At 42.6% G+C, this 288,358-nt stretch overlaps 1 protein-coding gene and 3 long non-coding RNA genes across 5 annotated transcripts; 1 reads left to right on the forward strand and 3 right to left on the reverse strand.

Annotated features, from left to right (window-relative positions):
* Positions 1 to 16,011: 16,011 nt before the first annotated feature.
* Positions 16,012 to 32,269, reverse strand: LOC137620363 (uncharacterized). Its single transcript, XR_011040058.1, has 3 exons — positions 32,235 to 32,269; positions 23,245 to 23,501; positions 16,012 to 19,670 (listed from the first exon to the last, which is right to left on the reverse strand). It is a non-coding gene; the product is annotated as an uncharacterized lncRNA (long non-coding RNA).
* A 10,323-nt stretch (positions 32,270 to 42,592) lies between these two features.
* Positions 42,593 to 194,919, reverse strand: LOC137619757 (zinc finger protein 91-like). 2 transcript variants are annotated; one of them, XR_011039976.1, is made up of 4 exons: positions 194,515 to 194,797; positions 92,489 to 92,619; positions 88,027 to 88,188; positions 42,593 to 43,141 (listed from the first exon to the last, which is right to left on the reverse strand). XR_011039976.1 is itself a non-coding variant. In XM_068350063.1 (4 exons), exon 4 carries the CDS (start codon positions 79,066 to 79,068, stop codon positions 75,901 to 75,903), a length of 3,168 nt encoding a protein of 1,055 aa, XP_068206164.1. In that variant the 5' UTR covers positions 79,069 to 79,280; positions 88,027 to 88,188; positions 92,489 to 92,619; positions 194,515 to 194,919; the 3' UTR covers positions 74,586 to 75,900. The 2 variants fall into 2 exon arrangements, 1 of the variants encoding a protein (XP_068206164.1); XM_068350063.1 differs by lacking the exon at positions 42,593 to 43,141 and adding an exon at positions 74,586 to 79,280 and having other exon boundaries at positions 194,515 to 194,919.
* On the reverse strand, positions 118,353 to 136,401 carry LOC137619755 (uncharacterized). The gene is made up of 3 exons (XR_011039975.1): positions 136,364 to 136,401; positions 126,824 to 127,080; positions 118,353 to 123,527 (listed from the first exon to the last, which is right to left on the reverse strand). It is a non-coding gene; the product is annotated as an uncharacterized lncRNA (long non-coding RNA).
* Positions 194,920 to 232,909: 37,990 nt separating the features above from the next.
* Positions 232,910 to 256,084, forward strand: LOC137619758 (uncharacterized). The gene is made up of 4 exons (XR_011039977.1): positions 232,910 to 233,039; positions 237,500 to 237,773; positions 245,410 to 245,545; positions 254,471 to 256,084. It is a non-coding gene; the product is annotated as an uncharacterized lncRNA (long non-coding RNA).
* Positions 256,085 to 288,358: the final 32,274 nt, after the last annotated feature.

Below are 288,358 nucleotides of genomic sequence, written 5' to 3' on the forward strand. Positions count from 1 at the left end.
AGTCTGGACGGGAGCTTCCTCGGCTGGGGGCTCTACCACGAAAGGGCGGTATGAACCTAGTGGCCGGGGTATCAGCCACTGGAGAGCGATAAGTCTTGGGGACAGAGGTGGTAACCTTAGACTTACGAGCCGATGAGGCTACAAGATCGTGCGTGTCCTTCTGTATCAGGGCAGCCGACAAGTCCTTAACTAGCTCCTCGGGAAAGAGGAACTTTGAGAGTGGAGCAAAAAGGAGCTGTGACCGCTGGCACGGTGTAATGCTGGATGAGAGGAAGGTACACAGTTGTTCCCTTTTCTTCAACACCCCTGATACAAATAACGACGCTAGCTCACCCGATCCATCCCTGATAGCCTTATCCATGCAGGACATAATTAACATGGCAGAGTCTTTGTCCGCAGGAGATGTTTTCTTGCTGAGGGCTCCCAGGCACCAGTCGAGAAAGTTGAACATTTCGAAAGCTCTGAACAACCCTTTCAGAAGATGATCCAGGTCTGAGAAGGTCCAACAAACCTTCGAGCGTCTCATCGCAGTCCTCCTAGGCGAGTCCACCAGACTTGAGAAGTCAGCCTGGGCAGAGGCAGGAACTCCCAAGCCTGGTGCTTCCCCTGTGGCATACCAAACGCAACCTTTCGATGCGAGCTTCGTTGGAGGGAACATGAAGGAAGTCTTGCCCAGGTGTTGTTTAGACTGAAGCCACTCCCCTAAGGTCCTTAAGGCCCTCTTGGAGGATCTAGCTAGGACAAGCTTAGTATAGCTCGACTTAGCTTGTTGCACGCCTAGCGAAAACTCAGATGGAGGAGAGCGGGGAACAGCAGAGACGAAGTGGTCAGGGTAAAGCTCCCTGAGTAGAGCCAAGACCTTTCTAAAATCAACAGACAATGGAGAAAGCTTAGACTCCTCCACGTCTGATGAGGGATCAAGATGTGCCTCCTCATCATCCGACACTTCATCAGCAGAAGGTAGCGAAGCAAAAGGACCAGAATGCTGAACCGCAGAGTCAGAACGGGTAGGAACAACAACAGAGGTTTCCTCAACTTGAGGGAAAACCTGAGGTTCAGACTGCATAGGCTGAACAACAGTCGGAGCAGAAGGCAGGTGCAAGGGTGAAGGGGGTTGACTCCTAGCAAGAGTTGCACCCAAGGATTGCACCAGCTGAGCGGAGGACGGAGGCGGAGTAGTCCGTTCCTGTTCCTGAGAGATGAGTGGAGCATGAGAAGGTTGAGGCTGCGCAGAACAAGGTAAAGTTCTAGCAAGCTGAGGCTCCTGAGGCGCAAGTGCATGGTGTAGATGAGCTTGCCTAGATGAGGGTTGAACTCGGTGCAGCGCTGGTTGAGCAGACAGACTCACGGAGGGGAGAGGTTGTTGTACCCCAACCGAGAGTTGCACCACTGGTGGAGCAGCAAGGGGAGGAGGAGGAAGAGTGTAACTCTCCTGATCCCAAAGCAAGGGTTGCCTTAAAGAAGGCTGAGGCTGAACAACACTGTGAACAGCAAACTCCGAAAGTGGTTCAACATCGTACGCCTGGCAGATGGTGCTGCGACCAGGCGGAGCAGGTGCAGGCTGGGCGAGCACAGGCGGAGCAGGTGCAGGCTGGGCGAGCACAGGTGCAGCGAGAACAGGTGGAGGGAGTGCAGGAGGTGCAACACTCTCAGCCCGACACTCACGCATCAAGTCCGAAAGCTGAACTTGCATGGACTGAAGCAGGGTCCACTTGGGGTCGGCAGAAACGATAACAGACTGAGGTAAAGTCACAGTCGGGGTCTGTATAGGCAGAACCTTACTCCTCTTGGGCGGAGTACAGTCGACCGATGACAGAGGCGAGTCGGAGCTGAGCCAATGACTGCAACCTGGCTGAGCACTCGCTGACTGAACTCTACGTTTAAGCGGTCTCGAGACCTGAGACCAACGTTTCTTCCCTGCATGAAGATCAGCGGACGAGAAGACGGGCTCAATCGTCTGCAGGTGGGAGTGACGGTCTAAGGAAGACACGCCCGCAACCACCGAGGATAATTCTGTGCGCCTAACAAGGCCTGTCGAACCCTTAAGCCCTTCGACATTGCTTCTCCCCTGGGCATGGGAGCTTGCAAGAGGTCCCGGACTGGGAGGACGACTGGCTCGCACAGAAAAATCCTCACGCACCACACTGGCACCACTAGCACTTGGCACTGCACAGACACTAGCACTCGTCACAGCACTGGCACTATTTCCACCCACTGCACTCTTGACCTTCAGTTCTTTAACCTCGGCCATCAGAGACTTATGGTCACTTACCACTGATTCTACTTTATCTCCTAAAGCCTGAATAGCACGCAAAACAGTTGACATATCAGGCGGAGGGCACACAGTAGGTTCGGGGGTAGCCACTACAGGGGTAGGAAAAGGTAGGGGATCATGAGGTGAGGAAAACATAGAAGAGTGAGAAGAACTTCTCCTAGCTCTAGTTCTCTCTAACTTGGATGAATATTTTAAAAGACGTACAAAATCCAATTCCGAAAGTCCGGCGCACTCCTCACACCGATTTTCTAATAGACAGGGCCTGTCCCTACAGTCAGAACAAGCGGTGTGAGGATCTACCGAGACCTTCGGAATACGCCTATTGCAAGACCTACATCGTCTATGGGAGGGAGCTTGCGAAACGTCAGACATCTTGTTTCAAAGAGTAAGTCAAAGGGTGATCCAAAAACAAGCAAAAATTCATTAACCGTTAATCAGAGTTTATATAAAAGCTAACTAGCTAATATAAAAAGGATTCCAGTATGCGACAGCCGTTAATCTAAGAGAATACTTCACCAAATATCCATGAATAAACTCGAAGACCATGAGCGTATCCCAGAACGTCTAGCCGGAAGCACGACAGAGGAATAATTGAGGAGGTGTCAACAACAAATGATTGAGTACCTGGCCACAGGTGGCGCTGGTAAGTACACCCCCTTCTAGTATTGTGATAGCTGGCGTATCCCTCCATAGAATTCTGTCGGGCAACGGAGTTGACAGCTACATGATTATCGGCTACATGATTATCGGGTAAGTTTAATATTGAAAAATTTGTCCTTCAGTTCCAAGCCAGTTTAATTTCATATCAACTTATACCCACATCAATAATGGAACCACATGCAAAAGAACAAAGTGCTAGACTAGTTTTAAATTAAAAGTTATGCAAGCAGCCAAGAAATCGAGCAATTTGTCCTGGTGCTAGAAGGTTTGACGTGACAGAGAAGATGGAGCGAGACTGGAGTGACGATAATTTGATTCATGATGGATTTCTAATGAAAAATTAATATTACGTTAATCTAAATGTTATTATCACCATCATAAACATTACCATTAAAATGATCAAACTGTTACCGAAAGAGAAAAATAAAGGTTGCTGAGAACGAAACTACGAATAACTCGATGTTTACACTTTCTCAGCTGAACTCGCACAGATAAAAGATGACTTCATTATTATGGAATTTTTCCTCAAATACGTTATCTATTATGAACTTATGCCAATAATATGTAAGGTGTATATGGTTTGGCTACACTTATTACCACTTACTGTGCCGAGGCCTACGATACCCTACCGATAAACATGACCTGGAATTCAAGGTGTGATTTTCCTATCGGTTGTATAAGACGACCCCCAATTTTAAGGGATGAATTTTATGAAATATATGGTACCTTAATTCATACATTATTTTCCATACACGGACAATAGCCACTGGGAAAACTGCCCATCTAGGAATATTGCCACAGGAAAAATTAAATTACTCAGATTCCAGACTTTAGTTTTTTTAATACCTCTTGAAAACTGTTGATAGTTTTTCAAACCACTGATATTAATAAAATTGCTGATTACCTGATTCCATCTTTTATCATTTATTTAGTGCTCAAGATTTTCTCATGTTAATAACTGATATGATAATTTTAAAAAATAAAAAATGTTATTTTTATTAATAAAATAAATTTTTGAATATACTTACCCGATAATCATGTAGCTGTCAACTCCGTTGCCCGACAGAATTCTATGGAGGGATACGCCAGCTATCACAATACTAGAAGGGGGTGTACTTACCAGCGCCACCTGTGGCCAGGTACTCAAGTACTTCTTGTTGACACCTCCTCAATTATTCCTCGGTCCACTGGTTCTCTCTGGGGAGGAAGGGAGGGTCGATTAAATCATGATTATCGGGTAAGTATATTCAAAAATTTATTTTATTAATAAAAATAAAATTTTTCAATATTAAACTTACCCGATAATCATGTAGCTGATTCACACCCAGGGAGGTGGGTGAAAACCAGTGTACAAGATTAAAGGATAGCTAAGTATCCCATATTTCATATAACAGTTATCTCAAATAACAATGAAATAATAAGTACCTGGTAAGGAAGTCGAATAGAACCGTTACTCTGCCTCTTTATTTAAAGTTCGTCTTCCTTACTGAGCGCAGCGTTCCTCTTGGAGGCTGAATCAACCCAAAGGTGCCAAAGTACACGGGGTTGCAACCCCTACTAAAGGACCTCTACCAAACCTTTAACCCAGGCGCTTCTCAAGAATGAATAGACCACCCGCCAAATCAAAGGATGCGGAAGGCTTCTTAGCCTACCGTAACAACCATAAAAACAACAATAAAAGTATTCAAGAGAAAGGTTAAAAAAGGTTATGGGATTAAGGGAATGTAGTGGCTGAGCCCTCACCTACTACTGCACTCGCTGCTACGAATGGTCCCAGGGTGTAGCAGTTCTCGTAAAGAGACTGGACATCTTTCAGATAAAATGATGCAAACACTGACTTGCTCCTCCAATAGGTTGCATCCATTATGCTCTGCAGAGAACGGTTTTTATTAAAGGCCATCGAAGTAGCTACAGCTCTTACTTCGTGGGTCCTTACCTTCAGCAATGCAAGGTCTTCCTCCATTAAGTGAGAATGTGCTTCTCTGATCAGAAGCCTTATATAATACGAAAGCCCATTCTTGGACATGGGTCTCGAGGGTTTCTTGATGGCACACCATAAGGCTTCTGACTGTCCTCGAATAGGTTTAGACCTCTTAAGATAATATTTGAGAGCTCTGACAGGGCAAAGAACTCTCTCTAGTTCGTTACCTACCATGTTGGAGAGGCTAGGTATTTCGAACGATCTAGGCCAAGGACGTGAAGGAAGCTCGTTCTTTGCTAGGAATCCAAGCTGAAAAGAACATGTTGCAGATTCGGTTGTGAAACCAATGTTCTTGCTGAAGGCATGAACCTCACTGACTCTCTTAGCTGTTGCAAGGCAAACGAGAAAAGGAGTCTTGAGGGTAAGGTCCTTGAAGGAAGCTGACTGGAGAGGTTCGAACCTAGATGTCATAAGGAACCTTAAGACTACGTCTAGATTCCAGCCTGGAGTGGAAAGACGACGTTCTTTAGACGTCTCAAAAGACTTGAGAATGTCTTGAAGGTCCTTGTTGGAAGACAGGTCCAAACCTCTGTGGCGGAGAACTGAAGCCAACATGCTCCTATATCCTTTAATCGTAGGTGCTGAAAGGGATCTCTCATTCCTAAGATGTAGAAGGAAGTCAGCTATTTGGATCACAGAGGTATTGGTAGAGGATATTGAATTGGCTCTACACCAGCTTCGGAAGACCTCCCACTTAGACTGGTAGACTCTACGAGTGGAAACTCTTCTAGCTCTGGCAATCGCACTGGCTGCCTCCTTCGAAAAGCCTCTAGCTCTAGCGAATCTTTCGACAGTCTGAAGGCAGTCAGCCGAAGAGCGTGGAGGTTTGGGTGCAACCTGTCTACGTGAGGTTGACGTAGAAGGTCCACTCTTAGAGGTAGAGTCCTGGGGAAGTCGACTAGCCATTGAAGTACCTCTGTGAACCATTCTCTTGCAGGCCAAAGGGGAGCAACCAGCGTCAGCCGTGTCCCTTCGTGCGAGACGAATTTCTGCAGAACTTTGTTTATTATCTTGAACGGAGGGAATGCGTACAGGTCGAGATGGGACCAGTTCAGAAGAAAAGCATCCACATGAACTGCTGCAGGGTCTGGAACAGGGGAACAATACAGCGGAAGTCTCTTGGTTATGGAGGTGGCAAACAGATCTATGGTAGGTTGACCCCACAAGGTCCAAAGTCTGTTGCACACACTCTTGTGGAGGGTCCATTCCGTGGGAATGACCTGATTCCTTCTGCTTAGGCGATCCGCTGAAACATTCATATCGCCCTGGATGAACCTCGTGACCAGAGTGAGGTTTAGACCTCTTGACCAAATGAGGAGGTCCCTTGCGATCTCGTAAAGGCTCCTCGAATGGGTCCCTCCTTGCTTGGAGATGTAAGCCAAGGCTGTGGTGTTGTCTGAGTTCACCTCCACCACTTTGCCTAGCAGGAGGGACTTGAAGTTCAACAGGGCTAGATGAACTGCTAGCAGTTCCTTGCAGTTGATGTGGAGTAATCCTTGTTCCTCGTTCCACACTCCCGAGCATTCCCGTCCGTCCAAGGTTGCACCCCAGCCCGAGTCCGATGCATCTGAGAAGAGATGAAGATTGGGGGTCTGAATGGCCAATGATAGACCCTCCTTGAGAAGGAGATTGTGCTTCCACCACAGGAGAGTGGTCTTCATCTCTTGGTTGATAGGGATAGAGACTGCTTCTAGAGTCGAGCCCTTGTCCCAATGAGCTGCAAGATGGAATTGAAGAGGGCGGAGGTGGAGTCTTCCTAGCTCGACAAACAGGGCCAGTGATGAGAGGGTCCCTGTGAGACTCATCCACTGTCTCACTGAGCAATTGCTCCTCTTCAGCATGCTCATGATGCACTCTAGGGCTTGGCTTATCCTGGGGGCCGATGGAAAAGCCCGAAAATCCTGACTCCGAATCTCCATTCCCAGGTACACAATGGATTGGGAGGGAATGAGTTGAGATTTCTCTATATTGACTAATAGACCTAGGTCTCTGATTAAGTCTAAAGTCCAATTGAGGTTCTCCAGACAACGACGACTCGTGGAGGCTCTCAACAGCCAGTCGTCTAGGTAGAGGGAGGCTCTGATGTTCGACAAGTGTAGGAATTTTGCTACATTCCTCATCAGATGAGTAAAGACCATAGGAGCTGTGCTTAGGCCAAAACACAGGGCTTGGAACTGATAGACAACCTTTCCGAAAACGAATCTCAGGAAAGGTTGGGAGTCTGGATGAATGGGAACGTGAAAGTATGCATCTTTCAAGTCCAACGAGACCATCCAGTCCTCCTGTCTGACCGCTGCTAAGACCGACTTGGTCGTCTCCATCGTGAACGTCTGCTTGGTGACATACTCGTTGAGAGAGCTGACGTCCAGCACCGGTCTCCAACCTCCTGTCTTCTTGGCCACAAGAAAGAGACGGTTGTAGAAGCCCGGGGATTGATGGTCCCGGACTATAACCACTGCCTTCTTCTGCACAAGTAGCGACACCTCCTGTTGCAATGCTAGCCTCTTGTCCTCTTCTTTGTAGTTGGGAGAGAGGTTGATGGGCGATGTGGTCAGAGGTGGTTTGAGGCAGAATGGAATCCTGTAACCGTTCCTCAGCCAACTGACAGACTGTGCGTCTGCACCTCTCTTCTCCCAGGCTCGCCAGAAGATCTTGAGTCTGGCTCCTACTGTTGTCTGGAGAAACGGAGAGTCAGTTCTTTCCCTTAGATGTCCTGGATCCTTTCCTAGACTTGCTCCTGTGAGAGTCTGGACGGGAGCTTCCTCGGCTGGGGGCTCTACCACGAAAGGGCGGTATGAACCTCGTAGCAGGGGTATCAGCCACTGGGGAGCGATAAGTCTTGGGGACTGAGGTGGCAACCTTAGACTTACGAGCCGATGAGGCTACAAGATCGTGCGTATCCTTTTGTATCAGGGCAGCAGACAAGTCCTTAACTAGCTCTTCGGGAAAGAGGAACTTCGAGAGCGGAGCAAAAAGGAGTTGTGACCGTTGGCAAGGTGTAATGCTGGCGGAAAGGAAGGTACACAGTTGTTCCCTTTTCTTCAACACCCCTGATACAAACAACGACGCTAGCTCGCCCGATCCATCTCTGATGGCCTTATCCATGCAGGACATAATTAGCATGGCAGAGTCTTTGTCCGCAGGAGATGTTTTCTTGCTGAGGGCTCCCAGGCACCAGTCGAGAAAGTTGAACATTTCAAATGCTCTGAACATCCCTTTCAGTAAGTGATCCAGGTCTGAGAAGGTCCAACAAACCTTCGAGCGTCTCATAGCAGTTCTCCGAGGCGAGTCCACCAGACTTGAGAAGTCAGCCTGGGCAGAGGCAGGTACTCCCAAGCCTGGTGCTTCCCCTGTGGCATACCAAACGCTCGCTTTCGAAGTGAGCTTCGTTGGAGGGAACATGAAGGAAGTCTTGCCAAGGTGTTGTTTAGACTGCAGCCACTCCCCTAAGATCCTTAAAGCCCTCTTAGAGGATCTAGCTAGGACAAGCTTAGTATAGGAGGACTTAGCTTGTTGTACGCCCAGCGAAAACTCAGATGGCGGAGAGCGGGGAATAGCAGAGACAAAGTGGTCTGGGTAAATCTCCCTGAGTAGAGCCAAGACCTTACGAAAATCAATAGACTGTGGAGAAAGCTTGGATTCGTCCACGTCTGATGAGGGATCAAGGTGTGCCTCCTCATCATCCGACACCTCATCACCAGAGTGTAGCGAAGAGATCGGACAAGAATGCTGAACCGCAGAGTCAGAACGGGTAGAAACAATAACAGTGGTTTCCTCTTCCAGTAACTGTTGAGGGAAAACCTGAGGCTCAGACTGCAAAGGCTGAACAACAGACGAAGCAGAAGGAAGGCGCATGGGTGAAGGAGGTTGACTCCTAGCAAGAGAGGTTGAACCCAAGGATTGCGCTTGCTGAGCGGAGGACGGAGGCAGAGTAGCACGTTCCTGTTCCTGTGAGATGAGCGGAGCATGATGAGGTTGAGGCTGCGCAGAACAAGGTAAAGTTCTCGCAAGCTGAGGCTCCTGAGGCGCAAGTCCAGGGTGTAGAGGAGCTTGCCTTGAGGAGGGTTGAGCTCGCTGCAGCGCTGGCTGAGCAGACTGACTCATGGACGGGAGAGGTTGTTGTACCCCAACCGAGAGTTGCACCACTGGTGGAGCAGCAAGGGGAGGCGGAGGAAGAGTGGAATAATCCTCCTGATCCCAAAGTAAAGGTTGCCTTAAAGAAGGCTGAGGCTGAACACCACTGGGAACAGCGAACTCAGAAAGTGGCTCAACATCGTACGCCTGGCAGATGGTGCTGCGACCAGGCGGAGCGAGCGCAGGCGGGGCGAGCGCAGGCGGAGCGAGAACAGGCGGAGGGAGTGTAGGCGGAGGCGGAGGTGCAACACTCTCAGCCCGACACTCACGCATCAAGTCCGAAAGCTGTGCTTGCATGGACTGAAGCAGAGTCCACTTGGGATCGGCAGAAACGATAGTAGACTGAGGTAAAGCCTTAACAGTCGAGCTCTGTTGTGGCAGAACCTTACTCCTCTTGGGCGGAGTACAGTCGACAGATGACTGAGGCGAGTCAGAGCTGAGCCAATGACTGCAACCTGGCTGAGCACTCGCGGACTGGACTCTACGTTTAAGCGGTCTCGAGACCTGAGACCAACGTTTCTTCCCTGACAGTTGATCAGCGGACGAGAATAAGACGGGCTCAATCGTCTGCAGGTGGGAGTGACGGTCTTTGGAAGACACGCCCGCAACCACCGAGGATAGTTCTGTGCGCCTAACAAGGCCTGCCGAACCCTTATGCCCTTCGACATTGCTTCTCCCCTGGGCATGGGAGCTTGCAAGAGGTCCCGGACTGGGAGGACGACTGGCTCGCACAGAAAAATCCTCACGCACCACACTGGCACTAACACTAGCACTTGGCACTGCACCGACACTAGCACTCGTCACAGCACTGGCACTAACTCCACCCACTGCACTCTTGACCTTCAGTTCTTTAACTTCGGCCATCAGAGACTTATGGTCACTTACCACTGACTCTACTTTATCGCCTAAAGCCTGAATAGCACGCAAAACAACTGACATATCAGGCGGAGGGCACACAGTAGGTTCGGGGGTAGCCACTACAGGGGTAGGAAAAGGTAGGGGATCATGAGGTGAGGAAAACATTGAAGAGTGAGAAGAACTCCTCCTAACTCTACCTCTCTCTAACTTAGTTGAATATTTTAAAAGACGGACAAATTCCAATTCCGAAAGTCCGGCGCATTCCTCACATCGATTTTCTAACTGACAGGGCCTGTCCCTACAGTCAGAACAAGCGGTGTGAGGATCTACCGAGGCCTTCGGAATACGCCTATTGCAAGACCTACATCGTCTATGGGAGGGGGCTTGCGAAATGTCAGACATCTTGTAATCCAAAGAGTTAGCCAAAGGGGGATCCAAAAACAAGCAAAAATCGTTAACCGTTATATCAGTACTATATAAAAGCTATCTAGCTAATATAAGAAGGTTTCCAGTAAAGCGACAGCCGTTAATCTGAGAGAATACTTCACCAAATATCCGTGAATAAACTCGAAGACCATAAGCGTATCCCAGAACGTCTTGCCGGAAGCACGACAGAGGAATAATTGAGGAGGTGTCAACAAGAAGTACTTGAGTACCTGGCCACAGGTGGCGCTGGTAAGTACACCCCCTTCTAGTATTGTGATAGCTGGCGTATCCCTCCATAGAATTCTGTCGGGCAACGGAGTTGACAGCTACATGATTATCGGGTAAGTTTAATATTGAAAAATGTTAGTAATTCTGCTAACTTCAGCCCATAATGGTATTCATCAATAACAGTGAACATGAACACATGCTCGTTTATAAGCAACAGTTTATGCATCATAAATACGGGACAGATAATGACAGTACAGTCATACACTAGATGTGTAGCCAACAAAAAGAAAAACTGCAAGGTGAGGCAACATACAAAAATATCAAATAATGACTTTGAACTTTCGAAACATATAAACGAGGAGAAAAAGTCCCCTTTCATAGGTTAGCTACTCCCAAAAATTGGGGAAGTGACTTGGTATATAGAATAGTTTAATCAAGCAAGTCGCGTTCTGGCACCTCAATTTACTATGTTGTAGTGAACGTTGGAATGTGGTCGGCATTCAGACAATAGGCAGTCTGCGTGACACCAATATGTAGTGCTTTGTGGACCACACTCCAACGTCCACTACAGTGTCTCTCAATGAAGCAGCCATCTCTCAAATGTCCCGTCCAAGTAACATGAGGATGTGGAGACTAATCCTTTCAAATTTTCCTTCTGTTCTATGTGGAGGAACAGGATACGAAATACCACCAAAATATGCAATCTTTTCTGGCCTTCAAGATTTGATTCGTTTTAAGAACAGGGCAACTGATGGTACACCTAAAGTTGCTCCAGAATTTCATTATCAACTTTTACCCATTCATGTGCAGAGATAAAGTGACCATCCCACATGTCTTTGCTCTTTTACCAAACAAGACTGAATTAACATATAGAAAACTTTATGGAAAAATCAGTGAAATGGAGTTTTTATGATAAAACAAAGTTTTATGAATACTTACCTGGCAATTATATATATATATATAGCTATAGTCTCTGACGTCCAGCAGAATTTTTCAAAAACTCGCGGCAACCGCCGTGTGGTGGTTGTGCGGTTAGGTGGTTAACAACCCTTACACGGTGGTACTTGGAATTATTCCCGTTTTCTGTTCCTCAGATCATCTTTGCCCGACCTGTCTCCTGAGGGGAGGTGGGTGGGACTTAAAATATATATATAACTGCCAGGTAAGTATTCATAAAACTTTGTTTTATCATAAAAACTCAATTTTTATGAATAGAACTTACCTGGCAGTTATATATATATAGCTGATTCACACATTTGGAGGAGGGTGACAGACAGCTAATATCGTTGGGAAAACAACAATAAGTTGTAGGAGAAAGGTTCCTGCCTCTTGAATCGCTTTCCCTTGGGAGTGTCAGCCAGGAGTGGACCTGCCATGCTGAAAGAACTCAATCGAGTCTGTCAAACAGGGTGAGACCAACAACTTGACTAGACTTCAGCACTACCTATGCCCCCTTTTTTTAAAAACTACAACCTTACTCAAACTAACCACCTAACCTTGCAGAATAGATATAAACTATCTAGATAAACTGAGGGTACTGTACCACAAGTCTCAGACCTCAGACAACCATAAAAACCGAACCCCAACCACAGGCATACAAAAGTTAAGGTTGAGGAAAGGTAGTAACTCCTTTGGCTAATACAGAAGCCGTAGCTACCTACAGGCCCAAGGTGTAACACCTTTCATAATCCACTCTTACCTCTCTGAGAGGCGAACACAGAGTTGCTTCTCCAGAACGTTGCATCCATAATCTGTCTAACTGACATATTCTTACGATATGCCAGCGAAGTAGCGATAGCTCTCACCTCGTGAGCCCTTACTTTCAAAAGACCGAAGTTCTCCTCACACAAGAGGTGAGCTTCTCTTATAGTCTCCCTCAGGAAAAAAGACAAGGCGTTCTTTGAAAGCGGTTTTAGTGGATCTTTCACTGAGCACCATAAGGAGTTAGATGCGCCTCTCACATTCTTAGTTGAATTGAATATAAGATTTAGGCATTAAGCCAAGAACTGGGGCATCTTAGTGTGAGATAAATAAGCTTTAAGGGCTCTAACTGGACAGAGGAGCCTCTCCTGCTCTTGACCCACTAGATTAGTGAGGTTAGGGTCCTCAAAAGTTCTCGGCCAGGGTTTTGATGGATTCTCGTTCTTGGCGAGGAAGTCAATCCTTAAAGCACAAACCACTCCATTCTGATTGAAGCCCACTTGTTTTTCAATAGCATGAACCTCGCTGACCCTTTTAGCTGTGGCTAGAGCCATCAGGAAGAGGGTTTTCTTCGTCGCATCTCTAAGAGAAGCTTGCGAGATGTGTTCGAACTTCTTGGTGCGAAGAAACTTCAGAATCACATCCGGGTTCCAAGATGGGAGCCTTAACTGAACCTGCTTAGTTGTCTCAAAAGACTTCACGAGGTCTTGCAAGTCTTTATTTTGAGACAAATCTAAGCCTCTATGCCTACAGACAGCTGAGAGCATACTTCTATACCCCTTAATCGTGGATACTGCCAGTTTAGCATCCTGTCTGAGGGATAACAAAAAATCCGCAATTTGACTCACAGAGGTAGTGGTTGAGGAAACTTTGTGCTACCTACACCAAGCTCTAAATGTCTCCCACTTAGATTGGTAGACCCTTTGTGAAGAGACCCTCCTCGCTCTGCCGATAGCTTTTGCAGCTTGCGCTGAAAATCCTCTCGCTCTGACAAGCTTCTCAATAGTCTGAAGGCAGTCAGTTTGAGAGCAAGGGGGTTTTGATGATACCTCTCGAAGTAGGGTTGTTTGAGAAGCTTTGGACTTGCAGGAAGGGTTCTTGGGAAGTCCACCAACATGTCCACCACTTCCGTGAACCATTCTCTTGTTGGCCAGAATGGAGCTACTAGGATCATTCGTCCCGATTCGAGGAGAGCGAATTTCCTGACAACCAGATTGATGATCTTGAACGGGGGAAACGCATATGTGTCCATCCCTGTCCAATCCATCAAAAAGGCATCTACCGCTATTGCCTCCTTGTCCGGGACCAGGGAGCAGTAGTTGGGGATCCTCTTGTTTTGGTTGAAGGCGATAAGGTCTATTAAAAGTCTCCCCCATAACTTCCAGAGACTCTGACAGACCTGCTGGTTGAGAGTACATTCTGTGGGAAGAACTTGCCCTTTCCTGCTGAGCATGTCTGCTCTTACATTCCTCTGTCCCTGTTAACAGTTCTATCTTGTTTTCCTTCGACCATAGAAAGAGCACCCTTGCTGTTTCGAACAGAGACAGAGAGTGAGTCCCCCCTTGCTTCTTGATGTAAGCTAGAGCCGTGGCGTTGTCCGAGTTGACCTCCACTATCTTCCCTGACACTGAGTCTTTGAAGGCTTTTAGCCCTAACAGAATGGCCATCAACTCTTTCCTGTTGATGTGCCACCCGATCTGACTCTTTTCCCAAGAGCCTGAGACCTCCTTGCTTCCTAGTGTTGCTCCACATCCTGACTCCAACACGTCTGAGAACAACACTAGGTCTGGGTTCTTCTTGTACAGGGAGATCCCTTCTCCTAACAAAGCTGGATCCAGTCACCACATTAGATGATCCTTGACTTATGCTGGAATGGGGAAGGAAAAGGAGTCTTCTTGTGTCTTCTTGTTCCACACCTTTGATAAGAAGTGTTGAATAGGTCTGAGGTGTAGCCTCCCCAAATAGACAAACTGTTCATGTGGAGATAGTTCCCAGCAAACTCATCCACTCCCTCGCTGAGCACTTCTGTTTCTTCAAGAATTCTCGGACCTTCTCGAGGCACTTGGTCTGCCTCTCCCGGGAGGGAGAAGCCCGAAAAAGAACTGAATTCAGAACTATCCCCAAATAGAGGATAGTCTGATTCGGCTCGGTCTGAGATTTCTCTCTGTTGATGACGAGACCCAGTTCCTGAGCCATCATGAACGTCTTGTAGGTCCTCCAGACATTTCTCTTTCGACCGTGATCGTATCAACCAGTCGTCCAGATAAAAGGATACCCTTATCCCCTCTTAATGCAGCCAGCCTGCCACATTCGCCATTACCCTGGTGAAGACTTGAGGAGCAGTGCTGAGACTGAAGCAAAGTGCCTTGAACTGGAAGCACTTGCCCTGGATCATAAATCTCAGGTATTTTTTTGAAGTCGTATGGATGGGGACGTGAAAATAAGCGCCCTGTAAATCGAGAGACACCATCCAGTCCCCCGGACGTACTGCTGCCAGCACAGACTGAGTCGTCTCCATTGTAAATTTTGTCTTTTCGACGAATACGTTAAGCGAGCTGACATCCAGGACGGGTCTCCATCCACCCGAGTTCTTGGGTACCAGAAACAGGCAATTGTAGAAGCCTGGGGAGGAGAGATCCAGAACTGGTTCTATCGCTCCTTTGTTCAGCATCTGGTCGACCACATTCAGAAGGGCCTTTTGTTTCACCGCATCTGCGTACTGAGCCACTAAGGCTAGAGGAGTATTTGAAAGAGGAGCCTTCTTCAAAAGGGGAATCTTGTATCCTTCCTTGATGACCGAGAGGGACCAGGTGTCCACCCCTTTTCTTCCAAGCCTGCCAGAAAAGTGACAGTCTTGCTCCTACCGCTGTCTGGAGGACTTGAACTTCACTTCTTGGAGCGGGATCTGAACGAACCTCTATTCGTTCTACCGACCGTCTCCTGCCTTCTTCCCCTGAAGTCTGTTCTCGAGGGAGCTCTACCTCGAAAGGGCTGCTGAAATTTCCTCCCCTCTCTTTTCAGAGACGAAGGAATCGCTGGTAAAGGCTTTCTTGCAGAGCGTGACAGGAGGTCTTGTGTGGCCTTTGGCGCAAGCGAAAGGGTAATGTTTCTGACAAGGGACTCAGGAAAAAGATGCTTCGAGAGAGAGGCGTAAAGCTCAGCCTTCTGCGCGCCCATCACTGCTCTGGAAGCGAAAGAACATAACAGGGCCCTCTTCTTCAAAACTCCAGCCAAAAATAGGGAAGCCAACTCATTTGACCCGTCCCTAAGAGCCTTGTCTATGCATGCCATAATACTAGTAAGGTCTTCTGTTTCCCCCAGTCGTTCGGTTTTCCTGGCCAGCGTACCTAGAGACCAGTCCAAAAAACTGAAGACTTCGAAGGCTTGGAAAATCCCCTTAACGAAGTGGTCAAGCTCAGACATGGACCGCATTACTTCGCCGAGTTAAGGGCATGCCTCCTAGCAGAGTCAACAATACCAGAGAAGTCCCCCTGGGAGGAGGCAGGCACTCCCAGGCTCAGAGGTTCTCTAGTCTCGTACCACATGCCCGCCTTAGATGCAAGTCGAGCAGGTGGAAAAGAGAAGGTGGTCTTTACCGCTTGCCTCCGCTCCTTCAGCCAGTCATCAACTCTAGCGAGAGCCTTCCTAGCAGAGATGGACAGCTTCATTTTGATGAAAGCCGACTGGTTTTTGGCCTTCTTCCTGCTAAACTGCGATTGAGGAGAACGAGAGGCAGCAGGTTGAAACTCATCCCCACAAAGCTCAAGGAGGGAGCGAGAGAACCTTATAATCCCCAGCCGCATTAGCAGGTTTATCTTCATCCTCTGAAACATCATAAAAATCTTGTCATACTTCCACTTCAGTGACTCTTTGGGCTGAAGGTTCACCTGCATCCAAGAGAAGCAAATCGTAGGATGCGTCCTGTTGGCGAAGGCTGGATGCGTCCTCACACCAAGAAACACGTACGTCCCGGTACCGCGTGCTGGAAACGCCCTGGCGCTGAGCGCTAGAAGTGTCCTCGAGGCGGTAGGAGGATGCGTCCTGGCGCCAAGAGCTGGAAGCATCCTTGCGCCGAGAGCTGCGTTCGTCCTGGCGTTGTGAAGCGGAAGCGTCCTGGAGAGGCAGGCTGGAATCGTCCTGGTGTTGCAAGCGAGAGACGGAAGCGTCCTGATGTCGAGAATCGCAAGCGTTTTGGAGGCGTGCCGATGAAGAAGAAGCGCGGTACCGCGCCTTAGACGAATCTCGCCGCGGTTCCCTGAGAGAGGAACTCCGTTCCCTCTTAGAGGCCAATTTCTTAATAGGTAAAGAGGCGTCCTTACGTCTGTCCGACTGGGAAGAAGGGCGGCTAAAAGCTTGTACCTTCTGCATAACAGTCATAAAAGACTTCGCGACTGCTGCTGGATCCTGCGGTTCCGAAGGCGATGGCTGCCGAGTAGCGCTTGTTGTAAGAGAAGGGTATCTGGACGGTCTCTCTTCACTTCCATCTCTAGGCTTTGGCCTTTTCACTGGAATGGCGTCCAAGTCATCCTCAGAAGGAAAAGGTTCAGGGCTACTTGATAAGGGAGAGCGAGAATGGGTCTGGTCACTAAGGTTCCACCTCCTCTTGGTCAGTCTCGAAGCCTCATACTGCCATCTGCGTCTAGGAGAGGGGCTCGGGGAGGACCCCATCACTACCGACACGCCTTTTCCGTGGCGGTCAAGAGCAGCCTGGGAAGATGCAACAGGACTGTCTGAGGCGACGGCTGACCGAGGATACGTACCTTTCACTCCCTTGCGGCTGTCGACGTACCTTCTCCCTTGGTCCCGGGAGCTTGGTAAAGGTCTAGACCTTGGGTAGTGACAGGTTCAATCAGTCGCCACCTCCACTGCACTTTCACTAGCACTAATCACACTCTCACTCTTACCTTTCAAGGCTGAAAGTTGGTCTTTAATAGCCTTCAACTCAGACGCTATCCTGGCGTACCAAGGGTCATCCGTCGATACCGTTCCTGTAGAAGGGGCAGGAACTACTACCTCAGGAGAATGTTTTACTTCTACAGAGGAATTAATTAATAGATCAATAGAAATATCTAAACTAACTTCACTAGCAGATTTAGATTTAGATCTCGAAGCCCTCCTGGCTTTATCTAACTCTTAACTTGCACACATAGCGCTTCATATCTAACCATTCTTTCTCGCTTAAAACCTCACATTCCCATTCCTTGCACCTTTTATCAAGCGCACAATCAAAACCCCTGCAACCCAAACAAACAGTGCGAGGGTCTACCGAAACTTTCGGTAACCTCACCTTGCATTCCTCATTTACACAAACACGAAAATGAAGTTTATCAGTCATATTAAACAAACAAGTAGTAACAGAATAAATACAAAATCAATTGCCAAAACCCCAAGTCAATGTACTTCACCAAAAAATAAGTCCGGTACAGCGACACATGGAAAGCGAACGAAAAACTCCAATGGCGGACCAACGATGTTGTCAGTCCAACCGGCAGAGATGATCTGAGGAACAGAAAATGGGAATGATTCCAAGTACCACCCTGTAAGGGTTGTTAACCACCTAACCGCACAACCACCACACGGCGGTTGCCGCGAGTTTTTGAAAAATTCTGCCGGACGTCAGAGACTATAGCTATATATATATATAACTGCCAGGTAAGTTCTATTCATAAAACTTATGAGTATTGTAGAAATCGAGAATATAAAGACTGATTTTGAGAAGACTTCTTTTAACGGAATAAGGCTGTTTTCCTTGATGTTTCCCTTAATGGGAGTTTCTTCCATTTTTCACAATTGCTCTATAGAAAAATGGTTCACCTACATTTCAAACAAGAATACCACAAAAAATTTTCCTTGAAAATGAGACATTTTACTGCTTGCCTTTGTGCCAAGCCAAGATGTTATTGAGGTTTTTGAAGAACTTTCAGATGATGATGCGAGATCACAGGAATTTCTCGCTTATTCTAAAACAACGTACACGGGAATTGAGAGAGCAACGTAGAATAACAGACAAAGAGCTACAGCTATGTTTCCAATCTGTAAGTTCTTTACCACGGACAAATAACAATATGGGGGCCTTTCATAATGTGCCTAATAATTCAGTAAGTAACACCGATGCCTTAGATGACCGCGGAGGTAGCAGCAGTAGGGGATTCAGCATTATGAAGCTTCATCTGTGGTGGATAATGTGGGAGGTTGGGCTGTGGCACCCTAGCAGTACCAGCTTAACTCGGTTGAGTCCCTTGTTAGGCTGGGAGGAACGTAGAGAGTAGAGGTCCCCTTTTTGTTTTTGTTTCTTTGTTGATGTCGGCTACCCCCCAAAATTGGGGGAAGTGCCTTGGTATATGTATGTATGTAACACCCACCACAATATCTGGAGACTAATTGACATATGAGGAACACCTATAGTTGATTCTTTTTAGTGATGCAGATTTGCACCAACTCGCAGGGGTGCCCTTTTAGCTCGGAAACGTTTCCTAATCGCTAATTGGTTGGACAAGATAAGATTCCTGATCGCTAATTGGTTGGACAAGATAACTCTAACCAATCACATAGCAGGAAACTTTTCCGAGCTAAAAGGGCACCGCTGCGAGTCGGTGCAAATGCACCTCATTAAAAAAAATTGATTATAGCAACGGTTAAGAGAATTTATTTTGAACGAGGGGATTCCCGTCGCGGTAAGAAAAAGTACCAAGATATAAATGCCAGAATAGAAAACATAGTCCAAAACTACAGTACTGTATTTAAGTTCCATTTCTTAATACAGTAACATGCATATCTTGTAGTAAACAAGTTAGGTTCCCTTTGTTTTCTCCTGTGCTCTATATGATGTAATTTTTAAAATGTTTATCGTGTAATAACTAGTACTTTTATTTGGTTTTATTTCTCCTATAAATTTGTTTTAAAAACGAAATACAGATGGCAATGTTCCCAGTAGCAATATTTTTAGGTAGGTAATTTTCCTAGTGGCATTCTTTGCTGTTTTTCAGCAGATAATACATTATCTTTTTGAAATAACTATGATATATATGCAAGTATTGTACTGTACAGGGTATAACTAAAAAAAAAAAAGGTTTACTCTCCCTTTGACACCTGTTCCTCTTACAATACCTTCAAAATAATACCTAACGTTTCTCATCCAGAGAATGAAATATAAACCCTTACGACCTCTCATGTATTTCATGTATTACGTGACTCTTTTTAACTTGTTTTCTTTTATCGTTTCGATCATACGAAACATGCAACATCACCCATCAAGTGGGTTTTCTTTCCAGGGCAGAACATCCAATTTCTTGATGGTGGGAATCTCCTTGCCCAGTATAAATCAAGGGGTGGTTGCCCAGTGCTCCGTTTTCTTGACCTGCTACCTAGATTTTTGGGTATTCCACCGTTGTATACCAGGTCCAGCATCTGTAAAAGAAAATATGATTTCAAAATCTATTTTTATTAACTGTTTTAAAGTGCTAAAAATAATATAATTTCATAGAATTCCTAAATAATACTGTACTCCTTGAATTTTTATAATATACTTGAGTAGTTTAAGGCATGAAGACAGTGAAAAATATCGCACACAGATAGCCCCTCATTTCAAAACGCTTATAAAAACTATGCGTTAATAAATTACTCAGCAATGTGAAAAACAGAATTAAAGACTGAAATAATAAACAGGGATATGTAAACTGCTAAACTGTTACTGTTCACTTGCTTTTTATTCAGTCATGAGTTAAAAAACTTTTTTTTTATAATTCTAATAAAACAATTAGAATAGCGCCAACGTTATCCCTGCGTGTCGTAAGAGGCGACTAAAAGGGACGGGACGAGGGGGCTGGGAACCCCCTCTCCTGTAAAAGTATCCTGTGAGACAGCAACAAAGAGTGTGGGAGGTTGGGCTGTGGCACCCTAGCAGTACCAGCTGAACTCGGCCGAGTCCCTGGTTAGGCTGGAGGAACGTAGAGAGTAGAGGTCCCCTTTTTGTTTTGTTTCTTGTTGTTGTCGGCTACCCCCCAAAATTGGGGGAAGTGCCTTTGGTATATGTATGTGTATGTATAATTCTTTCACCACAAACCAAATACTTTCCCTCAGCCTAATTTTGGGTAGCGTAAATCTCCAGACACTAGTTCAGTTTTTTACAATCTAAGTATGCATTTGGTTCCTTGAGCACTGCTGGTGTGAAACTGATCCTTCTTCATCGTTAGAAATGAAACGGCAAATGATATTACCCAAATCTATTACTGTACAGCACTACTATAATACAACAGAGATGTGAGTTGTTGTTATTACTGTATTTTTGGGCTCAAGCCATGTCGTCCTGATGGAAGTTCCTTAAAGGCAGCTTCCTAGGGTATATTACAACTACGGCGATATTCCCAGAGAATTTACCTTAAGGTACCCAGAATTCTAACTCCTGGAGCGAGTATCCCTAAAAAAGACCTTAGGGATATCGTAAATATCAGTGGACGTATTCTTGACACGCCACATAGCAATCTATACCCCGAATAGAGTTAACACTTCGTAGGGGTCAAATGGCAAGGTAAATTCTCTGGGAATATTGCCGTAGTTGTAATATACCCTAGGAAGCTGCCTTTAAGGAACTTCCATCAGGACGACATGGCCATCTTACCCAAAAATAGATTTTTCGCTTCGCTCAAAATCCGTTTATTATCCTTATGAATAGCTAGGCTACAACCGTAATTTGAAAAGTAGGATGTTATAAATCCAAGGTCTCCAACAGGGAAAATTAGCCTAGTGAGGAAAGGAAATAACGACATAAAAAACTATATGAAAATGAACTAATAAAGAATATAAAATATCTTAAGATCAGTAACGTTGCTAAAATAAATATTGTATGTTATATATAAGTTATGAAAAGACTCATGTTAGCCTGTTCGGCATAAACACATTTGCTGCATTTTTTAGCCTCTAAAGTTACACCGATTCAACTGCCCGATCAGGAAGATCATTCCCATGGCTGTTTTGGAGAAGCAGGAGGCCTATCCTCTTTGGAAGGGTAACAGATCAGATTTTACTTGGAATAACTATACTCAGCTTAGAGCTTTTGCTCACAGAGTTTATGCTTCAACTGAAAAGGAATACAATTTAACCATAAAAGAAACCCTTTCTGGTACAACCCAGGCATATAAGTGGTGGGCTACCCTTAAATGTGCACTCTTTGGTGTAAATGCAACAGTTCCTCCTTTACTTAAACCAGATGGCTCCCTCACTCAAAGTCCAAAGGAAAAGGCATCCCTTTTGGCTGATGCATCTGATAGTAAGCAGAGTACTGAGAAACATGATATTCCTCATTCCTGTTTTCCCGAGGCTAAACTAACTAGTTCAGCTTTTTGATGTGAAATTAAAGCTCTTGATTGACCTTGATGCTTAAGGAGGTGTAGACCAAAATGGTATTTTTTGTTTTTCATAAAGACTGCAGATTTCTTAGCTTCAAAGTCATCTGTTATTTTGGGCTGGTTAGCATCCTGCTTCTGGTTGCAGGATGAACAGAGATTATGTGATTTTTTCATAAAGCCAGAAAGAAATGGTGTTCTTGGTTATCTTCTTTAATCTTCTGGTGTTAAAAAGTCTACGTTGCTTCAGTCTGAAGTTTTGAGCCCTCTTCATGTAGCATTATAGTACTTTCAAAGGACAGAGAAGCAAGTCATCCTGATCTTGCCAGGTCGCTCCCTTAAGGGAAGAGACAAAGAAGGACTCGAACTTGAAGTCATGAATGCCTGGGTTCTGGGTCATAGCTACAAAATCTGTGACAAAGGTAAAGAAGACCTTTTATCTGGTGTGACTTGTGACTCATCAAAAGACATATGCAGTTTGCCTACAAAACTCCCCAAGGCTAAAGCTAGATGCAAGGAAGTAAGCACGTCTCAAGGGTTCATACGGGATTAGCTTGAGAGACCTGAGAACACGAGTGACCTCACGCCGGTGGTTTGAGTTCCCTGGGAGGACAAGATTGTTTGAAGCACCTAATGAGCATAGACAGCTCAAAGATTGATTGACAAATTAATTGAGAGTTTTCTGGCATCCTGATATCTAAGGTCATTGATGCTGATATAATGTCATAAATAAAGAATAAAAGGAAATTAAATTTAAAACAATAAAGTAAAGATGTCCTCATAAAACTAAATGATGTTACTGATCATAAAATATTTTATATATTTTTATTCATTAATTATACTGTATATAGTGTACTTATTTTCTTTCCTTTCCTAACTCAGTTACTTACCCTGATGGAGCCCTTAGGCTTGTAGATTCTGCTTTTCTAACGAGGGTCATAGCTTGGGCAAGTGATAGTAATAATAATAATAATAATGCCTTAGATGACCGCGGAGGTAGCAGCAGTAGGGGACTCAGCAGTATGAAGCTTCATCTGTGGTGGAAATGTGGGAGGTTGGGCTGTGGCACCCTAGCAGTACCAGCTGAACTCGGCTGAGTCCCTGGTTAGGCTGGAGGAACGTAGAGAGTAGAGGTCCCCTTTTTGTTTTGTTTCTTGTTGTTGTCGGCTACCCCCCAAAATTGGGGGAAGTGCCTTTGGTATATGTATGTATGTACAACTGAAATTGATGTGAATGATCTGAGGACTGCCACTGATATCTTAGCCGTATTTAAGAATAAATACTCGAATAGGTGATTCTTTACTTAACATAGCTTTATATTACTTAATGGCATGAACATTATGAACAGAACAAATCCAACCACAAATTAGCTGTTTGATGAACTAATGCAACTACACCTATAACATTCTAAATACAGTTGGCCCTCAGTTTAACGGATATGCTGGCCGGGATCTAACACGTTTGTAAAAGCAGGACGTGATTTAAACATTTCCTACATTAGCTAACCTATACTAACCTTCAAAATACCGAAAAACACAATTATTACCGATCACTTTCGAGAAACTCAACTCCCTATACTGTATATCCTTTACATAAAGAATTATGATTATAGTTTTCATTGGTATTTAAATACTTCTTACCCTTATCAGAGAGATGTTGTGGTATCTTGACATTCATTCAATGTTGTGACTGAACAACATCCATGGCGAGACTACATGCCGTGCATCCAGCTGATTTCTCAACGGCATTATCTTCTATGGTAACTATGGCATCCGTAAGATTACCATCTGCCCCTTTGTCATCTCCTTTTACATCTTGATTTTAAAGCGATGGCCTTTGAACTTTGACGGGAATTTTCGCCATACATCTCCTGCAACGCTTTCATCTTCGTCGAGACCTGAAATAAGATGAAAAATAGTTTAATATCAGAACTACTCATATTGTTGAGGAGTTATCATTAAACGTATCTTGCATGCATACTAAGCATTGCTCTGAGGCAAATATCCAATGCTTATCAAAGATTAGTATTCTGTGAGCAATAATGCACTATGGCTACAATCATAGTCTTTTTCTCAATATTGAATTAATATTAATTAATCATTGTTGCGTTTCTAACCTCGGGTACAAAATACTTAAAAACCAATATCAAAAATTTTCAAAGTAAGTTGTATTATTCCTAACTATACAAATTTGAGTCCTTTGATAGGAGCACGAACTTGGCGGTCAAGATTTATAAAAAAAAGCAGTAGTTACTGCCAGGAAATAATCACGCCTCCTGCCTCCCCACCCGTTCTGGCAACTAATAGACACCCCTACATGTGCATTCAGAAATCAGTTCTTGGCTGACCAGGCACGCCGCAAGATGTTCCAGCAGATGCTGCTAAGACGGGGGTCATTTCCAAATTGAGATGCCGAGCCAAAGTTGACAACAGACCGGCTACATCAGTAATACCGACTGTGACACAGGAGTCGAGCAGTGAAGAAGATTATGGGAATAATACCTCTGGCGACACTTACAGATCCTGCTCCAGTGTCAACTCAGCTGACAGTGTTTCTACTGAGGACGCCAAGATCCTCCAGTCAGAAGGCCATTTATATGACTTGATCAGGGCCCTTAATTCTAGGAAGAGCTCCAAGCTCTTCCAGATCGGTCATATACAATTACTCGAGCAACTGCGACGTGCAATCATTTATTTACGTCATGCCTAACCTATAGTACATCTAGTATAGCTCTAATGGGAGAAGGAACTAAAGAAACAGACCTACTGAACAGCGATCAATTACTAAATAAATCAGTAGAAAAAAGCTAAGTTCCATTCCATAAATGTTTGCAATGTCTATTTGCAAGGATAAGTTCCAAAGCTGCTCATATTGCGGTGTTGATCCAACATTTGCTCGAGATAAGTAACATAGAAATACCGTATAGCCATGATGATCTTAGTCATGGACTGTTGTGGGGAAAACACAATAGCGCTCAAACAATTTTTGTTTTCTTCATCCTTGGCTAACTCTCTCCCTCTCAATGGAAGAAAAAAGACAGTAGGAATACCTATTAGATACTCTTTCCGACTGGTCTTTAAAGACTACACTACTTGTTTCAACGAGAAAACAGTCCTGTTTCTTTCTTTTGATCGTCATCAGCTGACAGACTCCTTTACTGCGGTGGATAAAATTCAAATCTATGATTAACTGCACGTACATGAAGCCTCTATGCATAAAACTTTAAAAAAACTGAATGCAAGTATAAACCATTCAAAACTCATGGTCTGCTGCCATGTGTATGCTTGGCAAACTTGTTACCACTGTACCAAGAAGGAATTACGTCTACATGCGTTTCTTTACTCTAGGAAGTTGACTGCTTTGCACAAGCATCCTTAATTTCTGGTTGTTCTTCTATTGGCAGGGTAAAATTCCCGATCGTAATCATGCAATTATGAAAAGGAGAAATATTAAAAATCTAAAGTAATTTGTAATTCCCCTAACTACTAACTGATTTACACTGGCTGTCAATTAAAGCGAGAATTAAGTTTAAAATATGTACAATAACCAGACGTCCAAAATATCTAAGAGAATTGCTACATATTGTGCAGCCAACAAATCGTGCTGACACGAGAATAGTTACAGATGGTTAAAAACTATTGGAACCTAGATATATGTCTACTGTAGGTTCTACAGCCTTTAAATATGCAGCCCCGAGACTATACAATAAGCTTCCACGAGACATCAGAATGATTAAAGATATTATGGCTTTCAAGAGGAAACTGAAGACTCTTATTCTGCGAGTGCTCCAATAGTGAATATTTAACAGTAAACCAGCAATATACAATGTGAAATGTTGAAAGCTTTCAAACGAACATGATAAAATGACTGTGGAGTCCTATATAAAGCGAACATGATAAAATGACTGTGGAGGTCCTGTAGAGAGTAGGCTTCCCCTGCTATATAGGACTGGAAAAACAGCCCTTAAAGTAAAGTAAAAACTACTTAATTCAGACTCCCCGAGTAAAGTCGTCCCAAAAAACTTAAGAATCCTTTAGAAGCATATCTGAGAATTCTAGGTGTAATCTTACGGGAGAGAGAGAGAGAGAGAGAGAGAGAGAGAGAGAGAGAGAGAGAGAGATTAGTACGGAAATGGCATATATTTCGATAACTCTTTCTCTTGCCTTGAAGAGAAACTTGGAATCTGGAAGGAATTTGTTTCCATAAACAAAGAGGACACTTCCCTAATATGTTAATATCAGATAGAGTATGAATAGATGCATGCAATACATATCTATCGCAGGCACCAAGGTCTCTCGATAAGAAGACATTCCCATCTTGGTTTTAGAGAGATGTCTGTGCCTAAGCAGATGGAAAAAACCCCTTATTATAAATCTCTAACTGCCTCATCCACGTTCAGAGTCTAGAAAGGTCATTCACCAGCTCAAGAGATTTCAGGTGAGGCAAGCGATTGCCTTAAGCGCACGCTGTTGAACGCCGGGAAAAGCTCTGCAATTACCTTGAGTCTACGCTGAGTGCATTGAGAGAACAATTGCTTTATGCATATCTTTCAGGTCGACATGGGTGCGAATCCCAGAGGAGCGTGAATCTGGTTCAGGCTCTTCCTCCCTGTTAGGTGAAGCAGGCTCATTGATTGTGGGCAAGCGAGAGATGTGGGGCATTGGGAGTGCAGCCACAGGTAAGCGAGCCTGGCTCGTGCATTTTACAACCGGTAGAGCAAGCTTAGTTGTGCAACGGCACGCATGAGCCCTGGGGATTGACCCGAGTGCTAGCTTATGATGCTGTGCTCTCAAGCCATGTTAGCTGATCGGCACAGATAATTTGAGTGCTGAGTACTAGCTGTTGCCAAGATCTCTGTGGAGCTCCAAGGAGCTATAGCGTTTTGGTGTCAGAACGAATAGGTCTTTTTGAGCTACCTGATCAGGACAACAGCTAGCACTTGCGACAGCATCTGCCAAACAACCCCGGAGGGTTCGTGGGTTTACAGGAAGATCCCGTATAAAGCATATCTCTCAAGTGAAATGCTAGCTTCCCCTTGAGTTTGTGCTGGGGCTGCTGAGAGGTAGCTAGTTAAGCAAACCTCTTAAATTGGTAAATTGATTTAATCACCATAATAAATTGCTAAAAGCAAGTTGATCACCAGATTCAGAACACGAAGCAATTGGCTTCCAACAAGCGAGACTGAAAAGCGTTGAATCAACAGCACGCACTAGGATGCGACCTACTCACATGTGTCCTTCGGCAAACCACGAAGGGTTGGCAAATAGACACACAAGGAAAGAAGTCTGATCCTAAGACTTCATAGAAGTCTAACTTCACCCTTGGCCAGCTTAAAGTATTAAAGGAACATGATAACATTAATCAAGTTCTTGACTCAAAGACCATATCTTGGGTAGTGCCATAGCCCCATGTACCATGGTCTTCCACAGTCTTGGGGGAGAGTTCTCTTGCGTGAGGGTACACTCCGACACACTATTCTATCTTATTTCCCTTTCTCTTGTTTTTTTTTCAAGCATATCCAGTTTATATATGAAACAATTATTTCAATGTTGTTACTGTTATTAAAATATTTTAATAGTTCATTACTTTTCTTACAGTTTATTTCCATTCTCCACTGGGCTATTTTCCCTTGTTGGAGCCCTTAGGCTTATAGCATCCTGCTTTTCCAACGAGGGTAGTAGCTTAACAAGTAATAATAATAATAAACCCCGAGACAATACTGTACATCATCATAAAGGCACAGAGACCAAGAGCAAAGTTGGAATTGATTCCAGTTTCAAGCCAGTGGGGACAAGTTTGTTTCCACCTACTGCTGGAATCAAAGAGTCATAATGAATGAGCAGGAGCGAGATGCTTCCCAGCTATTGACGGGCAAGCCACCAGCTGCCCGTTGAGATACTACTGCTAGAGAGTTATTGGGTCCTTTGACTGGCAAAACAGTACCACATTGGATTCAACTCTGGTTACAGTTTTTCTTTTGCCTACACATACACCGAATAGTCTGGCCTATTCTTTACACATTCTCCTCTTTCCTCATACACCTGAAAACACTAAGATACCCAAAAATTATTCTTCACTCACGAGGTTAACTAATGCAATGTAATTGTTCAGTGGCTACTTTCTCAAATGTTAAGGGTAGAAGACACACTTTAGCTATGGAAGGCAGCTCTTCTAAGAGGACACTCCAAAATCAAACAATTGTTCTATAGTCTTGGGTAGAGCCATAGCCTTTGTACCATAGTCTTCCACTGTCATGGCTTACAGTTTTCTTCCTTAAGAATACGCTAAGGCAAACTATTCTGTTTTCTTATTTACTTGCCTCACTAGCCTATTTTCCCTGTAGGAGCCCTTGGGCTTAATAGGGTTGTAGCTTAGCTCGTAATAAAAAAAACATTGACAATGTGGTTGTTGTTACTTTGTAAGAAGCTTTTACAGCAGTGTTACTGCTCTGCTAAAGTAATACTCCTATGTAAAGAACGAGGGGTTGTATTTGCGTCGGAAGAAATGTGTTTGATATACTGTACTGTATTTAGTCTGATAGTGAGAAATGGAAACCCAGTCTTACATTCGAACAACGCCAAAATATTTGCTAACACGAGTAGCGTAACATGTACTGCTTGCCAGAATAGAGGAGCATATAGATGGTGTCAAATTGCAAGCGAAGTGAGCCACAGTCAAGCACAGAAGTAAGGAACTAAGTGATTAATTACACAATTAAAATAACGGCAAAATGGACAGCCTGGCTGAACCAAGGAAGATGGAGATAATGTTAAATTGTGAGATGCAACCAACACCAGAGCGAAGACCAATAAGTGATTAAATAGTGTTCATTCCACAGACCAACATACCTATATACAGTACTGTATATACATAACCCTTTTACCCCCAAAGGACGTACTGGTACGTTTCACAAAAGCCATCCCTTTACCCCCATGGACGTACCCGTACGTCCTTGCAAAAAAATGCTATAAAAATTTGTTTTTCATATTTTTTGATAATTTTCTTAGAAAATTCAGGCATTTTCCAAGAGAATGAGACCAACCTGACCTCTCTATGATAAAAATTAAGGCTGTTAGAGCAATTTGAAAAAAATATACTGCAAAATGTGCTGGGAAAAAAATAACCCCCAGGGGGTTAAGGGTTGGAAATTTCCAAATACCCCGGGGGTAAAAGGGTTAAGTAAGAAGGGTTGGTAGAATGACGGCTATACTCATATATGGTGTTTTTAAAGGTGTTTCAATTTTTTTGTTATGGTAGTCGACCCACCATAAATCAACAAATTTGGATTTCCGCCAGTTAACTTTTCCAGAAACTTTCAAAACACCAAAAATACATATGAACCAATCTCATTTTCTCATGAGTAAACATCGAACACTTCTGTTCCCCCTTGACCTAACCTACTGTATGTCACTTAGTTCTTACTTATCTGGGGATTTCAGCCAACCTGGAAACCACCCATTTGCCTAAGGATCCCATATTCCAATACATATCATACCCACGCGTCTACGACTGCCGTATTGTACAGTTACACCAAGGCAGTTTTACTTTATTGTACTTTACTGCAGTGTAATTGTTCAGTGGCTACTTTCCTCTTGGTAAGGGTAGAAGAAACTCTTTAGCTATGGTAGACAGCTCTTCTAGGAGGACACTCCAAAATCAAACCATTGTTCTCTAGTCTTGGGTAGTGCCATAGCCTCTGTACCATGGTCTTCCTTTGTTAGAATTCTCTTGCTTGAGGATACACTCGGGCACATTATTCTATCTAATTTCTCTTCCTCTCGTTAAGTTTAAGTTTTTATAGTTTATATGGGAAATATTTATCTTAATGTTATTAATATTCTTAAAATATCTTATTTGTCCTTGTTTCTTTTCTTCACCAGGCTATTTTCCCTGTTGGAGACCCTGGGCTTATAGCATCCTGCTTTTCCAACTACGGTTGTAGCTTAACAAGTAATAATAATAATAATAATAATAATAATAATAGTATATCTTAATGATAATCATTGGAAATATGCATTTTATCAAATATTTTAGATGGGTTAAACTAGGAAATACATCTGAAAAATCTTGTTTCAGGAGTGCAGCCATTTAGGAAACATAAAAAAAGGCAGCGACTAAGTCTTATGGTAAGGTAAAGATACGGCAGGAAGGATCGGTGGATAAATAGGTAAGGATGCGACGGAGCCTCTGTAGTTTATAGGGACAGGCCTTGGACCGGCTGAAAATCGAGTAAAAAATGTCCGAAATCGGCTCTTTTTTTCAAGGGAATTATCGCAGAATGAAATATTAAATTCACTAGTTTTGTAAATGCTTGTCCAAACAAACTACATACTAGGACAGGGTTACGATCGCCAGAAAATACAGTAGAGTAAAGATCATCACCTATCGAGTTTTTCACGGGAAGTTTAACAGAATGAAATAATGAATGAACTAAATTTGTAAATGCTTGTCTCAACAATCTACATACTAGGACCACTCAGCACATGAATGTCGGAAACGAGCGAGAAAAATGGACAACAGCTAACCCAAACTCCCCCCCCTTAACCTGACCTACAAGCCATGTCCTTACCTTCCTAATGACCTAACGGGGGGCTAACGATCCCCCAAACAATGTCACTATCATACAAACCCCACAAACCCAACCTAACCGAACCTAGTAGTTCCCAGGTCACAACCCCTAGCCGGGGGCAAGAACCCGAACCCCCTTCGTAAGTCTCTCTCCTACACAAAAAAAGCTATGGTAGCACTCTAAATTATATCTTAACCACATTGTAATAATAAAAAAGTTACTCAGGATTACCTTATTATTCGTAGTCGCTGAAGTCTAAATCCTCGGGTTCTTGCACTTTCACAGGGACCCCTAAAATCTTCTAAGAGCGCTTTTCAAAATAAAAAATGAAAAAAATTACGGGGTAACTCGAGTAAAGTCCCATAGGTCTAAAAACCTTATTGTCTTCAAAGCATCAAGCTGATCTATATGAGTACTGTAATAAACTCAACACCATCGCTCAAAGAGAAACTATACGGAACATGTCTGTTCATTACGGCGTTTAACGTTGGAAAGGGCTGACCTCGTGTGTAGGTCAATCTCGGGTCAAGGGTGGGGGGATTTAAAATTTTAAAATCACGCGGCCAGCAAAATAGGCCTAAAAGCGCACGTAAACAAAGAATTAGTCCGGGTGGTTTGTTTGACACTGGTTTTATCTACCGAAACATCTTAACTAGATGTTGACTAACCTAACCTTTGGTTGTATATATAACAAATTAGTATTCGGCATAATTTTCAGGACGTGTCCCAACGAACTAACAATCTTAACAAGAGGTTAAAAATGAAGATTACAGTATTAGGATTAGCAAAAACATAAGTCCGAACATCAATAGCTGTTCAAGCATGCCACCAGCTGATAGGCGAACAGAGCGCCGCCCAACGGGTGTTATTATAGTCAGGCAGGAAACAATGCTTGAGGGAAATTTTACGATCGAGTGTTGGCCGTGGCTTCAGCGGACGACGCATTGTAACGACCTTTTCCTAACCTAACAATTCATGATAATTATCATAGCAGTATCAAATATCACTATAAATGACATGTCCCAACTAATTACAAACTTAACGAAGGGGTAAAAATGTATATTGATGGGACAGTATTAAATTGTAAAAACGAACGATTCTTCGACTGGGATGACACAGGCTCTATCTATCGGGAAAGTTGGAAACTAAGCAGGAGCTACCCGTGACTTGCGTTCGGACGGTGCTGAACTTAGAAAATATTGCCGTGGTAAAGGTAAATTATGATATTATTCAAAATTATAAAATAACATCATATTATGGTATATTGGATTATAGTAAAGAACATCTTCCCCATAATGAAAAACGATTTGGCGAGTATTAAGAAAGTTATCGCCCTGTCCCTAAAAACTACATTCACCCCAGTGGACAATAAAGCCCTGCCCACAAAAGTCAGGCGAGAACAGGCTTTCTTTGAACCATTTGACTAACGTGTTCGACAACCAAATACACCTTTCACACGTTCAAACATCACTCCAAACACTTGACGACAAACCATTCGACCCTGTAAAGCCCCCTTTACGACTAGAAAACGTGAAGAAAATTCTCCCATTTTCTATGCATGAGGGAGGAAATGGCCGCTGATATACAAAGGCTCCTAAATCTTTACCCATGGACTGTTTAAGGTACTTCAAGGTATCAGGAGTTGGAATACATTAAACTAGAGAAGTTTAGGTTAACAGGAGTGTTAGGTTAGGTAGGCAACCCTCCTTGTGCATAGATCCTTCGTAATAAATTCCTTTAAGAGGTCCATGGTTAAGCCTACTACCAATATCACTTATTGCATAGGATCTATGGGCTATCTCAGTTAAGGAATGACGTAAAATGTCTATAATAAATGTCTAAATCTCTAAAAAATCTTACGTAATGAGGTAAAGGTTATCTCCCAAAGGCTTTCACACGCCAGTCTAGCCTCAGAAATGAAGCGATTATTAGGTCTAATGAATTCATTGGTTATAATATCCCTTACAATTCCTATTTACAATATATCCTACGTTATTATGCATGTAATTTTATCAATAAAAACGATAGGTTAACCATAAAATAACGCTAAATAACGCTTACCGAGTTACCGTAACTTTTTCACTTTTCAATTTTCATATTTAAAACGTGACTTTGTTTACATTATTAAAGAAGCTTTGCACTTGTGCGGTTCTTCTTCTTCTTGAGTGGCCGCAAACTTATTTTGCGGAGTGAGCAGTTATTCTTTACTTTTAATATATATCTTCCTTAGATAAGATATTTCACATTATTTTCTTATTTTCCTCTTCATATGGCTGTTAAAATTCTTTTATCTTTCTTTAGAAATGACGAAGTTAAGGTTTATGAATGGTAATGTTAGAGAGATACGTGAGCTTAACACTTTTAGGAAGAAGTCATAGTTATAAAGACAAAGTTACATATGATAAAACTAAAAGAAAATTATAGAAATAGGAAAGAAAATGATAGAAATGGGAAAGAAAATGATAGAAATGGGAAAGAAAATGATAGAAATGGGAAAGAAAATGATAGAAATGGGAAAGAAAATGATAGAAATGGGAAAGAAAATGATAGAAATGGGAAAGAAAATGATAGAAATGGGAAAGAAAATGATAGAAATGGGAAAGAAAATGATAGAAATGGGAAAGAAAATGATAGAAATGGGAAAGAAAATGATAGAAATGAGAAAGAAAATGATAGAAATGGGAAAGAAAATTATACAAATGGGAAAGAAAATTATAGAAATAGGAAAAAAATTATATGCTTTTTGGGTTGTGCAGTGAAGCATATGATACGACAGAGCATTTATTTATCTGTAGAGAGCTAAGAAAATTTAGATGCAATAGCACAGAATTCAGAAAATTTTGAAGCAGTAGCATAGAATTAAAGAATTTGGCATTAAAACAGATATATTGCCTAATATCTTATTATCATTAACATTATTACTTGCCAAGCTACAACCCTATTTAAAAAAGCAGAATGCTATAAGCCCGAGGGCTCCAATAGGGAAAATATCCCAGTGAGGAGAGAAAATAAGGAAACTACACAAAAATTGAAAATTAAAATGAAATAGTTTAAGAACAGTAAGAGCATGAGAATGAATATTTCATATATAAACCAGAAAAAAACTAAAACTTTAGAAAAAACTAGAGGAGGAGAAATAAGATAAAATAGTGTGACTGAGTGTACCCTCAAGCAAGAGAACTCTACCCCCAAAACAGTGAAAGACCATGGTACAGAGGCTAAGGTACTGTTCAAGACAAAGAACAATGGTTTGATTTTATGGAATGTTCTTCTCCTAGAAAAGCTGCTATGGAAGTACACAAGTTGTACTCTCTTCGTAAGGGGTAACCAATGACAGTGAACTTTCTGCAGAGTAAAGCTCTTTGCACCTACACATCTAATACCCTGGTCAAAGTCATGGTTCCTCTAAACTTATATTCAGTAATCCAATTGAGATATTTTCCCGTAAAGTAAGCAAATCTTAGTAAAGATCTTTAGTTTTAAGCTTATCCTAATGTACCTTGAAATCAGCTGGGATATATTTTGTCAGTTTTGGCCATAATTATGGTACTTTAAATTCTTCTTCCAGATTCATGGCCCAGCTTATGCATTCTACCTAACATCTATTAGGACTTTGAAACATATCTACGCTTATATTGTATCCTGTTCCTTTAACTTTACTCATTTTGGGATGCAAATAAATGTTCTTCATTATTTATTTTGTCTTTGCATAGGTCACAAACATCATCTATGTATTTTTTCCCATGATTTATTTTAATTTGAGCATTTTAACTTTGTTTTCCCAATTCTTTATTATCAGGATTGCCTTATCCATATCGATTTCTCTAATATATGGATGAGGGCCATTCCTTTGTATGAATCTCAGTTTTTCTAAATTATGCATTTTCCAAAATCAAGGCCACGTCCCAGAGCATTTCAATTCCCGTTTACTCTAAGAACAAGGAATTTCCAAACACCTGCTATAGATGTTGCCCGGTATATTAGACAGGCCCTTGAAATTAGAAGTAAAAGTATGTAAGCTGTGCAGCCTGTGTAGGAGTTAACTAATGATAATGAATTTTACTTACTACACTTCTAGTAGTGTGCCCACAATCATAGTGTTGTGGAGAGAGCAACGAGGAACATGGCATCTACGCTATATTGGACGTCTCAACGTCGAAGTTTATCTCAATTTTATAACTTTTTTGTGTAAAATATCAAAACAGAAATTTTTACTTAATAAAGTATCACATATGAATACAAAATTGTTATATTTTAAAAGATACAACACATTAATTTGTATGATATCTAAATCCAAAGTAATTTACAATAGTTTATGATTAAATGATAAAGAAAACGAATAATATTGAGCAAGAGAAAACTTTTCACTGGGGGACTAAATTATATTTGCTACATATTGGAGTTTCTCCATTACATTATATGGGTCTCCTAACTACTTTTAGAAGTCAATGACTGTGAAAATATTATGATTTTTAGATTTTTTATCGTTAAATAATAATTTGAACAACACTGCAAATACTCAAACCAAAGCAGTCACAGTAGATTTTACCTTACCTAACGTAGGTGACAGGTCGGTAATATTGTAGTGTATTACACGGCAATGTAACCTTGGAAAAGCACGATGCTATAAGCCAAAGGGCTCCAACAGGGAAATATAGCCCAGTGAGGAAAGGAAACAAGGAAATTAATACATTACAAGAGAAGAATACAGTCAAAATAAACTATCTTGAGAACAATAACAGCATTAAATTAGACCTTTCATATATAAAAACTTAATAACAAAAACAAAAGGAAGATAAATATGATAGAAAGGCGTGCCCCAGTGTACCTTAGAGTAAGAGAACTCTAATCCCAGACGGTGTTAGGTCATGGTACAGAGGCTATGGCAATATCCAAAGACAAGAGAACACTGGTTTGATTTTGGAAATTTGTTGTGTCCTTCTCTTAGAAGAACTGCTTACCATAGCTAAAGAATATCTTCTGGCCTTCATCTGGTCCTGTCTCTAGCTCTATGTATAAATTTCCAGCTATTACATTACTCTTTACAACCTCCCTTTAGATGTCCGGGATGTTTTTTCTTTGCCAGACTCTTGCTCTTTTCCTTTCTATCTTTCCATTAAGGCACAAACGTTTGATCTTTTCTCTTTTTATATGTCCCAATAATTCAATTTGCCTCCGTATAACTTTTAAATTGTCCTTTTCTTGAGTCACTCTCCTCAATACCTACTCATCTGCCACTTTCTCAGTTCATCTGACCTTCGACAATCTTGTGTAAATCACAACTCAGCCGTATTTATTTAATTTTTCAAGTTCTTGTTTCAAGTTCACATCTCCCACCTATAAATGTGGACCATACATAGATTATCAGTGCTCTAACTCTTGTCCAAATGCCTAAACTGTTGTTTGTCAATAAGGTCTTCATACTGTTAAGAGCAACTTTTGCTATTAAGTATTCTTTTCTTTATTATTATTATTACATCTTGCATCGTGTTATTATTTACTGTACCTAAATATACAAATATATATTTGGTTTATTGTTCCTGGGTCCATGATGATGATACAATTTGGAGGTTCCAGGTTTTTTAATTCTAATACCACCAGTTTTTTATGTGTTTTTTTTATTCGCAAGTTCTCACTGTCGCGTTTTACAGTAGACCAAATTATTAAAAAAAAAGAAATAGAAAGTTTGGCACTGAGGAGGAACTATTGGAAATAAAGAGATGGGGATGGTGAGAAGGATTGCTGAAATATCACTAGTAGAAATGAAGGCACAGTGTAGACGTCGGACATCGGATGCCGTCCGGGAGAATAGAAAATCGCTTGTATCACCGGGAGAGACGCGAAAATACACCGCTTTTTTGTGACTGGTAATGTTCACTGATACTTTCTGTTATTTTCTGAATAAATGTTCGAAAAATATTGGTTTATTTTCATGTTATTAAGAATAATCTCAATCGGACGTCAATATTACATTATTCAACTGCCCGCTATTTTACCCTGTTAGGATAAAAGCCGGACGTCGCCAATCAGCAGTCACAGATAAGAATTCAGAAGAACATTTATTCAGGAAATAACAGAAAGTATCAGTGAAAACTACCAGTGTCAAAAAAGTGGTATGTTATGGCACCTTTACCGGTGATACAAGTGATTTTCTATTCTCCCAAACGGCATCCGACCTCCGACGTCCGACGTCTGGATTTTACACTGAGCAAGAAATGAGGGATATACATGATATAAGAAGAATGTGAGGTATAACTTCATTAGTTCAAACTTCTAGCAAATGTTTTTAAGTTGAACAGGTTGTCATAAGTCTTTTTATAGTTTTTACATGAAATATCTTTTAATGTTGTTACTGTTCTTGAAATATATTTTAATTGTTCATTACTTCTCATACAGTTTACTTATTTCCTTTCCTCACTGGGCTATTTTTCCCCGTTGGAACCCTTGGGGAAGCACCCTGCTTTACCAACTAGGGTTTTAGCTTAGCTAGTAATAATAATCTTTATTTCCTCCTACGGTTATTGATGCAAAGAGACTCAAGAATAAAAATTATGATGATAATGTAATGTAGAATGGAATGGAAGCCTGTCTGAGTTACGGAAATGATCAAAAGTACTAAGAACATGCCAGTGTTGGGGAGGAGGAGTGTGGGGCGTCAGCAGATCAGATGGGTGGATATGGTGAGGTAGGATTAGGGAGATACAAGGAACAAAAGTAGTTAGATGGATAAAGTCGACACAAGCGCCCTCACAAGGGTAGCCGTGACAGTAATTTACTGTAGATACATAACTCTTTAGACCAATTAGTCTTTAGATATCATATTAGAAATATAAAATCATTATGTAACAAATTTTAAAAAAGATTTTAAGCATTATCTGGGAGGTACCATAGATTTATCTATGAAATTTGGGCTACATACATAGCTTGTTCCAGGGATCCGGGAGGCCCTTCAGTGCCCAAGTTAAACTGAAATAGAACTCGTCAGTTGAACTATGAAGGAAAAGTTAAGAAGTTGAATAGCAGAGCAGATATAAGGAAGAGGAACCCAGAGGTCAAAACATGGATCCATTTAGAAGATAAACGGATGCTGCATTCACTCGTTTGAGATTGCCTGGAACTTGTCTCTATGGCTGTGGCTGTTAAGACTATAAGTTATAGCCCACAAGAGTAGTTTGGTTCTCGTCTGCAAGAGGTACTCTTGTCTGATGTGGTCATTGCTTTGCAGGAGGTACTCAGCCCAAGACTACATTATTATTTGGCGTCTATTTAGGAAGTCCTTGGCAAGCTAATGCCAGTTAAAAAAAAAAAAGCGTACTTGACCCCAGGTACTATTCGTCTTTTTTTAAATAGCATGTTTTTATATTACATGCCCTAAGCAGTAACCCCTATACACTGTAGGAGGTATACTAACCGCAATAGTCCCTTACAGCACCTTCCACAATGATTCGTTTTCCCTTGATGGCAGTAGACTCTGATGAAGATATTGCATCACTAAATTCTTATAACAAGAAACTTACCTTAAATGTCTCCTTCCTATTATGACCAAGAACCAAAATAACCTATGTAACAAAATCTTTGAAACTTTCAATAAACCAAGAATATCGACAACCCATGCTTTTCCCTTGGACTACGATTTTGGATATCACTGCATGACCCCAGCTACCCACTTCTATGTGGGGTCGATGTTTCTGGTCAGCTTTCTCCATCTACCTCTGTCCCACACCTCATCACCGGTTAATCCCTTTGATCAAAGGTCATCCTTGATACAGTCCACCCACCTTCGCTTTGGTCTCCCTCTCCTTCTCGTTCCCTTGCATTAGCAGCCCATATATCTGATTCAAAGGGAAGGGACAAACTTGGCAGCAAGGTTTCACATTTATCTCCAAATACCTGTCATTTGGAAACTTCAATTTTGGTTACATAAAAGACGAACCAAGCTTATATATCTTAAAAAAGTACAAATACTCTAAAAACCATAATTTCTATATCTAGGTAGAATTCTTAGTATCATTTCTGAGAACACACGTTTTTCTGCATCACGGAGTTACAGGAGTGGCGTTTCTTTAGTTTTTGGTACAGATGACAAGACTTTCCAAGTTGAATTGAACTGGATGGTTGAAGAACAAAATTACTGCAGGTCATGAATGGGTACCGATGACGGAATGGAGCTGTCGGAAATATTCATTCTATGCAAATGGAATGTAATTTAGTGTAGTGTTATAAGAAGTATTTCAAGTCTTGTAATTCTTGACAGTAGAACCTTTATTTTGCATTCTTTTCTGGTCAGCAGTTGCCATTGTACTTCCATTAATGACATATATTTTACTTTTTGAATTCAATATCAATACAAAGGATTGCAAGCATTGATATTGCTGAGTATAGCAGTGGAAAAGGAGTAAGAAAAGCAATACAGTTATTAAATTCTGAATACTTCTTTCACCTACACAATAAGTGGAAGTAAAGGGGAGCAAATGGTCAAGTGTTTTCTCTAAATTTACATCAATAATAAAAGTTCCGTAAGAGGAATTCAGGTTCAAGACAAAGCTGCTAAGTTTTATCTATAAAGATAGCAGCAGTACTTGTCTATATTTACATCAACAGTCACAGTCTGCTAAGAAAAATTTAGGTCCAAGAGATAAAGCTGCAAAGACTTACCTACAATGATAGCAGCCATGTACCTCTATGTACCGGGTCACTGGTAGGAGTGAAAATACATTAATCCAGTCCAGTATTGGATGGATTATTGCATACCATGGTCTGCTGTAAGCGCAGGAGGATCATTAAATTTTGACATCGATTAAAAAGGGACAACTTAATAAGTAGGCACATAATTAGAGGATTTTGATCACAAAGATTACCTTGAGCTGTTCAGCTTTAGCTGAGAAATATCTGACTTGAATGCAAAACAATAATTAGATTTCTTACCAGATATACTTTTCCCGAGAGAGGAAATAATTTATCATTACCATCATCATTAGCTAAGCTACAACCCTAGTTGGAACAGCAGGATGATATAAGCCCAAGGGGACCAACAATGTAAAATAGCCAAGTGAGGAAAGAAAATAAGGAAATAAGATTTGTCATATATTAACTATGAAGAGAGATAAAATCATTCACTGCAAGTGTGAACTTTTGAAGTTCCACCGATTCAAATGCCTGAATAGGAAGATCATTCCGCAATCTGGTCACAGCTGGAATAAAACTTCTAGATTATTGTATATTGTTGAATCTTATGATGGAGGCACGACTGTTAGAATTAACTGCGTACCCACCCACTACTACATACAGGAAGGTACAGTCTGGGAAGATTTCAATGCAAAGGATGATCACTATTATGGAAAATCTTAGGAGTTATTGGGTCCTTTGACTGGCCAAACAGTACTACATTGGATACCTCTCTCTCTCTCGTTACAGCTCATTTGGTCTTTGCCTACACATACACCGAATAGTCTGGCCTATTCTTTCTATATTCTCCTCCGACATCATACACCTGACAACACTAAAATTACCAAACAATTCTTCTTCACTCCAGGAGTTAACTTCTGTATTGTAATTATTCAGTGATGACTTTACTCTTGGTAAGGGTAGAAGACTCTTTAGCTATGGTAAGCAACTCTTCTAGGACACTCCAAAATCAAACCATAGTTCTCTGGTCTTGGACAGTGCCATGGCTTTTGTACCATGGTCTTTCACTGTCTTGGGGTAGTGTTCTCTTGCTTGAGGGCACACTATTCTATCTTATTTCTCTTCCTCTTGTTTTTTAAAGTTTTTAGTTTATATACGAACTATTTATTCTAATGCTGTTACTGATCTTAAAATATTTTATTTAGTTGTTGATTACTTTAATTAGAGCTCTTTTATTTCCTTTCCTCACTGGGCTATTTTCCCTGTTGGAGCCCTTGGGCTTATAACACTGCTTTTCCAACTAGGGTTGTAACTTAGCAAGTAATAATAATATGATTCCTTTGAACGGGAAGGAATCTCCTTGTGATGTGGAAAACTATGATAAGGGATCTTCTACCCTTGCATTATGAGCAGCATTTTGAGTCAAATTTGATTAAAACAAATTGTTCAGGTTTTTACACCTGAAGTTTCCGTCATGGCCTTAAGTGGCCCACAAGACGAAGAGATTTTTCAACTTGAGTTACTATAATTTGTTATAATTGAAGAAAATGTAACTAATCTGTTAAGATGAACCCAAAAAATTTATTTTTGGTAAACCAGTATGACTAGTAATATAAGTTAACCCTTTTACCCCCAAAAGGACGTACTGGTAGGTTTCACAAAAGCCATCCCTTTACCCCCATGGACGTACCGGTATGTCCTCGCCAAAAAATGCTATAAAATTTTTTGTTTTCATATTTTTGATAATTTTTTGAGAAAATTCAGGCATTTTCCAAGAGAATGAGACCAACCTGACCTCTCTATGACAAAAATTAAGGCTGTTAGAGCAATTTAAAAAAAATATACTGCAAAATGTGCTGGGAAAAAAATAACCCCCTGGGGGTTAAGGGTTGGAAATTTCCAAATAGCCGGGGGGGGGGGGGGGGGGGGGGGGGGGGGGTAAAAGGGTTAAAAGCTTCAGTCTTGCCAAAAAGTACATAACCAATATTTTATGTCCCTTGAGACCAGAACTAAGTGCATAATTGGTCCTCGAAAAGGTTAGAGTTTGACACCTCTAGTTGAGCCCTATCGATTATTATTATCAATATTACTAAGCATTATGAAGCTTCATCTGTGGTGGAAATGTGGGAGGTTGGGCTGTGGCACCCTAGCAGTACCAGCTGAACTCGGCTGAGTCCCTGGTTAGGCTGGAGGAACGTAGAGAGTAGAGGTCCCCTTTTTGTTTTTGTTTCTTTGTTGATGTCGGCTACCCCTCAAAATTGGGGGAAGTGCCTTTGGTATATGTATGTATGTACTAAGCTACAACCTTGGTTGGAAAAGCAGGATGCTATAAGCACACGGGCTTAGAAGAAAATAATAGCCCAGTGAGGAGAGGAAATACATAAACTACAAAAGTAGTAATGAACAATTTGGAACTTTCCAACTCTTAACCCCCCGGCCTTTTTTTTTTAAGCACATTTTGCAATATATATATTTTTAAATTGCTCTAACAACCTTAATTTTCATCATAAAGAGGTCAGGTTGGTCTCATTCTTTTGGAAAACGCCTGAAGTTTCTCAAAGTTATCAAAAATATGCAAAATAAAAATGTAAATAGCAGTTTTTCGCAAAGACGTACCAGTACGTCCATGGGGGTAAAGAGATGAGTTTTGTGAAACGTACCAGTATGTCCATTGGGGGTAAAAGGGGTTAAAATAAAATACTTCAAGAAAAGTTACCAATTTAAAACAGATCTTTCTTATATAAACTAAAAAGAGATATGTCAACCTGTTCAACATGACATTCGCTGCAAGTTTGAACTTTTAACCCTTTTACCCCCAGGCTCTTTGGAAATTTCCAACCCTTAACCCCCAAGGGGCTATTTTTTCCCCAGCACATTTTGCAGTATATTTTTTTTAAATTGCTCTAACAGCCTTAATTTTTGTCATAGAGAGGTCAGGTTGGTCTCATTCTCTTGGAAAATGCCTGAATTTTCTCAAAAAATCATAAAAAATATGAAGAAAAAAAAATTTTATAGCATTTTTTTGCAAGGACATACCGGTACGTCCATGGGGGTAAAGGGATGAGTTTTGTGAAACGTACCAGTACATCCTTTGGGGGTAAAAGGGTTAAAAGTTCCATCGATTCAACTACCCGATTAGGATGATCCTTCCACAACTTACAGTCTGTGTTTGGCATTTTTAAAATATATCCAGTTCAAACCTCCTACTTACAAATTATTGAAGTTGAGCAATGCTCATTTTTACAGTGACAATAAGACTTACCAATAGGACATTGACCAAGCAGATCATGGTCTGTTAAACAGACAAGCACAAGTAATATAAACTTCAAAGTACTCAATTTGGAAGAAATTTTAAGCTTAACTCTATGCCGATACACAAGATTTCATTATACAGAACACAAAGACTGAAATACTGTATATACATGTAAAATGCAGACAAAATATTTCCATTTACTCCACCCGCAATTTTATAAACCTTACAACCAAGTGATTTGCTTTGGCTGAAATCAACAGGAGAGTCCATAACAAACCTAATATTGCTTGGAGAACGTACGGAGGGATCTTGATTATGATGGATCCACAATAATTTGAAAAAAAAGAAAAAAAAAATCACATCCTCTGCAAAGAACACATTTTAAGAGTCAACTTTCCAAAAGATAAACTCAAGAATAAAGAAAAGTTTGAATGCAATCTCATGAAAGACCTTTAGAACTCAGATACTTATTGTATATTTTATCATTTTTCTTAAGTGATTATTAATTACAGTATATTGATTTATAATTTTGTAAAAAAAAACTAAGTTCACATCTGTATTTTGGTAATGGAATAATTACGAAAAGAATGTAAATCAATAAATAGTACTTTTATGATAAGAAAAAAATTACAACAAATGCTCCAACTTTGACCTGGTATGTTTCATAAATAGATGGCTGGTCCTACTTTATGAAAACCGCTGAAATTTCCCCATAAACGATCAGCAACTGAACATCAAATGCTATGGAAAATATATTGCAGTTAAGACGTAATGATCGCCCAAGTAGTTTACTGATGACGGTTCTCGTCCCGAGTGATGTTAGAGGACTTTGAAAGTACACTATACAAACTCTAAATTCTTTATTCTTTTAACAGAAGATATATTTTGTAAATTACCTTTAGACTGTACCTATATGTCGTTAGTTTAATATAAAGGCCCGGAAATATTAATCTGTAGTGTGGCTTAGACCTGCAACTGGGCCCCCTTCATCATCGGATTCCATCTTTTCGGGGACATCCGAAAAGAAATCGCAGCGGTTCCGCCGTTTGGAGGATTCAAGGTTGAATCCCTTGTCGTGCTTCTTGTGGCCCTGAAAAATGTTATTTTTATTAATAAAATAAATTTTTGAATATACTTACCCGATAATCATGTAGCTGTCAACTCCGTTGCCCGACAGAATTCTATGGAGGGATACGCCAGCTATCACAATACTAGAAGGGGGTGTATTTACCAGCGCCACCTGTGGCCAGGTACTCAAGTACTTCTTGTTGACACCTCCTCAATTATTCCTCGGTCCACTGGTTCTCTATGGGGAGGAAGGGAGGGTCGATTAAATCATGATTATCGGGTAAGTATATTCAAAAATTTATTTTATTAATAAAAATAACATTTTTCAATATTAAACTTACCCGATAATCATGTAGCTGATTCACACCCAGGGGGGTGGGTGAAAACCAGTGTACAAGATTAAAGGATAGCTAAGTATCCCATATTTCATATAATCAGTTATCCACAATAACAATGAAATAATAAGTACCTGGTAAGGAAGTCGACTTGAACCGTTACTCTGCCTTTAATAAGATCGTCTTCCTTACTGAGCGCAGCGTTCCTCTTGGGAGGCTGAATCAACTCAAAGGTGCTAAAGTATACAGGGCTGCAACCCATACTAAAGGACCTCATCACAACCTTTAACCTTGGCGCTTCTCAAGAAAGAATTGACCACCCGCCAAATCAACAAGGATGTGGAAGGCTTCTTAGCCGACCGTACAACCCATAAAAAGTATTCAAGAGAAAGGTTAAAAAGTTATGGGATTATGGGAATGTAGTGGCTGAGCCCTCGCCTACTACTGCATTCGTTGCTACGAATAGACCCAGGGTGTAGCAGTACTCGTAAAGAGACTGGACATCTTTGAGATAGAATGATGCGAACACTGACTTGTTTCTCCAATAGGTTGCATCCATAACACTCTGCAGAGAACGGTTCTGTTTGAAGGCCACTGAAGTAGCCACAGCTCTCACTTCATGTGTCCTTACCTTCAGCAAAGCAAGGTCTTCTTCCTTCAGATGAGAATTTGCTTCTCTAATCAGAAGCCTGATGTAGTAAGAAACTGAGTTCTTAGACATTGGTAGAGAAGGCTTCTTGATAGCACACCATAAGGCTTCTGATTGTCCTCGTAATGGTTTTGACCTTTAGATAGTACTTAAGAGCTTTAACTGGGCAAAGTACTCTCTCCAGTTCGTTCCCCACCATGTTGGACAGGCTTGGGAACTCGAACGACTTAGGCCAAGGACGGGAAGGAAGCTCGTTTTTAGCCAAAAAACCGAGCTGTAAGGAACATGTAGCCGTTTCAGATGTGAAACCTATGTTCCTGCTGAAGGCGTGGATCTCACTTACTCTTTTACCTGTTGCTAAGCACACGAGGAAAAGAGTTTTTTAATGTGAGGTCCTTAAAAGAGGCTGATTGGAGCGGTTCAAATCCTGATGACATTAGGAACCTTAGGACCACGTCTAGATTCCAGCCTGGAGTGGACAACCGACGTTCCTTTGAGGTCTCAAAAGACCTAAGGAGGTCCTGTAGATCTTTGTTGGAGGAAAGATCCAAGCCTCTGTGGCGGAAAACCGCTGCCAACAAACTTCTGTAACCCTTGATCGTAGGAGCTGATAGGGAGCTTACGTTCCTTAGATGTAACAGGAAGTCAGCAATCTGGGTTACATTGGTACTGGTTGAGGAAAACTGCATTGGCCTTGCACCAGCTTCGGAAGACTTCCCATAAAGACTGATAGACTCTGAGAGTGGATGTCGTCCTTGCTCTGGCAATCGCTCTGGCTGCCTCCTTCGAAAAGCCTCTAGCTCTTGAGAGTCTTTCGATAGTCTGAAGGCAGTCAGACAAAGAGCGTGGAGGTTGGGAGTACCTTCTTTACGTGAGGTTGACGCAGAAGGTCCACTCTAGGAGGAAGAGTCCTGGGAACGTCGACCAGCCATTGCAGTACCTCAGTGAAACATTCTCTCGCGGGCCAGAGGGGAGCAACCAACGTCAGCCGTGTCCCTTTGTGAGAGGCGAACTTCTGAAGTACCCTGTTGACAATCTTGAACGGCGGGAATGCATACAGGTTGAGATGGGACCAATCCAGCAGAAAGGCATCCACGCGAACTGCTGCTGGGTCTGGAATCGGAGAACAATACAAGAGGAGCCTCTTGGTCATCGAGGTAGCGAATAGATCTAAGGTTGGCTGATCCCACAGGGCCCAAAGTCTGCTGCAAACATTCTTGTGAAGGGTCCACTCTGTGGGGAAGACCTGACCCTTCCGGCTGAGGCGATCTGCCATGACATTCATATCGCCCTGAATGAGCCTCGTTACCAGCGTGAGCTTTCGATCTTTTGACCAAATGAGGAGGTCCCTTGCGATCTCGAACAACTTCCTCGAATGAGTCCCTCCCTGCTTGGAGATGTAAGCCAAGGCTGTGGTGTAGTCGGAGTTCACCTCCACCACCTTGTTAAGCTGGAGGGACTTGAAGTTTATCAAGGCCAAATGAACTGCCAACAACTCCTTGCAATAGATGTGAAGTGTCCTTTGCTCCTGATTCCATGTTCCCGAGCATTCCTGTCCGTCCAGTGTCGCACCCCAGCCCGTGTCCGATGCGTCCGAGAAGAGACGGTGGTGGAGGACTGAACAGCCAATGGTAGACCTTCCTTGAGAAGAATGCTGTTCTTCCACCACGTTAGAGTAGACCTCATCTCTTCGGAAACAGGAACTGAGCCCGTCTCTAGCGTCATGTCCTTTATCCAGTGAGCAGCTAGATGATACTGAAGGGGGCGGAGGTGGAGTCTCCCTAACTCGATGAACAGGGCCAGCGATGAAAGTGTCCCTGTTAGACTCATCCACTGCCTGACTAAGCATCGGTTCCTTCTCAGCATGCTCTGGATGCATTTTAGGGCTTGGAAGATCCTTGGGGCCGACGGACAAGTCCGAAAAGCTCGACTCTGAAGATCCATACCCAAGGAGACAATGGTCTGGGATGGAACGAGCTGAGACTCCTCAAAATTGACCAGGAGGCCCAGTTCCTTGGTCAGATCCATAGTCCATTTGAAAATCTCCAGACAGCGACGACTTGAGGGAGCTCTTAAAAGCCAGTCGTCTGACGGAGCCGGACACAAGATCATGATACTGCTGCACAGTCTGTAAACTGTCAATCATGGGCAAGCGAGGAAGTACAGTGACAACCCGAATCTGTCTAGACTGTCTGGGTCGTACAGACAACTCCTTAACGGGTTGCTGAGGTTGCCCACTGCGTCACAACAAGTCCCTTCTGTTGGTTGTTGAACGTCTTCCCCGTGACACATTGACTCCGTAAACAAAAAATCCTCTAACAAGGACTAAGCTTGGACTGCATGTCATGCAACACAGCTCAAGGTCTATGGGAGCAGGTGTGGTAACAGACGGGATTAGCGGCTGAAGTGTAACCATTACCTTCCCTGTAAGCATGTTATGCTTAAATAAAAATCCATAAGAGGTTATGCAGCTAAAGGCTCCCTCCAAATGACAGAGTCCTCAAGGGAATATCAGAAGGAGGGAGAAAAGAACTTTCTCATCTACAGGGACCTTATCCTAGAAAAGCTAAGTTCTCTGAGTGAGGGTTCACTGGTGCAAAGCAGCAGACTAGAAGGCAACGTTATGAAACTGCTTGACAGTCTAGTGAGTTGGCAACAACCCAAGATGTGTTGAGAAGCATGCGGTAAGGTATGCAGAGCATGAAGGAAAGCAGAGCGTGTGCATGGCGTTTAACATTTCTCAGAAATTCCATGACCAGTGCTAGAGTGCTTAATGCATGCTTGCATGGGGTTTAAACCATGGTATGCTGAACAGCAGAGTCAGAACGAGCTGGAACAACAACAGAGGTTTCCTCAACTTGAGGGAAAACCTGAGGTTCAGACTGCATAGGCTGAACAACAGACGGAGCAGAAGGCAGGTGCAAGGGTGAAGGAGGTTGACTCCTAGCAAGAGTTGCACCCAAGGATTGTACCAGCTGAGCGGAGGACGGAGGCGGAGTAGTCCGTTCCTGTTCCTGAGAGATGAGTGGAGCATGAGAAGGTTGAGGCTGCGCAGAACAAGGTAAAGTTCTAGCAAGCTGAGGCTCCTGAGGCGCAAGTGCATGGTGTAGAAGAGCTTGCCTAGATGAGGGTTGAACTCGGTGCAGCGCTGGTTGAGCAGACAGACTCACGGAGGGGAGAGGTTGTTGTACCCCAACCGAGAGTTGCACCACTGGAGGAGCAGCAAGGGGAGGAGGAGGAAGAGTGTAACTCTCCTGATCCCAAAGCAAGGGTTGCCTTAAAGAAGGCTGAGGCTGAACAACACTGTGAACAGCAAACTCCGAAAGTGGTTCAACATCGTACGCCTGGCAGATGGAGCTGCGACTGGGTGCAGCGAGTGCAGGCGGGTGCAGCACAGGCTGAACGGGTGCAGGAGGTTGGTGCACCACCGGTGCAGGCGGGTGCAGCATAGGCTGAACGGGTGCAGGAGGTTGGTGCACCACCGGTGCAGGCGGGTGCAGCACAGGCTGAACGGGTGCAGGAGGTTGGTGCACCACCGGTTCAGGCGGGTGCAGCACAGGCTGAACGGGTGCAGGAGGTTGGTGCACCACAGGTGCAGGAGGTGCAACACTCTCAGCACGACACTCACGCATCAAGTCCGAAAGCTGTGCTTGCATGGACTGTAGTAGAGTCCACAACATCATACGCCTGGCAGATGGTACTGTGATCAGGCGGAGCGAGTGTAGGAGGAGGGAGTGTAGGCGGAGGCGGTGGAGCAACACTCTCAGCCCGACACTCACTCATCAAGTCCGAAAACTGTGCTTGCATGGACTGTAGTAGAGTTCACAACATCGTACGCCTGGCAGATGGTGCTGCGACCAGGCGGAGCAGGTGCAGGCTGGGCGAGCACAGGTGCAGCGAGAACAGGTGGAGGGAGTGCAGGCGGTGCAACACTCTCAGCCCGACACTCACGCATCAAGACCGAAAGTTGTGACTGTATGGACTGCAGTAGAGTTAACTTGGGGTCGGTAGACACTAAGTTCTGCTGAGGTAAAGCCTTAACAGCAGAGATCTGTTGTGGCAGAACCTTACTCCTCTAAGTCGGAGTGTAATCAACTGATGACTTAGGAGAGTCAGAGCTAACCCAACGACTGCATTCGGGTTGTGAACTTTAACTTCGTACGTCTGGCATAGGTCTGGACTAAACGTTTAAGAAGTCTTGAGACCTGAGACCAGCGTTACTCTGCCTTTATTTTCTCCCCTAATCTCTTCTGCAGACGAGCAAAATAAGGGCTCAATCGTCTGCGGGTGGGAGTGACGGTCTCGGTAAGACACGCCCACAACCACCGAGAATACTTCTGTGCGCCGATCAAGGCCTGCTGAACCCTTATGCCCTTCGACATTGCTTCTCCCCTGGGCTTGGGAGCTTGCAAGAGGTCCCGGACTGGGAGGACAACTGGCGCGCACAAAAGTACCCTCAAGCACTAATCACTTATCACTTTGATTTCTGTTTGCACTTATTTCACTGAACTCGAAACTTTAAGTGGTTTGTACCTGAAATATGCAATTCTATCCTTTCTCAAAGTTAGTAATTGCGAAAACAGAATTACAATGTAACAGAAAAATCTAATGAAAGATAAATCAGTGGTTGGAAAGAGACTAAACACTAGATCACTCTAGAAACGTTTAGTTTCTTCCCCTAAAGAGACTAGGGAGAAGAGCAAAAATCGATAATGACGTTACTCGTACGCCTGGCAGGCTTGAATGAAACGTTTATCCTCTTTCTCCCTCCGTCTCTATCTCTCTCTCTCTCTCTCTCTTGACTTAGGACCTGAGAGAAGAGCCCAATCATATATATCGTTAAAACATATTATTGTAAAGGAAAAAAAAAAAATGAAAAGTTCCTTTATTAGGATCAAAACCATTAAGTTAAGAAAGAATGAACAAAACGCTAGACACGGTTACTCTTACTGCAACGTGAAACCGTGAACATTCTTTCTCTATCGTAACGATAGAGTGCAAGTTGAACGTTCTGAACGTCAACAACTGCAGAGACAAAACAAAACGTTAGTTCAGCTTTGAAAACAGTACGAGACTGTCAAAGAAAATCTTTCAAACTCTGTGGCGGAAATAGCATAATATGTTAACAGGTAAAACCGAAATGACGGGCTCAAAGTTTATTAACTTCGGTAAAAGACCGCCTATTATTAGGAAGGTCGAATATAAACAAATATAAAAAATTAATTTTAATGAGTTTATAATAAAAGGAAGTTAATCGAAGAGGCCTATAAGAGGCGGAGAGATATAAAATAAATCTATAACTTTGTTAAGCAAAATTAAGAAAGAGAGTCTATACTCTCTTAGACACCAACACTTCCGTCTAAGGGAAGGGTCGGCCATTGAAAGGTGAACGAGAGTTCATACTCTCTCGTCACCAATATTAATCAAATTAATTCCAAAAGCTAACTAAGCTAATATAGAAGTTTTCCAGTAAAGCGACAGCCGAAATCAAAGAGAAATACTTCACCAAAGTCGTGAAAATACTCCAAGAACATAAGCGTATCCCAGAACGTCTTGCCGGAAGCACGACAGAGGAATAATTGAGGAGGTGTCAACAAGAAGTACTTGAGTACCTGGCCACAGGTGGCGCTGGTAAATACACCCCCTTCTAGTATTGTGATAGCTGGCGTATCCCTCCATAGAATTCTGTCGGGCAACGGAGTTGACAGCTACATGATTATCGGGTAAGTTTAATATTGAAAAAAAACAATGGCATGAAATGCTTACAAATTCAACTCAACACGTAACGGCTAATGATTCCCTAATGTCAAGTTTCGAACGTAGTGCTGTGAAATATAAAATTACCAAAACAACAATACTATTTATAGCATGGAAGGAATTATCAAAATTTTGAAACAAGTCTTAATAAAATATTAACTCATGGCTGCCAATCCAAAAAACACTGTATTACAAACCCATCATAATTCTATAAATCAAGCTCTTTATATTCCCAAATGTTAAACTATTAAAACTTCAAAAGTTCAAAGTTGGAGCAAATGTTTTTATGTTGACCAGACTGACATGAGTCTTTTTATAGTTTATATATGACATATCTATTATGACGTTGTTACAGTTTTTTGAATGATTTACTGTTAATTTTTTCTCATCATCTATTTATTTCCTTATTTCCTTTCCTCACTGGGCTATTTCTCCATTGGAGCCCTTGGGCTTATAGCCTCTTGCTTTTCCAATTAGGGTTGTAGCTTGGCTAGTAATAATAATAATAATAATCATGTAAAAAAGCATCCAGCATTGCAAGCATATTCCAATCCTAAGGCTATAATCCTCCAATAATTTTCATATGACATATTGTATATTGTACAGTACTAGAGAATTAATGAAGAACACTTCCTAAAAATAACTGGTGAAAAGTATGGCGAGAAGATTTACTACAGTAAAAATATAAGGGGACATTCATATTACTAAAACGTAAGACTGGCATTCAGACTTTATAATACACAGTTGGTAAAAGAATCAATGAAGAACACTTCCTAAAAATAACAGGAGAACAAGAGAACCTACTTTTAAGGTTGGTTATAACATTTACTAATAAAACAAGGTTTGAAAAAGGATGAATTGAATTTTTAATTAAATCACGTCGCCCAGAGGGCTACCACTTACAAGCAGCGCACACTGCATGATAAACCTTCCAAGAATTAGATTGTATTTATGAATTTAGGGAAAGTGCTGGAGTTTGTCAGACCCTTCAGTACCCAAATGCAACTGGGGAAAAAACCCTTCAGTTATTATTATCATTTCTAGCAAAGCTACAACCACAGTTGGAAAAGCAGAATGCTGCTGCAAGCCCAAGGGCTTCAACAGGGAAAATAACAAGAAAGAAAGGAAATAAGGAAATAAACTATGTATGAGAAGTAATGAATAAGAAATATTTTCTTAAAATCAGTAGCAACATTAAAATATATCTGTCATTTATAAACTCTGAAGAAAAACTTGTTAATCTCTTCATCATAAAAATCTTCGCTGTAAGTTTGAACTTCTGAAGTTCACAGAATCAACTGCCAGATCAGAAAGTTCATTCCACAATCTGGTAATACCTGGAATGAAATTTCTAGAATACCTACTGTATAGGGTTAACCCTTTTGATGAACAATTAGAATTACTATGAGATACAAGTTTGAAGAGTTGGAAGACCCAGGCCTACTTGGCTGAGGGTTATGAAACGTGAAATAGGAGATGATGAAAGGAGAAGTAATGATTAAAAGCTCAAGATAGAGACGACTGGCAAAATCCAACCGAGGCCCTTTGCATTAACCCTTTTACCCCCAGGCTCTTTGGAAATTTCCAACCCTTAACCCCCAGGGGGTTATTTTTTTCCCAGCACATTTTGCTGTATATTTTTTTTAAATGGCTCTATCAGCCTTAATTTTTGTCATAGAAAGGTCAGGTTGGTCTCATTCTCTTGGAAAATGCCTGATTTTTTTTTCAAAAAAATATCAAAAATATGAAAAAAAAAAATTTTAAAGCATTTTTTTGCAAGGACGTACCGGTACGTCCATGGGGGTAAAGGGATGGCTTTTGTGAAACGTACCAGTACGTCCTTTGGGGGTAAAAGGGTTAACAAAACAACCTGTATTTCCATACATTCATAGACATAAAATAAAGAGGTTTCATGATACCAATTTTTTTTCCTATAAGATAAGCTACTACATCTTAAAGTTGCAAGATGAGTTATGAGTGCTCTTAACCATCTGCTTAAAGTCTAAACATGATATTTTCATAATAAAATAAATTTTTGAATATACTTACCCGCTGGTTATATAAGAATGGCTAGCGTCCCTGACGCCCCGGTAGGAAATTCAAAACTCCCGCGTGGCTATCGCAGATATGCCAGGTGTACACTAGTGCCCTCTCGGTACAACAGGTAGAACTATACCCACTTCTTCAGATTTTCCATGCCCCATGGTCTCTAGAGGGGAGGAGGGTGGGTTTTTAACTTATATAACCAGCGGTTAAGTATATTCAAAAATTTATTTTATTATGAAAATATCATTTTTAAATATAAAACTTACCCGCTGGTTATATAAGAATGGCTGATTGACACCCTTGGTGGTGGGTCAGAGACAGCTACATAATTGGAAATTCACTTAAGCGTTACACAAACTACTTAAGAGGTTCTCACCTGATAAGGAAGCCGACAGTAATGCTCTGCCTCATTTTGTCTGCTATCCTTACAAGATCCAGCGGTCCACCCAGGGGGCTGATGATCTCTAGGAGCTGTCAAACGGTTCAATAACCCATAACATGACAGGACCTCAACCAATACCCTTGTTCCGGGCACTCTCTAGGAACAAAATGACCACCTGACCAGGTCAAAGATTGCGGAGGATTGTCGACCAATCTTCACGTACAATCATAAAAACCTATATAACAGTTCCAAGAGAAGGACAGGGGTACTAGGAATATAGGGAAAAGTAGTGGTGAATGTCTCACCCACTACTTCACTCGTTATTACGAGTGAACCCAAAACGTAGACGTCCTCATAAAGAGACTGAATACGATCTAAGAAAAGTAAGGCGAATACAGGAATACCCCTTCACAAGGCTGTATACGCGATGCTTTGCAGAGAATAGATTAGTTTAAAAGTTACAGAAGCTCTTATAGCTCTAACTTCATGAGTCTTTACCCTTTCGACATGTTACGATCTGCTACCCAACAGTCTGAAAGAACTCTTGTCATTAAAGTCTATAAAAGACGATAGAGCGTTTTAGACTTAGATAGCGCAGGCTTCTTGACCGCGCACCAAAGAGTCATGAATAGGCTCTTAACCTCTTTGGTCCTGACCCGATAAAACTCCATCGTTTTAACCGGGTAAAATATTCTTCATAGCCCTTCACAAACAAAATCTGAGAGGATAAAGATCCCGAAAGATTTAGCCCATGGATGAGAAGGACGTTTGTTCATGATCAAGAATCCAGGATGCAAGGAGCCTGTGGCTTAACCATTGTGAAGTCTATGTTCTTGCTAAAAGATTGAACTTCACTGGCTCTCAACTATAGTAGACTTATTTAGAAAGTCTCCAAAGTTAGGCTTTAAAATGAAACCAAGTGTAAAGGCTCGGATCTGTCGCTACCGCGAAATTCCAGAAACGAATTCTAAATTTTGACTGGAGCATCTTGCTGACCCTTCTAAATTATCTTAATGATCTGAGAAGATCTATAAGGTCTTTATTTGATAGATGCAATCTTCTGCGTCTGCAGACAACTGTCCGCATACTCCCTTGATGGTCGAGGAGGAAAAAATGTGTTTTCCCTCCAAGGTCTGAGGAGAAACAGGGCACTTGTCTCAGAGTTACCAAATGAAGAGCCCTTTAGCTCTACACTACTCCATAAAACACCCTAATTGGGTTGTAAAACCTTGAGGCAACGGTCCTTGTACCAGAGATAGTCTCAGCTGTCTCTTTCGAACAGCCTCTTGATCATAGGGGTCTTCGAAAATATTGGAGGCAGCTATACCTAAAGCTTGATGGTTTAAAAAATAAAGCGTTCGTGATCCTGACACAGGAAAAAACGGAGTGATGACATGCTTCCAGTAAACACCCAGCATGAGCCCAGTCTGGGACCAGTATGGTTCCAGCCTGCAGTATATGCTCATCAAGTCGTGAGAGAGAGAGAGAGACAAGATTTAGACCTCCTCCCAACATGCATCCATATCAGTCGCAAGACACCAATACTGAAGCTAGGCCTGCTGAAAAGGAGCATCAACCACATAAACCTCATGCTGTGAAGTTAAGACCTGATCATGTGCACCAACAAATGTTCAACACACGAAGTCAAAGTTTGACGCAAGAAAGCGTTAGCTGTGAGGTGAGAGCAACGCGAAGACAAGACGACAGTCTGTCCATACTGCTGTGAGCCAACGACTAGACTGTATATGTCTAATATGCGACTAAAATGTCGCCTGTGCTTGCATCCCCGCAGGGTGCTAGCGTGCTATATGCGATCGCCTTGTCGAGTGGATACAGCGCTCTGTGTACGACTCGCCTGCTGTAAATCTACAGCATGCCGCCCGGGGACAACAGTATCGTGTCCGGTCAGTGGCACACCAGAGCAACTGTTAGTCTAACATGATGCGGAAAAACCCGACTGACCTTATCCAGTATACGCCCAAGCTGGAATATGCGTCTAGGTTGCTTAGAATCTCAGGTTGCCCTGTTTGTCGAGAGATGCTCGCGTGTAGTATGCGTCCGCATGAGTGGAGACGCGTATCCCGCCGACCGCGAGGATGGGACAACTAATTGAAAGGATCAACTTTGACTGTCAGGGTCTAAGCATGCATGCGCGTCTGAGCCGCTACAAGCATCTGCTCTACCGCCTCCCGACACAAGAGCCTATCTTTGCGAGGAGACGCTGCTGAGCATCGGAGAACTATGCTATATGATCCTAAAGGAAAACCATACCTTTGATCTAGTGGTAGTCCTCACTCTTTAAGGAGAAAACATTTTTCCCCCCAGAAATCGTAAACGCTAAAAAGAGAGGAAATTGACCTCCTTTAGCTCAGACCAACCCTACACTCGCGGGGCAGCTTGTGTGCCACCTCAAGCGTGAGCGAAGGTTAGAAGGGATCATCAACCGCAGCCCCGAGAGCGACCTGGGAGAGTCCCTATGACATTCCCAGTGCGCCTAGTGCGTGACCTGAACGTATCCCATGCTATGAGATATCGTTAAGAGTAGTCACCCGACCCCAGAAGAAAGTACTAAACAATTCCTCAAACTGGGGGCAGAGAGGAAGTGTAAACAGAAGCAAACTGAGCACCTCTTCTCTCGAAGAATTATACGTCTTGCGCGCTTTTGCCGCTAACACGTCGCCTTTTTTCAACAGAAAAACTTTCAGTAAACATCAGTAACTGAGAGAAAAATTACTAGAAAACATGTGACTCCTGAAAGGTCTCGGACGTATTGATTGTTGATGACCAAGTCTAGGTTCTGCGACCTTCTAAGAGGACCAACTCTGTCTTCCCTGACTGTGCTTCAGATTCCAGAGGAAGAGCCAGGATTAAATATAACTCTTCTGACTTCCGCTCCTCTCGTGGAAGAAAAGACACACTCGATTGCTTCCCATTTAAGAATCGCAACACACCTGCTGGCAGAGCAAGTTCTGTTCGCGTGCCTACCTGGCGATTAACTTCCTAGTCTAGTAGACAGGAAGAACATCAAACGTCAGTCGATTGAAGCTGCGCTCTGATTAAATAGACGACGTACGGACCAAGGGTCCGCTCTGTTCTTCTACCAGGGCTGCCAGAAGTTGTTTCACCTGGCTCCCACTGCTGCTTGAAGGGGAGAGCAGTCAAACCCTGCCTCGACTGGGCTTGACTCCTCTTTACCTTTGCTTCCTTGCCTCTGGTTTGAAAGTACTTCTGCCTATTGGTTTACCTCGAAAAGGTTGGGCAGAATGAGAATATGATGTCCCCTCCTTAGTTCTAAGAGAAGAGAAGGGCGTAGGTAAAACCTTACTGACTGTTTTAGTAACCAAAGTTTGAGTAGTCTTCTGAGCCCAATTTGCAGGCACTCCCTTAACTAAATCCTGCGGAAAAGGAGCCGAAGATATGGGCGCAAAAGCAACTCCGATCTCTAACATGGAGTGATACCCTCAGAAAAGAAGAAACACAAAGTAGCTCTTTTCTTTATAACTCCTGCAGTAAGTAAAGCAGCCAGCTCTTTAGAACCATCCCTGACTGCCTCCTCCATACAAGACATAAGTTGGATAAGACTACTTGTGTCTGTGTCCTTTATCTCAGTTACTCTTCTGCTTAAGACTCCCAGTGACCACTCAAGTAAATTAAATAGTCCCACTCTCTGAACTATCCTTTCAAGAGCTGGTCAAACTTCGACATTGACCACTACAGTCTATTCCTTCTCATGGCCAGGAGACGGGAAGAATCTACCAGGTTTGAGAAGTCTCCCTGCGCAGGCGCCGGCACTCCCAAACCCAAGACCTCCCGCGTCTCATACCAAACGTTCGACTTAGAATTTAACTAGTCTGGTGGGAAAGCGAAGCATGTCCTGCCCAGAGCTTTCCTTAAATCCATACATGCTCTTATTAACTTCAATACTCTCTTAGAGCAGGAAATCACCTTTTATGTATAGAAGGAAGTCTCCACTGCCTTACTTAAGGTAAACTCATAAGGGGAAGATAGTGGAGTAACTGGTGTAAAACAGTCTGGAAAAAAAAATTCCGAGAAGCCTAGATTTATTCAAGTCCACCGAATTGATCCTTGTGAGAGAGAACCTCATCTGGGTCTACCTCTAACAAATCAGAGATTGGAGCTAAGTAGGCGCATCAGTGGTAACATGGACGCACTTGCGCTGTTCCATATCCACATCCAATTGACAGCCACTTGCCTTGGTTATCTGTCACGATTGATTTATAACAGAATAAATCCAGCTGGCGCTGGCGCTTCGCCTCGTCCTGGTGTGCCGCGCACACGTGATATTAGCGCTACCGCCGCTGGTCGCGCTGGCGCTCTGCCCACTCATGACTCGACTGGCATGGATCATCACGCTGGCGCTTGGCGCTTGTCTGGCGCAGGCGCTACACTCACCGCCTTCATTAGTTAACTTCTGAGCCTCGTCTCGCTTCCGCTCAGGCTCCGCTTGCGCCTCGCGCCTGCCATTTGGCGAAAGTCATCAAGCTTAAACTAACGATCGGCTGTCTGCTTATTTTAATAGTTGTTGTGAAACAGAGCTGTGCCGAGACAAATCTACATTGACCTGCCGCTGAACAGTGAAACTGGGAGACCGCCTGTGCGATATCACGTCGGTCCCAGAGATAGCAGGCCGCCTGTGTGACAACGGGTCTATCACTGAAGGCTAACACCCAGGATCACCGTCAACAGCTGGACGATAAGACTTCATCATCAACGAGAGCTGTTGTTTGAAACGTAAATACGCAGAAGGAATCTAATATTGTTTTCAGCTCAGCGCCTGAAAAGCGCCTATAATATTTGACAACTAATACCTCGCTTTATCTATAACGAGGGTGAGCGCTCTGCGCTCAAGAGTACTTCTATTCGGGTCTAAAAAGACTGTAGCCCCTGGCTACTCTCTCGATTCCTTTCGTCGTTCGACTTAACTTCTCCCCTCCCGGGAGCTTGACAGAGGTCTAAGACTAGGATAACGACAGATCCGAACCGAAGCACTCTCCACTGAATAAAATTCACTGCGTAATTTAACACCAAAAGTTTTCATTCCATTGTTTATTAAAATGTTATTTTTATTAGTAAAATAAATTTTTGAATATACTTACCCGATAATCATGTAGCTGTCAACTCCGTTGCCCGACAGAATTCTATGGAGGGATACGCCAGCTATCACAATACTAGAAGGGGGTGTAATTACCAGCGCCACCTGTGGCCAGGTACTCAAGTACTTCTTGTTGACACCTCCTCAATTATTCCTCGGTCCACTGGTTCTCTATGGGGAGGAAGGGAGGGTCGATTAAATCATGATTATCGGGTAAGTATATTCAAAAATTTATTTTACTAATAAAAATAACATTTTTCAATATTAAACTTACCCGATAATCATGTAGCTGATTCACACCCAGGGGGGTGGGTGAAAAACCAGTGTACAAGACTAAAGGATAGCTAAGTATCCCGTATTTCATATAATCAGTTATCCACAATAACAATGAAATAATAAGTACCTGGTAAGGAAGTCGACTTGAACCGTTACTCTGCCTTTAATAAGATCGTCTTCCTTACTGAGCGCAGCGTTCCTCTTGGGAGGCTGAATCAACTCAAAGGTGCTAAAGTATACAGGGCTGCAACCCATACTAAAGGACCTCATCACAACCTTTAACCTCGGCGCTTCTCAAGAAAGAATTGACCACCCGCCAAATCAACAAGGATGTGGAAGGCTTCTTAGCCGACCGTACAACCCATAAAAAGTATTCAAGAGAAAGGTTAAAAGGTTATGGGATTATGGGAATGTAGTGGCTGAGCCCTCGCCTACTACTGCATTTGTTGCTACGAATGGTCCCAGGGTGTAGCAGTACTCGTAAAGAGACTGGACATCTTTGAGATAGAATGATGCGAACACTGACTTGCTTCTCCAATAGGTTGCATCCATAACACTCTGCAGAGAATGGTTCTGTTTGAAGGCCACTGAAGTAGCCACAGCTCCCACTTCATGTGTCCTTACCTTCAGCAAAGCAAGGTCTTCTTCCTTCAGATGAGAATGTTTTTCTCTAATCAGAAGCCTGAATAGTAAGAAACTGAGTTCTTAGAACTTGGAAAAGAAGGTTTCTTGATAGCACACTATAAGGCTTCTGATTGTCCTTGTAAAGGTTAAGACCTTTTTAGATAGTACCTAAGAGCTCTAACTGGGCAAAGTACTCTCTTCAGATCATTCCCCACCAAGTTGGACAGGCTTGGGATCTCGAACGACTTAGGCCAAGGACGTGAAGGAAGCTCGTTTAGCAAAAACCGAGCTGCAAGGAACATGTAGCCGTTTCAGATGTGAAAACAATGATCCTGCTGAAGGCGTGGATCTCACTTACTCTTTTAGCTGTTGTCAAGCACACGAGGAAAAGAGTTTTTAATGTGAGGTCCTAAAAAGAGGCTGATTGGAGAGGTTCAAATCTTGATGACATAAGGAACCTTAGGACCACGTCTAGATTCCAGCCTGGAGTGGACAACCGACGTTCCTTTGAGGTCTCAAAAGACCTAGGGAGGTCCTGTAGATCTTTGTTGGTGGAAAGATCCAAGCCTCTGTGGCGGAAAACCGCTGCCAACATACTTCTGTAACCCTTGATCGTAGGAGCTGAAAGGGATCTTACTTTCCTTAGATATAACAGGAAGTCAGCAATCTGGGTTACAGTGGTACTGGTTGAGGAAACTGCATTGGTCTTGTACCAGCTACGGAAGACTTCCCCTTGAGACTGATAGATTCTGAGAGTGGATGTTCTCCTTGCTTTGGCAATCGCTCTGTCTGCCTCCTTCGAAAAGCCCCTAGCTCTTGAGAGTCTTTCGAAAGTCTGAAGGCAGTCAGACGAAGAGCGTGGAGGATTGGGTGTACCTTCTTTACGTGAGGTAGACTTAGAAGGTTCACTCCTAGAGGAAGAGTCCTGGGAATGTCGACCAGCCATTGCAGTACCTCTAAGAACCATTCTCTCGCGGACCAGAGCGGAGCCAACCAACGTCAGCCGTGTCCCTTTGTGAGAGGAGAACTTCTGAAGTACCCTGTTGACAATCTAGAACGGCGGGAATGCATACAGGTCGAGATGGAACCAATCCAGCAGAAAAGCATCCACGTGAACTGCTGCTGGGTCTGGAATCGGAGAACAATACAACAGGAGTCTCTAGGTTATCGAGGTAGTGAACAGATAATGGTTGGCTGACCCCACAGGGCCCAAAGTCTGTTGCAAACATTCTTGAGAAGGGTCCACTCTGTGGGGATGACCTGACCCTTCCGTCTGAGGTGATCTGCCATGACATTCATACCGCCCTGAATGAACCTCGTTACCAGTTAGCTTTCGATCTTTAGACCAGATGAGTAGGTCCCTTGCGATCTAGAACAACTTCCACGAAAGAGTCCCTCCCTGCTTGAAGATGTAAGCCAGGGCTGTGGTGTTGTCAGAGTCCACCTCCACCACTCTGTTAAGCTGGAGGGACTTGAAGTTTATCAAGGCCAGAATAACCGCCAACAACTCCTTGCAATAGATGTGAAGTGTCCTTAGCTCCTGATTCCATGTTCCCGAGCATTCTTGTCCGTCCAAAGTCGCACCCCAGCCCGTGTCTGATGCGTCCGAGAGGAGACGGCGGTCGTGTTTCTGAACAGCCAAGGGTAGACTTCCTTGAGAAGAAAGCTGTTCTTACACCACGCGAGAGAAGACCTCCTCTCTTCGGAAACAGGAACTGAGACCGTCTCTAGCGTCATGTCCTTTATCCAGTGAGCAGCTAGATGATACTGAAGGGGGGGGAGGTGGAGTCTCCCTAACACGATGAACAGGGCCAGCGATGAAAGTGTCCCTGTTAGACTCATCCACTACCTGACTGAGCATCGGTTCCTTCTCAGCATGCTCTGGATGCATTCTAGGGCTTGGAAGATCCTTGGGGCCGACGGAAAAGTCCGAAAAGCTCGACTCTGAAGATCCATACCCAAGGAGACAATGGTCTGGGATGGAACGAGCTGAGACTCCTCAAAATTGACCAGGAGGCCCAGTTCCTTGGTCAGATCCATAGTCCATTTGAAAATCTCCAGACAGCGACGACTTGTGGGAGCTCTTAAAAGCCAGTCGTCTGACGGAGCCGGACACAAGATCATGGTACTGCTGCACAGTCTGTGAACTGTCAATCATGGGCAAGCGAGGAAGTACAGCGACAACCCGAATCTGTCTAGACTGTCTGGGTCGTACAGACAACTCCTTATCGGGTTGCTGAGGTTGCCGCACTGCGTCACAACAAGTCACCTCTGTTGGTTGTTGAACGTCTTCCCCGTGACACATTGACTCCGTAAACAAAAAATCCTCTAACAAGGATTAAGCTTGGACTGCATGTCTTGCAACACAGCTCAAGGTCTATGGGAGCAGGTGTGGTAACAGACGGGATTAGCGACTGAAGTGGAACCATTACCTTCCCTGGAAGCATGTTATGCTTAAATAAAAGACCATAAGAGGCTATGCAGCTAAAGGCTCCCTCCAAATGACAGAGTCCTCAAGGGAATATCAGAAGGAGGGAGAAAAGAACTTTCTCATCTACAGGGACCATATCCTAGAAAAGCTAAGTTCTCTCAGTGAGGGTTCACTGGTGCAAAAGCAGCAGACTAGAAGGCAACGTTATGAAACTGCTTGACAGTCTAGTGAGTTGGCAACAACCAAAGATGTGAGACTGAGAAGCATGCGGTAAGGTATGCAGAGCATGTTGTATGCAGAGTATGCTGTATGCAGAGCATGCTGTATGTAGAGCATGTTGTATGCAGAGCATGCTGAATGCAGAGCATGCTGTATGCAGAGCATGTTGTATGCAGAGCATGCTGAAAGCAGAGCATGCTGTATGCAGAGCATGTTGTATGCAGAGCATGCTGTATGCAGAGCATGCTGTATGTAGAGCATGTTGTATGCAGAGCATGCTGAATGCAGAGCATGCTGTATGCAGAGCATGTAGTATGCAGAGCATGCTGTAAGCAGAGCATGCTGTATGTAGAGCATGCTGTAAGGTAAGCAGAGCGTGTGCATGGCGTTTAACATTTCTCAGAAATTCCATGACCAGTGCTAGAGTGCTTTAAGCATGCTTGCATGGGGTTTAAATATCAACATAATATTTACCTTACATTCATAACTCATGATTCATATTTTTGCCATATTCTGCGATATTGTTAAAAATATATTGCAAGGAATACAAATATATTTTTATAAGTAATACAAATAACCTCCATTATCATAAGGTTTGAAAATGGAGGTAAGATATGTTGAACAGCAGAGTCAGAACGAGCTGGAACAACAATAGTTGTGGTTTCCTCTTCAAGACTCTGTTGAGGGAACACCTGAGGCTCAGTCTGCAAAGGCTGATCAAAGGAAGTAGCAGAAGGTAGGCGCATGGGTGGAGGAGGCTGACTCCTGGCATGAGTGGCTGAACCCAAGGGTTGCGCTTGCTGAGCGGTTGGCGGAAGCGGAGTAGCAAGTTCCTGTTCCTGTGGTGTGAGCGGAGCGCGATGAGGTAGAGGCTGCGCAGAACAAGGTAAATGTCTCGCAAGCTGAGGCTCCTGAGGCGCAAGGCTAAGGTGTAGTGGTGCTTGCCTTGTGGAGAGTTGAGCTCGCTGCAGCGAGAGCTGAGGAGACTGACTCAAGGACGGGAGAGGTTGTTGTACCTCAACCGAGTGTTGCATCACTGGTGGAGCAGCAAGTGGAGGCGGAGGAAGAGAGGTATAATCCTCCTGATCCCATTGTAAAGGTTGCCTTAAAGAAGGCGGAGGCTGAACACCACTGGGAACAGCAAACTCAGAACGTGGCTCAACATCGTACGCCTGGCAGGTGGTACTGCGATCAGGCGGAGCGAGCGCAGGCGGCGGAGGGAGTGTAGGCGGAGGCGGAGCGCAACACTCTCAGCCCGACACTCACGCATCAAGACCGAAAGTTGTGACTGCATGGACTGCAGTAAAGTCAACTTGGGGTCGGCAGACACTAAGGTCTGCTGAGGTAAAGCCTTAACAGCAGTGATCTGTTGCGGCAGAACCTTACTCCTCATAGGCGGAGTGCATTCAACTGATGACTGAGGAGAGTCAGAGCTAACCCAATGACTGCATCCGGGTTGTTGAACTCTAACTTCGTACGTCTGGCATAGGTCTGGACTTTACGTTTAAGAGGTCTTGAGACCTGAGACCAGCGTTTTCTCCCCTAAATTTCTTCTGCAGACGAGCAAAATAAGGGCTCAATCGTCTGCGGGTGGGAGTGACGGTCTCGGTAAGACACGCCCACAACCACCGAGGATACTTCTGTGCGCCGATCAAGGCCTGCTGAACCCTTATGCCCTTCGACATTGCTTCTCCCCTGGGCTTGGGAGCTTGCAAGAGGTCCCGGACTGGGAGGACGACTGGCGCGCACAGAAGTACCCTCACGCACAACACTGACACACTTTGCGCTAATCACTTATCACTTTGATTTTCTGTTTGCACTTATTTCACTGAACTCGAAACTTTAAGTGGTTTGTACCTGAAACACGCAATTCTATCCTTTCTCAAAAGTTAGTAATTGCGAAAACAGAATTACAATGTAACAGAAAAATCTAATGAAAGATAATAATTCAGTGGCTGGAAAGAGACTAAACACTAGATCACTCTAGAAACGTTTACTTTCTTCCCCTAAAGAGACTAGGGAGAAGAGCAAAGACGATAACAACGTTACTCGTACGCCTGGCAGGCTTGAATGAAACGTTTATCCTCCTCTTTTTCCCTCCGTCTCTATCTCTCTCTCTCTCTCTCTCTCTTGACTTAGAACCTGAGAGAAGAGCCCAATCATATATATCGTTAAAACATATTATTGTTAAAGGAAAAAACTGAAATATTTCCCAAAATGAAAAGTTCCTTTATTAGGAACAAAACCATTAAGTTAAGAAAGAATGAACAAAACGCTAGACACGGTTACTCTTACTGCAACGTGAAACCGTGAAAAGTCTATCTCTATCGTAACGATAGAGTGCAAGTTGAACGTTCTGAACGTCAACAACTGCAGAGACAACAAAACGTTAGTTCAACTTTGAAAACAGTACTAGACTATCAAAGAAATTCTTTCAAAGACATTAAAATAGCATAATATGTTAACAGGTAAAACCGAAATGACGGGCTCAATGTTAATTAACTTCGGTACCAAGAAAAGACCGCCTACTATTAGGAAGGTCGAATATAAACAAATATAAAAATTAATTTCAATAAGTTTATAATAAAAGGAAGTTAATCGAAGAGGCCTATAAGAGGCGGAGAGATATAAAATAAATCTATAACTTTTGTTAAGCAAAATTAAGAAAGAGAGTCTATACTCTCTTAGACACCAACACTTCCGTCTAAGGGAAGGGTCGGCCATGAAAGGTGAAAGAGAGTTCATACTCTCTTCGTCACCATAATTAATCAAATTAATTCCAAAAGCTAACTAAGCTAATATAGAAGTTTCCAGTAAAGCGACAGCCGAAATCAAAGAGAAATACTTCACCAAAGTCGTGAAAATACTCCAAGAACATAAGCGTATCCCAGAACGTCTTGCCGGAAGCACGACAGAGGAATAATTGAGGAGGTGTCAACAAGAAGTACTTGAGTACCTGGCCACAGGTGGCGCTGGTAATTACACCCCCTTCTAGTATTGTGATAGCTGGCGTATCCCTCCATAGAATTCTGTCGGGCAACGGAGTTGACAGCTACATGATTATCGGGTAAGTTTAATATTGAAAAAGGAAAGCTTCACAATCATTTTAAAATCATAGTATACGTTCTCTCAAAAGAAATGAACTCATTTAAAGAGAGACTTACCATTCTCTCAATCGTTCGAATGGGAATGAAAAATACTGAATCCAATATAAATGCAGCGAAAAATTAAATAAGAAATAAATATTACCTTAATAGGTACGTATATTTCTAACATAAAATAAACCCTTAAATTAAGGAATTCCAATAAGAGACGAATCATCACTCGTATTTATTGGAACATTTACACTTAATATAAAAATAATTTTAGTATTCCACTAAGGAGACAACGATACATAGAATCGTGTTCATCGATTCGTATAAACATTAAGTGAAATTTAACTTCCTTTAATTTCTGACAAAGGAAAAGTACTGACAGGATCAATTACTTTCAAAACAAAATGTTCCTTTTATATAGTACAACTAAAAAACTTGAGAAGTAGAAAGAATGTACTATTCATAAAAATATCTACGAAATATTGTAGTATTGTAACAATACTGATAACTGCGTAACAACTGAGCGCTAGTAAATCTTTGCAAACAGATTGAAGATCACCTCAAGAAAAACTATTAAAAGGATAAAATTATCTTAGATTAATAATCCTTTAATTAAATTTATAACTTAATATTTCAAAAGAAAGTATTCACTTATAATTATTTGTAAAAGCAAGTCGACTTATAGCCTACGACATAAGGCTGTGACGTCATCAATGGACGAAATGTTTACCTTTCGTCCTATGCTTTAGTGAGGTTTAAAAAAGGTCGATAAATCTTTTAATCTTACCTTTTAAGTTATAAATACGTGAACACAGTTCAAATACAAGAAAAAGGCGAAAGCCCAAACTCAAAAAACGTTAATACATCACCAAATAACGTCCAAACAGAGTAAACTGCGAGAGCGAATTTCCAATAGAACCGACAGCCAAGCCGGCAGGGAAAATCTGAAGAAGTGAGTATAGTTCTACCTGCTGTACCAGGAGGGCACTAGTGTACACCTGGCATATCTGCGATAGCCACGCGGGAGTTTTGAATTTCCTACCGGGGCGTCAGGGACGCTAGCCATTCTTATATAACCAGCGGGTAAGTTTTATATTTAAAATACCAAAGTGCATTTTGGCCCTCAAGTTAATGGACAATGCTGGGCTAAAGGGGAAAGACAGAGACAGATAGTGTTGACAGCAGTGTCTTTCAGTGAGCCGGATAAGATGTTTGACCCGATGCAACAAGAATTTTTTGGGGAGTCAGGAAGTGTCGTCTTTGGGAGGAGCGTCGGGAAATAATGCCAGTGTGACTCCTGCTGTAGTAGTGTAGTCTGAACCAGTGTTTAGCACAGAGGGGGTAAATGTTACGCAGTCAAAAGATTGTAGAGGATTCAGGGGAGGCAAAGGAAAATGAAATGTGGCAAATAGTGAGGAAAATTGACAGAGAATCTATGTTGATAGATTTGGCAATGTAAGAAAATGATTTATATGTGAATCACTATACCACCTGTTTCCTGCATGTACAAAGAGAGTGTATGTTAACTAATCTCTCTTGGGGAGTTCGAAGAGCATGCCCAAACCATCTCCATCTACCACTTACCATGATCTCATCCACGTGTGGCACTCGAGTAATCTCTTACAGTTTTATTTCTAATCCTGTCCTGCCATTCAACACCCAATATTTTTCTGAGGGGTCATGAACTTGAAAAAGCAAAACACGAAGAACTGAAAAGTTAGAAGACTTTTCGGGTATAATTCAGAAAGCACCGCCAGTTAGGTGGGTGGTAACAGAGAAGAAAAAACGGATTTTGAGCGAAGCGAAAAATCTATTTTTGGGTGAGATAGCCATGTCGTCCTGATGGAAGTTCCTAAAAGGTAGATTCCTTGGGTATATATAACTACGGCGATATTCCCAGAGAATTTACCTTAAGGTACCCAGAATTCTAACTCCTGGAGCGAATATCCCTAATAAAAGAACCAGGGATATCGCGAAATATCAGAGGACGAATTCTTGACACGCCACATAGCAATCTGCACCCCGAACAGAGTTAACACTTTGAAGGGGTCAATTGGCAAGAAAACGAAAACGAGAAAGAAAGGAGAGCCGCTCGCAAGGTATCTCTCCTCTCCCGTTTCGTAAGCGTGCATTGCGCAGCTCACGGCGCCATCTGTATTCCTCGTAGCGATACACGAGATGCTACAGATACTGTATGTAGGGAGGGGACCTACAGCCCTTTAAAAGAAAGGGAAGGGCGGGTCCATCAGGACGACATGGCCATCTCACCCAAAAATAGATTTTTCGCTTCGCTCAAAATCCGTTTTTTGGGCTCAAGCCATGTCGTCCTGATGGAAGTATACCAGAGCATTACTGTATCTGTGGATTCTCAAAACATGCCGTACTCCCCGAAGGTATTTCCCGGCCAACTAGACCTAGAGACCTAAGATGTTACCGTCATACATCTTTTCAACTAACCATAGACCATGTTAGTGCTTCCTGCCCCCTACAGGGAAGAGTCCTACTAGACTCTGGAAAAGTCTCGAAGAGTACATATACCTATGTATGAATAACAGACAAGCCAATATAGTGGTCTCACCCTATATCATATAAAGCATAGTTTGTAAAGAACCACTGAGTCAATATGAAATATCGACCAGCTCTCCGTTCAATACTGGATTGGACAAAGGTTTATATCCGAGTAGGCGGAAAACCTGCATATCCGCCACCGTCCCCTCAGGGCATGGAGTCCTCCCGCCAAGGGAAAGCATAAACCAATGCAAAGAATGCTTGCATAAAGGAACAATCTATTAGAATTATCCCAGATAAATATACATAGAACGTAATGCAAAATTATATCAAATAAATTGACACAGGTGAAGGAGACGCAAGGTTCACAAGAACTAGTTTATTGACAAACAATAAATAAAACAGGTTAAACAACCATTATATATATATATATATATATATATATATATATATATATATATATATATATATATATATAGAGGAGGATAACCAACAAAAAAGCATAAGCATGATAGTAAACAGAAACTTGTTTATCTGAAAGAAAAACATTAGCGCCACTTTTAACATACCAAGGTATCAAAATTATAAAAGTCTGTATTACTAATCAGTAACATTAGCGTTGGAAACGCTCAGCACACATGTCTGCACTTATGCTAGGTTCACCTTTGAAAGTGGAACAGTCAATGTGGGCAACCCAGTGCCGTCACACTTAGTTTGTAGAACAGTTTGTAACTACACACTCACCCCGGAATTAATCGTCCCAATTAAATCCACTGTTCCTCGCAGAGTTAAATAGCAGGGTTAACGACACAACCCACTGCTACCACAGACCTCTTTAGTTGCTCCACTTGCTTCGCATAGTGACGAAAGAACACTCTGGAAGACTTCCAGCCAGTGTATGAACAAAGATGTTCAAAATCCAAACAATTAAAGAAATTTAAGGATGAGGCAACTTTCCTCGGATCGTGACCTGCGGGTGTACTGTCTGGATCCGCTCTGCGAATAAAATAGGTGATTTTCGCCCTAAGTTGTTTCAGTGAAAAATTTGAGCCTGATGTTTCTCCCCAGAATAGTTGACCACCCCTGAAGTCTGAAGTTCTACGAAGATAGACCTTTAGGCATTCCACTGGACATAGAGATGCATCTTCTTTCAGAGGGCAGATTCTCCAGGGACCCCACCTGTTGGTGGGTAACTCGTTCTTGGCGAGAAACGTAGGATCCGGAAACAGGTTCAGTTCTCCCCCATCCAAGAACTGAACACGACCCTCCTCTCTCGAGAGGGCTACAATTTCACTAACCCTGGCCCCCGACGCGAGTGCAAATAGGAAAATAACTTTTTGGGTCAAATCCTTTAAAGCACACTCCTCATTGTTCAACAGCGAAATGAAATGAAGAACTTTATCTAAAGACCATGAAATGGGCTTTGGAGGTGCTGATGATCTGACCCTAGCACAGGCTTTCGGAATTTTATTAAAAATATCGTGAGCGAGGTCGACCTGGAAGGCATATAAAATGGGTCTTGTCAAAGCAGATTTACACGTTGATATTGTGTTGGCTGCTAACCCTTGACCATGGAGGTGAATGAAGAAAGACAAGTAGAAGTCCGTCGAGATCTTTTGCGGATTCTTCGCCTTGACAAAGGCCACCCATTTCCTCCATGATGACTCATATTGCCTTCTAGTAGATTTGCACTTATATTCCTCTAGGAAGTCTATACTGTCTTTCGAAATCCCGAAATGTTTTCTCACCGCTAGGGAGAGAAAATCATGAGCTGCGGGTTCCGGGTTTTCTGTGATGAAGCGCAGACAGTCGACTTCTGAACTCGCTGGGTCAGAACTGGATCTGGTAACGGCAGACACTTCAGCCGTAGTTCCAATGCCAGAGGGAACCACACGCTGTTCGGCTACTTGTGAGCCACTATTGCCGCTACTCCCTTGAAAGATCTCAGTTTGTTGAGGACCCTCAATAGAAGGTTGTGAGGAGGGAACAGGTAAATCCTGGACCATATGTTCCAGTCGAGGGACATCGCGTCCACTGCTTCCGCCAAGGGATCCTCGTACAGGGACACGTAAAGGGGTAACTTCTTGTCTTTCGTCGCAAAGAGGTCTATCTGCAGTTCTGGGACTTGACTCGAGATGAAGAAGAATGATCCTGCGTCTAGGGACCATTCCGACTCTATCGGTGTGAACCTGGATAGAGCGTCCGCTGTCACATTGCGAACTCCTTGAAGGTGAACTGCCGACAGGTACCACTTCTTCTTTTCCGCCAGTCGAAAGATGGCCAACATCACCTGGTTGAGTGGTGGTGACCTCGATCCTTGACGATTCAAGCATCTCACAATCACCTCGCTGTCCAGCACCCTTATGTGGATCGAGCGACGAGGGGAGACTTTCTTTAAGGTAAGGAGTACTACCATAGCTTCCAGAAAGTTTATGTGAAATGTCTTGAATAGATTGGACCAAGTTCCTTGGGCCTTCTTCCGATGAGAATGACCCCTCCACCCCTCCTTCGAGGCGTCTGTGTGAATAGTCAACGAGGGGGGAGGTGGCTGAAGAAGTACCGACTTCTTTAGTTGCCTGACTTGGGACCAAGGCCTGAGAAGCGTACGTAGACGAAGCGGAACTGGTCTTATCAGATCTCTTCGCGCGTTTGATGCATTACTTCTCCAAACTCCGGTTGCATCCTTTAGCTGTGCTCTTAGCACCGGGTCTGTTACTGAAGCAAACTGGAGAGAACCCAGCACTCTCTCCTGTTCACGTCTTGATATCCTTTCGGAATCCAGAAGTCTCTTGACAGAACCAGCTATCTCCTTCCTCTTCTTCGCTGGGATGGAGAGTTGGTGTGACACTAGGTCCCAGTGGATTCCCAACCACTGGAACTTTTGAGATGGAGAAAGTCAAGACTTTTTTCTGTTGATCTTGAAGCCTAGATACTCTAGGAACTGGATCACCTGTAGGGAAGCTTGCAAACATTCTGTCTTGGATGCTGCCCACACCAGCCAGTCGTCCAGGTAGGCTACCACCTGGATTCCCTTTAGGCGTAATTGTTTGAGAACTACGCTCGCAAGCTTCGTGAAGATCCTTGGGGCTATGTTTAGCCCGAATGCCATGGCTCTGAAGGCGTAGAGTCTTCGATGTAGCTTGAACCCTAGGTAGGGGGAGAGTTGGCGATTGATTGGAACGTGCCAATAGGCGTCTGACAAATCTATGAAGACGGTAAATGCCCTCTTGGGCAGTAAGGTCCTTATGTGTTGCAGTGTTAGCATCTTGAACTTGCAGTTCACAATGAACTTGTTGAGTGGCGACAAGTCCAGAATGACTCTGAGTTTTTCTGAGTCCTTCTTGGGAACACAAAACAGCCTCCCTTGGAATTTGATGGACTTTACCCTTCGGATTACCCTTTTCTCCAACAGTTCTTGAATGTACTCCTCCAGAACGGGGGTGGAGTGTTGGAAAAATCGAGGGCACGGGGGTAGAGTGCTGTACCAGCTCCAACCCAGTCCATTCTTGAGTAGGCTGTGGGCCCAGGGATCGAAGGTCCACCGATCCCGAAAATTCTGAAGTCGCCCTCCTACCGGTATCATCTCACTTTGACTGCTGTTGCCCTGAAGCCTTGCCTCCCTGACCGCGACCACCCCTGAATCCCCTCCCCCTTGAGGGGCGTCTAGACGAACCTCTGGCTGCTCCTCTAGGCTTCGCTCGAAAGGTAGTTGACTGCCCTTCGAACGCTGGGTTAAATGCCGGAGACTTCGTCGACACGGCTTGGGGTACCCACTGGTACGTGGTCGGGGTTTGTGCCACCATCTGGGGCACTGTAGGCATAGGAAATTGCTGTTGCTGCTGCTGTCTGAATGGCTTGGCTGGCCGAGAGGGTAGCCTAGTCTTCTTAGTCTTCCTCTTTGGTTGGGGACCCTCATCCGGGGAAGACTTTCTCTTGAGGGATAGGCCCCACTTCTGGAGAAGGTTTCTATTATCCGTGGCGGCCTTATCTACAACCTCCTTGACCGCTTCACTAGGGAAGAGGTCTTTGCCCCAAATGTTGGAGGAGATTAGCTTCCTTGGCTCGTGCCTCACCGCAGCCGAGGCGAACACGAACTCCCTACAAGCCCTCCTAGCTTTGACAAAGCTATAAAGGTCCTTCGTCACTGTGACTAGGTGTGTCTTAGCCACTACCATGAACATCTCAAGGACCTTGGGGTCACTTGCCATTGTCTCCAGAGTCGTTTGATGAGACATTGAGGCAGCAAGTCTTTCTTTTGTCTCAAGCTCCCTTCACAAAAGAAAATCAGACAGCTTGGGGAGGTTCTCACCGAACTGACGTCCGGCAATATCAGCCTCCAACTTCCCGACTGAGAAGGTAAGATGGACGTCCTTCCAGTCCTTGTGGTCTATGGGTAGGGCCAAAGACAGAGGTTTACACTCCTCCAAGGAGGGGCATGGCTTACCTGCCTCGACTGCTTTCAGCACAGCCGTAAACCCTTTCTGCATAAAGGGGAAGGCTCTAGAAGGAGAGGACACAAAGGAAGGGTGCTCCTTACTCAAAGCAGGTACCTTCGAGTTTGAGAAGCCCCTCTCTTTCATCGAGCTTGACAATAAAGCTTGAGCCTTAGCGTGGTCCAAAACTATGACCTCCTTCGGCTCTGTTTCTTGCTTTGAGGCTGGTTCCTTCCTCAAGGGGGACTGAGCCCAACTTCTCCGAAATGACCATTTTTCCCGTCGTCATAAGCATGTGCTCAGCATACTTCCAAGGGATAACATCTCAGCACAAGGGAAGGTCTTTCACGCTGAGCTTCTTCTGGGGCCCACGTAATGCTGCAAGTCTCCGCATCTCCAGCTCCATTGCAGCCGCCTTCTCATTATTCTCCCTCTGCATCTCTTGGATCATTCCAACGATGGAGGAAAGGGTCTTTCCCAGCTCATCTGGGAGAGAGGACGATGTTGAGGGAATAGGTTCAGGGGCCTGAACCGGAGTAGCCGACACCTCGTCGACCTCTTCCTCTTCATTGTCTGGAGCCTGCTCTTCATCCTGGTCTTCTGCCAGAAGGTCATCTTCCAGACGCTCGGACACCTCCGACATCCTATCGTCCAATTGGATGTCCTGCAGGGCGTCCGCGACTTCAGAATCCACAGGGATCTGAACCACTGGTATCTCCACTTGAGGTTGGGGAATCACTGCATCAGCTGACGCCCTGGGGAAAAGGTAAGCCCTCATCTTCTCACTTGGAAGATAGGGCCCAGAAGTGTTCTTCTGAAAGCCCCTTACCCAGGTACGAAGCTTCTCCCTTGCTGCGTCCCTTGACTCCGCCGTCTTAGGGGAATCAAAAGCCTCAGTAATCAGGTTTGTGCACACGGTACATACCTGCGGGTCCCAATACCGGAGATCACCTTTGGAGACTGCGCATGCTGCGTGCCTCCTACACAAATCATGTCCGCAGAAGTTCTTGCTGCGGACGTTGCAGAAAACGCTTCCACACTTCGGATGGTCCTCCTGTAAAGAGAAGAAAATTCCATGAGTATCAAGTGAACTACGTATCACTGGATATACATAGCTTAGAGTAACTAATCTAGAAAGGAAAGACACACACTTGTATTTCCCGCACAGTCAATTGCTGCAACCTTCCAGATAATAAAATCGTATGGTTAATCTATTCTAGAGCAACCAATGAATAATTTCCAGAGGAAACAGGTGTAGCTCACACCCAAAAAATTATTTTAAAATGCTGGATAGTAGACAAGAAAGAACTCCCTTTCTTTATCTGTAAGGTTACACCAAAGGGTTGTGCGAGACAACACAAAAGTGTTAGAAAAACTTAGTGTTGTAACAAATACTATACTATAGTTTTCTCCCTACAGTATATACTATACTGAAAAATACTGGCTACAGTATAGAAGGTAATGTGCCGGCCGGCACACACCTTAACTAGTTCCAAAGTATACTACTTAAGAACTATAAGGTGGAAGAACGCTGGTTCAAATGCATGTGCCGGCCGGCAACTACACAAGATAGCACCCGGCTGCCGGCCACTAATCGTAGCGGCCAGCAGACAATGGCGTGACATATAGCCGGCCGGCAAAGGTATACAACCAATGCCGGCCGGCAGCAAAAGAACCAGAGAACTCCGACTGCCCGGCTGCCGGCCACTCAGGCCGGCAGCCGGGCTAGGGTACAACACTAGAAGAAAAACAGAATGGATGCCGGGATAAGAGACTGTACTACCTCATAACCCGGCAACCCGAAAGAGTGCACATAAGGAAGGGGAGAATATAACTTCAGGCTTCCTGACCAATGCCATCTGGCTCTACAGACAAACATGGATGAGAGACCAAGGGAGGTCCGGGCAGCACTCAAAGTAGAAGACCCTTGCCGGCCGGCACGCACTGCCGGCCAGCAAGGGACTGAGTCAACCCCACATCCTAACCTATGCTAGGTACAGATGTAGAATGACGGACAGGAATGCAATGGCTAGGCCATCACAAAGGAAAGAGGGGGAAAGGGAGAAGAGGGTCCTGTCAACCTTGCTCTAATAATGAATCACCCGCAGCCAAGAAAACTCATCTTAGCCTAGGGGAAATCCGAGGAGGGAGGCCAGCAATACTTGCCAACTCCCTCGGAACCAAAGCAAGGAAGGCGTTGTTATTCACAGAAAAGAGGATCTCATCCTCCACACCGAGAACAACAACACAGGACTAGTCTGCTAGATCACAAAGAGAAGGAATCATCTTGTACAGTAACCTTCGAAAGTGAACTAAGGAGGCTAAGCCTCCTATGTCTGTTGTCAGTCTAGCAAGGGAATCTCAACCACAAGCTAGACAGAAACAGACTCAGACTAAGAACTCTGATGTCCTGCCCCCTTTCTGAAGCCAGACTTACTGGAAACAGGAAGGAACAGAAACACCCTAATATAGTTGTATCTAAATTCAATTCAGATAAACCATTAGGGTTAAGCCCAAGGCTTAAACAGAGGGAAAGGGATTGCACACCTTCTCCGCAGAGAAGAGAGCAACCGGGGAGTGTGAGAAGGTATACTAAGGCCCCATAGACAACTAGCCTAGGCGCAAAGAGAATCGATTACCTAAATCACCGAAACTCACTCGTATAATATCTTGGAAGAAAATCAACATAATCTTAAATGTATAAAACTGCCTAAAGCTTCAATAAAATTTTAAAAACACTCGGAAATCTGAATATCATGCAGGAAAGTACTAGGGCCAAACGACTAGGCTACAAGGTCTAGCGTAGGCCAGAATCGGCAAATCCTTCGCCAAAACAAAAATACTAAGAGCATCATATAAAGAAATCCTATGTAACGCTAAACAGCTAAAATTATTAAAGCGAAACAGCCGGGAACGTCGCTCTGGCTAACTAAATAACTCATACCTAGCGAGCGACAGCGTCCAGGACGCCTCCGGTAGGCAACAGCTCTTGTAACAACGATATCACTATCAAATCACTTTTAAAATTACCAAGAGCTTACATTTATACATAAAAGAAATAATACTCAACTTATCAGAAGCAGAAGAAGTTGGAGAAAGCATTATAAGTTGAAATAATCCAAGAATTGCGAGAAACACAGGGGAAAAACACCGAGTTGTTGAGCTACTCAAAAAGGAATACAGATGGCGCCATGAGTGGCGCAATGCACGCTTACGAAACGGGAGAGGAGAGATACCTTGCGAGCGGCTCTCCTTTCTTTCTCGTTTTCATTTTCTTGCCAATTGACCCCTTCGAAGTGTTAACTCTGTTCGGGGTGCTGATTGCTATGTGGCGTGTCAAGAATACGTCCTCTGATATTTCGCGATATCCCTGGTTCTTTTATCAGGGATATTCGCTCCAGGAGTTAGAATTCTGGGTACCTTAAGGTAAATTCTCTGAGAATATTGCTGTAGTTATATACAGTATACCCAAGGAAGCTACCCTTTAGGAACTTCCATCAGGACGACATGGCTTGAGCCCAAAAAAGAGATTACATCAAGAAAATCACAAAATTCTTAAAAAATAATGATAATTTTCTACCTTATTACTATACTTATATTCAACAAACAAAAAAAGCTATCTCCGTACAAAATTACTTCTAAATAATTGCATGGCTTCACATTCCAATACAAGTAGACTGGATTTTGATTCTTCCTTCCTGCTAACATTCATAACTTCACTACAGTACAAGAAGCAGGTAGAATCATCCAGTATTACTTTCAAAAAGAGACAAAGTCACCAGCATTGTTTCAAAAGGCTTAATGCTGTATATTATTCTCTAAGCTTTATTTAGGCTGTGACCAAGCCAATCAACTACTGCCCCTGCAACTGAATCAGCAGATATTTACAGGTTCAAACTTAGTACAAATGTTTTTTCTGTTGACGATGTTTCATTTCCTGGTTTTTATAATGCTTATTTATTAAACATTGTTATCTATCTTAAAATAAACTCATTTTTCTTTTATATAGTTTATTCTTTACATTCCTATTTCTTCACTGCATCAGACTGTCAACTATTTGGTCCCTTGGGCTAGTGGCTATTTGCTTTTGCCCCTTAGCTTCTAATAGTAATAATTATGCTAATATGACAAATTTGCAAATAATTTATATTTTTCCAAACTATACAAACCTGGATCTCTTTACACTGGAGATGCATTTTGGCAACAGCTGGAACTAGCTGTAAAACTTTTAGCTACTTAGCGAAGGGAGAGCGAGAGTTGGACCAACCACTCTGCTCACACCAGCAGTTGCAACTGAACGTCTCTTTGCAATTGCGGCAGGACTTCCTGGGGGAAGGTGATGGCGGAACCAGTATGTGTTAAGAGCTCCAGGATTGTATACATAGGGAAAATGCAAATTTTTTCCAAATTTGTCATTTATTACTGCACTACATACAGACCCTAACGATATTTACAGTGGAGACTCACCGTTAGGTGGGTGCAAGTCCAAAAAACTAACTGGCTAGTGCCTGACCTGGGGGGCTACTCTGTGCTTCACATGAGCTCTTTGGAGGCACCATGTCACCTCGTCGACTCTGAGAGCTAACGGCCTGGGCAATCGTGCGAAGGGGTAAGAACTCTCACATCTATAATCTTTGCTGTTTTTTCTCCTTTATTCCAGATCCCAATTTCAGATTTTATAGCACCTCCTTCTATGATGATTCTTGAGGAAACCTTCAGAGCAAAAAGCTTTACCACAGTCCGTGTACATGAATGGTTTTTCTTCCATGTGGATTCTTAAACGTTTATCGAGTCTCTGTTTTAAATTATATGTTTTGCCACATTCATGACACTGGAATAGATCGCTCATGTGATTTCTTATGTTTAGCGAGATAGTTTTTCGAAGTAAAGAATTTTCTACAGACATTGCACTTTTATGGCCTCTCTCCCATGTGAATTCTTAAATGTTTAGCGAGATATGATTTTCTATTAAATGTTTTGCTACAGACATCGCACTTGTATGGCTTTTCTCCCGTGTGAACTCTTAAATGTTCAGTGAGACTTTGTTTCAGGGTAAATGTTTTGCGACAGACATCGCATTTGTATGGCTTTTCTCCCGTGTGAATTCTTAAATGTACAGTGAGACTGTATTTCGAAGAAAATGTTTTGCTACAGACATTACATTTGTATGGCTTCTCTCCTGTGTGAACTCTTGAATGTTCAGTGAGACTTTGTTTCAGGGTAAATGTTTTGTGACAGACATTACATTTGTATGGCTTCTCTCCCGTGTGAACTCTTAAATGTTCAGTGAGACTTTGTTTCAGGGTAAATGTTTTGCGACAGACATTACATTTGTATGGCTTTTCTCCCGTGTGAATTCTTAAATGTACAGTGAGACTGTATTTCGAAGAAAATGTTTTGCTACAGACATTACATTTGTATGGCTTCTCTCCTGTGTGAACTCTTGAATGTTCAGTGAGACTTTGTTTCAGGGTAAATGTTTTGTGACAGACATTACATTTGTATGGCTTCTCTCCCGTGTGAACTCTTAAATGTTCAGTGAGACTTTGTTTCAGGGTAAATGTTTTGCGACAGACATCGCATTTGTATGGCTTTTCTCCCGTGTGAATTCTTAAATGTACAGTGAGACTGTATTTCGAAGAAAATGTTTTGCTACAGACATTACATTTGTATGGCTTCTCTCCCGTGTGAACTCTTAAATGTTCAGTGAGACTTTGTTTCAGGGTAAATGTTTTGCGACAAACATCGCATTTGTATGGCTTTTCTCCCGTGTGAATTCTTAAATGTACAGTGAGACTGTATTTCGAAGAAAATGTTTTGCTACAGACATTACATTTGTATGGCTTCTCTCCTGTGTGAACTCTTGAATGTTCAGTGAGACTTTGTTTCAGGGTAAATGTTTTGTGACAGACATTACATTTGTATGGCTTCTCTCCCGTGTGAACTCTTAAATGTTCAGTGAGACTTTGTTTCAGGGTAAATGTTTTGCGACAGACATCGCATTTGTATGGCTTTTCTCCCGTGTGAATTCTTAAATGTACAGTGAGACTGTATTTCGAAGAAAATGTTTTGCTACAGACATTACATTTGTATGGCTTCTCTCCCGTGTGAACTCTTAAATGTTCAGTGAGACTTTGTTTCAGGGTAAATGTTTTGCGACAAACATCGCATTTGTATGGCTTTTCTCCCGTGTGAATTCTTAAATGTACAGTGAGACTGTATTTCGAAGAAAATGTTTTGCTACAGACATTACATTTGTATGGCTTCTCTCCTGTGTGAACTCTTGAATGTTCAGTGAGACTTTGTTTCAGGGTAAATGTTTTGTGACAGACATTACATTTGTATGGCTTCTCTCCCGTGTGAACTCTTAAATGTTCAGTGAGACTTTGTTTCAGGGTAAATGTTTTGCGACAGACATCGCATTTGTATGGCTTTTCTCCCGTGTGAATTCTTAAATGTACAGTGAGACTGTATTTCGAAGAAAATGTTTTGCTACAGACATTACATTTGTATGGCTTCTCTCCCGTGTGAACTCTTAAATGTTCAGTGAGACTTTGTTTCAGGGTAAATGTTTTGCGACAAACATCGCATTTGTATGGCTTTTCTCCCGTGTGAATTCTTAAATGTACAGTGAGACTGTATTTCGAAGAAAATGTTTTGCTACAGACATTACATTTGTATGGCTTCTCTCCTGTGTGAACTCTTGAATGTTCAGTGAGACTTTGTTTCAGGGTAAATGTTTTGTGACAGACATTACATTTGTATGGCTTCTCTCCCGTGTGAACTCTTAAATGTTCAGTGAGACTTTGTTTCAGGGTAAATGTTTTGCGACAGACATCGCATTTGTATGGCTTTTCTCCCGTGTGAATTCTTAAATGTACAGTGAGACTGTATTTCGAAGAAAATGTTTTGCTACAGACATTACATTTGTATGGCTTCTCTCCCGTGTGAACTCTTAAATGTTCAGTGAGACTTTGTTTCAGGGTAAATGTTTTGCGACAGACATTACATTTGTATGGCTTTTCTCCCGTGTGAATTCTTAAATGTACAGTGAGACTGTATTTCGAAGAAAATGTTTTGCTACAGACATTACATTTGTATGGCTTCTCTCCCGTGTGAACTCTTAAATGTTCAGTGAGACTTTGTTTCAGGGTAAATGTTTTGCGACAAACATCGCATTTGTATGGCTTTTCTCCCGTGTGAATTCTTAAATGTACAGTGAGATTGTATTTCGAAGAAAATGTTTTGCTACAGACATTACATTTGTATGGCTTCTCTCCCGTGTGAACTCTTAAATGGACAGTGAGACTTTGTTTCAGGGTAAATGTTTTGCGACAGACATTACATTTGTATGGCTTTTCTCCCGTGTGAACTCTTAAATGTACAGTGAGACTGTATTTCGAAGAAAATGTTTTGCTACAGACATTACATTTGTATGGCTTCTCTCCTGTGTGAGCTCTTGAATGTTCAGTGAGATTTTTTTTCAGGGTAAATGTTTTGCGACAGACATCACATTTGTATGGCTTTTCTCCCGTGTGAATTCTTAAATGCACTGTTAGATTAGATTTATTAGAAAACGTTTTCCCACATTCACTGCATATGCATCGCTTCCTAGCTAGAGCATTGGAGTTAACATTACCAAACATCCTTTTTTTTATCTGCTTCTCATTTATTTGATTCACCTCTTGATTCAAAACATCTTTCTGTAATAATTCTCTTCCACTGATTACACATGAAAGTCTTCCCTTTTCTTTTCCTTTATCCTCTTTCACAGCTGTCTCTAAGTAAGTGTCTACACTTTCCTCATCATCAACATCCCCTTTCCAATTTCCTGAACCATTTCCACTCACTGATGCATCGTACTCGTAGGAATTTTCCAAGTTGCTTTCGCTAGAATCAAATATTTCTGGCTCTACTTTGACTTCCAATTTTGGGTCCAAGAAAAGAGCGCCATCATTAAAGAGAGCAACACTGCCAGACGTATCATTATTTTCTGGATCGACAGCAGGTGAAAATAGATCTTCAATTTCACTGTTCATTGAAAATTCAAAAGGTGCTTCAGAATTCATCATCCTCTCCATATCAAAAGATGACAAACCCCTTAATATTATTTTCAATAGACTTCAAAGAGGAAATTAAGACTAAACTTCCTATTCTCAGACATCATACTGTACAACAAAAACTTCCGACATGACCCTTTCTTTTTCCGTCTTACGTCTCTGGCATAGACCTTCAGTAGCTTACAAGCTTTAGCGGCAAGAGGTCGATGATTCCTTCCTCTGGGATTAAAAGTCTGAAATAATAGAAAACTAAAATCAGTTGGAGAAGAGCAAAACTCAATAAAAATAATGGAGTTTTCTAAAAATAAAATAAATTCATAAGTTATGTAATTTGTATTTTTCCTAAACATACAAACCACAGTCTTTGATCTGTGTTCTATCTGTTCTTGTTACACATTTCAGGCATCTAAAAATCTCATATCCTCTGTAGATTCTATAATCCACAGTATCTCCTGTGACATTATTGGTTTTATTCTTTTAATAGTTTTCCCCTTGCTCTTCAAAAAGACAAAGACGTTTCATCCATTGTCTTATTTCCTTTACTGTACTTCCTCTCCAGTCACCATCAAAATTGCCTTGCTAATACTGCTATGCACCTCTGAGCCTTCCTCCAGAATTATGAACAGCAAAAGGCTTTATAGTAATCTTGCACAGACAGGAACATTTACCACAAACTCTTTCATATCTCTCCCTCTGCCTTTTGCTTTGGTTCTACTGTTATGGCAAAGTAACATTACTCACTTGGTAAGTTGTTTCTTTCTGGTTGCCTTTGTGCTGTCCAGTGCCTTCTTAAGACCTACAGATACCCTCCACCCCTGTGAAGATGGACCCGGAATTCTGCAATTTTAGGCTGAGAGGGTCTGGAAGAAGAATGACTTTTCATCCGACATCAGCGTAAAAAAAACTGCCTATTTAACTTGATAAACTCGTTGTATAGAACCGCTTTTCCAGGGGAAATAGTTTCGTCCCTTAAACCCCAAAATTGATCTGATGTTAAATGGACTATGCTTATGCTTGACCGTTTCCCAGGAGACTGATCGAGCAGGAGATATGGGAAGAGATCGGGGAGATTCGGGAAGAGATTGGACGGGAGGGGGGGGGGTGGAATTAAGAAGCCCGAAGTTTCTTCGACTTCGAGGAACACCCTCAAGACAAAGAATCTCTCTTAGACTTCTTGCACCTATGTCCAAAGCACTTCCACTGTGAGGCAGACCACCTCCAACACTCAGGGCAGGTGGTGCCCCGGTCACAACACGCCCTACGCAAGCTATATGTTGAGATATTTAGCAGTGTGACCATCCACGTAAAAGTTATTTTGTAGTAAAAACTGTTGTAACCAAGACTTTCCCAATACCACCTCACTAGGGTATGGGGACGCAACAGTATTACCTTTATACTAGGTACACAAGGGAGCATGGTTTACCTGCTGTGGTTTGAGGTCAGCTTATGCAGAAAACCAAGGATGCTGCTTTCCCCAAGAGAGAACACGATGAAGAAAAGAATTCATACTGACTAAAACAGGATACAGTGTCCTCAACCTTCTGATACTTGTCCAATAAGGAGCGTGCATTTTATACCAGCTATTGTGCAGCAAACACAGGGCCAATAGAAATGTATCGAGCCTCCTGTGGGTCATATCTTGCAGACAGTGGGCTGTGAAAGTGTTCTTAAATTTCCACACTCCAGCCTGAAGAACCTGTCACTGAGAAGTTCCTCTTGAATGCCAGGGATGTAGCTACGCCCCTGACATCATGAGCTCTGGGGCGACGTGAAGGATTCAGCGCATGGTCTATGACCTTGCAAATCCATGCTGAGAGGGTGTTCTTGGTGACCCTCCTCTTGGTCCTCCCTGTACTGACGAAGAGTGCAGGCACATGGGGACGGGCTGCGGCTGTTCTCTTAAGGTAAAGCCCAAAACTCCTCACTGGGCAGAGTTAGAGATGATCAGGGTCATCTGTTACAGAACGAAGACTCGAAATCCAGAAGGAGTCGAATCGAGGATTCGCTACTCCCGGGTTCTGAGTCTTAGCAACAAACACAGGGACGAAGATGAACGTTACCTCTCTCCCCTCCCCTTGAATGGGAGATGTTGTATGAGAGACCATGAAGTTCACTGACTCACTTGGCCGAAGCCAAAGCTATCAGGAACACCATCTTCCAGGTTAGGTGGTGATAATGATTTATACGAGGTCTCTTTAGAGACCTGACAACTCGAACCACGTTCCATGGGAGAGGTCTTACTTCAGACAGAGGACAGGTAAGTTTATAACTCTGTATGAGTAAGGAAAGTTCTAGCAATAAAGAAATGACCATTCCATTCAGTCTAAAGGCGAGGCTTAAGGCTGAGCGATAGCCTTTTACCGCCATGACTGACAGGCGCATTTCTTCACGTAAATACACGAAGAACTCTGCTACTGCTGGAATGGTGGCATCGAGAGGAGTATTACCCCTTCCACACACCAACCACAGAAGACTGTAGGGTAATCTTAGCCCTGGCACCCTTCAGCTCCTGAGACCAAAGCAAGGCGGCATTGGTCTTTGCCCTCTCGAGGGAGTATCTCTGGGTTGGTAAACAAATTGAGAACCTTCAAGAGAGTCTGAAACTGCCAGAATGCATGTTGCGACACTTTCTGCTCTCCCTCCGACATTGAACTGGCAGCAAAGCCTCCTTCTTCCACCCCCAAGAGCTCTTCTCGGAGTGGGTTGCGGACATCCCTTGAGTGACTGGCTGCATCTGTAGAGAGAGCTTGTGTGCAGAAGAGTGCTGGTGCGTGGGATAGCGCTGGGGCGCAGTAAGCCCTGCGCAGGATTATGCTGGTGTGCAGTTTCTAGTGAGTGTGCAGGAGAGCACTAGCACGCTGGGGAGCACTGGCACGCAGGAGAGCGCTCGCACGCAGGAGCGCGCTGGCGCGCAGGAGAGCGCTGGCGAGCAGGAGCGCGCTGGCACGCAGGAGAGCGCTGACGAGCAGGAGAGCGCTGGCACGCAGGAGAGCGCTATTGGTTTGGAAAGTACTTTCGTGCAGGAGAGCTGGGGACTGAGACTGCGCATGGGAGAACTGATGTCTTGTTGAGCGCTCTAGAGCTTGAGTTGGAGAGTGCAGTTGCACTGGCGAGTGTAGATTGGCTGGCGAGCGCTACTCTTTGGAGCGGAGGTGCTACGCTGAAAGCGCCGGAGATCGATAGATCGCTGGTGCGTTGGAAGGTGCTGAGGACGAGCAAGAAAAGGCTGGTGGCCAAGCGAACTTCACATTGGTGGAGAGCGAAGACGATCTGGAAAGCGTTGGAATACAGGCTGGCGCTGACATACTGTTGGAGAACACTGGTGCACTGCAGGGCCCTGGTGAGCTAGAGAGTGTTGGTGTGCAGCTGAACGCTTTGGAAGAACATCCGGATGATGTACAGGAGACAGGAAGGATGACGGCAGGTTGGCAGAAAGGTTGAACTGGACCAAGGATCTGCCCTTTGGAAGGGTGAACATCCACTAATAGGGATCGCAAACGATCCACAGAAGTCAACGGCCGAGGACTAGTGGCAGCTTCGTCAGGATAATCACCAGGAATGGGCGAAGGTTGAGGGCCAGAAGACCACTAAAGCGGAGGCTCCTCTTCGGGGGCGGCTGCTAAGACAAGGCTCAAGAGCTGAAGAGGCACCTTTTCACCTATGGTCAAGGACAACCTCTCAGGTGAAGCGGAGGGCGAGCGCTGAGACGTGGGATCAGTAAGGTCACCTAGATCAGCAGTTCTCCGAAGAGGAGTCTCTATGAGAGAACATACCGAGGGGAAGAACGAAACCTTGGAAAGAGAAATATCCCGCTTTGACTACTTCTTCCGCCGTCGCCCAAACCTTTCCCACTGGGAGCCAGCTCACTCCCGACACTCATTACCACAATCACACCGTTGACCTCTCCAGGTGGCACAAAGGGTGTGGAGGTCGGTGACCACGGCCGACATGAAGGAACCGCCAGCCTTCAAGTCCAGGGCAGGTGCACAAGGTGGTAAAGTCAACAAAAACACGTACTATTAAAGAGAGAGAACAAACAAAAACCATTAATGGCAGTCCAAAATATAACTTGGTGAGGATGAAGAACGACAACGAGCCAAAACCAAAGTGAGCTTAATCACCGGTGTGTGAGAGGGAGCAGTAGCAAGCAAACCGCCCCCCTACCCCCACTAACTAGCGTAATGAGAGTAGTTAGCCTAACCCTCGTTAAAAGTCTTATAGCTCATTTTCCAGCCTTGCCGAAAGTAATATCCCTATAAATAGCGAAGGTTTGTATAAAGTGATGGAAAAAACAAACATTTCTTAAAAGATACATGAAAAAATATTTAATTTAATCCTTCAGTCTTCCATTTTCCCTATGCTAACACCGACAACAAACTAGACCCGAAATTAAACCCAAATGATTGCACTTAGTACAGTTAACATTAGGGTGAGCTATGAGCCCAAACAAATTGAATGTCCAAAACCAAACCATGACAGCCTCTGGACATGATTATTGCTCTGTACCACAAATACAATTAATATACTGTAAACTTAATTAATAACATCAGATATTCAATTTGCTAAACTCACATTAATACTGAAACCTGTAGAATTTATTCTTAAATAAATTGGGTTATGGATTTTACCCAGAAGGCCCAGCCCTGGGACTTGGAATATTACTCAGCAAAATATCTTTAAATCTTAACTCATTCTTGTGAAACCTGAATACAGTACTGTACTAAGAATGCTGTAAAATCATTTAACGAGAAACTCTCTCTCCAGAAAAGCCAATGCAGACTGAAATGTTTCAGAAGAGCAATTGTGGAAATGAAAGAGAAACCAAATATTTAGATATTTTAATGAAGATTCTCCTCTCAAGGACAATCCAATGAAACTTATATAACCTAAACTAATCACTAAGATCATAAAAGAGATTACAGTACATCAAGAAAATCAAAAAATTCTTAAAAAATAATGATACTTTTCTACCTTATTACTATACTTATATTCAACAAACAAAAAAAGCTATCTCCGTACAAAATTACTTCTAAATAATTGCATGGCTTCACATTCCAATACAAGTAGACTGGATTTTGATTCTTCCTTCCTGCTAACATTCATAACTTCACTACAGTACAAGAAGCAGGTAGAATCATCCAGTATTACTTTCAAAAAGAGACAAAGTCACCAGCATTGTTTCAAAAGGCTTAATGCTGTATATTATTCTCTAAGCTTTATTTAGGCTGTGACCAAGCCAATCAACTACTGCCCCTGCAACTAAATCAGCAGATATTTACAGGTTCAAACTTAGTACAAATGTTTTTTCTGTTGACGATGTTTCATTTCCTGGTTTTTATAATGCTTATTTATTAAACATTGTTATCTATCTTAAAATAAACTCATTTTTCTTTTATATAGTTTATTCTTTACATTCCTATTTATTCACTGCACCAGACTGTCAACTATTTGGTCCCTTGGGCTAGTGGCTATTTGCTTTTGCCCCTTGGCTTCTAATAGTAATAATTATGCTAAAATGACAAATTTGCAAATAATTTGTATTTTTCCAAACTATACAATCCTGGATCTCTTTACACTGGAGATGCCTTTTGGCAACAGCTGGAACTAGCTGTAAAACTTTTAGCTACTTAGCGAAGGGAGAGCGAGAGTTGGACCAACCACCCTGCTCACACCAGCAGTTGTAACTGAACGTCTCTTTGCAATTGCGGCAGGACTTCCTGGGGGAAGGTGATGGCAGAAAAACTCCAGTTATGATCTTAAACATTAACGTCCATAAGAGTATAGGGTTCCCGTAGGGAGAGTAGGAATCATAAACTGTGTCAGTGTCATCAGATCTTGCAGTATTGTAAGCCCGGAGGCCCCGATGTCTGATGACGGGAGGGTACGGTGGGAGAGTGCTGGAGGAGCCAAGGGATCCACCAATCAACACTACCGGACGTACTGGGACGAAGGTAATGATTCGTGTAGAATACTATGATGTAGGATAATAATAAGTCCTATACGGACGATAATGGCAGGAGGTACCGTATGATGGGGACACTCCTAATATAGATAAGGTCTCATTCTAACAACCATAAGCTAAAAGCAAAAGCCGTACCAAGAAGGCATAGGTATACCGACTAATCACATGTGATATAGTTCCCGGCGGTCCCGGCTCTCCCCCTCCCCCGACTGATGGCCAATCGAGACGACGGGAGGGGGGAGACGAGAGCCGCCCGGGATGAATGAGACTATGTAGCACCCCGTGAGATACTCTCGGTCCTCAATATGTCGGAACGTTGAGGGAAGACTGAGGAACAAGCATACTTGGCCCGTATGTCATAACCAACAACCATCGAGAAGAGGAGAGGCGTACTCTGGGAGGGGTGGTGGGGGGGTATACAGGGGGATCACAAGGACAGCTGGTGGTAGACAGGGCTACCAACTGGAGATCCCCTCAACATAACATGAAAAACCCAAAAATATAATCATAACGGAGTGTAACAATAAAAACAATATGAATTGCATAATTACTTAACAGTAATAAATGAATAAAAGCATAATCACGTAAAAAAGGCTAGGCATACAAAGTTAATATGGCGAGAGAGGGACTCGAGCGAGTGGCAAGGGAGGGAGCATGACGCCATCTTGGAGATGGAAAACAGTGGTACCAACCTTGCTACTGAAGCGGGTAGATATCGAACAGTAACACAATAAAGCTACGCGAGAGTCCCACTCGAACCAAAACGTAAAACTATGTGGAGCGTAATAAAAACCGATAGACTTATAACATCAAGTGAAATGCTCCTAGAAAACCAGCGAAACAATTCTTTGGGAACGCTATCCACTAACATGCACGAAGGCAGGCATGCCAACATAACAGAACACCTTAATGATACGCTAACACCGATACCGTAGTAAAATAATAATGATACGCTAAGATGAAAGCATATAATCGGTGTAAAGGAAAAATCTCCTAAAAGTTCGAACGAATAGCATGATGAAAGAAATAACGAACGAACTAGCGAGAAAGGGCAGGGCCGTGAAACCATGAACGGTTAGAACGGGGACGCCGTTCACAATAAAACACTTCTCAATTAATAAAAACAAGGCTACACTGCCCATTCACGCTTAAAACTCATGGATAAAGTACTTAACTTCGTTGGAGTAACTTGAGATTCCGCCATCGATGCGTAGGAAAGGTAATAATCCAAAAGTACACCGAGAAAAACACAATCGACCGATTTGGAACTGGTGCTAAAAAGGAGTGATGGGCAAGCGTGGGTAGAGTTAGTAGTACTGGTCTGCGCGGCAGGGGAGGTTGAACCGCACCTCACTTTTGAGGGATTTCGAGGAGGAGATGTCTAAATGGTACGAGACCTCTGGTATATTTCGCCCCAGTTTATACCGACACCAATAGGTGAGCGAGCTAGTTCAACCTAGCATTCCTATACATTTTTTCTCTGGTAATATTTAGCAGTTATATTCCTTAGAAATTGTGCTATAGGAGCATTTCACTGGCCGGCACAGGTTGAGCCCAGAAAACAAATATAAAAATGGCCATCTGGTATCCTGCAGAGGGGTAATACCATCGCTACATCTCATTTAAACCTTCTACTGTAGTTCTAATCCTTGGAACTGTGGATGTAAAAAGTCCCAGTTTGGGCTGAAAGATACGTCAAATACTTTAGTGTCAAGATGGGTTTATTATTATCACTGTTACTTGCTAAGCTACAACCCTAGTTAGAAAAGCAGGATGCCATAAGCCCAAGGGCTCCAACAGGGAAAATAGCCCAGTGAGGAAAGAAAATAAGGAAAAAGTACAAGAGAAGTTTAAGAACAATGACATTAAAATAAATCTTTCACATATAAACTATAAAAACTTGAAAATAACAAGAGGATAGAAACTTCAAAATAACTACTAAACATTATCCACAGCTTTCTTTGAGGCGGATTGGAAGGCACCTTTGAATGCCGCCCACAGTTCTGGAAGTGGCGACCCGAACAAAAGCGTTTTCATGTTTAAAAGAGTGGCGAACAGGTCAGTCAACAGAGACGCCAATCGAACAAGAAACCTTTCCATCCCTGATGACTGAGCGTGTCTGCTAGAACATTCCTCTTATTATCATCATTATTATTACCATCTAAGCTAGAGGCCTAGTTGGCAAAGAGGCATGCTATAAGCCCAAGGGATCCAATAGGGAAAAATATCCTAGTGAGGAAAGGAAATAAGGAAATAAAAATCTACAAGAGAAGTAATGAATAATTAAAATAAAACATTTCAATAACAGTAATAATATTAAAAGAAATCTTTCCTATATAAACTATAAAAACTTCAAAAAACACGAGGAAGAGAGATTAGATAAATAGTGTGTACCCTCAAGCAAGAGAGCTCTAATCCAACAAAATTGAAGACCATGGTACAGAGGCTAAGGCATTACTCAAGACTAGAGAACAATGGTTTGATTTTGGAGTGTCCTTCTCCTAGAAGCGTTACTAACCATAGCAAAAGAGTCTTCTACCTTTACCGAGAGGAAAGTAGCCACTGAACAATTACAGTACAGTAGTTAATCTCTTGAGTAAAGAATAATTGTTTGGAAATCTCAGTGTTGTTAGGTGTATGAGGACAGAGGAGAATCTGAAAGGAATAGGCCAGACTATTTGGTGTCTGTGTAAGCAAAGGAAAAATAAGCCATAACCAGAGAGAGGGATCCAATGTAGTACTGTCTGGCCAGTCAAAAGACCCAATAACTCTCTAGCAGTAGTACCTCAATGGGTGGCTGGTGCCCTGGCCAACCTACAAGAAGAACTTAAGTCAGTTGAGGGCGTTGAAAACAAAGTGGTTACTCAGTATGATGGTGGCCAGTGACTACCGACTCCTCGTTGTAAGATCTTATTGACCAGTTTCCAGCCATGCAGAAAACATACTCTATGAAAGGACAAAGGTTCATATCTGTGTGGGAACAAAGAAAGTTTCTGTGCAAGTACTTCCATACATACCTGCAGGCAAATTCTTGAGAATAACTAAGCAGTATCCTTGCTTGAAGGATAAAGGTACTTGCTTGAATCTTGCGAGTTTCTAATCTTCTCGTCAGAGAGGCTGTCCAGACTAAAGATGAAGTCTACGCAATTTTCCATTCCTTGCCTGGTGGCTCTCCGAAACTGAAATAATAATTCATTAAGATTTCATTAATTGTTGTCACGAATCAAATTCGAAAAGATAAACCAATCTACCAAAAAAGAAAACAAAACAACAAAGACTCCTACTGTAATGAGACAGTGATCAAGATTAAACTACATAAATATAATGACATCACCACCTAGACTAGGCATGGGCAACTGTTGGTCAATTGGGGGCCACATTTTACTCTATCCAAGTGAGTGTGGGCACCTTGATAATAAACACACCCAAGAAATATTGCCCAATAGAACTTCAAAAGTTCAAAGTTGGAGCAAATGCTTTTTTGTTGACCAGGCGGACATAGTCTTTTTATAGTTTATTTATGACATATTTGTTTTTGATGTTGTTGATAGTTTATTATATGACATGTCTGTTTTGACGTTGTTTCTTATTTTAGAATGATTTATTGTTAATTTGTTCTCTTCATTTATTTATTTCCTTATTTCCTTTCCTCACTGGGCTATTTTTCCCTGTTGGAGCCCCTGGGCTTATAGCATCTTGCTTTTCCAACTAGGGTTATAGCTTGGATAGTAATAATAACAATAATATACCAATTTATTTTAGCAATTCCTCCTTGCTCTATTTGTCTTACACTGTGAGTTTATATAATTTTGGCATATCTTTCACTAGTTCCTAATGATAATAAAGATGATTACTGGTATAATTAGATATATTTCGGTAACCTAGAAAGCCTTGGGTGACTCACAACACGTCACGTGCCGCAAGTTTACCCCGGCTGACTAAAAGGACTACATTTGGCATCCACGTAACCACTAACGGCCATCATAATTACATGGAAGAACGATTGAATGCAAATCATTGCTTGCTTATTTTCTAGTTTACAATAAGGCAGAGTGTAAAGGTTGCTCATTCGCACCCTTAACTACTCGTTGGTTGTTGGTAGTGTTATTGTGTGAAAATTACCGTTTGTTCTTCATTGGCCTGTTTGTTTTCTAACAGTCAGAATCATTTTGGTCTGGCTGGTTCCTGGGCCTTGATGCAGACTGTTGGATGCATTTTGTTGTACACACACTGGTTGTTCAGTGTTGTACCAATGACAGTGTGTGTCACATGTATCGGAGTTTGTGCATTCACGTATTTTAATAGTTATTAATTGTGGGTGAACGGAAACTCAACACAGAGCATCAGATGGTTTTAGACTCTGAAAATTTTAATACTCTTAACCCTTTTACCCCCAGGCTATTTGGAAATTTCCAACCCTTAACCCCCAAGGGGTTATTTTCTTCCCAGCACATTTTGCAGTATATTTTTTTTAAATTGCTCTAACAGCCTTAATTTTTGTCATAGAGAGGTCAGGTTGGTCTCATTCTCTTGGAAAATGCCTGAATTTTTAAAAAAAAATTATCAAAAATATGAAAAAAAAAAATTTATAGCATTTTTTTGCAAGGACGTACCGGTACATCCATGGGGGTAAAGGGATGGCTTTTGTGAAACGTACCAGTACGTTCTTTGGGGGTAAAAGGGTTAATACTTCACAAATCTGTTTACTAATATTTTGAACAATCAAATTGAAAATCCCAATAAAATCCAGTTAACGAATGAAATGTTGAGATCTGATTATAAAGTTCCTCCCCTTCACATAAGCATTGAAAAATGTACTTCAGTAATTGGTGTGTTTGAAGAAAAAGATGAAAGTCCTTGCAATATGTCAAAGATGGCTATTATATCAAAGTCTATCATTTCCATACTCAACTGATGTTCACATTGCTTTGTCCTTGGAGCAGACCCAATATCGAATAACCCCAAACCCTCAGAATTTCCCCTTTTTTTCCCTCTTGCGAACCAAGGTGACATCTGATGGCTAGTGGTAACCCAATTTAGTCTCAAAGTCGAAACTAATAACCTATTCTCTCGACATCATTAGCCAGTGGGGAGGGAAGTGGGCACGTGTATATGAACATCAGGTAAATGCAAATATATTTGACCAAAATTCCATTAGGGTAGTTTGTAGCGCTACGGCCAAGCGTCCTAATTTGCTTATTATCGCTCCGACTGTTATCTTGTATAGAATAAAAACTTTTGGAAATGGTCTACGGATCTTAAATATGTTGTGTAAGCTCACGGCTTTTAGCATAGGTTAGGTGGGTTTTTTAACGTTAGCTTCTCCCGTCGTACTCGTAGGTAAGGAAACTGATGTGTAAAGGGGGGGGGGGGGGTCCTGGGGGGCGAAGCCCCCCTGGGTAAGGTCACGGCTTTTAGCATAGGTTAGGTGGGTTTTTTAACGTTAGCTTCTCCCGCCAAAATCGTTTTTAGAACGACGGCCACAGTTCAGAATATTCCCGTTTTCTACGGGATCTGGCCGTCACCCTACAAAGGCTCCTTCCATTAATTTCTACGAACCTTCCTTGATGTTTATATAGCTAACTCACACACTTCAATTGAAGTCCCATAGTTTAGTCTCCTTGGTACCAAACCATTACAAGTAAGGTTATAAAATTATGCTCCTGTTTGTGTTCCTAAATACCTCTAAAGATTAATTAAATTCATTCACTAAAAAGATAAAAGGCTTTTATAGAACCAAACCCCAGTTTTAGTGAGATCGGTGTTACTGTATGGACATGAGTCGTGGTATGACAATGAAACAATATACAACAGATTTTGTAGATTTAAGAACAAAACCCCCAGAAGAATATTCAGAGTTGAATGGCAGGGAAACGTCCATGACTGGTGATCGCAAGACAAGGGCTCCAGTTCCCCTCAAACTCGTTAGTTCCTTTGGTCACTGCAATTTACCATCCTTGTGAGCTAAGGAGAGGGGGTTGGGGGGTTGGGGGAGCCTACAGGTCTATCTGCTGAGTCATCAGCAGCCATTGCCTGGCCCTCCTTGGTCCTAGCTCGGGTGGAGAAAGGGCTTGGGCCCTGATCATATGTATATATAGTTAGTCTCTAGGGTATTGTCATGCTTGATAGGGCAATGTCATTGTCCCTTGCTTCTGCCATTCATGAGTGACCTTTAAACAGGATTAGAAATGAAACTACAAGAGATTACCCGAGTGCCGTATGTGGATGAGATCATTGTGAAGGGTAGATGGAGATGGTTTGGGCATGCTCTTTGCACCCCAAAGAGAGATTAGTTCAAACTTTCAACTGGGCTCCAAAGGGCACTGGAAGAGTTTGAAGACCCAGGCTTACATGGCTGAGCACTATGGAGCTTGAAGTAGGCGAAGATGAATGAATTTGAAAGCTCAAGATAGAGACGACTGGTAAAATTTAAGCGAAGCTCTTTTGCGTCAATGGGCGTAGGAGGAGATGATGATGATGATGATGATGATGATGAGGAGGAATACTGACTTGCTAAAACCATTTAAAAAAAAAACATTTGTACAAAAATTCAACAATGCTGCTGTACTTCAAATACCATGCACTCTAACATAAATACTTCCTCTGACTTAAATGCAACACCAACATCTTGTAAGCATGTGACAAATCTTTAGACCTGAAAAGAAAGTGTATTTGGACAGAACAATTTGACAACCATATCGCACAAACATAAATCACGAACATTAACATTAATGTCGGAAGTTCGGCCAAATAATACGTAACAGAGCCCACTGGACAAAGAAATCTGTTCTATGATGCAGTCGTAACTTCCATTTCCAAAGATGGAATTTGGAAAAACTAAGGCAAACCTTTCGTCTTACTCGAAAATCATTCTTTGTTCTCCAAAAAGATACCTCACAAGAAAAAGCATATACAAGTAGTTCATCAATACATTTAGCTTACCTAGATATTATAATTTTTATTAGCCAAGCTACAACCCTAGTTGAAAAAGCAGGAAGCTCTATGCCCAAGTGTTTTATACCTTATCGCCATAATATCATACGGACACGTAAACCACAGTCATGTCTATGTCTTAAATAACTAATGAAGAGACCATTTACCTTTGGTAAGCAGCTCTTCTAGGAGAAGGTCACTCTAAAATCAAACCACTGTTCTCTAGTCTTGGGTAGTGCCATAGCCTCTGTACCATGGTCTTTCACTGTCCTGGGTTAACGTTCTCTTGCTTGAGGGTACACTCGGCCACACTATTCTATTTTATTTCTCATACTCTTGTTTTGTTAAAGATTTTATTGTTTATATAGGAAATATTTATTTTAATGTTGTTACTGTTCTTAAAATATTTTACTTTTTCTTGTTGCCTTTCCTCACTAGGCTACTTTCCCTGTTGGGGCCCCTGAGCTTATAGCATCTTGCTTCTCCAAATAGGATTGTAGCTCAGCAAGTAATAATGATAATGATAACAATTATAAAGATAAATACCTTATTGCCGTAATATCACATGGACATGTAAATGAGTTATGTTTATGTCTTAAAATTCTTCGTCGTTCTCGAAACGCGTCTAACAAGTTCAGCGTATTTCCAACATCAAGCATCGATGACTCGTGCAAGTTCTGCAATTTAAGAAAGATGCTAGTCCATTTTTATACAACCCTCCAAGAAATATTTTGCAATTCTGTCAGTAGTATAAATACCGAAAGATTTAAAAACAGGAAAATTTAACAGAATTACATACTGTATGCTAAAGTTTCATAAAAGATCAGAGTAAGTTTATTCCAGTAAAAATAAAATACTTCAATTTTCTAAACTTTGTATTATAGAATTTACTACAAACTGAAATGTAAATAAGTCAGAAGATTATAATGCCATACACAGTATTGATAGAATTTGAGTTGATTTCACAGTACAGATCCAAACTTTCAAAACACAACTGGGAAAACATAAACAGAAATTGTCGCAGGACCAAAATCAAAGTAACGAGACTACATCTTTGACGTTATTTACGTCAGACAAGGTTAGAATACTCGTACTGAACAATTAGCCCTTTTACCCCAAAAGGACGTACTGGTACGTTTCACAAAACTTATCCTTTTATCCCCATGGACGTACCGGTACATCCTTGCAAAAAAATGCTATAAAAATTTTTTTTTTCATATTTCTGATAATTTTTTGAGAAAATTCTGGCATTTTCCAAGAGAATGAGACCAACCTGACCTCTCTATGACAAAAATTAAGGCTGTTGGAGCAATTCAAAAAAAATATACTGCAAAATGTGCTGGGGGAAAAATGTTATTTTCATTAGTAAAATAAATTTTTGAATATACTTACCCGATAATCATGTAGCTGTCAACTCCGTTGCCCGACAGAATTCTACGGAAGGGATACGCCAGCGATCACTATACTAGAAGGGGGTGTACTCACCAGCGCCACCTGTGGCCAGGTACTGCAGTACTTCTTGTTGACACCACCTCAATTTTTCCTCGGTCCACTGGTTCTCTATGGGGAGGAAGGGTGGGTCAATTAAATCATGATTATCGGGTAAGTATATTCAAAAATTTATTTTACTAATGAAAATAACATTTTTCAATATTAATCTTACCCGATAATCATGTAGCTGATTCACACCCAGGGAGGTGGGTGAAAACCAGTGTACATGTATATCAGTAAGCTAAGTATCCCGTATTTCATATTATCAGTTATTCAAAATAACAATGAAATTATAAGTACCTGGTAAGGAAGTCGACTTGAACCATTACTCTGCCTTTAATAAGTTCGTCTTCCTTACTGAGCGCAGCGTTCCTCTTAGGAGGCTGAACAACCCTAAGGTGCTGAAGTATAAAGGGCTGCAACCCATACTAAAGGACCTCTACACAACCTCAAACCTAGGCGCTTCTCAAGAACGAATTGACCACCCGCCAAATCAAACAGGATGCGGAAGGCTTCTTAGCCTACCGTAACAACCCAAAAAACAACAATAAAAGCATTCAAGAGAAAGGTTAAAAAGGTTATGGGATTAAGGGAATGTAGTGGCTGAGCCCTCACCTACTACTGCACTCGCTGCTACGAATGGTCCCAGGGTGTAGCAGTTCTCGTAAAGAGACTGGACATCTTTGAGATAAAAAGATGCAAACACTGACTTGCTCCTCCAATAAGTTGCATCCATAATACTCTGCAGAGAACGGTTCTGTTTAAAGGCCATCGAAGTGGCTACAGCTCTCACTTCGTGGGTCCTTACCTTCAGCAAAGCAAGGTCTTCATCCTTCATGTGAGAATGAGCTTCTCTAATCAGAAGCCTTATGTAATACGAAACTGCGTTTTTGGACATAGGCATCGAAGGTTTCTTGATGGCACACCATAAGGCCTCTGATTGTCCTCGTATAGGTTTTGACCTTTTAAGATAGTACTTTAGAGCTCTGACAGGGCAAAGAACTCTCTCTAGCTCGTTACCCACCATGTTGGAAAGGCTAGGAATTTCGAACGATCTAGGCCAAGGACGTGAAGGAAGTTCATTTTTTGCCAAAAACCCGAGCTGTAAGGAACATGTTGCTGTTTCGGATGTGAATCCTATGTTCCTGCTGAAGGCGTGAACCTCACTAACTCTTTTGGCTGTTGCAAGGCAGACGAGGAAAAGAGTTTTGAGAGTAAGGTCTTTGAAAGAGGCTGACTGGAGAGGTTCAAATCTAGGAGACATAAGGAACCTTAAGACTACGTCTAGATTCCAGCCTGGAGTGGACAAGCGACGTTCTTTAGAGGTCTCGAAAGACTTAAGGATGTCCTGTAGATCCTTGTTGGAGGAAAGATCCAAGCCTCTGTGGCGGAAAACTGATGCCAACATACTTCTGTACCCTTTGATCGTAGGAGCCGAAAGAGATCTAACATTCCTAAGATGTAACAGGAAGTCAGCAACTTGGGTTACAGAGGTATTGGTAGAGGAAACTGCATTGGCTCTGCACCAGCTTCGGAAGACTTCCCACTTGGATTGATAGACTCTACGAGTGGATATCCTCCTAGCTCTGGCAATCGCTCTGGCTGCCTCCTTCGAAAAGCCTCTAGCTCTAGAGAGTCTTTCGATAGTCTGAAGGCAGTCAGACGAAGAGCGTGGAGGCTTGGGTGTACCTTCTTTACGTGAGGTTGACGTAGAAGGTCCACTCTTAGAGGGAGAGTCCTGGGAACGTCGACCAGCCATTGCAGTACCTCTGTGAACCATTCTCTTGCAGGCCAAAGGGGAGCAACCAACGTCAGCCGTGTCCCTTCGTGAGAGACGAACTTCTGAATAACTCTGTTGATGATCTTGAACGGCGGGAATGCATATAGATCGAGATGGGACCAATCCAGCAGAAAAGCATCCACGTGAACTGCTGCCGGGTCTGGAATTGGGGAACAGTACAATGGGAGCCTCTTGGTCATGGAGGTGGCGAACAGATCTATCGTTGGCTGACCCCACAAGGTCCAAAGTCTGTTGCACACGTTCTTGTGAAGGGTCCATTCTGTGGGGATGACTTGACCCTTCCTGCTGAGGCGATCTGCCGAGACATTCATATTGCCCTGAATGAATCTCGTTACCAGCGTGAGGTTTAGACTTCTCGACCAAATGAGGAGGTCCCTTGCTATCTCGTACAGCTTCCTCGAATGAGTCCCTCCCTGCTTGGAGATGTATGCCAAGGCTGTGGTGTTGTCGGAGTTCACCTCCACCACCTTGTTTAGCAGGAGGGACTTGAAGTTCATTAAGGCCAGATGTACTGCCAACAACTCCTTGCAATTGATGTGAAGCGTTTCCTGTTCCTTGTTCCATGTTCCCGAGCATTCCTGTCCGTCCAAGGTCGCGCCCCAGCCCGAGTCTGATGCGTCCGAATAGAGATGAAGATTGGGGGTCTGAACAGCTAACGAGAGACCCTCCTTGAGAAGGATGTTGCTCTTCCACCACATGAGAGTAGTCTTCATCTCTTTGGTAACAGGAATAGAGACCGCTTCGAGCGTCATATTCTTGTCCCAGTGAGCTGCTAGATGGAATTGAAGGGGGCGGAGGTGGAGTCTCCCTAACTCGGTGAACAGGGCTAACGATGATAGGGTCCCTGTTAGACTCATCCACTGTCTCACCGAGCATCTGTTCCTCTTCAGCATGCTCAGTATGCACTCTAGGGCTTGGTTGATTCTTGGGGCCGACGGAAAAGCCCGAAAAGCTTGACTCCGAATCTCCATTCCCAGGTAAACGATGGTTTGGGAAGGAATAAGCTGGGACTTCTCTAAGTTGACCAAAAGACCCAGTTCCTTGGTCAAGTCCAAAGTCCAACTGAGACTCTCCAGACAGCGACGACTTGTGGGGGCTCTTAACAGCCAGTCGTCTAAATAAAGGGAGGCTCTGATGTCCGCCAAGTGGAGGAATTTCGCAATATTCCTCATCAGACGCGTAAACACCATAGGTGCCGTGCTTAGGCCAAAACACAGGGCTTGGAATTGGTACACAACCTTTCCAAAAACGAATCTCAGAAAAGGTTGGGAGTCTGGATGAATGGGGACGTGAAAGTAGGCGTCTTTCAGATCCAACGAGACCATCCAGTCCTCCTGCCTGACCGCTGCTAGGACCGACTTCGTCGTCTCCATAGTGAACGTCTGCTTGGTGACATAAGCATTGAGCGCACTGACGTCCAGCACCGGTCTCCAACCTCCTGTCTTCTTGGCCACCAGAAAGAGACGGTTGTAGAAGCCCGGGGATTGATGATCCCGGACTATCACCACTGCCTCCTTCTGTAACAGGAGCGACACCTCTTGATGTAACGCTAGCCTCTTGTCCTTTTCCTTGTAGTTGGGAGAGAGGTTGATGGGAGAAGTGGTCAGAGGGGGATTGCGGCAGAATGGTATCCTGTAACCCTCCCTTAGCCACTTGACAGACTGGGCGTCTGCACCTCTTCTTTCCCAAGCTTGCCAGAAGATCTTGAGTCTGGCTCCTACAGCTGTCTGGAGAGGAGGAGAGTCAATGTTTGCTTTTCGAAGACTTGGTACCTTTCTTGGACCTGCCCCTGTGACCGTCTGGGCGGGTACCTCCTCGGCTGGGGGCTCTGCCACGAAAGGGCGGAATAAATCTGGTAGCAGGAGTATCAGCCACTGGGGTGCGGTAAGTTCTAGGAACTGAAGGAGCAACCCTAGCCTTCCGTGCTGAAGAGGCCACAAGGTCATGCGTGTCCTTCTGAATAAGAGCCGCAGACAATTCCTTGATAAGATCCTCAGGAAACAGGAACTTAGAAAGAGGAGCAAAAAGTAACTGTGACCTTTGGCAAGAGGTGATACCAGTGGAAAGGAAGGAGCAAAGTTGTTCCCTTTTCTTGAGGACTCCCGATACAAACATAGAGGCAAGTTCGCCGGAACCATCGCGAATTGCTTTGTCCATACAGGACATGATCAACATGGCCGAGTCTTTGTCAGATGGGGCAGTCTTCTTGCTCAAGGCCCCCAGGCACAAGTCGAGAAAATTAAAAATTTCAAAGGCGCGAAAGACTCCCTTTAAGAAGTGGTCCAGGTCAGAAAAGGTCCAGCAGACCTTAGAGCGTCTCATAGCCGACCTTCGTGGAGAGTCAACCAAACTTGAGAAGTCAGCCTGGGCAGAGGCAGGGACCCCCAAGCCTGGTTCCTCTCCTGTGGCATACCAGACGCCCGCCTTAGACGTCAGCTTAGGAGGTGGAAACATAAAAGACGTCTTTCCCAGTTGCTGCTTGGACTGCAACCAATCCCCTAACATTCTCAAAGCTCTCTTAGAAGATCTAGCGAAGACGAGCTTAGTGTAGGCAGACTTAACAGGTTGCATGCCTAGAGAGAACTCGGATGGAGGAGAGCGAGGGGTAGCAGAAACAAAGTGATCCGGGTATAACTCTCTGAACAGAGCCAGGACCTTGCGAAAGTCAATGGAGGGTGGCAATGACTTGGGTTCCTCCACGTCAGATGAAGGATCATCCAGGTGAGCAGCTTCATCCTCAGAAACCTCATCACCTGAGGGTTGAGAAGCGAGAGGTAAAGCGGTATGCTGAATGGCTGAATCCTGAAGAGCGGGTGCATGCGCACTTGCGGATTCATCCTCAAGTCTCTGTTGAAGAGGATGAGGGCTGGTAATGACAAAGTCATGAGGCTGGGATGAAGGAGGTTCTGCGGAGGTCTGAGGAGCAAGCGTGGTGAGAGGCGACTGTAGTAAAGCATGAGGCTCATGCTGCATAGACTGCGGTTCAAGTTGAATGGGAAGAGGCTCAAGCTGAGGAGAAAGTGGCAGATGCATGCGTTGAGGTGGCTGACTCATAGCATGAGGTTCCTGCCTCAAGAGTTGCGCTTGCCTCAAGGGTTGAGGTGGCTGCGCAGAGAGAGGCTCTTGACTCACGAGTTGAGGTTCTTGAGGTGCTTGCCTCGAGAGTTGAGGTTCTCGCCTCGAGGAAAGTGGAGGTGGTTGCTGCGAGAGTTGAGGTGGCTGCCTCAAGGATGGTAGAGGTTGTCGTACCTCAAGAGGTTGCTGCCTCGAGGGTGGTTGTAATGCAAGATACTCCTGCCTCAAGGGTAGAGGAGGTTGTAAGGCATAAGGCTCCTGCCCCCATTGTTGAGGAGGTTGCTGCGTGGTAAGAGGCTCCTGCCTCAAGGAAAGTGGAGGTTGCTGCACAGCGCTGGTATCTGGCAACTCCCAACGCGGCAGCTCACGCATGGAGGTAGCTTGAGGAACCTCAACCTCATACGTCTGGCAGATTGTACTGCGCAGAGGAGGAGGAGCGTTCGCAGGAGGAGGTGTATTAACCTTCTCTGCCTGAAACTCCCGCATCAACACCGCAAGCTGCGACTGCATAGTCTGCAGCATAGCCATCTTAGGATCAACAGAAGTTGAGGTCTGTTGAGGCATAGCTTTAACAGAAGTTGAGGTCTGTTGAGGCAGCGCCTTACCTCTCTTAGGAGGCGTGCAGTCACCTGATGACTGCGGCGAGTCCGAGCTAGCCCAATGGCTACACCCTGGCTGTTGGACTCGCGCGGTCTGGACTTTACGCTTAAGAGGTCTTGAGGCCTGAGTCCAGCGTTTTCTCCCCGAAAAATCTTCTGCAGACGAGGATATAAAGGGCTCAATCGTCTGAGAGTGGAAGTGACGATCTCTATAAGATACGCCCGCAACCACTGAGGATACTACTGTGCGCCGATCAAGGCCTGCCGAACCCTTTTGCCCTTCGACATTGCTTCTCCCCTGGGCTTGGGAGCTTGCAAGAGGTCCCGGACTGGGAGGACGACTGGCACGCACAGAAGTATCCTCACGCGCAACACTGACACTGACACTAGCACTAGGCACAGCACTGGCACTACCACTTCCCACTGCACTTTTCACTTTAAGTTCCTTGACGTCTGCCAAAAGGAACTTGTGGTCACTCACTACCGACTCCACTTTATCACCTAAAGCCTGAATGGCACGTAAAACATCTGACATATCAGGCTGAGCACTAATAGTAGGTTCGGGGGTAGCCACTACAGGGGGAGGAAAAGGTTGAGGATCATGGGGGGAGGAATAAAGTAAAGAGCGAGCCGAACTCCTCCTAACTCTCTCTCTCTCTAACTTAGTGGTATATTTGAGGAATCGAATAAAATCAAGTTCCGAAAGTCCGGCACATTCCTCACATCGATCTTCCAACTGACAGGATTTTCCCCTACAGTCGGAACAAACGGTGTGAGGATCAACCGAGGCCTTCGGAAGCCGCCTAATACAAGTCCTACATCGTCTTTGGGGAGGAGCTTGAGAATGGTCGGACATCTTGAATCAGAGAACAGTCAAGGGGGATTCCAAATTAAAGCTAAAGATCGTTAAACCATAAATCAAAATTAATCCAAAAGCTATCTAAGCTAAGGGAAAAGCTTCCTGTATAGCGAAAGCTGAAATCTCAGAGCAATACTTCACCAAAACCGTGAACAAAGACTCCAAAATTATAAGCGTATCCATGTAGGTCTTGCCGGAAGCACGACAGAGGAAAAATTGAGGTGGTGTCAACAAGAAGTACTGCAGTACCTGGCCACAGGTGGCGCTGGTGAGTACACCCCCCTCTTGTATAGCGATCGCTGGCGTATCCCGTCCGTAGAATTCTGTCGGGCAACGGAGTTGACAGCTACATGATTATCGGGTAAGATTAATATTGAAAAATAATCTTTACAATCACCAAAAATATCTCCTATTGCAAATATACGGTCAAGAATTACGAACATGAAACACAACCGAAAGAAAGTACTTCAAATACTTCACCTAATGCTACGCAACAAAATCTTTAAATTCAAGATGATAAAATAAACTTATTCCATAAGCAACATCTTGAAGAGGTCTTCCTATTAAACAAGAAAATGATTACCAGACTTAAGTCAAAAAAAGTATGAATGCAAACATCAAAGTTCTCCAACAGTAATTCCATCACATTCAGTATAAAATTATACATCCTTTTCTACATAAATATAAACTAAGTTGTACTATACTGCAGGAGTGGCCAAGATCATTAATTTATGAAACTATTTTGTGACAAAAGGACCTAGTCTACAAATCATATTTACACTTTTAAGACTGTTATATCTACGTTGAATTCAAGTCCATGTGAACATTAACATGATAAAAAAAAGTTCTGGTAATAAATTGAAGAGTCTAAACATTTAAATACATATACAGTATGTCAGTATGTCAAATAACTTATTTGGGGAAAGTTCGAGTCAGAATACCAACTGAATACTTACGACAAAAGAGGCCTTTGTATTTTTTTGAAATCACAGGAGACTCCAGGACAAAACCTAAGTATAACTAAGAGTCTTCAACTGTGCAAAGGAAAGCATTTTCTTTTAAATAGCCATAGTGGATCAGTGACAGGATACTAAGTGGGGGACTAGTCATCTTGCAGAAAATTTGGAAGTCTTGAGAGGATACCAATCCTCTTTCAAGAATTATCCTTGAAGTTAATCCATCGATCTGAGATAGAAAACTAAAATGAAAGATGCTTTCAAGTGACTTACATAAAAGTTTTGTAGCTTCTCTCGGAAAACTTCTTTGGACGAGATTAAAATTCCACATTAGAAATTGAAATATAATGGATGTGCTCTCAGGTTTTAAAGTACAAATCCTTATCTCTCTGTGTATAAAACTATGTTACCTGATCGGAGAAAATAACAATCTGTTTCATAACAGTAGTAGAAAAACATGTCCGTTGTTCAACACAACACTTCAGAGGGGGGAAGATTGCATCTTTATCTCACACATCCAATGACAAAGGATTTCTTAGATTCTATATCTACCAGTAATTAAAGAGAGATACTGTAGATTCGTTTATAAGGATACAGTATAGAGATTACTCCCTGAGGAACGAACCTGTACTTGCTATTTGGGACAGTCGACAAGAATGCACTGCCATTCTGGAAATACATAATAGACTACAGGAATCTTTTGACTTGTAAAGGATTTTGTACATTATCTCCTTAAATGTTCCTAATGGTGAATGAATGAATGAATGATTTAAAGTGCCAACGTTGACGATATATCCAACATTATTGCAGTCTTTCTTCCTATGAATAAATTGTCAAAGGCCTACAAAGACTTCCTCATTATCAATTGTACTCTAGCACAAAATGTACTGCAAAGGTTTACTCAGAATTGTTATGACATTGGCAATTTGTGAGGTCAGATTAAAAACCAGAGAAAAAAACATTGTAACATCAATGTAAAAAAAAACTCTAGAAAACTGTACTCACAAATTGCCAATGTCACACAATACCTAAATTGTATTCCAAATTATTGCAGAATACTAATGCAATTACTTTAAATGTTAAACTGTTCACATTTCTGTGGAATGAATCTTCCTTGAAGACAATACATTCTACTGGAGTAAAAGACAATACTAAAAGAGTGAAAAGTTTCAAGCACGTGATTCTTCAATGATGGGCTTTCTAAAAGTTTAGTAAGTCCTCTTAAAAAACTTCTATAAAGGAGACTAAAGCCCCAATATGGATGATAAATTAAACAAGAAGGAAGCACTCTCAGGTTTCGAGATAACTGGAAAATATAGCACATCTGCAACACAAACATATTTGTTGTCAAACACACTACTTCAGATGTGGGAAACATGTACTGTACTTTAAAAATCCAAATATGAAGGACGTCTTAGATTCTACACATCCTTGCAATTATACATTAATAGAAACCAGTAGTAAAGAATCCTCTCCTTTCTGCTAAAAGGAAATAAGCAAGAATATTTTCATTCCAGGAAGACGTACGGAACCGAGAAAATCTGTCAGCCTGTAGAGGATTTCGGATTTTGTCAAACAGATCCTCCATTCATGATACTAGTAGCTATTCAACCAACATTGTTGCAAACCTTTCTCCATATGAAATACACCATAAGTGTTTCTCTGCAGGACTCTGAATTGTCCTGATATTTGCACTTTGTGATATCAGTAAGTTGTCTGATTTGTTCACATGAACACACATTATAATCTTACAAAAACAAATAACTAAAAACAGACATTTTCGATTGGAAATGAATCTTGCCACTTCTGCAGTATATGTACATTTCCAAACCCTACTTGAATTATTAACCCTTTTACCCCCAAAAGGACGTACTGGTACGTTTCACAAAAGCCATCCCTTTACCCCCATGGACGTACCGGTACGTCCTTGCAGAAAAATGCTATAAAAATTAGTTTTTCATATTTTTTTTATAATTTTTTGAGAAAATTCAGGCATTTTCCAAGAGAATGAGACCAACCTGACCTCTCTATGACAAAAATTAAGGCTGTTAGAGCAATTTAAAGAAAATATACTGCAAAATGTGCTTGGAAAAAAATAACCCCCTGGGGGTTAAGGGTTGGAAATTTCCAAATACCCCGGGGGTAAAAGGGTTAACAAGCAGAACACCTTTCATAGGATCTTAGCAAAATTGAGCTACAAGATGAAAAAATGGATACAAAAATAATTTATCTATGAATTCGAGACCAAAAACAGTTATCTAATTGCTACAAAACCTTTAAGCTGAGTGGAACCAAAAAATCGTATTGTTTATTTCATATATAACGGATTCATTCAAGGACAGTTGATTCCAAAAATCAAAACAGGAACATTAATAAATGCAAAATTTCAGAAAACCTAAATGTATTCTGCTTATTAATAATGTTATAAAAATTACACATTTGGTAGTATTATGTTATTTTCATTAGTAAAATAAATTTTTGAATATACTTACCCGATAATCATGTAGCTGTCAACTCCGTTGCCCGACAGAATTCTACGGAAGGGATACGCCAGCGATCACTATACAAGAAGGGGGTGTACTCACCAGCGCCACCTGTGGCCAGGTACTGCAGTACTTCTTGTTGACACCACCTCAATTTTTCCTCGGTCCACTGGTTCTCTATGGGGAGGAAGGGTGGGTCAATTAAATCATGATTATCGGGTAAGTATATTCAAAAATTTATTTTACTAATGAAAATAACATTTTTCAATATTAATCTTACCCGATAATCATGTAGCTGATTCACACCCAGGGAGGTGGGTGAAAACCAGTGTACATGTATGTCAAGAAGCTAAGTATCCCGTATTTCATATTATCAGTTATTCAAAATAACAATGAAATTATAAGTACCTGGTAAGGAAGTCGACTTGAACCATTACTCTGCCTTTAATAAGTTCGTCTTCCTTACTGAGCGCAGCGTTCCTCTTAGGAGGCTGAACAACCCTAAGGTGCTGAAGTATAAAGGGCTGCAACCCATACTAAAGGACCTCTACACAACCTCTAACCTAGGCGCTTCTCAAGAACGAATTGACCACCCGCCAAATCAACTAGGATGCGGAAGGCTTCTAGCCTACCGTAACAACCCAAAAAACAACAATAAAAGCATTCAAGAGAAAGGTTAAAAAAGGTTATGGGATTAAGGGAATGTAGTGGCTGAGCCCTCACCTACTACTGCACTCGCTGCTACGAATGGTCCCAGGGTGTAGCAGTTCTCGTAAAGAGACTGGACATCTTTGAGATAAAATGATGCAAACACTGACTTGCTCCTCCAAAAAGTTGCATCCATAATACTCTGCAGAGAACGGTTCTGTTTAAAGGCCATCGAAGTGGCTACAGCTCTCACTTCGTGGGTCCTTACCTTCAGCAAAGCAAGGTCTTCATCCTTCATGTGAGAATGAGCTTCTCTAATCAGAAGCCTTATATAATACGAAACTGCGTTTTTGGACATAGGCATCGAAGGTTTCTTGATGGCACACCATAAGGCCTCTGATTGTCCTCGTATAGGTTTTGACCTTTTAAGATAGTATTTTAGAGCTCTGACAGGGCAAAGAACTCTCTCTAGCTCGTTACCCACCATGTTGGAAAGGCTAGGAATTTCGAACGATCTAGGCCAAGGACGTGAAGGAAGTTCATTTTTTGCTAAAAATCCGAGCTGTAAGGAACATGTTGCTGATTCGGATGTGAATCCTATGTTCCTGCTGAAGGCGTGAACCTCACTAACTCTTTTGGCTGTTGCAAGGCAGACGAGGAAAAGAGTTTTGAGAGTAAGGTCTTTGAAAGAAGCTGACTGGAGAGGTTCAAACCTAGGAGACATAAGGAACCTTAAGACTACGTCTAGATTCCAGCCTGGAGTGGACAATCGACGTTCTTTAGAAGTCTCGAAAGATTTAAGGATGTCTTGTAGATCCTTGTTGGAGGAAAGATCCAAACCTCTGTGGCGGAGAACTGAAGCCAACATACTTCTGTACCCTTTGATCGTAGGAGCCGAAAGAGATCTAACATTCCTAAGATGTAACAGGAAGTCAGCAACTTGGGTTACAGAGGTATTGGTAGAGGAAACTGCATTGGCTCTGCACCAGCTTCGGAAGACTTCCCACTTGGATTGATAGACTCTACGAGTGGATATCCTCCTTGCTCTGGCAATCGCTCTGGCTGCCTCCTTCGAAAAGCCTCTAGCTCTAGCGAGTCTTTCGACAGTCTGAAGGCAGTCAGACGAAGAGCGTGGAGGTTTGGGTGTACCTTCTTTACGTGAGGTTGACGTAGAAGGTCCACTCTTAGAGGGAGAGTCCTGGGAACGTCGACCAGCCATTGTAGTACCTCTGTGAACCATTCTCTTGCAGGCCAAAGGGGAGCAACCAGCGTCAGCCGTGTCCCTTCGTGAGAGACGAACTTCTGAATGACTCTGTTGATGATCTTGAACGGCGGGAATGCATATAGCTCGAGATGGGACCAATCCAGCAGAAAAGCATCCACGTGAACTGCTGCTGGGTCTGGAACTGGGGAACAGTACAAAGGGAGCCTCTTGGTCATGGAGGTGGCGAACAGATCTATCGTTGGCTGACCCCACAAGGTCCAAAGTCTGTTGCACACGCTCTTGTGAAGGGTCCATTCCGTGGGGATGACTTGATCTTTCCTGCTGAGGCGATCTGCCGAGACGTTCATATTGCCCTGAATGAACCTCGTTACCAGTGAGAGGTTTAGACTTCTTGACCAAATGAGGAGGTCCCTTGCTATCTCGTACAGCTTCCTCGAATGGGTCCCTCCCTGCTTGGAGATGTATGCCAAGGCTGTGGTGTTGTCGGAGTTCACCTCCACCACCTTGTTTAGCAGGAGGGACTTGAAGTTCATTAAAGCCAGATGAACTGCCAGCAACTCCTTGCAGTTGATGTGAAGCGTTTCCTGTTCCTTGTTCCATGTTCCCGAGCATTCCTGTCCGTCCAAGGTCGCGCCCCAGCCCGAGTCTGATGCGTCAGAATAGAGATGAAGATTGGGGGTCTGAACCGCTAACGATAGACCCTCCTTGAGAAGGATGTTGGTCTTCCACCACATGAGAGTAGTCTTCATCTCTTTGGTAACAGGAATAGAGACAGCTTTCGAGCGTCATATTCTTGTCCCAGTGAGCTGCTAGATGGAAATTGAAGGGGGCGGAGGTTGAGTCTCCCTAACTCGGTGAACAGGGCTAACGATGACAGGGTCCCTGTTAGACTCATCCACTGTCTCACGAGCATCTGTTCCTCTTCAGCATGCTCAGAATGCACTCTAGGGCTTGGCTGATTCTTGGGGCCGACGGAAAAAGCCCGAAAAGCTTGACTCCGAATCTCCATTCCCAGGTAAACGAGGTTTGGGAAGGAATAAGCTGGGACTTTTTCTAAGTTGACCAAAAGACCCAGTTCCTTGATCAAGTCCAAAGTCCAGTTGAGACTCTCCAGACAGCGACGACTTGTGGGGGGCTCTTAACAGCCAGTCGTCTAAATAAAGGGAGGCTCTGATGTCCGCCAAGTGGAGGAATTTTGCAATATTCCTCATCAGTCGCGTAAACACCATAGGCGCCGTGCTTAGGCCAAAAACACAGGGCTTGGAATTGGTACACAACCTATTCCAAACACGAATCTCAGGAAAGGTTGGGAGTCTGGATGAATAGGAACGTGAAAGTAAGCGTCTTTCAGATCCAACGAGACCATCCAGTCCTCCTGCCTGACCGCTGCTAGGACCGACTTCGTCGTCTCCATAGTGAACGTCTGCTTGGTGACATAAGCATTGAGCGCACTGACGTCCAGCACCGGTCTCCAACCTCCTGTCTTCTTGGCCACCAGAAAGAGACGGTTGTAGAAGCCCGGGGATTGATGGTCCCGGACTATCACCACTGCCTCCTTCTGTAACAGGAGCGACACCTCTTGGTGTAACGCTAGCCTCTTGTCCTTTTCCTTGTAGTTGGGAGAGAGGTTGATGGGAGAAGTGGTCAGAGGGGGATTGCGGCAGAATGGTATCCTGTAACCCTCCCTTAGCCACTTGACAGACTGGGCGTCTGCACCTCTTCTTTCCCAAGCTTGCCAGAAGATCTTGAGTCTGGCTCCTACTGCTGTCTGGAGAGGAGGAGAGTCAATGTTTGCCTTTCGAAGGCTTGGGACCTTTCTTGGACCTGCCCCTGAAACCGTCTGGACGGGTACTTCCTCGGCTGGGGGCTCTGCCACGAAAGGGCGGAATAAATCTTGTAGCAGGAGTATCGGCCACTGGGGTGCGGTAAGTTCTAGGAACCGAAGGAGCAACCTTAGCCTTACGTGCTGAAGAGGCCACAAGGTCATGAGTGTCCTTCTGAATAAGAGCCGCAGACAATTCCTTGATAAGGTCATCAGGAAACAGGAACTTAGAAAGCGGAGCAAAAAGTAACTGAGACCTTTGACAAGAGGTGATACCAGTGGAAAGGAAGGTGCAAAGTTGTTCCCTTTTCTTGAGTACTCCCGAAACAAACATGGAGGCAAGTTCGCCGGAACCATCGCGAATTGCTTTATCCATACAGGACATTATAAGCATGGCCGAGTCCTTGTCAGATGGGGCAGTCTTCTTGCTCAAGGCCCCCAGGCACCAGTCGAGAAAATTAAAAATCTCAAAGGCGCGAAAGACTCCCTTTAAGAAGTGGTCTAAGTCAGAAAAGGTCCAGCAGACCTTAGAGCGCCTCATAGCCGACCTTCTTGGAGAGTCAACCAAACTTGAGAAGTCAGCCTGGGCAGAGGCAGGGATTCCCAAGCCTGGTTCCTCTCCTGTGGCATACCATACGCCCGCCTTAGAAGTCAGCTTAGTAGGTGGAAACATGAATGACGTCTTCCCTAGTTGCTGCTTGGACTGCAACCAATCCCCTAACATTCTCAAAGCTCTCTTAGAAGATCTAGCGAAGACGAGCTTAGTGTAGGCAGACTTAACAGGTTGCATGCCTAGAGAAAACTCTGATGGAGGAGAGCGAGGGGTAGCAGAAACAAAGTGATCCGGGTAAACTTCTCTGAAAAGAGCCAGGACCTTGCGAAAGTCAATGGAGGGTGGTAACGACTTGGGTTCCTCCACGTCAGAAGAGGGATCATCCAGGTGCGCAGCTTCCTCCTCAGAAACCTCATCACCTGAGGGTTGAGAAGCGAGAGGTAAAGTTACAGCGGTATGCTGAACGGCAGAATCCTGACAAGCGGGTGCATATACACTTGCGGATTCATCCTCAAGTCTCTGTTGAAGAGGATGAGGGCTGGTAATGACAAAGTCATGAGGCTGGGAAGAAGGAGGCTCTGCGGGAGTCTGGGGAGCAAGTGTGGTGAGAGGCGACTGTAGTAAAACCTGAGGTTCAGGCTGCAAAGACTGCTCAAGCTGAGGAGAAAGAGGTAGATGCATGCGTTGAGGTGGCTGACTCATTGCATGAGGTTCATGTCTCAAGAGTTGCGCTTGCTTCAAGGGTTGAGGTGGCTGCGCAGTAAGAGGTTCCTGTCTCACGAGTTGAGGTTCTTGAGGTGGGTGCTGCGAGAGTTGAGGTGGCGGCTGCGCAGAAAGAGGCTCCTGTCTCACGAGTTGAGGTTCTTGAGGTGCTTGCCTCGAGAGCTGAGGTTCTCGCCTCGAGGTAAGTGGAGGTATCAGCTGCGAGAGCTGAGGTGGCTGCCTCAAGGATGGCAGAGGTTGTCGTACCTCAAGAGGTTGCTGCCTCGAGGATGGTCTTACTGCAAGAAACTCTTGCCTCAAAGGTAGAGGAGGTTGTAAGGCATAAGACTCCTGTCCCCATTGTTGAGGAGGTTGCCGCGTGGTAAGAGGTTCCTGCCTCAAGGAAGGTGGAGGTTGCTGCACAACGCTGGTATCTGGCAACTCCCAACGCGGTAGCTCACGCATGGAGGTAGCTTGAGGAACCTCAACTTCGTACGTCTGGCAGACTGGACTGCGTAGAGGAGGAGGAGCGCTCGCAGGAGGAGGTGTAACCTTCTCTGCCTGAAACTCACGCATCAAAACCGCAAGCTGCGACTGCATAGACTGCAGCAAAGCCATCTTGGGATCAACAGACGTTGAGGTCTGTTGAGGCAGAGCCTTAACAGAAGTTGAGGTCTGTTGAGGCATCGCCTTACCTCTCTTAGGAGGCGTGCAGTCACCTGATGACTGCGGCGAGTCAGAGCTAGCCCAATGACTACATCCGGGCTGTAGAACTCGTGCGGTCTGGACTTTACGCTTAAGAGGTCTTGAGACCTGAGTCCAGCGTTTTCTCCCCGAAAATTCTTCTGCAGACGAGTTAAATAAGGGCTCAATCGTCTGAGAGTGGAAGTGACGATCTCTGTAAGATACGCCCGCAACCACCGAGGATACTGCTGTGCGCCGATCAAGGCCTGCCGAACCCTTTTGCCCTTCGACATTGCTTCTCCCCTGGGCTTGGGAGCTTGCAAGAGGTCCCGGACTGGGAGGACGACTGGCACGCACAGAAGTACCCTCACGCACAACACTGACACTGACACTAGCACTCGGCACAGCACTGGCACTACCACTTCCCACTGCACTTTTCACTTTAAGTTCCTTGACGTCTGCCAAGAGGAACTTGTGGTCACTCACTACCGACTCCACTTTATCACCTAAAGCCTGAATGGCACGTAAAACATCAGACATATCAGGCTGAGCACAAATAGTAGGATCGGGGGTAGCCACTACAGGGGGAGGAAAAGGTTGAGGATCATGGGGTGAGGAATAAAGCGAAGAGCGAGCCGAACTCCTCCTAACTCTCTCTCTCTCTAACTTAGTGGTATACTTGAGGAATCGAACAAAATCAAGTTCCGAAAGTTCGGCGCATTCCTCACATCGATCTTCCAACTGACAGGATTTTCCCCTACAGTCGGAACAAACGGTGTGAGGATCAACCGAGGCCTTCGGAATACGCCTAATACAAGTCCTACATCGTCTTTGGGGAGGAGCTTGAGAAAGGTCGGACATCTTGAATCAAAGAACAGTCAAGGGGGAATTCCAATTAAAGCAAAATATCGTTAACCATTAATCAAATTAATCTAAAAGCTATCTAAGCTAAGAGACAAGTTTCCTGTATAGCGAAAGCTGAAATCTTAGAGCAATACTTCACCAAAAACCGTGAACAAGACTCCAAAATTATAAGCGTATCCATGTAGGTCTTGCCGGAAGCACGACAGAGGAAAAATTGAGGTGGTGTCAACAAGAAGTACTGCAGTACCTGGCCACAGGTGGCGCCGTAGAATTCTGTCGGGCAACGGAGTTGACAGCTACATGATTATCGGGTAAGATTAATATTGAAAATTGTATTTTTCCTAACTATACAAACCTGAACTCTTTACTATGGGATATATGTATTAAGCGTAGCTGGAATCGAGCCATAAACTTGTACGCAAGGTGTCAATGACCCTTCGCTAGTTAGCAGGGGGTAGAATAGCTCTCACACTCACCCAGTTTGTAGTTAGGAAAAATACAAATGACTTCGCTCTTTACTAAGAAGACCCACTCTTAGGTGGGTGAAAGTCCAAATCTAAACTAGTTGGGAAACTTGACTCTGAGATCATTAGAGTGTGAGAGAAGTACCCTGACACCTCGTGAACTCTCAGTCTGATAAGCTGTACAGTTGACTGCATAGGCAACCATGGTGAATGAGTGGAAAACAAGCACTGTGACTTGAACAGGTAAGAATATAGTGTTGAACATGTTTTCATACTTGACCCTAGACATTACCTGTCTCCCACTCGAAGGGAGGGGGACATAAAGTATAGAACATATTCTAGACCATACATGGGAGAGGCTTCTTACCTGCAGTCAGAGGTAAGACAGCTTGCAGAGTCCTCCAAATGCTGTGACCCAAGAGGGGAAGATAAAGGAAAAAAAGGCCAGTCATTCTATCCACTCATCACAGACTATAACCGGGTAACGACTGCCCTCCACCGACTGCTACTTGTCCTGTAAGGGAGCTGAGGTACCTTAAACCATTTCTTGAGCGGCCTTTATGGGATACATTCTGCAGATAGCGGGAGGTGAAGGTTGTCTGCCTTTGCCAGATGCTCACTTGGAGTATCTGCACCACAGAGAAGTTTCTCTTAAACACTAGGAACGTACTTATGCCCTTAACGTCATGAGCTCGGGGTCTACATTCTTGTTGATTAGAGTTGCCATTAAGGGCATAGACAATGGCCTGTGGAATCCATACAGAGTTCGTGTCCTTTGCGATTCTCCTCTTGATCCTGCCCATGCTAACAAACAGTCGTATGACATGCGGGCGTGCTCCAGATGTGCGCTTGAAGAAGCACTGAAGTGCTCTCACAGGACACAGTAACAACTGATCAGGATCATCGGTTACATCATAAAGACTTGAAATCAGGACGGGCCCGAACCTAGAGACTGCCACAACTGGATTCCGAGTCTTAGCTACAAACTTAGGGACGACGCCGTGTGTTACCTGGCCCCAACACCTTGAATGGGCGTTCTAGGGAAGACCATACAACTCCCTGACCCTTTTAGCAGAGGCAAGGGCGAGAAGGAAAACGGTCTTCAGGGTCGGGCCATGATACGGAGGCAGCTGTGCACTCCTTCAAAACCTCCAAAAGCTGTTCCTTTGTGGGTGAACCTGGTAATCCCAAGTAAGGCCACAAATGACGCAAAGCATTGAGAGAGCTAGAATCCACACGGGCGGTAGGCGCTATGGCTTTGCTACGAGGTTTGTCCTGGAGTTAAATGGTCATCATTCTTGCTTGGCCATCCTCCAGAGAAAGTCGAACGAGCAGTCAGCAGGGCGAGTACAAGATGCCAGGAAAAGAAGTCAGGATTTCTTCAACCTCGGAGGAGAAGAATCACCTTTAGAGTACTTCGGCTGCTTACTGCCTACTGTACCGCTCCCACTGGGAGGATGACCACTCCCGACACTCGCCACAGGGAGAAGCCTGAATGCAGGAGTGTCGTCTACATGCAGGGCAAAATCAGTGAGGATCCGTCTCCTCAACAGACATAAACATGCTACAAGGGCAGCCCACTATTATCATTATTACTTGCTCAGCTACAACCCTGGTTGGAAAAGCAGGATGCTATAAGCCCAAGGGCTCCAAGTGAGGAAAGGAAAGAAGGAAAAACTACTAGAGAACTTTAAGAACAATAACAACATTAAAATAAATCTTTCATATATAAACTATAAAAACTTGAAAACAACAAGAGGAGGAGAAACAAGATAGAATAGTGTGCTCAAGTGTACCCTCAAGCAAGAGATCTCTAACCCAAGAAAGTGAAAGACATTGGTACAGAGGCTATAGCACTACCCAAGACTAGAGAACAATAGTTTGATTTTGGAGTATCCCTCTCCTAGAAGAGCTGCCAGGCAAACATAATCGCAATCCTTAACACCAAACACACCTGCAAAGACAAAAAAATCAGTCTTATGGCCAGGTAAATAAAGGATTGATGGGAGCGAAACAACACGTCTTCACTTTACCGAGCCAAAATCGTAAGTGATATATATCAGTGGGTTTGTGTGTGAACAGGGTGGCCGGTCTACCACCCCTAACTAGGGTCACTGATATCTCCTGCAAAAATCTATGGCTAGATTCCAGCTACGCTGAAAACATATATCCCGTAGTGAAGAGCGAAGGGTTTGTATATTGTGTAGGAATAAATACCTTGTAAGCCCTAAAAAATTGCATAAAATTTTCATACACCTGAGGAACAGAATGCCAGGAAGTTTACTCAGTATGAACTGTATAAATCATACGGTACTAGAGGTGTATCGTGTTGAATATACCTAATGAAACTAATTCTTCACCAGTAACTAAGATTAGCAAATCACGTGACTTGTGCAGATGAATTATTTTAAATCTAAAATACTTTTCTATTGATATTTCTTCCTGATAATTGATATGAACAATATTGAACACTATAATTCATAGACCCCGATGCCAACAAAACCTAAGCAGGTACTATAGAAACGATCTAAAATCTTCCTTCTAAAAATATTCTCATCCTCACTATTTCATCTATCTTCTCCTTTATCATGTTTCTTGTACTTAATGACACATATTCTTAAAAATACAAAATTAACTAAATAAAAGCAATTCTATACCATGATTTCCCTAAACATGTTACCTAAAACAGAAACCATAGTTTTCTTTATGTATCTGTGTATAAAGTAACTTTTGCAGCAACAGATATCTTTCCAAGTATTGATTATGTAATGATTTTGTTATTATTAATGTTGATTTACTTACTATTTCCTTAAACTTCAAAATAAATGAAATAAAGGAGCTTTAAATCAAGCATTTTCTTAACCCTTTTACCCCCAGGCTTTTTGGAAATTTCCAACCCTTAACCCCCAAGGGGTTACTTTTTTCCCAGCACATTTTGGTGTATATTTCTTTTAAATTGCTCTAACAGCCTTAATTTTTGTCATAGGGAGGTCAGGTTGGTCTCATTCTCTTGGAAAATGTCTGAATTTTCTCGAAAAATTATCAAAAATATGAAAAAAATAATTTTTATAACATTTTTTGCAAGGACGTACCGGTACGTCCATGGGGGTAAAGGGATGGCTTTTGTGAAACGTACCAGTACGTCCTTTGGGGGTAAAAGGGTTAACATTATGCCTAAACCAGATATCATTATTTTGTTTACGTTTCATCGCCGATCATAACGAACGCATTTACACATTCAAGTGATGACTAATGATATTAGGAGCTCTTAGTAAATATGTTTTTTTTTTTTTTTTACAAATATTTTACTTAACCACTTTCTTTTCGCTTAGGCAACAATAACAAACTACTGCTAATGACACTGATAATTTATGATAATTCTAAACTGTTACGGAAGATAATCGTACATTCCCTTTCCTAACTTCAGTTCTAAGTCAGTTCAATTTCATATCAACTTGTACTCACATCAATAATGGAACCACATGCAAAAGAAAAAAGTGCTAGACTAGTTTTAAATTAAAATTTATGCAAGTAGCCAAGAAATCGAGCAATTGTCCTGGTGCTAGAAGGTTTGATGTGACAGAGAAGATGGAGCGAGACTGGAGTGACGATAATTTGATTCATGATGGATTTCTAATGAAAAATTAATATAACGTTAATCTAAATGTTATTATCACCATCATAAACATTGCCATTAAAATGATCAAACTGTTACCGAAAGAGAAAAATAAAGGTTGCTGAGAACGAAACTACGAATAACTCGATGTTTACACTTTCTCAGCTGAACTCGCACAGATAAAAGATGACTTCATTATTATGGAATTTTTCCTCAAATACGTTATCTATTATGAACTTATGCCAATAATATGTAAGGTGTATATGGTTTGGTTACACTTATTACCACTTACTGTGCCGAGGCCTACGATACCCTACCGATAAACATGACCTGGAATTCAAGGTGTGATTTTCCTATCGGTTGTATAAGACGACCCCCAATTTTAAGGGATGAATTTTATGAAATATATGGTACCTTAATTCATACATTATTTTCCATACACGGACAATAGCCACTGGGAAAACTGCCCATCTAGGAATATTGCCACAGGAAAAATTAAATTACTCAGATTCCAGACTTTAGTTTTTTTAATACCTCTTGAAAACTGTTGATAGTTTTTCAAACCACTGATATTAATAAAATTGCTGATTACCTACAGACAATATAACTCACTTTCTATCTTTTATTATCTATTTAGTGCTCAAGATTTTCTCATCCTAATAACTGATATGATAATTTTAGTATTTCTGCTAACTTCAGCCCATAATGGTATTCATCAATAACAGTGAACATGAACACATGCTCGTTTATAAGCAACAGTTTATGCATCATAAATACGGGACAGATAATGACAGTAGAGTCATACACTAGATGTGTAGCCAACAAAATGAAAAACTGCAAGGTGAGGCAACATACAAAAACATCAAATAATGACTTTGAACTTTCGAAACATATAAACGAGGAGAAAAAGTCCCCTTTCATAGGTTAGCTACTCCCAAAAATTGGGGAAGTGACTTGGTATATAGAATAGTTTAATCAAGCAAGTCGCGTTCTGGCACCTCAATTTACTATGTTGTAGTGAACGTTGGAATGTGGTCGGCATTCAGACAATAGGCAGTCCGCGTGAGACACCAATATGTAGTGCTTTGTGGACTGTGGCCAGGTGTCGCACGCGGACTGCCTAGTGTCCGAATGCCGACCCCACTCCAACGTCCACTACTGTGTCTCTCAATGAAGCTGCCATCTCTCAAATGTCCCGTCCAAGTAACATGAGGATGTGGAGACAAATCCTTTCAAATTTTCATTCTGTTCTATGTGGAGGAACAGGATACGAAATACCACCAAAATATGCAATCTTTTCTGGCCTTCAAGATTTGATTCGTTTTAAGAACAGGGCAACTGATGGTACACCTAAAGTTGCTCCAGAATTTCATTATCAACTTTTACCCATTCATGTGCAGAGATAAAGTGACCATCCCACATGTCTTTGCTCTTTTACCAAACAAGACTGAATTAACATATAGAAAACTTTATGGAAAAATCAGTGAAATGGAGTTTTTATGATAAAACAAAGTTTTATGAATACTTACCTGGCAATTATATATATATAGCTATAGTCTCTGACGTCCGGCAGAATTTTTCAAAAACTCGCGGCAACCGCCGTGTGGTGGTTGTGCGGTTAGGTGGTTAACAACCCTTACACGGTGGTACTTGGAATTATTCCCGTTTTCTGTTCCTCAGATCATCTTTGCCCGACCTGTCTCCTGAGGGGAGGTGGGTGGGACTTAAAATATATATATAACTGCCAGGTAAGTATTCATAAAACTTTGTTTTATCATAAACTCAATTTTTATGAATAGAACTTACCTGGCAGTTATATATATATAGCTGATTCACACATTTGGAGGAGGGTGACAGACAGCTAATATCGTTGGGAAAACAACAATAAGTTGTAGGAGAAAAAACACCTTGATTCCTTACCTGCTAAGGTAGCCGACTTCAAAGGTTCCTGCCTCTTGAATCGCTTTCCCTTGGGAGTGTCAGCCAGGAGTGGACCTGCCATGCTGAAAGAACTCAATCGAGTCTGTCAAACAGGGTGAGACCAACAACTTGACTAGACTTCAGCACTACCTATGCCCCCTTTTTTTAAAAACTACAACCTTACTCAAACTAACCACCTAACCTTGCAGAATAGATATAAACTATCTAGCTAAACTGAGGGTACTGTACCACAAGTCTCAGACCTCAGACAACCATAAAAACCGAACCCCAACCACAGGCATACAAAAGTTAAGGTTGAGGAAAGGTAGTAACTCCTTTGGCTAATACAGAAGCCGTAGCTACCTACGGGCCCAAGGTGTAACACCTTTCATAATCCACTCTTACCTCTCTGAGAGGCGAACACAGAGTTGCTTCTCCAGAACGTTGCATCCATAATCTGTCTAACTGACATATTCTTACAATATGCCAGCGAAGTAGCGATAGCTCTCACCTCGTGAGCCCTTACTTTCAAAAGACCGAAGTTCTCCTCACACAAGAGGTGAGCTTCTCTTATAGTCTCCCTCAGGAAAAAAGACAAGGCGTTCTTTGAAAGCGGTTTTAGTGGATCTTTCACTGAGCACCATAAGGAGTTAGATGCGCCTCTCACATTCTTAGTTGAATTGAATATAAGATTTAGGCATTAAGCCAAGCACTGGGGCATCTTAGTGTGGGATAAATAAGCTTTAAGGGCTCTAACTGGACAGAGGAGCCTCTCCTGCTCTTGACCCACTAGATTAGTGAGGTTAGGGTCCTCAAAAGTTCTCGGCCAGGGTTTTGATGGATTCTCGTTCTTGGCGAGGAAGTCAATCCTTAAAGCACAAACCACTCCATTCTGATTGAAGCCCACTTGTTTTTCAATAGCATGAACCTCGCTGACCCTTTCAGCTGTGGCTAGAGCCATCAGGAAGAGGGCTTTCTTCGTCGCATCTCTAAGAGAAGCTTGCGAGATGGGTTCGAACTTCTTGGTGCAAAGAAACTTCAGAATCACATCCAGGTTCCAAGATGGGAGCCTTAACTGAACCTGCTTAGTTGTCTCAAAAGACTTCACGAGGTCTTGCAAGTCTTTATTTTGAGACAAATCTAAGCCTCTATGCCTACAGACAGCTGAGAGCATACTTCTATACCCCTTAATCGTGGATACTGCCAGTTTAGCATCCTGTCTGAGGGATAACAAAAAATCCGCAATTTGACTCACAGAGGTAGTGGTTGAGGAAACTTTGTGCTACCTACACCAAGCTCTAAAAGTCTCCCACTTAGATTGGTAGACCCTTTGTGAAGAGACCCTCCTCGCTCTGCCGATAGTTTTTGCAGCTTGCGCTGAAAATCCTCTCGCTCTGACAAGCTTCTCAATAGTCTGAAGGCAGTCAGTTTGAGAGCAAGGGGGTTTTGATGATACCTCTCGAAGTAGGGTTGTTTGAGAAGCTTTGGACTTGCAGGAAGGGTTCTTGGGAAGTCCACCAACATGTCCACCACTTCCGTGAACCATTCTCTTGTTGGCCAGAATGGAGCTACTAGGATCATTCGTCCCGATTCGAGGAGAGCGAATTTCATGACAACCAGATTGATGATCTTGAACGGGGGAAACGCATATGTGTCCATCCCTGTCCAATCCATCAAAAAGGCATCTACCGCTATTGCCTCCTTGTCCGGGACCAGGGAGCAGTAGTTGGGGATCCTCTTGTTTTGGTTGAAGGCGATAAGGTCTATTAAAAGTCTCCCCCATAACTTCCAGAGACTCTGACAGACCTGCTGGTTGAGAGTACATTCTGTGGGAAGAACTTGCCCTTTCCTGCTGAGCATGTCTGCTCTTACATTCCTCTGTCCCTGTTAACAGTTCTATCTTGTTTTCCTTCGACCATAGAAAGAGCACCCTTGCTGTTTCGAACAGAGACAGAGAGTGAGTCCCCCCTTGCTTCTTGATGTAAGCTAGAGCCGTGGCGTTGTCCGAGTTGACCTCCACTATCTTCCCTGACACTGAGTCTTTGAAGGCTTTTAGCCCTAAAAGAATGGCCATCAACTCTTTCCTGTTGATGTGCCACCCGATCTGACTCTTTTCCCAAGAGCCTGAGACCTCCTTGCTTCCTAGTGTTGCTCCACATCCTGACTCCAACACGTCTGAGAACAACACTAGGTCTGGGTTCTTCTTGTACAGGGAGATCCCTTCTCCTAACAAAGCTGGATCCAGTCACCACATTAGATGATCCTTGACTTATGCTGGAATGGGGAAGGAAAAGGAGTCTTCTTGTGTCTTGTTGTTCCACACCTTTGATAAGAAGTGTTGAATAGGTCTGAGGTGTAGCCTCCCCAAATAGACAAACTGTTCATGTGGAGATAGTTCCCAGCAAACTCATCCACTCCCTCGCTGAGCACTTCTGTTTCTTCAAGAATTCTCGGACCTTCTCGAGGCACTTGGTCTGCCTCTCCCGGGAGGGAGAAGCCCGAAAAAGAACTGAATTCAGAACTATCCCCAAATAGAGGATAGTCTGATTCGGCTCAGTCTGAGATTTCTCTCTGTTGATGACAAGACCCAGTTCCTGAGCCATCATGAACGTCTTGTAGGTCCTCCAGACATTTCTCTTTCGACCGGGATCTTATCAACCAGTCGTCCAGATAAAAGGATACCCTTATCCCCTCTTAATGCAGCCAGCCTGCCACATTCGCCATTACCCTGGTGAAGACTTGAGGAGCAGTGCTGAGACTGAAGCAAAGTGCCTTGAACTGGAAGCACTTGCCCTGGATCATAAATCTCAGGTATTTTTTTGAAGTCGTATGGATGGGGACGTGAAAATAAGCGCCCTGTAAATCGAGAGACACCATCCAGTCCCCCGGACGTACTGCTGCCAGCACAGACTGAGTCGTCTCCATTGTAAATTTTGTCTTTTCGACGAATACGTTAAGCGAGCTGACATCCAGGACGGGTCTCCATCCACCCGAGTTCTTGGGTACCAGAAACAGGCAATTGTAGAAGCCTGGGGAGGATAGATCCAGAACTGGTTCTATCGCTCCTTTGTTCAGCATCTGGTCGACCAGATTCAAAAGGGCCTTTTGTTTCACCGCATCTGCTTACTGAGCCACTAAGGCTAGAGGAGTATTTGAAAGAGGAGGCTTCTTCAAAAGGGGAATCTTGTATCCTTCCTTGATGACCGAGAGGGACCAGGTGTCCACCCCTCTTTTCTTCCAAGCCTGCCAGAAAAGTGACAGTCTTGCTCCTACCGCTGTCTGGAGGACTTGAACTTCACTTCTTGGAGCGGGATCTGAACGAACCTCTATTTGTTCTACTACCCGTCTCCTGCCTTCTTCCCCTGAAGTCTGTTCTCGAGGGAGCTCTACCTCGAAAGGGCTGCTGAAATTTCCTCTCCTCTCTTTTCAGAGACGAAGGAATCGCTGGTAAAGGCTTTCTTGCAGAGCGTGACAGGAGGTCTTGTGTGGCCTTTTGCGCAAGCGAAAGGGTAATGTTTCTGACAAGGGACTCAGGAAAAAGATGCTTCGAGAGAGAGGCGTAAAGCTCAGCCTTCTGCGCGCCCATCACTGCTCTGGAAGCGAAAGAACATAACAGGGCCCTCTTCTTCAAAACTCCAGCCAAAAATAGGGAAGCCAACTCATTTGACCCGTCCCTAAGAGCCTTGTCTATGCATGCCATAATACTAGTAAGGTCTTCTGTTTCCCCCAGTCGTTCGGTTTTCCTGGCCAGCGTACCGAGAGACCAGTCCAAAAAACTGAAGACTTCGAAGGCTCGGAAAATCCCCTTAACGAAGTGGTCAAGCTCAGACATGGACCGCATTACTTCGCCGAGTTAAGGGCATGCCTCCTAGCAGAGTCAACAATACCAGAGAAGTCCCCCTGGGAGGAGGCAGGCACTCCCAGGCTCAGAGGTTCTCCAGTCTCGTACCACATGCCCGCCTTAGATGCAAGTCGAGCAGGTGGAAAAGAGAAGGTGGTCTTTACCGCTTGCCTCCGCTCCTTCAGCCAGTCATCAACTCTAGCGAGAGCCTTCCTAGCAGAGATGGACAGCTTCATTTTGATGAAAGCCGACTGCTTTTTGGCCTTCTTCCTGCTAAACTGCGATTGAGGAGAACGAGGGGCAGCAGGTTGAAACTCATCCCCACAAAGCTCAAGGAGGGAGCGAAAGAGAACCTTATAATCCCCAGCCGCATTAGCGGGTTTATCTTCATCCTCTGAAACATCATCAAAATCTTGTCATACTTCCACTTCAGTGACTCTTTGGGCTGAAGGTTCACCTGCATCCAAGAGAAGCAAATCGTAGGATGCGTCCTGTTGGCGAAGGCTGGATGCGTCCTCACACCAAGAAACACGTACGTCCTGGTACCGCGCGCTGGAAACGCCCTGGCGCTGAGCGCTAGAAGTGTCCTCGAGGCGGTAGGAGGATGCGTCCTGGCGCCAAGAGCTGGAAGCATCCTTGCGCCGAGAGCTGCGTTCGTCCTGGCGTTGTGAAGCGGAAGCGTCCTGGAGAGGCAGGCTGGAATCGTCCTGGTGTTGCAAGCGAGAGACGGAAGCGTCCTGATGTCGAGAATCGCAAGCGTTTTGGAGGCGTGCCGATGAAGAAGCGCGGTACCGCGCCTTAGACGAATCTCGCCGCGGTTCCCTGAGAGAGGAACTCCGTTCCCTCTTAGAGGCCAATTTCTTAATAAGTAAAGAGGCGTCCTTACGTCTGTCCGACTGGGAGGAAGGGCGGCTAAAAGCTTGTACCTTCTGCATAACAGTCATAAAAGACTTCGCGACTGCTGCTGGATCCTGCGGTTCCGAAGGCGATGGCTGCCGAGTAGCTCTTGTTGTAAGAGAAGGGTATCTCGACGGTCTCTCTTCACTTCCATCTCTAGGCTTTGGCCTTTTCACTGGAATGGCGTCCAAGTCATCCTCAGAAGGAAAAGGTTCAGGGCTACTTGATAAGGGAGAGCGAGAATGGGTCTGGTCACTAAGGTTCCACCTCCTCTTGGTCAGTCTCGAAGCCTCATACTGCCATCTGCGTCTAGGAGAGGGGCTCGGGGAGGACCCCATCACTACCGACACGCCTTTTCCGTGGCGGTCAAGAGCAGCCTGGGAAGATGCAACAGGACTGTCTGAGGCGACGGCTGACCGAGGATACGTACCTTTCACTCCCTTGCGGCTGTCGACGTACCTTCTCCCTTGGTCCCGGGAGCTTGGTAGAGGTCTAGACCTTGGGTAGTGACAGGTTCAATCAGTCGCCACCTCCACTGCACTTTCACTAGCACTAATCACACTCTCACTCTTACCTTTCAAGGCTGAAAGTTGGTCTTTAATAGCCTTCAACTCAGCCGCTATCCTGGCGTACCAAGGGTCATCCGTCGATACCGTTCCTGTAGAGGGGGCAGGAACTACTACCTCAGGAGAATGTTTTACTTCTACAGAGGAATTAATTAATAGATCAATAGAAATATCTAAACTAACTTCACTAGCAGATTTAGATTTAGATCTCGAAGCCCTCCTGGCTTTATCTAACTCTTAACTTGCACACATAGCGCTTCATATCTAACCATTCTTTCTTGCTTAAAACCTCACATTCCCATTCCTTGCACCTTTTATCAAGCGCACAATCAAAACCCCTGCAACCCAAACAAACAGTGCGAGGGTCTACCGAAACTTTCGGTAACCTCACCTTGCATTCCTCATTTACACAAACACGAAAATGAAGTTTATCAGTCATATTAAACAAACAAGTAGTAACAGAATAAATACAAAAGCAATTGCCAAAACCCCAAGTCAATGTACTTCACCAAAAAATAAGTCCGGTACAGCGACACATGGAAAGCGAACGAAAAACTCCAATGGCGGACCAACGATGTTGTCAGTCCAACCGGCAGAGATGATCTGAGGAACAGAAAATGGGAATGATTCCAAGTACCACCCTGTAAGGGTTGTTAACCACCTAACCGCACAACCACCACACGGCGGTTGCCGCGAGTTTTTGAAAAATTCTGCCGGACGTCAGAGACTATAGCTATATATATATATAACTGCCAGGTAAGTTCTATTCATAAAACTTATGAGTATTGTAGAAATCGAGAATATAAAGACTGATTTTGAGAAGACTTCTTTTAACGGAATAAGGCTGTTTTCCTTGATGTTTCCCTTAATGGGAGTTTCTTCCATTTTTCACAATTGCTCTATAGAAAAATGGTTCACCTACATTTCAAACAAGAATACCACAAAAAATTTTCCTTGAAAATGAGACATTTTACTGCTTGCCTTTGTGCCAAGCCAAGATGTTATTGAGGTTTTTGAAGAACTTTCAGATGATGATGCGAGATCACAGGAATTTCTCGCTTATTCTAAAACAACGTACACGGGAATTGAGAGAGGAACGTAGAATAACAGACAAAGAGCTACAGCTATGTTTCCAATCTGTAAGTTCTTTACCACGGACAAATAACAATATGGAGGCCTTTCATAATGTGCCTAATAATTCAGTAAGTAACACCGATGCCTTAGATGACCGCGGAGGTAGCAGCAGTAGGGGATTCAGCATTATGAAGCTTCATCTGTGGTGGATAACGGGGGAGGTTGGGCTGTGGCACCCTAGCAGTACCAGCTGAACTCGGTTGAGTCCCTTGTTAGGCTGGGAGGAACGTAGAGTAGAGGTCCCCTTTTTGTTTTTGTTTCTTTGTTGATGTCAGCTACCCCCCAAAATTGGGGGAAGGGCCTTGGTATATGTATGTATGTAACACCCACCACAATATCTGGAGACTAATTGACATATGAGGAACACCTATAGTTGATTCTTTTTAGTGAGGCAGATTTGCACCAACTCGCAGGGGTGCCCTTTTAGCTCGGAAACGTTTCCTAATCGCTAATTGGTTGGACAAGATAAGATTCCTGATCGCTAATTGGTTGGACAAGATAAGATTCCTGATCGCTAATTGGTTGGACAAGATAAGATTCCTGATCGCTAATTGGTTGGACAAGATAACTCTAACCAATCATATAGCAGGAAACTTTTCCGAGCTAAAAGGGCACCGCTGCGAGTCGGTGCAAATGCACCTCATTAAAAAAAATTGATTATAGCAACGGTTAAGAGAATTTATTTTGAACGAGGGGATTCCCGTCGCGGTAAGAAAAAGTACCAAGATATAAATGCCAGAATAGAGAACATAGTCCAAAACTACAGTACTGTATTTAAGTTCCATTTCTTAATACAGTAACATGCATATCTTGTAGTAAACAAGTTAGGTTCCCTTTGTTTTCTCCTGTGCTCTATATGATGTAATTTTTAAAATGTTTATTGTGTAATAACTAGTACTTTTATTTGGTTTTATTTCTCCTATAAATTTGTTTTAAAAACTAAATACAGATGGCAGTGTTCCCAGTAGCAATATTTTTAGATAGGCAATTTTCCTAGTGGCATTACTCCTAGTGCCATTCTTTGCTATTTTTCAGCAGATAATATATTGCTTTATCTTTTTGAAATAACTACGATATATATACAAGTACTGTACTGTACAGGGTATAACTAAAAAAAAAAGGTTTACTCTTCCTTTGACACCTGTTCCTCTTCAATACCTTCAAAATAATACCTAAAGTTTCTCATCCAGAGAATGAAATATAAACCCCTACGACCTCTCATGTATTTCATGTATTACGTGACTCTTTTTAACTTGTTTTCTTTTATCATTTCGATCATACGACACATGCAACATCACCCATCAAGTGGGTTTTCTTTCCAGGGCAGAACATCCAATTTCTTGATGGTGGAAATCTCCGCAACCACTTAATAACAAGTCCAGCATCTGCAAAAGAAAATATGATTTCAAAGTCTTTTTCTATTAACCCTTTTACCCCCAGGCTATTTGGAGATTTCCAACCCTTAACCCTATTTTTTTCCCAGCACATTTTGCAGTATATTTTTTTCAAATTGCTCTAACAGCCTTAATTTCTGTCATAGAGAGGTCAGGTTGGTCTCATTCTCTTGGATAATGCCTGAATTTTCTCAAAAAACTATAAAAAATAGGAAAAAAAATTTCTTATAGCATTTTTTTGCAAGGACGTACCGGTACGTCCATGGGGGTAAAGGGATGGCTTTTGTGAAACGTACCAGTATGTCCTTTGGGGGTAAAAGGGTTAACTGTTTTAAAGTGATCAAAATAATATAATTTCATAGAATTCCTAAATAGTACTGTACTCCTTGAATTTTTATAATATACTTTAGTTTAAGGCATGAAGACTAGTGAGGTTTATGACAGTGAAAAATATCGCACACAGATAGCCCCTCATTTCAAAACGCTTATAAAAACTATGCGTTAATAAATTACTCAGTAATGTGAAAAACAGAATTAAAGACTGAAATAATAAACAGGGATATGTAAACTGCTAAACTGTTACTGTTCACTTGCTTTTTATTCAGTCATGAGTTAAAAAACTTTTTTTTATAATTCTAATAAAACAATTAGAATAGCGCCAACGTTATCCCTGCGTGTCGTAAGAGGCGACTAAAAGGGACGGGACAAGGGGGCTGGGAACCCCCTCTCCTGTAAAAGTATCCTGTGAGACAGCAATAAAGCGTGTGGGAGGTTGGGCTGTGGCACCCTAGCAGTACCAGCTGAACTCGGCTGAGTCCCTGGTTAGGCTGGAGGAAAGTAGAGAGTAGAGGTCCCCTTTTTGTTTTGTTTCTTGTTGTTGTCGGCTACCCCCCAGAATTGGGGGAAGTGCCTTTGGTATATGTATGTGTATGTATAATTCTTTCACCACAAACCAAATACTTTCCCTCAGCCTAATTTTGGGTAGCGTAAATCTCCAGACAATAGAACTACACAGAAGTTCATTTTTTATATAATCTAAGTATGTATTTGGTTCCTTGAGCACTGCTGGTGTGAAACTGATCCTTCTTCATCGTTAGAAATGAAACGGCAAATGATATTACCCAAATCTATTACTGTACAGCACTACTATAATACAACAGATATATGCGAAGTTGTTGTTTTTGTTATTACTGTATTATCCTTATGAATAGCTAGGCTACAACCGTAATTTGAAAAGTAGGATGTTATAAATCCAAGGTCTCCAACAGGGAAAATTAGCCTAGTGAGGAAAGGAAATAACAAAATAAAAAACTATATGAAAATGAGCTAATAAAGAATATAAAATATCTTAAGATCAGTAACGTTGCTAAAATAAATATTGTATGTTATATATAACGTATGAAAAGACTCATGTTAGCCTGTTCGGTATAAAAACATTTGCTGCATTTTTTAGCCTCTAAAGTTACACCGATTCAACTGCCCGATTAGGAAGATCATTCCCATGGCTGTTTTGGAGAAGCAGGAGGCCTATGCTCCTTGGAAGGGCAACAGATCAGATTTTACTTTGAATAACTATATTCAGCCTAGAGCTTTTGCTCAACGAGTTTATGCTTCAACTGAAAAGGAGTACAATATAACCATAAAATAAACCCTTTCTAGTACAACCCAGGAACATAAGTAGTGGGCTACCCTTAAATGTGCACTTTTTGGTGTAGATGCAACAGTTCCTCCTTTACTTAAACCAGATGGCTCCCTCACTCAAAGTCCAAAGGAAAAGGCATCCCTTTTGGCTGATGCATCTGATAGTAAGCAGAGTAATGAGAAACATGATATTCCTCATTCCTGTTTTCCCGAGGCTAAACTAACTAGTTCAGCTTTTTGATGTGAAATTAAAGCTCTTGATTGACCTTGATGCTTATGGAGGAGTAGACCAAAATGGTATTTTTTGTTTTTCATAAAGACTGCAGATTTCTTAGCTTCAAAGTCATCTGTTATTTTGGGCTGGTTAGCATCTTGCTTCTGGTTGCAGGATGAACAGAGATTATGTGATTTTTTCATAAAGCCAGAAAGAAATGGTGTTCTTGGTTATCTTCTTTAAGTTTCTGGTGCTAAAAAGTCTACGTTTCTTCAGTCTGAAGTTTTGAGTTCTCTTGATGTAGCATTATAGTACTTTCAAAGGACAGAGAAGCCAGTCATCCTGATCTTGCCTGTTCGCTCCCTTAAAGGAAGAGACAAAGAAGGACTCGCACTTTAAGTCATGAATGCCTGGGTTCTGGGTCATAGCCACGAAATCTGTGACAAAGGTAAAGGAGACCTTTTATCATTTGGTGTGAATTGTGACACATCAAAAGACATATGCAGTTTGCCTACAAAACTCCCCAAGGCTAAAGCTAGATGCAAGGAAGTAAGCACATCTCAAGGGTTCATACGGGATTAGCTTGAGAGACCTGAGAACACGAGTGATCCCACGCTGGCGGTTTGAGTTCCCTGGGAGGACAAGATTGTTTGAAGCACCTAATGAGCATAGACAGCTCAAAGATTGATTGACAAATTAATTGAGAGTTTTCTGGCATCCTGATATCTAAGGTCATTGATGCTGATATAATGTCATAAATAAAGAATAAAAGGAAATTAAATTTAAAATAATAAAAGTAAAGATGTCCTCATAAAACTAAATGATGTTACTGATCATAAAATATTTTATATATTTTTATTCATTAATTATACTGTATATAGTTTACTTATTTTCTTTCCTTTCCTAACTCGGTTACTTACCCTGATGGAGCCCTTAGGCTTGTAGCATTCTGCTTTTCTAACGAGGGTCATAGCTTGGGCAAGTGATAGTAATAATAATACTACATACAACTGATATCGATGTGAATGCTCCAAGGACTGTCACTGATATCTTAGCCGTATTTAAGAATAAATACTCGAAAAGGTGATTCTTTACTTAACATAGCTTTATATTACTTAATGGCATGAACATTATGAACAGAACAAATCCAACCACAAATTAGCTGTTTGATGAACTAATGCAACTACACCTATAACATTCTAAATACAGTTGGCCCTCAGTTTAACGGATATGCTGGCCGGGATCTAACACGTTTGTAAAAGCAGGACGTGATTTAAACATTTCCTACATTAGCTAACCTATACTAACCTTCAAAATACCGAAAAACACAATTATTACCGATCACTTTCGAGAAACTCAACACCCTATACTGTATATCCTTTACATAAAGAATTATGATTATAGTTTTCATTGGTATTCAAATACTTCTTACCCTTATCAGAGAGATGTTGTGGTATCTTGACATTCATTCAACGTTGTGACTGAACAACATCCATGGCGAGACTACATGCCGTGCATCCAGCTGATTTCTCAACGACATTATCTTCTATGGTAACTATGGCATCTGTATGATTACCATCTGCCCCTTTGTCATCTCCTTTTACATCTTGATTTTAAAGCGATGGCCTTTGAACTTTGACGGGAATTTTCGCCATACATCTCCTGCAACGCTTTCATCTTCGTCGAGACCTGAAATAAGATGAAAAATAGTTTAATATCAGAACTACTCATATTGTTGAGGAGTTATCATTAAACGTATCTTGCATGCATACTAAGCATTGCTCTGAGGCAAATATCCAATGCTTATCAAAGATTAGTATTCTGTGAGCAATAATGCACTATGGCTACAATCATAGTCTTTTACTCAATATTGAATTAATATTAATTAATCATTGTTGCGTTTCTAACCTCGGGTACAAAATACTTAAAAAATCAATATAAAAAACTTTCAAAGTTGTATTATTCCTAACTATACAAATTTGAGTCCTTTGATAGGAGCACAAACTTGGCGGTCAAGATTTATAAAAAAAAGCAGTAGTTACTGCCAGGAAATAATCATGCCTCCTGCCTCCCCACCCGTTCTGGCAACTAATAGACACCCCTACATGTGTATTCAGAAATCAGTTCTTGGCTGACCAGGCACGCCGCAAGATGTTCCAGCAGATGCTGCTAAGACGGGGGTCATTTCCAAATTGAGATGCCGAGCCAAAGTTGACAACAGACCGGCTACATCAGTAATACCGACTGTGACACAGGAGTCGAGCAGTGAAGAAGATTATGGGAATAATACCTCTGGCGACACTTACAGATCCTGCTCCAGTGTCAACTCAGCTGACAGTTTTTCTACTGAAGATGCCAAGACCCTGTGACACAGGAGTAGACCAGTGAAGAAGATTACGGGAATAATACCTCTGGCGACACTTACAGATCCTGCTTCGGTGTCAACTCAGCTGACAGTGTTTCTACTGAGGACGCCAAGATCCTCCAGTCAGAAGGCCATTTATATGACTTGATCAGGGCCCTTAATTCTAGGAAGAGCTCCAAACTCTTCCAGATCGGTCATATACAATTACTCGAGCAACTGCGACGTGCAATCATTTATTTACGTCATGCCTAACCTATAGTACATCTAGTATAGCTCTAATGGGAGAAGGAACTAAAGAAACAGACCTACTGAACAGTGATCAATTACTAAATAAATCAGTAGAAAAAAGCTAAGTTCCATTCCATAAATGTTTGCAATGTCTATTTGCAAGGATAAGTTCCAAAGCTGCTCACATTGCGGTGTTAACCCAACATTTGTTCGAGATAAGCAACATAGAAATACTGTGCAGCCATGATGATCGTAATCGTGGAATGTTGTGGGGAAAACACAATAGCACTCAAACAATTTTTGTTTTCTTCATCCTTGGCTAACTTTCTCCCTCTCAATGGAAGAGAAAAGACAGTAGGAATACCTATTAGATACTCTTTCCGACTGGTCTTTAAAGACCACACTACTTGTTTCAACGAGAAAACAGTCCTGTTTCTTTCTTTCGATTGTCATCAGCTGTGACCAAGTTGTGGAATGATCTTCCTAATCGGGTGGTTGAATCAGTAGAACTTCAAAAGTTCAAAGTTGGAGCAAATGCTTTTTTGTTGACCAGGGGGACATAGTCTTTTTATAGTTTATTTATGACATATTTGTTTTTGATGTTGTTGATAGTTTATTATATGACATGTCTGTTTTGACGTTGTTTCTTATTTTGGAATGATTTATTGTTAATTTGTTCTCTTCATTTATTTATTTCCTTATTTCCTTTCCTCACTGGGCTATTTTTCCCTGTTGGAGCCCCTGGGCTTATAGCATCTTGCTTTTCCAACTAGGGTTATAGCTTGGATAGTAATAATAATAATAATAATAATAATCAGCTGACAGACTCCTTTACTGCGGTGGATAAAATTCAAATCTATGATTAACTGCACGTACATGAAGCCTCTATGCATAAAACTTTTAAAAAACTGAATGCAAGTATAAACCGTTCAAAACTCATGGTCTGCTGCCATGTGTGTGCTTGGCAAACTTGTTACCACTGTACTAAGAAGGAATTACGTCTGCATGCGTTTCTTTACTCTAGGAAGTTGAGTGCTTTGCACAAGCATCCTTAATTTCTGGTTGTTCTTCTATTGGCAGGGTAAAATTCCCGATCGTAATCATGCAATTATGAAAAGGAGAAATATTAAAAATCTAAAGTAATTTGTAATTCCCCTAACTACTAACTGATTTACACTGGCTGTCAATTAAAGCGAGAATTAAGTTTAAAATATGTACAATAACCAGACGTCCAAAATATCTAAGAGAATTGCTACATATTGTGCAGCCAACAAATTGTGTTAACACGAGAATAGTTACAGATGGTTTCTAACTATTGTAACCGAGATAGATGTCTATTGCAGGCTCTACAGCATTTAAATATACAGCCCTGAGACTATACAATAAGCTCCCACTAGACATCGGAATGATTGAAGAAACTGACGACTTTCTTATTCTGCGAGTGCTCCAATAGTGAATATTTAACAGTAAACCAGCAATATATGATGTGAAATGTTGAAAGCTTTCAAACGAACATGATAAAATGACTGTGGAGGTCCTGTAGAGAGTAGGCTTCCCCTGCTATATAGGACTGGAAAAACAGCCCTTAAAGTAAAGTAAAAACTACTTAATTCAGACTCCCCGAGTAAAGTCGTCCCAAAAAACTTAAGAATCCTTTAGAAGCATATCCGAGAATTCTAGGTGTAATATTACGGGAGAGAGAGAGAGAGAGAGGGATTAGTAAGGAAATGGCATATATTTCGATAACCTTCTCTCTTGCCCTCAAGAGAAACTTGGGATCTGGAAGGAATTTGTTTCCATAAACAAAGAGGACACTTCCCTAATATGTTAATATCATATAGAGTATGAATAGATGCATGCAATACATATCTATCGCAGGCACCAAGGTCTCTCGATAAGAGGACATTCCCATCTTGGTTTTAGAGAGATGTCTGTGCCTAAGCAGATGGAAAAAACCCCTTATTATAAATCTCTAACTGCCTCATCCACGTTCAGAGTCTAGAAAGGTCATTCACCAGCTCAAGAGATTTCAGGTGAGGCAAGCGATTGCCTTAAGCGCACGCTGTTGAACGCCGGGAAAAGCTCTGCAATTACCTTGAGTCTACGCTGAGTGCATTGAGAGAACAATTGCTTTATGCATATCTTTCAGGTCGACATGGGTGCGAATCCCAGAGGAGCGTGAATCTGGTTCAGGCTCTTCCTCCCTGTTAGGTGAAACAGGCTCATTGATTGTGGGCAAGCGAGAGATGTGGGGCATTGGGAGTGCAGCCACAGGTAAGCGAGCCTGGCTCGTGCATTTTACAACCGGTAGAGCAAGCTTAGTTGTACAACGGCACGCATGAGCCCTGGGGATTGACCCGAGTGCTAGCTTATGCTGCTGTGCTCTCAAGCCATGTTAGCTGATCGGCACAGATAATTTGAGAGCTGAGTACTAGCTGTTGCCAAGATCTCTGTGGAGCTCCAAGGAGCTATAGCGTTTTGGTGTCAGAACGCATAGGTCTTTTTGAGCTACCTGATCAGGACAACAGCTAGCACTTGCGACAGCATCTGCCAAACAACCCCGGAGGGTTCGTGGGTTTACAGGAAGATCCCGTATAAAGCATATCTCTCAAGTGAAATGCTAGCTTCCCCTTGAGTTTGTGCTGGGGCTGCTGAGAGGTAGCTAGTTAAGCAAACCTCTTAACCCTTTTACCCCCAAAGGACGTACTGGTACGTTTCACAAAAGCCATCCCTTTACCCCCATGGACGTACCGGTACGTCCTTGCGAAAAAATGCTATAAAAATTATTTTTTTCATATTTTTGATAATTTTTTGAAAAAATTCAGACATTTTCCAAGAGAATGAGACCAACCTGACCTCTCTATGACAAAAATTAAGGCTGTTAGAGCAATTTAAAAGAAATATACACCAAAATGTGCTGAGAAGAAATTAACCCCTTGGGGGTTAAGGGTTGGAAATTTCCAAAAAGCCTGGGGGTAAAAGGGTTAAATTGGTAAATTGATTTAATCACCATAATAAATTGCTAAAAGCAAGTTGATCACCAGACTCAGAACGCGAAGCAATTGGCTTCCAACAAGCGAGACTGAAAGCGTTGAATCAACAGCACGCACTAGGATGCGACCTACTCACATGTGTCCTTCGGCAAACCACGAAGGGTTGGCAAATAGACACACAAGGAAAGAAGTCTGATCCTAAGACTTCATAGAAGTCTAACTTCAAGGAAGCGAGCATGAGCTTTCACCCTTGGCCAGCTTAAGGTATTAAAGGAACATGATAACATTAATCAAGTTCTTGACTCAAAGACCATATCTTGGGTAGTGCCATAGCCCCATGTACCATGGTCTTCCACAGTCTTGGGGGAGAGTTCTCTTGCGTGAGGGTACACTCCGACACACTATTCTATCTTATTTCCCTTTCTCTTGTTTTTTTTTTTAAGCATATCCAGTTTATATATGAAACAATTATTTCAATGTTGTTACTGTTATTAAAATATTTTAATAGTTCATTACTTTTCTTACAGTTTATTTCCATTCTCCACTGGGCTATTTTCCCTTGTTGGAGCCCTTAGGCTTATAGCATCCTGCTTTTCCAACGAGGGTAGTAGCTTAACAAGTAATAATAATAATAAACACCGAGACAATACTGTACATCATCATAAAGGCACAGAGACCAAGAGCAAAGCTGGAATTGATTCCAGTTTCAAGCCTTTGACTGGCAAAACAGTACCACATTGGATTCAACTCTGGTTACAGTTTTTCTTTTGCCTACACATACACCAAATAGTCTGGCCTATTCTTTACACATTCTCCTCTTTCCTCATACACCTGAAAACACTAAGATAACCAAAAAATTATTCTTCACTCAAGAGGTTAACTAATGCAATGTAATTATTCAATAGCTACTTTCTCAAATGTTAAGGGTAAAAGACACACTTTAGCTATGGTAGGCAGCTTTTCTAAGAGAACACTCCAAAATCAAACCATCGTTCTCTAGTCTTGGGTAGTGCCATAGCCTTTGTACCATAGTCTTCCACTGTCGTGGCTTACAGTTTTCTTGCTTAAGAATACACTAAGGCAAACTATTCTGTTTTCTTTTTTACTTTCCTCACTAGCCTATTTTCCCTGTAGGAGCCCTTGGGCTTAATAGGGTTGTAGCTTAGCTCGTAATAATAATAACATTGACAATGTGGTTGTTGTTACTTTGTAAGAAGCTTTTACAGCAGTGTTACTGCTCTGCTAAAGTAATACTCCTATGTAAAGAACGAGGGGTCGTATTTGCGTCGGAAGAAATGTGTTTGATATACTGTACTGTATTTAGTCTGATAGTGAGAAATGGAAACCAAGTCTTACATTCGAACAACGCCAAAATATTTGCTAACACGAGTAGCGTAACATGTACTGCTTGCCAGAATAGAGGAGCATATAGATGGTGTCAAATTGCAAGCGAAGTGAGCCACAGTCAAGCACAGAAGTAAGGAACTAAGTGATTAATTACACAATTAAAATAACGGCAAAATGGACAGCCTGGCTGAACCAAGGAGGATGGCGATAATGTTAAATTGTGAGATGCAACCAACAGCAGAGCGAAGACCAATAAGTGATTAAATAGTGTTCATTCCACAGACCAACATACCTATATACAGTACTGTATATACTTAAGTAAGAAGGGTTGGTAGAATGACGGCTATACTCATATATGGTGTTTTTAAAGGTGTTTCAATTTTTTTGTTATGGTAGTCGACCCACCATAAATCAACAAATTTGGATTTCCGCCAGTTAACTTTTCCAGAAACTTTCAAAACACCAAAAATACATATGAACCAATCTCATTTTCTCATGAGTAAACATCGAACACTTCTGTTCCCCCTTGACCTAACCTACTGTATGTCACTTAGTTCTTACTTATCTGGGGATTTCAGCCAACCTGGAAAACCACCCATTTGCCTAAGGATCCCATATTCCAATACATATCGTACCCACGCGTCTACGACTGCCGTATTGTACAGTTACACCAAGGCAGTTTTACTTTATTGTACTTTACTGCAGTGTAATTGTTCAGTGGCTACTTTCCTCTTGGTAAGGGTAGAAGAAACTCTTTAGCTATGGTAGACAGCTCTTCTAGGAGGACACTCCAAAATCAAACCATTGTTCTCTAGTCTTGGGTAGTGCCATAGCCTCTGTACCATGGTCTTCCTTTGTCTTGGGTTAGAATTCTCTTGCTTGAGGATACACTCGGGCACATTATTCTATCTAATTTCTCTTCCTCTTGTTAAGTTTAAGTTTTTATAGTTTATATGGGAAATATTTATCTTAATGTTATTAATATTCTTAAAATATCTTATTTGTCCTTGTTTCCTTTCTTCACCAGGCTATTTTCCCTGTTGGAGACCCTGGGCTTATAGCATTCTGCTTTTCCAACTACGGTTGTAGCTTAACAAGTAATAATAATAATAATAATAATAATAATAATAATAATAATAATAGTATATCTTAATGATAATCATTGGAAATATGCATTTTATCAAATATTTTAGATGGGTTAAACTAGGAAATACATCTGAAAAATCTTGTTTCAGGAGTGCAGCCATTTAGGAAACAAGGCAGCGACTAAGTCTTATGGTAAGGTAAGGATACGGCAGGAAGGATCGGTGGATAAATAGGTAAGGATGCGACTATTAGGTTAGGTGGGGAACCTTGGATTAAGTGGACCCCATATATTTGTTTCCCCTTTCAAATAGCTTTTAGAGTTATGATTTGTAGAACTTTAAAACATCCATAACTTTTATTTGAACTTCTACATTGTTAAAAATGGTCTCAAATACAACAAAAAGGCATATTGTACTACAGTTAATTTTACCCCCCCAGACCATATAGAGAAAATAGACGAGCGCCCTTCTGCAAAACTCAAAATAAGACTGCGTAGTAAATGCGTGTTGAGTTCGGTAATATTTCGGTAGAGTCGCACCCAGCCATTACCCCTTGCCAGTACATAGGAGCTTGATAATTTTCCTTGGAGCCTCTGTAGTTTATAGGGACAGGCCTTGGACCGGCTGAAAATCGAGTAAAAAATGTCCGAAATCGGCTCTTTTTTTCAAGGGAATTATCACAGAATGAAATATTAAATTCACTAGTTTTGTAAATGCTTGTCCAAACAAACTACATACTAGGACAGGGTTACGATCGCCAGAAAATACAGTAGAGTAAAGATCATCACCTATCGAGTTTTTCACGGGAAGTTTAACAGAATGAAATAATGAATGAACTAAATTTGTAAATGCTTGTCTCAACAATCTACATACTAGGACCACTCAGCACATGAATGTCGGAAACGTGCGAGAAAAATGGACAACAGCTAACCCAAACTCCCCCCCCCCCCCCTTAACCTGACCTACAAGCCATGTCCTTACCTTCCTAATGACCTAACGACCCCCCAAAACAATGTCATTATCATACAAACCCCACAAACCCAACCTAACCGAACCTAGTAGTTCCCAGGTCACAACCCCTAGCCGGGGGCAAGAACCCGAACCCCCTTCGTAAGTCTCTCTCCTACACAAAAAAAGCTATGGTAGCACTCTAAATTATATCTTAACCACATTGTAATAATAAAAAAGTTACTCAGGATTACCTTATTATTCGTAGTCGCTGAAGTCTAAATCCTCGGGTTCTTGCACTTTCACAGGGACCCCTAAAATCTTCTAAGAGCGCTTTTCAAAATAAAAAATGAAAAAAATTACGGGGTAACTCGAGTAAAGTCCCATAGGTCTAAAAACCTTATTGTCTTCAAAGCATCAAGCTGATCTATATGAGTACTGTAATAAACTCAACACCATCGCTCAAAGAGAAACTATACGGAACATGTCTGTTCATTACGGCGTTTAACGTTGGAAAGGGTCGATCTCGTGTGTAGGTCAATCTCGGGTCAAGGGTGGAGCGATTTAAAATTTTAAAATCACGCGGCCAGCAAAATAGGCCTAAAAGCGCACGTAAACAAAGAGTTAGTCCGGGTGGTTTGTTTGACACTGGTTTTATCTACCGAAACATCTTAACTAGATGTTGGCTAACCTAACCTTTGGTTGTATATATAACAAATTAGTATTCGGCATAATTTCAGGACGTGTCCCAACGAACTAACAATCTTAACAAGAGGTTAAAAATGAAGATTGTTGAGATTAGCGAAAACATAAGTCCGAACATCGATAACTGTTCAAGCTTGCGCCACCAGCTGATAGGCGAACAGAGCGCCGCCAAACAGGTGTTATTGTAGTCAGGCAGGAAACAATGCTTGGGGGAAATTTTACGAGAAAGTAACTTGGCCGTGGCTTCAGCAGATGACGCATTGTAACGACCTTTCCCTAACCTAACAATTCATGAGGTAAAAATTTAGATTGATGAGACAGTATTAAATTGTTAAAACGAACGATTCTTAGACTGGGATGACACAGGCTCTATCTATCGGGAAAGTTGGAAACTAAATAGGAGCTACCCGTGACTTGCGTTCAGACCGTGCTGAACTTAGAAAATATTGCTGTGGTAAAGGTAAATTATGATATTCAAAATGATAATATAACATCATATTATGGTATGTTAGATCATTGTAAAGAACATCTTCCCCATAATGAAAAACGATTTGGCGAGTATTAAGAAAGATATCGCCCCGTCCCTAAAAACTACATTCACCCCAGTGGACAATAAAGCCCTGCCCACAAAATTCAAGCGAGAACAGACTTTCCTTGAACCGTTTGACTAACGTGTTCGACAACCAAATACACCTTTCACACGTTCGAACATCACTCCAAACACTTGACGACAAACCATTCGACCGTGTAAACCCACCTTTACGACTAGAAAACGTGAAGAAAATTCTCCCATTTTCTATGCATGAGGGAGGAAATGGCCGCTGATATACAAAGGCTCCTAAATCTTTACCCATGGACTGTTTAAGGTACTTCAATGTATCAGAAGTTGGAATACATTAAACTAGAGGAGTTTAGGTTAACAGGGGTGTTAGGTTAGGTAGGCAACCCTCCTTGTGCATAATGATCCTTCCTTTAAGAGGTCCATGGTTAAGCCTACTACCAATATCACTTATTGCATAGGATCTATGGGCTATCTCAGTTAAGGAATGACGTAAAATGTCTATAATAAATGTCTAAATGTCTAAAAAATCTTACGTAATGAGGTAAATGTTATTTATCTCCCAAAGGCTTCCACACACCCAGTCTAACCTTAGAAATGAAGCGATTATTGGGTCTAATGGCTTCATTGGTTATAACATCCCTTACAATTCCTATTTACAATATATCCTACGTTATTATGCATGTAATTTTACTAATAAAAACGATAGGTTAACCATAAAATAACGCTAAATAACGCTTACCGAGTTACCGTAACTTTTTTCACTTTTCATATTCAAAACGTGAGTCACGTGACTTTGTTTACGTTATTAAAGAAGCTTTGCACTTGCGCGGTTCTTCTTCTTCTTGAGTGGCCGCAAACTTATTTTGCGGAGTGAGCAGTTATTCTTTACTTTTAATATATTTCTTCCTTAGATAAGATATTTCCTATTATTTTCTTATTTTCCTCTTCATATGGCTGTTAAAATTCTTTTATCTATCTTTATAAATGACCAAGTTAAGGTTTATGAATGGTAATGTTAGAAGAGATACGTGAGCTTAACACTTTTAGGAAGAAGTCATAGTAATAAAGACAAAGTTACTTATGATAAAACTAAAAGTAAATTAAAGAAATAAGAAAGAAAATGATACAAATGGGAAAGAAAATTATAGAAATGGGAAAGAAAATGATAGAAATGGGAAAGAAAATGATAGAAATGGGAAAGAAAATGATAGAAATGGGAAAGAAAATGATAGAAATGGGAAAGAAAATTATACAAATGGGAAAGAAAATGATAGGATTGGGAAAGAAAATGATAGAAATGGGAAAGAAAATTATAGAAATGGGAAAGAAAATGATAGAAATGGGAAAGAAAATGATAGAAATGGGAAAGAAAATGATAGAAATGGGAAAGAAAATTATACAAATGGGAAAGAAAATGATAGGATTGGGAAAGAAAATGATAGAAATGGGAAAGAAAATGATAGAAATGGGAAAGAAAATGATAGAAATGGGAAAGAAAATGATAGAAATGGGAAAGAAAATGATAGAAATGGGAAAGAAAATGATAGAAATGGGAAAGAAAATGATAGAAATGGGAAAGAAAATTATACAAATGGGAAAGAAAATTATAGAAATAGGAAAGAAAATTATATGCTTTGTTGGTTGTGCAGTGAAGCATATGACACGACAGGGCATTTATTTATCTATAAAGAACTAAGAAAATTTAGATGCAATAGCACAGAATTCAGACAATTTTGAAGCAGTAGCATAGAATTAAAGAATTTGGCATTAAAACAGATATATTGCCTAATATTTTATTATCATTACCATTATTACTTGCCAAGCAACAACCCTATTTGAAAAAAGCAGAATGCTATAAGCCCGATGGCTCCAATAGGGAAAATATCCCAGTGAGGAGAGGAAATAAGGAAACTACACGAAAAGTAATTGAAAATTAAAATAAAATAGTTTAAGAACAGTAACAGCATGAAAATGAATATTTCATATATAAACCAGAAAAAAACTAAAACTTTAAAAAACTAGAGGAAGAGAAATAAGATAAAATAGAGTGACTGAGTGTACCCTCAAGCAAGAGAACTCTACCCCCAAAACAGTGAAAGACCATGGTACAGAGGCTAAGGTACTGTCCAAGACAAAGAACAATGGTTTGATTTTATGGAATGTCCTTCTCCTAGAAGAGCTGCTATGGAAGTACACAAGTTGTACTCTCTTCGTAAGAGGTGAACTTTCTGCAGAGTAAAGCTCTTTGCACCTACACATATAATACTCTGGTCAAAGTTGTGGTTCCTGATTCCTAATTGCCCACTTTGCAAAATAAGTTTGACAGGAGCAAAGCCTCTAAACTTATATTCAGTAATCCAATTGAGATATTTTCCCGTAAAGTAAGCAAATCTTAGTAAAGATCTTTAGTTTTAAGCTTATCCTAATGTACCTTGAAATCAGCTGGGATATATTTTGTCAGTTTTGGCCATAATTCTGGTATTTCTAAACTCTTATTTCAGATTTATGGCCCAGCTTATGCATTCTACCTAACATCTATTAGGATTTTGAAACATATCTACGCTTATATTGTATCCTGTTCCTTTAACTTTACTCATTTTGGGATGCAAATAAATGTTCTGCATTATTTATTTTGTCTTTGCATAGGTCACAAACATCATCTATGTATTTTCCCCATGATTTATTTTAATTTGAGCATTTTAACTTTGTTTTCCCAATTCTTTATTATCAAGATTGCCTTATCCATATCGATTTCTCTAATATATGGATGATGGCCATTCCTTTGTATGAATCTGTTTTTTAAATTATGCATTTTCCAAAATCAAGGACACATCCCAAAGCATTTCAATTCCCGTTTACTCTAAGAACAAGGAATTTCGAAACACCTTGAAATTAGAAGTAAAAGTATGTAAGCTGTGCAGCTTGTGTATAGATGTTGCCCTGTATATTAGACAGGCCCTTGAAATTAGAAGTAAAAGTATGTAAGCTGTGCAGCTTGTGTATAGATGTTGCCCTGTATATTAGACAGGCCCTTGAAATTAGAAGTAAAAGTATGTAAGCTGTGCAGCTTGTGTATAGATGTTGCCCTGTATATTAGACAGGCCCTTGAAATTAGAAGTAAAAGTATGTAAGCTGTGCAGCTTGTGTATAGATGTTGCCCTGTATATTAGACAGGCCCTTGAAATTAGAAGTAAAAGTATGTAAGCTGTGCAGCTTGTGTATAGATGTTGCCCTGTATATTAGACAGGCCCTTGAAATTAGAAGTAAAAGTATGTAAGCTGTGCAGCTTGTGTATAGATGTTGCCCTGTATATTAGACAGGCCCTTGAAATTAGAAGTAAAAGTATGTAAGCTGTGCAGCTTGTGTATAGATGTTGCCCTGTATATTAGACAGGCCCTTGAAATTAGAAGTAAAAGTATGTAAGCTGTGCAGCTTGTGTATAGATGTTGCCCTGTATATTAGACAGGCCCTTGAAATTAGAAGTAAAAGTATGTAAGCTGTGCAGCTTGTGTATAGATGTTGCCCTGTATATTAGACAGGCCCTTGAAATTAGAAGTAAAAGTATGTAAGCTGTGCAGCTTGTGTATAGATGTTGCCCTGTATATTAGACAGGCCCTTGAAATTAGAAGTAAAAGTATGTAAGCTGTGCAGCTTGTGTATAGATGTTGCCCTGTATATTAGACAGGCCCTTGAAATTAGAAGTAAAAGTATGTAAGCTGTGCAGCCTGTGTAGGAGTTAACTAATGATAATGAATTTTACTTACTACACTTCTAGTAGTTTGACCACAATCATAGTGTTGTGGAGAGAGCAACGAGGAACTTGGAACCTAAGCTATACGTATCCTGTCGAAGTTTATCTCAATTTTATAACTTTTTTGTGTAATATATCAAAAAAGAAATTATGTTACTTAATAAAGTACCACCTATGAATACAAATTTGTTATATTTTAAAAGATACAACACATTAACTGATATAAAATCGAAATCCAAAGTAATTTACAATAGTTTATGATTAAATGATAAAGAAAACGGAGAATATGAAGGGAGAGAAAACTTTTCATTGGGGGACTAAATTATATTTGCTACATATTGGAGTTTCTCCATTACATTATATGGGTCTCCTAACTACTTTTAGACGTCAATGACTGCGAAAATATTATGATTTTTTGATTTTTTATCGTTAAAAAATAATATGAACAACACTGCAAATACTCAAACCAAAGCAGTCACAGTAGATTTTACCTAACCTAACGTAGGTGACAGGTCGGTAATATTGTAGTGTATTACACGGCAATGTAACCTTGGAAAAGCACGATGCTATAAGCCAAAGGGATCCAACAGGGAAAAATAGCCCAGTGAGGAAAGGAAACAAGGAAATTAATACATTACAAGAGAAGAATACAATCAAAATAAACTATCTTGAGAACAGTAACAGCATTAAATTAGATCTTTCACATATAAAAACTTAAAAACAAAAACAAAAGGGAGATAAATATGATAGAAAGGTGTGCCCCAGTGTACCCTAGAGTAAGAGAACTCTAATCCCAGACGGTGAAAGGTCATGGTACAGAGGCTATGGCAATATCCAAAGACAAGAGAACACTGGTTTGATTTTGGAAATTTGTTGTGTCCTTCTCTTAGAAGAACTACTTACCATAGCTAAAGAATATCTTCTGGCCTCCATCTGGTCCTGTCTCTAGCTCTATGTATAAATTTCCAGCTATTACATTACTCTTTACAACCTCCCTTTAGATGTCCGGGATGTTTTTTCTTTGCCACTCTTGCTCTTTTCCTTTCTATCTTTCCATTAAGGCACAAACGTTTGATCTTTTCTCTTTTAATGTGTCCCAGAAATTCCATTTGCCTCCGTATAACTTTTATAATTGTCCTTTTCTTGAGTTACTCATCTGCACTTTGTCAGTTTATGTGAACTTCAACATTCTTCTAGAAATCACAACTCAGCTGTATTTATTTAATTTTTCAAGTTCTTGTTTAAAGTTCACATCTCCCACCTATAAGTGTGGACCATACATAGCTTATCAGTGCTCTATCTCTTGTCCAAATGCCCCAACTGTTGTTTGTCAATAAGGTCTTCATACTGTTAAGAGCAACTTTTGCTATTAAGTATTCTTTTCTTTATTATTATTATTACATCTTGCATCGTGTTATTATTTACTGTACCTAAATATACAAATATATATTTGGTTTATTGTTCCTGGGTCCATGATGATGATACAATTTGGAGGTTCCCAGTTTTTTAATTCTACTACCACCAGTTTTTTATGTTTTTTTTTATTCCCAAGTTCTCACTGTCGCGTTTTACAGTAGACCAAATTATTAAAAAAAAAAAAAAAAATATTAGAAAGTTTGGCACTGAGGAGAAACTATTGGAAATAAAGAGATGGGGATGGTGAGAAGGATTGCCGAAATATCACTACGTACTAGAAATGAGGGCAGTGTAAAATCCGGACGGGAGAATAGAAAATTGTTTCTATTACCGGGAGAGACGCGAAAATACACCGCTTTTTGGTGACTGGTAATGTTCACCGATACTTTCTGTTATTTTCTGAATAAATGTTCGAAAAATATTGGTTTATTTTCATGTTATTAAGAATAATCTCAATCGGACGTCAACATTACACTATTCAACTGCCCGCTATTTTACCCTTTTAGGATAAAAGCCGGACGTCGCCAATCAGCAGTCACAGATAAGAATTCAGGAGAACATTTATTCAGGAAATAACAGAAAGTATCAGTGAAAACTACCAGTGTCAAAAAAGAGGTATGTTATGGCGCCTTTACCGGTGATACAAGTGATTTTCTATTCTCCCGGACGGCATCCGACGTCCGACATCTGGATTTTACACTGTACAAGAAATGAGGGATATACATAATATAAGAAGAATATGAGGTATAACTTCAGTAGTTCAAACTTGCAGAAAATGTTATGTTGAACAGGTTGACATAAGTCTTTTTATAGTTTTTACATGAAATATCTTTTAATGTTGTTACTGTTCTTAAAACATATCTTAATTGTTCATTACTTCTCATATAGTTATTTATTTCCTTTCCTCACTGGGCTATTTTTCCCCGTTGGAACCCTTGGGCAAGCACTGCTTTACCAACTAGGGTTTTAGCTTAGCTAGTAATAATAATAATCATCATCATCATCATCATCATCTCCTCCTACGCTTATTGACGCAAAGGGCCTCATTAAGGAGAATAATAATAATAATGTAATGCAGAGGCGATGGCAATGGAAGCCTGCCTGAGATACTATGGCCATATAATGAGAAGAGAGATGGAAATGACCAAGAGAGCTAAGAACATGCCAGTGTTGGGGAGGAGGAGTGTGGGGCATCAGCAGTTCAGATGGATGAACGTGGTGAGGAGGGACTGGGGAGAAGAAGATGAAAGGAACAAAAGTAGTTAGATGGAAAATGTCGACACAAGCGGCCCCACAAGGGCAGCCGTGACAGTAACTGGCTGTATATACATAACTTCTTAGACCAATTAGTCTTTAGATATCATATTAGAAATATAAAATCATTATGTAACAAATTTTAAAAATGATTTTAAGCATTATCTAGGAGGTACCATAGATTTAACTATGAAATTTGGGCTATATTCATAGCCTGGGGTCTGGGAGGGCCTTCAGTGCTCAAGTTAAACTGAAATAAAACTCAGCAGGTGAACTATGAAGGAAAAGTTAAGAAGTTGAATAGCAAAGGTCATCCTTGATACAGTCCACCCACCTTCGCTTTGGTCTCCCTCTCCTTCTCGTTCCCTTGCATTAGCAGCCCATAAATCTGATTCATGGGGAAAGGACAAACTTGGCAGCAAGGTTTCATATTTATCTCCAAATACCTCTCATTTGGAGACTTCAATTTTGGTTACATAAAAGACGAACCAAGCTTATATATCTTAAAAAAGTACAAATACTCTAAAAACCATAATTTCTATATCTAGGTAGAATTCTTAGTATCATTTCTGAGAACACACGTTTTTCTGCATCACGGAGTTACAGGAGTGGCGTTTCTTTAGTTTTTGGTACAGATGACAAGACTTTCCAAGTTGAATTGAACTGGATGGTTGAAGAACAAAAGTACTACTGCAGGTCATGAATGGGTACCGATGACGGAATGGAGCTGTCGGAAATATTCATTCCATGCAAATGGAATGTAATTCAGAGTAGCGTTATAAGTCGTATTTCAAATCTTGTAATTCTTGACAGTAGAACCTTTATTTTGCATTCTTTTCTGGTCAGCAGTTGCCATTGTACTTCCATTAATGACATATAATATTTTACTTTTTGAATTCAATATCAATACATCACCATCCAACAGATGATTACAAGCATTGATATTGCTGAGTATAGCAGTAGAAAATGAGTAAGAAAAGCACTACAGTAATTAAATTCTGAATACTTCTTTCACCAACACAATAAGTGGAAGGAAAGGGGAGCAAATGGTGAATAGTCTAACTTTACAGCAATAATAACAGTTTCTTAAGAGGAATTCAGGTTCAAGACAAAGCTGCTAAGTTTTATCTATAAAGATAGCAGTACTTGTCTAAATTTACATCAACAATCACAGTCTGCTAAGAAAAATTCAGGTCCAAGAGATAAAGCTGCAAAGACTTACCTACAATGATAGCAGTAATGTACCTCTATGTACCGGGTCACTGGCAGGAGTGAAAATACAATAATCCAGCCCCGTATTAGATGAATCATTGCATACCATGGTCTGCTGTAAGCGCAGGAGGATCATTAAATTTTGTCATCGATTAAAAAGGGGACAACTTAATAAGTAGGCACAGAATTAGAGGATTTTGATCACAAAGATTAGCTTGAGCTGTTCAGCTTTAGCTGAGAAATACCTGACTTGAATGCAAAACATTAATTAGATTTCTTACCAGATATACCTTTCCCAAAAGAGGAAATAATTTATCATTACCATCATCATTAGCGTGCGTGCTAGAAATAGGAATGAATGGCGAGCGATTGTGACGCAGTTCCGGTAGGCCCTGCTGCTGCCTCCGATGCCTTAGATGACCGCGGAGGTAGCAGCAGTAGGGGATTCAGCATTATGAAGCTTCATCTGTGGTGGATAATGTGGGAGGGTGGGCTGTGACACCCTAGCAGTACCAGCTGAACTCGGTTGAGTCCCTTGTTAGGCTGGGAGGAACGTAGAGAGTAGAGGTCCCCTTTTTGTTTTTGCTTCTTTGTTGTTGTCGGCTACCCCCCAAAATTGGGGGAAGTGCCTTGGTATATGTATGTATGTATGTATGTATCATCATTAGCCAAGCTATAACCCTAGTTGGAACAGCAGGATGATATAAGCCCAAGGGTACCAACAATGTAAAATAGCCAAGTGAGGAAAGAAAATAAAGAAATAAATAAACTATACGAGAAATAATTAACAGAGAATTTAAATCATCTTAAGATCAGTAAGATTTGTCATATATTAACTATGAAGAGAGATAAAATCATTCCTGCAAGTGTGAACTTTTCAAGTTCCACCGATTCAAATGCCTGAATAGGAAGATCATTCCGCAATCTGGTCACAGCTGGAATAAAACTTCTAGATTATTGTATATTGTTGAATCTTATGATGGAGGCACGACTGTTAGAATTAACCCACCCACTACTACATACAGGAAGGTACAGTCTGGGAAGATTTGAGTGCAAAGGATGATCACTATTATGGAAAATCTTATAGGAGTTATTGGGTCCTTTGACTGGCCAAACAGTACTACATTGGATACCTCTCTCTCTCTCTCTCGTTACAGCTCATTTGGTCTTTGCCTACACATACACCGAATAGTCTGGCCTATTCTTTCTATATTCTCCTCCGACATCATACACCTGACAACACTAAAGTTACCAAACAATTCTTCTTTGCTCAAGGAGTTAACTTCTGTATTGTAATTATTCAGTGATGACTTTACTCTTGGTAAGGGTAGAAGACTCTTTAGCTATGGTAAGCAGCTCTTCTAGGACACTCCAAATTCAAACCATAGTTCTCTGGTCTTGGACAGTGCCATGGCTTTTGTACCATGGTCTTTCACTGTCTTGGGGTAGTGTTCTCTTGCTTGAGGGTACACTAGGGCACACTATTCTATCTTATTTCTCTTCCTCTTGTTTCTTAAAGCTTTTAGTTTATATACAAACTATTTATTCTAATGCTGTTACTGATCTTAAAATATTTTATTTAGTTGTTGATTACTTTAATTAGAGCTATTTTATTTCCTTTCCTCACTGGGCTATTTTCCCTGTTGGAGCCCTTGGGCTTATAACACTGCTTTTCCAGCTAGGGTTGTAGCTTAACAAGTAATAATAATATGATTCCTTTGAACGGGAAAGAATCTCCTTGTGATGTGGAAAACTATGATAAGGGATCTTCTACCCTTATATTCTGTGGAGTCAAATTTGATTAAAACAAATTGTTCAGGTTTTTACACCTGAAGTTTTCATCATGGCCTTAAGTGGCCCACAAGATGAGATTTTTCTACTTGAGTTACTATAATTTGTTATAATTGAAGAAAATGTAACTAAACTATTAAGATGAACCCAAAAAATTTATTTTTGGAAAACCAGTATGACTAGTAATATAAGTTAACCCTTTTACCCTCAAAGGACGTAATTGTACGTTTCACAAAAGCCATCCCTTTACCCCCATGGACGTACCGGTAAGTCCTCGCAAAAAAATGCTATAAAATTTTTTGTTTTCATATTTTTGATAATTTTTTGAGAAAATTCAGGCATTTTCCAAGAGAATGAGACCAACCTGACCTCTCTATGACCAAAATTAAGGCTGTTAGAGCAATTTAAAAAAAATATACTGCAAAATGTGCTGGGAAAAAAATAACCCCCTGGGGGTTAAGGGTTGGAAATTTCCAAATAGCCGGGGGGGGGGGGGGGGGGGGGGGGGGTAAAAGGGTTAAAAGCTTCAGTCTTGCCAAAAAGTACATAACCAATATTTTATGTCCCTTGAGACCAGAACTAAGTGCATAATTGGTCCTCGAAAAGGTTAGAGTTTGACACCTCTAGTCAAGCACTATCGATTATTATTATCAATATTACTAAGCATTATGAAGCTTCATCTGTGGTGGATAATGTGGGAGGGTGGGCTGTGACACCCTAGCAGTACCAGCTGAACTCGGTTGAGTCCCTTGTTAGGCTGGGAGGAACGTAGAGAGTAGAGGTCCCCTTTTTGTTTTTGTTTCTTTGTTGATGTCGGCTACCCCCCAAAATTGGGGGAAGTGCCATGGTATATGTATGTATGTAGAACCTTGGTTGGAAAAGCAGGATGCTATAAGCACAAGGGCTTAGAAGAAAAAAATAACCCAGTGAGGAGAGGAAATACATGAACTACAGAAGTAGTAATGAACAATTTGGAACTTTCCAACTCTTAACCCCCCCGGCCTTTTTTTTTTAAGCACATTTTGCAATATATATATTTTTAAATTGCTCTAACAACCTTAATTTTCATCATAAAGAGGTCAGGTTGGTCTCATTCTTTTGGAAAATGCCTGAAGTTTCTCAAAGTTATCAAAAATATGCAAAATAAAAATGTAAATAGCAGTTTTTCGCAAAGACATACCAGTACGTCCATGGGGGTAAAGAGATGAGTTTAGTGAAACGTACCAGTATGTCCATTGGGGGTAAAAGGGGTTAAAATAAAATACTTCAAGAAAAGTTACCACATTAAAACAGATCTTTCTTATATAAACTAAAAAGAGATATGTCAACCTGTTCAACATGACATTCGCTGCAAGTTTGAACTTTTAACCCTTTTACCCCCAGGCTCTTTGGAAATTTCCAACCCTTAACCCCCAAGGGGCTATTTTTTCCCCAGCACATTTTGCAGTATATTTTTTTTAAATTGCTCTAACAGGCTTAATTTTTGTCATAGAGAGGTCAGGTTGGTCTCATTCTCTTGGAAAATGCCTGAATTTTCTCAAAAAATCATAAAAAATATGAAGAAAAAAAATTTTATAGCATTTTTTTGCAAGGACGTACCGGTACGTCCATGGGGGTAAAGGGATGAGTTTTGTGAAACGTACCAGTACGTCCTTTGGGGGTAAAAGGGTTAAAAGTTCCATCAGTTCAACTACCTGATTAGGAAGATCCTTCCACAACTTACAGTCTGTGTTTGGCATCTTTAAAATACATCCAGTTCAAACCTACTACGTACAAATTATTGAAGTTGAGCAATGCTCATTTTTACAGTGCCAATAAAACTTACCAATAAGACATTGACCAAGCAGATCATGGTCTGTTAAACAGACAAGCACAAGTAATATAAACTTCAAAGTACTCAATTTGGAAGAAATTTTAAGCTTAACTCTATTCCGATACATAAGATTTCATTATACCGAACACAAAGACTGAAATACTGTATATACATGAAAATGCTGACACAATATTTCCATTTACTCCACCCGCAATTTTATAAACCTTACAACCAAGTGATTTGCTTTGGCTGAAATCAACAGGAGAGTCAATAACAAACCTAATATTGCTTGGAGAACGTACGGAGGGATCTTGATTATGATGGATCCACGATAACTTGAAATAAAAAAAGGAATCACATCCTCTGCAAAGAACACATTTCAAGAGTTAACTTTCCCAAAGATAAACTCAAGAATAAAGAAAAGTTTGAATACAACCTTAAGAAAGACCTTTAGAACTCAAGATACTTATTGTATATTTTATCATTTTTCTCAAGTGATTATTAATTACAGTATATTGATTTATAATTTTGCAAAAAAACTAAGTTCACATCTGTATTTTGGTAATGGAATAATTACGAAAAGAATGTAAATCAATAAAAAATAGTATATTTATGATAAGAAAAAAAGTTACAACAGATGCTCCAACTTTGATTGGTAGGTTTCATAAATAGATGGCTGGTCCTACTTTATGAAATCCGCTGAAATTTCCCCATAAACGATCAGCAACTGAACATCAAATGCTATGGAAAATATATTGCAGTTGAGACGTAATGATCGCCCAAGTAGTTTACTGATGACGGTTCTCGTCCTAAGTGATGTTCGGTATAAGAATAAAATGGCAAACCAATGTTCCAAATTGGAAACATAAAAGCTGTTACCCTTCGAAGATCCTTCAACTCCCGCTGAAGGATAGTGTTCAGAAGCTGTTACCCGTCGTACATCCTTCAACTCCCCCTGAAGGATAGTGTTCAGTAGATGTTACCCGTCGTACATCCTTCAACTCCCCCTGAAGGATAGTGTTCAGTCGATGTTACCTGTCGTACATCCTTCAACTCACCCTGAAGGATAGTGTTCAGTAGATCTCACCTGCCGTACATCCTTCAACTCTCAATAAAGGATAGTGTTCAATAAAGACATTCTACATTTTCTGATGAAATTTAAGATAGATGCCCTCACACATATGTCTAACTGTGCTGAACCTGTTAGATATCCGTTGATTACACCGAAAAAATATATAGAAATCCAGCATGTCCAGTACTTCCAGTGTTTTGAATAGACTACATAATTAAGGTATGTGCAATTGGAGATGCTATCTCTGCTTAACCCTTTTACCCCCAGGCTATTTGGAAATTTCCAACCCTTAACCCCCAAGGAGTTATTTTATTCCCCGCACATTTTGCAGTATATTTTCTTTAAATTGTTCTAACAGCCTTAATTTTTGTCATAGAGAGGTCATGTTGGTCTCATTCTCTTGGAAAATGCCTGAATTTTCTTAAAAAATTATCAAAAATATGAAAACAAAAATTTAAATAGTAGTTTTTTGCAAGGACGTACCGGTACGTCCATGGGGGTAAAGGGATGGCTTTTGTGAAACGTACCAGTAAGTCCTTTGGGGGTAAAAGGGTTAACTACTGAGTGTACATTGACTTTGGAGTTTCCTAGTCCTCTAGAGATTAAGAAATTGAACACAAATAATGAATTTAATGGCTTTCAAAACTCTAAATTCTTTATTCTTTTAACAGAAGATATATTTTGTAAATTACCTTTAGACTGTACCTATATGTCGTTAGTTTAATATAAAGGCCCGGAAATATTAATCTGTAGTGTGGCTTGGCCCCGCAACTGGGCCCCATTCATCATCGGATTCCATCTTTTTGGGGATATCCGAAAAAGAAATCGCAGTGGTTCCGCCGTTTTGAGGATTCAAGGTTGAATCCCTTGTCGTGCTTCTTGTGGCCCTGAAAAAAACAATGGCATGAAATGCTTACAAATTCAACTCTACATGTAACTGTTAACCCTTTTACCCCAAAAGGACGTACTGGTACGTTTCACAAAACTCATCCCTTTACCCCCATGGACGTACCGGTACGTCCTTGCAAAAAAATGCTATAAAAATTTTTTTTGAATATTTTTAATAATTTTTTGAAAAAAATCAGGCATTTTCCAAGAGAATGAGACCAACCTGACCTCTCTATGACAAAAATTAAGGCTGTTAGAGCAATTAAAAAAAAATATACTGCAAAATGTGCTGGGGGAAAAATAACCCCTTGGGGGTTAAGGGTTGGAAATTTCCAAAGAGCCTGGGGGTAAAAGGGTTAATGATTCCCTAACGTCAAGTTTCGAACGTAGTGCTGTGAAATATAAAATTACCAAAACAACAATACTATTTATAGCATGGAAGGAATTATCAAAATTTTGAAACAAGTCTTAATAAAATATTAACTCATGGCTGCCAATCCAAAAAGCACTGTATTACAAACCCACCATAATTCTATAAATCAAGCTCTTTATATTCACAAATGTTAAACTATTAAAACTTCAAAAGTTCAAAGTTGGAGCAAATGTTTCTATGTTGACCAGGCTGACATGAGTCTTTTTATAGTTTATATATGACATATCTATTATGACGTTGTTACAGTTTTTAGAATGATTTACTGTTAATTTGTCCTCATCATCTATTTATTTCCTTATTTCCTTTCCTCACTGGGCTATTTCTCCATTGGAGCCCTTGGGCTTATAGCCTCTTGCTTTTCCAACTAAGGTTGTAGCTTGGCTAGTAATAATAATAATAATAATCATGTAAAAAAGCATCCAGGATTGCAATATTCGAATCCTAAGGCCATAATCCTCCAATAATTTTTATATGACATATTGTATATTGTACAGTACTAGAGAAATAAATATATATATATATATATTTGACCATGGAAAAATTCTGGTGGATATGAATGTGTTGAGGTGGTTTGGCCATGTTGAGAGAATGGAAAATGGCTGTCTGCTAAAGAAGGTGATGAATGCAAGAGTTGATGGGAGAAGTACAAGAGGAAGGCCAAGGTTTGGGTGGATGGATGGTGTGAAGAAAGCTCTGGGTGATAGGAGGATAGATGTGAGAGAGCCAAGAGAGCGTGCTAGAAATAGGAATGAATGGCGAGCGATTGTGACGCAGTTCCGGTAGGCCCTGCTGCTTCCTCCGGTGCCTTAGATGACCGCGGAGGTAGCAGCAGTAGGGGATTCGGCATTATGAAGCTTCATCTGTGGTGGATAATGTGGGAGGGTGGGCTGTGGCACCCTAGCAGTACCAGCTGAACTTGGTTGAGTCCCTGGTTAGGCTGGAGGAACGTAGAGAGTAGAGGTCCCCTTTTTGTTTTGCTTCATTGTTGATGTCGGCTACCCCTCAAAATTGGGGGAAGTGCCTTTGGTATATGTATGTATGTATGTACCAAAAGACATGACAACTAAGGTACACCAGCACTTAGGATATGGAAGCATCTACAATCAAAGTAAAGGTGACTTTGAACCACAAGGTTTAAAGGGTCACTCATGGATAGCAGAGGCAAGGGACAGTGACAATGCCCTAGAGACTGACCATTATGTAATATGATCAGCGCCCAAGCCTCCTCTCCACCCAAGCTAAGACCAGGGAGGGCCAGGCAGTGGCTGCTGATGACTCAGCAGATAGACCTATAGGCTCCCCAAACCCCCCAAACCTTAGCTCACAAGGATGGTAAGGTCGCAGACACTAATGACACTAACGAGTCGAAGCGGGACTCGAACCCCCGACTGGCAAACACCAGGCAGAAACGTTACCTATCAGGCCACAGACACTCAACAAGATGCCAGTTATTATTATTATTATTATTATTATTATTGTTTTTATTATTATTATTACTAGCTAGGCTACAACCCTAGTTGGAAAACAACAATGATATAAGCCCAAGGACTCCAACAGGGAAAAATATCCCAGTGAGGAAAGGAAATAAGAAATAAACAATTGAAATAGAATATCTTAAAAACAGTAACAACATTTAAAAAGATATTTCATATATAAACTATAAAAAAAAAAACTTATGTCAGGCTGTTCAAAATAAAAAGATTTGTTTCAAGTTTGAACTTTTGTTCTCCCAAAAATGTATGCAAGAGCCCTAGTAACCTTCCTATGAAAATGGAAAATACGAAAAGGCAAGAGAAGACTGTTCTATGACAGAATTTCAGCTTGATTTTACTAGTTCCCTTGCTATGTTTATAGTACAAGTGTGGCGAGAAGACACTACAGAAATAATGTAAGTGGGCATTCAGATTACTAAAACGTAAGACTGGCATTCAGACTTTATAATACACAGCTGGTAAGAGAATTAATGAAGAACACTTCCTAAAAATAACTGGAGAAAAGTATGGCGAGAAGATTTACTACAGTACTAATGTAAGTGGACATTCAGATTACTAAAACGTAAGACTGGCATTCAGACTTTATAATACACAGCTGGCAAGAGAATTAATGAAGAACACTTCCTAATAATAAATGGAGAACAAGAGAACCTACTTTTAAGGTTGGTTATAACATTTACTAATAAAACAAGGTTTGAAAAAGGATGAATTGAATTTTTAATTAAATCACGTCACCCAGAGGGCTACCACTTACAAGCAGCGCACACTGCATGATAAACCTTCCAAGAATTAGATTGGATTTATGAATTTAGGGAAAGTGCTGGAGTTTTTGAGACCGTTCAGTACCCAAATGCAACTGGGGAAAAACCCTTCAGTTATTATTATCATTTCTAGCAAAGCTACAACCACAGTTGGAAAAGCAGAATGCTGCTGCAAGCCCAAGGGCTTCAACAGGGAAAATAACAAGAAAGAAAGGAAATAAGGAAATAAACTATATATGAGAAGTAATGAATAAGAAATATTTTCTTAAAATCAGTAGCAACGTTAAAATGTATCTGTCATTTATAAACTCTGAAGAAAAACTTGTTAATCTCTTCATCATAAAAATCTTCGCTGTAAGTTTGAACTTCTGAAGTTCACAGAATCAACTGCCAGATCAGAAAGTTCATTCCACAATCTGGTAATACCTGGAATGAAATTTCTAGAATACCTACTGTATAGGGTTAACCCTTTTGATGAACAATTAGAATTACTATGAGATACAAGTTTGAAGAGTTGGAAGACCCAGGCCTACTTGGCTGAGGGTTATGAAACGTGAAGTAGGAGATGATGAAAGGAGAAGTAATGATTAAAAGCTCAAGATAGAGACGACTGGCAAAATCCAACCGAGGCCCTTTGCCTTAGCCCTTTTACCCCCAGGCTCTTTGGAAATTTCCAACCCTTAACCCCCTAGGGGTTATTTTTTTCCCAGCACATTTTGCAGTATATATTTTTTTAAATTGGTCTATCAGCCTTAATTTTTGTCATAGAGAGGTCAGGTTGGTCTCATTCTCTTGGAAAATGCCTGATTTTTTTTTAAAAAAATATCAAAAATATGAAAAAAAAAATTTTTAAAGCATTTTTTTGCAAGGACGTACCGGTACGTCCATGGGGGTAAAGGGATGGCTTTTGTGAAACGTACCAGTACGTCCTTTGGGGGTAAAAGGGTTAACGAAACAACCTGTATTTCCATACATTCATAGACATAAAATAAAGAGGTTTCATGATACCAATTTTTTTTCCTATAAGATAAGCTACCACATCTTAAAGTTGCAAGATGAGTTATGAGTGCTCTTAACCATCTGCTTAAAGTCTAAATATGATATTTTCATAATAAAATAAATTTTTGAATATACTTACCCGCTGGTTATATAAGAATGGCTAGCGTCCCTGACGCCCCGATAGGAAATTCAAAACTCCCGCGTGGCTATCGCAGATATGCCAGGTGTACACTAGTGCCCTCTCGGTACAACAGGTAGAACTATACCCACTTCTTCAGATTTTCCATGCCCCATGGTCTCTAGAGGGGAGGAGGGTGGGTTTTTAACTTATATAACCAGCGGTTAAGTATATTCAAAAATTTATCTTATTATGAAAATATCATTTATAAATATAAAACTTACCCGCTGGTTATATAAGAATGGCTGATTGACACCCTTGGTGGTGAGTCAGAGACAGCTACATAATTGGAAATTCACTTAAGCGTTACACAAACTACTTAAGAGGTTCTCACCTGATAAGGAAGCTGACAGTAATGCTCTGCCTCATTTTGTCTGCTATCCTTAGAAGATCCAGCGGTCCACCCAGGGGGCTGATGATCTCTAGGAGCTGTCAAACGGTTCAATAACCCATAACATGACAGGACCTCAACCAATACCCTTGTTCCGGGCACTCTCTAGGAACAAAATGACCACCTGACCAGGTCAAAGATTGCGGAGGATTGTCGACCAATCTTCACGTACAATCATAAAAACCTATATAATAGTTCCAAGAGAAGGACAGGGGTACTAGGAATATACGGAAAAGTAGTGGTGAATGTCTCACCCACTACTTCACTCGTTATTACGAGTGAACCCAAAACGTAGATGTCCTGATAAAGAGACTGAATACGATCTAAGAAAAGCAAGGCGAATACAGGAATACCCCTTCACAAGGCTGTATACGCGATGCTTTGCAGAGAACAGATTAGTTTCAAAGTTACAGAAGCTCTTATAGCTCTAACTTCATGAGTCTTTACCCTTTCGACATGTTACGATCTGCTACCCAACAGTCTGAAAGAACTCGTCATTAAAGTCTATACAAGACGATAAAGCGTTTTAGACATAGATAGCGCAGGCTTCTTGACCGCGCACCAAAGAGTCATGAATAAGCTCTTAACCTCTTTGGTCCTGACCCGATAAAACTCCATCGTTTTAACCAGGTAAAATATTCTTCATAGCCCTTCACAAACAAAATCTGAGAGGATAAAGATCCCGAAAGATTTAGCCCATGGATGAGAAGGACGTTTGTTCATGATCAAGAAACCATTGTGAAGTCTATGTTCTTGCTAAAAGATTGAATTTTACTGGCTCTCAACTATAGTAGACTTATTTAGAAAGTCTCCAAAGTTAGGCTTTAAAATAAAACCAAGTGTAAAGGCTCGGACCTGTCGCTACCGCGAAATTCCAGAAACGAATCCTAAATTTTGGCTGGAGCATCTTGCTGACCCTTCTAAATTATCTTAATGACCTGAGAAGATCTATAAGGTCTTTATTTGATAGATGCAATCTTCTGCGTCTGCAGACAACTGTCCGCATACTCCCTTGATGGTCGAGGAGGAAAAAATGTGTTTTCCCTCCAAGGTCTGAGGAGAAACAGGGCACTTGTCTCAGAGTTACCAAATGAAGAGCCCTTTAGCTCTACACTACTCCATAAAACACCCTAATTGGGTTGTAAAACCTTGAGGCAACGGTCCTTGTACCAGAGATAGTCTCAGCTGTCTCTTTCGAACAGCCTCTTGATCATAGGGGTCTTCGAAAATATTGGAGGCAGCTATATCTAAAGCTTGATGGTTTAAAAAATAAAGCGTTCGTGATCCTGACACAGGAAAAAACGGAGTGATGACATGCTTCCAGCAAACACCCAGCATGAGCCCAGCCTGGGACCAGTATGGTTCCAGCCTGCAGTATATGCTCATCAAGTCGTGAGAGAGAGAGAGACAAGATTTAGACCTCCTCCCAACATGCATCCATATCAGTCGCCAGAAACCAATACTGAAGCTAGGCCTGCTGAAAAGGAGCATCAACCACATGAACCTCATGCTGTGAAGTTAAGACCTGATCATGTGCACCAACAAATGCTCAACACACGAAGTCAAAGTTTGACGCAAGAAAGCGTTAGCTGTGAGGTGAGAGCGACGCGAAGACAAGACGACAGCCTGTCCATACTGCTGTGAGCCAACGACTAGACTATACGTCTAATATGCGACTAAAATGTCGCCTGTGCTTGCATCCCCGTAGGGTGCTAGCGTGCTGTATGCGTTCAGCTTGTCGAGTGGATTCAGCGCTCTGTGTACAACTCGCCTGCTGTAAATCTACAGCGTGCTGCCCGGGGACAACAGTATCGTGTCCGGTCAGTGGCACACCAGAGCAACTGTTAGTCTAACATGGTGTGGAAAAACCCGACTGACCTTATCCAGTATATGTCCAGGCTGGAACATGCATCTAGGTTGCTTAGAATCTCAGGTTGCCATGTTTGTCGAGAGATGCTCGCGTGTAGTATGCGTCCGCATGAGTGGAGACGCGTATCCCGCCGACCGCAAGGATGGGACAACTAGTTGAAAGGATCAACTTTGACTGTCAGCGTCTGAGCATGCATGCGCGTCTGAGCCGCTACAAGCGTCTGCTCTACCGCCTCCCGACACAAGAGCCTATCTTTGCGAGGAGACGCTGCTGAGCATCGGAGAACTATGCTATATGATACTAAAGGAAAACCATACCTTTGATCTAGTGGTAGTCCTCACTCTTTTAGGAGAAAACATTTTTCCCCCCAGAAATCGTAAACGCTAAAAAGAGATGAAATTGACCTCCTTTAGCTCAGACCAACCCTACACTCGCGGGGCAGCTTGTGCGCCACCTCAAGCGTGAGCGAAGGTTAGAAGAGATCATCAACAGCAGCCCCGAGAGCGACCTGGGAGAGTCCCTATGACATTCCCAGTGCGCCTAGTGCGTGACCTGAACGTATCCCATGCTATGAGATATCGTTAAGAGTAGTCACCCGACCCCAGAAGAAAGTACTAAACAATTCCTCAAACTGGGGGCGGAGAGGAAGTGTAAACAGAAGCAAACTGAGCACCTCTTCTCTCGAAGAATTATACGTCCTGCACGCTTTTGCCGCTAACACGTCGCCTTTTTTCAACAGAAAAACTTTCAGTAAACATCAGTAACTGAGGGAAAAATTACTAGAAAACATGTGACTCCTGAAAGGTCTCGGACGTATTGATTGTTGATGACCAAGTCTAGGTTCTGCGACCTTCTAAGAGGACCAACTCTGTCTTCCCTGACTGTGCTTCAGATTCCAGAGGAAGAGCCAGGATTAAATATAACTCTTCTGACTTCCGCTCCTCTCGTGGAAGAAAAGACACTCGATTGCTTCCCATTTAAGAATCGCAACACACCTGCTGGCAGAGCAAGTTCTGTTCGCGTGCCTACCTAGCAATTAACTTCCTAGTCTAGTAGACAGGAAGAACATCAAACGTCAGTCGATTGAAGCTGCGCTCTGATTAAATAGACGACGTACGGACCAAGGGTCCGCTCTGTTCTTCTACCAGGGCTGCCAGAAGTCGTTTAGCCTGGCTCCCACTGCTGCTTGAAGGGGAGAGCAGTCAAACCCTGCCTCGACCGGGCTTGACTCCTCTTTACCTTTGCTTCCTTGCCTCTGGTTTGAAAGTACTTCTGCCTATTGGTTTACTGTACCTCGAAAAGGTTGGGCAGAATGAGAATATGATGTCCCCTCCTTAGTTCTACGAGAAGAGAAGGGCGTAAGTAAAACCTTACTGACTGTTTTAGTAACCAAAGTTTGAGTAGTCTTCTGAGCCCAATTTGCAGGCACTCCCTTAACTAAATCCTGCGGAAAAGGAGCCGAAGATATGGGCGCAAAAGCAACTCCGATCTCTAACACGGAGTGATACCCTCAGAAAAGAAGAAACACAAAGTAGCTCTTTTCTTTATAACTCCTGTAGTAAGTAAAGAAGCCACCTCTTTAGAACCATCCCTGACTGCCCTCTCCATACAAGACATAAGTTGGATAAGACTACTTGTGTCCGTGTCCTTTATCCCAGTTACTCTTCTGCTTAAGACTCCCAGTGACCACTCAAGTAACTTGAATTGTTCCACTCTCTGAACTATCCTTTCAAGAGCTAGTCAAACTTCGACATTGACCACTACAGTCTATTCCTTCTCATGGCCAGGAGACGGGAAGAATCTACCAGGTTTGAGAAGTCTCCCTGCGCAGGCACTCCCAAACCCAAGACCTCCCGCGTCTAATACCAAAAGTTCGACTTAGAATTTAACTAGTCTGGTGGGAAAGCGAAGCATGTCCTGCCCAGAGCTTTCCTTAAATCCATCCATGCTCTTATTAACTTCAATACTCTCTTAGAGCAGGAAATCACCTTTTATGTATAGAAGGAAGTCTCCACTGCCTTACTTAAGGTAAACTCATAAGGGGAAGATCGCGGAGTAACTGGTGTAAAACAGTCTGGAAAAAAAAATTCCGAGAAGCCTAGATTTATTCAAGTCCACTGAATGTTGAGGTGGTTTCTCTTCTATTCTCTCTGAGATATCCTCCAATTGATCCTTGTGAGAGAGAACCTCATCTGGGTCTACCTCTAACAAATCAGAGATTGGAGCTAAGTAGGCGCATCAGTGGTAACATGGACGCACTTGCGCTGTTCCATATCCACATCCAATTGACAGCCACTTGCCTTGGTTAGCTGTCACGATTGATTTATAACAGAATAAATCCAGCTGGCGCTTCGCCTCGTCCTGGTGCGCCGCGCACACGTGATATTAGTGCTACCGCCGCTGGTCGCGCTGGCGCTCTGCCCACTCATGACTCGACTGGCGTGGATCATCACGCTGGCGCTTGGCGCTTGTCTGGCGCAGGCGCTACACTCACCGCCTTCATTAGTTAACTTCTGAGCCTCGTCTCGCTTCCGCTCAGGCTCCGCTTGCGCCTCGCGCCTGCCATTTGGCGAAAGTCATCAAGCTTAAACTAACGATCGGCTGTCTGCTTATTTTAATAGTTGTTGTGAAACAGAGCTGTGCCGAGACAAATCTACATTGACCTGCCGCTGAACAGTGAAACTGGGAGACCGCCTGTGCGATATCACGTCGCTCCCAGAGATAGAAGGCCGCCTGTGCGACAACGGGTCTATCACTGAAGGCTAACGCCCAGGATCACCGTCAACAGCTGGACGATAAGACTTCATCATCAACGAGAGCTGTTGTTTGAAACGTAAATACGCAGAAGGAATCTAATATTGTTTTCAGCTCAGCGCCTGAAAAGCGCCTATAATATTTGACAACTAATACCTCGCTTTATCTATAACGAGGGTGAGCGATCTGCACTCAAGAGTACTGTACAGTACTTCTATTCGGGTCTAAAATGACTGTAGCCCCTGGCTACTCTCTCGATTCCTTTCGTCGTTCGACTTAACTTCTCGCCTCCCGGGAGCTTGACAGAGGTCTAAGACTAGGATAACGACAGATCCGAACTGAAGCACTCTCCACTGAATAAAATTCACTGCGTAATTTAACACCAAAAATTTTCATTCCATTGTTTATTAAAAGGAAAGCTTCACAATCATTTTAAAATCATAGTATACATTCTCTCAAAAGAAATGAACTCATTTAGGGAGAGACTTACCATTCTCTCAATCGTTCGAATGGGAATGAAAAGTGAATCCAATATAAATGCAGCGAAAAATTAAATAAGTAATAAATATAACCTTAATAGGTATATTTATAACATAAAATAAACCCTTAAATTAAGGAATTCCAATAAGAGATGAATCATCACTCGTATTTATTGGAACATTTACACTTAATATAAAAATAATTTTAGTATTTCACTAAGGAGACAACGATACATAGAATCGTGTTCATCGATTCGTATAAACATTAAGTGAAATTTAACTTCCTTTAATTTCTGACTAAGGAAAAGTACTGACAGGATCAATTACTTTCAAAATAAAATGTTCCTTTTATATAGTACAACTAAAAAACTTGAGAAGTAGGAAGAATGTACTATTCATAAAAAAATCTACGAAATATTGTAGTATTGTAACAATACTGATAACTGCGTAACAACTGAGCGCTAGTTAATCTTTGCAAACAGATTGAAGATTACCTCAAGAAAAACTATTGAAAGGATAAAATTATCTTAGATTAATAATCCTTTAATTAAATTCATAACTTAAAATTTCAAAAGAAAGTATTCACTTATAATTCTTTGTAAAAGCAAGTCGACTTATAGCCTACGACATAAGGCTGTGACGTCATCAATGGACGAAATGTTTACCTTTCGTCCTATGCTTTAATGAGGTTTAAAAAAGGTCGATAAATCTTTTAATCTTACCTTTTAAGTTATAAATACGTGAACACAGTTCAAATACAAGAAAAAGGCGAAAGCCTAAACTCAAAAAACGTTAATACATCACCAAATAACGTCCAAACAGAGTAAAATGCGAGAGCGAATTTCCAATAGAACCGACGGCCAAGCCGGCAGGGAAAATCTGAAGAAGTGAGTATAGTTCTACCTGCTGTACCAGGAGGGCACTAGTGTACACCTGGCATATCTGCGATAGCCACGCGGGAGTTTTGAATTTCCTACCGGGGCGTCAGGGATGCTAGCCATTCTTATATAACCAGCGGGTAAGTTTTATATTTAAAATACCAAAGTGCATTTTGGCCCTCAAGTTAATGGACAATGCTGGGCTAAAGGGGAAAGACAGAGACAGATAGTGTTGACAGCAGTGTCTTTCAGTGAGCCGGATAAGATGTTTGACCCGATGCAACAAGAATTTTTTTGTGAGTCAGGAAGTGTCGTCTTTGGGAGGAGCGTCGGGAAATAATGCCAGTGTGACTCCTGCTGTAGTAGTGTAGTCTGAACCAGTGTTTAGCACAGAGGGGATAAATGTTGCTACGCAGTCAAAAGATTGTAGAGGATTCAGGGGAGGCAAAGGAAAATGAAATGTGGCAAATAGTGAGGATTTGGCAATGTAAGAAAATGATTTATATGTGGATCCCAATACCACCTGTTTCCTGCATGTACAAAGAGAGTGTATGTTAACTAATCTCTCTTGGGGAGTTCGAAGAGCATGCCCAAACCATCTCCATCTACCACTTACCATGATTTCATCCACGTGTGGCACTCGAGTAATCTCTTACAGTTTTATTTCTAATCCTGTCCTGCCATTCAACACCCAATATTTTTCTGAGGGGTCATGAACTTGAAAAAGCAAAACACGAAGAACTGAAAAGTTAGAAGACTTTTCGGGTATAATTCAGAAAGCACCGCCAGTTAGGTGGGTGGTAACAGAGAAGAAAAAACGGATTTTGAGCGAAGCGAAAAATCTATTTTTGGGTGAGATGGCCATGTCGTCCTGATGGAAGTTCCTAAAGGGTAGCTTCCTTGGGTATATATAACTACGGCGATATTCCCAGAGAATTTACCTTAAGGTACCCAGAATTCTAACTCCTGGAGCGAATATCCCTAATAAAAGAACCAGGGATATCGCGAAATATCAGAGGACGAATTCTTGACACGCCACGTAGCAATCTGCACCCCGAACAGAGTTAACACTTCGAAGGGGTCAATTGGCAAGAAAACGAAAACGAGAAAGAAAGGAGAGCCGCTCGCAAGGTATCTCTCCTCTCCCGTTTCGTAAGCGTGCATTGCGCCGCTCACGGCGCCATCTGTATTCCTCGTAGCGATACACGAGGTGCTACAGATACTGTATGTAGGGAGGGGACCTACAGCCCTTTAAAAGAAAGGGAAGGGCGGGTCCATCAGGACGACATGGCCATCTCACCCAAAAATAGATTTTTCGCTTCGCTCAAAATCCGTTTTTTGGGCTCAAGCCATGTCGTCCTGATGGAAGTATACCAGAGCATTACTGTATCTGTGGATTCTCAAAACGTGCCGTACTCCCCGAAGGTATTTCCCGGCCAACTAGACCTAGAGACCTAAGATGTTACCGTCATACATCTTTTCAACTAACCATAGACCATGTTAGTGCTTCCTGCCCCCTACAGGGAAGAGTCCTACTAGACTCTGGAAAAGTCTCGAAGAGTACATATACCTATGTATGAATAACAGACAAGCCAATATAGTGGTCTCACCCTATATCATATAAAGCATAGTTTGTAAAGAACCACTGAGTCAATATGAAATATCGACCAGCTCTCCGTTCAATACTGGATTGGACAAAGGTTTATATCCGAGTAGGCGGAAAACCTGCATATCCGCCACCGTCCCCTCAGGGCATGGAGTCCTCCCGCCAAGGGAAAGCATAAACCAATGCAAAGAATGCTTGCATAAAGGAACAATCTATTAGAATTATCCCAGATAAATATACATAGAACGTAATGCAAAATTATATCAAATAAATTGACACAGGTGAAGGAGACGCAAGGTTCACAAGAACTAGTTTATTGACAAACAATAAATAAAACAGGTTAAACAACCATTATATATATATATATATATATATATATATATATATATATATATATATATATATATATATAAGAGGAGGATAACCAACAAAAAAGCATAAGCATGATAGTAAACAGAAACTTGTTTATCTGAAAGAAAAACATTAGCGCCACTTTTAACATACCGAGGTATCAAAATTATAAAAGTCTGTACAGTATTACTAATCAGTAACATTAGCGTTGGAAACGCTCGGCACACATGTCTGCACTTATGCTAGGTTCACCTTTGAAAGTGGAACAGTCAATGTGGGCAACCCAGTGCCGTCACACTTAGTTTGTAGAACAGTTTGTAACTACACACTCACCCCGGAATTAATCGTCCCAATTAAATCCACTGTTCCTCGCAGAGTTAAACAGCAGGGTTAACGACACAACCCACTGCTACCACAGACCTCTTTAGTTGCTCCACTTGCTTCGCATAGTGACGAAAGAACACTCTGGAAGACTTCCAGCCAGTGTATGAACGAAGATGTTCAAAACCCAAACAATTAAAGAAATTTAAGGATGAGGCAACTTTCCTCGGATCGTGACCTGCGGGTGTACTGTCTGGATCCGCTCTGCGAATAAAATAGGTGATTTTCGCCCTAAGTTGTTTCAGTGAAAAATTTGAGCCTGATGTTTCTCCCCTGAATAGTTGACCACCCCTGAAGTCTGAAGTTCTACGAAGATAGACCTTTAGGCATTCCACTGGACATAGAGATGCATCTTCTTTCAGAGGGCAGATTCTCCAGGGACCCCACCTGTTGGTGGGTAACTCGTTCTTGGCGAGAAACGTAGGATCCGGAAACAGGTTCAGTTCTCCCCCATCCAAGAACTGAACACGACCCTCCTCTCTCGAGAGGGCTACAATTTCACTAACCCTAGCCCCAGACGCGAGTGCAAATAGGAAAATAACTTTTTGGGTCAAATCCTTTAAAGCACACTCCTCATTGTTCAACAGCGAAATGAAATGAAGAACTTTATCTAAAGACCATGAAATGGGCTTTGGAGGTGCTGATGATCTGAGCCTAGCACAGGCTTTCGGAATTTTATTAAAAATATCGTGAGCGAGGTCGACCTGGGAGGCATATAAAATGGGTCTTGTCAAAGCAGATTTACACGTTGATATTGTGTTGGCTGCTAACCCTTGACCATGGAGGTGGATGAAGAAAGATAAGTAGAAGTCCGTCGAGATCTTTTGCGGATTCTTCGCCTTGACAAAGGCCACCCATTTCCTCCATGATGACTCATATTGCCTTCTAGTAGATTTGCACTTATATTCCTCTAGGAAGTCTATACTGTCTTTCGAAATCCCGAAATGTTTTCTCACCGCTAGGGAGAGAAAATCATGAGCTGCAGGTTCCGGGTTTTCTGTGATGAAGCGCAGACAGTCGACTTCTGAACTCGCTGGGTCAGAACTGGATCTGGTAACGGCAGACACTTCAGCCGTAGTTCCAATGCCAGAGGGAACCACACGCTGTTCGGCCACTTGTGAGCCACTATTGCCGCTACTCCCTTGAAAGATCTCAGTTTGTTGAGGACCCTCAATAGAAGGTTGTGAGGAGGGAACAGGTAAATCCTGGACCATCTGTTCCAGTCGAGGGACATCGCGTCCACTGCTTCCGCCAAGGGATCCTCGTACAGGGACACGTAAAGGGGTAACTTCTTGTCTTTCGTCGCAAAGAGGTCTATCTGCAGTTCTGGGACTTGACTCGAGATGAAGAAGAATGATCCTGCGTCTAGGGACCATTCCGACTCTATCGGTGTGAACCTGGATAGAGCGTCCGCTGTCACATTGCGAACTCCTTGAAGGTGAACTGCCGACAGGTACCACTTCTTCTTTTCCGCCAGTCGAAAGATGGCCAACATCACCTGGTTGAGTGGTGGTGACCTCGATCCTTGACGATTCAAGCATCTCACAATCACCTCGCTGTCCAGCACCCTTATGTGGATCGAGCGACGAGGGGAGACTTTCTTTAAGGTAAGGAGTACTGCCATAGCTTCCAGAAAGTTTATGTGAAATGTCTTGAATAGATTGGACCAAGTTCCTTGGGCCTTCTTCCGATGAGAATGACCCCTTCTTCGAGGCGTCTGTGTGAATAGTCAACGAGGGGGGAGGTGGCTGAAGAAGTACCGACTTCTTTAGTTGCCTGACTTGGGACCAAGGCCTGAGAAGCGTACGTAGACGAAGCGGAACTGGTCTTATCAGAACTCTTCGCGCGTTTGATACATTACTTCTCCAAACTCCGGTTGCATCCTTTAGCTGTGCTCTTAGCACCGGGTCTGTTACTGAAGCAAACTGGAGAGAACCCAGCACTCTCTCCTGTTGGCGTCTTGATATCCTTTCGGAATCCAGAAGTCTCTTGACAGAACCAGCTATCTCCTTCCTCTTCTTCGCTGGGATGGAGAGTTGGTGTGACACTAGGTCCCAGTGGATTCCCAACCACTGGAACTTTTGAGATGGAGAAAGTCAAGACTTTTTTCTGTTGATCTTGAAGCCTAGATACTCTAGGAACTGGATCACCTGTAGGGAAGCTTGCAAAAATTCTGTCTTGGATGCTGCCCACACCAGCCAGTCGTCCAGGTAGGCTACCACCTGGATTCCCTTTAGGCGTAATTGTTTGAGAACTACGCTCGCAAGCTTCGTGAAGATCCTTGGGGCTATGTTTAGCCCGAATGCCATGGCTCTGAAGGCGTAGAGTCTTCGATGTAGCTTGAACCCTAGGTAGGGGGAGAGTTGGCGATTGATTGGAAAGTGCCAATAGGCGTCTGACAAATCTATGAAGACGGTAAATGCCCTCTTGGGCAGTAAGGTCCTTATGTGTTGCAGTGTTAGCATCTTGAACTTGCAGTTCACAATGAATTGTTGAGTGGCGACAAGTCCAGAATGACTCTGAGTTTTTCTGAGTCCTTCTTGGGAACACAAAACAGCCTCCCTTGGAATTTGATGGACTTTACCCTTCGGATTACCCTTTTCTCCAACAGTTCTTGAATGTACTCCTCCAGAACGGGGGTGGAGTGTTGGAAAAATCGAGGGCACGGGGGTAGAGTGCTGTACCAGCTCCAACCCAGTCCATTCTTGAGTAGGCTGTGGGCCCAGGGATCGAAGGTCCACCGATCCCGAAAATTCTGAAGTCGCCCTCCTACCGGTATCATCTCACTTTGACTGCTGTTGCCCTGAAGCCTTGCCTCCCTGACCGCGACCACCCCTGAATCCCCTCCCCCTTGAGGGGCATCTAGACGAACCTCTGGCTGCTCCTCTAGGCTTCGCTCGAAAGGTAGTTGACTGCCCTTCTAACGCTGGGTTAAATGCCGGAGACTTCGTCGACACGGCTTGGGGTACCCACTGGTACGTGGTCGGGGTTTGTGCCACCATCTGGGGCACTGTAGGCATACGAAATTGCTGTTGCTGCTGCTGTCTGAATGGCTTGGCTGGCCGAGAGGGTAGCCTAGTCTTCTTAGTCTTCCTCTTTGGTTGGGGACCCTCATCCGGGGAAGACTTTCTCTTGAGGGATAGGCCCCACTTCTGGAGAAGGTTTCTATTATCCATGGCGGCCTTATCTACAACCTCCTTGACCGCTTCACTAGGGAAGAGGTCTTTGCCCCAAATGTTGGAGGAGATTAGCTTCCTTGGCTCGTGCCTCACCGCAGCCGAGGCGAACACGAACTCCCTACAAGCCCTCCTAGCTTTGACGAAGCTATAAAGGTCCTTCGTCACTGTGACTAGGTGTGTCTTAGCCACTACCATGAACATCTCAAGGACCTTGGGGTCACTTGCCATTGTCTCCAGAGTCGTTTGATGAGACATTGAGGCAGCAAGTCTTTCTTTTGTCTCAAGCTCCCTTCACAAAAGAAAATCAGACAGCTTGGGGAGGTTCTCACCGAACTGACGTCCGGCAATATCAGCCTCCAACTTCCCGACTGAGAAGGTAAGATGGACGTCCTTCCAGTCCTTGTGGTCCATGGGTAGGGCCAAAGACAGAGGTTTACACTCCTCCAAGGAGGGGCATGGCTTACCTGCCTCGACTGCTTTCAGCACAGCCGTAAACCCTTTCTGCATAAAGGGGAAGGCTCTAGAAGGAGAGGACACAAAGGAAGGGTGCTCCTTACTCAAAGCAGGTACCTTCGAGTTTGAGAAGCCCCTCTCTTTCATCGAGCTTGACAATAAAGCTTGAGCCTTAGCGTGGTCCAAAACTATGACCTCCTTCGGCTCTGTTTCTTGCTTTGAGGCTGGTTCCTTCCTTAGACGGACATAACAGTCCGGATACGACTCCTTGCTGGGCCAGAATTCCACCTCCTCAAGGGGGACTGAGCCCAACTTCTCCGAAATGACGATTTTTCCCGTCATCATAAGCATGTGCTCAGCATACTTCCAAGGGTTAACATCTGAGCACAAGGGAAGGTCATTCACGCTGAGCTTCTTCTGGGGCCCACGTAATGCTGCAAGTCTCCGCATCTCCAGCTCCATTGCAGCCGCCTTCTCATTATTCTCCCTCTGCATCTGTTGGATCATTCCAACGATGGAGGAAAGGGTCTTTCCCAGCTCATCTGGGAGAGAGGACGATGTTGAGGGAATAGGTTCAAGGGCCTGAACCGGAGTAGCCGACACCTCATCGACCTCTTCCTCTTCATTGTCTGGAGCCTGCTCTTCATCCTGGTCTTCTGCCAGAAGGTCATCTTCCAGACGCTCGGACACCTCCGACATCCTATCGTCCAATTGGATGTCCTGTAGGGCGTCCGCGACTTCAGAATCCACCGGGATCTGAACCACTGGTATCTCCACTTGAGGCTGGGGAATCACTGCATCAGCTGACGCCCTGGGGAAAAGGTAAGCCCTCATCTTCTCACTTGGAAGATAGGGCCCAGAAGTGTTCTTCTGAAAGCCCCTTACCCAGGTACGAAGCTTCTCCCTTGCCGCGTCCCTTGACTCCGCCGTCTTAGGGGAATCAAAAGCCTCAGTAATCAGGTTTGTGCACACGGTACATACCAGCGGGTCCCAATACCGGAGATCACCTTTGGAGACTGCGCATGCTGCGTGCCTCCTACACAAATCATGTCCGCAGAAGTTCTTGCTGCGGACGTTGCAGAAAACGCTTCCACACTTCGGATGGTCCTCCTGTAAAGAGAAGAAAATTCCATGAGTATCAAGTGAACTACGTATCACTGGATATACATAGCTTAGAGTAACTAATCTAGAAAGGAAAGACACACACTTGTATTTCCCGCACAGTCAATTGCTGCAACCTTCCAGATAATAAAATCGTATGGTTAATCTATTCTAGGGCAACCAATGAATAATTTCCAGAGGAAACAGGTGTAGCTCACACCCAAAAAATGATTTTAAAATGCTGGATAGTAGACAAGAAAGAACTCCCTTTCTTTATCTGTAAGGTTACACCAAAGGGTTGTGCGAGACAACACAAAAGTGTTAGAAAAACTTAATGTTGTAACAAATACTATACTATAGTTTTCTCCCTACAGTATATACTATACTGAAAAATACTGGCTACAGTATAGAAGGTAATGTGCCGGCCGGCACACACCTTAACTAGTTCCAAAGTATACTACTTAAGAACTATAAGGTGGAAGAACGCTGGTTCAAATGCATGTGCCGGCCGGCAATGACTGCCGGCCGGCAACTACACAAGATAGCACCCGGCTGCCGGCCACTAATCGTAGCGGCCAGCAGACAATGGCGTGACATATAGCCGGCCGGCAAAGGTATACAACCAATGCCGGCCGGCAGCAAAAGAACCAGAGAACTCCGACTGCCCGGCTGCCGGCCACTCAGGCTGGCAGCCGGGCTAGGGTATAACACTAGAAGAAAAACAGAATGGATGCCGGGATAAGAGACTGTACTACCTCATAACCCGGCAACCCGAAAGAGTGCACATAAGGAAGGGGAGAATATAACTTCAGGCTTCCTGACCAATGCCATCTGGCTCTACAGACAAACATGGATGAGAGACCAAGGGAGGTCCGGGCAGCACTCAAAGTAGAAGACCCTTGCCGGCCAGCACGCACTGCCGGCCAGCAAGGGACTGAGTCAACCCCACATCCTAACCTATGCTAGGTACAGATGTAGAATGACGGACAGGAATGCAATGGCTAGGCCATCACAAAGGAAAGAGGGGGAAAGGGAGAAGAGGGTCCTGTCAACCTTGCTCTAATAATGAATCACCCGCAGCCAAGAAAACTCATCTTAGCCTAGGGGAAATCCGAGGAGGGAGGCCAGCACTACTTGCCAACTCCCTCGGAACCAAAGCAAGGAAGGCGTTGTTATTCACAGAAAAGAGGATCTCATCCTCCACACCGAGAACAACAACACAGGACTAGTCTGCTAGATCACAAAGAGAAGGAATCATCTTGTACAGTAACCTTCGAAAGTGAACTAAGGAGGCTAAGCCTCCTATGTCTGTTGTCAGTCTAGCAAGGGAATCTCAACCACAAGCTAGACAGAAACAGACTCAGACTAAGAACTCTGATGTCCTGCCCCCTCCCTGAAGCCAGACTTACTGGAAACAGGAAGGAACAGAAACACCCTAATATAGTTGTATCTAAATTCAATTCAGATAAACCATTAGGGTTAAGCCCAAGGCTTAAACAGAGGGAAAGGGATTGCACACCTTCTCCGCAGAGAAGAGAGCAACCGGGGAGTGTGAGAAGGTATACTAAGGCCCCATAGACAACTAGCCTAGGCGCAAAGAGAATCGATTACCTAAATCACCGAAACTCACTCGTATATTACCTTGGAAGAAAATCAACATAATCTTAAATGTATAAAACTGCCTAAAGCTTCAATAAAATTTTAAAAACACTCGGAAATCTGAATATCATGCAGGAAAGTACTAGGGCCAAACGACTAGGCTACAAGGTCTAGCGTAGGCCAGAATCGGCAAATCCTTCGCCAAAACAAAAATACTAAGAGCATCATATAAAGAAATCCTATGTAACGCTAAACAGCTAAAATTATTAAAGCGAAACAGCCGGGAACGTCGCTCTGGCTAACTAAATAACTCATACCTAGCGAGCGACAGCGTCCAGGACGCCTCCGGTAGGCAACAGCTCTTGTAACAACGATATCACTATCAAATCACTTTTAAAATTACCAAGAGCTTACATTTATACATAAAAGAAATAATACTCAACTTATCAGAAGCAGAAGAAGTTGGAGAAAGCATTATAAGTTGAAATAATCCAAGAATTGCGAGAAACACAGGGAAAAAACACCGAGTTGTTGAGCTACTCAAAAAGGAATACAGATGGCGCCATGAGTGGCGCAATGCACGCTTACGAAACGGGAGAGGAGAGATACCTTGCGAGCGGCTCTCCTTTCTTTCTCGTTTTCATTTTCTTGCCAATTGACCCCTTCGAAGTGTTAACTCTGTTCGGGGTGCAGATTGCTATGTGGCGTGTCAAGAATACGTCCTCTGATATTTCGCGATATCCCTGGTTCTTTTATTAGGGATATTCGCTCCAGGAGTTAGAATTCTGGGTACCTTAAGGTAAATTCTCTGGGAATATCGCTGTAGTTATATATACCCAAGGAAGCTACCCTTTAGGAACTTCCATCAAGACGACATGGCTTGAGCCCAAAAAAGATATTACATCAAGAAAATCACAAAATTCTTGAAAAATAATGATACTTTTCTACCTTATTACTATACTTATATTCAACAAACAAAAAAAAGCTATCTCCGTACAAAAGTACTTCCAAATAATTGCATGGCTTCACATTCCAATACAAGTAGACTGGATTTTAATTCTTCCTTCCTGCTAACATTCATAACTTCACTACAGTACAAGAAGCAGGTAGAATCATCCAGTAATACTTTCAAAAAGAGACAAAGTCACCAACATTGTTTCAAAAGGCTTAATGCTGTATATTATTCTCTAAGCTTTATTTAGGCTGTGACCAAGCCAATCAACTACTGCCCCTGCAACTGAATCAGCAGATATTTACAAGTTCAAACTTAGTACAAATGTTTTTTCTGTTGACGATGTTTCATTTCCTGGTTTTAATAATGCTTATTTATTAAACATTGTTATCTATCTTAAAATAAACTCATTTTTCTTTTATATAGTTTATTCTTTACATTCCTATTTCTTCACTGCATCAGACTGTCAACTATTTGGTCCCTTGGGCTAGTGGCTATTTGCTTTTGCCCCTTAGCTTCTAATAGTAATAATTATGCTGATATGACAAATTTGCAAATAATTTATATTTTTCCAAACTATACAAACCTGGATCTCTTTACACTGGAGATGCATTTTGGCAACAGCTGGAACTAGCTGTAAAACTTTTAGCTACTTAGCGAAGGGAGAGCGAGAGTTGGACCAACCACTCTGCTCACACCAGCAGTTGCAACTGAACGTCTCTTTGCAATTGCGGCAGGACTTCCTGGGGGAAGGTGATGGCGGAACCAGTATGTGTTAAGAGCTCCAGGATTGTATACATAGGGAAAATACAAATTTTTTCCAAATTTGTCATTTATTACTGCACTACATACAAACCCTAACGATATTTACAGTGGAGACTCACCGTTAGGTGGGTGCAAGTCCAAAAAACTAACTGGCTAGTGCCTGACCTGGGGGGCTACTCTGTGCTTCACATGAGCTCTTTGGAGGCACCATGTCACCTCGTCGACTCTGAGAGCTAACGGCCTGGGCAATCGTGCGAAGGGGTAAGAACTCTCACATCTATAATCTTTGCTGTTTTTTCTCCTTTATTCCAGATCCCAATTTCAGATTTTATAGCACCTCCTTCTATGATGATTCTTGAGGAAACCTTCAGAGCAAAAAGCTTTACCACAGTCCGTGTACATGAATGGTTTTTCTTCCATGTGGATTCTTAAACGTTTATCGAGTCTCTGTTTTAAATTATATGTTTTGCCACATTCATGACACTGGAATAGATCGCTCATGTGATTTCTTATGTTTAGCGAGATAGTTTTTCGAAGTAAAGAATTTTCTACAGACATTGCACTTTTATGGCCTCTCTCCCATGTGAATTCTTAAATGTTTAGCGAGATATGATTTTCTATTAAATGTTTTGCTACAGACATCGCACTTGTATGGCTTTTCTCCCGTGTGAACTCTTAAATGTTCAGTGAGACTTTGTTTCAGGGTAAATGTTTTGCGACAGACATCGCATTTGTATGGCTTTTCTCCCGTGTGAATTCTTAAATGTACAGTGAGACTGTATTTCGAAGAAAATGTTTTGCTACAGACATTACATTTGTATGGCTTCTCTCCTGTGTGAACTCTTGAATGTTCAGTGAGACTTTGTTTCAGGGTAAATGTTTTGTGACAGACATTACATTTGTATGGCTTCTCTCCCGTGTGAACTCTTAAATGTTCAGTGAGACTTTGTTTCAGGGTAAATGTTTTGCGACAGACATCGCATTTGTATGGCTTTTCTCCCGTGTGAATTCTTAAATGTACAGTGAGACTGTATTTCGAAGAAAATGTTTTGCTACAGACATTACATTTGTATGGCTTCTCTCCCGTGTGAACTCTTAAATGTTCAGTGAGACTTTGTTTCAGGGTAAATGTTTTGCGACAGACATTACATTTGTATGGCTTTTCTCCCGTGTGAATTCTTAAATGTACAGTGAGACTGTATTTCGAAGAAAATGTTTTGCTACAGACATTACATTTGTATGGCTTCTCTCCCGTGTGAACTCTTAAATGTTCAGTGAGACTTTGTTTCAGGGTAAATGTTTTGCGACAAACATCGCATTTGTATGGCTTTTCTCCCGTGTGAATTCTTAAATGTACAGTGAGATTGTATTTCGAAGAAAATGTTTTGCTACAGACATTACATTTGTATGGCTTCTCTCCCGTGTGAACTCTTAAATGGACAGTGAGACTTTGTTTCAGGGTAAATGTTTTGCGACAGACATTACATTTGTATGGCTTTTCTCCCGTGTGAACTCTTAAATGTACAGTGAGACTGTATTTCGAAGAAAATGTTTTGCTACAGACATTACATTTGTATGGCTTCTCTCCTGTGTGAACTCTTGAATGTTCAGTGAGACTTTGTTTCAGGGTAAATGTTTTGCGACAGACATCGCATTTGTATGGCTTTTCTCCCGTGTGAATTCTTAAATGTACAGTGAGACTGTATTTCGAAGAAAATGTTTTGCTACAGACATTACATTTGTATGGCTTCTCTCCCGTGTGAACTCTTAAATGTTCAGTGAGACTTTGTTTCAGGGTAAATGTTTTGCGACAAACATCGCATTTGTATGGCTTTTCTCCCGTGTGAATTCTTAAATGTACAGTGAGATTGTATTTCGAAGAAAATGTTTTGCTACAGACATTACATTTGTATGGCTTCTCTCCTGTGTGAACTCTTAAATGTTCAGTGAGACTTTGTTTCAGGGTAAATGTTTTGCGACAGACATTACATTTGTATGGCTTTTCTCCCGTGTGAATTCTTAAATGTACAGTGAGACTGTATTTCGAAGAAAATGTTTTGCTACAGACATTACATTTGTATGGCTTCTCTCCCGTGTGAACTCTTAAATGTTCAGTGAGACTTTGTTTCAGGGTAAATGTTTTGCGACAGACATCGCATTTGTATGGCTTTTCTCCCGTGTGAATTCTTAAATGTACAGTGAGATTGTATTTCGAAGAAAATGTTTTGCTACAGACATTACATTTGTATGGCTTCTCTCCTGTGTGAACTCTTAAATGTTCAGTGAGACTTTGTTTCAGGGTAAATGTTTTGCGACAGACATTACATTTGTATGGCTTTTCTCCCGTGTGAATTCTTAAATGTACAGTGAGACTGTATTTCGAAGAAAATGTTTTGCTACAGACATTACATTTGTATGGCTTCTCTCCCGTGTGAACTCTTAAATGTTCAGTGAGACTTTGTTTCAGGGTAAATGTTTTGCGACAGACATTACATTTGTATGGCTTTTCTCCCGTGTGAATTCTTAAATGTACAGTGAGACTGTATTTCGAAGAAAATGTTTTGCTACAGACATTACATTTGTATGGCTTCTCTCCCGTGTGAACTCTTAAATGTTCAGTGAGACTTTGTTTCAGGGTAAATGTTTTGCGACAAACATCGCATTTGTATGGCTTTTCTCCCGTGTGAATTCTTAAATGTACAGTGAGATTGTATTTCGAAGAAAATGTTTTGCTACAGACATTACATTTGTATGGCTTCTCTCCCGTGTGAACTCTTAAATGGACAGTGAGACTTTGTTTCAGGGTAAATGTTTTGCTACAGACATTACATTTGTATGGCTTCTCTCCTGTGTGAGCTCTTGAATGTTCAGTGAGATTTTGTTTCAGGGTAAATGTTTTGCGACAGACATCACATTTGTATGGCTTTTCTCCCGTGTGAATTCTTAAATGCACTGTTAGATTAGATTTATTAGAAAACGTTTTCCCACATTCACTGCATATGCATCGCTTCCTAGCTAGAGCATTGGAGTTAACATTACCAAACATCCTTTTTTTTATCTGCTTCTCATTTATTTGATTCACCTCCTGATTCAAAACATCTTTCTGTAATAATTCTCTTCCACTGATTACACATGAAAGTCTTCCCTTTTCTTTTCCTTTATCCTCTTTCACAGCTGTCCCTAAGTAAGTGTCTACACTTTCTTCATCATCGACATCCCCTTTCCAATTTCCTGAACCATTTCCACTCACTGATGCATCGTACTCGTAGGAATTTTCAAAGTTGCTTTCGCTAGAATCAAATATTTCTGGCTCTACTTTGACTTCCATTTTTGGATCCAAGAAAAGAGCGCCATCATTAAAGAGAGCAACACTGCCAGACGTATCATTATTTTCTGGATCGACAGCAGGTGAAAATAGATCTTCAATTTCTCTTTTCATTGAAAATTCAAAAGGTGCTTCAGAATTCATCATCCTCTCCCTATCAAAAGATGACAAACACCTTAATATTATTTTCAATAGACTTCAGAGAGGAAATTAAGACTAAACTTCCTATTCTCAGACATCATACTGTACAACAAAAACTTCAGACATGACCCTTTCTTTTTCCGTCTTACGTCTCTTGCATAGACCTTCAGTAGCTTACAAGCTTTAGCGGCAAGAGGTCGATGATTCCTTCCTCTGGGATTAAAAGTCTGAAATAATAGAAAACTAAAATCAGTTGGAGAAGAGCAAAACTCAATAAAAATAATGGAGTTTTCTAAAAATAAAATAAATTCATAAAGTTATGTAATTTGTATTTTTCCTAAACATACAAACCACAGTCTTTGATCTGTGTTCTATCTGTTCTTGTTACACATTTCAGGCATCTAAAAATCTCATATCCTCTGTAGATTCTATAATCCACAGTATCTCCTGTGACATTATTGGTTTTATTCTTAAAATAGTTTTCCCCTTGCTCTTCAAAAAGACAAAGACATTTCATCCATTGTCTTATTTCCTTTACTGTACCTCCTCTCCAGTCACCATCAAAATTGTCTTGCTAATACTGCTATGCACCTCTGAGCCTTCCTCCAGAATTATGAACAGCAAAAGGCTTTATAGTAATCTTGCACAGACAGGAACATTTACCACAAACTCTTCCATATCTCTCCCTCTGCCTTTTGCTTTGGTTCTACTGTTATGGCAAAGTAACATTACTCACTTGGTAAGTTGTTTCTTTCTGGTTGCCTTTGTGCTGTCCAGTGCCTTCTTAAGACCTACAGATACCCTCCTTCCCTGTGAAGATGGACCAGGAATTCTGCAATTTTAGGCTGAGAGGGTCTGGAAGAAGAATGACTTTTCATCCGACATCAGCGTAAAAAAAACTGCCTATTTGACTTGATAAACTCGTTGTATAGAACCGCTTTTCCAGGGGAAATAGTTTCGTCCCTTAAACCCCAAAACTGATCTGATGTTAAATGGACTATGCTTATGCTTGACCGTTCCCCAGGAGACTGATCGAGCAGGAGATATGGGAAGAGATCGGGGAGATTCGGGAAGAGATTGGACGGGTGGGGGGGGGGTGGAATTAAGAAGCCCGAAGTTTCTTCGACTTCGAGGAACACCCTCAAGACAAAGAATCTCTCTTAGACTTCTTGCACCTACGTCCAAAGCACTTCCACTGTGAGGCAGACCACCCCCAACACTCAGGGCAGGTGGTGCCCCGGTCACAAAACGCCCTACGCAAGATATATGTTGAGATATTTAGCAGTGTGACCATCCACGTTAAAGTTATTTTGTAGTAAAAACTGTTGTAACCAAGACTTTCCCAATACCACCTCACCAGGGTATGGGGACGCAACAGTATTACCTTTATACTAGGTACACAAGGGAGCATGGTTTACCTGCTGTGGTTTGAGGTCAGCTTATGCAGAGAACCAAGGATGCTGCTTTCCCCAAGAGAGAGGACGATGAAGAAAAGAATTCATGCTGACTAAAACAGGATACAGTGTCCTCAACCTTCTGATACTTGTCCAATAAGGAGCGTGCATTTTATACCAGCTATTGTGCAGCAAACACAGGGCCAATAGAAAACGTATCGAGCCTCCTGTGGGTCATATCTTGCAGGCAGTGGGCTGTGAAAGTGTTCTTGCATTTCCAAACTCCAGCCTCAAGAACCTGTCACTGAGAAGTTCCTCTTCAATGCCAGGGATGTAGCTACGCCCCTGACATCATGAGCTCTGGGGCGACGTGAAGGATTCAGCGCATGGTCTATGACCTTGCAAATCCATGCTGAGATGGTGTTCTTGGTGACCCTCCTCTTGGTCCTCCCTGTACTGACGAAGAGTGCAGGCACATGGGGACGGGCTGCGGCTGTTCTCTTAAGGTACAGCCTCAAACTCCTCACTGGGCAGAGTTAGAGATGATCAGGGTCATCTGTTACAGAACAAGACTTGAAATCCAGGAGGAGTCAAATCGAGAATCCGCTACTCCTGGGTTCTGAGTCTTAGCAAAAAACTCAGGTACAAAGCTGAATGTTACCTCTCCCCATCCCCTTGAATGAGCGATGTCGAATGAGAGATCATGAAGTTCACTGACTCGCTTGGCCGAAGCCAAAGCTAGCAGGAACACTGTCTTCCAAGTTAGGTGGCGATAATGGTTTATAGGGAGGTCTCTTTAGAGACCTGAGAACTCGAACCACGTTCCATGGGGGAGGTCTCACTTCAGACTGAGGACAGGTAAGTTCATAACTCCGTATGAGTAAGGAAAGTTCTAGCGATGAAGAAATGTCCATTCCATTCAGTCTAAAGGCGAGGCTTAAGGCTGAGCGATAGCCTTTTACCGCCATGACTGACAGGCGCATTTCTTCACGTAAATACACGAAGAACTCTGCTACTGCTGGAATGGTGGCATCGAGAGGAGTATTACCCCTTCCACACACCAACCACAGAAGACTGTAGGGTAATCTTAGCCCTGGCACCCTTCAGCTCCTGAGACCAAAGCAAGGCGGCATTGGTCTTTGCCCTCTCGAGGGAGTATCTCTGGGTTGGTAAACAAATTGAGAACCTTCAAGAGAGTCTGAACCTGCCAGAATGCATGTTGCGACACTTTCTGCTCTCCCTCCGACATTGAACTGGCAGCAAAGCCTCCTTCTTCCACCCCCAAGAGCTCTTCTCGGAGTGGGTTGCGGACATCCCTTGAGTGACTGGCTGCATCTGTAGAGAGAGCTTGTGTGCAGAAGAGTGCTGGTGCGTGGGATAGCGCTGGGGCGCAGTAAGCCCTGCGCAGGATTATGCTGGTGTGCAGTTTCTAGTGAGTGTGCAGGAGAGCACTAGCACGCTGAGGAGCACTGGCACGCAGGAGAGCGCTCGCACGCAGGAGAGCGCTCGCACGCAGGAGAGCGCTGGCGCGCAGGAGAGCGCTAGCGAGCAGGAGAGCGCTGGCACGCAGGAGAGCGCTGACGAGCAGGAGCGCGCTGGCACGCAGGAGAGCGCTATTGGTTTGGAAAGTACTTTCGTGCAGGAGAGCTGGGGACTGAGACTGCGCATGGGAGAACTGATGTCTTGTTGAGCGCTGTAGACCTTGAGTTGGAGAGTGCAGTTGCACTGGCGAGTGTAGATTGGCTGGCGAGCGCTACTCTTTGGAGCGGAGGTGCTACGCTGAAAGCGCCGGAGATCGATAGATCGCTGGTGCGTTGGAAGGTGCTGAGGACGAGCAAGAAAAGGCTGGTGGCCAAGCGAACTTCACATTGGTGGAGAGCGAAGACGATCTGGAAAGCGTTTGAATACAGGCTGGCACTGACATAATGTTGGAGAACACTGGTGCACCGCAGGGCCCTGGTGAGCTGGAGAGTGTTGGTGTGCAGCTGAACACTTTGGAAGAACATCCGGATGATGTACAGGAGACAGGAAGGATGACGGCAGGTTGGCAGAAAGGTTGAACTGGACCAAGGATCTGCCCTTTGGAAGGGCGAACATCCACTAATAGGTATCGCAAACGATCCACAGAAGTCAACGGCCGAGGACTAGTGGCAGCTTCGTCAGGATAATCACCAGGAATGGGCGAAGGTTGAGGGCCAGAAGACCACTAAAGCGGAGGCTCCTCTGCGGGGGCGGCTGCAAAGACAAGGCTGAAGAGCTGAAGAGGCACCTTTTCACCGATGGTCAAGGACAACCTCTCAGGTGAAGCAGAGGGCGAGCGCTGAGACGTGGGATCAGTAAGGTCACCTAGATCAGCGGTTCTCCGAAGAGGAGTCTCTATGAGAGAACTCCACCGAGGGGAAGAACGAAACCTTGGAAAGCGAAATATCCCGCTTTGACTACTTCTTCCGCCGTCGCCCAAACCTTTCCCACTGGGAGCCAGCTCACTCCCGACACTCATTACACTTATTACCACAATCACACCGTTGACCTCTCCAGGTGGCACAAAGGGTGTGGAGGTCGGTGACCACGGCCGACATGAAGGAACCGCCAGCCTTCAAGTCCAGGGCAGGTGCACATGGTGGTAGAGTCAACAAAAAAACATACTATTAAAGAGAGAGAACAAACAAAAACCATTAATGGCAGTTCAAAATATAACTTGGTGAGGATGAAGAACGACAACGAGCCAAAACCAAAGTGAGCTTAATCACCGGTGTGTGAGAGGGAGCGGTAGCAAGCAAACCGCCCCCCTACCCCCACTAACTAGCGTAATGAGAGTAGTTAACCCTCGTTAAAAGTCTTATAGCTCATTTTCCAGCCTTGCCAAAAGTAATATCCCTATAAATAGCGAAGGTTTGTATAAAGTGACGGAAAAAACAAACATTTCTTAAAAGTTACATAAAAAAAATATTTAATTTAATCCTTCAGTCTTCTATTTTCCATATGCAAACACCGACAACAAACTTGACCCGAAATTAAACCCAAATGATTGCTTTTAGTACAGTTAACATTAGGGTGAGCTACGAGCCCAAACAAATTGAATGTCCAAAACCAAACCATGACAGCCTCTGGACATGATTACTGCTCTGTACCACAAATACAATCAATATACTGTAAACTTAATTAATAACATCAGATATTCAATTTTCTAAACTCACAATAATACTGAAACCTATAGAATTTATTCTTAAATAAATTGGGTTATGGATTTTACCCAGAAGACCCAGCCCTGGGACTTGGAATATTACTCAGCAAAATATCTTTAAATCTTAACTCATTCTTGTGAAACCTGAATACAGTACTGTACTTAGAATGCTGTAAAATCATTTAACGAGAAACTCTCTCTCCAGAGAGACCAATGCAGACTGAAATGTTTGAGAAGAGCAATTGTGGAAATGAAAGAGAAACCAAATATTTAGATATTTTAATGAAGATTCTCCTCTCAAGGACAATCCAATGAAACTTATATAACCTAAACTAATCACTAAGATCATAAAATAGATTACAGTACATCAAGAAAATTACAAAATTCTTAAAAAATAATGAAACTTTTCTACCTTATTATTTACTTATATTCAACAAACAAAAAAAAGCTATCTCCGTACAAAAGTACTTCCAAATAATTGCATGGCTTCATATTCCAATACAAGTAGACTGGATTTTGATTCTTCCTTCCTGCTAACATTCATAACTTCACTACAGTACAAGAAGCAGGTAGAATCATCCAGTATTACTTTCAAAAAGAGACAAAGTCACCAACATTGTTTCAAAAGGCTTAATGCTGTATATTATTCTCTAAGCTTTATTTAGGCTGTGACCAAGCCAATCAACTACTGCCCCTGCAACTGAATCAGCAGATATTTAAAAGTTCAAACTTAGTACAAATGTTTTTTCTGTTGACGATGTTTCATTTCCTGGTTTTTATAATGCTTATTTATTAAACATTGTTATTAATTTTTCTCTTATATAGTTTATTCTTTACATTCCTATTTCTTCACTGCACCAGACTGTCAACTATTTGGTCCCTTGGGCTAGTGGCAATTTGCTTTTGCCCCTTGGCTTCTAATAGTAATAATTATGCTAAAATGACAAATTTGCAAATAATTTGTATTTTTCCAAACTATACAATCCTGGATCTCTTTACACTGGAGATGCCTTTTGGCAACAGCTGGAACTAGCTGTAAAACTTTTAGCTACTTAGCGAAGGGAGAGCGAGAGTTGGACCAACCACCCTGCTCACACCAGCAGTTGTAACTGAACGTCTCTTTGCAATTGCGGCAGGACTTCCTGGGGGAAGGTGATGGCAGAAAAACTCCAGTTATGATCTTAAACATTAACGTCCATAAGAGTATAGGGTTCCCGTAGGGAGAGTAGGAATCATAAACTGTGTCAGTGTCATCAGATCTTGCAGTATTGTAAGCCCGGAGGCCCCGATGTCTGATGACGGGAGGGTACGGTGGGAGAGTGCTGGAGGAGCCAAGGGATCCACCAATCAACACTACCGGACGTACTGGGACGAAGGTAATGATTCGTGTAGAATACTATGATGTAGGATAATAATAAGTCCTATACGGACGATAATGGCAGGAGGTACCGTATGATGGGGACACTCCTAATATAGATAAGGTCTCATTCTAACAACCATAAGCTAAAAGCAAAAGCCGTACCAAGAAGGCATAGGTATACCGACTAATCACATGTGATATAGTTCCCGGCGGTCCCGGCTCTCCCCCTCCCCCGACTGATGGCCAATCGAGACGACGGGAGGGGGGAGACGAGAGCCGCCCGGGATGAATGAGACTATGTAGCACCCCGTGAGATACTCTCGGTCCTCAATATGTCGGAACGTTGAGGGAAGACTGAGGAACAAGCATACTTGGCCCGTATGTCATAACCAACAACCATCGAGAAGAGGAGAGGCGTACTCTGGGAGGGGTGGTGGGGGGGTATACAGGGGGATCACAAGGACAGGTGGTGGTAGACAGGGCTACCAACTGGAGATCCCCTCAACATAACATGAAAAACCCAAAAATATAATCATAACGGAGTGTAACAATAAAAACAATATGAATTGCATAATTACTTAACAGTAATAAATGAATAAAAGCGTAATCACGTAAAAAAGGCTAGGCATGCAAAGTTAATATGGCGAGAGAGGGACTCGAGCGAGTGGCAAGGGAGGGAGCATGACGCCATCTTGGAGATGGAAAACAGTGGTACCAACCTTGCTACCGAAGCGGGTAGATATCGAACAGTAACACAATAAAGCTACGCGAGAGTCCCACTCGAACCAAAACGTAAAACTATGTGGAGCGTAATAAAAACCGATAGACTTATAACATCAAGTGAAATGCTCCTAGAAAACCAGCGAAACAATTCTTTGGGAACGCTATCCACTAACATGCACGAAGGCAGGCATGCCAACATAACAGAACACCTTAATGATACGCTAACACTGATACCGTAGTAAAATAATAATGATACGCTAAGATGAAAGCATATAATCGGTGTAAAGGAAAAATCTCCTAAAAGTTCGAACGAATAGCATGATGAAAGAAATAACGAACGAACTAGCGAGAAAGGGCAGGGCCGTGAAACCATGAACGGTTAGAACGGGGACGCCGTTCACAATAAAACACTTCTCAATTAATAAAAACAAGGCTACACTGCCCATTCACGCTTAAAACTCATGGATAAAGTACTTAACTTCGATGGAGTAACTTGAGATTCCGCCATCGATGCGTAGGAAAGGTAATAATCCAAAAGTACACCGAGAAAAACACAATCGACCGATTTGGAACTGGTGCTAAAAAGGAGTGATGGGCAAGCGTGGGTAGAGTTAGTAGTACTGGTCTGCGCGGCAGGGGAGGTTGAACCGCACCTCACTTTTGAGGGATTTCGAGGAGGAGATGTCTAAATGGTACGAGACCTCTGGTATATTTCGCCCCAGTTTATACCGACACCAATAGGTGAGCGAGCTAGTTCAACCTAGCATTCCTATACATTTTTTCTCTGGTAATATTTAGCAGTTATATTCCTTAGAAATTGTGCTATAGGAGCATTTCACTGGCCGGCACAGGTTGAGCCCAGAAAACAAATATTCATATTCATTATCATAAAATGACCATCTGGTATCCTGCAGAGGGGTAATACCATCGCTACATCTCATTTAAACCTTCTACTGTAGTTCTAATCCTTGGAACTGTGGTTGTAAAAAGTCCCAGTTTGGGCTGAAAGATACGTCAAATACTTTAGTGTCAAGATGGGTTTATTATTATCACTGTTACTTGCTAAGCTACAACCCTAGTTAGAAAAGCAGGATGCCATAAGCCCAAGGGCTCCAACAGGGAAAATAGCCCAGTGAGGAAAGAAAATAAGGAAAAAGTACAAGAGAAGTTTAAGAACAATGACATTAAAATAAATCTTTCACATATAAACTATAAAAACTTGAAAATAACAAGAGGATAGAAACTTCAAAATAACTACTAAACATTATCCACAGCTTTCTTTGAGGCGGATTGGAAGGCACCTTTGAATGCCGCCCACAGTTCTGGAAGTGGCGACCCGAACAAAAGCGTTTTCATGTTTAAAAGAGTGGCGAACAGGTCAGTCAACAGAGACGCCAATCGAACAAGAAACCTTTCCATCCCTGATGACTGAGCGTGTCTGCTAGAACATTCCTCTTATTATTATCATTATTATTACCATCTAAGCTAGAGGCCTAGTTGGCAAAGAGGCATGCTATAAGCCCAAGGGATCCAATAGGGAAAAATATCCTAGTGAGGAAAGGAAATAAGGAAATAAAAATCTACAAGAGAAGTAATGAATAATTAAAATAAAACATTTCAATAACAGTAATAATATTAAAAGAAATCTTTCCTATATAAACTATAAAAACTTCAAAAAACACGAGGAAGAGAGATTAGATAAATAGTGTGTACCCTCAAGCAAGAGAGCTCTAATCCAACAAAATTGAAGACCATGGTACAGAGGCTAAGGCATTACTCAAGACTAGAGAACAATGGTTTGATTTTGGAGTGTCCTTCTCCTAGAAGCATTACTAACCATAGCAAAAGAGTCTTCTACCTTTACCGAGAGGAAAGTAGCCACTGAACAATTACAGTACAGTAGTTAATCTCTTGAGTAAAGAATAATTGTTTGGAAATCTCAGTGTTGTTAGGTGTATGAGGACAGAGGAGAATCTGAAAGGAATAGGCCAGACTATTTGGTGTCTGTGTAAGCAAAGGAAAAATAAGCCATAACCAGAGAGAGGGATCCAATGTAGTACTGTCTGGCCAGTCAAAAGACCCAATAACTCTCTAGCAGTAGTACCTCAATGGGTGGCTGGTGCCCTGGCCAACCTACAAGAAGAACTTAAGTCAGTTGAGGGCGTTGAAAACAAAGTGGTTACTCAGTATGATGGTGGCCAGTGACTACCGACTCCTCGTTGTAAGATCTTATTGACCAGTTTCCAGCCATGCAGAAAACATACTCTATGAAAGGACAAAGGTTCATATCTGTGTGGGAACAAAGAAAGTTTCTGTGCAAGTACTTCCATACATACCTGCAGGCAAATTCTTGAGAATAACTAAGCAGTATCCTTGCTTGAAGGATAAAGGTACTTGCTTGAATCTTGCGAGTTTCTAATCTTCTCGTCAGAGAGGCTGTCCAGACTAAAGATGAAGTCTACGCAATTTTCCATTCCTTGCCTGGTGGCTCTCCGAAACTGAAATAATAATTCATTAAGATTTCATTAATTGTTGTCACGAATCAAATTCGAAAAGATAAACCAATCTACCAAAAAAGAAAACAAAACAACAAAGACTCCTACTGTAATGAGACAGGGATCAAGATTAAACTACATAAATATAATGACATCACCACCTAGACTAGGCATGGGCAACTGTTGGTCAATTGGGGGCCACATTTTACTCTATCCAAGTGAGTGTGGGCACCTTGATAATAAACACACCCACAAAATATTGCCCAATATATACCAATTTATTTTAGCAATTCCTCCTTGCTCTATTTGTCTTACACTGTGAGTTTATATAATTTTGACATATCTTTCACTAGTTCCTAATGATAATAAAGATGATTACTGGTACTGTATAATTAGATATATTTCGGTAACCTAGAAAGCCTTGGGTGACTCACAACACGTCACGTGCCGCAAGTTTACCCCGGCTGACTAAGAGGACTACATTTGGCATCCACGTAACCACTAACGGCCATCATAATTACATGGAAGAACGATTGAATGCAAATCATTGCTTGCTTATTTTCTAGTTTACAATAAGGCACAGTGTTAAGGTTGCTCATTCGCACCCTTAACTACTCGTTGGTTGTTGGTAGTGTTATTGTGTGAAAATTACCGTTTGTTCTTCATTGGCCTGTTTGTTTTCTAACTGTCAGAATCATTTTGGTCTGGCTGGCTCCTGGGCCTTGATGCAGACTGTTGGATGCATTTTTTTGTACACACACACTGGTTGCTCAGCTGTTGTACCAATGACAGTGTGTGTCACATGTATCGGAGTTTGTGCATTCACGTATTTTAATAGTTATTAATTGTGGGTGAACGGAAACTCAACACAGAGCATCAGATGGTTTCAGACTCTGAAAATTTTAATACTCTTAACCCTTTTACCCCCAGGCTATTTGGAAATTTCCAACCCTTAACCCCCAAGGGCCCAAGGGGTTATTTTCTTCCCAGCACATTTTGCAGTATATTTTTTTTAAATTGCTCTAACAGCCTTAATTTTTGTCATAGAGAGGTCAGGTTGGTCTCATTCTCTTGGAAAATGCCTGAATTTTTAAAAAAAATTATCAAAAATATGAGAAAAAAAAATTTATAGCATTTTTTTGCAAGGACGTCCCGGTACATCCATGGGGGTAAAGGGATGGCTTTTGTGAAACGTACCAGTACGTCCTTTGGGGGTAAAAGGGTTAATACTTCACAAATCTGTTTACTAATATTTTTAACAATCAAATTGAAAATCCCAATAAAATCCAGTTAACGAATGAAATGTTGAGATCTGATTATAAAGTTCCTCCCCTTCACATAAGCATTGAAAAATGTTGTACTTCAGTAATTGGTGTGTTTGAAGAAAAAGATGAAAGTCCTTGCAATATGTCAAAGATGGCTATTATATCAAAGTCTATCATTTCCATACTCAACTGATGTTCACATTGCTTTGTCCTTGGAGCAAACCCAATATCGAATAACCCCAAACCCTCAGAATTTCCCCTTTTTTTCCCTCTTGCGAACCAAGGTGATATCTGATGGCTAGTGGTAACCCAATTTAGTCTCAAAGTCGAAACTAATAACCTATTCTCTCGACATCATTAGCCAGTGGGGAGGGAAGTGGGCACGTGTATATGAACATCAGGTAAATGCAAATATATTTGACCAAAATTCCATTAGGGTAGTTTGTAGCGCTACGGCAAAGCGTCCTAATTTGCTTATCGCTCCGACTGTTATCTTGTATAGAATAAAGACTTTTGGAAATGGTCTACGGATCTTAAATATGTTGAGTAAGGTCATGGCTTTTAGCATAGGTTAGGTGGGTTTTTTAACGTTAGCTTCTCCCGTCGTACTCGTAGGTAAGGAAACTGTTGTGTAAAGGGGGGGGGGGGTCCTGAGGGGCGAAGCCCCCCTGGGTAAGGACACGGCTTTTAGCATAGGTTAGGTGGGTTTTTTAACGTTAGCTTCTCCCGTCGTACTCGTAGGTAAGGAAACTGTTGTGTAAAGGGGGGGGGGGGGGGGTCCTGAGGGGCGAAGCCCCCCTGGGTAAGGATACGGCTTTTAGTATAGGTTAGGTGGGTTTTTTAAGTTAGCTTCTCCCGCCAAAATCGTCTTTAGAACGACGGCCACAGTTCAGAATATTCCCGTTTTCTACGGGATCTGGCCGTCACCCTACAAAGGCTCCTTCCATTATTTTCTACGAACCTTCCTTGATGTTTATATAGCTAACTCACACACTTCAATTGAAGTCCCATAGTTTAGTCTCCTTGGTACCAAACCATTACAAGTAAGGTTATAAAATTATGCTCCAGTTTGTGTTCCTAAATACCTCTAAAGATTAATTAAATTCATTCGCTAAAAAGATAAAAGGCTTTTATAGAACCAAACCCCAGCGGCTACTATGGCACCTAAATTTGAGTTATCCTGATAAAAAACAGGATTCTTTAAGACAATGTTAAGTGAATACATATCAGTTTTAGTGGGATCGGTGTTACTGTATGGACATGAGTCGTGGTATGACAATGAAACAATATACAACAGATTTTGTAGATTTAAGAACAAAACCCTCAGAAGAATATTCAGAGTTGAATAGCAGGGCAACGTCCATGACTGGTGATCGCAAGACAAGGGCTCCAGTTCCCCTCAAACTCGTTAGTTCCTTTGGTCACTGCAATTTACCATCCTTGTGAGCTAAGGAGAGGGGGTTGGGGGGTTGGGGGAGCCTACAGGTCTATCTGCTGAGTCATCAGCAGCCATTGCCTGGCCCTCCTTGGTCCTAGCTCGGGTGGAGAAAGGGCTTGGGCCCTGATCATATGTATATATAGTTAGTCTCTAGGGCATTGTCATGCTTGATAGGGCAATGTCACTGTCCCTTGCTTCTGCCATTTATGAGTGACCTTTAAATAGGATTAGAAATGAAACTACAAGAGATTACCCGAGTGCCGTATGTGGATGAGATCATTGTGAAGGGTAGATGGAGATGGTTTGGGCATGCTCTTTGCACCCCAAAGAGAGATTAGTTCAAACTTTCAACTGGGCTTCAAAGGGCACTGCAAGAGTTTGAAGACCCAGGCTTACATGGCTGAGCACTATGGAGCTTGAAGTAGGCGAAGATGAATGAATTTAAAAGCTCAAGATAGAGACAACTGGTAAAATTTAAGCGAAGCTCTTTTGCGTCAATGGGCGTAGGAGGAGATGATGATGATGATGATGATGATGATGATGATGAGGAATACTGACTTGCTAAAACCATTTAAAAAAAAACATTTGTACAAAAATTCAACAATGCTGCTGTACTTCAAATACCATGCACTCTAACATAAATACTTCCTCTGACTTAAATGCAACACCAACATCTTGTAAGCATGTGACAAATCTTTAGACCTGAAAAGAAAGTGTATTTGGACAGAACAATTTGACAACCATATCGCACAAACATAAATCACGAACATTAACATTAATGTCGGAAGTTCGGCCAAATAATACGTAACAGAGCCCACTGGACAAAGAAATCTGTTCTATGATGCAGTCGTAACTTCCATTTCCAAAGATGGAATTTGGAAAAATGTTATTTTTATTACTAAAATAAATTTTTGAATATACTTACCCGATGATCATGTAGCTGTCAACTCCGTTGCCCGACAGAAATCTACGGTCGGGATACGCCAGCGATCGCTTATACAGGTGGGGGTGTACTCACCAGCGCCATCTGTGGTCAGGTACTCCAGTACTTCTTGTCAACAAGACCTCAATTTTCTCCTCGGTCCACTGGTTCTCTATGGGGAGGAAGGGCGGGTCATTTAAATCATGATCATCGGGTAAGTATATTCAAAAATTTATTTTAGTAATAAAAATAACATTTTTCAATATTAATCTTACCCGATGATCATGTAGCTGATTCACACCCAGGGTGGTGGGTGGAGACCAGTATACATGTTAACCAAGAAGCTAAGTATCCCGTATTTCATTTTATTAGTTATTCAAAATAACAATAAAAATAAATAAGTACCTGGTAAGGAAGTCGACTTGAACCATTACTCTGCCTTTAATAAGTACGTCTTCCTTACTGAGCGTAGCGGTCCTCTTAGGATGCTGAACGACTCTTAGGTGGCTAAAGTATAAAGGGCTGCAACCCATACTAAAGGACCTCATCATAACCTCTAACCTAGGTGCTTCTCAAGAAAGAATTGACCACCCGCCAAATCAACCAGGATGCGGAAGGCTTCTTAGCCGACCGTACAACCCAAAAACAACAATAAAAGCAATCAAGAGAAAGGTTAAAAAAGGTTATGGGATTATGGGAATGTAGTGGCTGAGCCCTCACCTACTACTGCACTCGCTGCTACGAATGGTCCCAGGGTGTAGCAGTTCTCGTAAAGAGACTGGACATCTTTGAGATAGAATGATGCGAACACTGACTTGCTTCTCCAATAGGTTGCATCCATAACACTCTGCAGAGAACGGTTCTGTTTGAAGGCCACTGAAGTAGCCACAGCTCTCACTTCATGTGTCCTTACCTTCAGTAAAGCAAGGTCTTCTTCCTTCATATGAGAATGAGCTTCTCTAATCAGAAGCCTGATGTAGTAAGAAACTGCGTTCTTAGACATTGGTAGCGAAGGCTTCTTAACAGCACACCATAAGGCTTCTGATTGTCCTCGTAAAGGTTTTGACCTTTTCAGATAGTACCTAAGAGCTCTGACTGGGCAAAGTACTCTCTCCAGCTCGTTACCCACCAAGTTAGATAGGCTAGGGATCTCGAACGATTTAGGCCAAGGACGTGAAGGAAGCTCGTTTTTAGCCAAAAAACCGAGCTGCAAGGAACATGTAGCCGTTTCCGAAGTGAAACCTATGTTCCTGCTGAAGGCGTGGATCTCACTTACTCTCTTAGCTGTTGCTAGGCATACTAGGAAAAGAGTTTTTAATGTGAGGTCCTTGAAAGAGGCTGATTGTAGCGGTTCAAATCTAGATGACATCAGGAACCTTAAGACTACGTCTAGATTCCAGCCTGGAGTGGACAAGCGACGTTCTTTAGAGGTCTCGAAAGACTTAAGGATGTCCTGTAGATCCTTGTTGGAGGAAAGATCCAAGCCTCTGTGGCGGAAAACTGATGCCAACATACTTCTGTACCCTTTGATCGTAGGAGCCGAAAGAGATCTAACATTCCTAAGATGTAACAGGAAGTCAGCAACTTGGGTTACAGAGGTATTGGTAGAGGAAACTGCATTGGCTCTGCACCAGCTTCGGAAGACTTCCCACTTGGATTGATAGACTCTACGAGTGGATATCCTCCTAGCTCTGGCAATCGCTCTGGCTGCCTCCTTCGAAAAGCCTCTAGCTCTAGAGAGTCTTTCGATAGTCTGAAGGCAGTCAGACGAAGAGCGTGGAGGCTTGGGTGTACCTTCTTTACGTGAGGTTGACGTAGAAGGTCCACTCTTAGAGGGAGAGTCCTGGGAACGTCGACCAGCCATTGCAGTACCTCTGTGAACCATTCTCTTGCAGGCCAAAGGGGAGCAACCAACGTCAGCCGTGTCCCTTCATGAGAGACGAACTTCTGATTGATTGATTGATTGATTCAAAGTTTTCAGGCATCCTGACATCTGAGGTCATTGACGCCGGACGAACTTCTGAATAACTCTGTTGATGATCTTGAACGGCGGGAATGCATATAGATCGAGATGGGACCAATCCAGCAGAAAAGCATCCACGTGAACTGCTGCCGGGTCTGGAATTGGGGAACAGTACAATGGGAGCCTCTTGGTCATGGAGGTGGCGAACAGATCTATCGTTGGCTGACCCCACAAGGTCCAAAGTCTGTTGCACACGTTCTTGTGAAGGGTCCATTCTGTGGGGATGACTTGACCCTTCCTGCTGAGGCGATCTGCCGAGACATTCATATTGCCCTGAATGAATCTCGTTACCAGCGTGAGGTTTAGACTTCTTGACCAAATGAGGAGGTCCCTTGCTATCTCGTACAGCTTCCTCGAATGAGTCCCTCCCTGCTTGGAGATGTATGCCAAGGCTGTGGTGTTGTCGGAGTTCACCTCCACCACCTTGTTTAGCAGGAGGGACTTGAAGTTCATTAAGGCCAGATGTACTGCCAACAACTCCTTGCAATTGATGTGAAGCGTTTCCTGTTCCTTGTTCCATGTTCCCGAGCATTCCTGTCCGTCCAAGGTCGCGCCCCAGCCCGAGTCTGATGCGTCCGAATAGAGATGAAGATTGGGGGTCTGAACAGCTAACGAGAGACCCTCCTTGAGAAGGATGTTGCTCTTCCACCACATGAGAGTAGTCTTCATCTCTTTGGTAACAGGAATAGAGACCGCTTCGAGCGTCATATTCTTGTCCCAGTGAGCTGCTAGATGGAATTGAAGGGGGCGGAGGTGGAGTCTCCCTAACTCGGTGAACAGGGCTAACGATGATAGGGTCCCTGTTAGACTCATCCACTGTCTCACCGAGCATCTGTTCCTCTTCAGCATGCTCAGTATGCACTCTAGGGCTTGGTTGATTCTTGGGGCCGACGGAAAAGCCCGAAAAGCTTGACTCCGAATCTCCATTCCCAGGTAAACGATGGTTTGGGAAGGAATAAGCTGGGACTTCTCTAAGTTGACCAAAAGACCCAGTTCCTTGGTCAAGTCCAAAGTCCAACTGAGACTCCAGACAGAGACGACTTGTGGGGGCTCTTAACAGCCAGTCGTCTAAATAAAGGGAGGCTCTGATGTCCGCCAAGTGGAGGAATTTCGCAATATTCCTCATCAGACGCGTAAACACCATAGGTGCCGTGCTTAGGCCAAAACACAGGGCTTGGAATTGGTACACAACCTTTCCAAAAACGAATCTCAGAAAAGGTTGGGAGTCTGGATGAATGGGGACGTGAAAGTAGGCGTCTTTCAGATCCAACGAGACCATCCAGTCCTCCTGCCTGACCGCTGCTAGGACCGACTTCGTCGTCTCCATAGTGAACGTCTGCTTGGTGACATAAGCATTGAGCGCACTGACATCCAGCACCGGTCTCCAACCTCCTGTCTTCTTGGCCACCAGAAAGAGACGGTTGTAGAAGCCCGGGGATTGATGATCCCGGACTATCACCACTGCCTCCTTCTGTAACAGGAGCGACACCTCTTGATGTAACGCTAGCCTCTTGTCCTTTTCCTTGTAGTTGGGAGAGAGGTTGATGGGAGAAGTGGTCAGAGGGGGATTGCGGCAGAATGGTATCCTGTAACCCTCCCTTAGCCACTTGACAGACTGGGCGTCTGCACCTCTTCTTTCCCAAGCTTGCCAGAAGATCTTGAGTCTGGCTCCTACAGCTGTCTGGAGAGGAGGAGAGTCAATGTTTGCTTTTCGAAGACTTGGTACCTTTCTTGGACCTGCCCCTGTGACCGTCTGGGCGGGTACCTCCTCGGCTGGGGGCTCTGCCACGAAAGGGCGGAATAAATCTGGTAGCAGGAGTATCAGCCACTGGGGTGCGGTAAGTTCTAGGAACTGAAGGAGCAACCCTAGCCTTCCGTGCTGAAGAGGCCACAAGGTCATGCGTGTCCTTCTGAATAAGAGCCGCAGACAATTCCTTGATAAGATCCTCAGGAAACAGGAACTTAGAAAGAGGAGCAAAAAGTAACTGTGACCTTTGGCAAGAGGTGATACCAGTGGAAAGGAAGGAGCAAAGTTGTTCCCTTTTCTTGAGGACTCCCGATACAAACATAGAGGCAAGTTCGCCGGAACCATCGCGAATTGCTTTGTCCATACAGGACATGATCAACATGGCCGAGTCTTTGTCAGATGGGGCAGTCTTCTTGCTCAAGGCCCCCAGGCACCAGTCGAGAAAATTAAAAATTTCAAAGGCGCGAAAGACTCCCTTTAAGAAGTGGTCCAGGTCAGAAAAGGTCCAGCAGACCTTAGAGCGTCTCATAGCCGACCTTCGTGGAGAGTCAACCAAACTTGAGAAGTCAGCCTGGGCAGAGGCAGGGACCCCCAAGCCTGGTTCCTCTCCTGTGGCATACCAGACGCCCGCCTTAGACGTCAGCTTAGGAGGTGGAAACATAAAAGACGTCTTTCCCAGTTGCTGCTTGGACTGCAACCAATCCCCTAACATTCTCAAAGCTCTCTTAGAAGATCTAGCGAAGACGAGCTTAGTGTAGGCAGACTTAACAGGTTGCATGCCTAGAGAGAACTCGGATGGAGGAGAGCGAGGGGTAGCAGAAACAAAGTGATCCGGGTATAACTCTCTGAACAAAGCCAGGACCTTGCGAAAGTCAATGGAGGGTGGCAATGACTTGGGTTCCTCCACGTCAGATGAAGGATCATCCAGGTGAGCAGCTTCATCCTCAGAAACCTCATCACCTGAGGGTTGAGAAGCGAGAGGTAAAGCGGTATGCTGAATGGCTGAATCCTGAAGAGCGGGTGCATGCGCACTTGCGGATTCATCCTCAAGTCTCTGTTGAAGAGGATGAGGGCTGGTAATGACAAAGTCATGAGGCTGGGATGAAGGAGGTTCTGCGGAGGTCTGAGGAGCAAGCGTGGTGAGAGGCGACTGTTGTAAAACATGAGGCTCATGCTGCATAGACTGCGGTTCAAGTTGAATGGGAAGAGGCTCAAGCTGAGGAGAAAGTGGTAGATGCATGCGTTGAGGTGGCTGACTCATAGCATGAGGTTCCTGCCTCAGGAGTTGCGCTTGCTTCAAGGGTTGAGGTGGCTGCGCAGAGAGAGGCTCTTGTCTCACGAGTTGAGGTTCTTGAGGTGCTTGCCTCGAGAGTTGAGGTTCTCGCCTCGAGGAAAGTGGAGGTGGCTGCTGCGAGAGTTGAGGTGGCTGCCTCAAGGATGGTAGAGGTTGTCGTACCTCAAGAGGTTGCTGCCTCGAGGATGGTTGTAAAGCAAGATACTCCTGCCTCAAGGGTAGAGGAGGTTGTAAAGCATAAGGCTCCTGCCCCCATTGTTGAGGAGGTTGCCGCGTGGTAAGAGGCTCCTGCCTCAAGGAAAGTGGAGGTTGCTGCACAGCGCTGGTATCTGGCAACTCCCAACGCGGCAGCTCACGCATGGAGGTAGCTTGAGGAACCTCAACATCATACGTCTGGCAGATTGGACTGCGCAGAGGAGGAGGAGCGCTCGCAGGAGGAGGTGTATTAACCTTCTCTGCCTGAAACTCCCGCATCAACACCGCAAGCTGCGACTGCATAGTCTGCAGCATAGCCATCTTAGGATCAACAGAAGTTGAGGTCTGTTGAGGCATAGCTTTAACAGAAGTTGAGGTCTGTTGAGGCATCGCCTTACCTCTCTTAGGAGGCGTGCAGTCACCTGATGACTGCGGCGAGTCCGAGCTAGCCCAATGGCTACACCCGGGCTGTTGGACTCGCGCGGTCTGGACTTTACGCTTAAGAGGTCTTGAGACCTGAGTCCAGCGTTTTCTCTTTTCTGCAGACGAGGAAATCAAGGGCTCAATCGTCTGAGAGTGGAAGTGACGATCTCTATAAGATACGCCCGCAACCACTGAGGATACTACTGTGCGCCGATCAAGGCCTGCCGAACCCTTTTGCCCTTCGACATTGCTTCTCCCCTGGGCTTGGGAGCTTGCAAGAGGTCCCGGACTGGGAGGACGACTGGCACGCACAGAAGTATCCTCACGCGCAACACTGACACTGACACTAGCACTAGGCACAGCACTGGCACTATCACTTCCCACTGCACTTTTCACTTTAAGTTCCTTGACGTCTGCCAAGAGGAACTTGTGGTCACTCACTACCGACTCCACCTTATCGCCTAAAGCCTGAATGGCACGTAAAACATCCGACATATCAGGCTGAGCACTAATAGTAGGTTCGGGGGTAGCCACTACAGGGGGAGGAAAAGGATGAGGATCATGGGGGGATGAATAAAGCAAAGAGCGAGCCGAACTCCTCCTAACTCTCTCCCTCTCTAACTTAGTCGTATATTTAAGGAATTGAATAAAATCAAATTCCGAAAGACCGGCACATTCCTCACATCGATCATCCAACTGGCAGGATTTTCCCCGACAGTCGGAACAAACGGTGTGAGGATCAACCGAGGCCTTCGGAAGACGCCTAACACAAGTGCTAACTCTACATCGTCTTTGGGTAGGAGCTTGTGAATGGTCGGACATCTTGAATCAGAGAACAGTCAAAGGGGGTTTCCAAATTAAAGCAAAGATCGTTATACCATTAATCAAAATTAATCCAAAAGCTATCTAAGCTAAGGGAAAAGCTTCCTGTATAGCGAAAGCTGAAATCTCAGAGCAATACTTCACCAAAACCGTGAACAAAGACTCCAAAATTATAAGCGTATCCATGTAGGTCTTGCCGGAAGCACGACAGAGGAAAAATTGAGGTGGTGTCAACAAGAAGTACTGCAGTACCTGGCCACAGGTGGCGCTGGTGAGTACACCCCCCTCTTGTATAGCGATCGCTGGCGTATCCCGTCCGTAGAATTCTGTCGGGCAACGGAGTTGACAGCTACATGATTATCGGGTAAGATTAATATTGAAAAATCTGAGATTAATTATTTCAGCTGAATTTGCACTTGCATCTCGAAAGAGGACCTTCTACGTTCGTACTCTCCAACGGGCAGAAACAAAGTGAAGAAGATTACACTCTTCACTTTGTTTCTGCCCGTTGGAGAGTACGAACGTAAACGGTCCTCTTTCGAGATGCAAGCGCAAATTTAGCTGAAATAATTAATCTCAGATATTGTATCAAAAGCTGATAATGAAATATTGTAATAAAACAAATATTATATAATTTTGTTCTCTGGTCTTGGGTAGTGGGTGGGTGGGTGGGTCCTACAACTACCTCACTTAAAAGCTTAAATAGACATTCAAGCTTTGCTCATAACCCTTTATCCCCCAAAGGACGTACTGGTACATTTCACAAAACTCATCCCTTTACCCCCATGGACGTACTGGTACGTCCTTGCAAAAAACTGCTACTGTATTTACATTTTTCTTTGCATATTTTTGATAACTTTTTGAGAAACTTCAGGCATTTTCCAAAAGAATGAGACCAACCTGACCTCTCTATGACAAAAATTAAGGCTGTTAGAGCAATTTAAAAAATATATATAGCAAAATGTGCTTGAAAAAAAAAAAAAACACCCGGGGGTTAAGGGTTGGAAAGTTTCAAATACCCTGGGAGTAAAAGGGTTAATATCATCAACAGTAAAAAGTTTGCATTATGTTAAGGAACAAACAAAGATAACTTGGATCAATGCCAGGTTTACTATAAAAGAAAAAAAACTATTTCAGGCAGTTCCTCATCATTTTAGGGACCTCAATAAACTTAATCTGAGAATAATAAAAGCTGTAAACATCCGTAAACATCTTGTCAATACCCAAAAGTTTTATATCTGTAATTCAATAGAGAATATATTCCGTTGTTATATGAATATTTCATTCCCTAAACTATATATTAATTTACAGACAGTTAATTTCTTTATTTGTACTCCCCAAGTCAGGAGACCAGGGGGCCTTTGCATATCAGAGGGCAGTTCATCCTGTGTGGATTAAAAATGGACATCAAATAACCTAAATTTTCCCCCCTAACCTAACCTACAAGCCGTGTCCTTACCTACTTACCTAACGGGGGGGGGGCCTAACGGCCCCTCTGCGACCCCCCTCACAATGCTGTATTCTAAGTTAGCCATAATATAATATACAGGTGGCCGCTATCAGACATACACCCCGAGACCAGTTTCTGACAAGAATAAAGGTGGCTGCCTCTATTGTATATATACATATACCAGCGGCGCTAACCTCTCCCTGTCCCTCTGGTAATAGGAGAGGAAGAAGCCATACCCTGGTGATAAGAGGGGTGCATGTGTATGCATTACCTACCTAAATATTAAGCCGTCATTTTTGACACGTTGCATAACCAGTTAGGAACATTGTGCTACAGTAAATAATTAAGAGCCTTTGTATATCAGCGGCCAGTTCCTACCAAGTGGATTAAAAATGGACATCAACTAACCTAAACTTTCCCCCCTGGCCGTGTCCTTAGCTACTTACCTAAGGGGGGGATAACGCCACCCTGCAAAGCCCCTTATATACAGGTGGCCGCTATCATACATACACCCTAATAATTACCCACATTTTCACTACTGACACAGTCTGGCCCTTTGATCAGCGGTTATATTATAGTTACGGACGGGACAAACTTATCTAATAAAAAAACACGTTTCTCAATAGAAAAACGTCCGTTTTCTTCAAAAATGACACATTTTCACGGCAAATAAACACTTGGTGAAATATAATTTTACCAGGTCTGCTATGGGGTTAAACTTACACCTAATAGCAATGACTCCTTTAGGGTGGTGAGTTGACCTGTAACTTAAGGTACGCCATGCAAACTGATGGTTATTACCCACTTCCCTATTTTCAATCAATATAATTTATATATTTATAGAGAAAAGACTAAAATGTTATACTCACAGCAAATTGTTAATAATTCCTTTTTGGGGCCGAAGGTTAAAGGATCGTAAGCGGGACAAGACCTTTGGGTCCAGGATTCAACTAAAATCAACGAAATTAAGTCATTAATCTTAATATATATATATATATATGTGTGAATTTTAGAAACTTTTCGAACATTTACATCAATCTTACGTATAAATTTCTTAAGTAAAATAGACACTATTTGTTAAAATAGACTTTTTTTCAAATACGGAGTAAACGTTGTTTTGTTTACATTTATCCCGGGAGGCAATACCGGGAAGAAAAGTAAAATGGTTCCAATTTTTTAATTTATTTTTCATTTTTTAAATACTTATTTATGATTTATGAGAGTTTTCATACTTTTCAAAAGTATTATATATAAATTTTAGTTCTATTTTAATTTGTTTTGTGCCTCTTTATTTGAAAATACAGTACAAAATATGAAATGTTAATACATATGCTGGCATTATTTGGGCCAGCCAACAACGGCCATTTTGTGTATTGTATCACAGTTTACAGTATATTATAATTACTTTATTACTTTAATATGATAAAATTGGTTATTTTAGATACTATATAAAATATAATGTATTACAATGGTTACATTATTATAACATTTTAATAAATGTATGCTATATTATATTATTCCCATATACAGGACATTACTATTTTTTTTTAGTTCTGGCTGGCATAATTTCAATCTCCATACATAAGGTAAAACAATATAAAATCAACCAAAATCATTATTATTTCGATTAAATATGCAATATATTATGTATAAATGACCAATAGAACATTAAAATACGATTTATAATCCATATATAAGAGTTTAGTTATTTCAGTGCAATAGGAAACAGTTGTGTTGATACGTATATACACACAATCATATAAAAGACATATATATTCATAGTACAGTATACATTAATGTATTTGCTTTCCTTAAAACATTATTATAAGTCTAAGATATTTGAAATAGGTTCCATGAGTCAGCAGATTGCTATTTTCATTCTTGTCAAAAAAGCAAAACGAGTTATTTTATTTACTATGCAAAGCGTCTCGAGACAAAATTGCTTCACCATAATTTCTTCAAATGGCAGCATTGCATAAAACCAATGATCCCTACCAAGTAAAATATATCTTCATGAAATGAGGGTCGGATAAGGGAATATCCCAATAGCATTTCATAAGCCACAGTGTTAAGCTCGTCTAGTGGGAAGGTTATGTGCTGTGATTGGTTGCTTTGATAATGACGTCATTAACTTTCAAGCTGCTTATTAGTTCTTGTAAAATGACGTCATTAATTGTAGCTATTGTTATTGGTTCTTGATTGATGACGTCATTGTACATAACACTCGTCGTATTTACTTAAATACAGAAAGGAGAAGGGTGTATGCATTATAAATGTAAGAATACTTTAATTGAATGTCTTTTAATTAAACAAATAGAGTTTAATAATAACTGTTTTTTGCGTATATGTTATTACAAAATATTCTCACCTTATGCATTTATACCGGGAAATATCTGTTGTCTCATTGGCTGGTTATATGTGACGTCAGACACTCGTATTTATGAATGAATGTTACGTCGAAGGCCTAAGGGTGGAAAACCTATACGTATTTTAGATTAATTAGAGCTTGAAAAAACTAATTTTACAAAAGATATTCTTAATAATACTATTAACTTTAAAATAAAATAAATAAGGAATCTTATTAAAGGTTGTAAGTTAGATAAATAAGTCATATTCGAAAGAATAGTTGACTAACTTTCTGGCTACGATGCTCCATGCGTGTGTTCGTTTGTGCGTGAAACGAAGGCAATAACCAATCACAGCTGAGGAAGATATAGCCAATCAGAGGACTGGAATGTACCACCAAGAGTAACGGGAGCTTATGAGTTGCTGTTGGAGAATCCTGCCCAATTACCCGTAAATTTACATTAAAACGCTTATGAAAAACAAAATAGGATGAAAAAAACGTCATTAGTTAGAGCGTTTGACCTAATTGGCTCCCGTGAATCTGATTTTTTGGTCAACAGCAGCTCATAAGTCGAAGGAACCCTCTCGTCTTATGCACCTTTAGCGCGAAATATCTGTCGTCTCATTGGCTGATACGTCCTCTGCTGTGATTGGTTGTAGTATGTGACGTCATGAAAGCCCTCAGCTATGATTGGTTGTAGTGTGTGACGTCATGTACGTCCTCTGCTGTGATTGGTGGTTGTATGTGACGTCAGGCAATAGTATTTTATGAATGAATTCGACTCGGTAGGAGTGAAATAACTATACATATTATAGATGAATTAGGTCTTATAAATTATATTTTTTCATAATACCAAACTTACGATAGAATTAATTTACTAATCAAATAGATAATGAATCTTGTTCAATTGCTTAAGCTGAATAAATACGTATTTTTGAAAGATTAAATTGTCTACGATTTGGCTACGATATAAAACGATGTTAGCTAGGGGTAAAAAAACTATACGTATTTTAGATTAACTAGACTTTCGAAAATAAATTTTACAAAAAATAATCTTAGTCATATTATCTAATTTAAAATAAAATAAATAAAGAATCTTATTAAAGGTTGTAAGTTACATAAATAAGTCATATGTGAAGGAATAGTTGACTAACTTTCTGGCTACGATGTTCTATGCATGTGTTCGTTTGTGCGTGAAACGAAGGCAATAACCAATCACAGCTGAGAAGATACAGCCAATCAGAGGACTGGCATATCCCGCCAAGAGGAAGTTCCAGCGATCTATGAGCTGTTGTTTGAAAAACCAGTTACTTATTCCATTAAAAGTTCAAAAAGCTTTACCACTATTTATTTGTTTGCCAAAAACAGCCCATAAACCAGAGGAACCATCTCACCTTATGTGTATATTTAGTGGGAAATATCAGTCTCATTAGCTGATTCGTCCTCTGTTGTGATTGGTGGTTGTAGGTGACGTCACTAATCATGTTTTTATGAATGAAATTACGTGTCAGACCTAGGGGGGAGGAAATATACATACGTATATCAGATGAATTGGGACTCAGGTAATTAGATTTCACAAAAATAACCTTATAAAAGTTAGTACTTCTTTAATTAAACTAATAAAGGCTCTTATAAAGGCCGTAATACGTTTTAGTGACGTCATCAATTGTGGGATGCATTTTAAAGATTGCCACCAGGAACTAGGAACCAGAACCTAAACAGATTATTAGACCAAAACATAACAAACGATCTATGAAATAAATATCATTTGGGAAAATGTAGATTTAGATATTAAAATAAGTAATAGTAGTTTGAACAATACAATGAATATATGTATAAAATCTCTCAATTATAAAACAGAACGCAACCTAAACCAGTTTATTGTTCAACAGACGACGCCCATAAATGTAAACAAAGAGGAATGTAAACAAAGAGAGGAAGGCCCCGCCAGGCTGCTAAATTCAACTTTAAAAGTTACATTTTACACCCATAATATATGGAATAAACAACATGACTAGTGGTAAGTAGTATTTTATGCCCTTTTCAGCATCCTTTGTAATTCGTAGGGACATGCTTGAAAAGTAATTGAAATAATTAAATGCGTATATTTGGTATTTTGTGTGAAATTTAAGAGCCATAATTCCGTCTGTTTTGTTAATGATTATCCCAAATTTCCACATTCAATAAAACATAAGCGTATGAGAAATTACACTTTAGAATATTTACTGTACCACAATATTCATAATGAGGAAAATAAGAAGTATTACCAGTGTAGTTGGTATCATAGAAATATATGGGACAGACTTTACAAATAAAAAAACCCTTTCTACATTTTCGTGTGGCCTTATATTAAGGGCACCCTTTATAATGGCTCATTTGTCAAGGGATGAGATGCTCCCCTACAAGATGCAATATTCTTGGGTTACAGTGAGTTATAACCGAATGGTGTAACGGTAAAGATATACAATACACGATTGGGGGGAGCCTTTGTATATCAGCGGCCAGTTCCTATATTTTTATCTGTACTCCATTCAGTTGAGTACTGTATATCTTTACCCATGCACCGTTCAGTAAAAAACTGTACAGTACACCTTTATCCCCGCATCATTCAGGTGAATACTGTATTTCTTTACCCGTTCTCCATAAGCCAAGTATATTTTACCGATGCACCATTCAGTTGTGGGAGTGTATGTATGATAGCAGCCACCTGTATGTATGATGATGGCCGATTAAGAATACGTCAGTGTAATGGGGGTCACAGGGGGTTGTTAGCCCCCTGTTAGGTCAGTAGGTAAGGACATGGCTTGTAGGTTAGGTGGGGAAGTTTAGGTCTGTTGGTGTCCATCTACTAGGCACGCGGGAGGAACTGGCCGCTGATATACAAAGGCTCCATACAGGATGTATGTACGATAGCAGCCACCTGTATGTATTATTACAGAATGGTACATGGGGAGAGATATACAGTACTCAAAAATCTGTAAGAGTAAGTGACAATCCTAATGGGGTGAGGTTTCGTGTTGATTAATAGCCTTTTACCCCCAAGCTATTTGGAACTTTCCAACCCTCAACCCCCAGGCATTCTTTTTTTTCAAACACATTTTTGCAATATATTTTTTTTTAAATTGCTCTAACAGCCTTAATTTTCATCATAGAGAGGTCAGATTGGTCTCATTCTTTTGGAAAATGCCTTAAGTTTCTCATAAAGTTATCAAAAATATGCAAAAAAATGTAAATAGCAGTTTTTTTGCAAGGACGTATCGGTACGTCCATGGTGGTAAAGGGACGAGTTTTGTGAAACGTACCAGTCCATTGGGGGTAAAAGGGTTAATAGCCTTTTCTTCATGATTTTACGTTACATTGTTACATTGCTCACTTATATATCTTGTTTGTACCAATGGGTCTGCCCATCCATACCATTGTTGTGATTAATGACATGACAGAGGTCATTGGTTTTAATTGTAAGTAATTCCATGCCCAGTTTTACAAGTTTCTCGTCAGTTCGCCAAGTTTTCAGTCGATTTATTCCAGCCATGACTTCGGTTATGATGCCTAACCGTATTATCTAACAGCTATCTTGATAGCTTGATTAGTAGAATCCTCGCAGGCATGGTTTCGGCTAAGAGGCATAGGTCCGAACCGAACCTACAGCCTGAGAGGGACGCCAATGGCAGACAGGATTATTTTGGTATTTTGGTTTTTAACCTGGTTGATAAAGTATTTATTTTTGCTGTTGAGTTATGCAGACAATGAAATTTTCACGTATAGTTAATTTCTGATGTACAAATAGTTCTCAACATACAAAATAGGTTTCAAGTAGCTTTTTGTATGTCAAGTTTGCTAAATTTTGTCCTATAGTCAATTTCTTTTAGCGATGCAGATTTGCACCGACTCGCAGCGGTGCCCTTTTAGCTCGGAAAAGTTTCCTGATCGCTGATTGGTTGGACGAGATAATTCTAACCAATCACCGATCAGGAAAATTTTCCGAGCTAGAAGGGCACCCCTGCGAGTCTGTGCAAATCTGCCTCGATAAAAGAAATGGACTATAGTGTAGGTTTCACCTAACTCTCATGCCTACAATTTTCATCTGCAAAAGTCTACAAATAGTCTCCTTTCATATTGCAAATGTCATTTTGCGTACTGCAATAAATTATATGATATTGTTTTATTACATTATAAGCTTTTGTTACAACATCTGATATTTATGATTTCAGTTGTATTTGTGCTTGAATTTCCAAATGTTTTTAAGTTGAGGACTGTCTATATAGTTAAATTGTAATGTAATACAGCTGTGAAATTTTATGAACAAAACACTGCGCAAGTTGCATCAATGGAAGAATAGCGTGTTATTTTTACTATTTAAAGATAATATCGATATTGTTCTTACACTATGTACATGTCACAGTTGTGTCCTGGTGCTTGTATAGCTTTTTTTCTTATACAAATATAAACCATCGGCTGAAATGGCCGTTATTATTTCAGAAGGTGGTTAAAACCACCCGCAGGTGGCTGAGTAGCCTCCGCCTTTCAGTTAGCAAGGCAAGCACTTTTGGCTTCGGACGTGAGCAGTAGACATACTATTATTGCCTCTCAAAATTTTGACTTTCCCTTCTTAGAATTAATGGATAACTTTGTAGGTACAGTATATTGTTGATATCAGGTAAACCCAAATAAGTTAAATGAAAATTACAGGAATATGCAATGGTTTCTGGGTAAAGTTATAGATGTGTAGCATGTTGATGTGCAATGTTGCCATTGATTTGATAACCTTGTGCCTTTTACAAGGAGTATAATTGTTTGCAGTTAGCCCCTTGCTACGAGTGCTTCTACGTCAAAAACCTAAACCTAAAGAAGTGGGTGTTCCTTAGGATCACTGGTGCTCAGTCGGTGAGAGGTTTTGCTACACATGACCTGTGAGGCTGCTCTTGCATTTCTTCCTAACTTCGGCTTCATCTGTGGAGGCGCTGAAGGGCATGGTACCTGCTGTGGCCTTTCCCTCTGTGAGAGCTTCGTTATTGGTTTCCAAAACCTCGACTCAGGAGAAGGCTGTCGAGAAGAAGCCTGTGCGCTTTTCCTCATCTAATTCTTCTTCCTCCTATGCTTTGTCTTCATTAGATTCTTCAGATGCTGATACTTCTAAGAAGAAGTCATCACCAATGAAGTCGAGGAAGACCAATCGACAGGAGTCACATGAGATTCAGACCGATCTCTCTCTGCGTACATGTGAGAGAAGGGAAGATGTATCAGTACACGGTACTAGGGTTTACGCTCTTTACCATACCGAGCATATGCACAGTCAGTTGGGATCAAGGGCTTAGCTCATTTCCTTTGTTCTGGATACTCAAACAATCTCTCTTCTCTTGCACGAGAGGCAGAAACAAGAACCAACACATACAGTTAAAAGTGTCACATTATATGATACAAGAGTCTATATTCATGCTGTCAATGCTTGGTCTTGCATTGCCAGTCAGAACAAAGGGCGCTGTTCGCTTTGGAACCAATGATTGTCCACTGCATGAAAGGTCATATAATTGCAGTATGATTTTTCTTCTCTTGATTGCCTGGTTACCATAAACACTCCCGAGCACCCTCAAAGTATTGAACGAGGATGCCCGTCACCTATTCTTCCCCTGCGTGACCAGTCCACGCTCCGGGAACTTAACAATGACCACCCAGGACCGCTCGGAGCTCTTAAGAGAACCGAGATGTTTCTTTGCATACGTGGGATCGTCGTCAGGGTCCTTCGCCACCAGGTGGTCAGTATGTACCCTATCTTCCGGTGCGTCGTTCAATACTGCCCTCGCTGTCATTCTTCACAAGCAATAAAATATTCTGTACTTCATCAGTTTGGGTGTTCGTGATGGATGTGAATAAGGAAGACATGGACTATGGGGCCAATTGTTAATAGATCAGTAACGGTAGATTGTTTGATAATCAATTACTGTACCATTTGATGTTTTTATTTTATTGATAAGACGTTATACTGTAGTTCCATTTTAACTTGATTTATTGATTACGTATTTGTTTCTTAAGTATATACAGTAGCGAGATATTGTAAAACACTGCTTGATTAATAGTAACTCAAAATTGAGATTTTTAGTTCACCACTCCGTAAGTATATATACAGGTGGCTGGTACCCCCGGCTGCCCCCCTAGCCACCCCCTACCCAGTCTCTGGGTAGGGTTGCCACCTCACACCAAGAAAGTCTAATTGGCTACCTTCCAGCTTTGCCAAAAGAATATCCATTTATAAATAACTCCAGGTTTATAATAGGGAAAAATACAAATTAATCTACGAATTTGTCATTTTCAGTCATAATGAATAATTACTTTCAGTATAGTAGTCTTTGATTAGATTCAGGTATTTGCCTTAGAGCAATACTTAGTATAGATGCAAGCTGCTTTTGATTACAACAACATTATGATTAGTCATAACTAAATTGCTTGTGTCTAATTTTATTCATATTTCAGATCTCTATGAACATTGAAGTATGCGGAGAATGGCTGGGGAAGGACATGGCTTTGAAATCAGGATGTATAGAAGAAGATATCTTTCATTATGTTGATTATTCATCAACAGCTGTTATGGGATGGATTTCGAAGGATGATTTTCTCATGCTTCCCAGGCTCCTTCATTTCCTCGCTCAACTCCACAGGCGGGGAGATGTGTAAGGAAAGACGCAGGATCGCCAGTAGATCCTGATTTTCCCCCACTGATTAAATATAGTACTCTACATTAGCAAAGGTAAATTTTCAATATTAATCTTACCCGATAATCATGTAGCTGTCAACTCCGTTGCCCGACAGAATTCTACGGAAGGGATACGCCAGCGATCGCTATACAAGAGGGGGGTGTACTCACAAGCGCCACCTGTGGCCAGGTACTGCAGTACTTCTTGTTGACACCACCTCAATTTTTCCTCTGTCGTGCCTCCGGCTAGACCTACATGGATACGCTGTTGATTCTGGAGTTTTTGCTCACGATTTGGTGATGTATTTGCTCTAGATTTTAGCTTTCGCTATTCAGGAAGTTTTATTATTAGCTTAGCTAGCTTTTGGAATTAATTTGATTAATTATGGTGACGAAGAGAGTATGAACTCTCTTTCACTTTTAAATGGCCGACCCTTCCCTTAGACGGAAGTGTTGGTGTCTAAGAGAGTATAGACTCTCTTTCTTAATTTTGCTTAACAAAAGTTATAGATTTATTTTATATCTCTCCGCCTTTTATAGGCCTCTTCGATTAACTTCCTTTTTTATAAACTTATTAAAATTAATTTTTATATTTGTTTATATTCGACCTTTCCTAATAGTAGGCGGTCTTTTCTTGTACCGAAGTTAATTAACATTGAGCCCGTCATTTCGGTTTTACCTGTTAACATATTATGCTATTTTAATGTTTTTGAAAGAATTTCTTTGATAGTCTCGTACTGTTTTCAAAGTTGAACTAACGTTTTGTTTTGTCTCTGCAGTTGTTGACGTTCAGAACGTTCAACTTGCGCTCTATCGTTACGATAGAGAGAGAATTTTCACGGTGTCACGTTGCAGTAAGAGTAAACCGTTTCTAGCGTTTTGTTCATTCTTTCTTAGCTTAATGGTTTTAATTCTAATAAAGGAACTTTTTATTTGGGAAATCTTTCAGTTTTTTTCCTTTAACAATAATATGTTTTAACGATATATATGATTGGGCTCTTCTCTCAGGTTCTAAGTCAAGAGAGAGAGAGAGAGAGAGATAGAGACGGAGGGAGAGAGAGGAGGATAAACGTTTCGTTCAAGCGAGTAACGTTGTTATCGTTTTTGCTCTTCTCCCTAGTCTCTTTAGGGGAAGAAGGTAAACGTTTCTAGAGTTTTATTCTTGTTCTCAAGCTTTATGCGGTGAGAGATTTTAAACGTAGTTTATTTGATCTAGTGTTTAGTCTCTTTCCAGCCACTGAATTATTTATCTTTCATTAGATTTTTCTGTTACATTGTAATTCTGTTTTCGCAATTACTAACTTTTAAGGAAGGATAGAATTGCGTGTTTCAGGTACAAACCACTTAAAGTTTCGAGTTCAGTGAAATAAGTGCAAACAGAAAATCAAAAGTGATAAGTGATAAGCGCAAAGTGTTAGTGTTGCGTTCGAGGGTTCGTCTGTTCGTGCCAGTTGTTCGCCTAGTCTGGGACCTCTTACAAGCTCCCAAGCCCAGGGGAGAAGTAATGTCGAAGGACTTATGGGTTCAGCAGGCCTTGATCGACGAACAGACGTTTTCCCTCCGTGGTTTCGGGTGTATCTACACACGTTGCCGACGTGATCACCCCACCCACACAAAGACGAGAGAGCCCTTTCTTTCCTCGTCTGCGGTAGAGGTTTCTCGCAGAAACCATGGACCAATCTTGCAGCTTTTAAGTGCAAGTCGGTCCCTTCCGCACAAGTCCAACTCCTAGGTGTAGCCATTAGCCCTGGGTCAGTTCGGACTTGCTGCAGTACGACAACTGCACACCTCCCAGAGAGGCAAGCTGGTATCGCAACAGGCAGTAGCTCCGTCTGTTGCCGCACCAGCTGTTTTAGACCCTCAGTCTCAACGGACAGTAGCTCCGTTTGTTGTTGTCTTTCTTAAACTCTAGTGGTCTTTGCTGCAGTCAATGCAGTCTCAGCTTGCGGTGTTGATGCAGGAGTTTCAGGCAGAGGAGGTTAATACACCTCCTCCTGCGAACGCTCCTCCTCCTCTGCGCAGTACAATCTGCCAGACGTATGAGGTTGAGGTTCCTCAGGCTACCTCCATGCGTGAGCTGCCGCGTTGGGAGTTGCCAGTTACCAGCGTTGTGCAGCAACCTCCACCTTCCTTGAGGCAGGAATCTCTTACCACGCTACAACCTCCTCAACAATGGGGACAGGAGTCTTATGCCTTACAACCTCCTCTTCCTTTGAGGCAAGAGTTTCTTGCAGTAAGACCATCCTCGAGGCAGCAACCTCTTGAGGTACGACAACCTCTACCATCCTTGAGGCAGCCACCTCAGCTCTCGCAGCTACAACCTCAACTCTCGAGGCAAGCTCCTCAAGAACCTCAACTCGTGAGACAGGAGTCGCGTTCTGCGCAGCCGCCACCTCAACTCTCGCAGCTCACACCTCAAGAACCTCAACTCGTGAGTCAAGAGCCTCTCTCTGCGCAGCCACCTCAACCCTTGAGGCAAGCGCAACTCTTGAGGCAGGAACCTCATGCTATGAGTCAGCCACCTCAATGCATGCATCTGCCACTTTCTCCTCAGCTTGAGCCTCTTCCCATTCAACTTTGAAATAACAAATGACAATAATAACACCTCATTACTTTCATAACTTGCATTTGTAAAACATATACATGTATGCCTACACAAATATTATGATAATGGAGGTTATTCGTATTACTTAAAAAAAAAAAAAAAAAATATATATGTATTCCTTGCAATATATTTTTAACAAAATCGCAAAAATATGGCAAAAATATCTTCAAAACACAAAAATGAATCATGAGTTATGAATATAATGTAATATTATGTTGATATTAAAACCCCATGCAAGCATGCATGAAGTAATGCAGTGTTGCCAACACGGCGAGTTTCCCTTTCCTGAGGTGAAGTAGATTATAGTACGTATATTTAGTGCAGCTTAATTCTACGATTATCATGCCGGCTATCAAATTCATCAACAAAGTCTAAATCAATTCCCTCGGCACGTGCACTTTCAATGGACAGTAATGCGATATTACTCAATCTAGCACTGGTCATGGAATTTCTGAGAAATGTTACACGCCATGCAACATGCTCTGCTTACCTTACAGCATGCTCTACATACAGCATGCTCTGCATACCTTACCGCATGCTTCTCAGTCACACATCTTTGGTTGTTGCCAACTCACTAGACTGTCAAGCAGTTTCATAATGTTGCCTGCTAGTCTGCTGCTTTTGCACCAGTGAAACCCTCACTGAGAGAACTTAGCTTTTCTCGGATATGGTCCCTGTAGATGAGAAAGTGCTTTTCTCCCTCCTTCTGATATTCCCTTGAGGACTCTGTCATTTGGAGAGGAGCCTTTAGCTGCGTAGCCTCCTATGGACTTTTATTTAAGCATAACATGCTTCCAGGGAAGGTAATGGTTCCACTTCAGTCGCTAACCCCGTCTGTTACCACACCTGCTCCCATAGACCTTGAGCTGTGTTGCAAGACATGCAGTCCAAGCTTAGTCCTTATTAGAGGATTTTTTGTTTACGGAGTCAGTGTGTCACTGGGAAGACGTTCAACAACCAGCAGAAGTGACTTGTTGTGACGCAGTGCGGCAACCTCAGCAACCCGATAAGGAGTTGTCTGTACGACCCAGACAGTCTAGACAGCTTCGGGTTGTCACTGTACTTCCTCGCTTCCCCATGGTTGACAGTTCACAGACTGTGCAGCAGTACCATGATCTTGTGTCCGGCTCCGTCAGACGACTGGCTTTTAAGAGCTCCCACAAGTCGTCGCTGTCTGGAGATTCTCAGATGGACTATGGATCTGACCAAGGAACTGGGCCTCCTGGTCAATTTTGAGGAGTCCCAGCTCGTCCCATCCCAGACCATTGTCTACCTGGGTATGGATCTTCAGAGTCGAGCTTTTCGGGCTTTTCCGTCGGCCCCAATGATCTTCCAAGCCCTAGAATGCATCCAGAGCATGCTGAGAAGGAACCGATGCTCAGTCAGGTAGTGGATGAGTCTAACAGGGACACTTTCATCGCTGGCCCTGTTCATCGTGTTAGGGAGACTCCACCTCCGCCCCCTTCAGTATCATCTAGCTGCTCACTGGATAAAGGACATGACACTAGAGACGGTCTCAGTTCCTGTTTCCGAAGAGAGGAGGTCTACTCTCGCGTGGTGTAAGAACAGCTTTCTTCTCAAGGAAGTCTACCTTTGGCTGTTCAGAAACCCGACCGCCGTCTCCTCTCGGACGCATCAGACACGGGCTGGGGTGCGACTTTGGACGGACAGGAATGCTCGGGAACATGGAATCAGGAGCAAAGGACACTTCACATCAATTGCAAGGAGTTGTTGGCGGTTCTTCTGGCCTTGATAAACTTCAAGTCCCTCCAGCTTAACAAGGTGGTGGAGGTGGACTCTGACAACACCACAGCCCTGGCTTACATCTCCAAGCAGGGAGGGACTCTTTCGTGGAAGTTGTTCTAGATCGCAAGGGACCTCCTCATCTGGTCAAAAGATCGAAAGCTCACGCTGGTAACGAGGTTCATTCAGGGCGGTATGAATGTCATGGCAGATCGCCTCAGCCGGAAGGGTCAGGTCATCCCCACAGAGTGGACCCTTCACAAGAATGTTTGCAGCAGACTTTGGGCCCTGTGGGGTCAGCCAACCATAGATCTGTTCGCTACCTCGATAACCTAGAGACTCCTGTTGTATTGTTCTCCGATTCCAGACCCAGCGGCAGTTCACGTGGATGCTTTTCTGCTGAATTGGTCCCATCTCGACCTGTATGCATTCCCGCCGTTCAAGATTGTCAACAGGGTACTTCAGAAGTTCTCCTCTCGCAAAGGGACACGGCTGACGTTGGTTGGCTCCGCTCTGGCCCGCGAGAGAATGGTTCTAGAGGTACTGCAATGGCTGGTCGACATTCCCAGGACTCTTCCTCTAGGAGTGAACCTTCTACGTCAACCTCACGTAAAGAAGGTACACCCAAACCTCCACGCTCTTCGTCTGACTGCCTTCAGACTTTCGAAAGACTCTCAAGAGCTAGGGGCTTTTCGAAGGAGGCAGCCAGAGCGATTGCCAGAGCAAGGAGAACATCCACTCTCAGAGTCTATCAGTCTCAAGGGGAAGTCTTCCGAAGCTGGTACAAGACCAATGCAGTTTCCTCAACCAGTACCACTGTAACCCAGATTGCTGACTTCCTGTTACATCTAAGGAAAGTAAGATCCCTTTCAGCTCCTACGATCAAGGGTTACAGAAGTATGTTGGCAGCGGTTTTCCGCCACAGAGGCTTGGATCTTTCCACCAACAAAGATCTACAGGACCTCCCTAGGTCTTTTGAGACCTCAAAGGAACGTCGGTTGTCCACTCCAGGCTGGAATCTAGACGTGGTCCTAAGGTTCCTTATGTCATCAAGATTTGAACCTCTCCAATCAGCCTCTTTTTAGGACCTCACATTAAAAACTCTTTTCCTCGTGTGCTTGACAACAGCTAAAAGAGTAAGTGAGATCCACGCCTTCAGCAGGATCATAGTTTTCACATCTGAAACGGCTACATGTTCCTTGCAGCTCGGTTTTTGCTAAACGAGCTTCCTTCACGTCCTTGGCCTAAGTCGTTCGAGATCCCAAGCCTGTCCAACTTGGTGGGGAATGAACTGGAGAGAGTACTTTGCCCAGTTAGAGCTCTTAGGTACTATCTAAAAAGGTCTTAACCTTTACGAGGACAATCAGAAGCCTTATGGTGTGCTATCAAGAAGCCTTCTTTTCCAAGGTCTAAGAACTCAGTTTCTTACTATTCAGGCTTCTGATTAGGGAAGCACATTCTCATCTGAAGGAAGAAGACCTTGCTTTGCTGAAGGTAAGGACACATGAAGTGAGAGCTGTGGCTACTTCAGTGGCCTTCAAACAGAACCGTTCTCTGCAGAGTGTTATGGATGCAACCTATTGGAGAAGCAAGTCAGTGTTCGCATCATTCTATCTCAAAGATGTCCAGTCTCTTTACGAGTACTGCTACACCCTGGGACCATTCGTAGCAACGAATGCAGTAGTAGGCGGGGGCTCAGCCACTACATTCCCATAATCCCATAACCTTTTAACCTTTCTCTTGAATACTTTTTATGGGTTGTACGGTCGGCTAAGAAGCCTTCCACATCCTTGTTGAATTGGCGGGTGGTCAATTCTTTCTTGAGAAGCGCCGAGGTTAAAGGTTGTGATGAGGTCCTTTAGTATGGGTTGCAGCCCTTGATACTTCAGCACCTTAGAGTTGTTCAGCCTCCTAAGAGGAACGCTGCGCTCAGTAAGGAAGACGAACTTATTTAAGGCAGAGTAATGGCTCAAGTCGACTTCCTTACCAGGTACTTATAATTTCATTGTTATTTTGAATAACTGATATGAAATACGGGATACTTAGCTTCTTGATATACATGTACACTGGTTTTCACCCACCTCCCTGGGTGTGAATCAGCTACATGATTATCGGGTAAGATTAATATTGAAAAATGTTATTTTCATTAGTAAAATAAATTTTTGAATATACTTACCCGATAATCATGATTTAATTGACCCACCCTTCCTCCCCATAGAACCAGTGGACCGAGGAAAAATTGAGGTGGTGTCAACAAGAAGTACTGCAGTACCTGGCCACAGGTGGCGCTTGTGAGTACACCCCCCTCTTGTATAGCGATCGCTGGCGTATCCCTTCCGTAGAATTCTGTCGGGCAACGGAGTTGACAGCTACATGATTATCGGGTAAGTATATTCAAAAATTTATTTTACTAATGAAAATAACATACTTCTTTGAATACTTATGAACAGCACACTTGTGATTCATTATGTAAAGGATTAATTTCTTGGTCAAGTTTTTTAAAGGTGAATGTAAATTTGTAACTTCCTTTAGGTCTGATACCTTGAATGGTATTGTGTTAGTTAGCCTATGTAGGAAATCTCTATTCCTGCACTTGATACAAACCATCATTCTCTTAATAGGTGTGACCTCGGTAATGTTAGAACGACCCTTGAAATTTAATGAGGTCGTCATAACTACGGACAGTCGAGGAATAGCACTTTTGACTTTGGCCGCAAGCAGTACGGACGTACTGTTGCTACCTCTCAAATATATGGCTTTGTTCCGTAACTGGAATACAAACCACTCTATTCGGCGTAGCTGAAAGGACGAGCCATTAAAATTCTAACGAGGGTTTACTACCCCACCGCTAGTTAGCGGGGGGTAGGGAGGGTAGTTAGCTACCCTCCCCCCCTCACACACCTGTGTGGTAAGCTCACTTTTTACTTTGGCTCGGGTGGTGATCGGACGTGTCCGCTTTCACCCTCGCCTCTTTGACAGCCATTAATGCTTTTTGTCTTTTTACTTACTTTTTCTTATACTTGTAATATATATATATATATAAACATTCTTTATGTTTATGTATATATTTGTGTATAGAAATGTAGTAAGTTTTCTTTCAGTGTTTGTGCTGTGTGTGTATTGTACGACAACGTCACCTGCGTAGTGCAAGGCCACCACGGTTCCACGTCATGGGGTACGGCCTCTCCCTCTTGGTCCATCGGTTTTTCCTTCGGCTTTTCCGTTAACTCGGCCGCCGTGTGGAATCGTCATCGCTGGACTTTCTTCCTTCATCTATTATCTTCGCTGTTCCTCCTTTCCTACGGGGAACTTGGATTCTCAGCGAAGGGAATGTGGGAGTTTAATTTACCTACGGTCTCTCTCTCTACTCGAGGTTGTTCACCCCTTAATGCTACTACTATGTACTATTACGGAAGCTCCTTTCCCGTTGCGGGTTGGGTTGCTATTCCGTTTATTTGTCTCAATTATTTTTAATGAAATCTAATTGTATTTTTAACTTTTCAGCTTCTCTGTGGAGAACACTTCCTTTCGGGGGTCAGTGGTTCTTACTATTTGTGATCATTCTTAGATGAATTACATAATTATAATTCTGTTTTTGTTACAGCTCTCCGCCCTCCCCCTTCTCCCGTGAATGTCATTGGGGGAGGAGGGCGCATACTTAATTTTTATTTCTTATGTTTTGCTATTCCCTCGGGGTTACTCTTCGGAGTTCCTCCCTGGGGAATTTCTGTTAAATAATTATTTAATTTTTTTTCCCAGTTAACTATGCAGTTTTTCTTCGTTTGACTAAAGTGTGCCAACGAAGCAGAGCTGTCCTGTTTGTGCCTGGGGAGTCTGCTGTCACTGCCGTCCCTCAAAGGACGTCGTCATGGGCGTGTTCCCTTTTCCTAGAAGTTCTCCCGTAACAACTGTCAGCTCTTCAGCTAAGGAGGTTCACCTCCAGGGATAGGTAACTTCCCTTCCGAGGGAGGTTCCCTTCCCAGGTGTGAGAGCCTTCCCCTGCAGAGGGGGAACTTCTCATACCTTAATATTCCTGGATGGGTTTTCCTGGTCCTCAGCTAGTTATGCTCTTGGTGCTGAGCGACCGCACTTGTAACCATGCTCAAGGAGCTGAGCGGTTGCGAGGCTGGGCACACCTGCAGCTATGCTCAAAGGGGTGAGCAGCTGCAGGTTCAGTCTGGTGAACTCTCTCGTTCGCGAGGGAGGCCACTCTTAAGGACTCCTCTTCGGAGGATTGCTCCTTATACGTCAGCTTGCTGATCCAACGGCCCTAAGGGGCGCCATCATCAGTGTCTTCAAGTCTCTTCTACGAAGTGTTCACCTCTCTCGTTCGCGAGAGAGGCCACTCATAGAGACCCCTCTTCGGAGGATTGTTCCTGATTAGACCAGGCATCTCCTAGACCTGCCGTCTCCGTTCCTTGCTGCCTACGCTGTGGGCGCCCACGCACCCCGTTATCCAACGGGCACCAGTCCCTTCGGGGCAAAAGGGGCTTTCTCACATTGTGAGTAAGTTCCCTAAGCGCCAGGTATCCCCTGCGCGCCAATGTTCTCCTGCGCGCTCGCGCGCGCAACGCGCAATTGCACGCAAGCGCTCGCCTGCTGTTCCTGCTGTTCCTGAGACTGCCATCCAGAGACATCCATCCAGAGACATCCTGTTCCAGGGACATCCTGTTCCAGGGACTGAGTGCCAACGTTCACCTGCGCATCGGCGCACATCATTGGAGTTTCCTGAGATAGCGCACAGGCGCTCATCAGTGATTCAGCCTGCGAGTGTCTCCTAATCTCTTCTACGAAGGGCACCTCTCCCGTTTGCGGGAAAGGTCTCTCATAGAGACCCTTCCTCGGAGTATCAAGCAGATCTTCCAGTGTTGAGCCAGCTGACCTACAGATCTTCCAGCTCAACCTTGCACTGCAACGAAGGACTTCGGGTCTGGACTATGAAGCAGTCCTGACTACGGTCCTCATCGAGGGATGACCGCCCCTTTTTAAGGATACATCCCAGTTCCTGATCGTCCTGTCAGCTGACTCTGCATCCTAGTGCACTAGCGCGTGCTCGCCGATGATCTTCTTACGCCAACGATCTTTGTACGCGCGTAAGCGCCGATGATCTTCTTACGCGCGCCAGCGCCGACGATCTTCTTTCGCGCGCAATCGCTGACGATCTTCTTCGCGCGCGGGTACCGATGGTCTCACACGCGCGCACCAATAGTCTTGCGCCTATGCCAACAAACTCCTACGCGATGCAGCACGCTCCAACATTCTGGTCCACACGGGCGCTTCATTCTGATCCTGCACATCAATATGATTCCTCTGCACTCTATGAAGTCTCACATGTGAGCGTTATCAGCAGTCTCCCGCGCGCGAGCCCAGGGTATTCCCCATCGCGCCAGCGCGCTCCCTAGTGCAATCACCAATACCCTCCCCCGCGCGAGGCTGCCGGACATCGCGCGGTAAGGGCGCCATCGCCACATTCCCCCCCCCCCCCAAGCACAGAACAGCGCGCTTGCCGGTGGGGGGGAAGGTTCCAGAAAGGCCCAGGGACATGCCGTCCTTATCTTTTTACAGGCAATTTCCCCTCCAGAGGGAGTGTCTGACAGCGCAGCTGGCAGCCTGGTTTGGGACTCTAATCAGAGCGATAGCACAGGCTTATAAGCGGTTCTCTCTGAGTTGAGCCACAAATCCTTGGCTACATCCACTCCCCCGATGAGGAAAAGAGGAGTTTCGGACGAGGTAACTTCTACGAGGTCGTAGCTGTCTCCTCGTAAGTCTTCGAGGCAGGCACTCTCCCCCCTCAGACTTTTCTCCCTCATCTTGGGACAAAGTTTTCCTGCCCTCAGAAGAGTCACGGGAGGTGAGACGTTCCCCAATCACACCATTAAGGGAAACCCCACCTCGCGCGGTAAAATCTTCTCGAATAAGGGTGGAGAAGAGCCTGCCTCCGTCGTGGTTGGAGTCCTGCATCCCTCCCGGGAGGGAGTCAAAGGACTCCAAGACAGTAACGGGAGTCCCCTAGCACCAAAATCTACAGGGTCAGACATTCTTTCGCTATGAGAAAGAACCTGTTTGAGCCTAAGGACGTGAAGCAGGCGGCTGAGAGGTGTAGGAAGTCACCAAGACTCCCTTCTATATGGGGCTTTGACATTCAAGCCCTATAAACCTCCAGCACCTCAGCAACTACGTCCCACCAAAACAACGGCAGCTAAGGCAGTGGGGCCTAAGCCCTTTCTAGTCAAGGACAAGAAAGGCAATTAGTCCCTCAGGGGAGGGAAGAATCCTAGAAGGAGCAGCCGAGGCCGCTAACGCTAAGATTGCCAGTTCCCCTGCATGTCCACCAGTGGCGGGATACCTACAAGGTTGCGCAGACAGGTTGCGGCAACTCAGGGCCGTTTCCTGGACAATTTCCGTAATCAGTCAGGGATATCGCGTCCTGTTCACAACACCTCCACCTCCCCTGAGGACGAATCCGGTGTCATTTAATACCCTTGTCATGGGATCAGCAAGGCGGCGAACTCTGTGGGCAGAGGTCCAGATTAAAGCATACTTCGGTCAGCATGGAGACCGCAGGCACGGAGAGTAGCTCTCGCCTCCCTGAGAGATTCATCATCAGTCTGAAAGAGGAGAGAGGGAATTAATGATGAAGTCAAAACTGAAGTCAATATACAAAGAGCAATTAATTCTTCGCAAAGAATATTAACAGGGACACTAGAACCAACTTACCTCCTCGCTCAGGAGTAGGGCTGACAGCTCATAGCAGAGCATGCATGCCTCCGGAAACCATATCGTATAGGGGGCTTGTCCCGGTTCCCGAGAGAAGGATATGGCGCAATGGGCATGGGCCCGGCATAGATCATGGCCCATGGGATCAGTAAAGGCAGCGGAGCAGCCCCTGGCAGTGCAGCGGACTTTCTGTAAAAAGAAAGAAGACATAAGTCTGGATGTTCCTTGAGATTCTTGTCATTGACTTATGAATCAGAAACACTTAAATCTTAATTAATGTGTGAGTATGGTAGTAGCTAACACCTTAATAAAATAAGAAATTATAATAGAAACCAGTAACCACATAGCATGAATCTCTAAACTTCATCGATATCACACTGTTAACTCCGGTTCTGGACTCCTGCTTGATCTCTGTTTTTACCGGAGGTCCGGTAGCAAAGGCCCGTCATCGTGATATCGTGACCGTCTCCGGTACGATAACATTATCCTCAATGAATGAGTTATCTCCAGTGAAGCCGGAGATACGATGAAAACGGGGGCCTTAACGGTGTAATTGTGATCAAACATGACAAAGGTTCGTGTGTAAAAGGCTTCAGCCGGAGTCCGAGTGCCGGATTACACCGTTGCACTCCAAAAATCTGCTCCGGAACGATAACTAGTTCTCACCCAATGAGTATCCATTATAGCGGAGCATAACTCAAGGCGGAGCTAAGCATAACTCAAGGCGGAGCTAAGCATAACTCAAGGCGGAGCTAAGCATAACTCAAGGCGGAGCTAAGGGTGTCGGTATAAAACGACCCCAATTAATGACTCATACACTAACGTACCTAATAATAGTGTTAGCTATATTAACAGTAACCACATCAATAAATCGTTTATAATATTAAACGTACTATCATCAATTCTGATACTGAGAGGAGGCCTGAATAACCCGTGATCGTATAAAAACAGAGAACGGGAAATTCACCTCTCTTACTCAAAGAAAACGAGAGAAAGGATAACTCATACCTGTAGAACAGGAAACGAGCACTCTATGCTTTCGCTCTCAAGGTTACATATTAAAAATTAACATCACACAATAAATAAGAAAATTAATAAAATTGATTGCTTTTCTTAGTAATAGTAATAACGAAGAATAACGACAACGTAACAAAAAACCAAGGATATAGTCTAAAACGAACCCTCCAGGAGGGTACAAATTAACAGACTAAATCGCTAAGCTTTAAATCGTTACTATGCTTTAAAACGCTAAGCTTTAAATCGTTACTATGCTTTAAAACGCTATCTTAAATCGCTATTCTTCGTAGGTCCAAATTGGACTTGCAAGCAAATAAATACCATAGTAAAAATTAATAATAATTAATGATAACATAAAAGGCCATAAAACGTAAGTGATATAACCTATCTGACAGAGTACCAGATGGGCAAAAATAACTAGAAAATTTACAGAAGCGAACATACCCAAAATGGCTGCCGATACCTCGGCAGGACAATCGCTTCCAAAACTAAAAACCACCATAATGGAAATAGAACAAATGCCCGGTACTGCCAAAAGCTGCCAAAACAAACTATGGTACTTAACATTGGTAAGGGTGAAGTAACAACGTCAGTCATGTTGAAATAACGAGAAATTCTTCGAAAAAACACTGTGCCCAAAAAAACTATGCTTGCTGCAAGTCCAATTAAAGAAGGATGTCCTAGAGGGCGCGCGTGGTAGGTGTCGTTGGGGAGTTCAACCATGTTATCTAGGGCCTGTCACGGCCCTCCCCATTGATGAAGGGATTATCTAAATGGAAGACAACCTGTGAATAGTGGTTTACACACGCCTTTGTTTAATACACGACACCTACAAGGTGTTCGCGCGAGGGTTGTAACCTCTGCATTCCATGCTTTTGTCTTTCTCTAGTATATTTGGAAGATTTATATTAGGAAAGGTATAAGGAAGGACCTTTCTCACCTTTCTCACCGGCCGTCACAGGCCTCTTCCCAGAAATAGATTTTTCCTTCGTCAAAATCCCTTTATAGTTTATATATGAAATATGTTTTAAAGTTAAATTTTTAAAATATTTTATTTTAATTGTTCATTACTTCTTGTATTGTTTATTTATTTCATTATTTCCTTTTTTTACTGGGCTATATTTTCCTGTTGGAGCCCTTGGGTTATAGCATTTTGCTTTTCCAAGTAGGGTTGTAGCTTGGCTTGTAATAATAATAATAATAATAAGCTACTTTGTTTTGCATATGTGAGGAAACTTAATCAATCTGAGTTCAAACTTTGCCTATACTGTGTGGTATCATGTAGTCCCATGTAGCTATGAATAAAGGGCAGTCTCTACCTAGCACCCAAGCCATCAAGACCTGTCTTTTAATCACTGCAACCTCTTGCATATTATATCATGGTGGCAGCGTGGTAACGCAACCCACGCCATTCCATCAACAAACCCGGACCATAGAGACACTTTACATACCTCTCCTGTCCGTAATAGCTGAGAAGAGGACTCATAATCAGCCCGAGTTTATTACCAGCGGCCGCAAATGACGCCATTTTCACCCAACGGCAACTGAACAAAGACTGTCATACCGGCCCAGATAACAACCGTACATAACTTATATCGTCAGAATATGGCATAGAATGGACATTAGTGCACCGTGATTACAGTGAGAATAGTGAAAAAAGTTGTGAATAGATTACTTACAAGTATTTTGGCCATTGTTATCCGCGCACTACTTCACAAAATGAGCCAAACAACGACGTACATTCAGCAGTGTAAACAAAACTGAAAACCGTGCCGACTACCAGTGACAAATTTTTGTAGTGATTTCCATACTCTTATTATATGTCTCTTTTTGTGAACCGTAAACTGTGTTATTAATCCAATCACTATCTATCTATTGTGTAACACTCGAAACCAAATCCAATCATGGCCCAGCCTAAATGCCCAAGTATGGACTGGGCTCACCAGCCCCTGGCCGAGTCATTTCGTGCATTCAAGGCGCGCATGAACTTATACCTCGAAGACCAGGAAGTCACAGACCCGGGCAAGCAAGCAACTAAAATCAAAATTGCCCTCGGCGATGAGGGCATGAGGCGTATCTTGGCGAGCGGCCTCACTGAACAGGAGCAACGTGTGCCGCAGAACATATGGAGGCTTATTGAAAGTGAGGTTGATGCAACGGTCAAAATAAATTTCCGAGTTCACCGCCTCGAATTTGCAAATACCAAACAGAAACCTGCTGAAACAATCAGTCAATTCCTGGCCAGACTCCGTGAAAAAGTGACAAAGTGCGAGTTTGAAGACAGAGAACTCAACGAACGACTTATCGAAATGACCATACTACGAACACAATTCGAAGAATTTCGGAAAGAACTCCTAACTAAACCGAAGGGCTATGCTGTGAGCAACGTTCTAGAGAGAGGTCGGGAATACGAGGCCATTGCGGCCTCCACAGCATCATTACGCTCCATACAGATGAGCTCTGAGAACACAAGTACAAGCCATACCAACGTGGATGCAATTCGAAGGGAAAGCAACGAGCCACGGAACAAACTACAAACCACGGACAACCCCTGCTGGAACTGTGGGCTTAGCCATCCCATAAGGTCATGCCCCGCTTACAATGACAGATGCAGTGGTTGTGGCATCAAGGGGCACTGGAAAAAGATGTGCCGCAAAACTGATGGAGGCAGAACAATGCCAGGAGACAACATGCAACAGACACAACGTCAGAGCAAGACAAGAGGGCGCTCCTACCGACGACCGAATCGGGCTCCTAACCACAGGCAACACGAAGTCATGGTTAATGAAAACCCTAATCTTGATGAAGAAACAGATTATATGCCAAACTTCGACATGATAACGATATCCGACATAGGAGTGGCACTGAAACGAGAAGCATTCTCAAAGCTCATGGTCAAGCATGAAAACCCCCCAGCCTATGGGCCCCTGAAACTCAAAATCGACACAGGTTCCGGTGGCAATACGCTGCCCTTGCGGACATACAAGCAAATGTTTGGTGATGCACCCACCAGCCTCGTACTATCCCCAGAACCATCAGTAAGACTAACATCATACAGTGGCGACAATATTCCCTGCCTAGGGTCACTAATGCTCAGCGTCCGCAAACTCAGCAACCCAGCATTCTCGCAAGAAAAGTTCTTCGTGGTTGATGTGTCTGGTCCAGCCATACTTGGCCTTCCCTCATGCCAAAAACTCGGTATTGTGGATATCAATGTCAACGACGTTACTGGAATACCTGAGCAACCAAGCCAACAAGGCCCTATTAGGTCAGTCGAACAACTAAAAGCACAATTCCCAGCACAGTTTGACTGTATCGGCAAACTAAAAGAGCCCGCGATGCTCCACCTCAAGGATGACGCGATACCTTTCTGTGATCCGCCCCGTAAGGTGAGTATCCACCTGAAGCCCCGCATCAAGTCCGAGCTTGACACTATGGAGAAAGAGGGGGTTATCAGACGCGTAACGGCACACACAGACTGGTGTAGCAGCCTTGTGTATGTCACAAAACCTGATGGAAGCCTACGGATCTGCCTGGACCCCAAGCGGCTCAACCAAAACCTCAAAAGATGTCCCCACAAGATTCCTACTCTAGAAGAGATCAACCCGGTATTCTCCAAAGCGAAAGTGTTCTCCAAGCTAGACGCCAAAGCAGGCTACTGGAGTATACCGCTACACGAGGACTCACAACTACTGACAACGTTCCGAACACCACACGGCCGGTATTGTTGGACAAGGCTACCATTCGGGCTGAATGTAAGCCAGGACATATTTCAAGCCAGGATGGACTCCATCATCGAGAATCTCCCAGGTGTTGTTGGCATCGCTGATGACGTGGCAATATGTGGGAAAGACCAGTCGGAACACGACAAAAACCTGATGGGGTTCATGCAGCGTGCAGCCCAACACGGACTCAGCCTAAACTCAAAGAAATGCTCCATTTCAAAACCAGAAATCGAGTTTTTCGGAACACGCTATACCAGCAAGGGCATGATGCCAGACCCGTCAAAGGTACACGACCTGCATAGCATGCCGTCACCCTCCAATAAAGAGGAACTACAGAGATTTCTGGGAGTAATGACTTACCTCAGCCCCTATGTACCACATTACTCAGCTCAGTCACAAAGACTTCGAGATCTGATCAAGGAAGATGTGCCCTTCCAATGGGAAGAAGACCATGAATCCACCTATCAACACCTAAAACGCCAAATAGCACCATCAAGCACGCTGTCTTACTATGACCCAACTCGACCTGTGACTCTTGAAGTCGATGCATCGCAAAAAGGCCTCGGGGCGGCCCTCATCCAAGACGGGAAGGTAATAGCCTTCGCCAGCAAAGCCTTGACACCAACGCAGGCAAATTACAGCAATATCGAGCGAGAGGCCCTTGGACTAGTACACGGTGTACAACGATTTCATACCTACCTATACGGAAGAGACTTCGAAGCTGTCACTGACCACAAACCCCTCGTTAATATCTGGGAGAAGCCACTTATCAGTGCCCCACCTAGACTACAACGTCTCTTCTTGAAACTGCAGGGGTATGACATGAGGGTCAAGTACAAGGAAGGACGAACCCTTGTACTCTCCGACGCCCTATCACGCCTTCCTAACCCACAAAATGACAAGGAAATCCCTTTGGATACACGAGTGGACGGACTGGAACTAGATGACATCGACGTGATATCAGTTGCACTCATAAAATTTGGTCCCCAGATTTTGGAAGAGGTCCGCCATAGGTCTGACACCGACCCAGTGCTGCGCACTCTCAAGCATACTATCATCGAGGGTTGGCCTACCTCAGTAAAAGGCTGTCACCCCGATATCCGCCAGTTTTTCTCATACAGAGAATGCCTTGCCGTGGAAGACGGAGTCATATTCAAAGGGCGACAAGTTATCATCCCCAAAGAGGTCAGAGGCCGGGTATTGGACCAGCTCCACCGGTCCCACCAAGGGATCACAAAAACACAAGCCCTGGCACGGGAGTGTGTATTCTGGCCCAACATTGCAAAGGATATAGAGGACAAGGTCAGGGCATGTGACATATGCCAGAAGTACCAGCCCCAGCAAAGTCCTAGTGAAACCACGCATCATGACATTCCCCCAATGCCCTGGTTCAAAGTCGCTTCGGACATCTTCCAAATTGACCACAAGACATATCTGATCACAACTGATTATTTCACAAAATTCCCGATAGTCACCGAACTAAAAAACCTGTCATCTGAAAGTGTGGCCAACCACCTCAAATTCCTGTGTTCGCTGTTCGGATGCCCCAAAACCCTGGTCTCAGACAACGGACCTCAATACACGGGAGCAGCCATGAGGGACTTCACAAAAGCCTGGGGTATTGAGCACATCACATCAAGCCCACATTACCCTCAGTCCAATGGCCTCGCGGAGCGCGCAGTTGGAACATGCAAGGCGATTATCAAAAAATGCCTTGAGACAGGCGGTGATATGCATACTGCATTACTCCACTTACGGGCCACCCCGATCGACAATAAGACAACCAGCCCCGCAGAGCTCATGTTTGGTCGCCATGTGACCACTGACCTACCAGGCAGATACGAACCACATCTCGCACACATCACGACCCGCAACCACCTCCAGGACCGCCTAGGACCAAATCGGACACAACGGCACTTCACAGACCTCCAACCCGAACAACCAGTCCGAATATTCGACAAGGACTGCCACACATGGGTGCCAGGCAGAGTGGTACGTAAGTCAGAAGAACCCCAATCATACATTGTGGAAGCCCAAAACGGAGCGTGTCTCAGGAGGAACTGGTCCCACATCCGTCCGACACCGCTCGCGACAAACACAGAACCGCCCAACACCCGGCAGCAGGCTCCAACATCATCAGCACAGCCTCCACCACGACCCGCCGATATATCGCTGCCGCCACCTAGTGAGACCGAAATAACCCACCAAAGACCCGCAACTAGTGATAACTCTACAGACCCGACAGCGGTGTATACCAAGTCAGGCCGGCTGGTGAAAACCCCATCCAGATATATTGAAAGTAACGCAGTCACATACCGTAAATTCCCATAAAGTGTTAAATTAAATAATAATAATATACAACCCCCCCTCGTTTCATGACCGAAAATTCTGAGAGGTCGTTACCAGAGTTTGAAACTCAAGAAAAGTTATCCGTCTCAGGACTGATAAGTGATTCAGAATAATTAATTTTATTTGAAAATTACGAGTCTCGGACTGGAGAACAGGCTCCATTTCGAACACTCGTTACATATGTATTAGGTTTCCATTTTGTTTTAATATATTTTGGGTGTTGTTGTTCTTTGCATCAAAAAAAAAAAAAAAAAAAAAAATAAAATTATAATTTGCCATTTATTTTCATATTTATGACTGCCCTGCTGTAACCAACACTATTCTGACCAAAGTCTGCAAAGATAATAGCTATTGTGTTTATATTATTATCCACAATCACAAATTGTACTATGCATGTTTATTGTGAAGGGATGAAAACAATGGAATACGTTTGAATATGGAACTTTCATCGTTTATTTCTTTGTACTTATATGCCAGATTAGTTATTATGTGTAATCAATTCTTTGTATGTGATAAGGGGGATGTGGTATTATGTAGTCCCATGTAGCTATGAATAAAGGGCAGTCTCTACCTAGCACCCAAGCCATCAAGACCTGTCTTTTAATCACTGCAACCTCTTGCATATTATATCATACTGTAATGCATATGTCTGTAGTGGACAAACGTCTTGATGTTAGTCAACTCTGTTACAATATCACCCCTGAGTTCGACAGAGGTGACCTGATGGGGGAATCTTACATTGTACGATGTACATTATTGCCATTAGTATTTTGAAGTATCAATTGCCTCTGGGTCTTGTAAGAAGTCAGTGTGCTTATCACTTATAGGTTAATAAGGTATGATTTTATTCGAATAGTAGTCTGAAATTGAGAGTATTAAAGATCTTGAAACTACCATGATTTTATTTCTGTCAGCTAACATCTTCATTTTCACCATATTAATTCTGTACTGATGATTGCTCTTGAAGATTTTCTTTCTTTTGCCTCTTTGTTAGTTACCCCTTCATTAGAAGATCAGCTGTTGCTGTCTTTTGAAATAAATGATCTATTGCTTGAGGGTACACTTGGGCACACTATTCTGTTATTTCTCTTCCTCCTGTTTTTTTGAAGTTTTTATAGTTTACATATGAAAGATCTATTTTAATATTGTTACTGTTTTTGAAATATTTTATTTAATTGTTCATTACTTTTGTAGTTTATTGATTTCTTTGTTTGCTTTCCTCACTGTGCTATTTTTTTCCTGTTGGACCCCTTGTGCTTATAGCATCCTGCTTTTCCAACTTGGATTGTACCTTAGCTATTAATGATTTTAATTGTCACTAGTACAACTCACAGACCTTTTTTTTTGTATAGTTCTGCTTACTAGGTTTCAATGAATTAATTTTGAGGTTGTTCTTGTTGATAGAGCCTTTGGATTTCACAGTACAGTACAGGAATAAGAAAAGATGACACTGTCAGTGTTAGAAAGCTTGAAGAGCTTGGCTAGAGACCATAGGGGAATATTTGGGAATATGGTTAAATTGTAAACCAATTTTGTGATTTCTTTTTAATGAATGATTAGGAATTTTTCAGATTCAAATATATATTATTAATTTTGCAAATTTTAAACCTTCAAATTATATGCTAAATTAATATTTCATGAAAAAATTAAATCTTCAAATTACTAAGTGAGATTAATCGTCAGTCATCTCTGCAGTGAAAGCTTTCATAAATTGTTTTTTTCTACAGGACTAATTCTTCTGAGACTTCTATTTCAGGCAAGCAATACGCTGAAGTCATCTGGCCCCGGTAAAGTTGAAGCGTGTGGAAAGAGCTGCATCTAAAGACGCCGTCATTCCTCGCATTCTATTTCCAAGCACAGGAAGGAAGTACCGTAAGGGGTTGAGGTGTCTTATTGCTTACGTCCTTGTCTGCTGATTGCCAGACGGGGGTTCGAGTCCCGGTCAAACTCGTTAGTTTCTACGATCGCTGCAACCTCACCATCCTTGTGAGGTAAGGATGGCGGCTTTGGGGGACCCTATATAGGTCTACCTGCTGAGTTATCAGCAGCCATTGCCTAGCCATCCTTGGTCCTAGTGTGGGTGCTGATCATATGTATATATGGTTAGCATCTACGGCAGTGAAACTGTCCCTTGTCTCTGCTATTCATGAGCAGCCTTTAAACCTTAAACCTTTAAATGGAAAGTGTGAAGAACTAATTTTAAAGAAAGAACCAAAAATTAGCATTTGAAGGATTCTGGTCCATCATTATATACATTTTACATTCAAAGAATTTCTTTCACCGATGTTTTTTAGGTTTCTATTTTTTGCATTTTAGGGTTATGTATAATAAGCAGCAATGTTCAAAAGTTTGATATTAAAGGGGTCATTGACTATCTCGATTGGTATAATTACTTGAAGAGGGAGAATCTTTTAACTAAACAGCTCTTTTATAGTATTTAAAACAAGTATGGATGTTTTTTAACTTGAGGTAGAATGTATTAACCCTTTTACCCCCAAAGGACGTACTGGTACGTTTCACAAAAGCCATCCCTTTACCCCCATGGACGTACAGGTACGTCCTTGCAAAAAAATGCTATAAAAATGTTATTTTTCATATTTTTAATAATTTTTTTGAGAAAATTCAGGCATTTTCCAAGAGAATGAGACCAACCTGACCTCTCTATGACAAAAATTAAGTCTGTTAGAGCAATTAAGAAAAAAATATACTGCAAAATGTGCTGGGAAAAAAAAAACGCCTGGGGGTTAAGGGTTGGAAATTTCCTGGGGGTAAAAGGGTTAAGCCCTGAGACATTTATAGAAGAATATTCATTAGTAAGAATTATTTTGTCATGCCAGTCTTTTATTAAATGTAAGATTTCAGTTATTGTGTAATATGAGTGTCTCTCTCACTGGGGAATTTTCCTTTGTGCTGAAAGAATAACACTTCTTGAACAGATGTTTTATGCCTCAATCAACAGTATCAAATCTATATATAAATTTTGTTTAAATTGAATAAGTGAATTTTATTTATTTCCATCCTAAATTAATGTAAATTTTAAGCATTTTCTCTTTTTTTATTTTTCCAAACTTCACCTGATGTTCACATATACTTCAAAATCTTGTTTGCTTCCTTACGTTGATGCTTACCCCAACAGCTAGAAAATTTCCCTGTTTTCTTTCCTTTTAATAGGCTTAATAGCTTCCTGGCTAGTACAGTGGTAGCGAGTTTACCTAGCATTCGCTTGGCGGCAGATGGATCCCCGCCCGGGACCGCGAGTTTAAGCTGTTTGGAGAGGCCACTGCTGTGGTTGGGCACCACAGTTGGGGGTTAGGGCTTTCCTGCCTGACGTTCTGGTGAGCATCTATTCTGATAAATCTGGAACTGAAACCAGAGACCTTCAACCTTTAAGTCTCTAGTATAGTATTGAGACAATTAAGACGACGGGGGTTGGCCCACTATCTTCTCTATCTGTCTGCGTCGATCTAAAGAAAACTTCTACTGACATATTCTGCAGATTATTTTTTTTCTTGTTATTAGCAATTATCACATGAATGGCAGTCCAGTCAAATCTCATGATTTTCATATAATATTGTTTAATCTAATGCAGAGGAAAATAGATGTTTAAAAAACTTTAACTGGTTTTATGCAGAGCGTATTGTTTGTTCTGGGAATATTATATCTTTTATACAGGATTTGTCAGCCATTCTCAGAGCATCTACCTGTTTGGATAAGATGATCAAGTCCTGAATGCATTAATTTTTGGAACTGAAGAATCTGAACATAAGGAGAGGTCAGAGATGGCAATTGATAGACATGTTTGTAACTTGGTAATAAAGAAAATATCATCTATTTCTCTAGCTCAAGATCCTTAAAGTTGGGGCAGTGGCTGGAATTTTTCAGTAATGGTGCAATATAGATATGTGATACACCTATTTGCCGAGATTTGTTTTGTAAAATCAATTCTATCTACCATAGCGTATTCTCCAATTTTGTGAGGTAGCCTGACAAGGGACTTAGCTGAGTTTGGTTGGTAGGCTTACGGCGCTACAGCCCACCCTTCCCTGTTTTCCACCGCAAATGTAGCTTCATAGGCTGATTCCCGTACTGCCACTGCCTCAACGCCCACCAAGTTGACCCAAGATAGCAGTGGTGCCTATCGGAACTGTGGCACAATCGGTCGCCATTCATTTCTAGTAAAGAAATATTCCCCTCTTAATTTGAACCTATAGAAAGAATCTCCTTTCAAACATTGACACACTTTATTTCGTTCTTAGCATCAGCTTAAAGAGTAGGTTAGTTTTATGTTGCCTCAGTCCAAGTGGTCTTCAATATAAGGGTATCATGATTCAACTGTTACTGGGTTTCAGAGCCAAAATTGTTCTCGAATAATGTTACCCTTTTTATATCTTCGTACTCCTTTGTCCTGAGATGCAATCAAAGGGAGGGATGGGATATTTTCAGTTAACCCATCTGATGCTTATTCTCGTGTTCCACAGGTTTATGTTAATACCTCAAGTTTCTATGGTTTCTTAAGACAAACGTTATTTTTCTTAATTGATAAACTTTGCGGTAAAGTTGTCCCTTTAGTTTATTGGTAAATTATGTAATGTTAAAGTAGTGTTAACTATTTTTTATTTTGTTTTGCAAGAAATGCTTTTTATGTTATAGATGTATTTAATGCAAAGGTCCTGGAGTTGATAAAATGCTTTGTATATTTTGTTGGGATCTTTCTGTAAGGCCTAAATTGAGTGATCATGGTCCTCTGTATTCTGATTTGACTACCAATCTTTGTTGTCTAATTCTTGTCATAAATTTCCGGACAACCGATTGCCAATAATTGGGAACATATACATTTATATATAGCTAAACTAGAACCCTAGTTGTAAAAGTGGGATGCTATAGATTCAAGGGCTCTAACAAGGGAAATATCCCAGTGAGGAAAGGAAATTAGGAAACAAAACAGTATGGTGGGGTGTACCCTCAAGCAAGAGAAGTCTAACCCAAGACAATGGTACAGAGGCTATAGCACTACCCACAACTAGAGAACAATACAGTAGTTTAATTTTAGGTATCCTTCTCATGAAGAGTTGCTTGCCATAGCTAAAGAGCCTCTTTTACCCTTACCAAAATGAAAGTAGCTACTGAACAACTACAGTACAGTAGTTAACCCCTTGGGTGAAGAAGAATTATTTGGTTATCTTAGTGTTGTCAGTTGTATGAGGACAGAGGAGAATGTGTAAAGATTAGGCCAGACTATTCAGTATATGTGTAGGCAAAGAAAATTGAGCCATAACCAGAAGGGAATCTATTGTAACACTATCTGGCCAGTCAAAGGACCCAATAACTCTCCAACGGTAGTTTCTCAGTGGGTGGCTGGTGCCTTGGCCAGCCTACTACCTACAGGTACGCATATTTTCTTGTGCAAATGAAGCCTAGAGCAAGTTGCAAAAAGGCACCATAAAATTTTCTGGTGTTACATTGCCATCCTTCTGTAGTGCCAGTCAAGGCTTGCATTTGTTAGCATGGCTATTTGATTTAAACTATGTCATCTTCCTACGTAAAGTAAAGCATAGTAGTTTTTCACGTCATTAGGCTTTTTCTTCAATGGTACATACATACATACATATACCAAAGGCACTTCCCCCAATTTGGGGGGTAGCCGACATCAACAAGAAACAAAACAAAAAGGGGACCTCTACTCTCTACGTTCCTCCAGCCTAACCAGGGACTCAGCCGAGTTCAGCTGGTAGCTATTGGAAACAACCTTGCTTGGCAATCTGCTGGACTGGGGTTTAAGGCCCACTCAACCTCTATTGTTTCTTATAGTGTATACAACCTCGCCAACCTTGTGAGCTAAGGTAGGTGATTTGAGGGGAGTCTCTAGGTCTACATATTGTTATAAGCAGCCATTGTCTGACCCTCCAATGTCCTCGCTTGGGTGGAGAGGGGGCTTGGGTGCTGATCATAATTATGTATATAAGGTCAGTCTCTAGGGCGTTGTCACTGTGCCATACCTCTGCCATTCATGTGCAACCTTTAAAGAACAATAGCCTTCAAACCATCGCTCAATGCTGGTGTCTGCAAAATCTGCTATGATGAACACAAGCTTTGGGTATAACGGTAAGTGGATTCATCAACAGATAGTGTTCTCTTTTTCAATGTAAAGTACAGCCGTCAACCTTCCTAAATCATTCACATTTTTAATCATACAGGTATTTAGAAAATGTCTAGGCCTACTGATATACATGAGGAGTTTGGAATTCTAAGTCTTTTGGGGGTGATGTTTAATGTCCAGTAGTTCACCTCTTCATGACAATGGATGTCATTTGTTCTTAGAATTCATTTTAAATGTCAAGAAAATACCAAAGTTAAGAGAGGCGGCAATGCGATTTACATGTTACCTGATGCATGTCCGTACCCTACGTATTTGAATGTCCTTTTTTTTTAATTATTAAATCTATCATATTCAATCTTGTCTTCTTTATTATTACTACTTCCTTAGTGTTAAGTCCACCTATTAATAGTATTATTATTAGTTGCTGTGCTACAACCCTAGTTGGAAAAGGCAGGATGCTATAAGCCGAAGGGCTCCAACAAGGAAAATAGCCCAGTGAGGAAAGAAAACAAGAAAATAAATAAACTACAAGATAAGTAAGTAAGAATGAATATAGTATATTTTAAAAACAGTAACAAAATTAAAAAACATCTTTCATATATAAACTAGAAAAGCTGGAAAAAAAACTAGAAGAGAAAGAAGATAATAGTTTGCCCGAGTGTATACTCAGGCAAGAGAATTTTGTAACCTCTTCTGTCATTAGGTTACTTAAGGCCTACTGTATTCTTAATGTCCAAAATTGAAATTAATTATTCTAATGAAGTTTGAGGTTCATCTTGTGTTTGCCAGCTATCATTATCAAATGCTATATTCACAATTATAGCAATACGTCATTCTATATTTGACTTACATTTGTTATATTGGCATCATGTGTATTATGCAACTCTTCTAGGAGAAGAGCATTCTAAAATAAAACCATTGTTCTCTAGTCTTGGGTAGTGTCATAGCCTCTGTACCATGGTCTTCTTCCACTGGCTTGGGTTAGAGTTCTCTTGTTTGAGGGTACACTCGGGCACAGTATTCTATTTGTTTCCTTGTTTCCTCTCCTCACTAGGCTATTGTTCCTGTTGGAGCCCTGGGGGTTATAGTATATTGCTTTCCCAACTAGGGCTGTAGCTTAGCTAGTAAAAAATATATTCAAATAGCAGTCTATTTTCAGAAGTATACAGTAGACCTACACCAAAACGCTCAACTATTAGATCTTTAAATTAATTCAAACATGAAATTAAGCAGCTGCTTTTAATGTAAAATATTGTGTATTTCCAATTCCATTTGGTATTCAATAAAATGCATCAAATGCAACTAAACTTAATTCCTTCATTTCAAAACTCCTCCATTCACCCAGTGTGAACTAGGCAACAAATACATCACAAAGGATATAGTTACATCGTGTAACTGCTTCTTTAATCCATCAAAACTATTATAAGGGTAATTAAATAACATCTCCCTTCATTTAAAAGATAAATGTTTGTAAAGATAGTTAAACGAACATAGGCTAATACTGGTTTACATGAAGTCTATAGGCTAACTATAAATGGAGCCTTTGTATATTAGCGGCCAGTTCCTCCCATGTGTATAAGAATGGATACCAGCTAACCTACACTTCCTAATCCCTAACCTAACCTACATGACATGTCCTTACTTGCCTAATAGGGGGTTACCCCCCCCCCTCTGTGATCCCCTTATACTGCTGTATTCTTAGCCATCATCCTACATACAGGTGGCCGCTATTATACATACACCCTATCTACTTTTAGTTTGTGGTGATAGTTTAACTATTCTTAAGTGAATCTTACTAATTTTGTACCATACAACTATATAAGTTATGGAAGATAATATTCCTAAGGACATTAACTCATAAGTTTGCTAAGATGTCATTATAACGAAAAAGAAAATAAACATTTTTCGTTTTGGTAAATATAATAGTTACCCTTTAATAAGTAAATTACGTTTTCTCTAAATGAAAAGCTGTACCGTTTTCTTTTTCTTTAGCCCCACTGTTCTAGGGGTAACTTGCTTATACATTTCCCTCGTATATATCCATTAAATATTAGATTATATTCATACGAATATCCTATTATAATTGAATTAATCTATCGTAAGAATGTTTTAATATTTATCTTAAGCAATATAATATAATTTTAGTTAATGAAAAGGCTATAGAACGCAGACTATGGTGGAGGTCTCTGATTGGTTAAAACAATTCTTTAACCAGGGGGCTATTTTGGGGTGAATTTATCCCCAAATCTGGAAATTTCTAGAGGTGTTTGGGGACATACCAAGTGTGTGAATTCCCATACGTCTGGTAATTGAAAAAAACACACTACTGTAAATACTCATGAATAATTCTGTCTTCAATAAGATTTATAATGACTTAATTACGTTTTATTGTTTTCCTGTGGTATGAAATTCATTACAATTATAATTTGATTAATATATCTTCCAGAGCACAAACTGTAATCAGAACACAAGTTCAAGATTTAAAAAATGATATTTTTACTGTTTGTAGTTTTACAAATACCATAGTTAAAATAAATACAGAATATATTATAATTATAGAAGATACAGGAGTACATAGTACAGCATTTTATAAGCGACAGAATTAATTGCGTTGAAAAATGCCTAGAGAAATTACTTCTGGTCTAGGGAACTTTTAGGGTCTAGGGAAGTTCCTGAGTGTGTAGACTGTAGAAGAAGGTTCATTTCTGTCTCAGACACACACAGACAGAAGGAAGGAAGTGTCTCGTGTCTTTTAACTTGTGATTCTGTGAAGAATGAAGGATTTAAGGGGTAAGAAGGGACAAATTTTACAAGATTTTTCTTTCTATTATGCTCTAAATGTTGTTGTGTTACTCAAAATACCGGAGATTCGAATACATTATATGTGTTGTAGGTTTTCAAGTGTGATAGTAAACCATCAAATTTCTTTAAGGGTTTTTCATTGGCAAAGAATTTTTTTTTTATTAAAGACGTTCCCCAAAATGGCTGCCTTTGCGTGTGGTGGTTATTAAATGAGATCGTTTCCAGATGTGGCTTTAACTTTTCAATTAACGATAAGATGGTGTATAATTGTAGCCGTGGAGTTCGAGTTCCAATTGGGCACACTGTAAAAATGAATGAAGATTGAAATATTGTCGTATCGTAAAGTCTGCTCAATATTTTACTTAATAAAATACACAACTGTTTTAATCACATGTATTAATTTAATCTGGTAAGAAATTTTATTAGATATCTTTTTTCATATTTCAAAATTGTAAATGTGATGGTGTTGAATAGATATTGTGGAAACTGTGTAATTTGGGCAAATTATTTTCATTGAAAAGTTTCATTAGGAACCGAGAGTTTCAGGTGATGTGTGTTGGAAAGTTCTTCGTTTGTTGACCAGAATTATAATTCAGTGAACAACTCATTCTCACAATCATTATTTTACTAATACACAAAATGAATTCTTTGTTATAATTTGGTATATAGCCTACATACTGTATAAATACCCATATAACATTCATTTGAATACAAATGCATACAATCCTTGAGACAAATATATGAACTACAGTTATTCTATTATTGTCTCACTTAAGATTAGTTTGATAACTAGCTGTATCAGCCACGCCCACCAATTAAGCTCTCTCTCTCTCAAGTGTAGGCCTATCTTATTCCCAATTATCAAGTTTTGCTAACCTTTATTTAGTTGATCATTTCTATGTTTTTTGTTTTCAAATCTATACTTTTAAGGGCTGCTTTTTATTTCCTGTACAGCAGGGGAACTCAACTCTCTACAGGACCTTGTTTGTTAACAGCAGCCCATAAACTAGAGGAACCTTCTCGGCTCGCCTTATGCATTTATAACGGGAAATATCTGCTGTCTCATTGGCTGGTTGTGTGTGACGTCACTCTCGTATTTATGAATGAAGATTACGGAGAAGGCCTAGGGGTGAAAAACCTATACGTATTTTAGATTAAGTAGAGCTTGAAAAAATAAATTTGACAAAAAATAGTCTTGTTAATACTATTAATTATAAAATAAATAAATAAAGAATCGTATTAAAAGCCGTAAATTAGATAAATAATTTGTATTTGAAGGAGTAATTGACTAACTTTCTGGCTACGATGATATATGTTTGTGTGTGTGTGCGTGTGTTCGTTTGTGCGTAAGGTCATAAAAAAACCTATACGTATTTTAGATTAATTTGAGCTTGAAAAAATTATTTTACAAAAAATAATCTTAGTAATACTGTTAATTTCAAAATAAAATAAATAAGAAATCTTATTAAAGGCCATAGGTTAGACAAATAAGTCATATTCGAAGGAATAATTGACTAACTTTCTGGCTACGATGTTCTATGCGTGTGTTCGTTTGTGCGTGAAACGAAGGCAATAACCAATCACAGCCGAGGAAGATATAGCCAATCAGAGGACTGGAATGTACCACCAAGAGTAACGGGAGCTTATGAGTTGCTGTTGGAGAAACCTGCTCAATTACCCGTAAATTTACATTAAAACGCTTATGAAAAACAAAATAGGATGAAAAAACGTCATTAGTTAGAGCGTTTGACCGAATTGGCTCCCGTGAATCTGATTTTTTGGTCAACAGCAGCTCATAAGTCGAAGGAACCCTCTCGTCTTATGCATTTTTAGCGGGAAATATCTGTCGTCTCATTGGCTGAGACGTCCTCTGCTGTGATTGGTTGTAGTATGTGACGTCATGAAAGCCCTCAGCTATGATTGGTTGTAGTATGTGACGTCATGAATGCCCTCAGCTATGATTGGTTGTAGTTTGTGACGTCATGTACGTCCTCTGCTGTGATTGGTGGTTGTATGTGACGTCAGGCAATAGTATTTTATGAATGAATTCGACTCGGTAGGAGTGAAATAACTATACATATTATAGATGAATTAGGTCTTATAAATTATATTTTTTCATAATACCGAACTTACGATAGAATTAATTTACTAATCAAATAGATAATGAATCTTGTTCAATTGCTTAAGCTGAATAAATACGTATTTTTGAAGGATTAAATTGTCTACGATTTGGCTACGATATAAAAACGATGTTACCTAGGGGTAAAAAAACTATACGTATTTTAGATTAACTAGACTTTAGAAAATAAATTTTACAAAAAATAATCTTAGTCATATTATTTAATTTAGAATAAAATAAATAAAGAATCCTATTAAAGGTTGTAAGTTACATAAATAAGTCATATTTGAAGGAATAGTTGACTAACTTTTTGGCTACGATGTTCTATGCATGTGTTCGTTTGTGCGTGAAACGAAGGCAATAACCAATCACAGCTGAGAATAAGCAGCCAATCAGAGGACTGGAATATCTCTCTAAGAGGGAGTTCCTGCGATCTATGAGCTGTTGTTCGAGAAACCAGTTACTTATTCCATTAAAAGTTCAAAAAGCTTTACCACTATTTATTTGTTCACCAAAAACAGCCCATAAACCAGAGGAACCATCTCACCTTATGTGTATATTTAGTGGGAAATATCAGTCTCATTAGCTGATTCGTCCTCTGTTGTGATTGGTGGTTGTAGGTGACGTCACTAATCATGTTTTTATGAATGAAATTATGTGTCAGACCTAGGGGGAGGAAATATATATACGTATATCAGATGAATTGGGACTCATGTAATTAGATTTCAAAAAAATAACCTTATAAAAGTTAGTACTTCTTTAATTAAACTAATAAAGGCTCTTATAAAGGCCGTAATACGTTTTAGTGACGTCATCAATTGTGGGATTCATTTTAAAGATTGCCACCAGGAACCAGAACCAGAACCTGAACCTAAACAGATTATTAGACCAAAACATAACAAACGATCTATGAAATAAATATAATTTGGGAAAATGTAGATTTAGATATTAAAATATTAAAATAAGTAATAGTAGTTTGAATAATACAATGAATATATGTATAAAATCTCTCAATTATAAAACAGAACGCAACCTAAACCAGTTTATTGTTCAACAGACGACGCCCATAAATGTAAACAAAGAGAAATGTAAACAAAGAGATGATGGAGCCTCCAGGCTGCTAAATTCAACTTTAAAAGTCGCATTTTACACCCATAATATATGGAATAAACAACATGACTAGTGGTAAGTAGTATTTTATGCCCTTTTCAGCATCCTGTGTAATTCGTAGGGACATGCTTGAAAAGTAAATGAAATAATTAAATGCGTATATTTGGCATTTTGTGTGAAATTTAAGAGCCATAATTCCGTCTGTTTTGTTAATGATTATCCCTAATTTCCACATTCAATAAAACATAAGCGTATGAGAAATCACTCGTTAGAATATTTACTGTACCACAATATTCCTAATGAGGAAAATAAGAAGTATTACCAGTGTAGTTGGTATCATAGAAATATATGGGACAGACTTTACAAATAAAAAAACCTTTTCTACATTTTCGTGTGGCCTTATATTAAGGGCACCCTTTATAATGGCTCATTTGTCAAGGGATGAGATGCTCCCCTACAAGATGCAATATTCTTGGGTTACAGTGAGTTATAACCGAATGGTGTAACGGTAAAGATATACAATACACGATTGGGGGGAGCCTTTGTATATCAGCGGCCAGTTCCTATATTTTTATCTGTACTCCATTCAGTTGAGTACTGTATATCTTTACCCATGCACCGTTCAGTAAAAAACTGTACAGTACACCTTGATCCTCACACGATTCAGCTGAATACTGTATTTCTTTACCCGTTCTCCATAAGCCAAGTATATTTTACCGATGCACCATGCAGTTGTGGGAGTGTATGTATGATAGCAGCCACCTGTGTGTATGATGACGGCCGACTAAGAATACGTCAGTGTAATGGGGGTCACAGGGGGTTGTTAGTCCCCTGTTTGGTAAGTAGGTAAGGATATGGCTTGTAGGTTAGGTGGGGAAGTTTAGGTCTGTTGGTGCCCATCTACTAGGCACGCGGGAGGAACTGGCCGCTGATATACAAAGGCTCCATACAGGATGTATGTACGATAGCAGCCTCCTGTACGTATTATTACAGAATGGTACATGGGGAAAGATATCCAGTACTCAAAAATCTGTAAGAATAAGTGACAATCCTAATGGGGTGAGGTTTCGTGTTGATTAATAGCCTTTTACCCCCAGGCTATTTGGAACTTTCCAACCCTTAACCCCTAGGCATTTTTTTTTTTCAAACACATTTTGCAATATATATTTTTTAAATTGCTCTAACAGCCTTAATTTTTGTCGTAGAGAGGTCAGGTTGGTCTCATTCTTTTGGAAAATGCCTGAAGTTTCTCATAAAGTTATCAAAAATTTGCAAAAAAATGTAAATAGCAGTTTTTTGCAAGGACGTATCGGTACGTCCATGGGGTTAAAGGGATGAGTTTTGTGAAACGTACCAGGTCATTGGGGGTAAAAGGGTTAATAGCCTTTTTTTCATGATTTTACGTTACATTGTTACATTGCTCACTTATTTATCTTTAGTACCAATGGGTCTGCCCATCCATACCATTGTTGTGATTAATGACATGACAGAGGTCATTGGTTTTAATTGTATGTAATTCCATGCCCACTTTTATGCACTTAAGTTTCTCGTCAAAGTTTCTCGTCAGTTCGCCAAGTTTTCAGTCGGTTTATTCCAGCCATGACTTCGGTTATGTTGCCTAACCTTATCTAGCAGCTCTCTTGATAGCTTGATTAGTAGAGTCCTCGCAGGCATAATTTCGGCTAAGAGGCATAGGTCCGAACCGAACCTACAGCTTGAGAGGGACGCCAATGGCAGACAGGATTATTTTGGGTATTTTGGTGTTTAACCTGGTTGATAAAGTATTTATTTTTGCGGTTGCGTTATGTAGACAATGAAATTTTCATGTATAGTTAATTTCTGATGTACAAAAAGTCTCCAACATCAGAATAGGTTCCAAGTAGCTGTTTGTAAGTCAAGTTTGCTAAATTTTGTCCTATAGTCAATTTCTTTTAGCGATGCAGATTTGCACCGACTCGCAGCGGTGCCCTTTTAGCTCGGAAAAGTTTCCTGATCGCTGATGGGTTGGACGAGATAATTCTAACCAATCACCGATCTGGAAAATTTTCCGAGCTAGAAGGGCACCGCCGCGAGTCGGTGCAAATATGCATCGCTAAAAGAAATGGACTATAGTGTAGGTTTCACCTAACTCTCATGCCTACAATTTTCATCTGCAAAAGTCAACAAATACTGTAGTCCCCTTTCATATTGGAAATGTCATTTTGCGTACTGCAATAAATTATATGATATTGTTTTATTACATTATAAGCTTTTGTTACAACATCTGATATTTATGATTTCAGTTGTATTTGTGCTTGAATTTCCAAATGTTTTTAAGTTGAGGACTGTCTATATAGTTAAATTGTAATGTAATACAGCTGTGAAATTTTATGAACAAAACACTGCGCAAGTTGCATCAATGGAAGAATAGCGTATTATTTTTACTATTTAAAGATAATATCGATATTGTTCTTACACTATGTACATGTCACAGTTGTGTCCTGGTGCTTGTATAGCTTTTTTTCTTATACAAATATAAACCATCGGCTGAAATGGCCGTTATTATTTCAGAAGGTGGTTAAAACCACCCGCAGGTGGCTGAGTAGCCTCCGCCTTTCAGTTAGCAAGGCAAGCACTTTTGGCTTCGGACGTGAGCAGTAGACACGTACTCTTACTGCCTCTCAAAACTTTGACTTTCCCTTCTTAGAATTAATGGGTAACTTTGTAGGTATATTGTTGATTTCAGGTAAACCCAGATAAATTAACTTCTTCAACTGAAAATTACAGGAATATGCAACGGTTTCTGGGTAAAGTTATATATGTGTAGCATTGTGATGTGCAATACTGCCATTGATATGATAACCTTGTACATTTTACAAGGAGTATAACTGTTTGCAGTTAGCCCCTTGCTACGAGTCCTTCTACGTCAATAACCTAAACCTAAAGAAGTTGGTGTTCCTTGGTCGGTGAGAGGTTTTGCTACCCTCATGACCTCTGAGGCTGCTCTTGCGGTTTCTTCCTAACTTCCGCTCCATCTTTGGAGGCGCTGAAGGGCATGGTACCTGCTGTGGCCTTTTCCTCTGTGAGAGCTTCGTTATTGGTTTCCAAAACCTCGACTCAGGAGAAGGCTGTCATGAAGAAGCCTTTGCGCTTTTCCTCATCTAATTCTTCTTCCTCCTATGCTTTTTCTTCATTAGATTCTTCAGATGCTGATACTTCTAAGAAGAAGAAGTCATCACCAATGAAGTCGAGGAAGACCAATCGACAGGAGTCACATGAGATTCAGACCGATCTCTCTCTGCGTACATGTGAGAGAAGGGAAGATGTATCAGTACACGGTACTAGGGTTTACGCTCTTTACCGTACCGAGCATATGCACAGTCAGTTGGGATCAAGGGCTTAGCTCATTTCCTTTGTTCTGGATACTCAAACAATCTCTCTTCTCTTGCACGAGAGGCAGAAACAAGAACCAACACATACAGTTAAAAGTGTCACAGTATATGATACAAGAGTGTATATTCATGCTGTCAATGCTTGGTCTTACATTGCCAGTCGGAACAAAGGACGCTGTTCGCTTTGGAATCAATGATTGTCCACTGCATGAAAGGTCATATAATTGCAGTATGATTTTTCTTCTCTTGATTGCCTGGTTACCATAAACACTCCCGAGCACCCTCAAAGTATTGAACGAGGATGCCCGTCACCTATTCTTCCCCTGCGTGACCAGTCCACGCTCCGGGAACTTAACAATGACCACCCAGGACCGCTCGGAGCTCTTAAGAGAACCGAGATGTTTCTTTGCATACGTGGGATCGTCGTCAGGGTCCTTCGCCACCAGGTGGTCAGTATGTACCCTATCTTCCGGTGCGTCGTTCAATACTGCCCTCGCTGTCATTCTTCACAAGCAATAAAATATTCTGTACTTCATCAGTTTGGGTGTTCGTGATGGATGTGAATAAGGAAGACATGGACTATGGGGCCAATTGTTAATAGATCAGTAACGGTAGATTGTTTGATAATCAATTACTGTACCATTTGATGTTTTTATTTTATTGATAAGACGTTATACTGTAGTTCCATTTTAACTTGATTTATTGATTACGTATTTGTTTCTTAAGTATATACAGTAGCGAGATATTGTAAAACACTGCTTGATTAATAGTAACTCAAAATTGAGATTTTTAGTTCACCACTCCGTAAGTATATATACAGATGGCTGGTACCCCCGGCTGCCCCCCTAGCCACCCCCTACCCAGTCTCTGGGTAGGGTTGCCACCTCACACCAAGAAAGTCTAATTGGCTACCTTCCAGCTTTGCCAAAAGAATATCCATTTATAAATAACTCCAGGTTTATAATAGGGAAAAATACAAATTAATCTACGAATTTGTCATTTTCAGTCATAATGAATAATTACTTTCAGTATAGTAGTCTTTGATTAGATTCAGGTATTTGCCTTAGAGCAATACTTAGTATAGATGCAAGCTGCTTTTGATTACAACAACATTATGATTAGTCATAACTGAATTGCTTGTGTCTAATTTTATTCATATTTCAGATCTCTATGAACATTGAAGTATGCGGAGAATGGCTGGGGAAGGACATGGCTTTGAAATCAGGATGTATAGAAGAAGATATCTTTCATTATGTTGATTATTCATCAACAGCTGTTATGGGATGGATTTCGAAGGATGATTTTCTCATGCTTCCCAGGCTCCTTCATTTCCTCGCTCAACTCCACAGGCGGGGAGATGTGTAAGGAAAGACGCAGGATCGCCAGTAGATCCTGATTTTCCCCCACTGATTAAATATAGTACTCTACATTAGCAAAGGTAAAACTTCTTTGAATACTTATGAACAGCACACTTGTGATTCATTATGTAAAGGATTAATTTCTTGGTCAAGTTTTTTAAAGGTGAATGTAAATTTGTAACTTCCTTTAGGTCTGATACCTTGAATGGTATTGTGTTAGTTAGCCTATGTAGGAAATCTCTATTCCTGCACTTGATACAAACCATCATTCTCTTAATAGGTGTGACCTCGGTAATGTTAGAACGACCCTTGAAATTTAATGAGGTCGTCATAACTACGGACAGTCGAGGAATAGCACTTTTGACTTTGGCCGCAAGCAGTACGGACATACTGTTGCCACCTCTCAAATATATGGCTTTGTTCCGTAACTGGAATACAAACCACTCTATTCGGCGTAGCTGAAAGGACGAGCCATTAAAATTCTAACGAGGGTTTACTACCCCACCGCTAGTTAGCGGGGGGTAGGGAGGGTAGTTAGCTACCCTCCCCCCCTCACACACCTGTGTGGTAAGCTCACTTTTTACTTTGGCTCGGGTGGTGATCGGACGTGTCCGCTTTCACCCTCGCCTCTTTGACAGCCATTAATGCTTTTTGTCTTTTTACTTACTTTTTCTTATACTTGTAATATATATATATATAAACATTCTTTATGTTTATGTATATATTTGTGTATAGAAATGTAGTAAGTTTTCGTTTCAGTGTTTGTGCTGTGTGTGTATTGTACGACAACGTCACCTGCGTAGTGCAAGGCCACCACGGTTCCACGTCATGGGGTACGGCCTCTCCCTCTTGGTCCATCGGTTTTTCCTTCGGCTTTTCCGTTAACTCGGCCGCCGTGTGGAATCGTCATCGCTGGACTTTCTTCCTTCATCTATTATCTTCGCTGTTCCTCCTTTCCTACGGGGAACTTGGATTCTCAGCGAAGGGAATGTGGGAGTTTAATTTACCTACGGTCTCTCTCTCTACTCGAGGTCGTTCACCCCTTAATGCTACTACTATGTACTATTACGGAAGCTCCTTTCCCGTTGCGGGTTGGGTTGCTATTCCGTTTATTTGTCTCAATTATTTTTAATGAAATCTAATTGTATTTTTAACTTTTCAGCTTCTCTGTGGAGAACACTTCCTTTCGGGGGTCAGTGGTTCTTACTATTTGTGATCATTCTTAGATGAATTACATAATTATAATTCTGTTTTTGTTACAGCTCTCCGCCCTCCCCCTTCTCCCGTGAATGTCATTGGGGGAGGAGGGCGCATACTTAATTTTTATTTCTTATGTTTTGCTATTCCCTCGGGGTTACTCTTCGGAGTTCCTCCCTGGGGAATCTCTGTTAAATAATTATTAAATTTTTTTTCCCAGTTAACTATGCAGTTTTTCTTCGTTTGACTAAAGTGTGCCAACGAAGCAGAGCTGTCCTGTTTGTGCCTGGGGAGTCTGCTGTCACTGCCGTCCCTCAAAGGACGTCGTCATGGGCGTGTTCCCTTTTCCTAGAAGTTCTCCCGTAACAACTGTCAGCTCTTCAGCTAAGGAGGTTCACCTCCAGGGATAGGTAACTTCCCTTCCGAGGGAGGTTCCCTTCCCAGGTGTGAGAGCCTTCCCCTGCAGAGGGGGAACTTCTCATACCTTAATATTCCTGGATGGGTTTTCCTGGTCCTCAGCTAGTTATGCTCTTGGTGCTGAGCGACCGCACTTGTAACCATGCTCAAGGAGCTGAGCGGTTGCGAGGCTGGGCACACCTGCAGATATGCTCAAAGGGGTGAGCAGCTGCAGGTTCAGTCTGGTGAACTCTCTCGTTCGCGAGGGATGCCACTCTTAAGGACTCCTCTTCGGAGGATTGCTCCTTATAGGTCAGCTTGCTGATCCAACGGTCCTAAGGGGCGCCATCATCAGTGTCTTCAAGTCTCTTCTACGAAGTGTTCACCTCTCTCGTTCGCGAGAGAGGCCACTCATAGAGACCCCTCTTCGGAGGATTGTTCCTGATTAGACCAGGCATCTCCTAGACCTGCCGTCTCCGTTCCTTGCTGCCTACGCTGTGGGCGCCCACGCACCCCGTTATCCAACGGGCACCAGTCCCTTCGGGGCAAAAGGGGCTTTCTCACATTGTGAGTAAGTTCCCTAAGCGCCAGGTATCCCCTGCGCGCCAACGTTCTCCTGCGCGCTCGCGCGCGCAACGCGCAATTGCACGCAAGCGCTCGCCTGCTGTTCCTGCTGTTCCTGAGACTGCCATCCAGAGACATCCATCCAGAGACATCCTGTTCCAGGGACATCCTGTTCCAGGGACTGAGTGCCAACGTTCACCTGCGCATCGGCGCACATCATTGGAGTTTCCTGAGATAGCGCACAGGCGCTCATCAGTGATTCAGCCTGCGAGTGTCTCCTAATCTCTTCTACGAAGGGCACCTCTCCCGTTTGCGGGAAAGGTCTCTCATAGAGACCCTTCCTCGGAGTATCAAGCAGATCTTCCAGTGTTGAGCCAGCTGACCTACTGATCTACCAGCTCAACCTTGCACTGCAACGAAGGACTTCGGCTCTGGACTCTGAAGCAGTCCTGACTACGGTCCTCATCGAGGGATGACCGCCCCTTTTTAAGGACACATCCCAGTTCCTGATCGTCCTGTCAGCTGACTCTGCATCCTAGCACACTAGCGCGTGCTCGCCGATGATCTTCTTACGCCAACGATCTTTGTACGCGCGTAAGCGCCGATGATCTTCTTACGCGCGCCAGCGCCGACGATCTTCTTTCGCGCGCAATCGCTGACGATCTTCTTCGCGCGCGGGTACCGATGGTCTCACACGCGCGCACCAATAGTCTTGCGCCTATGCCAACAAACTCCTACGCGATGCAGCACGCTCCAACATTCTGGTCCACACGGGCGCTTCATTCTGATCCTGCACATCAATATGATTCCTGTGCACTCTATGAAGTCTCACATGTGAGCGTTATCAGCAGTCTCCCGCGCGCGAGCCCAGGGTATTCCCCATCGCGCCAGCGCGCTCCCTAGTGCAATCACCAATACCCTCCCCCGCGCGAGGCTGCCGGACATCGCGCGGTAAGGGCGCCATCGCCACATTCCCCCCCCCCCCCAAGCACAGAACAGCGCGCTTGCCGGTGGGGGGGAAGGTTCCAGAAAGGCCCAGGGACATGCCGTCCTTATCTTTTTACAGGCAATTTCCCCTCCAGAGGGAGTGTCTGACAGCGCAGCTGGCAGCCTGGTTTGGGACTCTAATCAGAGCGATAGCACAGGCTTATAAGCTGTTCTCTCTGAGTTGAGCCACAAATCCTTGGCTACATCCACTCCCCCGATGAGGAAAAGAGGAGTTTCGGACGAGGTAACTTCTACGAGGTCGTAGCTGTCTCCTCGTAAGTCTTCGAGGCAGGCACTCTCCCCCCTCAGACTTTTTTCCCTCATCTTGGGACAAAGTTTTCCTGCCCTCAGAAGAGTCACGGGAGGTGAGACGTTTCCCAATCACACCATTAAGGGAAACCCCACCTCGCGCGGTAAAGTCTTCTCGAATAAGGGTGGAGAAGAGCCTGCCTCCGTCGTGGTTGGAGTCCTGCATCCCTCCCGGGAGGGAGTCAAAGGACTCCAAGACAGTAACGGGAGTCCCCTAGCACCAAAATCTACAGGGTCAGACATTCTTTCGCTATGAGAAAGAACCTGTTTGAGCCTAAGGACGTGAAGCAGGCGGCTGAGAGGTGTAGGAAGTCACCAAGACTCCCTTCTATATGGGGCTTTGACATTCAAGCCCTATAAACCTCCAGCACCTCAGCAACTACGTCCCACCAAAACAACGGCAGCTAAGGCAGTGGGGCCTAAGCCCTTTCTAGTCAAGGATAAGAAAGGCAATTAGTCCCTCAGGGGAGGGAAGAATCCTAGAAGGAGCAGCCGAGGCCGCTAACGCTAAGATTGCCAGTTCCCCTGCATGTCCACCAGTGGCGGGATACCTACAAGGTTGCGCAGACAGGTTGCGGCAACTCAGGGCCGTTTCCTGGACAATTTCCGTAATCAGTCAGGGATATCGCGTCCTGTTCACAACACCTCCACCTCCCCTGAGGACGAATCCGGTGTCATTTAATACCCTTGTCATGGGATCAGCAAGGCGGCGAACTCTGTGGGCAGAGGTCCAGATTAAAGCATACTTCGGTCAGCATGGAGACCGCAGGCACAGTCAGTCTGGCAGTAAACCGCTAGACTTCTTGTGTATTCTGGACCTGAAGGCCGTGTACTTCCAGATCCCAGTCCATGCGTCTTCAAGGAAGTACTTAGGATTCAGCATAGACTAAAAGGAGTACCAGTTCAAGATGCCGTGTTTTGGTCTCTCCACAGCTCCACATGGTTCCACCGGACTGTTCATCCTAATTTCATCATGGGCACTCAGGATCGGCCTCCGTCTCCTCCATTATCTGGATGACTGCCTGATCCTAGCAGACTCGGAGTCATTCCTTCTTTGACACCGAGACAAACTTCTACGACTTTGCCAGGATCTAAGGATCTTGGTAAGTCGAGAAGTTCGCTCTGCTGCCCAATCAATGACTGGTTCACCTAGGCATGACTATAGACACCAATCTCCATAACGCCTTTCCATCAGACGACAGGATAGCAAGGCTGAGAAGAGTCGCAAGCCCTTTCCTCAGACGAGAAGAGCTGCCAACCCAATCGTGGTTACGTCTCCTCGGTCACCTTTCACCCTTGGCTCGTCTAGTTCTCTACGGTCGCCTCAGAATGAGGTCTCTCCAGGGGCGACTCAGGTCCTGGTGGAATCAAGACTGCGATTCCCCGGACCCCATGATCCCTATGGATCCTGCGGAACGGACGAATCGCCAGTGGTGAGTGACATGCGAGAACCTACGAAGGAAAATGGATCTTCTCGTTCCTTCCTCCGGTTTGGATGCTGTTTTCGGACACCTCAAAGGAAGGGGGGGGGGGGGCGTTCTGTGTGTTGGTCAGAATCGGAAAAGTGCCTCCATATAAATCTGCTAGAGATGAAGGCCGTCTACCTGGCCCTTCAACAGTTCCAACAAGGACCTGGCAGATCACTCTGTGGTGTGATGAGCTACTTCACCACAGTAGTGGCTTAAATCAACAAGGAAGGAGGTACCTTTTCAAACAGCTATCCCATCTCTCAGTAGAGATACTGTACTGAGATAGACCGAAGTCCACTCGATTCCTCTATCGGCTCGCTTCATCCCAGACAAAGGGAATGTACTTGCCGACGGTCGAAGCAGAGCTTCTCAGATAATGAGTACCGGGTGGTCCTCGGATCTTCCAGTAGCCAACAAAGTCCTGACTTTGTGGGGTTACCCGACTGTGGATCGGTTCGCTACAGCGCTGACCTTCAAGCTCCCGCTGTATTGCCCCCCCAGTCCCAGATCCCAAGGCACTCTGGCAAGATGCCTCCCAACAACGGTGGGACAGCTTCGACGTGTAAGCTTTTCCCTCGTTCTGTTTGATGAGGAGGATGCTCAACAAGACCAGAATATCGGTCAATCTCTCGATGACCCTTTTGTGGCTCATCACGCCGAATGGTTTCCGGACCTTCCGCAATTCTTAACGGAACTTCCGAGAGAACTCCCTCTACGGCACAACCTACTCAAACAGCCACATGCCAACATCTTTCACAAAGCCGTAGCTTCGCTTCCACTTCAAGCCTGGAGACTATCCAGCACCTCCTCGCTAAGAGAGGAGTGTCGCAACGAGTTGCGAACGGGATGTCTGGACACCTGCGTAGATCATCCGCAGGGGTCTACCAGGCAAAGTGGCGAGTTCCTGTGGTTGGAGTCATGAGGGGTATCTCTCCACTCGATACCACTATTCCAGCAATAGCGGAGTTCTTTGCATATTTGCGCGAAGAATGCGCCTTTCAGTCTTGGCAATGAAAGGCTATCGCTCAGCCTTAAGTCTAGCCTTCAGGCTCAAAGGAGTGGATATTTCTTCCTCGCTGGAACTTTCCCTACTCAGACGAAGATATGATCTTACCTGCCCTCAGTCGGAAGTGAGACCTCCTCCATGGAATATGGTTCGAGTTCTCAGGCCTCTTAAGAGACCTCCCTACGAACCATTTCGCCAGGCTTCAGATCACCACCTAACTTAGAAGGCGGTGTTCCTACTAGCATTGGCCTCGGCCAAGCGAGTCAGTGAACTTCATGGTATCTCGTTGACATCGCCCATGCAAGGGGATGAGGGGAGGTAACGTTCATATTCATCTCTGAGTTTGTGGCTAAGACACAGAATCCGGGAGTGCTGGATCTTCGATTCGACTCTTTCCGGATTTCGAGTCTTCGTTCTGTAACAGATGACCCAGACCTTCCCCTACTGTGTCCAGTAAGTAGTCCGAGGTTGTCTCAAAGAACGGCTGCATTTGTCCCCAAGTGCAAGCTTTGTTTGTGAGCACTGGGAGAACAAAGAGGAGGGTCACCAAGAATACCATCTCTGCATAGATTCATAGGGCGATCCATCTGTCCCTGAATCCTGACCCTCCTCCATCATGTCGCCTTAGAGCGCATGATGTCAGGGGCGTAGCTGGCCTTCAAGAAGAACTTCTCAGTGACGCAGGTTCTATAAGCAGGAGTGTGAAAGCGTCAGACGACCTTCACAGCCCACTACCTGCAGGACGTGAACCACAGGAGGCACGATACGTTCTCTATCGGCCCTGTGGTGGCTACACAACAGCTGGTCTAACCTCAGGCTCCTTAATGGACAAGTAGCAGAAGGTTGAGGGCATTGTTACCCGGTTTTAGTCCGCATGAATGAAAAAGTATGCCTGGCCCTTACTCTTTTCTTCATCCTCCCTTCTCTTGGGGAAAGCTGCATAGCTGACCTCAAACCACTGCAGGTAAACCATGCTTCCTTGTGTTCCTAGTATTAGATAATACTGTCGCGTCCCCCATACCCTGACGAGTTGGTATTGGGAACGTCCTAGCCTAGAATTCCATCTAAAGGACTTCAGGTCGACTTCCTAGGACGAGTCACACTTCATTCCTTCACACACAAGCTTATGTAGGCCGCACGTTCCTTGCGGAGCAAGGAACTTGCGAGGTGTAGGGACTCCTTATCTCGAGTGCTACACACTCGGATTCTGAGTCCCCGAGCAAAGCCAAAGCCAGTAAGGCTGGGACTTACCACCCTACCTAAGGGGTAAGTCACCCAATGTAAATAGCGTGGTTTGTATTTCGGTTACGGAACAAATGACAAATTCGGAGATAATTTGTATTTTTCCTAACCATACAAACCTTAGCTATTTACTCATACTTGCCCGCCAGCCCTGTCCCCCGTGAAGTCCTACCTCTAAGCGAAGTGAATCAGTTCACCGGTGTGTGAGGGGGGAGGGGTAGCTAGCTACCCCTCCCCTACCCCCTTGCTAACTAGCGAGGGGATAGTTAACCCTCGTTAAAAATCTAATGGCTCACCATTTCAGCTACGCCGAAAGTAATACCCTATGTAAATAGCTAAGGTTTGTATGGTTAGGAAAAATACAAATTATCTTCGAATTTGTCATATTGTTAGGAAAAATACAAATTACTTGGAAATTTTTTCATATTTATCATGTCCCCGTTCTTCAAACAAGTTGGAGTCGGGCAATGTATAGATTGTGAACGGGCTCACCCCTACTGTGTACTTATCTATTCACCTCCCATTGAAATCTTTTACTCCTTCCAGCACTGATTGCCCAGGCTGTCATCCTACGAGGAAAACGAGGTGTCAGGCTGCCTCTTGAGGAGCTCGTATGAAGCACATGAGGTCATCCTGGGACAGTAGCCAGCCAGTTGGTTTGAGGTCTTCAACCCACCTTAAGGTGAGTCTCCTATGTGAAGAACGGAAGGTTTGTATGCTGCACTGGAACAAATGACAATGGTTCCGTAACTGGAATACAACCCAACGCTATTTATAGTGATTTATAGGGGTATTACTTTCGGCAAAGCTGAAAGGAAAAGCCAATAGAATTGTAGACTTATAGGAATTGTTGAAAATTGGAGTTTTGGAGCCAGGTAATTATGAAAGAGTTTGACAGACAAGTAGGAAGAAAACAAAGGGAACAAATGATGAAGTAGAAATAGGAAGGCTCTGCAGTTAAAGGCCTAAGATAAGTGCTTTTGCCATCTACAGAGCACAGGATACTGCACATGATACCAAAAGTAGCGGAGGGATGGGGGCGTTAGTATCTTCCTCTCTCAACTACACACCTGCGACTGTACTTTGCTCTGCTTTTGGCTCGGAGGGAGAACGGTTGTCACTGCTCCTCCTCCTCACCAATTTGGACAGCCATTACAGATCACTTTTTTGTTTTTTCTTTTCAGTTTGTGTGTGCCTTCCCTGCCAGCCATGCGTACCTGCCCTGGGCTCGTTGTTTAGCAAGTCAGCAGCCTTTGGCTGCACACCTGTCTCTTTCCTGTCGTTCCCCGACGACTCGTCGCTCTCCAAAAGAGGAAAGCAAACGTCGCCAGACGTGCGCTCCTCACCTCTCGCCGATGCACTGATCGCTCAGATTATCGCCAACAGACGGATGTTCATGACTGGGCTACTATAGCACATCGGCTCCAAAAACCAGCCTCCCGATAGGTGCCAACGTTCGTTAGATCTCCAGCGCTGATTTGAGCGTCGTCGATTGTGGGAAGAGAGGCCTGCAAGACCTTCTCCTCCTCGAGCTCTGGAACTCCCACCTGAGAGACAAAAGTCTCCTCCCCATCGTTCACCGTTGCCTCGTTCTCCTCTCCGCAAATGCGGAACATCACGCTCGCCTGGGAGAGCGGAAAAAAGCAAGCTGCAGGAATTCAAGATTCCGAAGAGACCACCTTCACGGTCGATTCCTGTTGCTCGGAAGGAGACTGCAGCTCCGCATCCTCCCTCTAACTCCTCCTGGATGTCAGATAAGGCTCCCTTGTGGGGTCCCTCTTCGTCGTTCTATATAGGGTAACTTTCCGACAGTGCCACAGTCGGTCCGCAGCCGTGAATTGCAAGATCCTGTTTTATTCATAGTTTGTTGTTCTCTTTATATCAATACATTATGATTTTGAGTTTTTTATTCATAGTTTGAGGTTATCTCTGTTCCAAAATATTGAGTTTGGAACCTTGGTTAGGGCAGTAACCCAAGCCTTTACGGCAGGTATCCCACCTGCTTATCCTTCGGGAACTCCCAGGATTCCCCTGGAAGAATCTTTCTCTACATTTTCAGACTCACGGTGAAGATCCACTGTCCCTCCCCGTCAAGAAACTTTGGTTTCTTCTTCTCCCCTGAAGCGGAAAAGAGGAGTCCCTGATGAAGTAGCTTGTAGGGTCAAGCTGACCCGCGTCAGGTCGTCCAAGGGGAGGTCAAGTGTTGCCATGCCCACTTCTCCTCACCCTCCTGCTCCTCACTCATCGATTCAGTCAGAGTTCTCTCTCTCAGGGAAGAGTCCTTATGTGACTCTTTCTGTCCTTTGCTCATTGAGGAAGTCCCACGAGACCACAGAGTAGTCTCGAAACCAGTGGAAGAGTCCATCCTTCTCCCTACGGGTGACCGATAGAAGGTCGTTCCATCCAAACCTCCTGTGCTAGAGACTTTCTTCCCTCCGAGGAAAGAGTAAGGATTCAAAAACTCTGCCAAAGTCCTCATTGGGGATTACAAGACCTGCAGAGTGGGTCAAGCAGTCTACATTTGACCACTTCGATAACGACCACAACCCACCCCGAGGTGATGTCTCGTGCGTGGAAGACAACGATTCGGCTGCCAGTCCTTCTTCAGAAGCTGAACAGAAAGAGTCAGAACATGGCATCCGGCAGGTTATAGCTTGCATGAGTTCACTCAATGGGTTGGTAGACCCATTGAGGGCTCCTCAGGAGGGCAAGGTCATGGTCTTGGACCACGTCTTTGGCACTCGGAAGCCCCCAAGAACAGCGAAGCCTTGCCCTGGTCTCAGGGACTGAAGAATGCCCGGCGGAAGGTGTCTGCCCTGCTCTCCGAGTCCTCTAGCTCTCTTCGATCAGCCTCATCCTTAAAACTACTGCGACATCTGAGTGTCCAGCAGAGAAATTTTTAAGAGGTCCTTGACGAGTGTCTCCCGGCTCCTCTTCACCATTGCTTAGAGGAACTTACGAAGGGGATCTCTCTAGAGAGACTCTTCGGGGTTCAAGTTTACTTCTCAGCTTCGGAAATTCTAAACAAAGAGAAAGTTGCGAAGTATGCCATGCAGGCTACTTTTTGGCTGGATCTATGGTTGGGATCAGTGAGAAACCTGGTGCAAACAAAGGGTTTTTCCAAAGGAGGCTCCCGGAAAGCGATGGAGACTTTCTTCCTGTCGGGTATTCGGACTATTGAGTTCATTGCCCACCAAGTAGTGAACTTGTGGGCAAACACCATCTTATGGTGTAGAGATGCAATAATCGAGAGATTCCATTTCCAAGTCCCAAACTGCGAGATAGCAAAATTCCAAAACTCGTCCCTGAAGGGTTCCTCTTTGTTCAAGCTGGGGGGTGTCGAGCGAGCTGCGGAGAGATGGAGGAAGTCCTACCAGGACTCCCTCCTCCATAGGACCTTGACATCCCGCCCCTACGGACTACGTTCTCTCCCGCAGACGAAACAACAGAAACCAACGCTGAACAGGACTGCGGCAACAGACAACAAGGTGTCTAAAAGCCCCTTTCCTGTCAAGTCAAACAAGGCTCCAAGTCGTCCTGTGGAGGGAAGTATCCTAGAGGAGTCGGCCGTGGCCGCAAATGCTATGTGATTCCCCTGCTTGTCCACCAGTGGGGGAATGCCTGCATTGCTGCTGGAAGAGCTGGATGCAGCTTGGGGCCGAACCCTGGATAGTCTCCGTGATTAGTTCAGGGTATCGCGTCCCGTTCAGTCAATCTCTCCCTCCACTGATCAAGACTCTAGTGTCAACTAGCTCCTATGCAAAGGGATCTGCAAAGAAGCTGGGTCTTCGGGCTGAAGTCCAGAACATGTTGGAGAAGGGCACTCTCTAAAAATTCCTGGGTGACTCCCCAGGCCTTTCCAGTCGACTCGTTTATGTGAAAAGGGGTCTGGAGGCTTGAGACCAGTCATCGACTTCTCAGCTCTGAACAAGTTTGTTAAACAAACCTCGTTCGGCCCGGATACGGTTTAGTGGTTTGCGGACTGTGGCCAGATGTAGCACGCAGACTGCCAGACTGCCTAGTGTCTGAATGCCAACCACACTCCAACATTCACTAAACAAAAAGATGATATGATGGAATACCCATAAATCTGGGCAAAAGGTAAACAATCAAGAGAGCTGGGCAATGGGCACCACCCCTCAATTTTTTTATACTAGGCAAGGGGACCCAGCTAGAACCTCAAATTTCCCTATTATCTTTTCTTGGGTTCCCCGTCTCTCTTTGCAGTGCTATGCATGGAGTTCTAAATAAGAGCAATATGCTTTTTAGGTAGCAGGTTTCCTCATTATATTTCAAGTTATTTGAACATTACAAATATTAGGAGAGAAAAAAAATGTTACTAAGAAAAACAAACTTCAGGCTGGAACGGGGAATATTATAGGTGAGGAAGTGCATTGAAATACAGTAGTATTAAAAAAAGTTTATTCAAATAATTGAGAGAGAAAAACAAATTTCATATTTGTGAAAATACAGGTCTACAAAACCAGGAGAGATAAATTTCTTTATACCGAACCTCTTTGGAATCAATCCTCTAAATATTTAATCTACATATACAAGTAGAAATAAAGACCAACATAAGTGTAAATATTTGGGCTGAATTCAAATGCAATTTGACAGGTCATTTCAGTTAGGATCAAAGGGATTGTAAAACAATATTACCTATCTCTACATTCTCATTTTAACATCAGAAAGAGGCCCCTCCTCTAGATTGCGTTGTCACACGAAAAAAGAAAAAAATATAATTTATTATAAGTCAGACAAGGGGTAAGAAGACCACAGGACTTCATGTGCACCCTAGATCTAAAGGACGCATACTCCCAGATCCCAATCCATCCGTCTTCAAAGAAGTATCTCAAAATCACACTAGACAACAAGAAATACCGGTTCAAGGTAATGTGCTTCGGTCTTTCCACAGCACCTCACGTTTTCACGAGAGTGTTCACCCTAGTGTCATTTTGGGCTCACAGAATCAGCATCCGTCTCCTATGCTATCTGGAAGTGTGGCTGCGTGTAGCAGAATCGGTGGCGCCCTTTCTTCAGCACAGTTACAAACTTCTGGGACTTTGCCAAGATCTGGGAATCTTGGTTAACCCCAAGAAGTCATCTCTGCTTCCCTCTTAACGACTGGTATACTTAGGAATGATGATAGACACCAATCTTCACAAAGCCTTCCCATCACACGAGAGGGTAGTGAAGCTGAGGAAGGTTGCAAGACCTTTCCTCATACTAGAACTCCCACCCCAAAGGTGGTTATATCTCCTTGGGCACCTATCATCCGTGGCCCATCTAGTTCTCAACGCCTGCCTGAGAGGATACGATCTCTCCAATAATGGCTAAAGTCCAACTGGGATCAGGCCTTCGATTCCCCGGACATTGCGATCTCATGGGACCAGAAGAACGGACGGACTTAGAGTGGTGGGTGGCAGACGAGAATCTACTAAAGGGTGTCGACCTTCTTGTCCCTCCCCCAGGACTTGATGCTCTTCTCAGATACATCAAAAGAAGGGGTGGGGCCCACATGCTGCACCGCTCGACCTCCGGCCTGTGGTCAGAGTTCGAAAAGTACAGTACCAGCACATAAATCTCTTAGAGATGAAGGCTGCCTTTTTGGCCCTTCAACAGGTCCAGCAGTTCCTGGCGGGCCATTCAGGGGTGGTAATGAGTGACAACACCACAATAGTAGCTTACATCAACAAGCAAGGTGGTAGTTTTTTGCAGCCCCTATCCCATCTGACAGTAAAAATAGTGAGATGGGCATAATTCAACTCGGTGACCCTATTAGCTCCTTTCATTCCCAGCAAAAGTAATGTGCTTGCGGACAACCTGAGCAGAGCGTCTCAGATAGTGAGTACTGAGTGGTCTTTGGATCATCTAGTAGCCAACAAAGTCCTGACTTTGTGGGGTTCCCTGACGGTGGATCTGTTTACAACGGCCCTGAGCTTCAGGCTCCCGCTGTACTGCTCCCCAGTCCCTGAGCCCAAGGCTCTCTGGCAAGATACATTCCAACAACGGTGGAACAACATCAACATTTACGCCTTTCCCCATTCTGTCTGATGAAGAGGACACTCAACAAGACTGGAACATTGGTCAATCTCTCAATGACCCTCATAGCTCCGCTATGGCATCACGCGGAATGGTTCCCGGACCTTCTGCAACTCCTAACGGAGCTACCAAGAGAGCTCCTTCCACGACACAATCTTCTCAAGCAACCACATGCCAACATCTTCCACAAAGCCGTAGCTTCGCTACGACTTCACGCCTGGAGACTATCCAGCATCTCCTCCCTGAGAGAGGATTTTCGCAGCAAGTTGCTGTCAGGATGTCTGGACACCTGCGAAAGTCATCTTCAGCAGTCTAGCAGGCAAAGTGGAAAGTCTTCTGTGATTGGTGTCGTGGAAGGGGTATCTCTCCACTCGATGCCACTATTCCAACAATAGCGGAGTTCCTTGTGTATTTGCGTGAAGAAATGCGCTTTTCAGTCTTGGCAGTGAAAGGCTATCGCTCAGCCTTAAGTAGCCTTCAGGCTGAAAGGAATGGACATTTCCTCATCGCTAGAACTTTCTCTACTCATACGTAGTTATGAACTTACCTGCCCTCAGTCGGAAGTGAGACCTCCCCCTTGGAACGGGGTTCGAGTTCTCAGGTCTCTTAAGAGACCTCCCTATGAACCATTACGTCAGGCATCAGATCGCCACCTAACCTGGAAGGCGGTGTTCCTGCTAGCTTTGGTTTCGGCCTAGCGTGTTAGCGAACTTCATGGTCTCTAGTATGACATCGCCCATTCAAGGGGATGGGGGGAGGTAACTTTCAGCTTCGTCCCTGAGTTTATTGCTAAGACTCAGAATCCTGGAGTAGCAGATCCTCGATTCGACTCCTTCCAGATTTCTAATCTCTGTTTTGTAACAGATGACCCAGACCATCTCTTACTATTGCCCAGTAAGGAGTTTGAGGCTCTACCTTAAAAGAACAGCTGCAGTCCGTCCTCATGTGCCAGCATTATTCTTCAGCACAGGAAGGACTAAGAGGAGGGTCACCAAGAACACCATCTCTGCATGGATTCGTAGGGTCATTGATCTGGCCTTGAATCCAGATCCTCTTCCATCACGTCGCCCTAGAGCACATGATGTCAGGGGCATAGCTTCGTCCCTGGCCTTCAAAAGAAATTTCTCTGTGAAGCAGGTTCTGCAAGCGGGGGTGTGGAAGTGTCAAACAACGTTCACAGCCCACTACCTGAAAGACGTGACCCACAGGAGGCTCGATACGTTCTCTATCGGCCCTGTGGTGGCTGCACAGCAGCTGGTTTAAAACCTCAAGCTCCTTATTTGACAAGTAGAGAAGGTTGAGGGCAATGTTACCCAGTTTTAGTCTGCATGAATGGAAAGGTTTGACTGGCCCTTATTCTTTTCTTCATCATCCCCTCTCTTGGGGAAAGCAGCATCCTGGGTTCTCTGCATAGCTGACCTCAAACCACTGCAGGTAAACCATGCTCCCTTGTGTTCGTAGTATTAAGTTAATACTGTTACGTCCCCCATACCCTGACGAGGTGGTATTGGGAAAGTCCTAGTCTACAAGTTTCCTTCTAAAGAACTTCAGAACAACTTCCTAGGACAAGTCACACTTCTTCATACCTTCACACACAGCTTGCGTAGGCCGCAGTCCTTGCGTAACAAGGTTCTAGCGAGGTGCAGGGGCTCTTTATTTCTTGGGTGCTTATACACTCGAATAACGAGCCCCCGGGTGAAGCCAAAATGCCAGACTGGGATGGACGTTCACCCTTCCTAATGGGTGAGTCACCCCTATTAAATAGTGTGGTTTGTATTCCAGTTACGGAACAAATGACAAATTCGTAGATAATTTGTATTTTTCCTAACTATACAAACCTTAGCTATTAAACCAAACTTGCCCGCCAGCCCTATCCCCCTTGAAATCCTTCCTCCAAGCAAAGTGAGCTCAAGCACAGGTGTGTGAGGGGCAGCCAGTAGCAAGCTACCCTCCCCTGCCCCCGGTAACCAGTGGTATGGGGTAGTTAACCCTCGTTAAATTTTAATGGCTCGTCATTTCAGCTACGCCGAAAGTAATGCCCCTATTAAATACCTAAGGTTTGTATAGTTAGGAAAAATACAAATTATCTACGAATTTGTCGTATTTCATCATTTTCCAATCTTTAGAGTAGTGATATTCCCATAATCTACCTTAGCATTCCCATCTCTGTTTTCTCAAGCTTTGTCCTCTTTTTGTCTTAAAGTGTGTTTCTGATCCATACAGAATCAGTCATTGTGAGAAGTCGATTATGATTTTGGTGAATGTTGGTCCCTTGGATATAATAAATATTAGTTTTAAGAGGTTGGAATGATGATTGACTGGTTTAAGATGGTTTATATCTTTCAAGAGGTACCCTCCGTAATGGAGAACTTCATATCTTTAGCCGTTCCTTGCATATGGTTTTGGTTATGTTGATTGTTGCAACTGTTTGGTTACTTTTCTCTCTATGCCAATGTATTCAGAGAATGTTACCATCTATTTCATTATTATATCCATATAATGATGGATTAATCTTGATGTGCCTTGAAGAGGTGTTTATGAATTTAGTTATATCTTCTTGATTATCATTGTCCCATATTCTATGGTAATGTGGTAGTTGGCATAGGAATCCTAGGTAGATTGATTGAAATAGGGCTTTCGTCTATCTATCTACCATGGCACTTTCCCTGAAATTTGGGAGGAAGCTGACAAAAAAAGGAGATAAAAGGGGATTTTTTTTCATTGTTCCTTTTTGCTTGACGAGGGACTCGGCCAAGTTTGGTTGGTACTGCTAGGGTGCCACAGACCACCCTCCCCTATCTTCCCCCACAAAAGGAAGCTGCATATGCCGACTGTCTCACTGTTGCCACCTTAGTAGTCACCAAGGTGACCCGAGGTAGCAGCAGGGCCTATTGGAAGAGCGTCGCAATCGCTCGCCATTCGTTTCTATTCCTAACATGCTCTTTTGCCTCTCTCACGTCGTCTCCTGTCACCTAGGACTTTCATACAAAATTAAAAAATGATTGTAATATTTTCAGTTGAATCTATTCCTTTTTAAAAAGAATACCACTGCATGGGAATCCTAGATAAGTATTGAAATGGTTAGTGTTTCGTCTATACAGTAGTTATTTTAATGGGAATGAATTGAAGAAGAAAGAGGATGAGTGTCAAAATAACCTTAACCATTTGAAAATGGTAACCCCTTTAGATTCTGATATCACCTAAAGACTTCTCGGTTTGCTTTAACTTGACCCCTTAACCTTGTTTTTTTTTAAATGTGTTACAGTGAATAAGTAATCATATTTGAAAGAATTGATGGTGTATGAAGGTAATTTGGAAGCTGACAAGAATTAGATAGAGTTTATGGTTGTGAATAAAAGCTTTTCATTGAGTTAAATTTTATGGATTATGCTGCCGATCTATTGGTGCAGAAGAATTGTACTATTTTTCATAAAGAAAAGAATGTGTGGTAGATAATTTTGTGAAAGTAGTGTAATATTTTGAGTTGTTTATTTACTAGGGAATTCAATTTGATGGTACTGTATATTATGATTTTTTTTATGATGTTTCAAAATTCTGGCTGCAGCATCATAATGCGTCTAGTAAATAACACATGTAAGCGAATGTAGGAAACGGTGGTTGTTTTGACGGTAGCCTGGAAGAGGGCCTATTTAGAGAAGGGAAGATCAAGCAAATAAGAAACTTGTTTAAGGTACCTGTATACATATTACCCTCATACAAAAAATGATTCAAAGTACTGGTACCTGTTAATAGTCTCAAATATATTTTCCTTTTATTTTTTCAATGAATTTCCACAGCACTGTATTGTAAAATGATAGGCATGTTTTCTGGTAAGAATTAGATTTTATTTTCACATTTTATTTTCACATATTTTATTTGTTCAATAAAATATAATTTTTGCTTTTCTATCCTCACTTGGGTAATGTAAGGGTAATTTGTGTTTTGTCAAAATTTGTTATTTGTAATATTCCATGTATAACTTTTATATTTTAGAAAATACATATATATATATTTTTTTTTTCCCAAGAATTAGTACCTTTGTCCCTCTTCATTGAAAGTTGTGTAACTTTGTTCAGTCAGTTTGATGTCTTATCTGTTCCAAAATCTATTAAATTTCTTGAATATTTTCTATCAGATTTGGCACTATAATAGAGAAGAGGTTGGAGCTTAATTTTAAGAAAAGGTCGTCAAAGTAGTCATGATATCGCTTTGTGAGTAATCCTCATGTTCTGACATTTGCCTTATTAACTACTTTAAAACTTAAAAAGAGGAAGACTTATGGAGTTTGCCTTTGTCTATTTGTTTGGTTTGTGCTACTGTCACCCAATCAAAAGTCATTTTTTTGCTGGAATTACTTTTAATGTTTACAATATATGTCTCTCCTTGTCTGGGTTTTTTGCTTGTTCTATAGAGGTGTACTGTTTATGAAGATTAATAATTGGGTCTGAAAGACCCCATGTAACTGCACATAAAGGAAATATGTTATTAATGGATAATTAGCCTTTTATAGAGATTCCAGTGTTTTTACAGGGCCATTATGAATCTTTCTTTGTCAGTTCTTGACCATCATTACGCACGGACTGATATTGTATTAGTTTTCATGTTGCCGTCCCGCCTTTCAATTTGACTTCATAATGCAACTTATGAGGACATCTTATCGTAACCAGGTCTTCGTCTATTGACCCTTTCCTCAGGTCTTTTCCAATAACCTCCACAATTACTGTTTTGAATATATTCGCTGTCGTCCCATCCAGAACATCTCGATCTTCGAGTTCTTGGTGGTTTTTACTGCTAATTGATGCCACTTCCACAATATATGTTTGTGATTTAATCTTCACTGTATACCAGTTATGAATCTTGGCATCCTCAAGTCACATACTTATAAAATGTTTTATATTATGTAAAACCTGTAGTTCTAGTACTCCATGCAGCAAAAACATAGGCATTGACAGAAAGTGGAAGAGATTTTTCATGTAAATTGCCTTGCTTTTGGGTGCATATCCACTGGAGTGGTTCAGGAACGTTTCACTTGCCTAGATGAAGTGATTATGGCTAATATTTGCTTTTCATGAACATACCTTTGCTTTGCTAAAAACCTGATGGCAGTTTTTAAGACCTTCATTTTATATTTCAAATCACTCAAGTTTTTGAATGGAGGCCATTATTTGCATTCTTTTACATCCCCAGAAGGCTTTTGGGTTTTTTCTTGAAGGGTGTAGGTACTGTATACTCAAAAGTCTTAGTCTAAATGAGAATCATTAGAAATTTTAAAATAGACTATTCGAGGTGTTGAACTTTTGGGGACTGCTGTTATAGTTTGACATAGAAAAGGCAATCCCAATATCAAACGCATTACGAAGTAAAAGTGCCTCCTTTTTTTCTTTTATAACCTACTTCAACTTTGTTTCCACTTCCTACCTACTTTTTTGCACTTAAGTCTAAACTTCAAGAGAAGGTCCTCAATCACAAACATAATTTGGTCCAAGAAGCTGTTCGTAAGTTGAATTTTGTTAGATTTTTGCCTTAGGGTATGCTTAACCTAAATCCCATACCTATGATTTCCAGCTACAAAAGTCAACAAATAAATAGCTTTCATATGAAATAAATATCAGGTTATTACAAATGTCATTTTACTTACTGTATTGAAGATATTGTTTTATTATAGTACAGTATTTTTATATATTTCAATGATTCCCTTGACATTTATTCCATCTGCAGTTAGCCATCTTAATGGCCCCAACTTCCCTCCAAGTTTCCCCTGGCTAATGTGCTTTAGATTCTCATTTCAATATGTAATTTGCCACATAATCTCCATCTTACTTACATTTTAGGTTATTAAATTAATAAACTAAGTATTAATTATAGCCGATGTTTGTAGTTTTCAATTGGATTTGTTTTTGTTTAACCGAATGTTTGTGAGTCTGTAAGTTGGCCTTTCATGATAAATCTGGCGGGGGATTTTTCATTGCCCCTCTGTACTGAACAGTGTTCTTGAATAGCCTTCTTATCCCCATTACTGACCCAAGGGAATGGTTGCTTCCCTGAATTTACATTCCAAAAGTTTGAGAATGTTAGTTAAGGACTTTGTGTATCAACTGGTACTCTTAACTTAATACTTCAGTTGAATATTTTTTTCTTGGTCAACACTACTTCATTTGTGGCAGTAGACTACTATAGTGTTCTGCTCTCCGGGAGGTCCTTTCATGGATTATTCCCCCTCCGTAATCCTCTGTTCATGGCCACCTCTTTTAGCTCATGGTGCATTCTCCCTCCCTTCAGGTCATGTGGCATTGACTTTCTTCTCCTTTCTCTGGGTCTTCGTCCTTCGAATTTACCTTCCATAATGTCCTTCAGTAACCTATCTTAAAATGTTTCCTATCCAGTTTGTCTGCCTTCTGTTTAGTGTTGTGATTAGGGATTTCTCTCCTCCAACTATTCTTATTACCTCTTCATTTGTCTTGTGATCTCTCCAACTTATTTTCAGCTTTCAAAGCTGCAACACATGTTTTTTATGTTGAACAGGCTGACAGGAGTAATTTTTATCATTTATATATGACATATCTGTTTTGGTGTTACTGTTTTTAAGATATTTTATTGCTAATTTTTTCTCATATTGTTTGTTTATTTCATTATTTCCTTTCCTCATTGGGCTATTTTCCTTATTGGAGCCCTTGGGCTTATAGCATCTGTCTTTTCCAACTATAGCTGTAGCTTTGCTAATGATAATAATCCTTCTCCATATCCACATTTCAAATGCTTCCAGATGTTTCCTGTCTGCTGCTTTTAAATTCTATGTTTCAGAATCGTACAATGCCACGCTCCTTATGAAACTGCTTACAAATTTTTTCTTTGGTTCCTTTTTCAGTTTTCCCATTAATGTTAGTCTCTCTCCCAAAAGCTACTTTATGTTGGTGCAATTAACTGTACTAACTGTATTGAATTGCCTTTATACAAATACTGGCTACAGTCGTCAGGGACTGGAAAGTCCATGTGTGACACTTTCCCCATTACCTAAAGGTCTGTAGCTTCCACTTCTAAATAGGTATTGCTGTCTGTGAACTATTAATTTAAGCAGTTCACTGTTGGCATTACTTCAGGATCTTATCAGTCACTTTTTAGCTGTATAGTATTATACCTCAGTTCCCACATTTCTTCCATCTTGGTGTCTTGTTGTGGTGACCTATTGGAAACATCCCTGCCTGGTGATTGCCGGACTCGAGTCAAGAGTCCTGTTCAAACTTGATAGTTTCTAGTAGTGTCTGCAACCCCACCATCCTTGTGAGCTAAGGATGGGGTCTTGTGTGGGGGGGATCCTATCAGTCTACCTTCTGAGTAATCGGCAGTCGTTGTGTGGCTCTCCCTAGTCCTCTGGAGAGGGGACTTGGTTGCTTAAAATTTGTATATAATGTCAGTCTTTAGGATTTTGTCCTGCTAGCTTAGGGGATTATCCCTGTCTCTTGCCTCTGCCATTCATGACCAACTTTTTAACTTCTCAACTTTTATTAGTTCTTCAACTAGGAGGATTTCCATTGGTTACACATGGGCACTGAAGGGCTTATAAATCTGTTCCAGCTTGTCTTCTATCTTGTCCAGACTAGCTTTTACTTCATACTTCAAGTGTAGATTTTCCCCAGTTGTATTGACTCGGCTCTTATTCCCTTGCTGCGTCCTTATGGTTACTGGCTAACCTAACTTTTTATCTTAAAACTGTTACTTCGTTTTGCTGAATCAGGGTTTTCGTCTAGTTGTGCATGGCTTCTCAGGCCCCAGTTCCGGGTTTTATGGGCCCAATTTGTTAGTTCAATACAGTGAATCCTAATATTGACCACTGAGTTTCAGAAAGTTTTTTTTTCAGTGTATTTGATTTCTTTATTTTGGTACAGTAAACTATTGAAAAGCAGTTATTCATGGTAGAGAATATTCTTTATTCTTTTAGTTGCATTTCATAGTTTTTAGTGCTAAATAACTGTGTTTTCTACATACAGTATTTTGTCTTGTGGATTTTTTTTTTCTTGTGCTTCAGTTTATAATTTTACAGTTACTATTTGTTTAGTTGTTTCTGTGCTGTAGCTTTTTCGCAGGTTTTTAGATTCCTTTTGTGTATGTTCCCCTATCACCTGAAAAAGTTCATTAAGTTTATTTGCATTTGCTCATTTTTTTGTTTTCTTTCACAAATGCCTTCCTGGCAGGAACCTTTGCTGAAGGATCAGTTTTCAGGGTTTGCTTAGATATATATACCTCTAAAATTTGATATTGAATTCTTTGATGACAGGTAGCATAAAACATCTTATTTCTGGACATTTGATGACATGAGATTCTGTTTCTATTGTCATTCAGTTATTCTTGGTGAAACTAATAAAATCTGCAGTAAAATAAGAGCTATCAAGTTCCAGCATCTTTAAACTGATGTGAAAATCTTTGTTTAGTGACAGTTCTTTTATTGTTACACTGTCTTTTCAATTCTCACTGATGTAGTTTTCTCAAACTTTAATCATTAAAAATGTCTAAATAGTTTTACACTACTTGCCTCCTTTTGTTGTTGTTTAAGAGATTGGTATAGTTTGTGGTAGTGGCATTTAGAGGTTGACTTTCACAGCCCTTTAGATAGCTGCCCCTTTTGGGTGTGTCTAGTTTCATGTATTTCAAATCATTCAGTTTCATTTTACCCCCAAAGGATGCATAGGACCCCAGTGATACTTGGCAGTCATGCCTCATATATTTTTTATTTTGCATACTTTTACCTCAAGCAGGGATCCTGGTGAGCCAAAGTCTCTTGTATATCTAAATGTTAAAGTAACGATCAAGAAATTGGATCCATTTCCAAATTTTTCATCCTTTTTTTATGTGCTTTGGCAAGCATTTTAGGTATTCCAATATTGCATCCTTTTGAAATCCTTTAAGCCATCCTCGAACCATTGGAAATACAATTAACTTGGAGTAAGAAGTTACAACAACGTAGCTTATATATTCATACCTTTTAAGGCTAAGTTGAAATTTCTTTTTTCTTAAGTTTGTAAAAGAAAATAATCAAACTTAACCATTTTTTTTTAGAATGGTTTTGTAAAGGACAAACACACATTACCCTTCATTATTTTATGAATGTTAAGAAATTGCTCAATATATTGTAAGATATTTAATGCTTAAGAATATTGTTTAAGAAAGACACACTGTTACATTAGATCTGAATTGCCATCTCTTAATTGCTGAAAATGTTTGTTAGTATAGAGTATTTTATGATAAAATAATTGTTATATATGGAAGAGAGACAATTGTCTGTTCCTATGCGCTTGCAAACCTTTCGTACTTTAGAATGGGGACTTTTCTTCAGCAAAGCTGAATCTGCCGTTGCAATTGTTAACTCGGTAGTTAATGACAGGTTGTAAGTGCGGGTGAGTAACTCCTCTTGCTCTCCTGTCAGACATCTCTGTCTTTGACTTGAAGTACAGGCTTAATGTTGTATCCTATCCTTGGGTGTGTAATCTTTTTCTAATAGCTGTTAGTTTAAATGGTAAATATTGGCTTTATGTTAATAATGGAGCCAAGCAGGAATGAGTGTAGGTTGGACTCTGCATCAGTTTATGGCTAAACCAGCAATAGATTAACTCGCACATTGGTTAGGGGCAGGATTGTCTGCAATTATCCCCTTTGACCAAGTTGTGGCCCTGTTAAAGGCAGACCTATTCTTTGAATGGGAAAGTGACATCTTAGGGATTATTCTTGGCAATGCCCATGATGATGCAGAAGGGACTGTTTAGCACTTTGTGTTCATCAAGTTCACTGAAGCTACTGGATTTACATTCCTTCCTACTGGGAAATGTGCTTCAGGAGAAAGGAAAAAAAGAATCTACCTCAGGTAGTCTTTTCACAGGTTGTAGTGTTAGGTGAACACTGCTTTTTCTTGCAGGCTGCTGTTGAGTAAAGCACTTGCAAGGAGGCCCTCAATGTCTTAAAAGGAGTGAGTAGCTAAGGGTACTTCATCCCGTTTGTTCCAAACGGTGATCTCCGGAGTGCGCTCTAATCCAAGAGAACAGTTATGATGACCTCTGCTCTGTTAGAAGGCTCCTGGTCTGGTAAACCTGTGTTTCACAATGCTTGTCCCATGGAATTAGCTTATCTTATTCTCTTGTGCCTGTGATTCTTTGTCCCATTGCTTCTTCTTCTTTGTCTGCATCTTTTCCCACTTTTATGTGGGGTCGATGTTTCTGGCCAGCGTTCTCCATCTACCTCTGTCCCACACTTCATTACCGGTTAAACCCTTTGAACGAAGGTCATCCTTGATACAGTCCATCCACCTTTGCTCTGGTCTCCCTCACCTTCTCGTTCCCTGTACTTCCATTTCCATCACTCTCCTCCCAATATACTAATCATTTCTTCTCATGACAGGACCATACCACCACAGTCTACTTACTTGGATATCTGATAGTTTTCTAACTCCTGTGGTACCCCTAATTACCTCATTCGGTATCTTATCTCTTCTTGTCACCCCACACATCCATCACAACATTCTCATCTCTGCCACATCCAGCTTCTCTTCTGTCTTCTTTATTGCCCACGTCTCCGCTCCATACAGCATTGCCGGTCTCACAACTGTCCTGTGTACTTTACCTTTAAACTTAACCCCTATTTTCCTATTGCATAGTACTCCACACATTTTTTTCCAATTCTTCCTTCCTGCTTGTATTCTGTGGTTTATTTCTTCCCTCAGATCACCATCCTCTGCAACTGTTGATCCTAAATACTTGAAATTTTCAACTCGTTTCAATCTCTCTCCTTGTAAACTATCTTCCCCATACTCACCATTTTTCAGTCTCAAATACTCTTCTCTTTTTCCTGCTGATCTTCAATTCTCTATTTTCCATTTCTCTTCTCCACTCCTCCAGTTTCTCTTCTACTACATCTCGCCTAGTGCTACGCAGTATATCATCATCAGCAAAAAGCATACACCAAGGAGACTGATCTCTAATACCTTGTGTTACTACATCCATGACCAGATCAAATAGGTAAGGGCTCAGTGCAGACCCCTGATGTAGTCCCCCATTTACCGGGAAACTTTCTGTTAGGCCCAAACTGCTCTTATCATTTGCTTCTGCCCTTTCATACATATCTTGGGTAATTCTTACGTATTTCTCAGGGACTCCCTCTTCTCTCGTACATCTCCACAGCTCCTGACGTGGTACTCGATCGTATGTCTTCTCCATGTTAATAAAGACTATATGTAATCCTTTCTGTTTCTCCCAATGTTTTTACATCTGCCTTAAAGCAAATATTTTATCTACAGTCCCTCTTCCAGCCATTGCTTCGACACACCTTATATCTAGTCATGCTCATGCATAACAGCAGCGAGTCCTCTTGGATGATCGTATCACTAAGTTTGTAGAGGTTGCTCAATTCTTGTCCAGATGGTACTTCCAACTTGGTGTTGGTAAGTTTTCTCGGTCACCCTTTCTTGGAGCTCATTTTATAGAGGTCACAGGCATCTTCACCATCAGTAGTGTTGGAGAATCGCTGGTCAGCATCCAGCGATCCCCCAGTTTCCCCTGTTCTGGTGATAGGGGTTGATTTTTCATGGTGGTTTAATAAAGGCAATCTTATGCCGGTCAATCTCCCTTTCTCTAGACCTGCAATTGTTCTTATATGCGATTGAGGAGGAGTGGGTCTTTCACGTTTAAAGTTACTTAGATTTTAGTGTTATTGCTGTAGTTGCATACAATACATATGTAATATGAAAACATATTTTTCTCAAGTTATTAATTCAGTAATATTCAGGGTATTAAGATTAGTGTATATATCAAGCTAAACAAGGTAGTGTATTTATTTTAGAGCAACAATTAGTGTGTGCAAGCTACGAAATCTTGCACAAAGGAGTAATCCAGGTAGGAATTTGGGCAAGAGTAATTCTGTAAGTGGGAAGCAGTGTGTACTAATTAAAGCATTTCATTTTTAATGAGCAATTTCTTATCAAAATCTTAAGGTAATGTAAGCCAGTGATGAATAAGATGCCACAGGCTTAGCAGATAATTTTTATCAAGGTAGAACAGATGGTTTTTTAAAAGTTGAAACGGCATACTTTTCTCTAGAAAGGGTTGAGTAAGTCACCTTAATGTGAACATTCCGCTGATGAACTTGTGAATAAGTTTTGTTCAATCTTTAAATGTTATGATGCCTTAATACAGTTTGTGAATTATGCTATATTCCCTGATTATTTGATTTTATCATTACAGCTTGATAAACGTATCTTGCATCATATTTTGTAACGAAGATTTTTGGTAGCATCGTAAATATTTCATCCTAGAAACATTCATTACACAAGTATAGATAATTGTTCAGTTGGTTTCATTAGTTCCAGTGTACTTCAAGGGAAGCTGAGGAGATATCTGATAGCTGTACATTGTATCAGGTAATGCTGTTTAGCAAATGAGAAACTTCTGACAACGTAGCCTGTAAAACAAAGTAGTTGAGCTTGTTCGTGATCAACTTTATGAAGTGCTGTATAGAATTATGTAGTTATTTGCTAAACAGCCCTAAAGAAAATTAATCAAAATGCTTTTGGTCACATGTTTACAAGCTGCTCAGATTTTACAGGCATAGTTGCCCGCAGTTTCTCATTTGCTAAACAGCATTACCTGCTACAATGTACAGCTGTCAGACATCTCCTTAGGCTCCATAGGAGTATACTGGAACTAATGAAGCCAACTGAACAATTATTTATACTTGTTTAATGAATGTTCCCAAGATGAAATGTTTGCAATGCTACCAAAAATCTTCATACTAAAATAATGATGTGATATATCAGACTGTAATGATAAAATCAAATACTCAGGGAATATAGATTGGCTTAGTTTCCCATTCAGTCTACCAGAATTGAGTCAAATCAGCTATGTAAGATAACATAAAATGTACAAATAATATGTAAGTGATAAAAATGTAAAGAGGAAAAGAATAAACAAAAATTTATTACAAAATCTTTTTATTTCTCATAAAATATATTTTAAAAAAAAAATTTTTCCTAATAAATAAGTGTCCCCCCCAAAATAGGGGCTGACCTCGTGGAACTTCATTTGCTGGCACTTGAGAGCTCTGCCTGTTGCCCTGTGTACCAGAAAACCTTATAAAAGTCTTTATCAACCCCAGAATCACTCCCATGATGAGTGTGGTGGTGGTGTCTTTCCTTTCTGAATGAAATAAATGGTGCACGGCAACTGTTTGCTCACTGGAAGTGGTCTGTCACAGGAAATCTCCCCAGCTGGTTGACATTCACTTAGATATCTCAAAAACTGATAAAAAGTCAGGAAATATGATATCTTTAAGCTCTCCTACTGACATTTATAAGCTTGTTTAAATGAGTTATATATACAGAGCTAAACTAAAAGGTCTTTATGATATCACAGTACTAAGTGTAAGAAAAAAAATCCCACATCTCACTTGTAACTTGACCAGTTGTCAGTTTATTTGTAAAGTTCCATTTCACTAAGTGGAAATATTCTTTTTAAAATAACAACTATCTGAAGCAACACATGTAATTCAGATTTTAAATCCATGAATGATATATAGACAACATTTTAATAACAGTTTCATTGACCATTAGTGGATTTTTGACAGTCAGTGCATCTAACATTATAACTGTTAAGAATAATAGTCTGGAAAATCCATCCACAAAATAAGAGTACACTAATCAGGTAATGTTACCAAGGAATTGAAAGGCTGTGTCCTGTTCATATTTTATTTTAAAGTAAATTCACTTTTGTTACATATCCTATCTTCATAATACACTGCATAGCCTAGAATCTAAGTTCAGTTTTCATATGTAGAACTTCTGGAGAGCGGAATGATTAGCCATAACTCTTCCACACTTCTCATAGATCAACACTTCAATAAGCAGAACATGTTCAATAGCATAAATGCAAAATTCATCAGAGTATGAATGTACGTTATATAAAACCTTTGGTATCCAGCATATGTTTACCTGAACTTATAATTTTTGATTAAAAGGAAAGTATTTCCATACTTTTCAAGCATCTGTACCTGCTTAATTTGCTTTGAATAGGAACAGTTTCAAGCGTTTGTTCAATCAAACTTTTGAAGTTGATGTAACATTGAATATTATGATTAATACAATAGATAGACTGAAGTATTTTCATATCATTGCATCAGTAAAACCATCGTAAAGCCACTAGCAAACATCAAAAATGTTCACAAGACTATATTCAATCAAAGAATCCTTTAATTATACTTTACTGTACATAATCTACACTTGTATTTTATCTATGTTATAACCGACATCAAAGTAGAAACTTATCAATGTCTGCAGTTACCCAATGCAAATGTCAGAAATGAAAAGTATTTAGATGATGAAAAATACCCTTAAAATTACCTGAATGTGAGCAAATTAACATTAATGTTCAAACATTTATAGTTTACTTAAGCGTCTCGAGTCACCACTGCAAACCGGAGTCCTTATTTTAAGTACAGTTTATTATACCAAGATGATACAATCTCTCTAGAAAGCAGTAAAACCAAATACATGACTAATATATGACTGATGTGATGCTTTACAAATGCGCAAAAGACTTCGGAAAAGGGGATGACATCAAATGTAGAGTACTACCCTGACACCCCGGCTTCACCCCAGCCAGTTATGTGTCAGATCGGACTATTGTCGCATTCCCCTACACTGACGAGTTGGCACAGGCAGCACACCCTTCAAGGTTAGACAGAAAGACACAGCATTGGTACTAAGGTAATCTTAAATACCAAAACAAAGCATTCTGTACCTCACTTAAAGGATAACTACCTGACCTTTACATTAAACTGAAATATCTATACATAGTAAAGTTATTTCCTGCATATTCTGTAAACCAAAAGGCAAAATTTCATCGTGGTTTTTGAGCAAATGGCCATCTGCAATATACTGTTGTCTTCAATTTTCAATATAATTCTTGTGAGAAGATTGCTGTTTTCACCTCGAAACACTTCAACTGAGATCAAATCTCAACTGATCTTGAATAGTCAACAGATTTCTAAAGAGAGTTGCTTCAACAAACTTATACCTGCAGTGAATGAAACAATTTCTTTCATAAGGTTTGCACCAAAAACCTTCAAGACAACACATTCCCAATGTACAAACAACAGGAGTAAATTAAGTCACAACAACTTAAGATTATTGTAATTAGTGTGAAATGGAGGACTATGCCAGGATAATATCCAGTTGTGAATTCCTATTCAACCTGTGCATCAAAATGAAGTATTTCAAGCTATTTCCTATTCAGCAAACTACTGTGATAGAAAACAGCTTTAGAATTACTAAGGCTTCAATAAAACACCAAATAGAAAGGAATAGAATCCCTCAAAAACGTAATCAAATGCATTTCCTCTCTCAGTAAGAAAAAGGGTATAGGGTTCTAGGCAATTAGTTTGAACCCAAAAAGGATATAAGGTTCTTGGCTACTAACAAAATAATTTAAAAACAAGAGTTCTTATGCAGACAATGTCATAACCAAGAGAGATTACACTAAACAGTACTAGAGTTGACCACATAAAGTTTCATGCATCTTCTAAGCCTTAAGGCCACATAAACAGTTCCCTATCAACTAAACTTTACCATCCTAAACATATAAATCTTTCCATAAAAAATATGACAACCCATGACTTGGATTTGCTCAAATTCAGAAAACAAAAGTATTCTATGAACAGATCTTCCTGGGTTGTTTTAAAACTAAATTCATAATCTTAATATGAGTTCTTCACCCGGTCTTCTAACCATTTAACAATGATTATTGACTTGGTACCATAGTAATGGTTTTCTACCTATACCAGGCTGATTGGTAAGAAAAAAGACAGATGAACTCCTGTTTTCTTTCAAGATCTCTAAATGCCACCCAGAACCTGTCATTCTAAACTTTCTCTGAGACTAGCTGCATTTTACAAAGTAGTTGGTGCCTTCACTCAATACCATTCTCTGTCATCCATTAAAAAGATTATCTCCGACTAAAAAACCACATTAATCATTATATTAGGACTCAAGTAGTAAATGCCTTCCCTGATAGAATGCCAGCAATCCGAAACCAACCGACATCTCTTTCAGATAATACCAAAATATGCCTATTCATGAGCATTATATAGAATTCAAAATCAAGTCATTTACAAACCAAGAAGGAAAGCAATAACAAACATCATCACTACAAAGAGTACAGCAGGATTGACAAGGTGAATTCCTCAAACTAATGCTATAATGGTCAAAGACATCAACTGAAGGCATCAACAAGCAGAAGGAAAGTTAATAGCCTTTATGTAATTCAATTAAAAAAAAAGAGATGAATATGAGGAACACAGTAAGTAATCATAAAGTAAAGCTGGATAAAACACTAAAGAACAAAATAAATAACCAACTTGCCCTAAGAAAAAAAAAAAGAGCTAAGACCATAGCTATTGGTGGACATACAATGCATCAATAATTATTCATCTACTGTTCCTCATACTATAACTGTTGTAAAGGGGACAAACAACCAGAAAAGGAACATTTATCATCCGGAAACCAAACTATAAAAGGCGAAATGGGTGGCCAGTCAAAAGCTATGGTTTCCTACTAAAAGCTGAAGGCCAAACACCACATGCCTTAGGTAGAGTTGATTCAGAATTCATTTATGAAATTACAAAACAAATAAAAAGGTAAAGTGATGGAAAGTCGGTTTGTACTTATTCTAACAAATGAAAAAACATCAAACAAGAAAAAGAAAAAAGTACAGTAACCAAAGGCCTTTGAGCAATGGCTGCACCTCAAGTTGCATAGAAAACCATTTTCTTTTTAGGAGATAGAAAATTGAACAACACAGACAATTTCCTTTTTTCTTAAGATGACAAATCTGCCTTCCAAACACAAGCAGAATAAAACACTTAGAAATAGAGCAGAAAATCAATACAACATGCAATAATGATACACTGATCACATCAATACTCATGATTGATTTTCCATGAGCCTTTCAAACTGTAAGGCCTGATGGAGTCCTTGCTACCAGGCAAATTACTAAGCATATAGGCAAGTAATTAGTAATTGAGCCCTTGAAAAGTTTCTTGAGACAAGGACATCGACCCTGACACAAATGTAAGTCACATCTAGGTATATCTACAGAAGCAGCCAAGCTCAGAAAGAGCAAAAGATATCCAAACGGAACATACTTCTTACACATGAAGGTGCAGAAGACAGAATGATATCCATAGTTTAAAGGCCACTCATGAATGGCAGAGGCAAGGGACAGTGACACTGCTCTATTGGGCAGGAACATGCACAAGAGAATTGACCACATATACTGTACATATGATAAGCGCCAAAGCCCCCTCTCCTCCCAAGCTAGGACCAAGGAGGGCCAGGCAATGGCTTCTAATGACTCAGCAGACAGACCTATAGGGTCCCCCAAAATCCCCAATCCTTAGCTCACAAAAATGGTGAAGTTACAGTAACCAAAGAAACTAACCAGTTTGAGAGGGACTCAAACCTCAGTCTGGCGAGGGTCAGACAGGGACGTTACCACATTGGCCCCCACAACCCTAAAGAGCAAGCAAAGGTGCAATACAAATCCTTCACATAATGGAGGATAAATACGGACTGGATTGTGGACCAGCACAACATAACCAGCATTTTAGATAGCATAGAGGGAAATCTAATATTCTAGAACAAATAAATTTAAATTCCAGAGCAGGGTGAAATAAATCCTGGGCAAATATTATGAGAATAATTGTAAAAATTCAATACTTTAAGCCAGGGGGAGAATAAATTATAAATGGCTCCAAAATCACAAGCTGAAAAAATTTCCATCAGATAAGACAGAAAAAATATAGAAATTTGAGTACTCCACTAAGGAGGGATTGAAGACCCCAAATATGGAACAAAGTAAATCCTTAAAATCAGTTTTTCAATATTAATCTTACCCGATGATCATGTAGCTGTCAACTCTGTTGCCCGACAGAAATCTAAGGTCGGGATACGCCAGCGATCGCTATACAGGTGGGGGTGTACACAACAGCGCCATCTGTGAGCAGGTACTCAGGTACTTCTTGTCAACAAGAACTCAATTTTTCCTCTGTCGTGCCACCGGCAAGACCTACTTGGATACGCTGTTGATTCTGGAGTTGTTTTTCACGATTTTGGTGATGTATTCGCTCTAGATTTTAGCCTTCGCTATTCAGGAATCTTTATCATTAGCTTAGCAAGCTTTTTGATTTAATTTGGATTAATTGTTAACGAACTTTGCTAGATTTTGGAATTCCCCCTTGACTATTTCTACAATTCAAGATGTCTGACCAGTCTCAAGTCCCTAAGTACAGGCAGTGTAGTGTTAGGGCTTGTACTAGGCGTCTTCCGAAGGCCTCCATAGATCCTCACACCGTTTGTTCCAATTGTAGGGGTAAATCCTGTCAATTGGAAGATCGATGTGAGGAATGCGCTGGGCTTTCGGAATTCGATTTTAACGAATTCCTTAAAAATGCATGTAGGCTAGAGAAGGATAGGATCAGGAGGAGTTCTTCTCGCTCTTTTGATTTTTCCTCTCCCCATGCCCCTCAACCTATTCCTTCCCCTGTAGTGGTGACTCCCGACCCTGCTACTAGTGCTCAGCCCTCTATGGCGGACATGATGCGTGCCATTCAGGCTCTTGGTGACAGAGTGGAGTCATTGGCTAATGACCGTAATCAGCTTTTGGCAGATGTCAAAGAGCTGAAAGCGCAAAGTGCAGTGGGAAGTGTTGTGAGTGCAAGTGATGTGAAAAGTGTCAGTGTTAGTGTTGCACATGAGGGTACATCTGTTCGTGCCAGTCGTCCTCCCAGTCCGGGACCTCTTGCAAGCTCCCAAGCCCAGGGGAGAAGCAATGTCGAAGGACCAAAGGGTTCGGCAGGCCTTGATCAGCGTACGGATGTACCCTCAGCGGTTGCGGACGTATCTGTCAGAGATCGTCCCATCCACAAACAGACGAATGAGCCCTATCATTCCTCGTCTGTGGAAGAAGTTTCGAGGAAGAAACGTTGGACCAAGGTCTCACGACCTCTCAAGCGTAAGGTCCCTTCCGAGCGAGTCCAACGGCCCAGGTGTAGCCACTGGGTCAGTTCGGACTCGCCGCAGTCTTCCGAAGACTGCACACCTCCCAAGAGAGGTAGAGTGGTTCCGCAGCAGGCAACTACTCCGTCTGTTGCCGCACCAACCACGGTAGATCCTAAGTGGTCCATGCTGCAGACTATGCAGTCTCAGCTTGCTTCCTTCATGAAGGAGTATCGTGCTGAGAAGGTTGACACGGCACCAGTTAACCTACAACCTGCCACGGTTGTGCGCTCAGCAGATACTGCGGCTGCCTGCTCCCACACTCCACCTGTGAGAGCTCCACCTCCGATGCGCAGTCCACCCTGCCAGACGCATGTTCATGCTGCACCCTCCGTTGACATGCGTGAGCTACCGCATCAGCAGTGGGAAGGTGCTGTCGAGCTGCCGTGTTTTGACACAATGCGGCATGCTCCGCAACCCATGCGGCATGCTCCGCATCCCATACGGCATGCTCCGCAACCCACGGCAGTCCCTCCCACGCACCAGCACTCTGCTTTTGTTGTTGCCAGCTCGCAGACTGACCAGCAGCGGCATGATGTTGGATCCGCAGCAGCTACGCATGCACCCGTGCTGCCGGATTCAGCCGTTCAGCTTTCTGCTCCACCTTTGCCACTTCCTACTCAGCTTTCGGATGATGGAGTATCGGATGACGAAGCTGCACATTTGGACGATCCGCACTCCGACTTAGAAGGACCCAAGTCTACGCCTCCCTCCTTAGACTTTCGGAAAGTCCTTGCCTTGTTCAGGGACTTGTATCCGGAACAGTTTGTGTCTGCAACCCCTCGCTCTCCTCCCTCCGAGTTTGCTCTGGGCATGCAGTCAGCAGCTCCTGCCTTCACCAAACTTGTCCTCGCACGCTCATCCAAGAGAGCTTTGAGGGTTATGGGAGAGTGGTTGCAGTCCAAGAAGCAACTGGGAAAGACTGCTTTCATCTTTCCGCCTACCAAGCTTGCTTCCAAATCTAGCGTCTGGTATGCCACGGGAGAGGAACCCGGCTTGGGAGTTCCTGCCTCTGCCCAGGGAGACTTCTCAAGTCTGGTTGACTCTCCCCGCAGGCTGGCTATGAGACGATCTAAGATTTGCTGGTCCTTTTCTGACATGGATCATCTGTTGAAGGGAGTCTTTCGTGCTTTTGAGATCTTCAACTTCCTCGATTGATGTTTGGGAGCGTTAAGCAGAAAGACTTCCCCTTCGGATAAGGACTCTGCCATGCTTATCATGTCTAGCATGGACAAAGCCATTCGGGATGGGTCTGGTGAGCTTGCGGCTTCGTACGTGTCGGGAGTGCTTAAGAAGAGAGAACATCTTTGCTCCTTCTTGTCGTCTGGGATCACTCCTTGCCAGAAGTCGGAGTTGTTGTTTGCTCCTCTCTCCAAGTGTCTCTTTCCGGAGGAGCTGATCAAGGGGATGGCTGCCTCGTTGATCCAGAAGGATACCCATGACCTGATGGCGTCTTCCGCACGTAAGGCTAAAGCTTTACCTTCCGTGCCTAGACCTTTCCGTTCTGCCGCAGTGGACACACCAGCAACTAGGTTCATCCCGCCCTTTCGTGGCAGAACCTCCAGCAGAGGAGGTACCCGTGCCGACAGTCACCGTGGCAAATCGAAGAAGGGTTCCAAGTCTGCAAAAGGCAGAATCTGACTGCCTTCCTCTCCAGACAGCAGTGGGAGCCAGGCTCAAGAACTTCTGGCAAGCTTGGGAGAGCAGAGGTGCAGACGCTCAGTCTGTGAAGTTGCTAAGGGAGGGGTACAGAATTCCGTTCTGCCGCAGTCCCCCTCTAGCAACGTCTCCCATCAACCTCTCTCCCAACTACTAGGAGAAAGACAAGAGGCTAGCGTTGCAACAAGAGGTGTCGCTCTTGCTACAAAAGGGAGCGGTAGTCATAGTCCGGGACCATCAATCCCCGGGCTTCTACAACCGTCTCTTCCTGGTAGCGAAGAAGACAGGAGGTTGGAGACCGGTGCTGGACGTCAGTGCTCTCAATGCTTTTGTCACCAAGCAGACGTTCACGATGGAGACGACGAAGTCGGTCCTAGCAGCGGTCAGGAAGGAAGACTGGATGGTCTCGTTAGACCTGAAAGACGCGTACTTTCATGTCCCCGTCCATCCAGACTCCCAACCTTTCCTAAGGTTCGTCTTTGGAAAGGTCGTGTACCAGTTCCAAGCCCTGTGCTTTGGCCTAAGCACGGCACCTCTTGTGTTTACCAAACTGATGAGGAATATTGCCAAATTCCTTCACTTGGCAGACATCAGAGCCTCCCTCTATTTGGACGACTGGCTTTTAAGAGCTCCAACAAGTCGTCGCTGTCTGGAGAATCTCAGATGGACTATGGATCTGACCAAGGAATTGGGCCTCCTGGTCAATATAGAGAAGTCCCAACTCGTCCCATCCCAAACCATTGTCTATCTAGGTATGGAGATTCAGAGTCGAGCTTTTCGGGCTTTTCCGTCGGCCCCAAGGATCAGTCAAGCCCTAGAATGCATCCAGAGCATGCTGAGAAGGAACCGATGTTCAGTCAAGCAGTGGATGAGTCTAACAGGGACACTTTCATCGCTGGCCCAGTTCATCGAGTTAGGGAGACTCCACCTCCGCCCCCTTCAGTATCATCTAGCTGCTCACTGGAGAAAGGACATGACGCTAGAGGCGGTCTCAGTGCCTATTTCCGAAGAGATGAGGTCTACACTGACGTGGTGGAAGAACAGCATTCTTCTCAAGGAAGGTCTACCATTGGCTGTTCAGACCCCCGACCACCGTCTCTTCTCGGACGCATCGGACACGGGCTGGGGTGCGACACTGGACGGACAGGAATGCTCGGGCACGTGGAATCAGGAGCAAAGGACACTTCACATCAACTGCAAGGAGCTTTTGGCAGTTCATCTGGCCTTGATAAACTTCAAGTCCCTCCAGCTAAGCAAGGTGGTGGAGGTGAACTCCGACAACACCACAGCCTTGGCGTACATCTCCAAGCAAGGAGGGACTCATTCGAGGAAGTTGTTCGAGATCGCAAGGGACCTCCTCATTTGGTCAAAAGATCGAAAGATTTCGCTGGTAACGAGGTTCATTCAGGGCGACATGAATGTCATGGCAGATCGCCTCAGCCGGAAGGGTCAGGTCATCCCCACAGAGTGGACCCTTCACAAGAATGTTTGCAGCAGACTATGGGCCCTGTGGGGTCAGCCCACCATAGATCTATTCGCTACCTCGATGACCAAGAGGCTCCCGATGTATTGTTCTCCGATTCCAGACCCAGCAGCAGTTCACGTGGATGCCTTTCTTCTGGATTGGTCCCATCTAGACCTGTATGCGTTCCCTCCGTTCAAGATTGTCAACAGGGTACTTCAGAAGTTCGCTTCTCATGAAGGGACACGGTTGACGTTGGTTGCTCCCCTCTGGCCCGCGAGAGAATGGTTCACCGAGGTACTGCAATGGCTAGTGGACGTTCCCAGGACTCTTCCTCTAAGAGTGGACCTTCTGCGTCAGCCGCACGTAAAGAAGGTACACCCAAGCCTCCACGCTCTTCGTCTGACTGCCTTCAGACTATCGAAAGACTCTCAAGAGCTAGAGGCTTTTCGAAGGAGGCAGCCAGAGCGATTGCCAGAGCAAGGAGAACATCCACTCTCAGAGTCTATCAGTCAAAATGGGAAGTCTTCCGAAGCTGGTGCAAGGCGAATGCAGTTTCCTCAACCAGTACCTCTGTAACGCAGATAGCTGACTTCCTGTTACATCTAAGGAATGTAAGATCCCTATCAGCTCCTACGATTAAGGGTTACAGAAGCATGTTGGCAGCGGTCTTCCGCCACAGAGGCTTAGATCTTTCCACCAACAAAGATCTACAGGACCTCCTTAGGTCTTTTGAGACCTCAAAGGAGCGTCGGTTGTCCACACCAGGCTGGAACCTAGACGTGGTTTTAAGGTTCCTGATGTCAGCAAGATTCGAACCGCTTCAATCAGCCTCTTTTAAGGATCTCACATTAAAGACTCTTTTCCTCGTTTGCTTAGCAACAGCTAAAAGAGTCAGTGAGATCCACGCCTTCAGCAGGAACATAGGTTTTACATCTGAAACGGCTACATGTTCCTTGCAACTCGGTTTTTTGGCTAAAAGCGAGCTTCCTTCTCGTCCTTGGCCCAAGTCGTTCGAGATCCCAAGCCTGTCCAACTTGGTGGGGAACGAACTAGAGAGAGTACTTTGCCCAGTAAGAGCTCTTAAGTACTATTTAAGACGTACAAAGCCATTACGAGGACAATCAGAAGCTTTATGGTGTTCTATCTAGAAACCTGCTTTACCGATGTCTAAGAACGCAGTTTCTTACTACATCAGGCTTTTGATTAGAGAGGCCCATTCTCATCTGAAGGAAGAAGACCTTGCTTTGCTGAAGGTAAGGACACATGAAGTTAGGGCTGTCGCTACTTCAGTGGCCTTCAAACAGAACCGTTCTCTGCAGAGTGTTATGGATGCAACCTATTGGAGAAGCAAGTCAGTGTTCGCATCATTTTACCTCAAAGATGTCCAGTCTCTTTACGAGAACTGCTACACCCTGGGACCATTCGTAGCAGCAAGTGCAGTAGTAGGTGAGGGCTCAACCATTACATTCCCATAATCCCATAACCTTTTTTAATCTTTCTCTTGAAATGCTTTTTATTGTAGTTTTTGGATTGTACGGAAGGCTAAGAAGCCTTCCGCATCCTGGTTGATTTGGCGGGTGGTCAAATTCTTTCTTGAGAAGCGCCTAGATTAGAGGTTGTGATGAGGTCCTTTAGTATGGGTGGCAGCCCTTCATACTTCAGCACCTAGGAGTCGCTCAGCATCCTAAGAGGATCGCTAGGCTCAGTAAGGAAGACGTACTTAAAAAGGCAGAGTAATGGTTCAAGTCGACTTCCTTACCAGGTACTTATTTATTTTATGTTTGTTATTTTGAATAACTGCTAAAATGAAATACGGGATACTTAGCTTCTAATGTTAACATGTATGCTGGTCTCCACCCACCACCCTGGGTGTGAATCAGCTACATGATCATCGGGTAAGATTAATATTGAAAAATGTTATTTTCCTTAGTAAAATAAATTTTTGAATATACTTACCCGATGATCATGAATTTAAGGACCCTCCCTTCCTCCCCATAGAGAACCAGTGGACCGAGGAGAAAATTGAGTTCTTGTTGACAAGAAGTACTTGAGTACCTGCTCACAGATGGCGCTGTTGTGTACACCCCCACCTGTATAGCGATCGCTGGCGTATCCCGACCTTAGATTTCTGTCGGGCAACAGAGTTGACAGCTACATGATCATCGGGTAAGTATATTCAAAAATTTATTTTACTAAGGAAAATAACATGTTTAGATGTAGCATCTGGATTAGGATTCCTGAATTTGGGCTGAAAAGCCGTAAATAGGGGCCTGTGAGGCAATCCTTTGCAGGAGGGAAAGTGAAAGATATGATTATAGTTTGTTGGACGAAAACGCTTAGGATATTCCAGTGACTTCGGGTAGGTTATCCTGACTATACAATGATTGCTAAATAGTAATTTACACATTGCAAGAATTGCCTTTCATTGTCAAATTGAAGTTAGAGCGGTAAAATCTAATACCTATACAGTATGGGTTATAAGAAAGTCAGATAATAAAAATTCACATCAAATTTTGTTCAAACTTATTGGAAAAAATTTGTTCCAAGACAGTCAGTTCAGAAAAAATTTCCTAGGCATCTTCTTGGTTTTACATTGCTGTTTCATATAATCTGGAGTTTTAAGATCTTGAATTTTTGTTTGGTACAATCAGCAATAGGAGGATAGATGTGAGCGAAGCAAGAGAGCGTGGTAGAAATAGGAATGAATGGCGAGCGATTGTGACGCAGTTCCGGTAGGCCCTGCTGCTGCCTCCGATGCCTTAGATGACCGCGGAGGTAGCAGCAGTAGGGGATTCAGCATTATGAAGCTTCATCTGTGGTGGATAATGTGGGAGGGTGGGCTGTGACACCCTAGCAGTACCAGCTGAACTCGGTTGAGTCCCTTGTTAGGCTGGGAGGAACGTAGAGAGTAGAGGTCCCCTTTTTGTTTTTGTTTCTTTGTTGATGTCGGCTACCCCCCAAAATTGGGGGAAGGGCCTTGGTATATGTATGTATGTACAATCAGCAATTATAAAACTGTGTTAAATATAACCTTCCTAAGCGGGAAAGTGTAAAAAGACTCTGAAGAAGTTTACACTATAACAGCATAATGAAGAGTACAAATATGGGTCTCTTTTTATGAAGACATTTTGACAGTTTAAATTCTGAAATATGTTATTTTTATTAGTAAAATAAATTTTTGAATATACTTACCCGATAATCATGTAGCTGTCAACTCCGTTGCCCGACAGAATTCTATGGAGGGATACGCCAGCTATCACAATACTAGAAGGGGGTGTACTTACCAGCGCCACCTGTGGCCAGGTACTATAGTACTTCTTGTTGACACCTCCTCAATTTTTCCTCGGTCCACTGGTTCTCTATGGGGAGGAAGGGAGGGTCGATTAAATCATGATTATCGGGTAAGTATATTCAAAAATTTATTTTACTAATAAAAATAACATTTTTCAATATTAAACTTACCCGATAATCATGTAGCTGATTCACACCCAGGGGGGTGGGTGAAAACCAGTGTACAAGATTAAAGGATAGCTAAGTATCCCATATTTCATATAACAGTTATCTCAAATAACAATGAAATAATAAGTACCTGGTAAGGAAGTCGAATTGAACCGTTACTCTGCCTCTTTTTTAAGTTCGTCTTCCTTACTGAGCGCAGCGTTCCTCTTGGAGGCTGAATCAACCCAAAGGTGCTAAAGTATATAGGGTTGCAACCCCTACTAAAGGACCTCTACAAAACCTCTAACCCAGGCGCTTCTCAAGAATGAATAGACCACCCGCCAAATCAAAAGGATGCGGAAGGCTTCTTAGCCTACCGTAACAACCATAAAAACAACAATAAAAGCATTCAAGAGAAAGGTTAAAAAAGGTTATGGGATTAAGGGAATGTAGTGGCTGAGCCCTCACCTACTACTGCACTCGCTGCTACGAATGGTCCCAGGGTGTAGCAGTTCTTGTAAAGAGACTGGACATCTTTAAGATAAAATGATGCAAACACTGACTTGCTCCTCCAATAGGTTGCATCCATTATGCTCTGCAGAGAACGGTTTTTATTAAAGGCCATCGAAGTAGCTACGGCTCTTACTTCGTGGGTCCTTACCTTCAGCAATGCAAGGTCTTCCTCCTTTAAGTGAGAATGGGCTTCTCTAATCAGAAGCCTTATATAATACGAAACCCCGTTCTTGGACATGGGCCTTGAAGGTTTCTTGATGGCACACCATAAGGCTTCTGACTGTCCTCGAATAGGTTTAGACCTCTTAAGATAATACTTGAGAGCTCTGACAGGGCAAAGAACTCTCTCTAGTTCGTTACCTACCATGTTGGAGAGGCTAGGTATTTCAAACGATCTAGGCCAAGGACGTGAAGGAAGTTCGTTCTTTGCTAGGAATCCGAGCTGAAAAGAACATGTTGCAGATTCGGTCGTGAAACCAATGTTCTTGCTGAAGGCATGAACCTCACTGACTCTCTTAGCTGTTGCAAGGCAGACGAGAAAAAGAGTCTTGAGGGTAAGGTCCTTGAAGGAAGCTGACTGGAGAGGTTCGAAGCTAGGTGACATAAGGAACCTTAAGACTACGTCTAGGTTCCAGCCTGGAGTGGATAGACGACGCTCTTTAGATGTCTCAAAAGACTTAAGGATGTCTTGAAGGTCCTTGTTGGAAGAAAGGTCCAAACCTCTGTGGCGGAGAACTGAAGCCAACATACTCCTATACCCTTTAATCGTAGGGGCTGAAAGGGATCTCTCATTCCTAAGATGTAGAAGGAAGTCAGCTATTTGGGTCACAGAGGTATTGGTAGAGGATATTGAATTGGCTCTACACCAGCTCCGGAAGACTTCCCACTTAGATTGGTAGACTCTACGAGTGGAAACCCTTCTTGCTCTGGCAATCGCACTGGCTGCCTCCTTCGAAAAGCCTCTAGCTCTAGCGAATCTTTCGACAGTCTGAAGGCAGTCAGCCGAAGAGCGTGGAGGTTTGGGTGCAACCTGTCTACGTGAGGTTGACGTAGAAGGTCCACTCTTAGAGGTAGAGTCCTGGGGATGTCGACTAGCCATTGAAGTACCTCTGTGAACCATTCTCTTGCAGGCCAAAGGGGAGCAACCAGCGTCAGCCGTGTCCCTTCGTGCGAGATGAATTTCTGCAGAACTTTGTTTATTATCTTGAACGGTGGGAATGCGTAAAGGTCGAGATGGGACCAGTTCAGTAGAAAAGCATCCACATGAACTGCTGCAGGGTCTGGAACAGGGGAACAGTACAGCGGAAGTCTCTTGGTTATGGAGGTGGCAAACAGGTCTATGGTAGGTTGACCCCACAAGGTCCAAAGTCTGTTGCACACACTCTTGTGGAGGGTCCATTCCGTGGGAATGACCTGATTCCTTCTGCTTAGGCGATCTGCTGAGACGTTCATATTGCCCTGAATGAACCTCGTGACCAGAGTGAGGTTTAGACCTCTTGACCAAATGAGGAGGTCCCTTGCGATCTCGTATAGGCTCCTCGAATGGGTCCCTCCTTGCTTGGAGATGTAAGCCAAGGCTGTGGTGTTGTCTGAGTTCACCTCCACCACTTTGCCTAGCAGGAGGGACTTGAAGTTCAGCAGGGCTAAATGAACTGCTAGTAGCTCCTTGCAGTTGATGTGGAGCATTCCCTGTTCCTCGTTCCACGTTCCCGAGCATTCCCGTCCGTTCAAGGTCGCACCCCAGCCCGAGTCCGATGCATCTGAGAAGAGATGAAGATTGGGGGTCTGAATAGCCAACGATAGGCCCTCCCTGAGAAGGAGATTGTTCTTCCACCACAAGAGAGTGGTCTTCATCTCTTGGGTGATTGGGATAGAGACTGCTTCGAGAGTCGAACCCTTGTCCCAATGAGCTGCAAGATGGAATTGAAGAGGGCGGAGGTGGAGTCTCCCTAGTTCGACGAACAGGGCCAGTGATGAAAGGGTCCCTGTGAGACTCATCCACTGTCTCACCGAGCAACTGCTCCTCTTCAGCATGCTCATGATGCACTCTAGGGCTTGGCTTATCCTGGGGGCCGATGGAAAAGCCCGAAAATCCTGACTCCGAATCTCCATTCCCAGGTACACAATGGATTGGGAGGGAATGAGCTGAGACTTTTCTATGTTGACTAACAGACCCAGTTCTCTGATTAAGTCCAAAGTCCAGTTGAGACTCTCCAGACAGCGACGACTCGTGGAGGCTCTTAACAGCCAGTCGTCTAAGTAGAGGGAGGCTCTGATGTCCGATAAGTGGAGGAATTTTGCTATATTCCTCATCAGATGAGTGAACACCATAGGAGCTGTGCTTAGGCCAAAACACAGGGCTTGGAATTGGTAGACAACCTTTCCAAAAACGAATCTCAGGAAAGGTTGGGAGTCTGGATGAATAGGAACGTGAAAGTAGGCATCTTTCAAGTCCAACGAGACCATCCAGTCCTCCTGCCTGACCGCTGCTAGGACCGACTTCGTCGTCTCCATCGTGAACGTCTGCTTGGTGACATACGCGTTGAGCGCGCTGACGTCCAGCACCGGTCTCCAACCTCCTGTCTTCTTGGCCACTAGAAAGAGACGGTTGTAGAAGCCCGGGGATTGATGGTCCCGGACTATAACCACTGCCTTCTTCTGCACAAGTAGCGACACCTCCTGGTGCAATGCTAGCCTCTTGTCCTCTTCTTTGTAGTTGGGAGAGAGGTTGATGGGAGATGTGGTCAGAGGTGGTTTGAGGCAGAATGGAATCCTGTAACCCTCCCGGCAGAATGGAATCCTGTAACCCTCCCTCAGCCAACTGACAGACTGGGCGTCTGCACCTCTCTTTTCCCAGGCTTGCCAGAAGATCTTGAGTCTGGCTCCTACTGCTGTCTGGAGATGCGGAGAGTCAGTTTTTTCCTTTAGAGGTCTTGGAGCCTTTCCTAGACTTGCTCCTGGAAGAGTCTGGACGGGAGCTTCCTCGGCTGGGGGCTCTACCACGAAAGGGCGGTATGAACCTCGTAGCAGGGGTATCAGCCACTGGGGAGCGATAAGTCCTGGGGACTGAGGTAGCAACCTTAGACTTACGAGCCGATGAAGCTACAAGATCGTGTGTGTCCTTTTGTATCAGGGCAGCAGACAAGTCCTTAACCAGCTCTTCGGGGAAGAGGAACTTCGAGAGCGGAGCAAAAAGGAGTTGTGACCTTTGACAAGGTGTAATGCTGGAGGAAAGGAAGGTACACAGCTGTTCCCTTTTCTTCAGAACCCCTGATACAAACAACGACGCAAGCTCACCAGATCCATCTCTAATGGCCTTATCCATGCAGGACATTAATAGCATGGCAGAATCCTTGTCCGCAGGGGAGGTCTTCTTGCTGAGGGCCCCCAGGCACCAGTCTAGAAAGTTGAACATCTCAAATGCTCTAAATACTCCCTTCAGGAAGTGATCAAGGTCTGAGAAGGTCCAGCAAACCTTAGAGCGCCTCATTGCAGTTCTCCGAGGCGAGTCTACCAGACTTGAGAAGTCAGCCTGGGCAGAGGCAGGTACTCCCAAGCCTGGTGCTTCTCCTGTGGCATACCAAACGCTCGCTTTCGAAGTGAGCTTAGTCGGAGGAAACATGAAAGAAGTTTTGCCAAGGTGTTGCTTAGTCTGCAGCCACTCCCCTAAGATCCTTAACGCTCCCTTAGAGGACCTTGCTAGGACTAGCTTAGTATAGGTGGACTTAGCATGCTGTATGCCCAGCGAAAACTCAGATGGTGGAGAGCGGGGAATAGCAGAGACAAAGTGGTCTGGGTAAACCTCCCTAAGCAGAGCCAAGACCTTACGAAAGTCAATAGACTGTGGAGAAGGATTGGATTCATCCACGTCTGACGAGGGATCCAGGTGTGCCGCCTCATCATCAGAAGCCTCATCACCAGAGTGTAGCGAAGAGATCGGACAAGAATGCTGAACAGCAGAGTCAGAACGAGTAGGAACAATATTAGTGGTTTCCTCTTCAAGTATCTGTTGAGGGAAAACCTGAGGCTCAGACTGCAAAGGCTGAACAAAAGACGAAGCAGAAGGAAGGCGCATGGGTGGAGGAGGCTGACTCCTGGCATGAGTGGTTGAACCCATGGGTTGCGCTTGCTGAGCGGTTGGCGGAAGCGGAGTAGCAAGTTCCTGTTCCTGCGGTGTGAGCGGAGCGCGATGAGGTAGAGGCTGCGCAGAACAAGGTAAATGTCTCGCAAGCTGAGGCTCCTGAGGCGCAAGGCTAAGGTGTTGTGGTGCTTGCCTTGTGGAGGGTTGAGCTCGCTGCAGCGAGAGCTGAGGAGACTGACTCATGGACGGGAGAGGTTGTTGTACCTCAACCAAGTGTTGCATCACTGGTGGAGCAGCAAGTGGAGGCGGAGGAAGAGAGGTATAATCCTCCTGATCCCATTGTAAAGGTTGCCTTAAGGAAGGCGGAGGCTGAACACCACTAGGAACAGCAAACTCAGAACGTGGCTCAACATCGTACGCCTGGCAGGTGGTACTGCGATCAGGCGGAGCGAGCGCAGGCGGAGGCGGAGGCGCAACACTCTCAGCCCGACACTCACGCATCAAGTCCGAAAGCTGTGCTTGCATGGACTGTAGTAGAGTCCACTTGGGGTCGGCAGAAACTACAGTAGGCTGAGGTAAAGCCTTAACAGTCGAGCTCTGTTGTGGCAGAACCTTACTCCTCTTGGGCGGAGTGCAGTCGACTGATGACTGCGGCGAGTCAGAGCTGAGCCAATGACTGCAGCCTGGCTGAGCACTCGCGGACTGGACTCTGCGTTTGAGTGGTCTAGAGACCTGAGTCCGTTTCTTCCCTGACAATTGATCAGCGGACGAGAAGAAGACGGGCTCAATCGTCTGCAGGTGGGAGTGACGGTCTTTGGAAGACACGCCCGCAACCACCGAGGATACTTCAGTGCGCCGATCAAGGCCTGCCGAACCCTTTAGCCCTTCGACATTGCTTCTCCCCTGGGCTTGGGAGCTTGCAAGAGGTCCCGGACTGGGAGGACGACAGGCACGCATAGAAGTATCCTCACGCACCACACTGACACTGACACTAGCACTTGGCACTGCACTGACACTAGCACTCGTCACAGCACTGGCACTAATCCCACCCACTGCACTCTTGACCTTCAGCTCCTTGACCTCGGCCATAAGAGACTTGTGATCACTTACCACTGACTCTACTTTATCGCCTAATGCCTGAATAGCACGCAAAACAACAGACATATCAGGCTGAGGGCAAATAGTAGGTTCGGGGGTAGCCACTACAGGGGTAGGAAAAGGTAGGGGATCATGAGGTGAGGAAAAAAGTGAAGAGTGAGAAGAACTCCTCCTAACTCTACCTCTCTCTAACTTAGTTGAATATTTCAAAAGACGGACAAATTCAAGTTCCGAAAGTCCGGCGCATTCCTCACATCGATTTTCTAACTGACAGGGCCTGTCCCTACAGTCAGAACAAGCGGTGTGAGGATCTACCGAGGCCTTCGGAATACGCCTATTACAAGACCTACATCGTCTATGGGTGGGGGCTTGCGAAATGTCAGACATCTTGAATCCAAAGAGTTAGCCAAGGGGGGTTCCAAAATCAAGCAAAAGATCGTTAACCGTTAATCAGGACTATATAAAAGCTATCTAAGCTAATATAAGAAGGTTTCCAGTAAAGCGACAGCCGAAATCTGAGAGAATACTTCACCAATTAGCCGTGAAAATACTCGAAGATCATAAGCGTATCCCAGAACGTCTTGCCGGAAGCACGACAGAGGAAAAATTGAGGAGGTGTCAACAAGAAGTACTATAGTACCTGGCCACAGGTGGCGCTGGTAAGTACACCCCCTTCTAGTATTGTGATAGCTGGCGTATCCCTCCATAGAATTCTGTCGGGCAACGGAGTTGACAGCTACATGATTATCGGGTAAGTTTAATATTGAAAACTTAGCATTCCAGGATAGCATTCCAGGATTCCAAAGTATTGTGCATTTTTTTATAACTCTCAGCAAAACCATGCAAAACTTGGATCTCTCAAACACCAGTGTTAATGAAGACATCTGTAGCAAAACCCTCATAAAATGATAGGATTTCTGATCTAACTCCAAATACGAAAGCAAGCCTAAAAACACATACAGCAGTCTACTTAAGCAAACCATCAAAACTAGATTTAAACCGACAAGGTGTTTAAATTAGGATACTTATAATCCTAAAATATGATATTTTAATTATAAAATAAATTTTTGAATATACTTACCCGGTGAATATATAGCTGCAACTCTGTTGCTCGACAGACAAAAAACTGTACAAAAAAACTCGTCAGCGATTGCTATACAGGTTGCGGGTGTGCCCATCAGCGCCAACTGTTGGCCAGATACCAAACTCCATGTAAACAAAGACTCAATTTTCTCCTCATCCCACTGCGTCTCTATTGGGGAGGAAGGGAGGGTCGTTTAATTTATATTCACCGGGTAAGTATATTCAAAAATTTATTTTATAATTAAAATATCATTTTTAAATATTTAACTTAGCCGGTGAATATATAGCTGATTCACACCCAGGGTGGTGGGTAGAGACCAGTTAAATATGTTTACATCTTATGAGCTAAGAGTTTTTATTTCATTTTAGAAGTTATCAAAATAACAAAAACAAAATAAATAGGTACCTGGTAAGGAAGTCGACTTAGACGATTACTCTGCCTTATAAGTACGTCTTCCTTACGGAGCCTCGCGATCCTCTTAGGATGCTGACAGACCCCTAGGAGCTGAAGTATCAAGGGCTGCAACCCATACAACAGGACCTCATCAAACCCCTAATCTGGGCGCTCTCAAGAAATGACTTTGACCACCCGCCAAATCAACCAGGATGCGAAAGGCTTCTTAGCCTTCCGGACAACCCATAAAAAACAACATTTCAAGAGACAGATTAAAAGGATATGGAATTAGGGAATTGTTGTGGTTGAGCCCTCACCCACTACTGCACTCGCTGCTACGAATGGTCCCAGTGTGTAGCAGTTCTTGTAAAGAGACTGGACATCTTTCAAGTAAAATGACGCGAACACTGACTTGCTTCTCCAATAGGTTGCGTCCATTATACTTTGCAGAGATATATTTTGCTTAAAGGCCACGGAAGTTGTTACAGCTCTAACTTCGTGCGTCTTCACCTTAAGCAAAGTTCGGTCTTCCTCACTCAGATGTGCATGAGCTTCTCGTATTAACAAACTGATAAAGTCTGACCAAGCATTCTATGACAAAGGCAAGGATGGTTTCTTAACTGAACACCATAAAGCTTCAGATTGGCCTTGTAAAGGTTTAGTACGCTTTAAATAGAACTTAAGAGCTCTAACAGGGCATAAGACTCTTTCTAGTTCATTGCCTACGATCTCCGATAAGCTGGGGATATCGAAAGATTTAGGCCAAGGCCGAGAAGGCAGCTCATTTTTGGCTAGAAAACCAAGTTGTAGCGAACAAGTGGCTTTTTCTGACGAAAATCCTATATTCTTGCTGAAGGCATGAATTTCAATGACTCTTTTAGCCGAGGCTAAGCATACCAGGAAAAGAGTCTTAAGAGTGAGATCTTTCAGGGAGGCTGATTATAACGGCTCAAACCTGTCTGACATGAAGAATCTTAGTACCACGTCTAAATTCCATCCAGGGGTAGCCAAACGACGCTCCTTGGTGGTCTCAAAAGACTTAAGGAGGTCATGCAGATCTTTATGTTTGGAAAGATCTAAGCCTCAATGCCGGAAGACCGATGCCAACATGCTTCTGTAGCCCTTGATAGTGGGAGCTGAAAGGGATCGTCCTTTTCTCAGGTATAAGAGAAAAACAGCTATTTGAGCTACAGAGGTACTGGTCGAGGATACAGAAACTGACTTGCACCAGTCTCGGAAGACTTCCCACTTCGATTGGTAGACTCTAATGGAAGAAGCTCTCCTTGCTCTAGCAATCGCACTGGCTGCTTCCTTCGAAAAACCTCTAGCTCTCGAGAGTCTTTCGATAGTCTGAAGGCAGTCAGACGAAGAGCGTGGAGGCTTTGGAGTACCTTCTTTACGTGTGGCTGACGTAGAAGGTCTACCCTTAGAGGAAGACTACTGGGAACGTCTACTAACCATCGAAGTATCTCGGTGAACCATTCTCTCGCGGGCCAGAGGGAAGCAACTAACGTCAACCTTGTCCCTTCGTGAGAGGCGAACTTCTGCAGTACCTTGTTGACAATCTTGAACGGTGGGAATGCGTAGAGATCCAGATGTGACCAATCTAGGAGGAAAGCATCTATATGTATTGCTGCTGGGTCCGGGACTGGAGAGCAATAGATTGGAAGCCTCTTGGTCAGCGAGGTTGCAAAGAGATCTATGGATGGTTTTACCCCAAGTGGCCTAAAGTCTCTTGCACACATCCTTGTGGAGGGTCCATTCGGTTGGAATTACTTGCCCTTTCCGACTGAGACAATCTGCTATGACGTTCAAGTCACCTTGGATGAACCTCGTTACTAGGGAGATGTCTTGACCTTTTGACCAGATGAGCAGGTCCCTTGCGATCTCGTACAACGTCAGTGAGTGGGTACCTCCTTGTTTGGAGATGTACGCCAAGGCCGTGGTGATGTCCGAGTTAACCTCCACCACTTTGCCTCGAAGGAGAGACTTGAAGCTTTTCAAGGCCAGATGTACTGCCAACAGCTCCTTGCAGTTGATATGCATGCTCCTCTGACTCGAGTTCCACAGTCCTGAGCATTCCCGACCGTCTAGTGTCGCGCCCCAGCCCACGTCCGATGCGTCCGAGAAGAGAACGTGGTTAGGAGTCTGAACAGCCAGGGGAAGACCCTCTCTTAGGTTGATATTGTCCTTCCACCAAGTCAGACAAGACTTTATCTTTTCGGAAACCGGGATCGAGACCGCTTCTAGCGTCTTGTCCTTTTTCCAGTGAAAAGCTAGATGGTATTGAAGAGGACGGAGGTGTAGTCTTCCTAGTGACACAAATTGTTCCACGGATGACAGCGTCCCTACCAGACTCATCCACAGCCTGACTGAGCAGCGTTCCTTCTTCAGCATCTTCTGGATGGATAGCAGGGCTTGATCTATTCTGGGGGCTGATCGTCTTGTTGTTCAGCAACGTCCTCATCCGAAAACTGATGAGGAAACGGCAACGGAGTGGGCAACGTCTGGCTCGCTGAGTCCGGTCGCACTGGTGGATGCGTGACGGAGCCGGACGCAACATCATGGAACTGCTGCACAGTCTGTGAACTGTCAACAACCATGGGTGCGCGAGGAAGCACAGCGTCAACCCGAGACTGTCTAGACCGTCTGGGTTGTGCAGTCAACACCCTACCGGGTTGCTGAGGTTGACGCACTGCGTCAAAACCAGTCACCTCTGCTGGTTGTTGAACGTCCTGAACGTCAACAACCACCTCCGAGCGTCGCTTAACGTCAACGTGCGGCTGGCAACCCACACTGGGTCGCATCGGTGGAGGAACCACCTCAACTGGCAGACGCAAGTAGGTTACCTCAGCGTCAACAGGGCGCACAACCGACCGGTTGGAAGGTTGTTGGCCAGAAGGTTCGGTAGCAACCTTCTCCGCATTAAAGTCCTCTATCAAGGACGCAAGCTTGGACTGCATGTCTTGCAGCAAAGCCCATTAGGGTCTACGGGAGCAGGTGTGGCAACAGACGGGGGTTAGCGACTGAGGCGGTACCGCTTACCATCCCTGAAAGCCTTGTTATGCATGACATAATTGTACAGCAAAACTTCAAAGGCTCGAAAACAGCTGTGAAGTTGACCTGTAAACAACTTGGAGCGTCTCCTGGCCAGGCGCCAGGGAGAGTCTACGAGAATTGAGAAGTCTATCTGGGCAGAGGCATGAACTCCCAAGCCGAGAACTTCTCTCGTGTCATATCAGACTCTCGGTCTATAAACCAGTTTAAAAGAAGGGAAAGCAAAGGCTGTATCCCCCAAACTCCTCCTGGTGAAAAACCAGTCGCCTAGCCAACGTAAAGCTCTCTAGGAGAGCGAGAGAGCACTAGCTTAAAAACAACGGCTTTAAAGTAGCTAGGCCTAGTGTAAGCTCTGACGTTTAGGCGAACGAGGAGCAGCAGTCACAAAAAGATCCGGACAAAGATCCTTAAAAAAAATCATCATGATTTAATTAAAGTCCATAGGAGGCTAAGCAGCTTTAGGCTCCTCTCCATCTGACAGAGTCCTCAAGGGAATATCAGTAGGAGGGGGAACAGCAACTTCCTCATCTACAGGAACCTTGTCCGATAAAAGCTGAGTCTCAAGCAAGGGAGAGACCTACCGTGGTGGCAATGCTTTACAAGCAGAGTCCACACTCACTGGTGCATTAGTAGCGGACCAGAACGCAACGTCATGTAACTGCTTGACAGTCTGTGAACTGTCAACAACTGACCTATCAACCACAACAGGTGCGTGAGGACGCACAGCGTCCACTCGAGACTGCTTTGACTGCCTAGACTGAGCAGTCAAAACAACTCTAGAATGCGGAGGTTGACGCACAGCGTCAAAACAAGTCAACTCCGATTGTTAGTGAACGTCTTGAACGTCAACAGGAGCATCAGCAAGTGGCCTAACGTCCAAATGCGGCTGAAGAACCACACGAGACCGCATCGAGTGTGGTTCTAAACAACCTGACTGACGTGACTAAGCTACGCCAACGTCAACAGTAAGCACAAAGGAACGTTAGGTTGGCTGTAAGCCAGGATATCGATGAGATAAACGGCTAGACTCAACGGACTAATCGGCAGAATAGTCTTCCATAAGGGAGGCAAGCATATACTGCATGTCTTGCCATACAACCCATTAAGGATCAACGGAAATGGTTGTGGTAAGAGACGAGGGTAACGTCTGTGACCGCAACACTTTGCCAACAAAAAAAGACTCTCGGAGTCTGTGTTACGCTTTTGTTAGGCGGCGAGCAGTTATCCGATGACTGCATAGGGTCAGAGCTGTCCTAATGGTTGTAACCAGGACGCTGGACCTGTCCTGAAAGGACTGACTTTCGCTTAAGGGCTTCGAAACCTTGTGACAGGTTTCTTATGCGAAAAGCCTTCGGATGACGAGGAGAAACAACGTCTCTCTCGTCTTATGGTAGGGGAGATCTTGGTAAGATACACCCGATACCATAGAGGGAAAACGTCTGTTCGTTGATCAAGGCCTCTCGAACCCATAAGTCGTTTGACATTACTTCTCCCCTGGGCTTGGGAGCATGCAAGAGGTCCCGGACTAGGTGAACGACAGGCACGAACATACGAACCCTCGGACGCAACACTGTAACACTT

The sequence above is a fragment of the Palaemon carinicauda genome, chromosome 26, assembly GCF_036898095.1.
Source record: "Palaemon carinicauda isolate YSFRI2023 chromosome 26, ASM3689809v2, whole genome shotgun sequence".
NCBI classification, from domain to species: domain Eukaryota; kingdom Metazoa; phylum Arthropoda; class Malacostraca; order Decapoda; family Palaemonidae; genus Palaemon; species Palaemon carinicauda.

Coding starts and splice junctions, on each gene's coding strand:
- LOC137619757 (XM_068350063.1), bottom strand. CDS start 79,068: ATGGAGAGGATGATGAATTCTGAAGCACCTTTTGAATTTTCAATGAAC.